The sequence below is a fragment of the Cydia pomonella genome, unplaced genomic scaffold (assembly GCF_033807575.1).
Source record: "Cydia pomonella isolate Wapato2018A unplaced genomic scaffold, ilCydPomo1 PGA_scaffold_208, whole genome shotgun sequence".
In the NCBI taxonomy this organism is placed as follows: domain Eukaryota; kingdom Metazoa; phylum Arthropoda; class Insecta; order Lepidoptera; family Tortricidae; genus Cydia; species Cydia pomonella.
The window spans coordinates 1,815-289,398 of record NW_026907848.1 but is presented as its reverse complement, the minus strand read 5'-3'; the positions used below and the strand labels follow the sequence as shown (position 1 = coordinate 289,398).

At 38.1% G+C, this 287,584-nt stretch overlaps 26 protein-coding genes and 1 non-coding gene across 43 annotated transcripts; 12 read left to right on the top strand and 15 right to left on the bottom strand.

The window, feature by feature from the left end:
* Positions 1-7,317: 7,317 nt before the first annotated feature.
* Positions 7,318-47,370, top strand: LOC133533865 (putative transmembrane protein INAFM2). 3 transcript variants are annotated; one of them, XM_061872940.1, is made up of 2 exons: positions 7,318-7,746; positions 45,530-47,370. In XM_061872940.1, exons 1-2 carry the CDS (start codon positions 7,455-7,457, stop codon positions 45,721-45,723), a joined length of 486 nt encoding a protein of 161 aa, XP_061728924.1. In that variant the 5' UTR covers positions 7,318-7,454; the 3' UTR covers positions 45,724-47,370. The 3 variants fall into 3 exon arrangements, with proteins under 3 accessions (XP_061728924.1, XP_061728925.1, XP_061728923.1); XM_061872941.1 differs by lacking the exon at positions 7,318-7,746 and adding an exon at positions 29,106-30,058 and having other exon boundaries at positions 45,530-45,659; XM_061872939.1 differs by lacking the exon at positions 7,318-7,746 and adding an exon at positions 29,145-30,122.
* A 104-nt stretch (positions 47,371-47,474) lies between these two features.
* LOC133533852 (U3 small nucleolar RNA-associated protein 25 homolog) lies at positions 47,475-56,914 on the bottom strand. Its single transcript, XM_061872920.1, has 8 exons — positions 56,289-56,914; positions 55,583-56,191; positions 54,137-54,379; positions 53,310-53,584; positions 50,584-50,739; positions 49,486-49,681; positions 48,555-48,731; positions 47,475-47,922 (listed from the first exon to the last, which is right to left on the bottom strand). The coding sequence occupies exons 1-8, from the start codon at positions 56,778-56,780 to the stop codon at positions 47,758-47,760; spliced, it is 2,313 nt and encodes a 770-aa protein (XP_061728904.1). The 5' UTR covers positions 56,781-56,914; the 3' UTR covers positions 47,475-47,757.
* Positions 56,915-57,274: 360 nt separating this feature from the next.
* On the top strand, positions 57,275-60,427 carry LOC133533886 (cysteine protease ATG4D-like). The gene has a single exon (XM_061872966.1). It carries the CDS (start codon positions 57,492-57,494, stop codon positions 58,914-58,916), a length of 1,425 nt encoding a protein of 474 aa, XP_061728950.1. The 5' UTR covers positions 57,275-57,491; the 3' UTR covers positions 58,917-60,427.
* On the bottom strand, positions 60,415-67,226 carry LOC133533887 (protein farnesyltransferase subunit beta-like). Its single transcript, XM_061872967.1, has 5 exons — positions 67,053-67,226; positions 66,620-66,758; positions 64,239-65,052; positions 63,563-63,671; positions 60,415-63,129 (listed from the first exon to the last, which is right to left on the bottom strand). The coding sequence occupies exons 2-5, from the start codon at positions 66,716-66,718 to the stop codon at positions 62,916-62,918; spliced, it is 1,236 nt and encodes a 411-aa protein (XP_061728951.1). The 5' UTR covers positions 66,719-66,758; positions 67,053-67,226; the 3' UTR covers positions 60,415-62,915.
* Positions 67,227-69,370: 2,144 nt separating this feature from the next.
* On the top strand, positions 69,371-98,043 carry LOC133533885 (mediator of RNA polymerase II transcription subunit 6-like). Its single transcript, XM_061872965.1, has 5 exons — positions 69,371-69,714; positions 87,824-87,998; positions 88,345-88,450; positions 96,989-97,149; positions 97,538-98,043. The coding sequence occupies exons 1-5, from the start codon at positions 69,515-69,517 to the stop codon at positions 97,742-97,744; spliced, it is 849 nt and encodes a 282-aa protein (XP_061728949.1). The 5' UTR covers positions 69,371-69,514; the 3' UTR covers positions 97,745-98,043.
* On the bottom strand, positions 97,982-98,614 carry LOC133533883 (uncharacterized). Its single transcript, XM_061872964.1, has 3 exons — positions 98,454-98,614; positions 98,235-98,350; positions 97,982-98,160 (listed from the first exon to the last, which is right to left on the bottom strand). The coding sequence occupies exons 1-3, from the start codon at positions 98,517-98,519 to the stop codon at positions 97,989-97,991; spliced, it is 354 nt and encodes a 117-aa protein (XP_061728948.1). The 5' UTR covers positions 98,520-98,614; the 3' UTR covers positions 97,982-97,988.
* Positions 98,615-98,970: 356 nt separating this feature from the next.
* On the top strand, positions 98,971-101,072 carry LOC133533856 (uncharacterized). Its single transcript, XM_061872929.1, has 3 exons — positions 98,971-99,322; positions 99,588-99,781; positions 100,044-101,072. Exons 1-3 carry the CDS (start codon positions 99,192-99,194, stop codon positions 101,021-101,023), a joined length of 1,305 nt encoding a protein of 434 aa, XP_061728913.1. The 5' UTR covers positions 98,971-99,191; the 3' UTR covers positions 101,024-101,072.
* A 767-nt stretch (positions 101,073-101,839) lies between these two features.
* Positions 101,840-104,828, bottom strand: LOC133533855 (uncharacterized). Of its 3 annotated transcripts, none has more exons than XM_061872927.1 (3): positions 104,329-104,828; positions 103,703-103,876; positions 101,840-103,103 (listed from the first exon to the last, which is right to left on the bottom strand). In XM_061872927.1, exons 1-3 carry the CDS (start codon positions 104,518-104,520, stop codon positions 102,003-102,005), a joined length of 1,467 nt encoding a protein of 488 aa, XP_061728911.1. In that variant the 5' UTR covers positions 104,521-104,828; the 3' UTR covers positions 101,840-102,002. The 3 variants fall into 3 exon arrangements, with proteins under 3 accessions (XP_061728911.1, XP_061728910.1, XP_061728912.1); XM_061872926.1 differs by having other exon boundaries at positions 103,691-103,876; positions 104,329-104,786; XM_061872928.1 differs by lacking the exon at positions 103,703-103,876 and having other exon boundaries at positions 104,329-104,786.
* Positions 104,829-107,219: 2,391 nt separating this feature from the next.
* On the top strand, positions 107,220-110,906 carry LOC133533863 (CDAN1-interacting nuclease 1-like). The gene is made up of 5 exons (XM_061872936.1): positions 107,220-107,551; positions 107,669-107,824; positions 108,291-108,435; positions 110,264-110,313; positions 110,441-110,906. Exons 1-5 carry the CDS (start codon positions 107,445-107,447, stop codon positions 110,823-110,825), a joined length of 843 nt encoding a protein of 280 aa, XP_061728920.1. The 5' UTR covers positions 107,220-107,444; the 3' UTR covers positions 110,826-110,906.
* Positions 110,907-115,506: 4,600 nt separating this feature from the next.
* On the top strand, positions 115,507-117,150 carry LOC133533860 (DNA-directed RNA polymerase III subunit RPC6-like). Its single transcript, XM_061872932.1, has 4 exons — positions 115,507-115,786; positions 115,885-116,089; positions 116,291-116,542; positions 116,898-117,150. Exons 1-4 carry the CDS (start codon positions 115,587-115,589, stop codon positions 117,132-117,134), a joined length of 894 nt encoding a protein of 297 aa, XP_061728916.1. The 5' UTR covers positions 115,507-115,586; the 3' UTR covers positions 117,135-117,150.
* Positions 117,149-119,752, bottom strand: LOC133533862 (putative OPA3-like protein CG13603). The gene is made up of 4 exons (XM_061872935.1): positions 119,442-119,752; positions 119,187-119,355; positions 118,914-119,056; positions 117,149-118,453 (listed from the first exon to the last, which is right to left on the bottom strand). The coding sequence occupies exons 1-4, from the start codon at positions 119,581-119,583 to the stop codon at positions 118,032-118,034; spliced, it is 876 nt and encodes a 291-aa protein (XP_061728919.1). The 5' UTR covers positions 119,584-119,752; the 3' UTR covers positions 117,149-118,031.
* Positions 119,753-120,040: 288 nt separating this feature from the next.
* On the top strand, positions 120,041-132,874 carry LOC133533859 (glucoside xylosyltransferase 1-like). Its single transcript, XM_061872931.1, has 7 exons — positions 120,041-120,555; positions 120,637-120,952; positions 121,800-121,992; positions 122,477-122,592; positions 123,581-123,763; positions 124,419-124,591; positions 125,388-132,874. The coding sequence occupies exons 1-7, from the start codon at positions 120,371-120,373 to the stop codon at positions 125,389-125,391; spliced, it is 1,170 nt and encodes a 389-aa protein (XP_061728915.1). The 5' UTR covers positions 120,041-120,370; the 3' UTR covers positions 125,392-132,874.
* Positions 132,875-135,228: 2,354 nt separating this feature from the next.
* Positions 135,229-147,606, bottom strand: LOC133533868 (NPC intracellular cholesterol transporter 2 homolog a-like). Its single transcript, XM_061872943.1, has 3 exons — positions 147,477-147,606; positions 136,660-136,773; positions 135,229-135,907 (listed from the first exon to the last, which is right to left on the bottom strand). Exons 1-3 carry the CDS (start codon positions 147,547-147,549, stop codon positions 135,627-135,629), a joined length of 468 nt encoding a protein of 155 aa, XP_061728927.1. The 5' UTR covers positions 147,550-147,606; the 3' UTR covers positions 135,229-135,626.
* Positions 147,607-151,115: 3,509 nt separating this feature from the next.
* LOC133533864 (uncharacterized) lies at positions 151,116-169,428 on the bottom strand. 2 transcript variants are annotated; one of them, XM_061872937.1, is made up of 5 exons: positions 169,196-169,428; positions 156,243-156,350; positions 155,970-156,047; positions 155,169-155,257; positions 151,116-153,264 (listed from the first exon to the last, which is right to left on the bottom strand). In XM_061872937.1, exons 1-5 carry the CDS (start codon positions 169,263-169,265, stop codon positions 153,034-153,036), a joined length of 576 nt encoding a protein of 191 aa, XP_061728921.1. In that variant the 5' UTR covers positions 169,266-169,428; the 3' UTR covers positions 151,116-153,033. The 2 variants fall into 2 exon arrangements, with proteins under 2 accessions (XP_061728921.1, XP_061728922.1); XM_061872938.1 differs by lacking the exon at positions 169,196-169,428 and adding an exon at positions 167,107-167,126.
* On the bottom strand, positions 154,725-154,797 carry Trnan-auu (transfer RNA asparagine (anticodon AUU)). The gene has a single exon. It is a non-coding gene; the product is annotated as a tRNA-Asn (tRNA).
* LOC133533861 (uncharacterized) lies at positions 161,377-166,559 on the top strand. The gene is made up of 2 exons (XM_061872934.1): positions 161,377-162,286; positions 163,472-166,559. The coding sequence occupies exons 1-2, from the start codon at positions 161,633-161,635 to the stop codon at positions 163,721-163,723; spliced, it is 906 nt and encodes a 301-aa protein (XP_061728918.1). The 5' UTR covers positions 161,377-161,632; the 3' UTR covers positions 163,724-166,559.
* A 1,148-nt stretch (positions 169,429-170,576) lies between the features above and the next one.
* Positions 170,577-190,429, top strand: LOC133533857 (dimethyladenosine transferase 2, mitochondrial-like). Its single transcript, XM_061872930.1, is given in 8 exon segments — positions 170,577-171,201; positions 171,430-171,477; positions 171,479-171,572; positions 177,479-177,618; positions 178,125-178,274; positions 187,716-187,855; positions 188,445-188,609; positions 189,445-190,429. Coding segments are annotated over 8 exon segments (1,296 nt in total). The 5' UTR covers positions 170,577-170,799; the 3' UTR covers positions 189,602-190,429.
* A 2,491-nt stretch (positions 190,430-192,920) lies between these two features.
* LOC133533849 (uncharacterized) lies at positions 192,921-201,758 on the bottom strand. Of its 2 annotated transcripts, XM_061872917.1 has the most exons (5): positions 201,459-201,758; positions 199,851-201,220; positions 199,508-199,685; positions 198,124-198,231; positions 192,921-197,597 (listed from the first exon to the last, which is right to left on the bottom strand). In XM_061872917.1, exons 1-5 carry the CDS (start codon positions 201,550-201,552, stop codon positions 196,036-196,038), a joined length of 3,312 nt encoding a protein of 1,103 aa, XP_061728901.1. In that variant the 5' UTR covers positions 201,553-201,758; the 3' UTR covers positions 192,921-196,035. The 2 variants fall into 2 exon arrangements, with proteins under 2 accessions (XP_061728901.1, XP_061728902.1); XM_061872918.1 differs by lacking the exon at positions 198,124-198,231 and having other exon boundaries at positions 201,459-201,757.
* A 245-nt stretch (positions 201,759-202,003) lies between these two features.
* LOC133533870 (ribosome-binding protein 1-like) lies at positions 202,004-226,510 on the top strand. Its single transcript, XM_061872946.1, has 20 exons — positions 202,004-202,190; positions 203,186-203,404; positions 203,879-204,055; positions 204,362-204,541; positions 206,297-206,447; positions 208,997-209,242; positions 209,523-209,668; positions 211,155-211,267; positions 212,200-212,353; positions 218,033-218,113; positions 218,941-219,120; positions 219,202-219,253; positions 220,611-220,708; positions 220,987-221,100; positions 221,630-221,770; positions 222,227-222,328; positions 223,685-223,816; positions 224,154-224,282; positions 224,838-224,954; positions 226,346-226,510. Exons 2-20 carry the CDS (start codon positions 203,204-203,206, stop codon positions 226,430-226,432), a joined length of 2,601 nt encoding a protein of 866 aa, XP_061728930.1. The 5' UTR covers positions 202,004-202,190; positions 203,186-203,203; the 3' UTR covers positions 226,433-226,510.
* Positions 226,511-235,653: 9,143 nt separating this feature from the next.
* Positions 235,654-236,434, top strand: LOC133533869 (NTF2-related export protein-like). Its single transcript, XM_061872944.1, has one exon. It carries the CDS (start codon positions 235,838-235,840, stop codon positions 236,249-236,251), a length of 414 nt encoding a protein of 137 aa, XP_061728928.1. The 5' UTR covers positions 235,654-235,837; the 3' UTR covers positions 236,252-236,434.
* Positions 236,435-236,697: 263 nt separating this feature from the next.
* LOC133533871 (lipopolysaccharide-induced tumor necrosis factor-alpha factor homolog) lies at positions 236,698-238,144 on the bottom strand. Its single transcript, XM_061872947.1, has 2 exons — positions 237,773-238,144; positions 236,698-237,195 (listed from the first exon to the last, which is right to left on the bottom strand). The coding sequence occupies exons 1-2, from the start codon at positions 238,099-238,101 to the stop codon at positions 237,081-237,083; spliced, it is 444 nt and encodes a 147-aa protein (XP_061728931.1). The 5' UTR covers positions 238,102-238,144; the 3' UTR covers positions 236,698-237,080.
* A 130-nt stretch (positions 238,145-238,274) lies between these two features.
* On the bottom strand, positions 238,275-246,096 carry LOC133533867 (lipopolysaccharide-induced tumor necrosis factor-alpha factor homolog). Its single transcript, XM_061872942.1, has 2 exons — positions 245,479-246,096; positions 238,275-242,410 (listed from the first exon to the last, which is right to left on the bottom strand). The coding sequence occupies exons 1-2, from the start codon at positions 245,856-245,858 to the stop codon at positions 242,296-242,298; spliced, it is 495 nt and encodes a 164-aa protein (XP_061728926.1). The 5' UTR covers positions 245,859-246,096; the 3' UTR covers positions 238,275-242,295.
* A 435-nt stretch (positions 246,097-246,531) lies between these two features.
* On the bottom strand, positions 246,532-250,834 carry LOC133533851 (uncharacterized). Its single transcript, XM_061872919.1, has 2 exons — positions 247,633-250,834; positions 246,532-246,842 (listed from the first exon to the last, which is right to left on the bottom strand). Exon 1 carries the CDS (start codon positions 250,798-250,800, stop codon positions 248,203-248,205), a length of 2,598 nt encoding a protein of 865 aa, XP_061728903.1. The 5' UTR covers positions 250,801-250,834; the 3' UTR covers positions 246,532-246,842; positions 247,633-248,202.
* On the bottom strand, positions 250,823-253,941 carry LOC133533843 (uncharacterized). The gene is made up of 3 exons (XM_061872901.1): positions 253,865-253,941; positions 250,896-253,196; positions 250,823-250,849 (listed from the first exon to the last, which is right to left on the bottom strand). Exons 2-3 carry the CDS (start codon positions 253,152-253,154, stop codon positions 250,823-250,825), a joined length of 2,286 nt encoding a protein of 761 aa, XP_061728885.1. The 5' UTR covers positions 253,155-253,196; positions 253,865-253,941.
* A 2,383-nt stretch (positions 253,942-256,324) lies between these two features.
* LOC133533878 (uncharacterized) lies at positions 256,325-257,338 on the bottom strand. The gene has a single exon (XM_061872959.1). The coding sequence runs from the start codon at positions 257,330-257,332 to the stop codon at positions 256,325-256,327; it is 1,008 nt and encodes a 335-aa protein (XP_061728943.1). The 5' UTR covers positions 257,333-257,338.
* Positions 257,339-259,923: 2,585 nt separating this feature from the next.
* On the top strand, positions 259,924-284,730 carry LOC133533846 (juvenile hormone esterase-like). 11 transcript variants are annotated; one of them, XM_061872910.1, is made up of 6 exons: positions 259,924-261,224; positions 265,835-266,108; positions 280,556-280,794; positions 281,594-281,788; positions 283,757-283,952; positions 284,279-284,730. In XM_061872910.1, exons 2-6 carry the CDS (start codon positions 265,980-265,982, stop codon positions 284,456-284,458), a joined length of 939 nt encoding a protein of 312 aa, XP_061728894.1. In that variant the 5' UTR covers positions 259,924-261,224; positions 265,835-265,979; the 3' UTR covers positions 284,459-284,730. The 11 variants fall into 11 exon arrangements, with proteins under 11 accessions (XP_061728894.1, XP_061728888.1, XP_061728897.1 ...); XM_061872904.1 differs by having other exon boundaries at positions 265,820-266,108; XM_061872913.1 differs by having other exon boundaries at positions 259,924-261,246.
* Positions 276,558-279,355, bottom strand: LOC133533879 (uncharacterized). The gene has a single exon (XM_061872960.1). The coding sequence runs from the start codon at positions 277,732-277,734 to the stop codon at positions 276,778-276,780; it is 957 nt and encodes a 318-aa protein (XP_061728944.1). The 5' UTR covers positions 277,735-279,355; the 3' UTR covers positions 276,558-276,777.
* Positions 284,731-287,584: the final 2,854 nt, after the last annotated feature.

Genomic DNA, 287,584 nt, shown 5'->3' with positions numbered 1-287,584 from the left:
AATTTTCGGGTTTTTTTAGCACGAGGATTGATTATGCTAGTGATTCTGAGTTGGAAGAACCCAAAAATATCATGATGTGTGAGAATCAGATTTTTAATATTTTTATGGAAAACGCTCATATTTCTCATAAAATAATTTATTAATAATAGGTACTTGATAATACTGATAACAAAAAATTTTTTAATGAGTCTCGAACCCACATCCTCTTGCATGTATTTCCACGTACATACCGCAACGCTATTGAAGCCTACTCCCGCTGTGCCAAATTGTCTACTACAAGGATCCCAGTAAGACTGTTTGAATGTGTGAGTGATACTTAGAAATAGAGTCAAGAAACATTCTGTCGACATTAAGGGGTAGTTTTTGTACAATGAAGTGTTCAATGTTTGTTGTAATAGTTCAATATTTATTTAAAGAGTGCGCTAAACATAATTTACAGAATAGAAATACCAAGACTACGCCACAAAAAAATTAAAACTCAAAATTTGCAATTGTGGCGCCATCTAGTGAGGTTTAAGCTTTGGGTAACCTAGTCGAACCACCTTAACAGGTCACATATGTCAACCGATTTTCGTGAAACTTGCTGAGCAGCTTCGGTAATTAATTATATAGATGTTTATTTGTCAATGCAGTTTTAGAAATTTTTCTAAATTACAGTGCTATGGGGGTTTGGGAGGTTGTAGGCAAAATATACAAAATCCGCTTTTCCCATTCAAGTTGTTGGGCATACATAATATGGTTGCGGAGCCCAAAAGAGGATTTTTGTAGTTACTACTCGTAGAGCACATTAGATATGAGTGATATCTTGCTACCCCGTGGATTCTACCGTAACCACTTTTAACTGTCTATGTTGATCCGTTGGTTGGTGGGGGGTTCAACAAATTGTTAAGCAGATTAAGGATTGGAGTCCGAATTAATATATATTTACACTCGTAGCAAACTTTTAACTGTTTATTATAATAATTAGTTTTTTTTTTCAAACAGATTACTTAGCATAATCTATTTCTTGTAGATTGTTAGCTAAGAAGTATGAAGTTCTAATTACATCATTACTTATTTAATATTATACCTATATATAATGTGTATCTAATTTTGCTTTAGACTTAACTACTTAATTATTCAAGCAGTGCTTTTTTAACATTAATTTAAGCTTATTTGTGCTTTTCGGTGAAGGAAAACATCGTGAGGAAACCTGCATACATCTGCGAAGAAATTCAAAGGTGTATGTGAAGTCCCCAATCCGCATTGGGCTAGCGTGGGGACTATAGCCCGAGCCCTCTCGCACATGAGAGGAGGCCTGTGCCCAGCAGTGGGACGTATATAGGCTGAATTATTATTATTATTATGAAGTTTACCCTCTTCTAGGTTATAACTGTGCTATTAATAAATTAGACAATTATTTGTACGCATTTCCTTAATCTGACCGTTACAATGTGAAAATCGGGCGTCGAACTTGTGATCGTCAGATAAATTTATAGAAAAATTAAAGTACTAACATGGACCATAACGACCAAATCCACAAGATACTTAACGATTCTTTTAACCACCCTCCACGAAATTGCCGAAATTTAAAAAATCTGTAGACGCTTTCCTGCTCGCTGGAAAAGAAAACTTTATATAACCTATTTTTCTTCCTAACAACTAATCTTTCAATTCCAATAGGTATCTACGATGCTCGAGTAACTAGACTACACCATTAGGACCACCGGCTCCCCAGTTAATACGCATAACAAGGACAAGGCAGATACAAGACGTCCGTTCACATAAAAAAATCATCCGATTATAAATGAAATTGTTTTTGTTTGAATTTGAGACATTTAGCAAGTAGTTGATATGGTGAAAACATACTCAGACAATTTTTTGGAAAGTGGTAATGCAAAAGTACGTAAATAAATAAACAATAGGGCTAAGATGGTCGGTTTTTTAAAATTGTCATCATGCCTGTCACGTTCTAACAAATATGTAAGTGCGAAAGTGACTCATGACATGACAAGTGATAAAAATGCGAACATGATACCGCCGCTGGTTTGTAAAACTGTACGACTGCAATTAAAATAACAAAGAAAACTAAGAAGACACGCCACCTACTACGTTGGATAGCTATTAGCGAGACATGTATGAGTAGGTACGAATACCTGGCAAAGTAAACCAAGTACGAACTAGATCTACAAAAGCCCACAAATACGTAAGGGTAATAGATAAGTTTAATAATTGATCGATTGACTAAATAAATTACATACACTAAAGTACCTTATGAATCGGCAGACGTGTTGTACGCCCAAGATCTCAAATAAAAGCCATATCTCATCTTCTTGAGACAAAGTACAGTGAGATAGTGCTTGGCTAGTAAAGTATTATTATTATAATTATAATGCTCGGCCTTGTGTTAAAATTATGTATTGAATTTGAATTATTATTTTGATTATTTTTATTTATTTGATTATTGTGGAATTGGTATTGTAATTTTTAATTATTAATAATTTCATTCTAATTACTTTTTGTATACGAATTGGTACTAATATAGTCTAAGGAATTGTAACTAACTTTTTTTTTATGGGCCCCCGGCCTGAAATGAACGAATTTAATTAAAGTACGTTTTGATACATGTAGATAAATAAAAATAATCTGTTTATATAAATCCTTCAATATGATTTACCTAATAAATGCGTATAGGATTTGTTTTGGTTCCAAAACTTCAATAGTCAGGTCACGTAAGTAACACATTGAAATGAACACGTATGAGAGATTAATCCTATTTGTATAAGCCTCAGTTCAACATCCAATTTGTATTTTGCCGATTTTTCCCAATGACATTAACGTGGGTTTCGTGTTAACAGACGTAAGTGGGTTATGAGGCAGCACTGCTATTATCTTTGCTTGGCTAGCTCATCTCCACTGGTGAACTAACATAAGTGGACCTTCGAGATCTTTAACAACCATTTGTAAATGAAAGATCACGCTTATACTGGATTCATCGAGGGTATGTGCTGAGTAGTGAAGTATGGGATGGGAATAAGAGGCCAGCGCAAGGAAGTCTTACACGTAATCGGCTGTTAAACCAAGCTTTTGGGGAATTGATCCCTTTAGTCAAGGGCGCTACTTATTTCGCAAAATTACGTTGGATGTTGCAATTGTTGCAGTGCTATTTTTATCCACTAAGGTCTGATTTCACTGTGAATTTCGCCAACCGGAGTAGGAAATAATTTTATTGCCAGACGCGTGCAAAATTGTTTTGCAAATATTCAAAATAATGTATTTGAGCCATTTGAGGCACCTTGAAATTATTACAAAATTTTAACAAATCATTTTGGTTAGACTTTCTACCTTCCAGACGATCTGGAATTTTACGTATTCAACACACTCGCAGCACGCATAACTAAGTTTGTAATCCAATTATAAAAAAATATGCGATTTAATTTAAATAAGGGTTGATGTAGCCCCGTTACTCCTCAGCCAGGTCTGATAAGAGTATCATACCCCAAATCAGAACTGCAGACCTCCAAGTATGAGACAAAGGGTAAGCATGGCCAAATTTCTTAATAATACAATTAAGGTCGTTTTCTGAAAAAAAATTAATATTGAATTATCTCTTGAAAAATGTATAACAAATTGAGTTAAAAATTTCAGAAAAATTAAAACATTACATGCGAGATTGCGACAGTTATCAAATTTACATATTTCATGTAGAATTTAATAATGTTAAACATATTTTTTTCAAAATTTAAAATCGGGATTAACAGTGTGAAAAACTCGAATATGTAACATCACATACATTATTTTCGGTTAAATCGGTTAGTATGCAGTCTTGCATCTGTCATACTGCTTGCCGCCCGTCACTCCGCCGCCGGGCCAGGCCGACTTGCCACGGCCCAGGCGGTGGGCGGGGCGCCGGCTCCCGCCAGTCCACGTTGTAAAAATCTACTGTACCAATTTAAGAAGGCTCCTTTTCCATACATATTATTAGCAATCAGTTACCTTCTTAACTCAGTCGGATAATATAATGAAAAAGCAAGAGTGTTATAATATACTGAAAAGCACGCGTGTTTGATATTTTAGGATTAAGAGCCAAAAATCGGTGGAATATAAACGCCGTTTTGAGCAAGTGTGTTGAAATTGTTATTTACGATACAAGTGCAGAAAATAGTAAATTCGCAACGAGTGGTGATAAATTAAAAAACGACCGAAGGGAGTGCTTTGAATCGACACGTTGCGAATTATCTATTCGCACGTGCATCGTACAACGTTTTTCTCAAACATGCAATGAAGTATTAATATTATGTTCCTTATAATAGGCTGCGAAGTATGACGTTTCAGGTGCGGCTAGGACAAGAGGTCGTTAATGGAATTTCATACAAATCTTGCAGGCCTAGGCCGGAAAAGTTCTCTTTTTTAATTTCCATTCCACATAAATTTGTGGCACAGGCATCACGACATTCTGCCACTATGCGTACCTATTAAAAAAACTTGATAATTTTTCGCTGTCATTCTGTTTTATCGGATTTAATTTTGTTGTTTGTAATCTTGTGTTGTTATAAATAATTCAATATGAGTTCGGACGAAACTACCTACCGACGAAGAAATGATTATTGATTGCACCCCACCTGAATTAAGAACTGAAGCAGAATTGGCTATACAGAACATGCTGTCGGCAAAATCAAAGGCGAAATATATGGTTAATTATGACAATTTTATAAATTAAAAAACCAAAAAAATGCCCACAGTTTCTCAGAACACGGGTTTTTGTCATATTTTAAAGAACTGGCAGAAACTAAAAAGTCTTCAACATTGTGGACATTGTACTCCATGCTTAATGTTTTGTTTAATAAGCATCTTTTAACCCTGCATTGTGTTTTAGTATTTTAAATTGTAACTCGACAGTTTTGACTACAACGCTTAATATATAAGTTTAGTTTATCTACATATCTAGCGTCAAGTACCTATTGCTATTGAGTTCTGATTGATTATTGAGATCGAGAAGAGGTTAGGTATAATCTAATTTTATTTATTTCATTTTCGTCGCAACAAATTGAAATTCTAAAGGATCGTTCAGAAACGTGCTTTCGTACTTTTTTTAACAAATATGATAATAAATAAAACCGAGTTAAAATATAGCGAAATAGTAATATACACACGTTAGTTTTTGTCTTGTTTACTTATAATTTCTTTAAAAATAAAACTTAGATTTTTTTGTCGTTTATTTCATTGCATGTTTGAGAAAAACATTATACATACCTCGGCGGGAAATGGGGATTGCCCGCCTCAGACCTATCCGATTTTAATTTTTGAAAAAAATATAAGTTAAACATTATTAAATTCTACATGAAATATATAAATTTGATAACTGTCGCAATCACGCACGTAATTTTTTAATTTTTCGGAAAGTTAAACTCAATTTTTTTACTATTTTTTCAAGAGATAATTCAATATTTTTTTTCAGAAAACGACCTTAATTGTATATACAACATTCATACCCAAATTACAAAGAAATCGGATTAGTACTTTGACTGTAATAAAATAAAAATGTTTTTTTTCTTTTTTTGCATTTTTTTAATACCTGAAGCATTTGAGGCTTTTGGTGAAAGCACTACATACATATATGTAGGTTAATAATCCAGTAAAAGGAAATTAATTTTTTCGCTAAGGGCAGTTTGGCCATGCTTACCCGGCTATACCCTTTCAGCTTGCCTCAATTACCCAGGTACCCTAAAATATCTACTAGTTCTCGGACCACTTGTCGAATTATCACTCTCACAAAATCTACTAGCAAGAATCGTAATTTAGGGTGGATCAAGATTAAAATAATTTTCATGTCATGTGATGTGCCACACGTTAATTATTTAAAAAAGAAAAACACTTTTACTTAGGTACATGACTTTATTAGTTTAGAAATAGTATTTAAAAAAAGTAAAATATTTTTATGTTTACTCCATCACTCCAATTCAATGTATGGAGTCATGGAGTGAACATAAAAATACATTTTTTAAATTTTAGCTTCTAAACTAAACTAATAAAGTAGCGGCTTACAAAATACAACTATGTTCCAAATTTCATTAAAATATAGCGAATAGTTTTCGAATAAAATGAGTGTGATATACGGTTAGACAAATTAACGTACAAATGGAAATTTTGGCTACGAATCCCTAAAACGTTTGGAGAAAATCGGTCGCATAAGTAGTTTAGAACTTAGATACTAAGAAAAGGGGGAATTTGTTCAGATAAGGTATTCTATCAATATGTTCCTTTTGATTTAGGTACTTAATGAACACCGAAATAAAAAATCTTATTTTTCTGATGTTTTTTACTTATACGCACATTCCCATTGTAAGTTAGCTGTTAGAAATTTCTATTAAATTCGACATATAACACAAAGAAAACGTGCCTTTAGGCGGGCCAGGGCAGATTCGTATTGAGACAGTTTCGTTTTTGGGCCCGAATCTGAGTAAGCCCGACTCTGTAGAGGCCAGATTCGCCATAGGTACCTTTCTGAACAAAACAATATCGACATACGACTTATGATATAGAAGTCACTTTCTTTTTAAAACAATTTCTGAGTAGGTCAGATTCGTATATGGTCCCGTGACATGACAGTAATACGTCTGATTGGTAATAAGTTGGGATCGGATTTATGCAGTTTCTTATCTCATCCGATTAGCAACGATTCGATTAAAATATTAAGCAGATTCTTTTAATGATGAATTCTGGAAATAACGCTTTCTTATTAGGACAGATTTTATGTATATTTAATTTCGAAAAGGCCAGGTACAATCAGCAGATATCTGAGATACTGGCCACTTTAAGATTAAATATGATAAAGTAATTAATAGATAGTTCTTAATGACAATGTCACAATGGTTATGTTATTTTCTGACCTACTCAGAATCCGGCATTATGAGAATCTGAAGAGCTAGGAATTTGAGATCTTAATAACCTGACATCTTAGGAACTTGGATAACTAATAAAATGCTCTATACATTATCGAACTTACTCAGAATCAGAATTAAATAGAAACTGGCAACATTAGAGTCATACTTACTCAGATTTTGGCCTAAAACTCAACTGGTTTAATACGAACCCGTCTTGCCCCGCCTAAAGGAAAACGTGTGCTAAAAGGGTACCCAAATCAACGTAACCATTCATATCTTGAAACGCGACTTGAATACAAGTCAAATTCTTACTCATTCCTATCCTATTCCCCGAAAATATAAGAACCAAATTTGCTATTTTTATCGGCTATGAATGAATTCGTCAATTCGTCTGTAAGAACATCGTACACGTATAGCGAGTATCGGTGACGCGTCGAACATTCGTAAATCCGTGACGCGTGTAGTTGATCGGCTTAGAGCGGGAACAGCAGTCGCTGGACGGGAGCCACTCTCGCCGCGCTCCCGACCGCGAACACCCGCACACTTACGTTGTATACAAATATCCTTCTTAATACAAAAAATGTAGAGGTGATGTCGGTGTGCGCTCAGGGGGAAGAGGAAAGCGCGTCGGAGGAACCCGGCGCGCCGCTCCGGGAGGCGTACGAGCCGAAGTCCGTGAGCAAGGTGGTACGCGTGCTTACGGTTCTGGCGTACCTGCTGTCGGTGTCGCTGGCGGCTATTCTGCTGTCTGTGTACTACGTGTGCGTGTGGAAAAGCCCGGAACTGCCGCCTCTGAATGGCACTGGCGAGGGCGAGCTGGCCGCACAGCGCGCTGAAGCGGACCTCGGAGGTGCATCGAACCCGCCGTTTCACGATGTCCATGGTAATTCCTTAAGTGTCTTAGTCAAAATTTGAAATCTTACCGAAGTTTTTGTTTTTAAAAAATTGGCAGCAGCGGCAGCGCAGTAAAAGTATTTTAGAAAGGAAAGGTAGAAAAAGTTTTAAACTGCCTGAAAATGAGGCAAGTCGGTGGAAATCGAGTTTTATAGACGCCCTCCACTGATAGGCAGTAAATTAGATTAACGCACGCAATTAAGTGTCATTAAAATAGCCTTTAGTCCAAAACATACTATTAAATTATGCCGCATTTGTCAAAGAATCGGAGCAATAACAATTAAGGTAACGTAATGATTAGAGTATCTACACTGCACAGCATTTAAGATATGTATAGGACTTACCTACTTAACTAATTTTTATCTATGAAATATAATAAAAACAAAAGCAACTGCTTTTTCTTATAATTCTAAATAGAGTACATAGGTTTTTAGATCAATTAGATCACTATTTCTTTTTTGTAAAATATATGTATTTTAATCCGTTGCATCCCCGTTAAAATACAAAACGGGGATGCAATTTTTGCTTTATTTACTAATAACTATCTAGTTATGCTATTTTTTATTAAATGCAATTTTGTTCTAAAACTACATCACTCAATGACAATAGATAATACTGCACCACTACGCATAAAAGCCGTAAAAGTCATTGCAAAATTCATACAAATTCAAATTCAAACTGGTTTATTATTATTACCCACAATGACTTAGACGCCGCTGTTATGCATGGTGGGATAGAAATATCGATGCTTATTTTCCGAATATGGTACCCACTACCAAGATACGCGTTTAGCGTAGCATGTGCCAGTATACATATAGTACAGTACCGTCTGAAAATATCGATACAGACAAAGTGCCAAAAATATGTATACACGTCCTTATTGCCCATATATGAAGGTTACGTATACGTGTTCGGTATATGTATAGTACTAATGTTAATAGATCCAAATTAATATTCTGCTTAGAAAACCAACGAGCGGCAAACAAAGATTCCCGAAGATTTTTTTTTCATCACACTTGCGTGTTATTGTATGCCATGCAGTATACTGAGACGCAATAAACTATATTATGCCCACGGGCGTTATAGTTTTTTTTTTTTCATTACGCCCATGGGCATATTGGGCATAATGATTTTTTTTCAAGTAGGTATAGAGATTACTTTAATAGCCGTTTAAAATATTTTTACACAATTTTCAATCGTGGCGGACTCTACAAATTGAAAACGGTGAAAAATAGAGATATCTAGAAAAATGTATTCGAAGCGTTTATTAGCACACAAAAGATAGAAGTTATAAAAAAAGCGGCCAAGTACGAGTCGGACTCGCGCATGAAGGGTTCCGTACCATTTAAGACGTACCTATTAAAAAAAATCTACTTGCTAGATCTTGTTCAACATTTTACCACTTTGGACACACATTTTACCACTTTGGAAGTGTCTCTCGAGCAAACTATTCAGTTAAGAAAAAAATGATATTAGGAACCTACATATCATTTTTGAAGACCTATCCATAGATACCCCACACGTATGGGTTTGATGAAAAAATTGTTTTTAAAATTTTATGACGTATTAAAAAAACTACTCACTAGATCTCGTTCAAACCAATTTTCGGTGGAAGTTTGCATGGTAATGTATATCATATATTTTTTTTAGATTTTTCATTCTGTTATTTTAGAAGTTACAGGGGGGGGGACACAAATTTTTTCACTTTGGAAGCGTCTCTCGCGCAAACTATTCAGCTTAGAAAAAAATGATATCAGAAACCTAAATATCATTTTGGAAGACCTATCCATAGATACCCCACGCGTATGGGTTTGACGAAAAAAAAAATTTTTTTTTAATTTTATGACGTATTAAAAAAAAACTACTTACTAGATCTCATTCAAACCAATTTTCGGTGGAAGTTTGCATGGCAATGTATATCATATATTTTTAAAGATTTTTCATTCTGTTATTTTAGATGTTACGGGGGGGGGGACACATTTTACCACTTTGGAAGTGTCTCTCGCGCAAACTATTCAGTTTAGAAAAAAATGATATTAGAAACCTCAATATCATTTTTAAAGACCTATCCATAAATACCCCACACGTAATATGGGTTTGATGAAAAAAGATTTTTTGAGTTTCAGTTCTAAGTATGGGGAACCCCCAAAATTTATTGTTTTTTTTCTATTTTTGTGTAAAAATCCTAATGCGGTTCATAGAATACATCTACTTACCAAGTTTGAACAGTATAGCTCTTATAGTTTCGGAAAAAAGTGGCGGTGACATAATCGGACAGACAGACGGACATGACGAATCTATAAGGGTTCCGTTTTTTGCCATTTGGCTACGGAACCCTAAAAAGGCGGAATAAAGTAAATATTTCTTATTTCCCCATTATCTCAAAAAGTATTAATATATTATAAAAGAGGATAATATTTCCAATAGAAAAGTCCATACTTGCAGAGCTGTATCTCCATTATTTGTACTTTCATTATTCATTCATTCTTATTTTTTTCACTATTTGTATCGGCAATAATACCTAACAAAGTCCTAGTTTATTATTAATATACAATATATTATTAATAATAATAGCCCGGTTTCTTTTTGTACTTTTTTCTTACAATAGTCCAACCGGGGCTTGTCCTTGGGTGCACTGCTATAGTGTGAACAGGGATAATCGTCGGTTGGTGTCACATTACATTTAGAGTAAATTGTCTTATTACAAGGGGCCTCTACGTGTTGGCTTCGGCCCCACGCACGCCTTCCAAATGCCCGGGACCCCATGGTCCCGAGAATTTGTAAGAGACATACAAATAATAATAATTCAGCCTATATACGTCCCACTGCTGGGCACAGGCCTCCTCTCATGTGCAAGAGGGCTCGGGCTATAGTCCCACGCTAGCCCAATGCGGATTGGGGACTTCACATACACCTTTGAATTTCTTCGCAGATGTGTGCAGGGTTCCTCACGATGTTTTCCTTCACCGAAAAGCTAGTGGTAAATATCAAATGGCATTTCGTACATAAGTTCCGAAAAACTCATTGGTACGAGCCAGGATTTGAACCCACGACCTCCGGATTTAAATTCGGACGTCATATCCACTCGGCTACCACCGCTTATTATTATTATTAACAGAATAAATAAAATGGTAATCGCATAACATGCAAGCATTTGTCAAATTAAATTAAGTATAAAGAAGGTACATTATTAAATGTGTCAGTATCAAATAGTGACAGCAAAAGTCGCCAAAATAAACCATAGGAATAAGGGGTGTGTAGCGATATCTTTAGTCACTTTGGCTTCGACTATTTTTACTTGATGCTGATTGTACCTACGTAATGTTTAGTACGTGATTTTTAGGGTTCCGTAGCCAAGCCAAATGGCATGAAACGGAACCCTTATAGGTTGTCCATGTCCGTCTGTCTGTCTGTCTGTCTGTCTGTCTGTCTGTCTGTCTGTCCGAGGCCTTGCTCCGTGGTCGTTAGTGCTAGAAAGCTGAAATTTGGCATGGATATATAAATCAATAAAGCCGACAAAGTCGTACAATAAAATCTAAAAATTTAATTTTTTTTAGGGTACCTCCCCTACACGTATGGGGGTGAATTTTTTTTTTGGCTTCAACCCTAGAGTGTTGGGTATCGTTGGAAAGGTCTTTCAAAACTAATAAAGTGAATATATTCGGAGATAATCGCTCCGAAAGAAAAAAAAAATGTGTCCCCCCCCCTCTAACTTTTGAACCATAGGTCCAAAAAATATGAAAAAAATCGTGGAAGTAGAGCTTAAGAAAGACATTAAATGAAAACTATAGCGGAAATGATCAGTTTAGCTGTTTTTGAGTTATCGCAAAAAGTTTTCCCTTCATAGTAAAAAGACTTACTTTAATTAGGTACTGATTATGCAAAGCCTATTTGTTTAACTCGGGTGAAAGGTACCGTTTCATCCCTTGGTTAACAATTTACTATACTTTAAGCTCCAGTTTAGCTTATTGTGACGGAAAAGTAACTACGGAACCCTACACTGAGCGTGGCCCGACATGTTCTTGGCCGGTTATTACTTTACTACTCAATGTCCTCGCGAAAAAACGGATTTCATTGATAAAGTGTCAAAGATAACGCGCGAAGATTATTGCTTCTTGTCGGATATTTATTTTGCTTTAAACTCTCATAGTGTTAAAAATAAATGATGCGCTGAATATTAGGTATATTTACGATGGTGGATGGCTAATGAACGATTTAGTAAGTCTTGGCGTCATGTTATTTTTAATTTTTATGAGCAATTAACGAGGATATTTTAAATTAAATTGATTGAAACTAAACAGTCGTTGGCTGTCGTGTAGAAACAACAAAGCCAATGATGTGGTAAAATTGTGTAAAAGAAAAAATAAGTGGATTTTGGTAATGTGCGCTCGATTTTATATCTAATCACATTTGACTCTTCACATGTGACAATGTACGACACAAATACGATCCAGCATCACGACTCCCTAGTGTGATGTTCTAAAATATAAAACATCTTACAAGTAGGTAGGTACAGTTAGCGTCAAATACTTTGTAGCACTCAAAGTGGCCAAATAGTTCGGTACACCATACTAAAGTATATGGTGTACCGAACTATTTGGCTACTTTGGTTGCTACAAAGTATTTGACGCTGACTGTACCAACAAGATGACCGCAAATTAATTATAAATTTGTTATTGTCTTTCTTTTGTCGTGCTAGTAAGTTTCTTTCTTTCTTCAATACCCAACTAGCAAAAATATGTCATATAAATGTTGTACAAACGTTTTTCATAAAACTTGATGGTATGCAATTTAAGGCATACAAACGTTTAAATGACGCGATTTTGGCGCAGTTTTTATGGCTAAATAGTCGTTGAGTGGTCACTCAATCGTCATAAGCAAGCATATTTAGCTGTCATAAAAAATATATTAAACGACTTTTTAGTCGGAAAAGTATCGTAAGTTCTCGATTTGTAAATGCAATTGCTTGTAGAGTGATCATAATGCAGTCGTTTCTACGACTAATGAGTCGGTGAAATGCAATAGCGAAGCAGTTTCAATCATAATATAATTACCTGTTTGTGTGTACTGTGCATGGATGATTGCCGGTCAAACAAGTCGTGAAAAATATTATACTTTTTACCATTTTAAGTACTTAAGTATAACCGACTCGACATCTATTACTGCAACTAAAATGGGTAATGGGTAAATCAGATACGCATGCGAACATAATATTTTCGACGAATTTACAATACAATACAATACAAATCCTCTTTATTGCACAACCTCTGAAAATAATGTACATGGAAACACATAAAACTACTACTACTACTAGGTTTTCTAAGAAAATTTTAATGCCCCCTTTAAATATTGTTTATTTATTATATTTAATTAAATAAATTAATTTAATTTTTATCTATGAGTAGTTATATGACTCATTTATAATTAAAAGCACTAGCTTACGACTTAAAACTCTTAAGCCAACACGATACGGCCGCCATCACCCTAATTCAGGGTTCCCTGGTGAACTTGGTGAACCTAATAGGTGAAACAAACAGTTTTGAAGTTAAGTCTGTGCTAGTAAGTAAAGAAGCACAACTCTGACGAACTTTGCATCTATAAGTACCGCTCCTTTTGAACTGCTTCCACTTTTTCCAATCTAATTTTAACATTTTGCGTATCAACACTGTATTAAGAACTGAAAATTTATGAAACAAATAAGCCGTAATCCCTATCTTTTAGCTATAAGACGGTCGTGTTTATGACTGTTGTATGGCACTTTAGCAATTGAACAGCTGTAAAAAGCTGATGTTATGATTAGTTGTACAGTAATCACTCATAAAGCTTTTCTATGACCAAAGTGCTGTAAGATGTCATATTGAGGTTGTAAAACCGGGAAAAGGTCTTGGTTAAAACTTTTGTACGACAGTGATTAAATTGCTTTATTACTATTATATGTTATACAAACGTCTGTACAACTGCGATTTAAGAACAATTTGCATTTAAACTAAAGTGCGGTATAAATGACATTTATACAACATCACGTTTTAAAACTTGCTTATTTACGACGCACCTACGATGAATTAGTCGTAAAAGGTTCAGATGTTATTACCAATTTGCTAGTTGGGTATGTACGGGATTAAACAATACATTACCAACACCTTAATATAGGTACAGTCAGCGTCAAATACTTTGTAGCTGTCAAATTGGCCAAATAGTTCGGTACACCATACTAAATATATGGTGTACCGAACTATTTGGCTACTTTGGTTGCTACAAAGTATTTGACGCTGACTGTACAACAAAAGGAAAAACAAACCTAACATAATTAAAAAAAAAACGTGTCTAAAGATTGAAAAGTACGGCTACCACCGGCTTTACACTGACAGTAATCGCTAGCGTGAGCGTAACTTACTTCCTATGCATCGCGCTCGTACGGGCATATTAGTGCGAGCGAGATGTATAGAAAGTAAGTTACGCAGACGTTATCAAATATGTCAGCTTGACACTGCTAAGGCAGTCGTGGTAAAGCTACAGGCCTTTAATGAAAAAAAAACCTCCTCTCGTCCCTATTTTCATGCCTTAGGGTTTCGAAAACAGACAGAAGAAAAGAAATTGTAAGCCCAAAATCGTGACCAGCCGAATATTTATTTTAAATTTTACTTGCATTTTTTTTTTTTAAACGAATGTCAATTTTAAATCTAAGTACTAATAACAACCCCAAAAGACTGGAAGTTTTTTGTTGCGTCCGAGTCCGACTGAAATGGTATTTGATGCCCAAACCGAAGGTTCCGTTTTGAACTCAGTTTCAGCCGCAACGGAAACTTTTATACACGTTTAAAAATCAACGAACAAAATCTCGGTAGCCTTTCTTTTTATGAACATTTACCTACATATGATATGAACAATGAAACAATGAAAAAAACCGTCAAAGGGCGTGGGCGGATCAAGTCTATTCTAATGAAGAAAGATTAATTATAATTCAATAGTATCATTATATAAAACGTCTAAACTCTAAACGTAAAATTTCGGCTTGGCAATTTTTTGGTCGATAGCGAAACTTTAGCCGTAACATGATTTTTATGCCGGAACCATAATTTTGGTCGTACACTAAGAAAAAGTAAAATAATCGACCGTTGTTATTTTATGCAAACATGTCAAAAAGTTCGCCTGGGAAGGCCCGTCGCTCGCGAGGGGTTTCTCTAATCCAATTAGCCGTTTAACCCAATTGCGCCCTCGCCTCCCAATATACTGTTTCAGTTAGCACGACGAGTTAAGGCCGATCATTTACACAATTGATTGATTAACAAATTATTTAGTACTGTAAAGCTACCCTATAGTTGGGTTGGGTTAGGTTAGGGTCCGAAAGTCCCCCCGAGGGTTGCCCACCTTGTCGTGGTGGAGGGGCTTAGTAGCCGTGGCTTGGTCTCCCACGGTGAAGCGAAGAGGCAACCAGGGCCGGCCTGTTTGAGGTGCTGGCTGGCCCGAGGAGGACGCTCCAAGTGGGCTTGACAAGCCCGCTTGTGACGCGTTGGAGGTGGACCGTCGAGGAAGAGGAGTGTCGGTATTGCGGTGAGCCGTTCTCCCTATCCTCGACGGCCGAGGTGGGATCGCAGGGGAAGAGGCGTGATGGTATCACGATGCGCCACTCTCCCTATCCCCTGCGACCTTGGCGGGGCCGTTCCGCAGTAGCGGCGTTGGTGGGGCTGCAGAGGAAGAGGAGTGTCGGTATTACGGTGTGCCGTTCTCCCTGTCCTCTGCAGCCGAGTTGTGGTTTGCGGCAGAACCATGGACCTCATCTGCCGCCGGGCGCTGGGAGTTTTCTGGCGCCCGTGGCCTCCTTGTGGCGGGCTCGGGGGGGTCCGCTACACTGCAGGACTGAGGCCGAGGAGGAAGGCGCGTCGAAGCATCTGGCGCGCCTAGCGTAAAGGGCCTTCGGGCATTTGGGAGGGAGCCGCTCGCGGGCGGCTGCCGCCGGTGGGGTCGCGGATGAGTGCGCAAGCGTTCCCGTAACCCCACCAATAAGGCGGCGAGGTGACATATGGGGGGTTTTTAGTGGGTATACCGTCGGCCTCATTAGCCTGGACGGGAGTCCCACATAACCACTCGGGTCGCCCCCCGCACCCGGGTGGTATGCGTAATGCATTTTCCCCCCTAGAAAAAAAAAAAAAAAAAAAAAAAAAAAAAAAAAAAAAAAAAAAAGAGTCCGAAAGTCCTCCCCCCGAGGGTTGCCCACCTTGTCGTGGTGGAGGGGCTTAGTAGCCGTGGCTTGGTCTCCCACGGTGAAGCGAAGAGGCAACCAGGGCCGGCCTGTTTGAGGTGCTGGCTGGCCCGAGGAGGACGCTCCAAGTGGGCTTGATAAGCCCGCTTGTGACGCGTTGGAGGTGGACCGTCGAGGAAGAGGAGTGTCGGTATTGCGGTTAGCCGTTCTCCCTATCCTCGGCGGCCGAGGTGGGATCGCAGGGGAAGAGGCGTGATGGTATCACGATGCGCCACTCTCCCTATCCCCTGCGACCTTGGCGGGGCCGTTCCGCTGTAGCGGCGTTGGTGGGGCTGCAGAGGAAGAGGAGTGTCGGTGTTACGGTGTGCCGTTCTCCCTGTCCTCTGCAGCCGAGTTGTGGTTTGCGGCAGAACCATGGACCTCATCTGCCGCCGGGCGCTGGGGAGTTTTCTGGCGCCCGTGGCCTCCTTGTGGCGGGCTCGGGGGGGTCCGCTACACTGCAGGACGGAGGCCGAGGAGGAAGGCGCGTCGAACCATCTGGCGCGCCTCGCGTGAAGGGCCTTCGGGCATCCGCGAAGGAGCCGCTCGCGGGCGGCTGCCGCCAGTGGGGTCGCGGATGAGTACGCAAGTGTTCCCGTAACCCCACCAATAAGGCGGCGAGGTGGCATATGGGGGGTTTTTAGTGGGTATACCGTGGGCCTCATTAGCCTAGACGGGAGTCCCACATAACCACTCGGGTCACCCCCCGCACCCGGGTGGTATGCGGAATGCATTTTCCCCCCTGGACGAAAAAAAAAAAAAAAAAAAAAAAGGGTCCGAAAGTCCTTAACTATGGTCCAAAAGTAACTCGAATATTTTTTGTTATAAGTAGGATTATTATTTGAATGTCACAATTATTGTATTTTTTATTTTTTAGAAAACAAACAGCCTTTTACAAACAAACAACCTATTTAAAATAAATGAACTAAAAATAGGCCTTAACTTTCCTACATTACTAAGAAATTATTACATAGAAATGTAAATTACGCAATTATAAATTACCGGTTTAGTTGTGTACTACATGCAAGTAAGATTCAAGATTCAAAGATTCAAAAGATTCAAAGAATTTATTTGCATAGAACACAGTAATATAAAGGTCTTACAAGATAAAAGAAAATCCGTGCATTCAGTCTGCATGCAGGCGTGCAAATATTTAAAAAAACAGTCAATATATATAAAAATAGAAACAAAAATTTAAAAATATCAAATTTACACAATGTCAAGTAAAATAATAATCGAGGGTCGAAGTTAAACAAAATGTCAAAGTTATAATAAATAAAATAGAATTTACAATATTTCCTGAATATGAATGTCAATTATCAACTAGAAATTTCAGCAGCATGTCAGTTGTGATCTAAATATTTTTGTACACTATAGAAACAATTATCAAGAAGCCAAGCAGTCAGTTTATTCTTAAATCTATTTCCTTTCAATAATTTGATGTCATTAGGTAATCGATTATATATTACTATACACATGTTATATACATTTTTTTTGTAAATAATTTTATAAGCTCGTGGTTTATGTAGCAAATTCATAATATTTGGTCGGGTCTGTCTGTGTATCACTTCCCCACGTTTTTTGAAAAAAGGTCTATTGTTATTTACAAACATACATATTTCTTTTATGTATAAGCAGGGTAAGGGGAGTATCTGCAATTTTTTAAACAGTGGAAAGCAAGGGTCTTCAGGCCAGGCGTTACAGATAGCCCGAACACATTTTTTCTGAATAATGAATGCTCTTTCAACATCGACAGAATTACCCCACATAATCAAGCCGTAGTGAAGGACTGAAGACACATATCCGTGATAAGCCGCCAAAGCTGCTTCCACAGATATTGTGTTTCTCAATCTTCGTAGAGCAAACACAAATCTGTTCAGTCTAACACAAATTTGCTCGATGTGGTCTTTCCAGTGTAAATGGTCATCTAAAGTGAATCCTAGAAACTTTACAGAAGATACCTCATCTACGTTTGCATTTTGGTACTGGACTGAAATTGGTACAACATTTGAATTATAAGAGGTAATCTGCATACATTTAGTTTTAGTAATGTTAATTTTTAAATCATTCATATTCATCCAACTAATAATGTCATTTATAGTATTATTTATTTCTTGATTGAAAGTTAACCTATTATTACACTTTACCAGAATAGTCGTGTCATCTGCAAACATTATTATTTTATTGGGGGTCACATTAGGCAAGTCGTTTATATATATCACAAAAAGCAACGGACCCAAAATACTGCCCTGTGGGACACCGATGTGGTTTGTTCTAAACTGAGAGCGGAAAACCTCTTTAGTGGTTACATTATTGAATTCTACTAATCTACTGATCTCTGTACATTGTGATCTGTCTGATAAATAGCTTCTGATCCAATCGAGCGCCCTTCCTCTGATACCATAATGTTCTAGTTTGCTTAAAAGTTTCAAGTGATTTACAGAATCGAATGCTTTTGACATGTCTAGGAAAAGCGATGCCACTGGAGTACCTTTATTGATGTTTTCTGTGATGAATTTTACGAACTCAAACCCAGCATGGGTTGTTGATTTCATTTTACGAAAACCAAACTGTTCCGGACATAATATGTTAAATTTTGTTAAAAAATTACTAAGTCGGGTATGATGAATAGTAAGGTAATATTGATACGCAATTGTATACAAGGTGGCCATATGCGCATTCCCGTTGCCAGGGAGGTTGTGGGATTAGACTGAGCAACTTATACTATGGGACCAACCCCGAAATCTAATGAGAGATAGCTAAGAACTGTCAGTATTCACCAAGCAAACTAACTTTGGATGACACTGATCTGGACAATATCAAGAAGGATATTAAAGTAGGTTCTAGTATGTTTACCCTACTCAACTATTTCATTTGTCCAGCAGGCATTACCTACTCGTTGAGGAAACTGAAAACATTCCGTAATTATCGTAAGACCTTCTTCCGTCTTTCTGCCTTTTCCAGTAATATTATGACTTAAAGATCCTTAAAATATCAAGGGATCAAGATCAAGCGGAATAAATAATCATATAATAGGTAGTAGCAACCTGTCCCGGCTTCGCACGGATTTACACAAAACCTTAACAAATTATGCACCGTAAACTGCCTCAAGAATCACTCTATTGATAGGTGAAAACCGCATGAATATCCGTTCAGTAGTTTTTAAGTGAACATACAGACAGACGCGACGGAGGACTTTGTTTTATTAGATGTAGTGATAGAATAGAATAGAATAGAATAGAATAGAATTTTATTGTATAACTGTGTACATACAAAGGTGGTCTATTTTTACATTATACGTGTCAACAGTTGCCTGCTAGGGCGTACAATTTTTTTATGGTAGGTTCATGAACGCATATAGATACTTAACATTTTTATTTTTAAAGAAAATTCAAAAACATTTCAGCTTCACGTGCTAAATGCAAAAAGCTCTGTTCATATGAGATACAATATGATCCTCATGCAAGTGAAAATATCAATAAAATCGGAATATATCCCTCGATTTGCTGTATGTTACAACAAACGGGCATGTTATTCCGCTAAATTATCTTTATGAACCGCGCAACAAGTGTACGCCGCTACGCGACTAAATGCTGTCATTCTCAACCCTAATCGAGCAATCGCTTCAGTAAACCAGTACTTAACTGTGGTCTTCGATTGCCTATGGATTGTTACTGTTCGTGTGGTCAAGTTATACTAAATATGAGCTAGAGTCGAGGCAATGTTTTGGGAATTAGGTAACAATACACACGCTTTTATGAGCATGCTGTGAACCGGTTAGCTCGTCTCAGTAGTGTTTAATTGAAACATGACGCTTAATGTATTGTATTAGATAACAATACACATGATAAAAGTTGTTAACAAGGGCTAAGTGCTTAACAAACCGGACTTTTGCCAATAGTTTCCGTAATAATGATTTCGTAATAAAAAACCGTACTGTCCCAAACTCTTATACCTACTTAGGTTAGGTTAGGTAGGTTAGGTTGCAAAAAGTTAACCTCCGTCTGCTTTATTATGCAACAGGGAGAACGCTAAAACGATGAGAAATAACAACATAGTTTCAATTTCAGTTTCCCACAAATGCGAGTGCATGATAAATTCTCCAAGCCACTGCGCGCAACGTCTTGGATTAATAAGGTTTGACTGACTGCAATTGTCTATGACAATACGATTTTTATGATAACTACCGAACTTATCTAGTACCTCCACGCACGCAGTGGCAAACAGAGATATTTGACCCACAAATAAACCCACAAAGCTAAACGGATATTTTTTTTTTTAATATGATCCACATTTTGTTTTTATGTTGAAAGTTTGCTACGACCTTTACTGCACATTTTTTTTACAAGCACAGCATTGTAGCGGTTGGGATGGGCAGAAATTTCACGGTAGCTAAAATCTGACGTAGAACCTAGATTACGAAACTACCCAGCCAAGCATAACAACCGTAAGTAAAATAGGCCACTATTATCAGTTTGAACTTGTACTTTATTGCACAAGAATATGACTTACGCTTGTTATGTGTGGTGGAGCAGAATATTAAATTTGTAATAAACTCATAAGCCAATTCGTGTACGTACAAGTACGAGAGAAAAATATCATTATTAGATATCATTCAGATGTTAGTGCATGTTCGAATTGGCCTGTCATTCACTGCTGAGCTTCGGTCGCGGTCAGTCGTAGTGCTACGTCGTAGCCGATAACATGATTCTCAGGAAAATTCTTGGCATTAATTTTGGTTGACATTGAATTTTTAGTAGGTACGAAACCTAAAAAGTACCTAATATTTTGGAGAGCTGACTCTAACGCCCACAATTAGCAAAAGTAAATTACTTTAGAGAATCGATACATTTATACATGGAGGCGTAGGCGACGTGCTGTATTCACACACCATAATCGGCTTATTTCAGTAATCAGTCAATGGCACGAAAACAAAAATGATAACTTATTGGAGTTAAAAGCATCCATAATTCCATACATACTTCATATGTTGCCGTTTAGTAACAGGTTAAATGAACGTTTGTTTGCCACCAATGTTGTAAAAAAATCTTAACAGATTTTCAACAGATAAATGTAAAGATAAATTGATTTTAACAGATTTTTTAATACAGTTGCTCATAAAGTGCTACTTTACGTAGCTGTTTAGCGTGCGGAAAGTTGGATTTCGCGAACTAGTGCTTTTTACTTTTCCACTTGTTCCAATTCATGACTACTTATTGATGAGTGTTAATGTTAGTTTCCTTTAAAAGTCGTAATAAAAACCTACTGTTAATGTAAAAATAATAAATACGAGTAAGCATATTTCATATTTTATTACTTACCTCTTCATCATTGTAACACGTTTAGTTTATAATACTTATTGTAAAACCGTTCTTAATAAGTTGTCTGAATGGAACGGAATACCTACCGAAACGCCTGTCAAAGAAGAGGCGTTTTTCTTACTGCAAGAATGTTTTAAGTTTCCAAAGGCAACATTCGATATTCTTTTCATATAATTTAAATATACGATACACAAATAATCGTAAGTAACGATACTTAGGTCAATAATAGTATAATATTTTATATTTACCATTGTTTCTGTCTTATAGAACAAGCATAAAAAAGTACTTGTTGTTTTTTTATTTTTTCGCAACTGTATTAAAAAACGTCGTTCGATACACGTGCGGAAATATTATTCTTAAGTAATGACATACTTTCCGCACTAGCATCGAAATGTACTATTTCCTTGAAAATGAATTCCAAAGATATTTTAGATACAAAGTCACCTATGAAATACTTGGTAATTACTAAGGATTGCAACCGGAATTATTTTTGTTTATGACAAATAGTTATCGGCTGTACCTAATATTTTATGCGCAGAGTAAACAATGCTACGGGCTACGGCGTAGCACGTGTCACAATCCTACGTGTCACAATCGTGTGTAGAATCCAATTTTCATCACGCTGAATAAAGATCTTGTTTCATGCAGGTGTGCTGAACGACAAAGGCCTAAGGTAAGGTGGGATAAGAGGAACAGTCATAGTTTATTTTGCTCGGGGCAAGACAAACAGTATGAGGACTCCATACAAGTGGTTGTCTTGCCCCGGTGATAGTCTTACTCCAACTTACCTTATATTGTTCCCGGGGGAGTTATGGCTAGTGGAAATAAGCTTTAACTCCCTCGGGAGTTACCTCCAGCTTTTTTTAATTATGTCACTAATTCATACGAACCAAATAGGTTATAAGTGTAACACTTATTTAAATTTAATACCCGTTTAAAATATTTTTACATAATTTTCAATTGTGGCTGAATGCCGGATGGGTCTGGTCCTTCGATACTTAACCTGTCAAAAAATTACAATATGGCGGACGACTGTTTGAAATGTCACAGTATTCCAGATAATTCTCAAAATTTAGTTTTTTTTCGCAAGTGTGATGCAAATCATGGTTACTCCGGGGGTAAGAATATTGCAAACTCGAGTTTTTAATTGACTCCAGCCTGCGGCTGTCGTGAATCGACAGCCTCTCATTTACAGTAAGTTACCTCATTCACTTACCCTCCTCATTGCAAAATGTAATTACTATATATTATAAATACAAAGTTTTGCTGCATGAAGCTACTATACAAAAATAACCGGCCAAGAGCATGTCGGGCCACGCTCAGTGTAGGGTTCCGTAGTTACTCTTCCGTCACAATAAGCTAAACTGGATCTTAAAGTATAGTAAATTGTTAACCAAGGGATGAAACGGTACCTTTCACCCGAGTTAAACAAATAGGCAAATTTGCATAATCAGTACCTAATTAAAGTAAGTCTTTTTACTATGAAGGGAAAACTTTTTGCGATAACTCAAAAACAGCTAAACTGATCATGTCCGCTATAGTTTTCATTTAATGTCTCTCTTAAGCTCTACTTCCACGATTTTTTTCATATTTTTTGGACCTATGGTTCAAAAGTTAGAGGGGGGGGGCACATTTTTTTTTCTTTCGGAGCGATTATCTCCGAATATATTCACTTTATCAAAAAATGTTTCTTGATATTAGTTTTGAAAGACCTTTCAAATGATACCCCACTTTACGTGTAGGGGGTACCCTAAAAAAAAAAAAAAATTTAGATTTTATTGTACGAGTTTGTCGGCTTTATTGATTTATATATCCATGCCAAATTTCAGCTTTCTAGCACTAACGACCACGGAGCAAAGCCTCGGACAGACAGACAGACAGACAGACAGACAGACAGACAGACAGACAGACAGACAGACAGACAGACAGACAGACAGACAGACAGACAGACAGACAGACAGACAGACAGACAGACAGACAGACAGACAGACAGACAGACAGACAGACAGACAGACAGACAGACGGACATGGCGAAACTATAAGGGTTCCGTTTTATGCCATTTGGCTACGGAACCCTAAAAAGCCTTCCGTCCTCTTTTTCCGCATCCCGTCTTTGTTATTTATTACCTATAAGGCGTACCTGGCCGCATAGCCAACGTGCAAATCGCTAACGCTCCGTAGCGATCTTTCGATTCGCATACGGATACGCAACTGTCACTGTCGCACTAATATGGAAGAGTGATAGAGAGACACACAGCGTTTCGTTGTCGATGTCACTTTGGCTAGGCCGGCTGTGCTGTCCCGCACACCCCACTAGCTGCACATAAATCCAGCGCCGTTGACCACGCTAGTCGTTCCAGCTGCATTGCTGAGTGGAGTGAGTGGAGACCATTTCGGCTTCACATCTCCGTTTTTACTGTTTTGTTGATCTATGTCTTGTATTTGCTATATGTGTTATTTGTATTGATGTTGTGTTGTCTGAATAAATGATATCTATTCTCTTTTCTATTCTATATCGTTGCAGGCGATCATTTTGTTTCAAGGAAGCGTTTTTTATTTTTGTATTACTTTACATTTTTATAGCATTTTACCACAGCCTAAAATTGAGCTATTCTAATTGGAAAAACATTCAAACTTTGTATAATAAGAGTGTTGTATTTGTGTTTGACTGACATGCCTACTGTAAGATATTATAGCACGAGGGTTAAATCCCTCGACGTTTTCACTAAGTAGAAACTCATTAATATAAAACAACGAGCGTGTTTAGAACGCATTACACGAAGGATTCCGATGGGGTCTATGCCAACGGAAGCTTTTAGGGGAGAAAATCACAAAGCTTACGAACCGATGCGCTGTAAACAGACCAGCCCGCGTAGCCAACGTGCCTATCGTTCACGCTCCGTGGCGAATGAAACGCAACTGTCACAGTCGCACTAATATGGAAGAGTGATAGAGAGAGATTACTACGATACGCCACGAACCGTAAACGATAGGCACGTTGGCTACGCGGGCAGGGTGCATCGATAACACACCGTAGCGAACGAAACGCAACTGTTTCTATCGAACTAATTTGGAAGTTATAGAGAGAGATAACTACGCTACGCTACGGAGCGTGAACGATTTGCATCTTGTCTACGCACCGGAGTCAGATTGTCATAAAAAAGCATTTAGATATACTTAATTTTTATGTCAAAAATGTACGTTCGAATTGGCCTCCAGAGTACCTTGCTAAGGTGACATTGGCTTAGCGCTTATACACTACGAAAACGAAACGCTTTGTGTCTCTCTATCACTCTTCCGTATTAGTGCGACAGTGACAGTTACGTTTCTTTTGCTACGGAGCGTAAACGATAGGCATGATGGCTACGCCCCCAGTATACCTAAGTCTGGTCTCCGTTAACCGGGAAATAATCGTTACTGTCAGTTTACTGTAACGTAGAGTACGTTACAGTAAACTGACAGTATTTGCAAAAATATTTCGAGATTCAGGCGTTATTTTTCGTCTACTTATATCTGCAATCGGCTGTTCTAGCCATTGAGCTATACTAGTTCTTGCCATAATCAGATGGGGTTTTTTTTAGGTTACTATTTAGGGTGGTATTTCACTGAGCACCATCACCAGTTTACGTGGGGGCTTATAGTATTTGGTCTGCGGCTCAGGCGTTTTCTGTATAAATATAAATGAGACGGTGTAATACCATGAAATTATAAATAAAATATTTAATAGATACTACTGAAAGATGCGTAGGTAGTAAATAAATTAAGAACGAGCTCAGCACACGTACCTGTTACCACCACATAATGTTTGGTGAATAGACGGGCACCGCGAAGCTTTTACAATAATGCACGGCGTATTGAAAGATTATTTTATAATCTTGTAAAATACCAAGCATGTACTTAGGTAATTTAGGAGAATACATCCTTTAGATTTATTTAATTGAATTTGTGTTCTAGGAATAATTAAGGAATTATTATAAAGGCAGGTAATAAATAAATAAGTACAAATAGTAGGCAAAAAGGTCGAATATATAACAATGTCTTTCAATATGTACGAGTACAGTATGGTCAAACCTAAATCAATCAAATGTAAGGCATTTAGAAGTTTTGGAACCGTAAAAAAATTAAATATGAGATGAACTTCGTCCGACACATTATGAATAAATAAAAAACCGGACAAGTGCAAGTCGGACTCGCCCACCGAGGGTTCCGTACGTTTTAGTATTTGTTGTTATAGCGGGAACAGAAATACATCATCTGTGAAAATTTCAACTGTCTAGCTATCATGGTATATGTACAGCATGGCATACAGCCTGGTGACCGACGGACAGACACAGATGGACAGCGGAGTTTTAGAAATAGGATCTCGTTTTACCCTTTGGAAACCCGAAAAATGAGTAAGTACTTATTATTTTCCTTACTTCAAAGGAGTCCCAAAATTGGACCCGGATATGTCCTTAAACTACGTCCAAATGTGAATGTCATCTCGCCTTGTGTGGTAGGGCACAGCACAGCAGATGTCATTCCAGATCTAGAGCAGAGCCCAACTGGGGAAGTACCTTCACCTTACAGAAAACCGCAGCCAAATAACACTTGACCCTACTCATAGTGTTGTGTTCCTGCCGGTGAGTAAGGTTGCCAGAGCTCAACGAGGGGGGTGGGCTTAGGGTCGGCAACGCGCATGTAACTCCTCTGGAGTTGCAGGTGTACATAGGCTACGGAGACTGCTTACCATCAGGCAGGCCGTATGCTTGTTTGCCACCGACGTAGTATAAATAAATAAAATTCAATTTGTCCACCTGATATGGTTATCAGGTTGAACATGTAGGTAGCTTTATTAGCTACTTCACTATCTACTTAGTACCTAAGGATTAAGGAGTAGTTTATAATGGGTTGGTTGGTGGGTAGGTAGTAGGTACATAATCTGGGGGCACTGTATAGTGCCCCCGTCAAGACGAGCAAAGCGAAGCGCAAGAGCACTACCTACCTTGTACTCGAAGCGCTTCGCCATTTTTTTGAACCCTCATAATTTGGGTTTGGATTATACCAGATAAACAAAATTCTCGGGATATAATGTCAATAGTAGACTTATTAAACATAAAAAATTTCAATTGCCTTATGCTCTCATACTTTCGATTTTATTCATATCTAATAAACCCCGATTTCATCACTGACTCACTCACTCACTGATGATGATCATCAAACCTTTAGCGTACTTCTTGATGCCCTAGGAAGCCAAGCCGGCTAAGCTAAGCTAACAAAAAAATTCAAAAACTTGATTTTTTTTGCCCCTAAGGGGGTGAAAAGGGGGGTGGAATTTTGTATGAGGAATCAATAACCGCTGAACCAATTTAGTTGAAAATTGGCATATAGGTAGTTAGTTTTTGTTATAGGGAAGGATATAGAATAGTTTTCAATCCTAAAATCACCCCGTAAGGTTGGTTGAAAAGGGGGGGAATGGGCGTTGGGGGTGGGGGAAGGGGGTTGATGTTTATATGGGGAATATTTTAGTAGAGTTTGTGAAGTTAGGCCTTGTAGAGTTAGAAGCTTGGCTCTTCAAGAGATTTGATATCTTTTTGACGGTGCGAGCCTTATGGTCTCGTCTTGGCTACATTTTACATGAAAATGTTGTTGGTGGGATTGAATTGTCTGTTCATATTTCCATACCGTTCATATTCATACGGGTTACACGTGCAACACTAATACAATTCTGAAATCAAATCAATTGAACTCGTTACCCGTAATTCCCGGCCCCATCGGAGCCGTACCAACAGCAACACACATAATTGAACATTTGTAGACCTTATCTCGTTGCAATAAGGTTTATGAAATGTCATTTAACTGGCAGGTACTTGGCTTTCCGAGAGACGTCTCGTTTACAGAACAATCGTAATCCGCGTTTGAAATAGCCAATATCGGCGCTGGTAAATATTTATCAAACGTCGCTGCGATCTAACCTTGTAATACGGGCCTAATTGTAAGTAGGTAGCTTTATTAGCTACTTCACTATCTACTTAGTAAGGATTAGGGAGCAGTTTATAATGGTGTAAGGAGATTTTGAGTTCCATTAGAAGCGTAAATACCTATGTGTCATCATCTTGTCCGCCTTTTGTATTTGATGAATTTGATCGTCATGAAAAAAGGTATTACTATGTAGGCAGTATGTAGTATGTAGGTAGTTATCGCCTCACCGCCTGCAAAACGTTTAAAAGTTTTGCGCCCTTAAGATGGGTCACCGCGAATGTCCCCGATAGTACCTAAGTTAAGATGATATTAAAAAGCTTTACAGAAGTAGGTATGCAAATCTCATAAACCTAGAGAAGAGTGCCGTGGGGAGTGCAATCTTGCAGCAAAAAGCTTTATTGATCTCAGTATTTGCAAGATTCAAGAGGTTCAATCTCGCAACATCTCGGTATTTTGCGAGATCTCGCAAAGCTACGATTTCTAATGCATAATTACATATAACATGGTTGATAAATGGCACTAGACTTTAAATTCCGTCAGGATTGACGCTACGCTCCGTCCATGGAATCCCTAGCATCTTGCGCCTATACCACTTCTCAAATGCATCAATTCTACTCCGAGTACTCGCTTTCAGAGTCCAGGTTTCCAAACCATACAGAAATATCGAAAAGGGTGCGCATTAGCTTGGTTTGGGTTGCATTGGTTGATTCCTCTGTTCCGCCAGATCTTCTCTATCCGCCTTACTACGGTTTTTGCGAGCTGAGCTCTTCTGATCGCCGTTCACGGTAATCAGCGATCTGATGCAAATGAAGTCCAGGGTGCCTAGCCTACGTGCCAATTGTTTACGCCCCGTGGCGTAGCGTAGTCATCTCTCTCTATCACTCCTCCATATTATTGTGACAGAGTCGACAGAGACAGTTGCGTTTCGTTCGCTACGGAGCGTAATCGATTGGCACATTGGCTACGCACCCTGAATAGTATCCAGATCTGATAGTTTTTCAGTTCAGTTTAAGGGGCCTGTCCTTTACGCAAATTTCAGCTTAGTCTCGGATCATTTAATAAGGAGACCGTATACCTCGCTCTTTTTCGTACCCTTTGTAGGACCACGTCAAGTTAAGATTCATTTGTGCCTATAATGGTAGGTTCATCTGCAAAGCGTAGATTATTGATGAGGAGCCTGCCTATCCGTATGCCTTCATTCCAATCCGTCAAGACCCTTCTCATGACGTGTCCGCCTACGAGATTGAACAGCTGTAGCAAGAGAATACACACTGTCTGACTCCACGATGGCCTGATTCGGTGTCTTCAATTCTTACCCTCGAAGTGCCGTAGAGATACTGGTTTTGTATTAGGAAAATTATGTCATGCAAATCATGGAATGTATAGCTGAGCACTCTTACAAATCTTGCGAGATCGCGCACGATTTTACGTGCAATATCAATCTTGCACTAAAGGTGCGAGATCTTGGTATTCCAATTTATATATATTTCATTCATTTATATCCATGCTGTACTTATTTTACATACATGGTTTTCCGCTGTTGATAGTTATGGCTATTAATCAAAAACTTTTAAAATAAAAAAGACCTAACGAGCGACTCTTTTGGCGTAACGTGTGCACGAACTTAAATCTTGAGGGAAAAAAAGGAGGGCATGGAATTAATGATTGCAAAGTGCAAATTATTCGCGAAATGTTTATTGATCCGGGCAGCGTGACGGCGCCGACGAGGAACAACGGACGTCGAGGCGGCGGCGCGCGCCTCCCCAGGCCGTGTTCCCACTCGTTTACGGGCACAGGCGTACGTTCGCCTAAGGACAACCAAAATAGGCGGGATTTTTGATTAAGCATAGATGTCAAGGACCTCAAGGATACAGTTATACTGGTTAAAGGTGCTGAATGCTCGCCTACTCTCGGTAGGAAACAGTATTACACGGATAGCGCTCCCGGCGACGCGCCGCTCCTGTCACCGCTGTGCCGCCGACACTCGCTGTCATAACAACGAACGACCTCTTCTGAATTAACTTCGTTAGCGTATTGTTATAGCTCGACCCGCTCTCGACACAAATAACACCTGCCGCGACCCCTTTCAAACCACACAATAACTGTTCTGTGTTATCGTGCATATACTCACTGTGATACTTACACTGGACTTGTACTGTTTCCGGAATATTCAAAAATTTAAAAGAGCTGAATAAAAACATAATAGCTCATTAACCCGAAACAATGTAAACTCAGAGGCGGCTTCATGACAGACGAATCACGATCGTGCGACTACGTCAGCCCAACTGGAATAGATTCGCATGTACCGTGCGTGAAATTAAAGGATAAACAAATGAAGTCCGGAGCGGCGGGAATAATGAAGCAGTCCGCCTCAGGAGGTGTCAAGCAGCAGACACGAGCGTGACCCGCGCGACGCGACTCGGCCGCGCAGCGGGCCAACTGGGCCATTCGATAAGCGTGCCCCATTTACCTGGATTCAGCGCGGGCGGCCAGCAGTGCGGCGGTGCATCGGTGCTGGGCGGGCGTCCAACATGTCGAGCAAGTCGTTCGCTACGGGGAGCATGCGGTCGACCGGCGGGTCCGTGCGGCTCGGCGCGGGCGCGGGCGCCGGCCACGAGCTCGTGCTCGACGCGCTCTACGAACGCAAGCGCGACAAGAAGAGCGTGCGCGTGCTCACCGTCATCATCTACGTCTTCTGCGTCTCCCTCGCCGCCATCATGCTCTCCCTCTACTACGTGTTCTTCTGGGAGCCCAAGGACGCGCAGTACGCGCAGCGCAAGGTGTCTCACACTGTAGACCAGACCAGCACTACACCAATGCCCACATGCTTAATGCCCCACACCGGTAGGTCACACTTCCGAAACGCTTCCTTTGCCACTTTTTCCTCTTTACAACTGTAATTACGACTTTACAGCATAATTTCTATCCCTAAAAATACTGTACCTAACATACCTTAACTAGAACCACTTACCTAATGACCGTAGTACCTTGACTAGATATTCCTAGAGGATTACTAAACATAATTACTTTAACAAGGGCAAACACTGCAAAACTACCTGTACCATAGTAGAACAACGTGTTAACTGCGCTTCGTGGCACACACAATACACTACAATTGCACCAAATGTGAGCCATATATTATTAAACCGCATGTTTGTGTCATTGACTATTATATACTTTACCATCGTAGATTAAATTAGGTAAGACTAAAACTGTCATTCTTGAAATTTTCAAGAAATAATTGAAATTTTTTTAAATATCTTTAAAGTACGACTAACATATTGAACATCGGGAGCCTTTCTTCAAGTACCTATCAAGTATATTTTCGTTTCCGGGTTAATACCTTCATTCCTACAAGCACTTCCAATTAAGGCGGGCGGGTCAGCTATCTTTAGGCACTGTTCCGCCTTTCCAGATGCTTCGCTGGCTCGTAAGGTTAAATGTATTCATTTCACAATTCAGAGATGAGACGTCTATACTTATGTATAGTAGGGGGGCGGGTGAACCCACTATTCTTTTCTATTGCCCCCACACCCACGCCCCCGCTGCCCCCGTTGGGCTACTTCTGCAAGCTACAGGAATCAACGTCTAAGAGAAAAAAACTAAGTGTAATTTCTGTGGCCGATAACTTTATGGATATCGGAATTTTATGGGCGCGAGTAAGTGCGGATCTATCAAATACTATTTTAACGACAGAACGCGTAAAATTTACGAGACATTCATGAAACAGTGCTACGGACGCATAAAATATTCGTTAACGATTAACGACCCGTTCTTTAAAACAAATATAAGATCTAAACTCTAAACAAAGAAAACATTCATTTGACGGTAGGTGAACTACCCAGTAAAATGATCTTCAAAGAGACATGTGTACTAGGTAGGAGATTTATTTTGGTGCAAGGTACATGAAACCGACAGTGAACACTAAAACAACTTATATTATTATTCATGTGTCGATGATTTTACATGAATTTAAATAATTAATACAAAAAATGGCAATCAACATTAATTGATACTTAGAACCGATCCAATCAAAAATCATAATACTTTCCGAGAAGGCACTCACTCAATACACCAGAAATACGTAGCAAGTTTATGAAATTATACATGCTAGTGTGATGGGTACCTTTGCGCCGGGGACAGCTCGGGGGGGACTTATTGACTAGCCTAAAGCTAGCCTTAAGAGCCCTTAATCCTTGGAGCGTTCTCCGATTTCACGAAATAACCCTCGATAGATGGCGTTGGCGCTCGGTACGCGAGCGCCGGCAACGCGACGCGCGTTTCAATGCAGACTAGAATAATCTTGATAGTTTTCAATATAATTTCAAGCAACATTAATTTTAGTGTCATATGATATCATATGGGCACTCTTTATTTTATTGTATATGCACAGTAGTTTTTTTTTTTATGTACACTACTACTAAGTGTACAGACTACAGAGTGTACTATAACCCTTGCTCTTTATTCTGTCTCTTTCACACCAATGGAAAATGAAGAAGTTACTAAATGACTGCAGGTATAAATAAAGTATATTAGTGCGATAGAGAGACAGATAGTGTTTCGTTGTCGTATCGTAAACGATTGGCATGTTGGCCACACACTTGCTTAGTGCCTAGCCAAAATACCAATCGTTTGCGTATATTAGTGCGATAGAGAGAGAGTAGTGTTTCGTCGTCGTATCGTAAACGATTGGCATGTTGGCTACGCACCCATGATACCTAGCCAAGAAGCCAATCGATTGCGCATATTAGTGCGACAGAGAGACAGATAGTGTTTCCTTGTCGTATCGTAAACGTTTGGCATGTTGGCTACGCACCCATGCTGCCCAGCCAAGATGCCAATCGTTTGTGCATATTAGTACGAGAGAGAGACAGATAGTGTTTCGTTGTCGTATCGATTGGCATGGTGGCTACGCACCCATGCTGCGTAGTCAAGATGCCAATCGCTTGCGCACATTAGTGCTATAGAGTTTCAGTGTTATTTGAAATCACGTTAGGGTTTGTATTATTATTTTTGACCCGAATGAAGTCCATCCAGGTTCTTATGATGGAGTCAGGAGTTGGTCACCAGAACTCCTAATCTACTCATTATAATTCCATCGTGCTTGGGCTCAAAAGATTTGCCCTGACGAACACCATCGATCTAGATGAGGTCCAGGGTCTCATGACGGAGTCAGGAGTTGGTCACCAGAACTCCCCAGAACTCCTAATCTACTCATCATAACTCCATCGAGTTTGGGCTCAATAGATTTACCCTGATGAGCACCATCAATCTAGATGAAGTCCAGGGTCTCATGATGGAGTCAGGAGTAGGTCACTAGAACTCCTAATCTACTCATTATAATTCCATCGTATTCGAGCTCAATAGATTTGCCCTGACGAGTACCATCGATCTAAATGAAGTCCAGGGTCTCATGGTGGAGTCAGGAGTTGGTCACCAGAACTCCTAATCTACTCATTATAATTCCATCGTGTTTGGGCTCAAAAGATTTGCCCTGACGAGTACCATCGATCTAGATGAAGTCCAGGGTCTCATGATGGAGTCAGGAGTTGGTCACCATAATTCCTAATCTACTCATCATAACTCCATCGTGTTTGGGCTCAATAGATTTGCCCTCACGAGCACCATCAATCTAGATGATGTTCAGGGTCTCATGATGGAGTCAGGAGTTTGTCACTAGAACTCCTAATCTATTCATTATAATTCCATCGTGTTTGGGCTCAAAAGATTTGCCCTGACTAGTACCATCGATCTAGATGAAGTCAGGAGTTGGTCACCAGAACTCCTAATCTACTCATTATAATTCCATCGTGTTTGGGCTCAAAAGATTTGCCCTGACGAGTACCATCGATCTAGATGAAGTCCAGGGTCTCATGATGGAGTCAGGAGTTGGTCACCATAATTCCTAATCTACTCATCATAACTCCATCGTGTTTGGGCTCAATAATTGCCCTCACGAGCACCATCAATCTAGATGATGTTCAGGGTCTCATGATGGAGTCAGGAGTTGGTCACTAGAACTCCTAATGTACTCATTATAATTCCATCGTGTTTGGGCTCAAAAGATTTGCCCTGACGAGTACCATCGATCTAGATGAAGTCCAGGGTCTCATGATGGAGTCAGGAGTTGGTCACCAGAACTCGTAATCTATTTATCATAACTCCATCGTGTTTGGGCTCAATAGATTTACTCCGACAAGCACCATCAAATTACCATTATGATGAATAGATTAGGAGTTCTGGTGACCAACTACTGAGTCCATCATGAGACCCTCGACTTAATCTAGATCGATGGTACTCGTCAGGGCAAATCTTTTGAGCCCAAACACGATGGAGTTATGATGAATAGACTAGGAGTTCTGGTGATCAACTCCTGAGTCCATCATGAGACCCTGGACCTGATCTAGATTGAGGGTGCTCGTCAGGGCAACTCTATTGAGCCCATACACGATGGAGTTATGATGAGTAGATTAGGAGTTCTGGTGACCAACTCCTGACTCCATCATGAGACCCTGGACCTCATCTAGATCGATGGTGCTCGTCAGGGCAAATCTTTTGAGCCCAAACACGTTGGAATTATAATGAGTAGATTAGGAGTTCTAGTGACCAACTCCTGACTCCATCATGAGACCCTGGACTTTATCTAGATTGATGATGCTCGTCAGGGCAAATCTATTGAGCCCAAACACGATGAGGTTATGATGAGTAGTTTAGGAGTTCTGGTGACCAACTCCTGACTCCATCATGAGACCCTGGACCTCATCTAGATCGATGGTGTTCATCAGGGCAAATCTATTGAGCCCAAACACGATGGAGTTATGATGAGTAGATTAGGAGTTCTGGTGACCAACTCCTGACTCCATCATGAGACCCTGGACCTCATCTAGATCGATGGTGCTCATCAGGGCAAATCTTTTGAGCCCAAACACGTTGGAATTATAATGAGTAGATTAGGAGTTCTAGTGACCAACTCCTGACTCCATCATGAGACCCTGGACTTTATCTAGATTGATGATGCTCGTCAGGGCAAATCTATTGAGCCCGAACACGATGAGGTTATGATGAGTAGATTAGGAGTTCTGGTGACCAACTCCTGACTCCATCATGAGACCCTGGGCCTCATCTAGATCGATGGTGTTCATCAGGGCAAATCTATTGAGCCCAAACACGATGGAGTTATGATGAGTAGATTAGGAGTTCTGGTAACCAGCTCCTGACTCCATCATGAGACCCTGGACCTCATCTAGATTGATGGTGCTCGTCAGGGCAACTCTATTGAACCCAAACACGATGGAGTTATGATGAGTAGATTAGGAGTTCTGGTGACCAGCTCCTGACTCCATCATGAGACCCTGGACCTCATCTAGATTGAAGGTGCTCGTCAGGGCAACTCTATTGAGCCCAAACACGATGGAGTTATGATGAGTAGAGTAGGAGTTCTGGTGACCAACTCCTGACTCCATCATGAGACCCTGGACCTCATCTAGATCGATGGTGCTCATCAGGGCAAATCTTTTGAGCCCAAACACGTTGGAATTATAATGAGTAGATTAGGAGTTCTAGTGACCAACTCCTGACTCCATCATGAGACCCTGGACTTTATCTAGATTGATGATGCTCGTCAGGGCAAATCTATTGAGCCCGAACACGATGAGGTTATGATGAGTAGTTTAGGAGTTCTGGTGACCAACTCCTGACTCCATCATGAGACCCTGGACCTCATCTAGATTGATGGTGCTCGTCAGGGCAACTCTATTGAACCCAAACACGATGGAGTTATGATGAGTAGATTAGGAGTTCTGGTGACCAGCTCCTGACTCCATCATGAGACCCTGGACCTCATCTAGATTGAAGGTGCTCGTCAGGGCAACTCTATTGAGCCCAAACACGATGGAGTTATGATGAGTAGAGTAGGAGTTCTGGTGACCAACTCCTGACTCCATCATGAGACCCTGGACCTCATCTAGATCGATGGTGCTCATCAGGGCAAATCTTTTGAGCCCAAACACGATGGAATTATAATGAGTAGAATAGGAGTTCTAGTGACCAACTCCTGATTCCATCATGAGACCCTGGACCTCATCTAGATCGATGGTGTTCGTCAGGGCAAATCTTTTGAGCCCAAACACGATGGGATTATAATGAGTAGATTAGGAGTTCTGGTGACCAACTCCTGACTCCATCATGAGAACTTGGACTTCATCCGGGTCAAAAATAATAATGCAAACCCTAACGTAATTTCAAATGAAAATGCGTTTTTCAGAAAATCGCAGCCAAATAACACTAGACCTTACTCATAGTGTTGTGTTCCTGCCGGTGAGTAAGGTTGCCAGAGCTCAACGAGGGGCGGGAGGGGGTTAGGGTCGGCAACGCGCATGTAACTCCTCTGGAGTTGCAGGCGTACATATGCGGGCCGTACGCTTGTTTGCCACCGACTTAGTATTAAAAAAAAAGTAACACTGAAAATCCATAAATAAGCGAGTCTGTTAGGCATACTGTAAAAAATGAACTTTTATTAAGATTTTCTAATCGCTGTATATAGCACTTCTCGGAACTCCGTAGCTGATTACGATCGCAACGAATGCCTGACAATCGAGCACAGGTCCGTCCTCTAAGCGCGCTCCGCGCGGACTGAGAGCGGGGCGTCGCTGCTGCGTGATTTATACGTGTTTAAAAAAAATATAAATTTACGGCAATGTAGGTCCCATAGTTACGATTTTTTTTTTATAGGTTAACATAAAGTTACAGTTTGCTATAATATTATTATTAAAGCAAAATATGCGTACAATTTGCGGAAATAAAATATAATAAAACCCTGTTTTCGCCAAAAAAATGAAGAAAACTCGGAAGGTATTTTATCAGTTTTTTCAAATGAAGCTTCGATTGTTAATCATTCCAGCCCCTCGTACGAGATATGTTGAATCAAATTGTAGTCATTCATGTACCAAATGATTCTTGTTTATAGCAAAATTGAGAACCGAAACGCCACATCTCACTGCAAAATTTGGAAAAGACTCCCAAAAAACCTCATTAAAAAAGAGGTTTAAAAGAGAAAATGAAAATTTGAACTGTTGGAGCCGCTAGTTTAGGAAACGATTATTTAAGTACGTTATCAGTTTTTGAATAAATACTAATAGTTACGTCGTAATCTTGAATGAAAAAGGAAGCATTTTACAAAATACGCTCGTCTGTAGGAATAAGGACTCTTAAGTTATAATTGTTTTTATTTTTATTTTATATTTTATTATTTTTTCTTTTGTACTGACATGAATATGTTTTAACACCGATATACATTAACATTATACATACATACATATGTTATAGATTCTATAATATTTAGGAATCAATTCTACATTGATGATCCCAGTTTTAAATAATTCACTTTTAGACAAGTTGAATTCGTTGAATAAAACACCTTGAATAAAACACCTTGGTTTGTTTGAATAAAGGATCCAATTTAACAAACAAATGGTGGATAATCGTTCATTTTGTTTAGCTACTTTAATATTTAAACAACAGCCAATGTCTACATAAAAGCAAATTGAAGTTCAATTTGCTAATTTGTAAGATATTTAATCCCCAAAAACTTTGTGATAATGATTGCACTGCGCGTCCAGCCGTGAAGTTGTTCCGGCCCATCTATCCCTCATTACGCCGCCGCTGGGGCAAATTACGTAACGGAGATACTTGGCCAAGCGCTTTATTCCTTCGTTTTCTTAAATTATGGGCTACGGTACGGCCGAGCGGAATACATAATGAAGATACTTAACAGACACGTACAGGGGTAAAACATTCATGTCCGGATTGTAATAATGCGAGCTCTCTCAGATTTACTGCCAAACAAGCAGGTACAGTCAGCTACAAAAATATTTAAATAACGTTTATACAAAGATTTTTTTTTCATATTTAGATGTCTTTTACAACATGGCCTTAAAATTTAAAACTAAAGTTATTAAAGGCAAGAAACTAACTATCTTCAATATATCCTACTTTAGCTTTGATAGTTTGATACATAAACTTGTGAAAATTGACACATGTTGAATATTATAACAAAATTTAGCTAAATGGATAGAAAATGAGACATCCATTTTAAAAAAAGGGGAATTTATATCATTATTAGATTATAAAAAATACAAGGCTCCAAAGTCTCAAAAAAGATATATATAATTTTACTTTCGAAAAGAAAAAAGAAAATGATACCATTCGATTCCTTTCATTTTATTAAAAAATAAAGTGTATGACAACTATACACATACGCAATATTTTAGCAATTATCTTGATCTTCCATACATTTAGGACAAACTAATGTACCTAATGGGACGTCACATTACAATATCATTTTGTTAGGGGCGTTTCAATCGTCGAGTGCGAGCGTCAGACTAACTCTCATTTCTGATCTTTGTGTTTCCTATATAGATATTTGATCCTCAGAGAAATCAAAATTACAAAAAAACTGTCAAGTAGCCAATTATCAACAATATGCAGCAGCCAAAATTCTTTATCGACGTATTTTTGGGCCACTCTGTAGTTAACTAACGCGCTTGATAATGCAGGGGTATATTGAAGAATGTGCTTTTTGCATATTAAAAAGGTATCACAAATGTATCGATATTACTTTCCATCTTCAATCTAATGAAGAAACACGTATAAACATATGCACTTCAAGGGCCCATCATAAGTCCCGAACAAATGAAAATAGTTATAATGATTCTAAGTCAATACTTACATTATGAATGACTTCAAAATGATTTCATTTTGTCACCATTCGCTCGTGCGTCTCGATCACTCCAATACATGTATATACGACCAATTATCGACAGACATAGCGTTATGTACGCGGGAAATTACATCTTTTTTTATATCAAAATGTAAGTTTAATGTAAGTTTAAATTCTAAAAGTCTTCATCAGGTTTTGTTAGACTGTTCGACTGACATCAGTCTCATAATTATAGGGTCCTAAAGTTATTTTAAACAGATCACATAAATATAGTAACTTATTGCTGTACGTACGTATGAAGTTATGTAATAATAGATCGAGCCTTAGCGAAGGTGTCCGGTTCAGCTTGAGTAAAAATGCTTTCGTATTTCCGGATGTTCTCCTCTACAAGTCGCAAGTCCGGATCGATTTTCGTGAAATTTTGTGAGCAGGTTCGACGATTAAATAAGTAGAACTTTTTGTCGATTCTGTTTTTGGATTTTTTTCAAAATGGCGGAGCCAAACATTTTTCCAGTTTTAACATAACAGCTCAAAGGGCCACTAGTTATTATGTACTTGCAGTAATATTGACACAAGAAAAAAATACGTTATAAAATTCCTGATGATGTATACCAACTAATAGACCTAGATGTTTATCAGCTCAAGCAAAATTACATAGTTTGAAACTTATGAGTCCGCAGCAGGCTCGGTTCTCCATACAAACGTAGTTACGCTCGATCTCATTTTAAAACGACAAACTAGATTGCTCGGAAACTTGCAATAGGATAAGGTATTATATCTATGCCTGTAATTCGTCTATGTAGCTTCAGATACCATAGTTTAAAAAGTTTTTGGCAAAAATTGCATTTTTGATACTTGCTTTTATCGCTGACTGTACTTTTCCATCCACGGGCGAGTAAAACTCATCGAGACAATTCTAACAACCCCAACCTCAGTTTGCATTATTTTATCACAGAGTTCCTAATGATCCTATGGCCACTTCCTGTCTCCATCATCAGATCAGCTCGATGGTACCATAATATTGCATTGTCACCCGACTTACATATGCATGCAAATGCGCGCGCACCCGAGCTGCATACATCGCCATTGTTAGTAGCTCGGTAATACTTACCGGGCCGCCCATATTGTTTTATCTAGCTGTCCTTTTGGGCAGTTGTGTAAGTCTGTGAAACCCCTACTATGTTCTTGTGCGGGGTCAGCATTTACGCAAACATCAAAGGCGTCGGTCCACTGTTACTTTTTTGTCTCTATTGTCAAGGCGCTAGAGTGCGTATTTAGATATTTTTGAGCACCTCAGCGGCTCAGATATATCTGATGGCGACTGTACAAACATAGATATTACATACATAGGTAATAATAGCTTGTAAAAATACAGCGAATTTAAGGTTTAGATACAAAACTTGTTTTTGCTATATTTCATTTGTTTTATAAGCTGGACCTATATAAACTAACTACAGGCATAGATATACCTCATGTTATTGTATGTGCAAAGTTTCATTAAAATCCAACACGTAGTTTTGAAATGAGAACGAAACTCCGTTTGTATGGGAAGGTGAAATTCGGCCGAGCTTCCTGCAGCCTCTTAAAGGAATCTCCCTTAAGCACGTTACACAACTGGCGTTCCCGCCTGTTTGGTAAAAGTATTGACGATGTCCAGATAACTGGGTTATGCCCGATATTCAAAACAATGATTCATTCGTTCCTTAAGTAGTACGTTTCTTAGTGTTTTTGTAATTATTTTAATAGAACATAATGACACACGCGTGCTAACGTGCTATGTTGGTCACTGCACCCGAGGCAGTATTAAATGGTTGAAATAAATAAATACCTAAATAATATTTAGGGATAATCTTACTCATAACTGGGGACGGGAAAAGGGAACGGCCGCTTCTTCATACAAACGTAGTCCCCATTTTCCTCCCTGGATATTGACATTATGGAAAATATTCTTAGATAATTTGATGTATATTAACCATAGCTATGCTCCTACGTTTGAATTCATTCGATTTTGATTATTGTTAAAACTAGGAGCGAAAAACAGTTTTTCATACAAATATTTAAATGCTCCAAACTCTCATAATAATTAAAAATTCCAAAAAAATCTAACGTAGGGGCATAGCTGTGGTTGATATACAACAAATTATGTCAAAATATTTTCAATAATGTGAATATCCAGAGAGGAAAATGAGGACTACGTTTGTATGAAAACGCGATTTCGCGCGGGTCCTCCACTTTGGTGTTAATAAAGGCTAGGTAGCTAATAAGCCAGAGTTTTTTGCTGAGATTGTGTTATCAATGCGCACATGTTTCATAAAAGGTTTTCCGATACACTTGCGAGGAAACAGACTTGTAACTTTATTACTTACACTCTTTCGGGTGCCGTGTTATCGCTATGTTTATAACGCTTATGTTTTAAATTTAATTTTTATCCATATTACGGCTTGTTGTTTCCGAGTACCTGGGTAAAGTTCCATTTACATACGGACGGACGGGCAGAAAGATGGACGGTCGGTCAGACGGACAGTTGAAAAAGAGTAAAAAGGGCTTGCTACTGGCTTCAGAACTCAAAACTTGAAATTAATATCGCCCAACTTTGTTATTCTACTCAATTTATAGTGCGGCGTTTTAAAGTTTAAATATAGCATTGGTACAATAAGCAGCATTGAGCATTCTGCTATTTACTGCCGATTGCCGATTATGTTTATAACACATAAATCACCTACGAATCCGGCCGAATTACCGAGAATAGAGAAAAGCGCTGAATAGTTACAGCACCGAATGATTTTAAACTCGTTGCTGGCTATGGGGATAACTGCCTAGGCCACGTTAGTTATTCCACTTATGTCAAATAAGATGGTCTCACGAAAGTTCACATTTATTCGTTTTATTACGTACAGTACAATGTTATCATACAAGGTGTAACAAGAATAATAGGGAATATTCGGTATCGCGGAAAAACAAATTTTCTTTAACTTTAATCAAAACACTGCATTAGTTCCTCCACGAGTACTTACAAAGTACAAGTTGCGGAAAATTTCCAATAAGTTGAAAAAACTCCGGGCACTCACAAGATTTTATTTTATTTTTTATTTCGTGTCAGTGCCCGGAGTTTTTCCAACTTATTGGAAATTTTCAATTTTAGTAGTAGTAGTAAAACACTTTATTGTACAAAAATGAAAACAATTTTCATACTCCATGCTAAAATTTAAGAAATTCCCGACATTTTCCTATTTTTTTCTACTTTCTACTGAACTTTAAGTCAACACATCAAACGCTCTTCGCATATTGATGTTGTTGCAATGTAGAACAGGTACACAAGAAGTGTCCTAAATATTTTTTACGAGGAGAATCATTGATTTTGATAGATTTAAGAAAAACATACAGATATTTTAATATTAACGGACTTATAGCGATATGAATTCATTATTTTTACCTTAAATCCGACATTTCTACTGGGTTGCACCAGATCTGACCAACCCAACGGACCGGACCAGTGGGCGGATAGTGTTACTGTTGTGTGCCGTGCCGTAGACAAATTATGGGTGGTTTAGTGTTGTTTACCAATATTTCCCTTGACATTTTGCTGGGACGTCAGCCTTCCGTGACCGAGCTGGTGCGACCCAGCAGAAACGTCGGATTTATGGTAAAAATAATAATTTATATCGCGATAGACCCGTTAATATCATTAAAAATTTGTACAAAACGCGGGAGTTTAAAATGTTATAACATACAGACAGACAAGAGTCGCACTGTAAGTGAGGTTTCGTTCCTTTTTACCATTTGGTACGGAACCCTAAAAATACTCATTAGTTATGACTTCAGTCAATAATTTAGATTAGCTCTAATAACCTTTTCAAACAATTCATCAGATTACAGATCACCTCGTACATCAAGCTGATCCACCCATCATCAATTGCGTACACTTTTCAATTGTGACAATTTTGTATAGCTTTTCACCAATATGTTCAGTACGCGCCTGTAAGTTTGTGTCAAATCCCCATCAATGCCACCCTAAGACTGTGCCTTGCTGTCGTAACTAAAACGTGTAATCAAAGGTCTTATAGTGGTTCTCTTACAAATACGTCGGTAAGCATTGTGAATCGTAGCTGCTAGCCGTGATGATTGATTGCAGACTATATGACGTAGTGACTTACACGCCACTCACGCCAGCAATATCAGAAATCATGTAAAGTTAAAAGCTTAGAAAATATAATTCACAGTATCTGGCCTTTTTCATAAAATATTATTGGTTGACGGTTGCCTATTGATTCTACTAGGAGAAATGTTTGGGCGAGCGAGCCAAAGCTCTTGGAAAGACCAGCCCTACGTATGTATAACATATAACCTCACATATTCTTTATTCATTCATAACAATAAAATATTGTGTTGAACATACCTAAGTAGTTACAATACATAATCCGAGAGCGCAGACTTAAGCATACTGGAGGCGTATTCTGATTGTAATAACCGGTCAACAGTGGCGTTAGGCCCTCAGCACACGGAGCGTAACAATTTTTTTGGCGAAATTGACCTAAACTCATATGATATTTTTTCCTTCTATTGGTCTAAGAAATGCCTGGTTAAAATCTTTCGGGGTCTCGTAAGCACCGTGTATAAAGTTTTCGTCGCACTTCTGTAAGCGATTACTATTATAACTATTAAATTGAAAATGTAAAACACCTCTACGCTATATGGCAAAAAAGTCCATTTCATGCCAAAAATGCCTTACATCATTTTGGGAAAAAGCTAATACTCTTCAAACAGCTGAATTGATTTCGATCAAACATAGCTAAGAACCACCTCAAGGAAACTCGCTTCCACGTATATTATAAAACCGCATCGAAATCGGTCCATCCGTTGGAGAGCTACGATGCCAAAGTCAGACAGACATTGGCATACTACAATTTACGGTGGGGAATAAAAAAAATGATACTGTGACAGAGACAAACAATTATAGCGCTTTCTCTGCTAATACTCCTACAGAAAGTTCCATAAGAGCATCTCTTTGAGTCATCTGCCGGCTCTGCCATTTCATCTCTATACTTATTGTACCTCTATGTACGCCGTAGAGCTCGTAACGAAGTCGCGCAAAGATAGAGTGCAGCTAGAGGATTAAATCTTCCGCGAAAAGTGATAGGGACTATAGTGAGCGTGTGCCAAGCAATGTCGCTCGACTTTGCATAATATAATATAGCTGTCGACAAGCTGGTCACCATCACGTGACTTGCGTCAACACGGAAATCCGGTGAAAACGAGCGACATAGCGAAACTTTACTTAAGAGCCCATCAACGTGGTCACTACCTACCGTGGCCACTGCTAAATAATTGTAACTTTATAAATTTAACGATAAATATTTAAAAAAAGGGGGCCGCTACGTACTTTTAAATACATCATAATAGTTTATACGTTGCTGGATTTGTCAATCTAGGCGTCAAAAGTTAAAACGGCCGTTTTTGTTTTGAGTTCATAGATCGACGAATCCAGCGACATAAAAGTTTGATGTATTCAAAAAGTACTTAAATACAAAAGCTACGTACTGTATTTTGTATTTAAGTACCCATTTTTAAATAGCTATCGTTAAATTTAAACAATCACAATTATTTTCCAGTGGCGCTAGTGAGCACGTTGATGGGCTCTTAACACATTCACTGCTAGCGACCCGCTCGACGGACACAAAGCGAAAAACGCGTTATTGACTACAATTAGTGTACCTGCTATGTGATTTCTCCTTAAAATTTACCGATGAGAACTTGTAGGGTAGATTATTTTGGTCTAGAATTATATACGTCCCGAAACACATTTAAAAGAGTTAACGTAAACCGGTTTGTTTCTATGAACTCATCTATGTCGTATTTAAATATTTATAAAAGTATATTTTTATTCTCAACTGGTAACAAAATGTAAATAATTGCGTCTGCATCTGCACTACATTTCCCGCGCCATAAAACCAACTCAGAGACAGTTAACACCGCCGAATACCTACTCCGCTGTTAAAACAACTACGACTTCGCCACAACCAGTAAAAGACTGCCACAGACTGTTACTTACCATTACTTGTTACAAATATCGGGATCAGCTTATACTGGAGAACTTCCACGCAATCGAGACGAACATTTGGAAATCAAATAAGCAGTAATTTGTTCAGTAACATAAATCCAGTTTACCTGGAAAATGCGAACTCCACATGTTTCAAATTATACGCTGGGAAGTTACAATTCAATTAGTGAAGACATATGTGTCGAGTTGAACTAGTTCTCGTGCAGGGATTAATTGTGGTCTGGAAGGCTCGATAGTTCGACAATCGATTTAAATGTAAATCGCACTCGAAACCGACATGCTCGGCTAGATTTTATGCTAGATTGTTGAAATGAGACTTGACAGGCAGATTGCTGTAAAATAAGTATTTTTATTGGATTCTGAAACTGGCATAAATCTAAAAGACATACTGAAGGACAAAGGCATGTATTGTTCCCCCAGGAGCTATGTATTCTGTTAACTCCCGAGGGAGTTATAGTTGTTTTTTATTGGTTAACTAATTCATACGAACGTATAAATAAGTTTTACTTTTAGAATACTGACGTTTATGATTTATTTTTAATGTTTATATATATATATATATTATATTTGATTAATTTAATAGTTTAAAATTTATCAATCGTGGCTGAATGCCGGATAGGCCAGATAGGTTCGATACCTAACCTGTCAAAGAATAATAATATGGCGGTCATGGCGGACGAATGCTTGAAATGTCACCGTATTTAGGAATTATTTCGGTTAAAATTTAGTTTTTTCTTCGGAAATGTGATGAAAAATATTGTGTGTAACTCCGGGGGTAAGCCTGCGGCTGGAGTATATCTAAAGACCTCGTTTGCAAAATTTCACTTACCCCCCTCGTAGCACAATGTACTAATATTACATTTACATGTCACCTATAACCTACTAAAATTAAAACAGGAATGCAAAAATTATGCTAATAAGAAAATTGGTTTAATCTTCAAAGTTATCCAAATCCAATAAAAACCTCCGCTGGCCTTTAATCCGTCAATAGCTAAGCCAAAATGACTTATTACCATTACAAATTTGTGGTCGCCCTATATAGCCACTTTAAATCTCCGCGAACTCATTTCTCCGTAATTTACTAAGCCCGGGGAAAACAATTGAATTGAACAAAGTTTCTGCCTGGAGTTTTTCGGCCTCTTCTTCAGGATTATGTAAAGAGGGCTCTTTAATTTAAGGAATATACGTATAACACAAAGCTGGGTCATTTTATAAGCAAAATAAATTAATGAAATTTACAATTACCAAATGATACGGGACTTCTAAACCCCATTGTACAGATAAAGGAGGCTTGGTATAAGTAGTAGAACATATAAACGATCACTAGTTTGTAACTGCACTGTTTCAAGATGCAAGACGCTTTTACAAATGATTATTTAACCCACATGGCTTGTGTGCAGCTGCCAAAATACAACCACTATCCTTCCCTATAAGTTCGGTGAATGCAATTTAGCTAATGTAAGACATTGTTCACAGGAAGAGGCGGTGGCGCAGTAGACGACGCCTTGAACTCAACAGCAGCAACTCCATCAGCTGACATCGCGAATCAGACAACATCAGACTCTAGTTCTTCATTATCAAGCTCGGAACTGCCGCTATCTACAGAGTCCTTTAGTCTCTCGGAAAATAAGACGAGCGGCGTTCGCGCTGACAACTCCAGCGTCACATGACAAAAGAATTTAAACTAATTACAATCGAATGTAGTTCCATACCCTCAAATATTCATAGCGCCAATTAGTATAGTGATGGCGACAGGCTAATCAACTAAAGAACTTTGTTGCATAAAATACGAGCTAACATGTTAAACTTTTCTACGACTCAAGTTTAATAAGCTGAAGAGTGTGAGAAGGTTGAAGATTGTGATAAAATACGCTAGTATGCAAGAGGCATATAATCAATAGTTCAGTAGTGCAACTATTGAGGTACTTATATCGAACTAGAAGGCCCGGGATGAACCAATATATTCAACAATAAAAAGTAAAGAGGCTCATCCCGTAACTTCGACATGTGCCTCAATTGGTAGGTATAACTGCGCCGCTTCTTCAGTTCAGTATCTAAAATGTATACCTGTCGCCTGCACTATTACGTTCTTAACCCTTATTGGGTAGTTACTCATAATATAGTATTTAAATTATAAATAATACAAGGGTCTTGAATAAAAGGATCGCCTTTACTTTGAAAAGTTTCTGACTCAAAGTACAATTTGAAACAATCATGTAACAAAACAAGTAAAATATTACGAAGAAAATCATCGGAAAAAATAATCATCAGAATTTGACACTGGTTGAATAAGTGGCTAAAATATGCGATCGGTAAGATACTGAACTTATGTAAATCAAGAATTATGCTGCAAGTACATTAGTTTGGTCGCCGCATGCAAACAATGTCAGATGCCTAGCAACCTTAGCTTTGCAAGTCTGTACTCTGTATTAGGTAAACGTAGTAGTATAATTGCGGCATTATTCAAAGTAGCGGCGATGTCTAAATAGTCACTGGCGCCAATCACATCTAAAGTCTGATAACAAACACCAATATTAAACGACGGATTACTAGTGATATTTATGTATAATTTCCTAGAAGCCTAATTAGCATAAGATGAAGGTTATTTCTTCAGATATTTACTAAAGTAATTTATACTTAGTGTTAAGTGTTAACAAATATGTTTAGAGATTTATTTACTCATAAATCACATATTAAGGTCATGTGGGGTAAGAGAAATACAGATTATTTTGCTCGGGAAGAAACAGGATTCCCAACTTTCCCTAGTGTTTCACTTACCCTATTTAACCTTTTTACATTATCGGTGTTAGACCAAGTTGCTGATCTCATTTACTTTGCGTGTATCGTCTGACATATCCTCACAGTAGCTGCTATATACCTATTTGTGTAGAATAAGATCACGTCTTACTATTTCCAAGTCTCTGTAGTGCCTGTAGACATAAGTATCGTAAGTTCACGAAACGTGTCCATGTATTCAATACGTCCATCAAATCCCTGTATTATAATTAACAAGAGCAATAAAATAAAATAATCGAAATTCGGATGCCTTATGAAAAATCAAGAATACCGCCCGCCCGTTTGGTGGTAAGCGGATACTGTACCCTATGGTCACTTCAAACTCGAGCAGTGTCTCGGAAACTCATACTTATTGCCTTCCTTTTATCTGACGATTCGTTGTATCGATACCCAAAAATATAACGAAGCGCATCCTGCATTCAGGCGACATTATACACATTTTCATTCACAACTCCTGTAATTTATAAGTACAAGCCGTGTTGTAGTAGAGAACTCATTGTATAATATATTTTTAAATAATATTGAAACTTGTTTATTTTAATTCAAACTCCAAATACCTGCCAGACCATATTATTAGAGTACCGCAGCATATATGGGGTTATTATTTTGGACAAAAACCATTGGATAGGTTTAAACAAGATTATTATAATTATTTATTTTTAACAAATAAATAAGTAATTATTTTCTATTTATTTATACAAAATAGTCGTTTGAGGGAAACTATGACTAATTTTCATACAATAAAGAAAACTCCTACCTTATTTAAATGCACCAGACGGATGTCGTCCACGCCATAGTAAATAATAAAAAAATATCTAATGCCTTCAGGCAAAACATTCGTATCAGCAATCTGCTCAGCACTGTCCTGCCAAGCTTAAACCTTAAATCCATTGTAGTAAAACATAAAATCACTCGCCGGTGATGTACATGTGCACGGGCTTGTCCGAGCGCAGGACGGACGCGACGCGCGCGGCGCCCGCGACGGCGGCGGCGCGCGCTGCGTCGTACTTGCACATTAGGGTTGTCACAGACATGTTGAACTCGCTGCCGCCGTATTTGTTTTGGTTTGATTCCTACAACAAAATAACGAATGTGGTGGTTGCAAAAAGATTAAAGTTTTGAGGCTAGCAGCTAAATGCAAACTTTGAGAACCTACACCATCACCTCAAGCTTGGTACAATCAGGCGGCCCTAGGTAGGACGGCATCGGGCGCCGTTATGGCAATGACAAACAAGATCAGATCACGTTTCACCTAAAAACTAAGGCCGCCATTTTCATACATTCAGCACAATGACTGTGAATTAAAAGGTCAAAATGTGACATCTGTCAAACACCTACGTAGATTTCTCACGGTATCTACTCAAACAAATAAGTACTTATCTACTGAACCAACCAATCAGTTGATTCAGTTGATATATGCTTAGTCGGAAACCCATAGGAGGATGGAAAAAGAATTTATTTTTAACTAGCTCCTGCCCCCGACTTCATCTGCGTTAAATGACGACTTTCATGATACAAAAGTATCCTATCTCCTTCTCGACTATCTCTTGACCAAATATTACCGCAATAAATAAATATTTCTTAACAGACATATTAATAGACAGAATAACTTTCGCATTCATAATGTTAGTAGGGATAGTTAGGATTAGGATACGGATGGAATAGCTACACAGTGGGCATTCAAACTTAGAAAGAAAATAAGTACCTGCATAAGATTACACATCTCCGAGTAGAAATGTGGATATGTCGGCGGTTGGTAGAATATGATGTGCCGAATGCCTTTTATCCTGAACCGTCTGAAAAAGTGCACCCTCTCGGAGTACAATAGAAAATGCGCTTCTGTGTGGAAGAACATATCTCGGGCTCGAGCTATTTTACCATCCTAAAACAAATAGTTGAAAATAAAGGTACTATTCTCAACCATACACCCTCAAATATTCAAATGACTATAATAATATAATATAAATATAAGTTTAAGTAAGTATTGGTTCCTAAACTTCAAAACAAAGTATGCGTATCAAACTAAAATTGTATAACTTAAAGAAAAGCCAAACCTAGTTCTAGTACCTGTTAAAGAACATTTAAGAACCAGATAACCATAACGGTACAACTGCAAACTGGTGCTTAGGACTTGGAGCAGACTTTTTGCCACTCATCGTCGTCATTGGTCTGAACGTATTCCTTACAATTGTTCTCTGTATACATATTAGGTACTGTAACCGGGACTCGGGAGCGATGGGGCGAGATGTAAAACCACAATGTGCACGGATATCTTTTATTGATACCAACCACGGTCAGAGTAAGGTACACTTATAATTTATGCGCCGAGTACTAAAGTAACGATACGGGAGCCGTTATGCGTCACCTAGTAGTCGGTAGATCGTAACTAGTGAGCCGGGAATCCGTCAACACCAGTAACTAATCTGCTGAAGAAAGATAACATACAAAATAAGCAAGCCTACTTATGAAATCTGAGTCGAACAGTCGTTAGCGTGTTCTAACTCGACTCCTGCGCCATCTATTGGTGGTGTATGAAAGTTTCCGTAGGTGTAGTTGCGCTACTCGGTGCAGGATGGTGTTACTAGTACGTCGTTCTAGGTGATTGGTGTCACAGTACGAAATAAGTAAACTATTACCTTAGAGTATTCGCAAATTTGAACGAATCCTATATCTTCCTTCTTGAAATAGTTGCGTATCCGCACGTAGTCAAAGTAGCTGGGCACATAGATCAGCGTGTGGCTCATGAGAGGGTCCCGCTGCTTTGGCAGGAGTTCTTTCACGAAGTATTCGAACCTGGCGTCTACCGCTGCCAGCGGACTGCTTGCGTTAAACCTACAATAGTAATAAAGATTATGCGAGTAAACTACATATATATGTATAAAAAATGCTATGAACTTTATTTTTATGTTAATCCAAAATGGGTATATATATGTATATTAAATTGAAAAAAATGATTGGGAAGAAGACGCCGTATTAAAATGTGATTGGGCGGAATATGTCTGGCGCATGCACGTAGACAGATAGGCCAAAATGGCATGTTCCCATTTGTCCCTGTCGGGCACAGATGGGAATTTGACAATCCATCTGGCCTAGTGGGTAGCGACCCTGCCTATGAAGCCGATGGTCGTGGGTTCGAATCCCGTGAAGGGCATTTATTTGTGTGATGAGCACAGATATTTGTTCCTGAGTCATAAAAGTTTTCTATGTAGGTATATAAGTATTTTCGGCCAGACACCCTGTATATATCGTTGTCTGAGTACCCACAAACCAAGCCTTCTTGAGCTTTATTGGGACATTAAGCTCAAGAAGGCTACAGTATTTATTTATTTATTATGATTATGATTATGGCTGCGGTCACGTCGGGAAAACGCCGCCAAACAAAGAAGGGGAAGGCTTTACGACTTTGCGTTCCAACGGAAGAGGCGGTTTTCTCAGCCTAAGAAATAGAGAAGAGTGGAAAAGGAGAGAAGAAGCCTTCGAACAGGCAGCCCATGAGTGGGAGAGACAAAAAGGTCGCTACCTGCTACCTTAATGTTTCAATTGAGCTCCGACCTAGGCCTAGATGACTACTAGAGTAGTGCACCGACTAAATTCCGGCTAAAATGAAATTTATTCAAGATGTTCATATTACTTCAGGAGCAATAAAAAGGCAAGTTCAGCACACGTCATGTCAGCTTCCGTGTATATTCGGACTAAAATAAATACATTTCTATAAATAGTGTCATCATAAATACCTATGAAATATCTGCGGCACTTGCAATAAAACTTGCTGTATGCTCCCGACCTCGCACGGGTTCGAGACCACCGCCTTGCCGGCGTAGTTCTTGCATTTATGGTTGAGAATAGACTTTATCTCCGGCAGAGCCACGGAGCTGAAGATCAACGTTTGCCTGGAAAAATAATATAAATCAAACACCACAGACATACAGCTACATACGTGGATCACACACACGTACACGTTAACGAACATACTTGTCAAATATTTCTTTTATCTATATGAGTTATATGATATGCACAATGCACATTTGTAATTGCTTTACAATTTAAATCCTCGGGACATAGGATGAATATTGGATAAATCTAAATAACTTTTTCTGACTGGTTTTCAACGTTAATCGATTTCAGGAATGAAATAGATATTAAAATCATAAAGAGGATATTTACAAATTTAAATATGTATCTTTTCAGGACTTTTTGTTTAATCTCGTTAAGTCGTGACTAAAAAAATTTAAAAAAGTTAGGCATGAGTTGAAAGCTTGTTTTATACTGATCAAAACGCTATGTAATAAATTTAAAATTTAGATCGCGACTTTATATACTACGCAGCTGGATTGTGAAAAATTATACTTTACAAAAGGGAGTAAAAACCAGTGCCACATTCATAACATAGGTACAATTGTTTATTTGTATGAACCTAAATACTTTATTAGAACGTAATTCAAACTTAAGTTACTTTTCAGTAACACGCTTATTTTTTACTGCCATCCAACGAGTTGGTTTGGTAAAATATGTACAGTTGCAATTTTGGCAATCCAATACACATGAATTATACATTTTAAGAAAGATAAAATATCCAGCTTTTGTTTTATGTAAGATTCAGACATGAAAAAAGGAAAATATATCAATCCTCTCGAACAGGTCGTGCATTTTTTTACGTAAAAATTTAAACGTTTTTGAATATTATATAGAGTTATGCAATACTGAGACAGTAAATTACGTTAAATTATATTGTAAGTAATTCAGCATTAAATAAGCTCTCTACCCATATACAGGGTGATTCATGAGACGTGAGCTGGACTAAGCCTACACAATCAGTAAATGTTAATGAATCGTTCACCATCATATTTAAGTAAAACAATCACGCTTTTTATCTGTTATTTAACTTTTTCTTAAGGACAAATTTGATTATCTACAATCATGGACACCCTACAACACTTAATTAACAAAGATAAAACCTCTTTAACCGTTATGACAGCACTTTGATTATGAAGAAAATAAAATGTCACACTTGAGTGAGATACGATTTTATAAAAGTAACCAGACTCCGATGACATTCAATTTGTCACTTATTATGGATAAAACAAAGAGGGTGACCATAAATATCGTAAATAAAATAAAACTCTTTTTTTTGAACAGTAAAAATTAAATTAACGTTAATCTCACAAATACTGGTACCAAACAGTTGCTGATAATTTACCGAATATGCAGGCTTGATCCTGCTCACGTCTCCTGAATCATCCTGTATATGAATAATAAGGGATCTGTACCAATAACTTTTTTATCAGCAAAAAACTTTGTGGCAGAACTTACGACCTGGCTAAGTACATGTCGCACTAAAACTGTCTATAAAAATATATGTCTACGTGAACTTACGCCTGACGCGTATCAAATAAACATAAATCTTATAAACAAGATATTTTCGGTACAGTATGTAATGCATAAATCAGGCAAGCACTTAATACCGACCGCTATTCAGTGCAGTATAAATAGATCGCGCTTACCATTTAGATACGATGTTTATTCCGATAATAAGATATATTATCAGGACGCATTGAAAATGAATAGGCAGGTCGTCGGTCACAGGGTGATAATACAAATAAGGTTAATCCAGCGATAATCACGTTTTGGTCACGTCTGTACGAATGACTAAAAAACTAGAATCGGCAATAGGTATATAATGTTTTGTAACAGTTTACTAGGACAAACCATTCATGATTTTCATGAAACACACTTTACTTTTTAACGGTCCAGATTATAAGAAATCCGCAATTCGAGCCTCATATATTGCCACCTTATAGTCCTAACATTTCTGGTTGAGGAAAAAAAAGATGCGTTATAAGGTGGTTATATTTTTACCTTTTGATATCGCATTGTGCCCTATAAAGGTATAAAGGCCCCAAGTACCTACATCACGTTATGTATTGCAATTGGGTATCAAAAACAGTCGAGTAGCAAACTCACATATACTACTAAAATCATCAAATTAGTAGCTGACGAATCAATATCACACGTCTTCAGCGGCTCCAGGTGTAATACGCCGTGCAAGTGAATAGGCAAAGAGTTTTGCCTATGTGTATAGTGCAGATAGCAGAGGGTCTACCGGGAAACACGAAAGTCGAAATTTCCTTATATGTCTCTGTATCGTTTGAATATGCAAGAGTGATAGAGAGGCAGATAAGTAACGAAATTTCTCGGCCACATCGCGTCAACGTATTTCTGCCGCTGATCATGCCGCTACCCAAGATTACTGCACTTACAGTACGAGTAACTTAAGAATAACTGTGCAAACAGTTTTGCAGGAAACTGTATTAGATTATAAGTTTATATTATGTAATAATAATAAATAAATAAGTGGTCCAGGCAGTACAGTAGATGATACCAGTCTGCGTTAGGAACACATCTGTCTGGCCCAGGATCAGGACTTCTATTGAAGCTAGAAGGGGTGGATTTGAAAACTAACCTGTAGTATTTAGACCAGCCATTAATAGCCCACGATCGGACTCTAGAGAAATCAGTATCACGGGTCTTCTGCGGCTGTAAATGGAAGTGGTCCAGGCAGTGCAGTAGATGGTCCCAGTTCTGCATTAGGAACACATCTGTCTGGTCCATGATCAGGACTTCTATTGAGGCCAGGAAATCGTAGTCGCGATCCTCTTCGCCCTCCGCGCCGACGATCATGCGGAGACCGAGGGGAGAGGCTACTATGATGTCTGATGAGTAGAAGTCTGTGTACAACTGTAATATAACGTTGATAAATAAAACGTTTAAGTGCAGGCCGCAAGGTTATTTACCATCCCACAAGAAAAAAATTAAAGAATTAGGTATTTTGTATGAAGGGATTATTATTATATTACATTAGGTTTCTCGTTATTTATTGAATATATATTTGATATTACGTGTTGTCCAAAGCGCGTATAAATACTTACGCGATTCTCGTAAATATTCAGGACTTTTTTGTTTTGTCTCTTTAAACTGGTATATTCTGATGAACTAGTAATAGTAAATTGCAACTGTAATATCATAAAAGTAAACTCATTATTAATAAATGCTCTGTTTAGGCCCTAACAATAACAAGGTTCTAAATATGGTCGAAAATAAATTAGCCCTACTGTTTTAAAGATGTGGGTTAGGCATTACGGTTCGGTAACAACACTATGTGATGTTCATAGCGCTGTCTCGCTCACATAGCGGAACCGCGCGCCGTTTCGGACCCGTAGAGCCAAGTCTTTAGGCACCGTCGTCGTGACCTTCACTGACGAAAATATCTATTTGGCTAATACAACTTACCTTCAATGTTTTCTTGGTTAAAGTCATTGCTAATCTAAAAGTGTCATCAGTATTCCCACTGAACATGAGTTCATAATCCTCTGGTTTAGGGTTTTTCTGAGGCATGGCAATCTCACCGCCAGTGAACTCCTCCTCAAAGCGGTTCTTGTTGACCACCTGGCCCGCTTCCTTGGGCACTAGGATGTCCATTAAAGTTTTGACCACTTTGTATGCTGCACTTTTGAATGGAACCAGTATCAGTACCTTGAAAATAGAATAAGCACGCATCATGAAGCAGTATAACTAAATACATATGGACATGTCTGGCCTAGTGCCTATGAAGCTGAAGGTCCCGGGTTCAAATCCTGGTAAGGGCATTTAATCCTGAGATGAGCATCAATATGTGTTCCTGAGTCATAAATGTTATCTATGTATTTAAGTATTTATAAATATGTATATCTTATTTATATTGTTGTCTAAGTACCCACAACACAAGCCTTACTGAGCTTACTGTGCGAACTTCGTCAATTTGTGGAATAATCTTACAAACAATTTTTTTTTCATTTCTTTTTTGGTTTTATTAATGACCTTTGAGGGACTAGAGTCTGAACTAGGTTAGACCTGTATAACAGATCTACAGGCCCCCACCCTGGAAAAAAATAATGTTCTATAATATTCATGTGTGAATGTTATAGAACATTATTTTTCACGAATTAGATGTGTATGTGTATTGCATTGTATAGCTAATTATTAATTACTGTGGAATGGAGTATCTAGACAAACCATAGTGGTTTAACAATACTTTTTGAACAGATATTCTGTAATTGTGATTTATCTGTAACAAAAAACAAAGATTCCCGCAAAAAAAAAAAAAATTATTTGTTTATTAATATTTCCAAATTTATGGTAAATTGCTGAAAGTACTATTTTCACTAATTCAGAACCATCCAAGATTACATTATAATGTAATGTGAAAGATGCAACCTGAATATTTGTGTAAATATGGTGAAGTGAATAGGTATCATAAAAAAATTAATGCCTACATTAGATAATACACCATTAAGTTAACACTTTCAATGCCGGGCCGCTGCATTTCCTGTACAAAATGAACACACATACATGTTGTTGGCACTGAATGTGTTAAGCTTTGTAAATCAAAGTAAGTGTAATACTAAAAAGTTTGATTGGAAATATTAATAATATTATAAAGGTGGTTGGATCAAGGGTTAGATGCAGAAGGCAGTGATCTTGGACACAACGGATAGTCCGGCAGTTCCTCTCTCTGCGGCCCTGACCACCGGCAGCTTGGCCTCTGCCCCACAGCTGGAGGCACCCTAGGTTAGGTTTTTTTATAATGCATTTATATGTATTTTGTATTATTTTGTATTTTATTTTATATCCATATTATAAAATCCTACCCTAAGATGAAAGAAAAATAAAGAGCATTATAAAATAATAAATATGTACCTTCGGTCTCACTAAGCCCTGGTCTCTATATTCCTCAGAAGGGTCAGTCTTTTTACCAAGCTTGGAATTATGATGAAGAATCTTAGTTCTTGTCTTTAACATATGGTTGACCACATGCAAACAGTATGTAAAGCGAACTTCTTCAGCATTAGTAAAAGTTCTCTCTGGGTAGTAAAGATCTTGATAGTTGTTCATTATGCCAAAGAGTTCCCTCTGCAGAGGTGTGAACACTTCGGTGAGCTCCAAATCGTTCTTGATTAGATTAGTCTTATTAGCAGACACAATGTTACCATGTATTTGCGATTTAATGAACATCTTTTTAAAATCTGTGCTTGCTATTTGTGGAACAGTGCCTGTTGGAGCTGAAGGTTTTTCTTCAAGTAAGGAAATTTTAGGTTTCACTTTCGCTTTCAACTTGACTGGTTTAGGTATGGTTACAGATATGTTACCAAGAATTGGCCATGTTTTCTCAACTTGGTCCAAATTCTCGGGAGATGGATTTGAGAGAGTGACTAACAGATCTTCCCCAAGTTCATATTGTAGGTGCTTGGTAAATGGGTCATTTGAAGAGTCCTGTTCGTCATTTTCATCTTTGTGTGAAGACTTTACCTGTAATAATGAAATTATTTTTTAGATTATATTTTCAATTAAAATGTGAGTTAAAATTATTTAGTGTCCTAATTAGTTTTATTATGTAGTGTCTTACTTTTATCTCCAAGTCACTGTCCTGCTCATCTTCATCCAGCATAGCTTCTGTTTCTTGTTCACTGTCATCACTTCCAACACCATTATCATTTCCATTCTTACTTGCCATGTCTTCCTGTTCACTAGCCATATCTCCCGGTTCACTAGTCATGTCTTCATCACCACTCTCATGTTCGGGTCCCTGTTCACTATCACTTTCGTCACTATCTATTACAACTTTTTGTTTTTTTGGCTGACTGAAACAAGAAACTAGCATTCCATAAGGATCTTCTTCTTCCTCGCTCTCCGAGTATGCCGCCTGCTGCTGTTTTAGCTTCCGTTCCAGTTGTTCCTTCTTCAAGTTCTCTTCTTCAACCTTTTGCTTATTTTTGTATCGGTTAAATAGAGCTTTTTTGTTAACAACCTCAATTTTTTTCTCTTTCTTCTTTTTTAAATGTTTTGTGTGTTGCTTCTTATTGTTTTTATGAAACTTACCTCCTTTTCCTCGACCCATTTTGAATTCAACAATCCGTGATAAAATATTTTAAATTCATAGAAAAAGCAATGTTTTTTAAGTTTTTATATAGATGACAAATTAAGGAAACGAAAACGTGCGTTTGACATTTAGATTTGACACATAGACATTTGACGTTTCATTTGAGATTATAAACAGGGTTGACAACATGGTAATCTCAATTATTTTTTGCTTTATGTGAATCGATTATGAACTTGCACAATCGATAAAATTTAAGTGACCAGAAATAAATTAAAGCCTGACCAGTAATATATGATCACGCGCCATAATTTCTCTTGACAATGATCATATATTTCTGGTCAGAACCAGATAAGCTAGCAGCTATTAATAGCCCAGAGAGCGCAAGTGTTATTTTAAACGTCAAACATCTATGAAATTATGACGTTTACTTAACACCTGCACACAGGGTGGGTATTCGAAATCGCTGCCAACCATCAACTTGTTGGTCTCTCTACATGCCTACTGCAGACATGCCTGTCACATCGTATTGTCATTGTCAAAATGACATTTGTAACTAAAGGAAAGAAAGAAAGACTTCGTTTTGCTTGCACGTAAAATCGGAGTAACCGTTGTGAAAGATTAGTCACAAAGCAACGAAATGCTTCCTGGTTGTCGGTCAAGAATTTGGCCTCAAGGAATGCATTGCCTTCGGCATGTTATTGAAATTTGAACTTATTTGTTTGGTGCATAATGAACCGTTCTAATAACATCGCCCAGAGCTCCCAACTACACTTAGCATCGGATAATGGTGTTCCTAACAGCACTCCAATGAGATTCGCTAGTATAGCTGCACCTGCTCCACCTGCACCTACTCATCAAAATGGACGTGAAACTGACGACTTGCAAGATCTTAAAGGGAAAGTCGAATCTAGATTGCTGTCTATGTGGAACAACGTAAAGTTCGGTTGGACTGTAAAATTGAAGACTAGTTTTTCAAAAGAATCACCAGTATGGCTTTTGGGGCGGTGCTATCATCGAAAGTTAAGCCCAACCGGTTCTTTGGAGTCCTCTACAGAGATCGGTATGGAAGCCACAGCACTTCAACCCATGGAGCAAATATATGGCGAAGGAATTGAAGGATTCAAGTCTGATTTTGTTAGTAAAATATGGATGACCTACCGAAGAGAGTTTCCTACAATGTCAGGCTCTTCATTCACCACAGACTGTGGGTGGGGCTGCATGTTGAGGAGTGGACAAATGTTATTAGCGCAAGCACTGGTATGCCATTTCCTTGGAAGAACTTGGCGCTGGACTCCTGAAAAGCCTATTCAAAATGCAAGAGAATTTCAAGAAGACTGCCTTCATCGAATGATAATAAGGTGGTTTGGAGATAAGTCATCAGTAAACAGTCCCCTCTCCATCCACCAGATGGTAAAGTTAGGAGAAAACTTGGGCAAGAAGCCTGGAGATTGGTACGGACCAGCTTCTGTCGCCCACTGCTTGCAGGCAGTGCTGACTGCCGCTTCTAAAGAAAACTATGAATTTGATTCCTTAGAAGTTTATGTTGCTCAAGACTCTACTGTGTATATCAAAGATATACAAGATTTATGTAAGCTGCCCAGCGGAAGCTGGAAATCCCTGATACTTCTGGTGCCTGTCAAGTTAGGCACTGATAAGTTAAATCCTATATATGGGCCCTGCCTCACTTCTCTCTTAACCCTGGACTTTTGTATTGGGATTATTGGGGGCCGGCCTAAACATTCACTTTACTTTGTTGGTTATCAGGATGATAGATTAATACATTTAGATCCACATTACTGTCAAGAAATGGTTGATGTGTGGCAGCCCAACTTTTCCCTGCAGTCCTTCCACTGCCATTCTCCGAGAAAGATGCCTATTAGTAAAATGGATCCCTCATGCTGTATTGGATTTTACCTTGCTACTGAGCATGACTTTGAGACATATATAAACATAATCAAGTCTTTTCTCATCCCTCAGGGAGTTTCATCAAATCATGAGTACCCAATATTTTCAATACACCATGGGTCCCGTAGTTCAGTCATGAACCCCCCAAATATCAGATACTCAATTTATGAATCAGAGCAGAACTGGGTGGCCCCCAGCATCAATGACAGTGATACAGACATCGAGTCAGAGGAATTTGTTTTAGTTTAATAATTATAGTTATACCAAATATGATTGCAATTATTGTGTATATCAGTTATTTTAAAGTAGATCATTTTATTGGGTACTGCATTATCTGTTAGGTTTTTTTAAGTTAATTTATTGATGTTATTGTGTTTATTGTAATATATAAAGATCTCTGTGTGTTTTAACCCTTATCCAGGCATAGTACGATTTATCAACCACATATGTGCCATTAGAATTTCAACTTTAGCATTCCGATTTAAGGTTCAAATTAGATTACACTTTCAGGAAATGTTACTTGTCTTCAAATGAATCATCAAAGCTGGATTAATTGGAATATATTTTGGGAAAACCTTGTAGATTGGTGCGGCCTGGAAAAGGAGTAATAAATGTTCAAATGTTCATGCTCACTTGAGTGTACATAACATGATTATTGATTAGTGATACACAAGGTCAACACATATGCGCTTATCATAGGAACATTTCTGGTAAATAACAGAATTTATGTACTTAAAACTTTCTTATCAAAATAATATTATTCATTTTCCACTAAGACTTTCATGCATTTCAAGGACCAGTTACCTGCTAGTTTTTTAATAACTAATATTGCTAAAAAGTATAAGGTTTTATACCAATCAATATAAAGCTATGATAAGTATAAAATCTTGAAATAGAGGCTGCTATGCAATATATAATAAAACTGGTAATGTCAAATGTATAACCATTTATCAGTCTGGATAGTGCAGTGTGAAACAGTATCTAAATGTAATAATAACAAAATGAAAAAGCGAAGTTTCTTCCTATTAATAATGAGACCAAAGAGAATTAAGAAGACCAAGAGTGCTCACTCCATACAACGGTTTTGTTACTAAAAATACTATTATTTTCGTAGTCTACATCTAGCGTCAAGTAGTGGAACCCTCAGTACTGCTGCTCGACAATAGATGTCGCGGCAAACAAAAAGTCTAATGCTCAACGATTTTCAGCTAATGTTATAACCAGAGTAAGCGTAGGAGATAAAAATTGAGTTTGTTTGTTTGTTTATTTATTAGACATTTACCTATAAGCTAACAGGTACACCAAATCGCTTACAAACTAGATTACAGTAGGATTACAATACAAATTACATTATGTACATAAAAACACAGTTCATTATTTGCAGAAATATTAAATATTGGATTATTAAATAAATTCAGAGTTCGGTTACACTATTTATAATATTAGCGGGAAATCGTTGATCATTGGACTTTTTGTTTGCCGCGACATCTATTGTCGAGTAGCAGTACTGAGAGTTCCACTACTTGACGCTAGATGAAGACTACGAAAATAATAGTATTTTAGGTAACAAAACCGTTGTATGGAGTGAGCACTCTTGGTCTTCTTAATTCTCTTTGATGAGACTTAAATTAGTTTGACTAGTTTGTTCAGCTGGACTGTAAAGTGGATATCATGATTTACTATTGCCAACTCATTAGCTATAAATCCAATACAAAACATGTAATATTATGACAGCAAAACAAATATAACCGTTGCGAAAATGTTTATTGTTTTTAATACAAATAAAACTGTTGCACTATAAGTACATTTATGTCTACACATGTTATAAAAATACATTCCACCATCTTTACAGTTTACCAATAGATCTTGACCTAGGTACCGTCATATATGCTCCAGTAAAATTAGCACTAATCAGGAATTATTATTTAACAATTATTTTAGGTACCTACGGCCCTATCGAAAACGATTGCATTAAGTGCCAGAATACCAAGTCACATGTGTTAACATTGTTTCATTATGGTCGGATTTTCCATGCCACAAGATATGCTGACTGGCAGCTGTCTAGGTATTTACAAAACGACATTTTATTTATAGGGAGCGTGCATGAACTGTAGGAGGCAGCACAGGAGCCGTCAGATTATTGGCGCGAGGCGTAAATGTGATGTTTATTGTTCCGATGTAGCCCACAAGATGGCAGAACCTACTATGCACAGGAAAACACGTGACGTGTAAATGTAAATGTTTATTGTTCCGATTCAGGCCACAAGATGGCAGACCCTCCAACGCGCACGGTCCCTATACAGCACGTTCTAATAGTATTTAACCCTGGATCTTTCAACCATTATCGCACTCGGCCCCCTTGGTAAAAAACGTTTTCCGCCTCTTTTCTTTTCCAATTTTTTTTTCTTCGGTCCTATAATGTTTGTGTTTTTGATTGTTAGTATGATTATTAGCATTCGTGCATATTGTGGATACACAATCAGGTAAAAAGTCGGTTTTAATTTGACTACATTCTTATTACATTAGACGTAAACTTATTGTTATCTTGTTCCAGTTATCATTCATTAATTTATCAGAAACCGGATTAGAGTACCAATGTTAAATTTCTCAACACAACGTCTTTGTCTTTTTATTCAGATTCACTATTAAATAGTAGGAATAAAATAACGTGTACTTAAAGCCTTTTAACAACGTATATCACACCACGCAGTGGCGTGGTATACGTATAGTGATACTCTATCTATAAAAATGGACTAAGGATATAAAGATTATCTACGAGCTTGAATGCAATAAGCTAATACGAATAAGGGTCCCCCACATGAACAGCACTTCTAGTTAGACGACAAGTAGTATTCAAGATTATAACCGAGCTCATAATAACCACATTTTAACTTATACCAATCAAATTGCTTACCTAAGCTGCGCAATCGTCTATATACTTTATGTATAATCTTGACGATACAGAAACTACTTTAATGTTAAAGCAATCAAGTTGATTGCGTAATTTATCGCTACATATTTACATATATATCTGTAGATGAATAGAATCACGCAAGGCTATTTGAAGAGAAAATTTGTACTTAGTATAACCAAATGTGGGAAAATTACTCTATACCGTCCGATACGTAATATAGTCTTGCTCGTAAGACTCGTAAAAGGTACGTAATATTATCATAATATGTTGGAACGCTTTATTGGGATTGAAATCCATTGACGGTTAAGATGGCAGTAATAGTAAGTGCCTACTCTCCATGGCAAAAAAAGATTTTAAGTAGAATTTATACAATTCAAAATGGCATCCCAACATCTTAAGTCTCTTTTTGGTATTACTATATACTTATACATAAATAAATTGATATTCGCTTACAAGTAAATTGAAATAAGTACGTAATATACTCAAAGTCCGTAAAATGCCATTAAATTTTGAATTGCTCTGTCTGCATGGTCATATAAATATACGTAGTTTTACTAATGATATTCCTGAATTTTCAGTATGTCCCACGTATAGTTATATCTCATTGAAGTCATTAAAACACTCGCATTAAATACCCATGTATATGCAAGGCATGAATTACCTAAGAGCGTTTTACGATTAACTCTACTTAGACGTTCGATAACATAGCAGGATCCAATTATTGTATGGATTTTACAGTCGGAAATGCTTAAACAGCTTTTATTCTGGCATTTTCGTTTTTGGTCTATTCACACTTTGGTTCTACTTATAGGGCTTTATTTTATTGGTTCAATAATATATACGGTTTGATCTAGATAAACTTTAGTGTAGCTACTGGAAATTATTTTCCCAGGTTTGTTTAATAAAAATGTTCTGATATTACATAACGTGTTTCCGATCTCCAGAAGGCCTATTTTGATTTAAAATCTTGTTCGAAGGACCATATCTGCCTACAATTACAGCCATAACTTTGCAAAGTTTAATATCAGGAGCAAAACATATGAAAATAATCATTTTTCCCTAAAAACAAATGTCAGTTTGACTAACTTCAGGGATCAGTTGATAGTTATGGATCTTTATATCCGGTTCGAAGGACTAGTTATTTTTTATAGTAGTAACTAGTATGCATTTTTGAGCAATTATTGCGATATTCATTACCGAAATCGAACTGTTACTTTACTAGATTAATTATTTTAGATAGAAAAGTTACTAGCGTCCTATTACTTTTATCATTTGTTATGAAGCACGCATCATCGTGCATCATCAGTGCTAAATAATTGAAGATCTAAAACAACCTAGTTTTTCCTGAAATCCTTGACCGGCGGCGGGTGCCTGATGAAGTAGTGCACGGCGTTATAGACAAGGTGCGGTGCCACGTTGTGCAGGGGGTGCACGCGGTTGAGCTCGTTGCGCGGGGAGCCCACCACGAACGGGTCGCCGGCGCCCGTGCCGTGCTGCGCGATCGACAGCCCTGACAGCGTGTAGCATGTGTGGTAGATGTCACGCGCTCTGAAACCGAATTACACACTGACATCTCACGTTTTAATTGATACGGTTACCCCTGAGTGAGAGCAGTAAATTTATGACCATCGTTATCCTTTCAGCCTTTTGCTGAACATAGACCTCATAATCTGATTCACAAGTAAATTACTTTAATTACTACAGAGTATCTAATTCAGATCAGATCGTGAAGATAATTATGTATACTTAAATATCAGTACAATAAGCATAAGTACTGTGATGAACTAAAATAGTGGTTCAGTCGCTTGATGTTAGGTTCGAAATCAGTGTTTATTAACTCTGTTATGTTATGAGTGACTAAGCCAGTATTTAATACATCCGCCAACGTTATATTTGCTCAAACAATTCGGCTGTTGTATCGTCGGCCCCGTATATGACTAGTATCAATAACAAAGGCATGTTAACAATTCATGTCACTCACTTGCCAGGCTTGTCTATTAGGCCACCGTCGTTGGCTTGACAGCAAACAATGATGTATTCTTGTAAGGCACCTTGATTGAATAAACACGTTTCTATAAGTTCTTTGTCTTCTGCAAAAAAGAACGAAAGCATTAACTACCCATATATCAGGCAATCATATTTCCTAATTTAAAATGAATTACTAATTAAAACAAAAAATATTGCTTTGCTAATCCGCGTGTAGCATGTGTGTGGTAGATGTTACAGGCCTTTGCCCAGCAGCGGAACACTAGACTTATATAAATAAATAAATCCGCGAAAAAATTACATGCTTGTGTAGCCCGTCAGTGCTAGCCCGTTATACTAACTTGCGTATTTTTACAAGCAATTTAATGTTTCCACCCTCCCGCCGCAAAAATAAATACGCAAATGAAAGTTTCAGCTATCGTGCGTCAGACTCTCAACATCTCCAGCATCTCCTGAGGATGCCTCGTAGGGAGGCGAATCACGTGTCGAGTTTTGTACTTTACATTAATTGCATGTAAAAATACGCAAGTAAGTATAACGGGTTAGCACTGCTTGACTAGCACGTTATATTTTCGCGGAATAGCAAAGTAATATTTTTTGTTTTAATTAGTATGGATTTCCGCAAAGTAACGCCTGATTCTATTCACTAATGTATTACTATTTAATCTTACCTTGAGCTAAGATAGCACTGATTATAGGAAAAGCAGCCCCTTGCCAAAATGAATAACAGCCATCAACAAGTTTATTAGTTCGTCCCTGAAAGCCACCCTCTAGCCGCATCTGACGATTTACACACCACCTCAAGAGTGCATCTATGTCACACAACTTAGGCCGGTTTAGTAACGCCAGAGATGCGATCCCACAGAAAGCGTATCCGCCGTGTGCCTCCATGCCCGGGCATCCGCCAAAACCTCCTTCATAAGTTTGGCAACTAACTATCCATTCTGCTGTCTTGTCAAATAAGAGATCTGTGTAAGTATTAGTCATTTTAGCGACGCTTACTGCACAATACGCTCCTCTTATATCTTGTTCCCCTCCTTTATGAAGGGCAAAGGAGCCATCTACATCTCGAAGAGTCCATAAAAACTTTTGTAAAGAGCTGCGGTCTATTGAATCGTATGCTTCATCTGTCCCTATTATAGCTAAGGCGTTTACAGCAGCGTAAGTAGTTCCTAAATGTGGATATTGTCCTGGGCCGCCTCCATAGCCCCCTTCCTCGTGTTGGCAATGAGCGAGAAAGTCCACTGCACTAGATAATGTCTCTGTGTCAGGCATGTCATCTAAGATCCACAAAGCATGTAAAATCCAGTACACCAGCCATGGTCTGCTGGCATCCAAGCACTCATATCCTTTTGGTAGTGCCTTCAACCAAGTTTTTAATTGCTTACTGTGAACCCGTTTATTAAGTATTGGCAGATCAGGATCAATGGATGCTTCCTTTTCAAATTGTCTAAATATTTTTAATACTGTAGCTTCAACCTCCAACTAAAAACACAATTAAAAGTGTCAAATCAATTTGTTTACTAAGTATTGAATGTTCTTATGATTAATTGATTATTGACTATGACAGCAATTATGTGGTAGTATTAGTATAGTTGAAGTGGTATAGTGGGATGCTTTAGATTTCAGCTAGATGGAATTTCAGTGTACTATTTGTGGCCTTTGAGGTAGTTTAAAGTTAAAAGAATTTTTAGGTAAACTAACTTTACTTTAAATTAGTTTAATGTTAGTATAAGTCGACAAAGTTTCAAGTGGCCATAATCACCCTTGAAATAGTTTGTATCAATTGCTAGTGTTGTAGTTGTAGTGGGCATAACTAATTCGTTGCAGCGTTTGATGCGTGTGTGGCGCGTAAGTTGTTTTACTTTTGAATCTCAGTGATAAGTTCATAATTGGTACAAAATTAATAACTCATCTCACAAAAAGGAATTTGAGATTAATTTAGAAAACTTATCATAGTTTGAAGTTGGTCAACTGTTTTATGTGACATCCGCTTAGTATGACGTGGTATGACGTATTTGTCGTTATACGGATTCTACTGTACAGTCAAGTGTAAAAATATAGATGTACAAGTTGCTCAAAAATATGTCCCATAGCTTTTATGTCGGCGAATTAAGAGCTATGGGACATATTTTTGAGTAAGTTGCGTGGACCCATATTTTGCAGCGAAAAACGTGGAGACGGTCACGAAATTCAGCGAATGTGTCGGTATAACCGGTCATAATTTAATGAAAATAGGACTTATAGTAAACGATTTCATCGAAAATCAAGCGAAGTCATCTTATCCGAGATTGTTACAAAGAAGTTTATATGAATACCAAATTTCGCACAGTAATTACGTCATACATATAGTAAGCGGTTGGTTAATATAAGCAGAGTCATAATACTCATAATAAACGAATTTTACAGTAGTAATCGGTACTGTAGTAATCATTATGGGAACTTTGTAGGTATACAGGAGAGGAAGGCTCAAACAAAATGGAGAATAAAATACTCAGGATTCTAAGGGACCTATGACGACCCATTAGTGGTGGGCATAAAAGTAAATTACAATTACTTTTATGCCCACCACTAATACACACATATTTCAGTTTTGTACTGTTTGACTAATTAATTGGGGTTGTATGCCAATTAAAAAGTTAACTATAACTATGTTCTATGCTGCCACAAAATTTCTACCTAGTCACCAATTACTTAATCTATTAAGTAATAATTTTCAGCTGAATGTAAAAAGAGCAACAATAACATGAAATCTGCTGTGAATAACAAAATAAATAGGTATTGAAAAAATGTGCCTACTTTGCTCACCACTGAGTAATTGTGCTGCAACAGTTTTTTTATAAATGAAAGCTATATCACAACCTCATTCAAGTGTTACAACATGATAGTAGTGATGGTCTAGCTACTTTAAATCTTGATTTTGTCTTAAATAAATAAAATAATCCTACCATTCCTACCACATCTTTATGATTTAAAATATATGGAGTAAAGTAGGCACATTTGACTGTAAGTTTAGAGAAGAGAAATAAATAAATAATTATGCATTGTTTACCTGATCTGTTGTTGTATCCGTGACTACCTTTTCTGTATTATAAGCTTCTGCGGAAATGTTGGCATAGCACCGAATCTCATTTTCCAGTTTTTTATTCATCTTTAAATTAAATACGCTAAGGAGAGAAGAATTATTCTACCTAAAAGTAAAATTAGAAAGGTACACTAATAAATTTATAATACTATATAACAATGCCAAAGCATAATCTAGATTCTAGCTGTATACATTTATAAAGTTTGTTTTGGCTAGCAGCTTGGTTTACTACCCCAATTAGCTCCCGAGCGATCTATTTATTGCATTCTAATTACAGACACCTCTGCATATAGATCTCAGCTCAGGTATCTGCTAATTCTAGGCCCATTGTAACCTTTGTTTTATAACCTTTACAATGAAAACAAACTTAAATTACGCGATAGTTGTGACACATACTTACAGTATCTAAAAGTAAATAATCCCGTCTATTCACACGAATTGTACTAGATACGTTGTTTACCTAACTTAATCTAAATACATGACAAAATTTTATACTATACATTCAAAACTTAATTTTTATCGTAAAATTCATTCATGTATTGACATATTGACAGGCATGGACGTGGACCACAGCTTAGCACAAAAATTCACTATGGGGAATATTATATTACTGCAATGTTCTGTCGCCAAAGTACATCACAAGCGCATATCGATTTACGAAATCGTGAAAAGTTCTGATGATGTCAATGAAGTTTGTTTACGGTATAATATAGCACATATTTCCGTAGATTTTGATAGTAAAAAATCGATGGTGGAATCATTGTAGTCGGTAGAACCCACTGTACAATACTTTTTCAATAAATTATTTGTATTTGATGCAACTCGAATGTTTGGTTAAATCTCAATAGCAAGGACTATAACTGCGAAAATAGAAGTTCGGGCATTTTTCTCTGTGACTTCAATTACGTCTTAGTTCAACTGATCCCTTATCGATCAATTTAATGGTTTTGGTTGATGTAGTGTATCACGTGTCATTCTTTTGCTATATTATGGAAAGAAAATCAACATGAATGTTTGGTAATATCCACGTGTTAAGGATTACGGAACAAACTACTCAAGATCTCCTTAAGTTAGGTTATTTTTTGTACTCGTTTTTTGTGGCAATAAAGTATGTTTCTTTCTTTCCTTTCTCGAGCTCCATGTGGAATTATTTTGAATACTTATAAATGTTGAATGTTGGCATTACTTCGTTAATTTTCTCAAGTTATACGAGTTTATTTTATAGTCTGTGGCAAAATCAAATGAAAATGATAAAAGCCAATCGAAATAATCGAATGAGTGTCACGGCTGACGCAACTAGGAACAAAAAAAGTTTTTTATGGACTTTGTTTCGCAAATCATTGCCAACGAAGAAAAAGAAAACGTCAGTGCTATTTAATGTCAAGTTTACATCAAGTCAACTGTCAGCCTAATTGTTTTGTTTGTTATGAAGGCTTCAATGTTTTGTTCGGGTATTTCGTGTAATTTCTTTATTATTTAGTGAAAAAAATCTAAAATAGTCAACCGTGATCAGAGTAAAGAGCGAGTTTGTTACAATGCAAGCGAGCCACTCAAGAAAATCACAAAAAAAGGGATTTTATGGCGATATTTCCCTTGGATGAAGACCGGTAAGTATTGCTTTAGATACTTTTGACCTTATTTTGGGTCAGCAGGCTAAAAACACATCGAAAATTAGATATTTTATATTCTTTTTCGTTGTGAACTAGGGATAACTGTAGTTTTATTTGTATATCAGTGTAAATAATTAAATTAAATATGTGAAATTTCCTGAGAACTTGCATGCAATATGACCATAATTAATTCTTCGAAGATTAATAATGCATAAATTATCTATAACTTATGCATGAATGGTCATTATTTAATATATTAACCTAAAATGTAAGAATATTATTCTCTGTTTTTATGATTAATAAAGAAATATTATAGGACATTATTTATTACACAAATTGACTTAGTACTAAAGTATGCATGGCATGTGTTGTGGGTACTTAGACAACGATATATATATATATATATATATATATATATATACCTTATATATAAGTATTTAAAAATACATAGAAAACACCCATGTCTCAGGAACAAATAAGGGTTGTTGATAACTGGATGCCGAAAAACATGATTTATAGATGCATATTAGCGCTAAATAATCAGTTGATTATTTCATTCTTCATTAGCAAACACTTGGAATATAAACTGTAGATAAAGTAATGTTTGTTCAAGGCTGTATGTTTTCAGATGCAGACAGTGGGTCAAATTTGTTGGGAACCAAGACCTGATACATCTTCCCATAGAAAAGTTACATTTATTGAAACATGTACGTGCAGATCATTTTGAAAATAAAGCTTTTAATAAATAAAAAAACGACTTAAAAACTGTATTAAAATTATTCAGGTCCACATTAATCCCCACCAGATATTAGTCCACTCAAAGAACTATCCACTATATAACATACAACTTAAATGTGGACTCGATGCTAACCTGATTTCGAGTACAAAATTTGTAGACAGGAGCCTATGTTTCAAGTTTTCAAACCCTCCCCATTTTATCGATATCGATAAGAATCGCAAGCGTGTAGCGTACTACACTATTTAAATCGCTTATGTTGGTACTATGGTTCTTTGACGGTTCTTTGTCGTATATTTTGGTAATGATTTGCGAAACAAACTGATTCCACTCGCTAGTATGAAAGTCCCGTCTCTTAAAACGTAGTGATATATGCTCTTTACGTAGTGATTATATGCTCTTTGGAATGTCACAACAATCTTTGTGAAATATTTTTGATATTGTAATTATTGTTCATATATTCGGTAGTGCTTCATTGACCAATAATCCTAAAGCTTGCTAATCGCCGTAATCAAAATGATGCCCGGAAGGATTGGTAATTTGCCCTTAGCGGCTGAGAACCCTCTAGGATTGTCTTGGCACGATTCAACTTGGATACCTTCGCTGAACCCATCAAATATAATGGACTATTTTTCGGAAAGGTCTAACCCATTTTTCGATCGCACATGTAACAATGAAGTTGTTAAAATGCAACGGCTTAGCATGGACCAATTGCAGTAAGTATATATGTATATTTTGTTTTGTCTGTTTAACGTTAACCTGTTTGTGTGCAATAAAATGACATACATACATACAACATTTATATTACTTCGTAAGAAGGGCGAAACGAAGTGTGCCAGTGCACAGGGGGCCTACCGCGAAAACGGAAATTCGCAAATTGCGGGGATCTTTCTTTTAAAGTAGAGGAATTGCACGGTGGATTGATAACACACAACTCGAAATAACTTTTGTCGATTTTATTATATAATTATTAAATTATATTTTCATGTTTGTAAACACATCTTTTATTTTGACAACTGACACCAGTTCTAAATTTGAATATTATAGGCTAGGTATTTTGCTACGCAATCACCATAAAGGTTGCACCTTAACACCTTCTCTCGTTGAAAAGACCTAGCTCGCTAATCAACTTTTCCAGTCTTGGTCTAGCAAGTGGCTTCGTAAATATGTCAGCCAGCTGTAACTCAGTGCTTATTCGCTGCACGTTTAAGTTTCCGTTGGCTACTAGCTCTCGAACAAAGAAATGGCGTATGCGTATGTGCTTAGTTCTCCGATGAAACTCTGGGTTTTCAGCTAGGCGCACAGCTGCCTCATTGTTTGTGTGCTGTGCTGGGAGCCCTTCCGTCTTCACTAAGCCACCGATATGGCGACTCAGCCAAACACTCTCTTTTGCTGCCTCGCTAGCCGCGACTATTTCGGCCTCTGTAGTTGGAATTGCCACGCTTGATTGCCTCTGGCTAAGCCACGACACTGCTCCACCAGCATAAAGACATAGAACTCCAGATGTCGATCTTCCAGTTGTGGTATCACCACCATGATCGGCGTCACTATAGCATTCTATTTGGCCTTTTCTATAGTCCTTTTTGTAAATAACGCCCATATCTGGAGCATACTTCAGATAGCGTAGTATTTGTTTCAATCTAACACAATCTGCTTGTGTTGGTTTTTCAAGACTCCTAGACACCACACTCACAGCATATTAGACCAGCGGTTGAACAAAAATGGGTTTCGATAATATTAAAGTTTTTTCTTTTTTGATATGTCATTGGGAGTATGTTAAATAATACTTTGGTAAAAAGTTAGAAATTTTAAGGTTGAGCTTTCGGTTATATTTAAATATTTTAATTTTTGCTAATAACTAAGTAAATATAGAATTAAAGTTACAGAAAACTTTAGCATATCGAATAACACTTCAATTTATGTACAATTTTCAGTTTTTAGAAATCTGGAACAGCTGCTTTCTGGTAAACGTAAAAACACGAGTTATTTTGTAAATATAGAATTAGAGTTGCTGATATTGCAAAATTACGATATTATCGATCAACTTAGTATTCTAGTAAAAAGTTAGACATGTAGACAATGTGCTTGTCTAGATATTGATTTCAGGTTAAGCAGTATAGCTAATATTGAATTAAAGTTTGTAGAGTTAATAATAATCGATCATCAACAATGATCTCAGTTACTAAACAAAAATTTAGAAATATAAAATCACGGCGACACTCATTACTGATATGTATGCATTCCTTGCTTATATAAATACGTTACGTTTCAAACGCGCGGCAAGTTTGCGCGCGCCGCGCGCTGTGGCAGGAGGCAGCGAACAACGGTAGTGGGGAGCGGGCTGCCCTTGACTGCGTCTACGGTCCATCAAAAAAAATCCTAAAGCGTGTTTTAAATTCATAGCAATAGAAAATTGTTATTTTGTTGTTACTATAATAGGTATTGCCCGCGGTTTCGTTCACGTAGAATTCGTTATCGCGTTACATGAATATTATTTATTTATTTAAACTTTATTGCACAAACAAAAAAAAACACATATGGCGGACTTAATGCCAAAAGGCATTCTCTACCAGTCAACCATTGGGTCAAATAGAGACAAAAAAAACACATTCTCATACAGATGACCACCCTTCCTTGTACCATTTTAAAAGCCAGTTGCAGCTTTTCTTTCCCGATTTTTTTCAGATGTTTGGACTTGGTATTTTCCTCGCGATAGTTATTTGTTTTAAGGGGAATGTTGTTGTTAACCGCTAATGCTAATATTGATAACCGATAGTTATATAGAGATACGTTATAAGGTATGTGCACCCTCATGTTATTTATTTCTGATAAGAAATAAATGTAAGACAAAATTCACAGTGATACATTTCAAGTAGGTTGCCTTGTAAGATTGCGTACGGATAGTTTTTTTGTTTGTTATTTCATCATATGATATATCAAATGAAAGCTTATTTGAAAGTTGCCGTATTAAAAAAGTTGGTACAGTTAATGGTCGCCTAGATTAACCGATTTTTATATAAAATGTAGGCAACCATGGCCTGGACCAACTTGTTAAAAAGGCAACCTAGTACAGTTAGTAATATAGTACCTGGGCGACCGAGCTTTGCTCGGTTATAACTATTTATTGTAATATGGTGGTGATAATGTACATAAACTTAAAAAGTAAAATGTGAACTGACAATTATTATTATTTACAATCGATTTTAACCTTACAGCACTTGTCACAGAGTAACGCCATCTATTGTCGATTTCTCTTATTACATAGGTCATTTTTTTTTACTAAATTAAACTTGTGTAAAACAATAAAAATTAAAAAATTATATATATACTTGAACATATAAAAAAAAAACAAAAGTTAGTCACCGGGCGAGATTCGAACCCGTAACACTCGTTTAGCAGTCCGCGTCTTAACCCGCTGGACCAGACGGACAGTGGCCGGCAACACGAAATTAGTGACCATATTCTGCGTCGAAAGAAAAACGCATGAAAACTCGAAAACACGCGTTTTCCCAAACATAAGACTAATCTAGATAGATTGTATACCCCCCAAAACCCCTATATACCAAATTTCAGCGAAATCGTTAGAGCCGTTTCCGAGATCACAGAAATATAATTATATATATATACAAGAATTGCTCGTTTAAAGGTATAAGATAAAATAACTTTTCTTTTGATATATCATGTGACGTTTTCGTTTACACACTAAAAGCACAGTGTAAAAAGTAACAGTGGCCCGACGCCTTTGATGTTTGCGTAAATGCCGACACCGCTCAAGGTCTCCGTACCTACCTAGGGTTATCACAGACTTACACAACTGCCCAAAAGAGGATGGAAATGTTTTTAGTTTTCATGTTGTATGATGTATGTGTACTAATTTTACAAATGACGTCCATTTTGGAAATAAAGATGGCGGACGTCACTTTTTTGAAAAAGTCGTCATGGGTGTTGTTTTCTGGGTTTTTAGGGGTGTGGATTTCAAAAATGGCATCTATTTTGAAAATAAATATGGCGGACGCTACTTTTTGAAATGGGTGTCGATGTGTGTAGCCGTGATATCAACCAAACCACCTTTAATTCTAAAATGGTCTCTATTTTTGAAATCTGCACCAACAAGAACCGCCAAAATTGACGTCATTTTTGTAATTGGAACCCCGAGGAATCGGAGATGACACCCATATCGATTTTTAAGAAAAATTAATGTCCGCCATCTTGGATTTCAAAATAGACGTCATTTTCGTAATCGGAATCCTGAGGAACCTCGGATATGACACCCATATCGACTTTTAAGAAAAAATAATTTCCGCCATCTTGGATTTCAAAATGAACGTCATTTTCGTAATCGGATCCCCGAGGAACCTCGGAGATGACATCCATATCGATTTTTAAGAAAAATTAATGTCCGCCATCTTGGATTTCAAAATGAACGTCATTTTCGTAATCGGAACCCCGAGGAACCTCGGAGATGACACCCATATCGATTTTTAAGAAAAATTAATGTCCGCCATCTTGGATTTCAAAATAGACGTCATTTTCGTAATCGGAATCCCGAGGAACCTCGGATATGACACCCATATCGACTTAAGAAAAAATAATTTCCGCCATCTTGAATTTCAAAATGAACGTCATTTTCGTAATCGGATCCCCGAGGAACCTCGGAGATGACACCCATATCGATTTTTAAGAAAAAATAATGTTCGCCATCTTGGATTGCAAAATGGACGTCATTTTCGTAATCGGAACCTCGAAGAACCTCGGAGATGACACCCATACCGATTTTTAAGAAAAATGAATGTCCGCCATCTTGGGTTCCATAATGGATGTCATTTTCGTAATCGGCACCCTGAGGACTTTCAAAAATAATGAAAACATCAAATACTACATGATACATATACAAACAGAAGCAAGAAACAATTTCTTGCTTTTTAAAGTCTTAAACTACTCATAATTTCTTAAAATAAGTTATAAAACATGTCCGCCATTTTGAATTTGAAAATTGATATCATAATTATGATATATTTTTGTTTACACTGAGACAAATAATTAGCACATGTCGTATGAAATATTTAAACTGTGTTTTTTTTTTTTATACTACGTCGGTGGCAAACAAGCATACGGCCTGCCTGATGGTAAGCAGTATCCGTAGCCTATGTACGCCTGCAACTCCAGAGGAGTTACATGCGCGTTGCCGACCCTAACACCCTCCCACCCCTCATTGAGCTCTGGCAACCTTACTCACCGGCAGGAACACAACACTATGAGTAGGGTCTAGTGTTATTTGGCTGCGATTTTCTGTAAGGTGGAGGTACTTCCCCAGTTGGGTTCTGCTCTAGATCTGGAATGACATCCGCTGTGCTGTGCCCTACCACACAGAGCCAGATGACATTTACAATGCCCATACCTCTCTTATAATGCCTGTGCTAAAAATGTGATTGCGAACTACCTGCAATAACTATACAGTACCTGGGCGACCGAGCTTTGCTCGGTTATAACTAACTATTTATTGTAATATGGTGGTGGTTAGGTGATAATCTTAACTACATTCTTTTACTAAATTAAACTTGTCTAAAACAATAAAAATTAAAAAATTATATATAAAATTGAACATATAAAAAAAAACAAAAGTTAGTCACCAGGCGAGATTCGAACCCATAACACTCGTTTAGCAGTCCGCGTCTTAACCCGCTGGACCAGACGGACAGTGGCCGGCAACACGAAATTAGTGACCATATTCTGCGTCGAAAGAAAAACGCATGAAAACTCGAAAACACGCGTTTTCCCAAACATAAGACTAATCTAGATAGATTGTATACCCCCCAAAACCCCTATATACCAAATTTCAGCGAAATCGTTAGAGCCGTTTCCGAGATCACAGAAATATAATTATATATATATACAAGAATTGCTCGTTTAAAGGTATAAGATAAAATAACTTTTCTTTTGATATATCATGTGACGTTTTCGTTTACACACTAAAAGCACAGTGTAAAAAGTAACAGTGGCCCGACGCCTTTGATGTTTGCGTAAATGCCGACACCGCTCAAGGTCTCCGTACCTACCTAGGGTTATCACAGACTTACACAACTGCCCAAAAGAGGATGGAAATGTTTTTAGTTTTCATGTTGTATGATGTATGTGTACTAATTTTACAAATGACGTCCATTTTGGAAATAAAGATGGCGGACGTCACTTTTTTGAAAAAGTCGTCATGGGTGTTGTTTTCTGGGTTTTTAGGGGTGTGGATTTCAAAAATGGCATCTATTTTGAAAATAAATATGGCGGACGCTACTTTTTGAAATGGGTGTCGATGTGTGTAGCCGTGATATCAACCAAACCACCTTTAATTCTAAAATGGTCTCTATTTTTGAAATCTGCACCAACAAGAACCGCCAAAATTGACGTCATTTTTGTAATTGGAACCCCGAGGAATCGGAGATGACACCCATATCGATTTTTAAGAAAAATTAATGTCCGCCATCTTGGATTTCAAAATAGACGTCATTTTCGTAATCGGAATCCTGAGGAACCTCGGATATGACACCCATATCGACTTTTAAGAAAAAATAATTTCCGCCATCTTGGATTTCAAAATGAACGTCATTTTCGTAATCGGATCCCCGAGGAACCTCGGAGATGACATCCATATCGATTTTTAAGAAAAATTAATGTCCGCCATCTTGGATTTCAAAATGAACGTCATTTTCGTAATCGGAACCCCGAGGAACCTCGAAGATGACACCCATATCGATTTTTAAGAAAAATTAATGTCCGCCATCTTGGATTTCAAAATAGACGTCATTTTCGTAATCGGAATCCCGAGGAACCTCGGATATGACACCCATATCGACTTAAGAAAAAATAATTTCCGCCATCTTGAATTTCAAAATGAACGTCATTTTCGTAATCGGATCCCCGAGGAACCTCGGAGATGACACCCATATCGATTTTTAAGAAAAAATAATGTTCGCCATCTTGGATTGCAAAATGGACGTCATTTTCGTAATCGGAACCTCGAAGAACCTCGGAGATGACACCCATACCGATTTTTAAGAAAAATGAATGTCCGCCATCTTGGGTTCCATAATGGATGTCATTTTCGTAATCGGCACCCTGAGGACTTTCAAAAATAATGAAAACATCAAATACTACATGATACATATACAAACAGAAGCAAGAAACAATTTCTTGCTTTTTAAAGTCTTAAACTACTCATAATTTCTTAAAATAAGTTATAAAACATGTCCGCCATTTTGAATTTGAAAATTGATATCATAATTATGATATATTTTTGTTTACACTGAGACAAATAATTAGCACATGTCGTATGAAATATTTAAACTGTGTTTTTTTTTTTTATACTACGTCGGTGGCAAACAAGCATACGGCCTGCCTGATGGTAAGCAGTATCCGTAGCCTATGTACGCCTGCAACTCCAGAGGAGTTACATGCGCGTTGCCGACCCTAACACCCTCCCACCCCTCATTGAGCTCTGGCAACCTTACTCACCGGCAGGAACACAACACTATGAGTAGGGTCTAGTGTTATTTGGCTGCGATTTTCTGTAAGGTGGAGGTACTTCCCCAGTTGGGTTCTGCTCTAGATCTGGAATGACATCCGCTGTGCTGTGCCCTACCACACAGAGCCAGATGACATTTACAATGCCCATACCTCTCTTATAATGCCTGTGCTAAAAATGTGATTGCGAACTACCTGCAATAACTATACAGTACCTGGGCGACCGAGCTTTGCTCGGTTATAACTAACTATTTATTGTAATATGGTGGTGGTTAGGTGATAATCTTAACTACATTCTTTTACTAAATTAAACTTGTCTAAAACAATAAAAATTAAAAAATTATATATAAAATTGAACATATAAAAAAAAACAAAAGTTAGTCACCAGGCGAGATTCGAACCCATAACACTCGTTTAGCAGTCCGCGTCTTAACCCGCTGGACCAGACGGACAGTGGCCGGCAACACGAAATTAGCGACCATATTCTGCGTCGAAAGAAAAACGCATGAAAACTCGAAAACACGCGTTTTCCCAAACATAAGACTAATCTAGATCGATTGTTTACCCCCAAAAACCCCCATATACCAAATTTCAGCAAAATCGTTAGAGCCGTTTCCGAGATCCCGGAAATATATATATACAAGAATTGCTCGTTTAAAGGTATAAGATAATTAGGCATTAAAACACTCGTGTGATCTTTTTAAGAAACTCACTTCGTTCGTTTCCTAAGCCCACACTCGTGTATTTTAATGCATTTTATTATGTAGCAGTAACATAAACTACTAATATATGTTGAAAGTAAGTACAGGCGGCTAACACAATGGTAACAAAAGACAAAAGTTTTGAAAATGTAATTTACAGTACATATGGGGCTACTTTATAGCACTAGTGCGAGAAGTAGCATATTACGTTACTGTGTCGAACATTTAAAGGGCCATATGTACTGTAATAGTACATTACGATACAAGTGCGAAAAATAGGAAATTCGAAACGAGTGGCGATAAATTAAAACACGACCGAAGGGAGTGTTTTAAATCGACACGAGTTGCGAATTACCTATTCGCACATGTATCGTACAACGTTTTACAGTACATATGGCCCTTTAAATGTTCGACACAGTAACGTAATATGCTACTTCTCGCACTAGTGCTATAAAGTAGCCCCATATGTACTGTAAAACGTTGTACGATACATGTGCGAATAGGTAATTCGCAACTCGTGTCGATTTAAAACACTCCCTTCGGTCGTGTTTTAATTTATCGCCACTCGTTTCGAATTTCCTATTTTTCGCACTTGTATCGTAATGTACTATTTCATCATCGTCACTTGGCTGTACATTTGAGGGCCTATCGCGAACCACGTTCGACGTGTTACCTCTTTGTCGCACTTGTAAATTCGTACGTAAGTATGACAGGGAGGCAACACGTCGAACGTGGTTCGCGGTAAGCCCTCTGATGCCACCTCCATTAGTCTTTTGTACGCCGGTATAGCCTTCGACTCAATGTATAATCTACACTTTTTATGGAAACCTAGTTCCTCCTTCCCGTAGAAATATTTAACTTTCCCATCACCAAGAAAGATTATTTGCTCGCAGTTATTAACTGCTCAATTCCTCGTTTTTTCTCTGTTACTAAGTCAGTACAGTACAGTACACATATCAAACATTTTTCACTCATTTTGAAGTCATAATAACTTTTACTCTATAATTAAATTCATGTAATGTCCGCATCTAATTTATGTGCACGATAAACAAACAAATGAATGATTTGAAAGAAAAGACAAACAGCGCTTGCGAAGCTGAGCGGGGGGCGCGGGCGGGGCGAGGTATCTATCGCTCACTAGGTCGGCTACGATAGGCTCCCGCGCGCCGAGCCGACATGTTGACGGACCAGCGCGGCGTGGTTATGAATTTCGCGCCTTTTTAAGTTGATTTTACTATTACAATGCAAGCTACACACAGATATTTCTACCTTTCCATAAAATGGCTGCATATATTATTTTATAGTAATAGACTTATCTCTACGGACTTTAATTCAATATTAGATCTTACAGGACAAAAAACGCATATTAATTGTAAAGCACATATCCTATTCTTCTAATTTTTTGCCTTGCCTATTAACTTAAGAATTTAGATATGATATTGTGGATTTTTCAAACTTTAATTCAATATTGACAAAATAATAAGCAAATTTGAGTTTGACAAAGTAGCACGTTGATTTTTTTTCTAAAAATTTGATAGCATAAAGCCTCATACATATTATAAAAGACGATGCTTAAATTTTGTACTTTAATTCAATATTCAAAATTCATCAATAAAAATACATAAATACCTTATTTATATCTAACGCTCGTTCTAAATTTTCTTCATATATTACAAATATGCTTAAAAATATGTCCCATACCAGATAAACATCACTTTTCACTCTTTAGAATTATCGAAACTTATAGGGCAAAAATCCGGTCCCACTATTGGTCTATATGCGATGTCAGGTCTTGTACCAACCATGAGATATGCAAGTGCTCTGACCACCTGTCTATAATTGGTTAAGAAGTAATCTTCAGCCTTCTCTGCTTGTAGACTAGTATCTATCTTCTGAGGTCTTTGGCATGCATCATCTTTCACTATTGGAGTGGTCACTGGTCTGCAATCTTGCATTCCGAATCTCTGCAAAATCTTCTTTGCATAAGCTGTCTGACGTATCCTTACATCACCATCTTCTCTGGTTTCGATTTCTATTCCTAAGAAATGTGAAATTGGCTTTGAAGTGATTTTGAATTTTCTGCTTATTTGCTCAAGAAATTCCTTAATTACGTCCTCACTTGAGCCAGCGATTAGACCATCGTCAACATAGAGGGCCACAATTAGCTTTCCTTTCGCATTCTCTCTCTTAAATAGGCAAGGATCAGCCTCACTGACTTCGAGACCTATTTTCATAAGGAATTCCAAAATGGTCCGATTCCAGCAACGAGGAGCTTGCTTAAGACCGTAAAGGCTTTTCTTTAATAAACAAACTCGACCCGTACCGTCGTCATACCCTTCAGGCTGTTTCATGTATATCTCTTCATCAGATAGAGAGCCATAAAGAAAAGCTGTGGAGACATCGAACTGACTTAGCTTCAAGCCTTCACTAGCCGCTATAGATAGCAGGGCTCTGACTGTCGCCATCTTGGCTACTGGGCTGAATGTCTGGTCGTAGTCCTCTCCCTTTTTTTGTTTAAATCCTTTTACAACAAGTCTAGCTTTATACTTGTCTATGGATCCGTCAGGGTTCGTTTTGATCCGAAAGACCCATTTGTACGGAAGTGCCTTGCGGTTAGGCGGTAAATCACACAATGTCCAGACATTGTTTTGCTCTAAGGAGGCCATTTCACTTCTCATGGCATCAATCCACTGCTGTCTGTCTTTTCTCGACACAGCGTCCTTATAGCTTGTCGGAAAATCTTCTGATACAACTGAGCAGATGAAATCGTCATATCTTTCAGGTCTTTTGATCGAGTTTCGATCCCTCAGGTCGTACCTTGGTTCTTCTATAACGATTGGTTCCTCTATAACGGTCGATTTATCGTTTTCTTCTGCATCGTAAAACTCAGATTCACCTTGACCATATTCTGCCTGATCGTGGGCTTCCTGTTCACGATCTTCTTGGCCGTAATCTTGGTCGCAATAATCCTGGCCTTGGTCTCCTGTACACTCTCCCTCTAGATCATGGCTAGGGTTGGCTCGGACCTCAGGTACATTCTCAATATCACATTGAACTGGTTATTGATTACGGTTTGTTCCAGGCGCGGATACAAGGGGGGGGCCATAGGGGCAATGGCCCCCCCCTAAAACCCTGGCTCTCACATTACTAAATTGAGTAAATTTTATTTTTTCTGTGCAAAAATATATGATTTTCTCAAAATGCCCCCCCCCTAAGCCAAATCTTGTATCCGCGCCTGGTTTGTTCCGGTGTTTCACGTTCATTGAAGATTGCTCCCTCTGTTTCTATTGGTGTTTGACAAGTATCTTCTGAGCCAATTGATATTTTAAATTCCACTTCACTTGCAAACGTAATATCTCGAGAGCGGTTGGTTTTCGTTCCGTCCCAAATACGATAACCGTCATTGTTTTCATAGCCGATGAGAATTCCTTTTATGGCCTTTTTGCTGAGTTTTTTACTGCACTGTTTGGGGATATGAGCATAGCACTGACTCCCTATGACTCGCAGGTGAGAAATTTTAGGCTTTTTTCCAAACCATAGCTCATATGGACTTTTATCTTTGACTTTGGTGGGTCCCGTCCTATTCAGGACATAGGCTGCTGTGTTTATAAGTTCAGCCCAAAGTTTTTACGGGAGCTCACCTCTGGCGTGCAGCCAGGTCCTTGCGGCTTCGACTAGGGTGCGATTCTCGCGCTCGCTACAACCACTTTGTTCTGGTGTGTACGGCATGGTGAAACGCTGCTGGATCCCGTGTGCATTCAATATCTTTCTGACATCTTCGTTGTCGAACTCTCCTCCGTTGTCACTCAGTAAATATTTGACAGAGTGGCCGGTAGTCTTTGTTTCGTTGAGCATCAATTTCAATTTGTCTTTGACTTCTGACTTGTGACGCATGAAGTAGACTAGGCGGTATGAAGAGAAGTCATCCTTGAAGAGCACGAAGTATCTGAATTTCTGTCCACTGGGATGTTCGAATGGTCCGCATACGTCCGTATGTATTAACTCACCAGGAGTTGTTGCTCTTTCTCTTCTCCCAAATGGCAATCTATGAGCCTTACCACATATGCATGCATCCCGAACTCTCTCTTGACTAGAGCCTTGACATGTCTCTTGTCTTGGTGAGCAAAGCGTTCATGATAAACTTGCAGCATATTGGTGCCTGTGATTGCGTTCACTTCAATTGAGTTAGATATTTTTGAAGGAGTGATTGTCTTCAGTTGCAGTTTATATAAACCCCCTTTAGGTTCTCTCTTGCCTACAATCTTTGTATCTCCATCAACATCTAGCTGACAACTTGTCGCGGTAGAAGTGAATAAACTATTCCGCACGTTGTCTTGAGCTGCCAAAGTAGAGAATAGATTTTTCGTCAGCGTTGGTACAAGCCAGACATCTTTCAATCGTATGGTTTCCTTCTTCTTGCCTATGATTGATTCCACCAAGACAATGCCTTTCCCTACTGCAGGATTCATTGTTCCGTCTGCTGTCTTCACAGATTGGTCATCAAAATCAAATGGCTCGAACTCTTGAAATATGTCTCTTCTAATGGTTATGTGCATCGTTGCTCCATTGTCAACATACCAATTTTCTATATCTTGATCTGCTGCCTTTGAACAGGCGTTGACTGCCATTAGCGTCATGCTTTGTACTTGCTTAGACGATGAGTCTGGTGCTGAGCTGCTTGGCTTTGGTGGTTTTCCATCCTTTATCCATTTTTTGCAGTTCCTTACTCTATGTCCCATTTGTGAACAATAGTTGCACTTGACCTTCGCATCTTTCTTCTTTTTTGACTCTTGAGTTTGTTGGATTACTAGCGTCTCTTGACTAGTAGTCCCTTCTTTGTTCTCCAGAGCTTTCTCATAGGAGCACAATTGAGTTGTCAAGTTTTCGACAGTTCTATCGGTCTTATTCAGAAGTAACCAACTGGATTTGAACGCAAAGAATCTTTCGGCAAGAGTTTCTAATATCTTGCATATTAGTAACAGATCTGGGAGTTGGCCTGTGCCATCTGCTTTAGTCATCTCAACATTTAAATTGTTCCATATATTCTTCAGTTTCGACATGTGTGAGGAAACGTCATCGGATGGGTTTCGTTTAAAGTTAAAGAATTCCATGCATAAATGGTACGACCTGTCTTCCCTCTTGTTAGAGAGAGACTAAGCAGAGAGCAGTAGCATGAATGGAGCACAACGGATGAATCTTCAATGAATATATTTCATAAAGTAGTTAATACAATTAATCTAAATATATTATAAGTAACATAATAACAACACAGACTGTTTTTTATCAAGTGACAATTGATTGACTTAACAGTTCAAATCTATATTCTAATTTGAAATATAAATTGTGGCGTGTAGCTTACAACCTTATTTCAACACTCCTCCTGAATATAGACTGTACTGTCATCAAAACATTCAATCACCTTGCATGCCCATTAACTTGTTTGTACACCATACAAACTTTCCTTTCAACAAAGGTTTAGTTAGTGCATCAGCAATTATAAGATCTGTCTGAACATACGTAACTGTTATCTGCCTATTCATGATCGCTTCTCTCACAAAGTGATAACGTATGTCTATGTGCTTCGTCCGCCGATGATGCACTGGATTGTCTGCAATCGCTATTGCGGATTGACTATCACTGAGGATAGGAATCAGTTCCTCTTCCTTTCTGGTGATTTCTGCAATTAACCTTCTGAGGAATATTGCCTCTCTTGCAGCTTCTGACATAGCTACGTATTCTGCCTCTGCAGTAGATAGTGCTATTGTCCTCTGCTTGATGCTTTGCCAGCAGACAGCTGCTCCTTGAGCTATAAAGGTGTAGCCAGTCCATGATTTTCTATCTTCATCACCTCCGTGAATTGCATCTGAATATCTTTGGATGAATCTGTCAGCACTGCATCTTTTGGAGTACACTATCCCACGAGATTTCGTTCCTTTTAAGTAGCGGAGCACACGCTTTGCTGCTACCCAGTGTTCTTCTGTATAGCAAGTATTAAATTGGCTCAAAATACTGACTGCATGCGTTATGTCTGGCCTCGTACATACTGCTAAATACATCAGAGATCCTATAAGATTCTGATATGGGATCCTATCATCAGGCTTGTGATCTGACTTCTTTAAGTGACATCCAGCAGCTGCCGGAGTTGCTGCTGTCTTGCAGTCCTCCATTCTAAAAGTCTTGAGAAGTTTCTCGATGTACCTCTCCTGATCAACTTTGATGACATCCTTTGTTTGAGTTATCTGCATTCCTAAAATTAATGCAGCTTTTCCAAGATCCTTCATTTCAAATTTGGACATGAGGTCACTCTTGACCTTACAAAGCTCGTCTTCATCATTCCAAAAAATCAACAAATCATCCACATAAACTGCTAAAATGATGATCTTGTTTCCTTTTGATCTTGTGTAAATGCATGGTTCATTTTTGGATTGTTTAAATTGAAGTTTCTTCAATTCACTGTCAAGTTTATTGTTCCACGCTCGAGGTGCTTGCTTTAATCCGTAAAGCGAACGGTTAAGTTGACATACATAGTCCCTCTTCTCTTTGACTTCGAAGCCTTCAGGTTGCTTCATGTAAACAGTTTCACTCAGATTTCCATTCAAGAAAGTAGTCTTAACATCCATCTGATCTATGTTCAGTCCAATCTTGCTTGCTAAAGCCATTAGCATTCTTAATGAACTGTGACGTACAACAGGCGAAAAAGTCTCATTATAATCAATGCCCCACCTTTGACTGAAGCCTCTTGCCACCAGTCGGGCTTTGTATCTGCATCTATTTCCCGCCTCTTCTTTGATTTTAAATAGCCATTTAGAATCAACGACGTTACACTTTTTAGGAGGCTTCACAAGGGTCCATGTATTATTTTTCTTCAGAGCGTCTAACTCCTCCTGAATCGCGGCTCTCCATTTTTCAGCATCTCGACCTGACAAGGCTTCTTTCAGCGTAGTTGGATCCTCATCATGTTCGATTGTGTGATAAAGGTCATAGTCCGGAAACTGCTTGGGTTTTCTGTTCCTTATGGGATACCTTCGTGATTGCGCAGGTTCTGCTATGTCCTCCTCGTCCTCTGGCATGAAATCATCAGATTCATCAACAAACGCTTCAATCTCCACTCGAGGAAATTGAACTCCTTCCATGACAGGTTCAACTGCTCGTTGCTCTCTATCCTCTTCAGTTTGTTCTACTGTTTCTTTATAGGAAGGTTGACTTTCCTGAACAGTCGGTAAGAGGTCTATTATTGGGGATTCTGCCCTTATATCTTCTTCTACGGAGAAAGGTTGACTTTTGTGAACATCAGGTAGAAATTCGACTGTTGGTTGCTCAGCCCTTGCATCTGCTTCCGTTCGATCTTCCTCATCTTGTATAATTTGGATAACCGAGTTATCTCTGGTCGGTGTTCCTTGACTTTCTTGCCTCTGGGATCGGTACATCTGGTTTTCAAAGAATACCACATCCTTCGCATTGTATGCTCTACCAGTCTTTGGATCTAGCAGTCTGTATGCCTTCGCATCATCTGCAAAACCTGTGTAGACCAATTCTAAACTTTTAGGATCAAACTTTGTCCTCTTTTGATCAGGAATATGCATAAAAGCTCTGCATCCAAACACCTTGATGTTGTCCAAATTACATTTCTTCCCCGTCCACGCCTCTTCTGGCGTTTTGTCTTTGACTGCAATTGTAGGTGATCTATTCTTCAAGAATACTGCGTGGTGAACGGCTTCAGCCCAAAAATGCTTTTCCAGGCCTGATGCTTGCAACATCGATCTGCTCTTCTCGCAAATCGTGCGATTCGCTCTCTCTGCGACACCGTTCTGACTTGGAGTATATTCAACCGTGCGCTGGTGCTTAATACCATGCCGCTTGAGAAAATCTTCCATCTGCTTGTTGACGTACTCCTTTCCGTTGTCTGTCCTTAACGCTTTCAACTTATGACCGGTTTGCGTTTCAACTAATGCTTTAAATTCTAGAAAGTATTTGAAGACTTCACTTTTATTTTTTAAGAAATAAACAAAAGTTTTTCGCGTTAGGTCATCAATAAACGTGAGGAAATATCGACACTTACCAAAGGATTGTACGTTGATGGGTCCAGACACATCGGAGTGTACTAGTCCTAACACTTCCGTTGCTCGTGTTACACGATTTTTCTTCACCGGTTGCTTGGTTTGTTTTCCCTTCAGGCAGGAGACACATTCCAGGTTTAAATTGCTGTTAGAAAAACTTACCCCAGTCGCCATCTTGTTTTTCAAAAGTAGAAGATTTCGAATACCTAGATGTCCCATACGGTAGTGCCACAAATCCAGTGCATCACCGCGTTCCGACGTAGTATTAAGGGCCGTATTCTGTAAACAACACTCATTAAGTTTGTATACACCTTTATCTTCTATACCTTTGACAAGAACCGTACCACTTATTTTGCATTCATCACTATTATAAATTTCACACCTTTTGTGACCAAATACTATAACATACCCTTTTTCTGCTATAGTACTCACACTCATCAAGTTAGTTGCTAACTTTGGGACATGCATGACGTTACTTACAGTCATTCCAGTTGACTTACACAGCACCGTACCTCGTCCTTCTCCGTATACCTTACCACCATTAGCGCAATTTACAGAAACACGATCTGTAACCTTATAGTCTCTAAACCACTGTCTTCGATTTGTCATATGTGTGGACGCCCCGGAATCTAGGACCCATTCCTCTTCACGGTCTCCAGTCATAGCAAATGCAAAGGCACTTAAAGCTTCCTTCTGCTTTTTAGGTTTCTCTGGACATACTGATGCCTTATGTGGACCATCACAGATAAAACATTTTATCTTCTTCTGTTTAGATTTCGGCAGTTTCTTGCCTTTTTGCTTGGTAAGCAATGCAGAAGTTGTAGAAGTTCCACTTGTGCTCGGTGACGTATACGTCTCTTCCATTTGAAAAAGTTTCGATTTGACATAATTAGATGTCAATATTATGTTGCTGTTTTCTACAGCCAGCCGCATAGGTTGAAACTCACTCGTGAGGCCTTGAAGCATCAAAGCTGCTAACAATTCATCATCTATCTCCTTTCCAAGGTCTGACAGTTCCTGAGATGTCTCCATTACCGCTGTTACATAGTCTCTTACTGTCGTAAACATCTCTAGTTTATAACTCACTAGTCTAGAGAGTAATCTACAGCGGTTATTCAAACCTTTGTCTTCGAAGGCATCTTTCAACACTTGCCATGCCTCTTTAGCTGTCTTCACGTGTTTGACGTGTACTAGGCAATGCGGCTTTATCATCAAGCAAATTTTAGCTTTTGCTTTTTGATCCTTTCTCATACCTGCTAAATCGGTAATCGCGGGAGTAACGCTCGTGTATTCCCATAAGTCTGTATCTATTAGGTATAGTTCCATCTGGAATTTCCATGTTGAATAGTTCGAGCAGCCGTCCAGTTTATCGAAGAGCGTCATACTATTCATAATTCCAGTACCTCTGTTATTATTCACGTCACTAGAAGAATCGCCAGAGCCCGTTGACATTTTTCATGCTTGTGTTGAATATTGTTCGCCCATAACCCTGTTAGAGAGAGACTAAGCAGAGAGCAGTAGCATGAATGGAGCACAACGGATGAATCTTCAATGAATATATTTCATAAAGTAGTTAATACAATTAATCTAAATATATTATAAGTAACATAATAACAACACAGACTGTTTTTTATCAAGTGACAATTGATTGACTTAACAGTTCAAATCTATATTCTAATTTGAAATATAAATTGTGGCGTGTAGCTTACAACCTTATTTCAACACCTCTGACCATCGAACAAGCGATGTAACTCCTGCCAGACTTCATACGCTGTCTCAAATCGCATTATCTTCTGCAATGTGTCATCAGTCATATTCGTCGTTAGAATGAGAAGAGCGGCGCAATTTGCCTTGGTGTACCTTGCCAATGCCGCACTGTTCCTTGCAACCGCTGCTGCGTCACCCGCTCCGTTTTGAAGAGGTTCTGGTTTATTCAGTTTGCCCTCCAAAACATCCGTTGCGTCTGCGGTGCTACGTAGTAATATACATATTTTGTATTTCCACGTCGTCCAGTTATTCTTCCCTTCTAGGTTGCCAATCGAATATTTGTTCGAAATAATTTCCATGGCTGAGCCGTATAACCTTTTAAAGTAGAGGAATTGCACGGTGGATTGATAACACACAACTCGAAATAACTTTTGTCGATTTTATTACTTATATAATTATTAAATTATATTTTCATGTTTGTAAACACGTTTTTTATTTTGACAACTGACACCAGTTCTAAATTTGAATATTATAGGCTAGGTATTTTGCTACGCAATCACCATAAAGGTTGCACCTTAACACTTTCTCTTTTACTCTCACTAAAGCGTAATTAGAGTGACAGAGAAAAATGCCCGCAATTGACGAACTTCGATTTTCGCGGTTATAGTGCTGGTTTCAAATGATGGTGTCAATGCATATGTAAACTCCATATACATTTGACACCAATGTACTGGCCCACTTTGTTTTACCCATAGGGCCCGTCTTTACAAAGTAATATGTCAATGATTTAGCCACTGACTATACATATTACATATTTTTTGTTTCATTTTATTAATTTTACCTTGCAGGTCTATGACTGGGTTGGAATACATGCTTCTACATGTTCAGGACCCAATCTTATATGTTATCCGAAAACAACATAGACACAGTCCAAATCATGTCATACCTCTTGCTGATTACTACATCATTGCTGGCATTGTTTATCAGGCTCCTGACCTCGCCAGTGTACTTAATTCTAGATTGGTGAGATATCAATCAAATACATAATAATAAAAATATCCTCCTGGCTATTTTTTCCTATTAAACTTTCATTTCAAATTAGTTAAGAGGATATTCTGAAAATGTATCAGTAATGATACTCTCACATGGCTGTTATAAAATGTTATATATCATTGTGTGACAGGGACACATGTTATGTGTCCCTGTTACACCAAGTTATATAACATTTTATAACAGCCAATGTGGGAGCACCATTATTTTGCAGTGTGATGAGCACAGTAAGGCTTAGCTAATGTGTAATTGTTTATGCAAAATTGTATCTTTGTTTGTAGATGTTGTTTATGATATTCTCAATATTATTTTTGTACAGCTATCTGCTGTCCACCACCTGCAATGTTCCTTTGAAGAAACTATGTCTTACTCAAGATATCATCCCAGTAAAGGTTACTGGTGGGATTTCAAGGCAAATAAACCAGGTTAGTCATACAACCTTAATATAATTTCATATTAAAGGGCATTTTTCTTTGTAGAGTGGAAGATAGTTTAAGTGATATATATTGCCAGTAATTTCAGTATGTATTATTTATGCTTGAACTTATATTGAAACATATTTAAATGTTGCATATGCTTGTATATGGGTCATTCTTAGTTAAGAGGTAATTGCTTGTATAGAAAATGGGGCACAACATAAATGTTAATTTTTTAATCTTATTATACAATAGTTTCATTAAAACAACTCTTCTGTGTATACCTGCAAGGTCACCAGACATTTTTTTTAGCATTTATATGAGACCAAGGGAAAGAGATATTTTGCGTGTTTGAAGTGCCATTGTGAAAAAACTAAGTTAATTAATGGATTTAAATTAACTGTCCATGTCCAAAAGTAAATGCAATCTATTAAGGTACACTAACGTAATTTATTTATTTTTTAAAGAAAGGTGAGTGAGCTCTCCATTCCTCCTCTGGCTGTGCGTCGTTATTGGTTGGGTTGTAGATTTTTACTAAGAATAAGATCGAGATCAAACAGCCCCATTATTTCAGCGTTACAGAGCATTTTGACTAAACGTAATCTATTTACTGATAAAAATTTTCCTTTGTTAGCAAACATTTATGAGGAATGGAAAGATTTACCTGTGTATCACTGTGACAAATTGGGTATGTACTCTTTGAATACGTGGGTGTCCTCGGTCGACTCCAGATCATGTATAATGGATAGCATTGATTATATTGATGTTCCTAAGCGGCATCAACAGAATGAGGAGTTGAGAAATTCCACATTGAGGTTTTTTACTGAGCAGTATATCCAATTTTATAAAATATACACAGATGGCTCGAAGTGTGCACAAGGTGTTGGAGCAGCTCTGTTTGATCCCCAGTGTAATGTTTCACTCATGTGGAAGCTGCATGATGACGTGTGCGTTATGCGAGCTGAACTGGTTGCTATCAAAGAAGCTTTGAGTTATGCAAATAAGCTACCGAATAGTGCTCCAGTTGTGATACTATCTGACTCAAAGAGTGCACTTCAACACCTTAATCGTTGTGTTTACGGACAAAGAGGCATGCCTATTGCATATGAAGCTCTCCAGTTAATTCATGAGTTTACTTGTAATGATAAGGTTGTCAAAATTCAGTGGATTCCTTCCCACGTAGGGTTAGTAGGAAACGAGGCAGTAGACAAGCTTGCTAAAACCGCTGTAATGGGTGGCTCTGTACTAGATTCTATACCATATACAAGTGAAGTCATTCCTAGAATTAAAAAAAGATGTTTACAAAAATGGGAATACCATTTTGGAGAACAATCTTTATCAAGAGATGTAGGAATCTGGTACAGAACAATCCAAGCTAGACCCTTGTGGATACCCTGGTTTGATTCTGCCAACCTCGCTCGAAAAGTGTTAGTCTCAGTGTTAACGCGAGGAATGCCGAAGGACCAGAGAAAAAGCGCAGTCCAAGAAATACAGAGGGACTATGGCTATGAGAAAACTAAAAATGAGAATAAAATTAAAAGGATGTTAATTATGAGGCCGACCGTACCTGGATATAGATTCCGATTTGTTAACGGCGGCCGCCGTATTTAATTTTTGGTTCGTTCTTCTCTCTCCTTACTCCTTCACACTCTCGTTTATTATAATTATTTCATCGTATTATTCTATTCATATTATCAGGAAAAAAAAGTATATTGATTTTTCACTTCATTGACGTTGTCCAACCATTGACATGTATTTTAATTTTTAGCTTCTTTATTTTGCGTTTAAGTAGGTCGGCAAAAAGGCGGGTGATATGAGAATAAAAATGAGGTTGAATAGAGTAGATAGTATGAAAGAAAAGCGAGCGGGATGGATGAATATGAATGAGCATGAATGAAAAAGGGCGCGAACATTTCCCCCCGACCTTAAAGGGTTCCTTTAAAGGAAAGAAAAACTAAATATAATAAATAATAACCCTTCTCATCAAATTAAACGAACATAAACAATAATATAGCGAAATAATGAACCAAAGAAAAAGTATTATTCTAACGAAGTATATACTCCTATTAATTATTGGTTAGGTAGAGGGCATAATCGCACGACAGGACGGACGAAACTTCCTTTATTTGTCCTGACAGTGACAACGCGGGTTAAGCCGTCCTTCGAAGGATGTACTGCCTCTACGACGCCTAAAGGCCATGAAAATGGCGGCGCATTATCTACTTTTATGACAACCACTGTGCCAGTTACGATAGGAACTGATGGCGTGGTCCATTTAGCTCGAGACTGCAACTGATGCAGATATTCTGCACGCCAACGTTGCCAGAAGGTCTGCACTATCTTATCCAGAAGTGCATGTCGGTCACGCAAATTACCTGACTCGACCAATGGAGCAGGTAAGGACAACAGCGGAGCAGCGTTGAGGAAATGAGCCGGGGTGAGAGCTGAAGGCTCAGCGGGATCACTACTCAGAGCTGTCAGTGGTCGCGAATTTACAAGGGCCTCTATCTGCGCAAGCGTAGTCAGAAGCTCCTCATATGACAGTATTTGCGTACCGATTACCTTGAAAAGGTGATTTTTTACTATTTTCACCATGCTTTCCCATGCGCCTCCGAAGTGTGGAGAAGCGGGAGGAATGAACTTCCAATCAATGCGGTTCTCCGCGAGCTCCATCTCCAAATGTGGACGATGACCGTCTAAAAACTTGTAGAGGTCACGCATGTAAGAGTTGGCACCAGTAAAATTAGTCCCATTGTCCGAATATATGCATTGTACGGGGCCACGCCGCGCCAAGAAGCGCTTTAAAGCAGCCAAAAAATTGGCAGTACTCAATTCCGTCGCTATCTCGATATGAAGGCAGCGCGTCTTGAGACAAGTGAAAATGCATAACCAAGCCTTGCGACTCTTGACTCCTCTGCCTCGAGTAGGAGTGTACTGCAAGGGACCTGCATAATCACACCCCGTATGTGTAAACGGTTTATTCACTTGATTCACGCGACAGCTCGGTAAGTCTGCCATGAGCGGGAGAGACGATTGTGGATTCGCTCTGAAACACGTGTTGCATTTGGCAACGCGGTCGCGAATGACACGACGAGCCGACAGTATCCAATACTGAAGCCTAAGTATAGTCATTAATGATTCAGGACCAGCGTGCAAATGCTTTCTGTGGAAATAGTCGACGATCATATTGACTACATGATCACGTCGTGGAAGCACAATTGGGTGTTTCTGCGAATATTTCATGTCAGCATTTGACAGCCTGCCTCCAACACGAATCAGCCCGTCTTTATCTAAGAATGGTTTAAGCTTTTGCAAGGCAGGTGAGCAATACCTTTTGCTCTTTATTTTATCAATGTCGTCGCTAAAGTGTTCACTTTGCAACGATGAAATAATTTTACCCTCAGCGAACTCTAGGTCATTTCGGGAAAGTGCTGAGAAGCGCGGTTTCGGTTTAAGAATGCGGTACACGTATACGACGATGCGCAATAATCGAGACCACGACGATATTCGCTGAGCGAGTGAATAAAGTGGTGACTCTGACACATCCGTAGTTGCAGCGTGTGCAAGAGGCTTAAGCTCCGGCACTTCACCGATGGACTCTCGATCAAGCTCCCTTAAAGGCCATTCCGATGGATGCTTGGAAGCCCAAGCCGGTCCCGTGAACCACAAAGGATGGTCCACGAGCTTAGAAGGCGTCAGGCCACGGGATAAGCAATCCGCGGGATTTTCTAAGCCCGCCACATGATGGAAGCAGTTGGCCGGAATAGCTTCGATAATCTTAACTACCCGGTTGGCAACAAACGTTTGCCAGCGGTGGGGGGATGACTGAATCCAGCAGAGAGCAACTTTCGAGTCTGTAAACGCGTAGACCTCGTTAATGTTATAACGAGGTTCGAAGTTATCTTGTACCTTCCGCATGAGCTTTGCCAGGAGGACCGCAGCACACAGTTCCAATCTCGCGACGGAGACTGTTTTAAGGGGACAGACCTTCGACTTGGAACACACCAGCCGAACTGCCACTTCGTCTCCCTTTAGAACCTGAAGGTATACGACGCCTCCATATGCACGCTCGGATGCATCACCGAAGCCTAAAAGGTTTATAGTACAACCCTGTGCTACTCCAAGATGGCGCGGTATTTGGATTCCATTGAGCTTTGGCAACTCCGAACAGAATCGTTCCCATAAATCCACAATATGGGGTGGGGGAGTCTCATCCCAGTCGCATTTGATCAACCAAAGCTCCTGGATGAGGAGTTTTGCGTATAAGACAACTGGAGCTACTAAGCCCACGTTATCCCATAGACGTGCCACTGCGGACAAGATCGTCCTTTTAGTGCACGTTGAGTCTGGCTCTGTCACCTTGAAATGAAAGTAATCACCAGATTTATTCCAACATAAGCCAAGGACCTTTTGGGAGACCCCTGGGTCGATTTCAATGTCTACGGAAGCCCGATGCGAAGCAGGTATTTCGCGCAGCACGGCGTCTGAATTGCAGGTCCATTTCACAAGATCAAATTGACCGCATTTGAATAAATCAATCAGCTCCTTAGCCGCGGCGATAGCAACAGACTCATCCTGCTGCTGCGAGTCATCTGACATAATGCTAAAGCATACGTCATCCATGTATGTACAAGAGGACGCGATCGCCGCTGCCGTTGGGTACTTATGCCCGTCGTCTGCAATTAGCTGACGGACGAGGCGGAGCGCGTGATAGGGACTCGACTTCATACCAAAACACACGCGATTAAATTCGTATGTGGTAATGGGATCTGCCGGGCGGAATCTATATAAGATTCGTTGAAACTTGCGTTCCGCTTCGCGAACACCAATCTGTAAAAACATTTGGCGACAATCGGCCGAAAGCGCTATTTTGAATAAGCGAAAGTTCAGAAGGATTGAAAACAAATCCCCTTGAAGATTGGGCCCTGAGTGCAAAACGTCATTCAGCGACAGACCTGTGCTTGTCTTGCTACTCGAATCCAGGACCATGCGCACTTTGGTCGTTGATTTGTCCTCGCGTATGACAGCATGGTGAGGAATTATGTATGCGACAGCTGGAGAGGCCTTCATGGAGATAGTTACCTCCGATATGTAACCCTTACTGACGTATTCACGAATGATATCGTCATAGGCGGCACGTAACACACTCGATGACTCTAGCTTTCTTTCAAGGCAAAGAAAGCGCCTCTTAGCAGCAGAATGCGACTCTCCGAGCTTGAACACGTCATCTCGGAAAGGCAATGCGACAGTATATCTACCACTAGCGTCGCGCGTAGTGGTGGCGCGAAAATAATCCTCGCATTCAAGGTCATCTTGACTTTGAGCGGGCGGAGCGGATATTTCCTCAAGTTCCCAAAACCTTTTGAGAAGGTTGTCTGTGGAGTCTTGAACAGAAGTACAACATGCCGAAGTATATTTACGCGGTGACTGTAAAGCAGGGACCGAACCCATTAAAATATACCCCAATACTGTCTGAATAGCCGGTGGCAGATAGTCCACATCGCTTTTAACAATGTGCGGCAGTAACAAATGTGGAAATATAGTTGCACCCACCAGTACATCAATTGCGACGGGCGTATCCAACGTGTCGTCAGCCAAAGGGAGGCCATGAACATGTGTGAGGGTTGACATGTCCACCGGCACTGATGGCAGATCGTCGGTGATGCGATCAACCACAAAACTCGAAACATCAAAGTTGACGTTTTCGTCGAATCGCGAAAATATTTTAATATCTGCGTTACCCTTAACAATTTTTTTAGTTTTTCCAATGCCAAATACAGCGCTTGGCTTTTTATCAAAATTCAAACCTAAGCGCTTACAACACTCCTCAGTAATGAAGTTACTTTGTGACGCGGTGTCAAGTAAACATTTGACGACTTGCGTGCCACCCTTATTATCGCGGACGATAACCTTTGCCGTGGACAGCAAAACCGTATCACACGAAGATGTTGAGTTTTGTTTTGACATCTTATTGTTAGAGGCCGCTAGTGCTTGAGTCACGATAGACGTGTTACAAGATGTGCTTTCCGGCGGCGGTGAAGACGACTTAGCTACGGCGCTCGCAGATGCACTTGACACATCAGACGTCGTAGCTCTTTCATCCTTGTCTTTGTCAAAATGCAACAGAGTATGATGCTTTTGATGACAAACTCGACATTTCACCTCGGAATTGCACTCGCGGGTGCGGTGTTTGATACTTAGGCAGTTAACACATGCCTTAAGCTCTTTAGCGCGTTTGAAGCGTTCAGAAGGCGTTAAACTGTTGAGGGACGGACATTTAAATAAATGTTCATGAACAATATTGTCACAAATACATTTAGTAGTGCTCGCGCAAGCAACATAACTTTGTAGTTTTGGTGCGGCACTACGCGGTTGAGACGACTTAACGCCTTTTTCGCGCGATGGATTTGCTGCGGCGGAGACGACGACGGTGCTTGGTTGCACATTTTGATAAATCCTAAACTGACTCTTCATAAAATCTGTCAAATTGCGGAAGGTAGGCAATTTCGTATCTCGGTGTAACATTTCAAATGCTCGAAGAGTGTCCTGGTCTAGCTTCTTTAATGCCATATGAAGGAGCATGAAATCGCATAAATCATCGAGCTTAAGCGACTTAAGCGCATTCGCAGCTGTGACAAACTTATCGATGAATGTTTGAAAATTAGACGAGGAAGCGGGACCATTAATCTTTAAATTGAGCATTTGATCCATGTAGGTCGAGGCAAGAGTGCGCTTGTCTTGAAATCTGTCAATTAGACTATCGATGATAAGCTGATAGTTTTCAGCGCTCGGAGTTATACCCGCGATGACGGCTTGAGCTTTTGGTGACAATTTCCCAATAAGATAGAAGAGCTTCTCTTCATCAGTAAGCGACAGATTTTCGTGCACTCTGGATTTAAAACTAGCGTAGAAAAGCGGCCAGTTCCGTATATCTCCATCGAACGCTACCAGTTCCATCGTTGGCAAAGAAGGTCTGGCTCTCTCCACTATAGAAGGCAGCGAAGAGGCCGGCGGTGCGGCTGGTTGCAGCCGCTTAACCACTCTCCTGATGCGGCAGTACAAATCTTCGAAGGCTATAATCGGCTGATAATTAGGGACAGCAGCCGCCCTAGCTCTTAGCAACGTGCGATTATACTCATTAACCACCTCTTTGAACTCTGAGCGGAGTTCGTCGATAGTGTCAGCAGCATCAAGGAAACTCTCGCGACTGGCTAAATCGGTATCGACAACTAGCGATTTTTTATAAATACCCTGGACGAGTTCAAAGAAGATATTGCGTTTTGCTTCAAGCATCGACAGCTCGTCTTCATAATACGCGCTGTCGACGCTTTCGATATTTCTTGTATCTTTCGCCATAATGCAGGAGACGGGTTAAGTAGTTTAATTTTATTTATGCGGTAAAACAATTTATGTTCCTATGAATAAGGATTAACTCTTATAAACGTATACCTAAATTGCGGGTGCGATTAAGAAATTATATTTAGGTAATTAATTTATAAGGGCGGCGAATAGTAATACTCATATAAATAAATACCTAAACTGCGGGAGCGATTAATATAGAATAATTTAGGTAATATTTATAAGGGCGGTGCGGTGCGGGAAGAGAACGATTAGCAATGAATGTATGAGGAGAGAAGGAAAAGAAAAGAGAATCCGGCTCGAAGGACCAGAAATGTTAACGCGAGGAATGCCGAAGGACCAGAGAAAAAGCGCAGTCCAAGAAATACAGAGGGACTATGGCTATGAGAAAACTAAAAATGAGAATAAAATTAAAAGGATGTTAATTATGAGGCCGACCGTACCTGGATATAGATTCCGATTTGTTAACGGCGGCCGCCGTATTTAATTTTTGGTTCGTTCTTCTCTCTCCTTACTCCTTCACACTCTCGTTTATTATAATTATTTCATCGTATTATTCTATTCATATTATCAGGAAAAAAAAGTATATTGATTTTTCACTTCATTGACGTTGTCCAACCATTGACATGTATTTTAATTTTTAGCTTCTTTATTTTGCGTTTAAGTAGGTCGGCAAAAAGGCGGGTGATATGAGAATAAAAATGAGGTTGAATAGAGTAGATAGTATGAAAGAAAAGCGAGCGGGATGGATGAATATGAATGAGCATGAATGAAAAAGGGCGCGAACACTCAGCTTTCCGAGTCCGGTCCGGACACATCCCTACAAATAAGTTTCTATGTATGATGGGTGTTAAACCGTCACCACTGTGTGTAGACTGTCAGAAGCCTGATGACTTGTCTCACGTATTGTTGGACTGCGTCCGGAATTCGGACTTGAGAAAAAGGATATTTAGTAGTTTGGGCTCCATGCACAATGGACAGATCAATTGTTGGTTGGCAGAGCCTTTATCAGACATAGCAATCAGCGTATACCACTTTATTGATCTCTCCCTTGCGTAAGGAACTATGAAAGCACCCATGAGGCTGACATGTTCACCTAGAGTGTCCAAAGCCTCAATAAAAATCAGATAAAAAAAAAAAAAAAAGAAAGGTGTGTACCTCTTAACTGCGAATCGCTCATGTTTGTAGGTCTAAGCCCCTTTAATGCTGGTTCATCAGCACCCAAAGAAACAACAACAACTCCCAAAGAAGAGCCATCAACTGTGTTCCAGCGGCAGCGAGTGGACATGCTATTAGCAGAGCTAGTGCGGCAGTTTCCACTACCTGTTGCCCAAGTGGCTCATAATCAGGTAACATTCTAATACTCTTTGTAAATTTTAGGTTGTTAAAAAAGCAATAATAATCCATCTAAATACAGTGTATACTCTATATAGTGACACTCAAGGGACAATGTTTTTTGACATTATAGAGTTTTCGTTTTATGGAGGGAAATTAATATTAAAGTAAAGCAACTATAGCCAACAAATGTTGATCTTATGGGGAGTGAATCGTTATATCGAGTGATGTTATATGGAGTTTACACTGTATATGCAGAATCAAGTCATCTAAGTTCTATGTATAACTTATGGATTATTCCCAGTGGTAACATTCACACTGTAATAATCTATCTACTGTACTATTATTTATTCTGTTGACTTGTAGCAATATATCATTTTTATTTTTCTAAATTAATTTCAGGCAAATGGAGTAAAGACAGAAAATACAAATGACAAAGACAAGCCATCAGAAACCAACAATGTCAATAACATTACTATAAAGCAGGAGCCTGTTGACCCTAGTGGATCAGACATGACCAATGGGGCCATCCAAGGACATGTGGACATCAAGCAAGAAATCAAGCAAGAGAACATGAAACCTCCTCCAGAGAAGAAGCCCAGAGTGTGATTGTACTCTTAGAGCACTGAACTAGTTAACCTTTTGAATGCCCCTATCGCACGTGGGGCGTAATCATCAACCTTGACGGTCCGCATGTAGGTTGATATTGGGCTGTAGCCGCGCGCGTCATATGACGTCTTTGGCGGTCAAAAGGTTAATAAAGTAAATCGGAAATGTTCAAGAGCTACAATTTTGAAAGACCAACAGCATAGGATAATTATTTTAAGATTGTAAATGAAATTACCATTTTGATTTATGTTACGTTATTAGATTTTGTATTATTTAAATAGAGATCATTCTTTTCTTTTTGTGCATTGTATAAATTGACAATGTTCTCCTGAGCCCCTGACCCAGTTATACACATTTGGCAATTTATCCATCTTGGATCTTGCAAATTCATCACAGGTTCATTTTTGTATTGTGCTCTGAAATCAAAGTATCAAGTTAACTTAACCATTTCAACTTTATATGCTTTATTAAGTATTATTTGATTACTAACAGAGCTTGATTGAATGCTATCTCCACACCAAAGTTGAAACCTTGTTCATAGCCAATGTTAAAACTGGTTTGGAATGCAGCATCCTGTCCGTCGGCTGCACCATCCATATATCCAAGCTGAAAATAATGAAAAGAAAAATATGTCGTACATGTAAAAATTACAAGTCATGTTGGAAACCTGATTTGTACGTTCAGAAATACTATGAAATAAAATACAGACTTTGTTAATTGGTTCTAGAGCTCTGGCTCTTGTTTTTGCTGATATATTCACGCTCTCGTCGGTCATTATCTTCGAGTATTTATATTTTATTACTTTTTTGTACCGTACCGTATAAACTAGAACCTTTGTTTTGTTATCAATAACCTACACTCCTACATGACATGACATTGACATGAGTGTAATGTATTTTTTTAAAGGTTTGTAAAAGTCTTGATTAAGAAGCTTTTATAAGTCTTAAATAGCTTCATGTTAAATTTGAATAGAAAAATACAACCGGTTTAGCCATCATTTGGCAATGGGGAATGGATGAAAATATTAAATGTGCCTGATTATTTTTCTGGTCGTAGGAATAACCATTTCTAGTTACAGAAAAAAGTTACAGATTTTTTGGTTGCGTCATACATTTTATAAAAATAAAAACATTTTGCTTCACCGCACGTCCGGCCCATTACGGCTGTTAAGAAAACTTTCAAAGTCTTAAAAAGTTATCGCTATTTGAATCTGTGGAGTGCATGACATTGACAGTTGATTGACAGCTTGTCATTCTTCTCGCGGAATTCATAACCTTTTGTGCTCTCATCTGGTGAACTGGTTTCTTTGTATTTATGTGATTATTACGACTCGCTTCCCCACCCGGACCTCTGATTTTGCCTGCTCCAACGACGACCTACACTTTTGAACCCCGGACCTGATTTTGATAGCAATTTCGACGACCCCTGGCATTTGAATTCTGCAAACATGGATACCGCTGCTTTTGTTAGAGCAAACTCATCTAATTTGCCAAAAGTAGACCCATATATGCTTATGGAGTTTATGAAGAATAGCGACAAACATAATGCCGGTGAAATAAGAGATGCCAAAGCTTTGTCGTAAGTATCAACCTAACCCCTATCTCATTACCGCGCTTTATCTTGATATTGACCTGGCAAGCGAAAAATTAACACGCGGGACCTGGGTCATTTTTCATAAAATGTTTCAAATTAAAACAATATAAATTTTGGACATTTTTCATTTTGTAGCAAAGTAATCACATATTTAAATTTGCTTTAAAGTGTCTGTGGTTCCTTTAAATTGGTAACATTAATCTTATTTTGTTATAAAAGGAGAAAGTACTTAATTGTTTGTTTGTTTAAGGTCTTCAAGAGAATCATATGTTGAGACTGCTATTGGATATGTTGAAACAAAGCGGACTGGGAATCTTTGTGATGTGAGAGCTAAAGTTGTTCCTGAACAAAGAATAACAAGCAAATACTATGTTGTGATGGTCCATTTAGAAGAGGCAAATGAATCAATCATAGATACTTCATGTGACTGTGCAGCGGGGGCTGGTAAGTTTTGCTATAAACATGTCCTTATTGATTTTGTAGTGATTTTGAACAAATTACACTCAACTTGACCTGCGTGTGGTTCCCTTTCTGTCAAAACAAAAACTTACCTCTTACCCTATGCTAATCTGATCAGATATAACCATGAAATATTAATATGACACATGCAATTTAGTCTGTCATTTCAAAAAAAGTGGAGCTTTTGAATGTTCTCAATTAGTACATGTTTTATTATAGATATGTTTAAAATGTTCTTTTTTCTTAGGTGGGTGTAAACATACTGTTGTAGTATTACATTGGCTACAAAAACGAAGTGCTGAACCTTCACCAACCAGTATCCAATGTTACTGGACGAAACCCAGCCTCAAACGGGCGCTAGACAAACCATTAATGTGTAAAGATTTGGCAAAAGGAGAAGTCGCCGAAAGGGGGCCAAAGGACCCTTTGGTACTGAAAAGACTACGACAAGAAGCAACCAAACATGGTTGTGGTAAAAGCCTGCTCATGGTATATGATCCTGAAAGACCGATGAAAATGAACTCAAAATATTGTATTTTTGACATGATGGTGGATTTTTTAGAAAAGGAAAGTAGACCAACTTTTAACAAATTTAAAATATTTAGCAATGCAATAATGCTAGAAAATAAAGAAAAAATCATGAAAGACACTGTAGGCCAAGTGAACTCAAAGCAGTGGCATTCAATTCGACAAGGCCGAATTACAGGATCAAAAATTTATGAAATTGCTCATTGCAAAACACCCCATGGCAGTCTTGTTGAAGAAATACTAGGAGGGTGCAAAGCACCAGAAACAAAGTCCATGAAAAGGGGTAAAATCCTAGAAAAACGAGTACTGAATAAAGTAAAGACTGATATAAATAAAGAAATAGAAGAATGTGGATTTTTGATTATAGATGGAATTTTTGGAGCGTCACCTGATGGCGTTGGAGATGACTTTGTGGTCGAAATTAAGTGTCCCATTTCGGAGAAAACTAAAAAAAATTATATAAAGAATGGGCAAATTGCGAATAAGTTTATGGGCCAAGTGCAATTAGAGATGCTAGCGGCTGGCAAAAATAAGTGTTTGTTGTGTGTGGCGGACCCGAAATTTGAAAGCAACAGCTTAATTGAGACAATTGTTGTTAATTTTGATAAAAATTATATAGATAATTTGATGAGAGACACAGAGAAATTTTGGGATGAGAATGTGTATCCTGTAATTTTAAAAAGTGCATCTACAGCATGACATTAATTTTGTACTTTGTATTTATTTTAAATAAATATGTTTGTCTTGACCTTATTATTACTCATTTTAACACCCTTAATGTTGAGCATGTATTGTAGTTTGTTATTAAAGTATACCTAACCCAACCCTTAACCTTTTGAACGCCAAGAACACCTAAAGTCGTAGTTACTAGTTGTACCCACAGCGCTAAGGATAATTATAGGTGTCATGGCGGACGCTGTCAAAGTAACCTTCACACTTCCAAGTAAGGTTTACAATAGCTCGCTTGCGCCTGGGACTTTGGCTTGTCAATGACATTTTTTTTATAACGTTCAAATAGTTAACACATTCACTGCCAGACAAAAAACGGCGCACTACCCCAGAAACCGGTGGTCTATAGCTGCGTACAAAACAACCCGCCCAGCGGGTTGTCCGGCATCTGAACAAAGTTCACGAGCGCCCACCAGGCGGGTTCCTGGCAGTGAATGTGTTAAAAGTTACAATGTTGAGCACACTTGCTACACAAGTTGAAACAGATGGACTGCAATCTAGTTATAAGTCCCAGCTGGATTGCAAACCTCTGAATCTTGCCACGTTTTCTTATCTAGTAGTAGTAGTATCGTAGTAGAGACCATAGAATTTATGTTATGCGCATGCGATAAAAAATGCAGAACGAGGCTACACCTATATGCAGTGCCAAGGAGTCGAGCCAATCTGAAATACGCAGGCAGCCGACTTCGCTTAGGATGCGATCCGGAGGGAGAAGCTAGTACTGGGGTGCCCCTGGCCATAGATGAGAACAGTATTCCATGTGGGGGCGCTTATAAAGCTGCGGGCCGGTGTGAAATACTGTCTCATCTATAAATCTATCTAGCACCCCAAAGCTTTTTGGAGGCTAATTTGGCCTTACCCTCTACATATATGGCCTAGGAACTGGACTTACCTGCCTACTACTCGAGGTTACCTATGGTATATGATAAAATAAAACAACATAATATTATCAAACGTATTTTATTATTGGATTCTGAAGATTACTTAATCCGCAAGCTATAATGACCAGGTCGTCCAAATATTTTAAATGTTTGTTATTAACCACAGAGTGGGGTTTTAACATATGGAATTCCCGTAATCTCCTAATTACACGCTCAACGTGCACCCTCAAACTGGCAATCACCTTAGTTTTAATTACGTCTTTTTTTGTCATTTTTTGATTGGCGAAGACACTAGGAGGTCTTAAGAGTTTTCCATTTTTTGTGATTAAGAGTGATTCAATCTCCTTAAAACCACGATCGGCCATGATTACTGCATTTAGGGGAAGTACATCAACAAAGCCACTGTTCTCCGTGATGGCTTTATCAGATGTACGTCCCCCATAACCCTGTGAGATGAATGAAATGTATCCAGCGGGTGTGCAGCCAATCAAATATTTCATCGTGTTGCATGATTTGTACTGCGACCAAGTCTGCGCCTGCTTCTCTGGATCGCTGGGTTTTTCTATTTGAATCTCGAAACAGTCTATAATACACTGTACATTCGAATATCTGATTTTAAATGCTAATGGTAATTTTTTTTTTATTTCTGATAGTGGTGGTAAATATATACAATTTTGAAAGTATGTGGACAAAACTACGACGTTCTTTTCAAACACTAAACGTATGGTTGACCTGGCCATTTGAAATTCTTCACTCATCCTAGCAAAAGAGTCATTGTTTTTTAATTTAAATAGACATATGATAATATGAAATGCCAAACAAGAGCACTCCTGGGCAATGAAATTAATAATCCACCAAAAGCTTTTAGGCAGACCTAAAAACATTTTGGGTTTGTTAGTAATAATTTTTAGTAGGTGCTCCCTGCCACGTTTTTCAATATCCTCTTGTTGAGCACTCGAAGACGAGTCGAAGTTGGATGTCCCAAACAAGGATGGTGATTGATTGGGACTCTTCTCAGTGTTCGGTAGTTGCATCATTCGTGATGGCATCACACTTTCTTTTATTTTTCGCCCACGGAATTGAGTAGCTATGGTTTGAGTCTTCGGCTGGGCCAAAACAAACTTGTTTGAAACACCTATTCTTTTATCACACTGTATAGCTGCATCTATCTGAAACAAAAATGCAAAGAATAAATAAACAAAATATAATGCAACTTGTGACCCTACAATTTAACAATCACAGAAACAGGTAAAAGTTTATTTTTAGGTAAGGAAAGTGGGCATTTATTAAATTCAAATTATTAAAGCCACACAAGTTGTAGTAGGTGCAATTGTATATAAATATTTGACATTATATCCATTCCTGTGTTCTATAAATACATCTTCATGCACAAAGACCACTAGTAATTTTTACCTATACTTTTTCAGTAGGCCTAGCACATGACTGGCGCTACAGTATCTCGCAGCGAGATAGACTACCCGTCTTTTTCTATGTTAATTTAAGAGGGGCGGGTAGTCTATCTCGGCGCGAGATACTGTCGCGCTAATCATGTGCTAGAGCAGGTCAAGTGCTTATTTAACAATACTACGTTAACATACATTAGAACTTGTAAATTAGTGATTTAAGAAAAATTTAAATAAATAAATAATTAGCACAGGTAGCAAAGTAAAGTTGGAATTTAAATTCAGTGTGTCAGATTAACTATACCCAAGAATATTAATACATTTATGTGCGCAACACTATTGTGAATATTTACACTGTCAGAGACCTGCATGCCAGCATTGTCAGCAGCACTTGAAGTTGATGGCCGATTAAGATCTTCAATATGCTTATTGATTGCACTCAATGGTTTTTTTGAAAAATTCTTAAGTATGGCATTTATTTTCAGTCTTGGCTTTGCACCAGAGATCCATTGTCCATAATTTTCCAAATCTTCTTCAAACTGTAAAAATATTAGAAAACATTAAACATTTATATTAGTTGTCATAATCTTCCAAATGTTCCCCAGTATTTGCTGTAGCTCACTTATGGAGCCTGGGGTCTGCTGGGCAATATAACATTAAGTATTGGCATAGGCACACATTTTATTAACTGGAGGAAACTAGGCATTGTTTTGATCAGCCCAGTTTCCTCATAGTGTTTTTGTTCACCATGTACTGACAAATACCACATGTTATTTTAATACAAAGTGAAAATTCATTGATATGACAAAGGGTTTAAACATGACATAGCAGCACCCACATTAATGTAATGTATTAATAAAATTGTTTTTTACCAGCTTACCATAAATTATTCTATCCATTATTCCACAATTAAAAAAATGCCATATCATCAAAACTAACATGGGGGTAATTAATTTTTTTACAGAATGGTAAACAAAACAAGGTAACTTACATTTAAGTGGTCCGCACAGCAAAACAGTGCTCGGTTTGGACAGTTCCTGCCAACCAATTGACACCAACGTTGTTTCAGCTCTTTTCTTACAGTAAAAAACTTCAAATCCGGGTTTTTCAGATCAGTCTTGGAGCACGTTGGTATAAAGCATGTTTTAGGATCTTTATATAGTTTATAAGTGTTTGTATTCATGGTGATGAACACGGTACCAAACTAATAGTCCAGTTTCAGTTGCAGTGGTCGTCGAAATTGCTATCAAAATCAGGTCCGGGGTTCAAAAGTGTAGGTCGTCGTTGGAGCAGGCAAAATCAGAGGTCCGGGTGGGGAAGCGAGTCGTAATAATCACATAAATACAAAGAAACCAGTTCACCAGATGAGAGCACAAAAGGTTATGAATTCCGCGAGAAGAATGACAAGCTGTCAATCAACTGTCAATGTCATGCGCTCCACAGATTCAAATAGCGATAACTTTTTAAGACTTAGAAAGTTTTCTTAACAGCCGTAATGGGCCGGACGTGCGGTGAAGCAAAATGTTTTTATTTTTATAAAATGTATGACGCAACCAAAAAATCTGTAACTTTTTTCTGTAACTAGAAATGGTTATTCCTACGACCAGAAAAATAATCAGGCACATTTAATATTTTCATCCATTCCCCATTGGATGAGTTTGAAGATTTTTAGGGTTCCGTAGTCAACTAGGAACCCTTATAGTTTCGCCATGTCCGTCTGTCTGTCTGTCCGAGGCTTTGCTCCGTGGTCGTTAGTGCTAGAAAGCTGAAATTCGGCATGGATATATAAATCAATAAAGCCGACAAAGTCGTACAATAAAATATAAAAATTTAATTTTTTTGAGGGTACCTCCCCTACACGTAAAGTGGGGGTGAATTTTTTTTTTTGCTTCAACCCTACAGTGTAGGGTATCGTTATAAAGGTCTTTCAAAACTAATGGGGGTCTTCAACAAACATTTTTTGATAAAGTGAATATATTCGGAGATAATCGCTCCGAAAGAGAAAAAAAACGTGTCCCCCCCCCCCCCCCTCTAACTTTTGAACCATAGGTCCAAAAAATATGAAAAAAATCGTGGAAGTAGAGCTTAAGAAAGACATTAAATGAAAACTATAGCGGACATGATCAGTTTTGCTGTTTTTGAGTTATCGCAAAAAGTTTCTCCCATAGTAAAAAGACTTACTTTAGGTACTGATTATGCAAATTTGCCTATTTGTTTAACTCGCGTGAAAGGTACCGTTTCATCCCTTGGTTAACAATTTACTATACTTTAAGCTCCAGTTTAGCTTATTGTGACAAAGAGTAACTACGTAACCCTTTTTTTTTTTTTTTCCAGTGGGGAAAATGCATTCCGCATACCACCCGGGTGCGGGGGGTGACCCGAGTGGTTATGTGGGACTCCCGTCTAGGCTAATGAGGCCCACGGTATACCCACTAAAAACCCCCCATATGCCACCTCGCCGCCTTATTGGTGGGGTTACGGGAACACTTGCGTACTCATCCGCGACCCCACCGGCGGCAGCCGCCCGCGAGCGGCTCCTTCGCGGATGCCCGAAGGCCCTTCACGCGAGGCGCGCCAGATGGTTCGACGCGCCTTCCTCTTCGGCCTCCGTCCTGCAGTGTAGCGGACCCCCCCGAGCCCGCCACAAGGAGGCCACGGGCGCCAGAAAACTCCCCAGCGCCCGGCGGCAGATGAGGTCCATGGTTCTGCCGCAAACCACAACTCGGCTGCAGAGGACAGGGAGAACGGCACACCGTAACACCGACACTCCTCTTCCTCTGCAGCCCCACCAACGCCGCTACAGTGGAACGGCCGCCAAGGTCGCAGGGGATAGGGAGAGTGGCGCATCGTGATACCATCACGCCTCTTCCCCTGCGATCCCACCTCGGCCGTCGAGGATAGGGAGAACGGCTAACCGCAATACCGACACTCCTCTTCCTCGACGGTCCACCTCCAACGCGTCACAAGCGGGCTTATCAAGCCCACTTGGAGCGTCCTCCTCGGGCCAGCCAGCACCTCAAACAGGCCGGCCCTGGTTGCCTCTTCGCTTCACCGTGGGAGACCAAGCCACGGCTACTAAGCCCCTCCACCACGACAAGGTGGGCAACCCTCGGGGGGAACTACGTAACCCTACACTGAGCGTGCCCAACATGCTCTTGGCCGGTTTTTATTTTCGTTAACTTTAGTCTTTTAGCTTACACGTATAACCATATTTTTTAGTTTCTTTGCTATGTCACAATAAGGGTGGCATTTTCAAATAAGAAAAAACTTATTTTCAATAAGAATAATAAATGTGATCTCCTTGTGAGTATTGTATTCTTTGAATGTGATGCAGCTATACAAAGCGACAACGAACCAAGAAAATACACGAGTGCAAAAAGGCACAAGTGTGATGTGGGAATATTTGCTATTTGCTAGACTGGTAACTAATTTGACAGCTGTCAGCAGTGTTGTCACATCTACCTACTTTTTGGTAGATCTACCTATTTTACCTGCGTTCTACCTATCTACCTCCCTCGGCCTGAAATCTACCTATTTTTCAAAATGGTACAATTGTAAGCAATTCTCAATACATGTGACGGAACATTACCTGATTTCTACCGAATTTAGATTTGATTTAATGAAAACTTGCCAAAAAAACAGATTATACAAGCAGGTTTATTACCTACAAACAATGGAAATCCTAACTTATGTTTCAATTTCTTTAATGAACACGTGTACTAACGTCACAATATTAAAAACGTATAAATAATTCAAAACATTTTTAATCATAAAAATTTACTTCTATTGAGTGGTAGATCTACCAATTTTTCATTTTAAATTCCACCCATTTCTACCTATTTTTGCACCCTGTTCTACCACTTCGGCATAATTGTATGTGACAACACTGGCTGTCAGAACCGTGTTTTGCTGTTTTGAGTTTTTTTGGCAGAATCATCAACACCTTGATGGAGCCATAATACGAAAAATTGGTTGATTGAACTTTTGTATGATTTTACTCATGTGCATTGTGCTCGCTATTTATTTATGAAATCGTTATTCAGTTGAATAAATCACGAATAGTATTCGTGTATTGATCCTCATTGATTTGCCTTGAGAACTTTCAGTATGAAACCTATGAAAGTGGAATTATACAACGCTATTGTAGCAGACTTTAATAGGCTCACATCGTATGGGCGTAAAGCTGAGAATGAATTAAAGAAAAAGTACAAAAAGTTAGTATCCTATGCTTATCAACCTGTTACTTACGAGCCAAGCTCTCGTATAATTTATTTCATCGTAACTGCTGGTTGAAAAATGTTGAGATTAATATATGATGGTAATATTTTCAGTTTACCACCAGCTACACTGGGCAGCATTATATCACTGTTGGTGCAGAGATCAATGAAACAGAGCTATAGAAAATCTCCATCAATATCCAGTAGATATTATGAACTGTATGAAGGACTAATGAGAGACAAATCTGCAGAAGATGGTGTTCTTTTACAGTAAGTATTTTAGTTTGTGTGTTTTAGTACATAAAACTTTTGTTAAATGAGATTGGAGAAGAGACATAACGTGACTAGTCTTTTGTTTATTCAGTTTATTTATTGGGAACCAAAGAGCTGGCAGCTTTCTCGCAAAACATATCGCAATCCAGCAGGAAAATGCTGCCAGCATCTTCGGTACCATGCCAAAGGGGCGATTTTTTTAGTATTCGTTTTTAGTTTTATTATATAGATAAGTTAGGTCATGCAGTTGCAGAAAATCACCTAGAGTACAGTACAATGGATAAGTTGGGTTTTTTAATTTACCATTTACTGTAGACTATGTTTTTATGTGTTCTTGAACATTATGTTTATTTTCTAAGTATATTAACTTTGTCTTAAGCAGAAACATCTGTGAACAATGCTAAATTTACATTTTGTTTCAAAACAATCCCTTAATTTTTAGTTTATTGTACTTTTTTTTAAGGCTCTCGGACAACCAAGGAATTAGCCCAGCTCTGTTTGCAAGATCTCTCTTGCAGAATGTTTACTCAGACTCTTCCATGGTCAAGAAGTGCTTCAAAGACACCACATTGATTGAAGACAAAGAGCTTGCCTATCAAGTTTTTCTGGTAAATTTTATTGTCTTAGTTACACAGTGTGGGATTTTCGATCAGTTTTGACCACCCTCGTTTTATATTTTTATAATATGCATTATAATATCCTGCATCCCAGTGTAAAACTCCCGAATGATTATCTTGCGTAGTTAATGCACAATATTTTTTTGTTGATTAGGTCAATGACCTTAAGAAAACATGTTTATTGGCATAATTACTAAAGTACCGTCAATATAGTTCCAATTTTTATTTCTGAGTTTTAGTGAGAGATACTCATTAATTGTACGAAAAATCCAGCATTTTAGTGCCATTCAGTTAAAAGTTAGAAGTTAGTAAAGTTTTCAAACATTATTTTTTATATCTCCTATATTTTCCGATATTAGCGTTTTATTTTTTATTAAATGTATTTAAAATATGGCTAACTATAATTACTCAAAATTTCAAAAGCTAATCTTGCGGGATTTAGGATTTATAACATTTCTAAGTTTTTTACCGATTTCTATGGAAATAGGGTTGTCAAGATTGACTTTAAGACATGATACAGTAATATAGTTTTTAACAGAAAATTTGAATTAACCAGTTAAATGAGAATCGTCTTCAGTCGTCAACATCATTATCATCATCATCTGAATGAAGTAGAATTTCTTCTGTGAGAATTAAATCCGTGCTTAACTCCAATTCCGACAAATCCGACTCCTCTGTTGCAATGAAAGAATTTGGTTCAATTGGTTTTAAAATGGCCAAAACTTTTGCCGGAATAGGCTGACGCTTTTGTTTACTTAAACGGTCTTTCAGGGAGAAATGTGAAATGTAAGGATCAGATGACTCTAACGCACGCCGAAAAAGATCTAGGATTGTAATTTGCTTATTGATTTTCCTCGTGTGGTGCTCTCTGTCATAACGCCAGAATTTGTTCCTGGATTCACCGGCCTGGGTCAGCTCCTGCCGGGGCAAAGCAGCGTCATGGGTCTTTACCGGCACCATGACGCCTCACCCCCGCTCCTCCGGATATCATGTATAAGTATTGGGTTTCAGCAATTGCTTTACGAGGGCGGACCCCTTCCCAATACCACATGATATCCTTCATCAGAGATATAACGCAGTGCTGATATGACCGTTCGTTCTGCTGTAGAGTTAAGGCTTTTAGGCAAGACTATATTGGTATAAATACTTAATGTACTGAATAAATGCTTAAATATCAAAACAATAAATATTAATCATTATAATTCATTGTATTTCCAGACATTGTAACTATGTAGGTATTCACCTAGGTACACCACCGGAGTTATGTGACAGCCCTGACCCAAATATTTAAAAATGCATATCTCGGCAATCCTGCGTTATTTTAATTCAATTTTTTTTTCAGTACCGCCTTTTATAGCATAGAACAGTTTCGTTTAGAAATAAAATGCTAGAAATGTAGGATTATCGAGCAAAAAAAGTTTTTCAATATATTAAAAAAAAATTATATCGCCACCCAGAATAAGAAATTTTAACTTTATTTTGATGAAATGTATACTTCAATATATCCCTAATAGATATAAATTAGATTGACACAAAAAAGATGCACATAAAATAAGAAATTTCGTTTCTATGTTTTCTATGGATATTTCTCAAGTTTATCTCCAAAACTACGCATGATAGAAATTTTGGAGTTTCATTCTGAGCTTTTATTTGACGAGACTAATGCGATAAATTAAACAATGAAAATAGTCAAATCTGATCGAAAATCCCACACTGTGATAGTTATGTGTTTGTCATTGCAAATTTTACTTTACTATATATAATATAATAATTTAAATTTTAAATTTTTATTTACCTTTATATTGTAATGTATTTACAGGGCACCATGAATGATAACCAGTATGGCCCATATGCAGATATAATAAAACAGTAAGTTATGGTTCATCAAAGTTTTAACGATAACTTGAGAAGAAAATTTTATAGTGTAGAAAACATTTGTACAAGCTTATTTATTCAAAATTCCTTAGTGTTTAATTTCACTTTTTTATATTTTCAGGTCAATTGGATTAGAATATGAGCTGCGACTAGAAAAAGAGTTAAGATTGATGAATATAACATTCTCAGATGAAAATGTATTGAGGTCTCGAGGTTATGATAAGACCCCTGATTTTAAACTTGATGTACCCATAGCAGTAGATGGCTTTATTGTTCATTGGGTAGAAAGTAAAGCATTATTTGGTGATGAAGAAAACCATTCTGGATATTTAAAGGATCAATTAATGGCTTATTGGAACAGATTTGGTCCAGGATTAGTAATCTATTGGTTTGGGTATCTAGAAACACTGGACTCCACCCCAGAAGTAAATAAGATGTTTATTTTAAGAACAAATTTCCCAAAAAAAGAAAGTATTACTCAGTACAAGATGGACTTTGATGTGTAGTAATTTTACGAAATAGTATATTTAGCTTTATTGTAAGTAAATACATTTTTAGGCAGAAAATAAATAAAAGTTAATATCATTTATTTTACTTTTATTTGTAGCCGGTCAAACAAGTTTGTAGTAAAAGGCGCCAAATTCAAATTTTCTATGGGACGATTACCCTTCGCGCCTACATTTTTTTAAATTTGCCGGTTCTTTCTACTGACGGAAATGGCTTGACAGACTTTATTAACTTATATTACTTTTAGCTCGATTTCATTAGAGTTCAGCGTAAGTATCCCAATATGTGCAAATTGCAATAGGGATGTTGACTATATTCAAAATAAATTATTGTATACCATGCATGAAATAAAGCTCCAGAACAGTTAGAGAAACGTAGACAGTAGTTATTTTTAGACAACTTATATTTTATCGATCGTATAGAACTATAGAGGGAAGTTGACCGTGACGTCATTTCATATTATTTTAATTCCCATTTCCGTTCACTGTTAATTCCAAGGCCCCAACTAGGGTTCAGAACCGGGAAATCCCGGTCTCGAAAGTACCGGGAATTCCCGGTTCTTTTGTCAGTAAAATGGAACCGGGAAACCAAATTTGATTCCCGGTTCTTTCGGTACTTTCGGGAATTTTATTTTTATTAAGCGATTCACACTACTATTTACTTATTTACTCTTACTTTAATTTTCCACACTTTCTACTATCCAAACATTCAAAACTAACGTGAATAATTCAGCGTTAAAATAAATAACGCGCGAAATTAATGGTGCGCTCGATATTACCAATAACTACGTACACTCGCTCGCTGTTGCTAGGAAGGAAAGTAAGTATACTCTAAGTAAGTAGTAGACTCTGATGTGCTTGAAGTTCAAAACATTGCTTTGACAAAAGGCGATGAGTTAAATGCTGAGCTTGCAAAGGCTGTTAGTGAAAAACGCGTTAGATCTTCTGCTCATGAAGATCTCTTTACGAATGTTAGTATTGAAATGGCTCTCTTTGAGAATGGAGGAGATCGTGGGCGTTACTTGTCTCAGGCATATGACCATCTATTAACGATTCCGCCAACCAGTGTTGAGCCAGAAAGAGTTTTCTCATCGGCAGGTTTGTTATGCAACAAAATAAGATCTCGTTTGAGTGACAAAAGTCTAGATGCACTGTTGTTTTTAAGGTCCTATTATAGAGAAGAGAGAGCTAAAAGCTCTTAAAAAGCTAAACTTTGGTTACGCTATATTTTATGAATAGGTAGGTACTCGGAAAGAGATATTATTTTTAAATATTTTTTGGTAAAAAAGTTTAATTTTGTTTTCTTTGAAAAATGTTTAAGATATTTATAAATATTTAAGGAATCTCAGGTGACTGGCAAATTTTTACCATTTAATGACAGTTAACACTTACTTAAGAACCTAACAAAAACACTGTGATTGATTATAGTCTGATTTATATATAATAACTTACTACTAGGTATGAGAATAGAAAATAGTTTAATTTTGTTGCTTTTGAAAAATGTTTAAGATAATTCTAAATGTTTAAGGAATTTAAAATGACTACCTAATTTTGACCATTTTATTGACAGTAAATACTTAAGATCCTAAGAATAACACTGTGATTGACAATAGTCTGATTTATATATAATTACTTACTACTAGGTATGAGAATAGAAAATAGTTTAATTTTGTTTTCTTTAAAAATGTTTAAGATAATTCTAAATGTTAAGGAATCTAAGATGACTGCCTTATTTTTACCCTTTAATTGACAATAAATACTTACTTTAGTACCTAACAATAACATAACACTATGATTAATTATAGTCTGATTTATATATAATTACCTACTACTAGGTATGAGAGCGAATTAAAGTTACTTGAATACAGAATTTTAGTTTACTTTTGAAGCATAACCCTTGTTTTCTATGACAAAAACTAGCAAGAACCGAAAATACCGGGAAATCCCGGTTCCGTAATACAAAAGTACCGAAATTCCCGGTTCTCAAAAAGAATACCGGTTCCGAAAACACTAGCCCCAACGTTGTCTGTTCGCAATACAAAATTGAATACTGACTCAAGCCGTTTTGGTGGTTACACTGCCTGTGTATGCGTGGGTTTATAGACATGTGGACTGGTCGATTTTATATCGATAAGTGCACAGCGGAACGGAATAGTGATTAATTGGCTACTTGACTGTTTTTTGTAAATAATGTCAAACGATCTTGATTTTCCTGGGGATCAAATGTCTATATAGGACTCATGGCATTTAAGCAACACAAAGGTCAGAAATGAGAGTTAAAGTCTGATGCTCGCAGTAGACGATTGAAACGCCTCTGACAAAATGATAAGGTTGTTGTTATATAAATAATAAGTCAAATTTATATGCGATCAGTTTTATTCGGCTAATGGCTGAAAACAGACTACGGGAACCATAGATCAAAAACAAGACGAACGGACTCGTTCGAAAACACTTATAACTAAATAATCACGTTCGGAAACATCTCCCTTTCTCAAAACAAGATACAATATAGTCTCTTAGATGATGTGGTTGTGTCCTAGCCCGCCCACTGCGGCGCACGGCCTCTTCAGGTTCCATCGGTGGTGGCTGTTCTCTGATTTGTGACTGAACCACAAAAGGGTTATCATTCTGATTCTGTTCAACTAATTCAAAGCCAGAAAACTCTGGTACTCTCTGTCAGTCAAGTGGTTGGTGATCTGGGACCTGTGTCTGACTAAGGTAACCACCGTCTATAGCACACTGTAGGGCTTTATGTGAATTCTACTTCTTCTGTATGCTTTGTCTTTTACCTGTACTATGTACGATCTTTTATTTAGCTTCTTAGTGATAGTACCAAAACTCCACCTCTTATCAATCTCGGGCTGAAGTTGAGTAACAACATTCTGTCCTACCTGCAATTCTGGCAGCTCAGCACATCTTTTATCCCACTTCTGACACCATGTTGTTATACATATAAATAATAAGTCAAATTTATATGCGATCACTGATCAGTTTTATTCGGCTAATGGCTGACAACACAACAGACGACGGGAACCATACCCATAGATCAAAAACCGGCCAAGAGCATGTCGGGCCACGCTCAGTGTAGGGTTCCGTAGTTACTCTTCCGTCACAATAAGCTAAACTGGAGCTTAAAGTATAGTAAATTGTTAACCAAGGGATGAAACTGTAGCTTTCACCCGAGTTAAACAAATAGGCAAATTTGCATAATCGGTACCTAATTAAAGTAAGTCTTTTTACTATGAAGGGAAAACTTTTTGCGATAACTCAAAAACAGCTAAACTGATCATGTCCGCTATAGTTTTCATTTAATGTCTTTCTTAAGCTCTACTTCCACGATTTTTTTCATATTTTTTGGACCTATGGTTCAAAAGTTAGAGGGGGGGGACACATTTTTATTTTTCTTTCGGAGCGATTATCTCAGAATATATTCATTTTATCAAAAAATGTTTCTTGAAAACCCCTATTAGTTTTGAAAGACCTTTCCAACGATACCCCACACTAGGGTTGAAGCGAAAAAAAAATTCACCCCCACTTTACGTGTAGGGGAGGTACCCTAAAAAAAATTAAATTTTTAGATTTTATTGTACGACTTTGTCGGCTTTATTGATTTATATATCCATGCCAAATTTCAGCTTTCTAGCACTAACGACCACGGAGCAAAGCCTCGGACAGACAGACAGACAGACAGACAGACATGGCGAAACTATAAGGGTTCCGTTTTATGCCATTTGGCTACGGAACCCTAAAAACAAGACGAACGGACTTGGAAACAAAGGTGATGTGACGTCACATCATATACTAAAGTCCTAAATGTATGGAAGATCAAGGAAATTGCCATTTTGACCCTGAAATATTGCGTTTATGTGTATAGTTGTCATACAATTTATTTTTCAATAAAATGTAAGGAATCGAATGGTACCATTTTCTTTTCTATTTTTTAAATACAAAAAATAAATTGTTTGAGACTTCGGAGCCTTGTATTTTTTTATAATGTCCATATAAGTTTTAAAATTCCACTTTTTTATAATGGATGGCTCATTTTCTATCCATTTAACTAAATTTTGTTATAATATTCAACATGTGTCAAGTACCCAATTGAAGTTTCGATATCTTCACTAAAAATAAACATCATAATATATATTTATAATGATAAATATTTTATTAAATAATAAAATAACTCAATGCTTGCGGAAAACATACCTATTCTATTTTAGCAGTTAATTATGTAATGTAATTAAAAATCCGAACTTTCCCTTCGTTTCAACCTGTGTCGTTACGATGTGACCAACGCTAACGACGATAAAGAATAAAAGCGTTTTCTGTTTATTTTAGGTATAGTTAATCCTTTCGAGTAAAATTAAAATTGTAAGGAATGTCGATAAGTTTATCGATATGACTTTATTGACATGGCCATAAGACCCCTCTTTGTCAATAGAAAAAGGCGCGAAATTCATGAATGGTATGGGAAGTCAAATCTTTGCGCCAAAATTTTTTAAATTGACCATCTTTTCGTGTTCTAATGACAAGGTGGTTGTGCCAGAGTATAGTAGACAAATGTAAAGAATACAATACTCACTAGGAGGTCAAATGTCCTATTGCGTTTGTTATATGCGCTGTGTGCAAGAGTTTACAACACAACTTGATGTTTTTAATAGGACCTCGAATAGCACTAGATATTATCATTATCAGTTACAGCTCACTCAAACGTCAATTTCGCAGCTGATCGTCGGCGTGTTTTTAAAAATTGTAGGACTCAAAATGAGCACTAATAAATCAGAGGAAGCAAACAGGGAAAAGATTTTGAATGTGGCTAAGAAAAATCCTAAAGGTGTGTCAGATAAAGACATAAAAGCCGCTATTCCGGAGCTATCCTCTGGGGAACTAGTGGCTGCGATCAACTCGCTACTCCAGCAAGGGTGTTTTGATTTATTTAACCAAGGAGGATCTCTAATTTATAGGTACTCTATTATTCGTATTCCCAAGCAATTCGGAAAATAAGAGCCACGTTAAAATCAACATGCCTGGAATTTAATAAGGAAATTACCCTTTGTTACAGGTTAAAAGCTCAAACTAGTAAAACAGCTGTTAAAGGTGCAGACAATGAGGAGAAAGTGGTTTACAATTTAATAGAGGAGGCTGGTAATAAGGGAATATGGATTCGGGACATCAGAATTCGTTCTAACCTCGCCAATACACAGCTCACTAAAGTACTCAAAAGTCTTGAGAGCAAAAAAGTTATTAAGGCAGTGAAATGCGTAAACGTAAGTTAATAAATTTGGATTTAAGTGGAGTGATGGTCAATAAACTACTAAATCAATGGTCCAATTCTTGTTTATTTGGTTGAAGGCCAAGTCAAAATGGAAGCCACCCACACATGGAATGCCAGTTATTACTACTTTTAGAATAACCATAACTTCCATGATTTATTATCTGTACTTTTAATTTTATTTTTCAACTTTTAGGCTTCGAAAAAGAAAGTGTACATGTTGTATAATTTAGAACCAGATAGGTCTATATCTGGAGGAGCATGGTATCAGGATCAAGATTTTGAGTCTGAGTTTGTGGATATACTGAATCGCCAGTGCCTTAGGTTTTTGCAGCAAAGAGCTGACAAAATCAAGAACAATGTCCGAGGACCCATTGTAGGCAGAACTCAGTCTTACGCTACTGGTGCAGAAGTACACAAATACATAACTGACCTAGGAATTAGTAATGTGAGTATTTCAGACTACTATTTTAACTTGTAAAACAATAATTTAATAAATATAAAACTATTATTTTCTATAAAGAATAGATCATAGAAATTAACTTTGCACCAAACAATTTTTTTATGTAATATTATTTATGTAAATTATGGCATTAGGCAGGTCCACACAGAGCGAGCATACGGCCAACGTAGACGTGCCTAGACTGAGGCGGCGCTTTTCCTCACTTGAGCGTGCCGCCTCAGCTGAGGCACGTCTACACTGGCTCTTTTGTGCTTGAGGTAATTATATGCTTGCTCTGTGTGGACCCGCCTATTTATTAATATAATTCTATGTTCACTTAGAAAAATACTCCTCACTTCAGGTCACCCTAGATGTTGAAGATGTCATCACAATTTTGAACACACTAGTATATGATGGCAAGGCAGAGAGCAGTGTGTATCCTGATGGCAGCAAGGTGTTTCGCGCCGTTGAATCCCTACTACCACCCCCAGGGCTGGTGCAAGTGCCCTGTGGAGTGTGCCCTCTCATACACAAGTGCTATTCCAAAGGACTCATCACCCCACAGGACTGTACTTATATGAATGAATGGCTAGAATAATAAACATATAAAAATATGTGATTGTGTTATTTATTGTATCTTTACAGTAGGCAACATGGGAGACATCAGATGTAAATATTGAATGCCCTAAATTATTCTTTAGTCACACATAGCTGCAAAATACTTTTAAACATGTGTTCTAGCTAAAAACTCTGTACTAACTAACCTAGTGTTATCTTGTTATTGGTTACTGGTCTAATATAATAGTTGTATAATTACCCTTTTTTCACACCTTTACAGCAAATTGAATCATACAACATTACACATTTGTTGAATCATAGTTGACTATAGTTCTTGTATGTCTAATGAGTTATGATGTCAGTACCTCAAAAAAAGAAAGATAATATTATTGGATACAATTTATTTACATTGTTGCCTAATAAATTAGTATTTATACATTTGAGTTTACAAGTCATACTTTGTAGACTTGCATAGACCTAGTGTGGTAACAAACATTGAATCACTACACTACTCAGTAAGTATTAAGCATGCACTAATCTTATTATTTTGCCTATTAAATGTCTGCTTAGCAACATTATTTTAATTTATAGCTTGAATGTGTATAATATACACTAGCTTTTTACACTCAAATACTATAGCCATAAAACATTTCAAACCAAAATGTATACATCATCAAGTACCTGATAACTCCCAGTATCTTGTGTCAACCCTTCTAGAGTAAAAAGTTTCGAACACAAATGCAAACTGGTTGGCAGTAAAGATTAAAAGCAATTTATAAACATTGTCATTTATAAATTTTAAGCTTCACTAACTTCAAAGAAAAGCGCAGCAAAATAAATACTGCCAATATACAAAAAAAACTTTATACAATAGAATGTGTTATATCATAACCATAACAAACTAACTTTCCCTAAATTTTACAAATTTGCATACACTTTAAAACAAGCTCTTAAAGTTATGTTCAATGTTGTAGAGAGCCTCTGAAAGTACAGCACTATCACGTTTCTGAGACTGTATTTTCTTTTCTTGTTGTTTATTGTCCTCTACCCTTTGGCTATGAGGAAATATTGAACTAAAAACATCCATTTGGATGTAATTCAATGATTGAAGTATTAGTCCTTTGTCAGGGTATGGTGTGGAAATAAGTTGAGCCTCAGCTGTCATCATTTTAGAGCCATCTTGTGGCCTTTGCTGTGCTGGAGGCTGTTGGGTGGTGGGGGGCTGCTGGCCTTTTGGGGATGTTTGTCCAGCTGGGGGTTGTGGAGGGGAACTCTTAGCAGTAGTCAATTCTTCAAGTTCCTTCAGTGATTTGGTTATGTCCCTGACATCTGGAGGAGGGGCTTGTATCTTTTTACCACCTTAAATAGAATGTATTATTTTAGTTCTTAAACACAACACAGTAATAATAGCAGCAATGGTACCTACATTTTAATTTTATTTCATTAAACCTTACATTGCATTTCATTTTATAAAATTTATGAACAATAAGAAACAGGTGTATTAGGTTTGTAACACATATTGGTAGTGGGGTTGAGCCTCTGCCTCCCGAACTAGGTCCAAGCCTGTGTCTCAGGAGTCAGTGATTGCTCCTAGGTGTGAGCTCTCAATTTGGTAACAATGGTATCAGCAATAGAAATTCTTAAATAGGAAAAAAAAAGCAAATGAAAAAAGAAGTGATATAAAAAAAGTAAGCCAACTTCTACAGATATATGTAAGTCAGTGCTTTAAACTGAAAATATAAAGAAATTTTGTTTGTTATTAATAAAGCAATAATACTGAAAAGTCGAGATGAGCTTATAATAGCTAACTGATACTCACTGACTGAATGAATGAGGCGCTCCATTTCCCTGATCTGTGTTTCTTGTTGCTGGACTGCAAAGTACAAGTCTGTAATAGTATTGGTTATGTGTTTCAGCTCATCTATACGAGCTTGTTCTTTAGCTGCCTCTTTTTTGCTTTGCCTGCAAACAATAAAATAATACAAACTTAAGACAACCATGTTACTGCAAGTTTATTAAAAAAAAAAAAAAAAAACCATTTATTGCTCAAAGATCAATGAAATTTTGATTTGAAACATAAACAGAAAATTACCTGCTATATTCCACAGTAATCAGGGCAGCACCAATAATAAAAATGACTGATTCACCCAGCAGATTGGCACCCAGCTCAATGGCCATTTCCTGGCTCAGCACAGGTATGTTTACAGGTTTACCCAAATTTAGGACCCACATCTTAGCTTTCACCTCGCACCAATTGTAGACTGAACAAATCAATAATCAACATCAACATTCAATATTCATATTCATTTTAATGTAATCATAAAACGGTCACTAAACATATACTTACATTGGGCAGGAGGCATACAAACATACGTCCTGAAAAAGGGACTATTTTTGGCTCGTTCTTTACATGCATTAGCGATGGGTTTGCTGATCTGCTTGATTAGTAACACAGACAATTTGGCAATAGGAAACGCTCCAATAACCATTGTCGCTTATAATTCTAGGGATTGTAATAACACAGCAAATATTAATATAGAAATTCTAGCCCTACTAGGGAAAACCGAACAAACGATTGCATGTATCAATTTAATTTTGCAAGTTTTCTGCTATTCGTATAACACCATTCATACATAATCTGACATTAACAAAAATCTGTCAGTGTCAGTGCCAAAAACGAATACAGACTAACCAAAAATTTATCACTTACCAGCGTATTTAATAATGTCTCAAATATAGATTGGCCTAGGACTGTCTCATTGAAGTCTTATTTCAAACATAGACAGAGAGAATTATACTGTCTTTGTCTTACGCTGGTACTAGCAGCTAGCACTCAAAAGAAAGAAATGGTTTTCCAGGGGGCCTACCGCGAAAACCGAAATTCGCAAATTGCGGGGATCTTTCCCTTTTACTCTTCGTAAGACGTAATCAGAGTGACAGAGAAAAAATGCCCGCAATTGACGAATTTCGATTTTCCCGGTAGCCGCCCGGGGGGCCTACCGCAAAAATCGAAGTTCGTCAATTGCGGGCATTTTTCTTTGTCACTCTAATTTGGTCCTAGTGAGAGTAAAAGAGAAAGATCCCCGCAATTTGCGAATTTCGGTTTTTGCGGTAGGCCCCCTGATTCTTACTGATTGACAAATTGCGTTTACCTTATATTGTATGTCTATGCGTTTACCGGACTAGTCCACAGACCACTTGTTGCCTCGAACGATATGTCGTTTGACATACTTTGACAGTTAAAGAAAAAAGGAAATAGCTGTAAACAAACAATGGATGGATGTTCAGTTAGAAATTAATTCGTTAACATATATCATGAGACGGTTACCTCTTTGCAAAATCGTAGTTTTACTGGGTTTTAGTTTTATGATAATTTATTTATACTCTTGGATTAGTAATGATGATGTGAAGAACTTTGTATATAGATCTCGGGGTACAACGAACACTAAGTTATTAACGCTGTAAGTAACCGTTTAAAATCTATTTTATATTCTCATCTTTTTTGCATAGCACTATTTATATAATACGTCCTTTTTTTTCAGAAAACCTCAAAGTACTGTACCTCAGAAGACTACCATAAACAGAATCGTTTTGTCGTTCGTCGTGTGTGACTCAAGATTCAACGAATCCCTGAATGTTGTTAAATCAGTGTTACTGTTTACCAAGACCCCCGTACACTTCGTCATATTCACAGACGACAATCTTAAATTGAAATTTAATGACACTCTTAGCAACTGGAGAGTGCTAACCGACTACCAGCTTGATTTTGAGCTGCACAGCATTAACTTCCCTGAGGATCATGTTGATGATTGGATGAACTTATTCAGCAAATGTGCTGCACAACGATTATTTATTCCGGTAATAATCATTATAACATTTGCTTGATCTTATTTGTAAGTTTTGACATTGTAAATTTATATTTTGGATTTTATAAGTATTTACCTACTTAATCTTATTCGAGTTGTATTGACAATCCTTATTTTAGCTATAATTTTATATTATTAGTATTGTTATTATTTTAATTTTATTTTGATGATCATGATAGAAATTCTTATATTTTTGACATCAATGCAAACTTATTATGTAATTATCTTTCATGAAATAAATCATCTAATCTATTCTATTATAATTGTGATCACATAGTGCAACATACAGCACATATTTCCGTTATAAACCTACATGTGATACAATACAATACAAATATTCTTTATTGCTCACTAATATGAAAGAACATAATGACATACAAATTTAAACATACAACTTAGACTATGGTAGACAACGGGCGGTCTAATCGCTAAAGAGCGATCTCTTCCAGACAACCTCAGGGTAGTGGAGACAAGGTAAAAAAAAACAAGTGAGGTGATGCTGTGAGTGATAGAAGTTGAGAGATAATAATACCAAATTATACACATACATAAATAGCAAATAATATAAACTACATACACTACATACATAAATAAATGATTTTCATTTCATTTCATTTCATAAATGTGATGTGACCTATCATCTTGCAATTTCATACTAAGTAAGTAAGTTCATTGTCTAAGTACCCTCAACACAAGCCTTATTGAGCTTACTGTGGGACTTAGTCAATTTGTTTAATTATATCCTATAATATTTATTTATTTATGTTGTCTAAAGTGTCTCACACAGACATTTCAGTTGGTTTACCTTTCCTGTCATAACAAAATATATAATTTTTCAGAAACTGATCACCCACATTGATGCCATGATCTATGTTGACACTGACACCCTGTTCCTGGGCCCCGCTGATGAGTTGTGGCGAAAGTTCTCCCTGTTCAACATCTCCCAAATATCTGCCATGGCCCTGGAAAATGACAATCCAAATGTATCTTGGTACCCTAGATTTGCCAAGCATCCATTTTATGGGAAGTATGGTGAGTGTATAATCTTAGTTTTATTATTGTCTTATTATACACGTTACACCAGCCACTGAAAGTGGGGTGGGTACACGTCATATAGGTCATACTGAACAACTTTAACTGTGAGACAAACCCCAAAATCATGTTAAAAAAATTGACTCTCCCATACAAGATATCAACATCAGCCAGCCAAAATGTATGGGGGAGTCATTTTTATTTCACGATTTCGAGGATAGTCCCATGGTAAATGTTGCTCAGTATGACCACTTTAAGTGGCTGGTATAAGACATTGCAGATATGTATATTATTGGATTGGTAACTTGTGTCCTGCTCTGACTCTGCTGCTTATGTATAAGCATAATGAAATTGACAAATCAATCAAATTTTATTCTAGCATCAGCTCAATTTAAATTTGACTTTAGCATCACTAAAACAAGACCTAGAAGATAAGCTCATTTGTCCATGTAAACTTTAACAGTTATTGTTTGTATATTTTCAGGGCTAAATTCAGGTGTGATGTTAATGAATTTGACAAGAATGAGAGACTTTGGTTGGGTTGACTATGTCACCCCAATCATGCTTAAATGGAAATTGTACATACCATGGGGAGATCAGGTAATTAAGGGTACATTACTATGTAAGCCAGAAAATAAGGAATTGGAAACAAGTTTCATTGTCACTTTCTGGATATTTCACTGAAGTGCTTGAAACATGAACATTTCTCCTCACAAAATACTAAAAACTATGTTGTAACTGGACAAGTAATACAATTATACATAGTAGGATGGTCCAAAAAAATTAAGTTAATAATATTCCTTTTCCACAAGGGTCTTTTTTTATCCAATATACACAGAAATTATCCATATCAAAATTTTAGGCAAATAAACATCATTTGGAGGTTGCTTTAAATGAAACTATTCTGCCATACTAAAATGGTAGATAATAAAATATTAAGCCATCAATAATTCTGTTTTGGATATGTTTTAATGGCTCTATTTACGTTTTATCTATTAGTTATATAAGTGTGTAAAAAATATGCCGGTCAAAAAAAATATTTTTATGTTAATTTGTAATTTTGTATGTTTTTGTTTGTATGAGATTATTGCAAATCACAAAATTATTGGCAAATAAGTTCAAATTTGGCACAATTATTAGTGATTCATATAAAAATAAAGGGAGCCTTGTGGAGATAAAATTTGCTACACTTTTTTTTTCATACAAAGTTGGACCACCCTAACACATAAAGAAAGTTCTTCATATTTGACTGAAACTGGCAAAATGTTCCACTTTGTTGCTTGCCATAAGGACCAGATTTGCTTGTACCCTTATATGTATAACCTGTCAAGGTGTCCTTATGGCAAGCGACAAAGTGGGACTTTTTATAATTTTATATTTTTTTATAATTTTACTGATTATAAATTTGCACACTTGCATGAACTGTAAAACTGTATTGTAAATATCTCCATACTGTATCAATGAAAATGAATGATTTCTGATAATTTATTCCAATCTATACCAATGTAGCTCTGAACTTGTGTAGTCAAAAAGCATTCTAATTTACTCAAGTTGTCTTTGCATATCCTGTCTTAATCTCTGTTCACAGGATATAATAAACGTGATATTCCACTACCACCCCCGCGCCGTGCTCGAGCTCTCGTGCCGCTACAACTACCGCACGGACCAGTGCATGTACGGCGACGCGTGCCCCGACGCTACCACCAACGGCGTGTTCCTCCTGCACGGCAGCAGGAAGGCCTTCCACGCGCACAAGCAGCCCGCTTTTGAGGTATTCTATGAGTGGCAGCTATTTGTTGTAAAGCCTGAAAAGATTCTATTCTGCCTGGTGTTATGAGGTTATCATTCTCAATGTCCTGTAGATATTTGCGGTAGAATATTTTAATCTAAAAAAAATCAGTCGACAGATTTTTTAAATAATCACATACAAATACATTCAAACAAACAGTGTCTCACCCCAATTGCATATGTAGGTATACTGTCGCTAAATGTAGTTACTATCCAAAAACTGACCAGGGATTGCCGTTAACTGGTAATAGTTTCTTTTGTTTACTCTTTCTTTGAAGACACGGTGTCTTAGATACCAAGTCTAAATATGGTAGTCTGGCAGAGAATACAAGAGATGGGAGAAAAATCTATTCCTTACTATTACGCATTAAAATAGACAAAGCAAATCGCTAAATGAATAGTATGTCAAAAACGTAGGAATTATCTAGGAATGCATCTGCTTCTCACGTAATCGTTGTTCAGTAATGGAACAGGGAAGGTGCTACTGCCTCTCCAAAAATGTATCCTTTTTACTGCTTCTATACACACAGTATAATTGGCAAGTCATTTTACAGGATTATATAACTATAAAAAAAATAATTAAAAATGATGTGTCAGGAATAAAGGCTAGTTCAATCAATTCAATTCAAATTTTGCAGGCAGTATACCGAGCCATCGAGGAGTGGCCTGTCGGCTCGGACCCCACCGACTTACCGGCCGTACTCGAGCGCTACTTCACGGAGGCGCCTTCCTCGCTCTGCGGCAACCTCAAGGACGCCTTCCTGAAGATCCCCACGGCCACAATAACCAGGCTGCATAGGAAACCCGACAGGTATATACACTCTGCAGTATACCGGGCTATCAAGTGGTCTGTCGGCTCTGACCCCTCGGACTTGCCGGCCGTACTCGAGCACTACTTCACGGAGGCGCCGTCCTCGCATTGCGGCAAACTCAAGGACGCCCTCCTGGAGGTCTCCGCTTCCACAATAGCCATGCTGCATAGGAAACCCGACAGGTTACCTTTGCAGTATACCGGCTATCAAGGAGTGGTCTGTCGGCTCTGACCCCTCGGACTTACCGGCCGTACTCGAGCACTACTTCACGGAGGCGCCTTCCTCGCTCTGCGGCAACCTCAAGGACGCCTTCCTGAAGGTCTCCACGGCCACAATAGCCAAGCTGCATAGGAAACCCGACAGGCATCATTAATTTACAATTTTATGCTAAAATTATGACAGAGACGCTAAAGTGTCTCATTCCATCTGTTTATTCGTTTAATTATATATTAAAGTATATTATAGGCATGTTTTTAAATGTAATTTGAGTGTAATTAAAATAAGTATTGGACATTCTTACACAAATTGAGTAAGCCCCACAGTAAGCTGAAGAAGGGTAGGGTACTCAGACAGCGATAAATATAATACAAACATATATAAATACTTAAATGCATAGAAAACACCCATGACTCAAGAACAAATATCTGTCTCATTACATAAATAAATATCCTTACTGGGTTTTGAATCCAGGACCATTAGCTTCATCGGCTTTATTCCCTCTAGGCCAAATCATCGAGAAATTTGTTTCGACGCGCGTTCAATAACACTAATCTAACATGTATTTAATTCTCACAGGTAGCGACTTCATCTTACGAAGTTGAAGAGCGAAGGGACCATTACAATGAGGTGAATAACTAGAATTAAGGTTGGTGATCGGAGGTAAGGTTAGAAAATGATCTTTAGAAGTTATCATTAATTCTACAGTTTTTATTTTAATATGACTGGATTTAATCCGTAACTTTGTGTCTGCAAATACAGGACAATCTCACTAATCTGGCACTAATCGATATTTTTTTAGTATGTTGAAGCAATACACTATATTCATAAACTAAATACAAAGGAAATTGTACTGTTATCTGGATTTTAGGCATTTATAAAAATATTCAAGAGTGATAATGTAACCGCACATAGTAAATTTGGGCGTAGAAGGACCACGTGCATCCCTATTTTAGTGCCGGATTATTGAAATTTCACTGTAAATTACCTATTACATTCCTTTGACTATCGGAGGAAATGTACCATTGCGTAAACTTACCTTTTTTCGTGCGTTATAAATATTGTAAGGATATAATGACGTGATTGGACCCGATTGGTCAGCTAGTTTCCAACAAACAAAATACAGGTATCTTAGTTTAATAAGATAGTTTCAGCCGCTTAAGATTAGATTTAGAGTCACATGAACCCACCGCCAAAAATTGTAGATTTAGTTGCTAAAAATGGTATATAGAGTCCAAACAAGATAAGTTGGCAGAGATTCTGATGGGTTATTAAACGTCAGACTTCTATGAAATTATGACGTTTACTTGACGCTTGCACCGTCTAGGCTATTCAAAATCGCTGCGAACTTATCTAGGTCTGACTCTAGTATATACAAAGAAAATATAGCGAGTTTTGTATATGAAACTGCTACTCGCTTTGTATTTAAATTTATAGCAACTGAAACTAATCCCGTCAACTGGGATGAATAGGAACAGCTGGGGTAAATAGGGACATAATCTAAAATATGATTTACCTGACAAAAATACCCACACAAATTATATTATACTGAATCTACTGGTATTTTCAATAGAATGATATAATAAATGTCTTAAGTTTAGACGACCGGTCTCTAAAATATGATTTACCTGACAAAAATACCCACACAAATTATATTATACTGAATCTACTGGTATTTTCAATAGAATGATATAATAAATGTCTTAAGTTTAGACGACCGGTCTGGCCTAGTGGGTAGTGACCCTACCTATGAAGCCAATGGTCCTAGTTTCGAATCCCGGTGAGAGCCGACGTAGCTTTATTTGACGTATATAAGTGCATTGTAATATGCCTACTTGGAAAATAAACTATCTTTATCTTTAAGGGCATTTATTTGTATGATGGGCACAGATATTTGTTACCGAGTCACAAATGGGTGTTTTCTATGTATTTAAGTATTTGTATATTATATATATCATTGTCTGAGTACCCACAAGTCCCACAACACAAGCTTCCTTGAGCTTACCGTGGGATTTAGTCAATCTGTGTAAGAATGTCCTATAATATTAAAAAAAAACCGTTATTTATTAAGCATACACTACTATCCTTCCCTTGCCTCTATATTTACGAGATATGCATTTTTGTAAAACTGAATATTGAACTATTCACCTTCACAGGAGACAAAGAAACAACACGGTCACATAGACGCTGAAGGTTAGCATTGCCAACTACTAGCAAGTTAGTACTTCGGAAAAAAAAGCGCGTATTGTATGTGTATTAATATATTCAATAAAATACCAGCTGAAATAAAGATATTGCCTATTAATGAATTCTAAAAGACATTGTATAAAATACTAATTGACAATTGTTTTTACAGTATAAACGAATTTTTATTGCATACGTTTTAAATGTTAATTGATATCTGAAAATCTTTTATAATTATTTCATCCTATTTTTTTTTTTTTTTTGTAATTTTAATATTTTCATGCTATTGACTCCTCATTAAATTATTTCTTATTAGTTGATGTTAAATTATATTTAATCATATAAATATAATTTATTTTAATTGACCGAGTGATCTAATCAGGCGGGCCGTATGCTTGTTTGCCACCGTCGTGGTATATAAAAAAAAACAAGTTATCACTGACAACTGTTCACATGTCTACATGGACTGAATATATCATGGGACACAATGCTTGTAATTTAAGATCTTATGTTACCATATGTTCATTGTGAATAAACGATTTCATTTCAAAAGTGTAAGATTTTTTTAAAGAAACTGTTAGGTAAATCACATTTTAAGTTTTGTCCCTATTAATCCCAGCTAGCCTTATTCACCCCGGTTGACGGTAACAGAAATTTCATGTTATTACATAATGTAATTTCAGAATGAGAGCTAAACTTCGATTGTATGGCGGCGCCAAGATTCATGTGACTCTTAATTAAGTGAGCAGCTAAGGTATTTAAATGTATTACATTAATCTGAGAAGAAATTGAGTACTCATATTTTAGTGTTTGATTTCCGTGTTTACGTTAGCTAATAAAAGTTGTGTTTCGGAAAAATGGACCTTAATGTGGCCGTACAGTGATTCTATTTATCATTACTATTAATTACAAGTAAGATACATATAGTTCACTTGTAATATAACATATATTATGAAACACTTTGCGACGTTTACTGCTCTAAGGTAGCCTTTTTCTGAGACACAAATGTCACCAATGTATTATATTTATACAATTAAGATTTAAAGTATTTGAAATGTTGCCTTAATATAATATCATAGTATTCACCAGGGCAGTGGTTCCCAAAGTTGACTGGGCTCCGACCCACCTAACAAAACCGGCCAAGTTCAGGACCCACCTAATCATTGCCTAAAATCTGGCCTTACATAGCTATGGAGTACTGAAAGTAAGTAGTACTTTTATAGCTTCATCAAACAAGCAACTGCATTTTGTTGTTGGCATGTCGTCTAATGTTACAAGGCCCACTCAAATTTCGCTCGCGACCTACCAATGGGTCGCGTCCCATGGTTTGGGAACTGCTGCACTAGGGTATTATGTTAAATTAAATTCATCCATTGTTGTTACCAAGAGACCAACTGATATATTACTGTGTATAAGTTTACATTTATTTACTGTTAATTGGCTTTATCGTAGCATATGCATATATTTATAGACAACGAGCTGACCTCGGAAAATGCTCTAGTTTTATTGCTACGCTACGCTATAGATATTAAGTACTTGATCCGGGAAATCTAGCAGCTATTTATTGATGTAGGCCAGAGTAGCAAGCCAGCAAAGAGGTGGCACACATTTTTCGATTGCTCATGATTTTATTTGGCGCTTGAATGACACTGGCTTAACATATCATTAAGAAAACAGCAGGTGGTACTTATTTACTTTATAAAAATGTCTGGCAATGTTATACCTATTCCAATTGTACAAAACAAACTCAATCAAACCAAGAACTCGCGATTTTTTTTACTTCGGTGATTTTATAACCTCAGTTATTTGTTGGCTTGTCACTCTGGCATCCACCGATGGACAGCTGCCAGATTCGCGAATCAAAACTAAATTTATTAGTAAACTAACTAGACCAGTTCCATCGCTCTCATTATCATATATGTAGGTAGGAGCTAGCTCTTAGTTCATTAATTATTAGTTAATGACGCACGGTTTATATTAAATCTTGTCAGAAGTTTTCCATTCTCAGAAAATATGTCTTCTATCTGATAAGTGATAACCTCGACGGTATATGTACCTAAATGTAAAGAGTAGTAAATGGTTTGTAATTAGACGCAACCGCAGACATATTCTGAGTACCGCCGAGAGCTTATGAAATGGAAATTACAAGGGAGGTATTGGAGTGGACGAAGCGCCAATCACAATTAGCGGACTGATAGCGTCACTCATTAGTGAACTATGATACAATAAAATTTAACGAATGCTTTAACGGTGACATACTGTTAAGCCAAACCAAACTCCAAACTCAAAATTTATTTCCTACAATTATGTAGGTGGTGTGTTGACGTGCCTAAAATGCGCTCGGAAATTTAGTAGGAAGGTTGGTTACGCGAGCCATCTAAAAGTGCAGCAGAGAGTGGGACAGCTACACTCTGTTAACAGTAATTAAAAATGTCCACTCCAGAACACAGTCGCTGTGGCCGAAATCGGTCAGGAGTCATCATCATCATACTGCTAAGTACATCTGACCCTACACCGTGATTATCTTAACCCGTGGTCCTGGAAATAGGTACCTGATTTGATCAACGAAAGGATAAGAACCAATTAATTAGTCACTGGTCTAAATTTTGCTGTAGCAATTTTTATTTGTTTTACTTCCGTATACGTATTGGCTAGTTATCGCGGCGAATAGATTTCCACATTATTATACATAGGGGCTACTATTCGGTATCTAAGTGTTAACATTTTATCCAAATTGATTTTAAAAGTGGCACCTACTGATAAAAAACGAGTTTCCGATTTGGATTGTCTTCTTAAAAGTCATATTTCACGCAATTTTTTAGTCGTTAAAATGCTATTGGTTCGTATCATTCGGTTTCCAATGAACCTTGGACCTAAAAATGCAGAAATTGAGCAAATCAAGGAGAAAACGGACATATACTCAGATACTCCCTTTTGTCTGCCGACGATGCGATTGAAAAGAGGAAGAAAGTAAAATTTATAGTCGTTCGATTTGAAGCTGGCCCGAAGCGGCTAATCTTTTGTCTATTGTTAACTAAAACCGCGCGTGCTACTACCTGCAAAAAAAGGGTCGTATAATTCTTATTGGCACCTGAGCGCGGGCTAGTCCAACGCTCAAAACACCAGTGTAGGTGTGCTCTCCGATAACGCGCCTTTGTTATGCATATCAAGGACACTTTTTAGACGGGTTCGGTAGCGTTCGACTCGCCGGCACTCAGTAACCGTATAGGGACCACACAAGAAATAGCAAATTATTTTTCCATTTGTTCATTTTGAATCTTATTTCAATTACCATAGGAGTTGTAATTAAATAACCGATTAAAGTGATAGTTAACAATAGACAAAGGATAAGCCGTTAGGGCCCAGCTACAAATCTAACGACTATACCCGGAGTCCGTTTCTAATCTGTGTCGCTAATCTTAATCGCTACTTAAATTCGGAGTTCCCAAGCCAAAAATCAGAGTAGACTACTTATCATTTATTAGAGGGCTCCGTTAAACCAACGGAAGTCGTACCTACTAAATTAATTTAAATGATACATAATATTAAAGCCTTGATCTAGTATAGGGCATGCAAAACTACATAACAGTGAGAATCTTCATCCTAACATTCAAATAGACTTAAAAGTCACTTTTTCTCAAACAAGTCATACCAGAGTATGAGATGATACACTAGAAAATATGAGTACATTCGTCTCTATTTAATCTAAATCTATATTCCTTGCTAAGCCAACGTCAGATATTGCACGCATGTTGTACAGGTAAACTAGTTGAGATGTTATACTACCTACATCTAAATAATTACTAAGTTGTATAAAGAACCATAAAACAAGAATAAAGATGGAGGATAGCGTGTTTTATGATTGTACATTTGCGGTTAGTTACATTATACTTATACCTTATACTCGCTATTTTTATGGTGCGCATTGCGCGTAAGATAGAAAAAATCTAATATATTTTACGTTGAGTTGTAGATTACTTGTCATTTAAAGTATTTATAGGCTTATTAATCTAGGTATTCTAGGTGATGTTGCGTTTAGTTAAGACCTATTTCAACATAGTTAATATATGTTTTTAATAAAATACTTTTTGGCACGAAATAAATTTACAAGCCAAGCATCTTTAACACAAGCACTTAAGATAATCTTCATGACATTGTTTATTGAATTACAAACAAGACATATTTTTTTTATTACTTTGCTAAAGTAATTGCAAGGAGAAACAGAACTAGTGTGGTAACACATCGTTATTTGTACGTTTAGCCATAAAGGTGTATGGGTGTGAGCATAAGTGTCTATTCTTTACCTACAACATTAATTACAGTTCAGATATGTTACTTTAGAATGACTATAGTTTATGTATGTATTAGTATGCATTATTGGCCCGAGTGGCAGTTGTCACGTCCATTAGCCTCTTAGGGCAGTTTCAGACTAGCGTTTTATACAAGCGTGCTCATACGCGCGTGTTAGATCGTATAGACCAAATGTGGAAATGTAACGCACAAATGTAACAACGACAAAAGCATCAAAAATCCTTAGGTATATGTCAGGGGAAATCCTGACGTATGGCAACCCTGCTCGTTGATATAATGTGTAATAAAGTTGGCATGGCTAATTGGTAACTAGAGTCAATATGTATATACCAATGTTGGCTATGTAACATAGCCTATGTCACATATAAAGGTTTCATTCCATTTGCGAAGGATTAAATTAAGTTTTAAGCGAAAACAATATTTTCACCACGCCAGCTTGTAAAGGCTCTTTTAAGTCTCTTTGTACTTTAAAAATTGATTTTCATATTAATTTTTCGTATTAATCGTACATTGTCAGTGTTACAATTCTATAAGAATGTTGCAATTTATTTGTAATGTTTTTGTGTTCGACTCGGGAGCTAAATTGGTTTAAACCCTCGTGCCTTGAAATGAAACCCTCGCAACTCCCCAGATTCCACTTTTGTGCCACTGGTTAAGCTCGTGGTTCAATTTTGTTATCTTTCCCTGTTGTTTTCCATATTGATATCTGAGATCTCAATACGAGTTAAACAACAACTTTTCTCCCTTGTAAAACAATTAACTATTTACTACTAAATACATATTTTTTAAATATTTGCATATATGATTAGATTCTCGTATTCAGCTTTAAATTACATTAATTAAGGTGCTGCTTGCTATAGACATCGATGAGTTTATCTCAATTCAATTCTTAACATTGCAGACAAAAAACCATGATCTTAATTCTTAAGACAATGATGTATTTGAATTTATTAAGTTTTTACATAAGGTAAGACGAATAAACGAGCATAGTTTATTTTGTTCGGGGCAAGACAAACAGTATGAGGACTTGAGTACTCCATACAAGTTCTTGTCTTGTCCCGGTGATAGTCTTACCCCACCTTACATTTTTATTATAAGTAAAAACTCATACTATAGTATGAATTTTAGGAGATTTTTTTTTAGCTTGGGCACTAATTTGTTGAACAAAAGCCTTTGTTTCTTTTATGCAGACCGGAGACGAAACCGAAAAAATCTTCTCATGAAATTCATATATGCTTTTGGCTAACCAGATCAAATAATTAGTTATGCTAAATGCTTTCTGAGCTCTTAAAAAGTCCATAATGGAAAAAATTAAGGACCACTAAGAGCTTTGAAATATTTGTAAAAAAATATAACCTATTAAACTGTTAAAATTACGAAATGCTGCAATATGCTAGCCGTGTCCGAGTCTCTTTTAGCACATTGTTTGAAATCATTAAGTACGTGTATTCATACCTAGATATGTATATAATATAGTTATTATTAGTATTCTGTCTGCCTCATTATGTATTTTTATTTATTGAATGTCATTTTTTACCTTTATTTTAATAAAGACATGAAATAAACAAAGATTATCATATTTATCATTTTAACATTGTTGGGGTGATTAACGTGTTCACTACTAAGGCCGTTGTCACATTGGATGCGATTTGCACGTCGCTCCGATGTTGTCTCGCTCAAACATTGTCTGGATGCCAGCTTGGGCCCTTCGACTCAGTTCAAAGACGTGCTGTAAGAATCGTCGACGATCCCAAACTCACAAGCGGTATTGAACCTTTAAGTCTAAGGAGAGACTTTGCCTCCTTATGTGTGTTCTACCGCTTGTACAATGGGCTGTGCTCTGAAGAATTGTTTGACATGATGCCAACGGCTACTTTCTATCACCGCACCGCCCGCCGTCGGCAGGATGTTCATCCTCACACCCTAGAACCTAAATGGTCACGCACTGTGCGGTTTAAGAGGAACTTCCTCCCGCGCACGCTCCGGTTGTGGAATGAGCTACCTGCCGAGGTTTTCCCGAGGGTCTACAGTATGAGGTTCTTCAAAAAAGGAGTGTACAGATTTTTAAAGGGTTGGCAACGCGCATGTAACACCTCTGGAGTTGCAGGCGTCCATAGGCTACGGTGACTGCTTACCATCCAGGCGGGCCGTATGCTTGCTTGCCACCGTCGTGGTATAAAAAAAAAAAAAAAAAAACATCGGAGCGACGTCACGCGCGAATCGCAGTCAGTCTGATAACCACCTAAGACCTAACGCGCAATATCTCTCAGTTGGAATAATATATATGTTACTCATGTCTCATGCGCCATCGAGTCACAAGATAAAACAAACATAACTTTATATTAAATCCATTGTTTTGTGGACGATCGCGATCCGCTTAGTATTCGGATGCTGTCGATGCATGGAATGCGTCACCGTCACTACTCACACTGATGCAATTATGTATTCCAATCGCGGCGACCGTCAACGAGGCGAACGCTCGATATTTTAATAATATGAGCGTGCAGTCCTATTACGGAGAGATCAGGAGGTCGCAGCTACTCTGGCTTATCTGATCATTCGACTCGTCTGCGAAATGCAAGCTTCGGAATATTCGAGCAGGCATGGCGATGGCGGGACGCCGCCGACGACAAAAAGTCCACGACCGAGATCTAATCTCGACAAAACTGGTTCCTCATGCGACTCACCTTGCACCCGTTCGCAGCTTTACGGTCATAATAAGTCGCTATTATAAAATCGTTGCTTGAGGACAATTGCATAATAAGATATGTAGTGGTACCAATGAATAAACAAAATAAAAGATAAAAAGTAACTCTAGGAAAAACAGCGGTACCTACAGCTAATAGTTAGCCGCTCTAATATAATGGTTGGTTGCTATTGCTCCAATGAATATATAAATATATATTCAAATAAAGAATTTTAAATTGTTGCACATGTAGGACTACCTACGCAGTCAGACTATTACTGTGCGTGTATAAGTAAGAAGAAACCTATGTTATTTCATTAACCATATGAGAGATTCCAAGTTTCGCTCTCGAGCAATGTCACTGATTTTCATGAGATCCTGTTTGATATTTCTTCTAGCCAATTGTTGGGGCAGTAATAAAAAAAGTAACGAGTTTAACCTACTTATTAGTATTTACTTATAACTTGGGCTTTTTTAGGGTTCCGTAGTCAACTAGGAACCCTTATAGTTTCGCCATGTCCGTCTGTCTGTCTGTCCGAGGCTTTGCTCCGTGGTCGTTAGTGCTAGAAAGCTGAAATTCGGCATGGATATATAAATCAATAAAGCCGACAAAGTCGTACAATAAAATCTAAAAATTTAATTTTTTTGAGGGTACCTCCCCTACACGTAAAGTGGGGGTGTTTTTTTTTTGCTTCAACCCTACATTGTGGGGTATCGTTGGGAAGGTCTTTCAAAACTAATAGGGGTCTTCAACAAACATTTTTTGATAAAATGAATATATTCGGAGATAATCGCTCCGAAAGAAAAAAAAATGTGTCCCCCCCCCTCTAACTTTTGAACCATAGGTCCAAAAAATATGAAAAAAATCGTGGAAGTAGAGCTTAAGAAAGACATTAAATGAAAACTATAGCGGACATGATCACTTTAGCTGTTTTTGAGTTATCGCAAAAAGTTTCCCCTTCATAGTAAAAAGACTTACTTTAATTAGGTACTGATTATGCAAATTCGCCTTTTTATTTAACTCGCGTGAAAGGTACCGTTTCATCCCTTGGTTAACAATTTACTATACTTTAAGCTCCAGTTTAGCTTATTGTGCCGGAAGAGTAACCACGGAACCCTACACTGAGCGTGGCCCGACATGCTCTTGGCCGGTTTTATTTATCTTACCTTACGCACTGATTGGCGGGTTGTATCGTGAGGTTAGCGAATAAATTAGAATTTAAATAATAACACAAGCAGTAAGTACGAGCAGTTTTATTAAACACTTGTCTTCCATTTATTAAAATAATTATTGCATTCCATTTAAAGCATGAACATGGCTTATACTTTTTTGTTCGAGATACTTGAGCTTTTCTATGCAATTCTTCTTGTACCTATACTTATTTTCTACTTCGAATACCCAGATGTATCAGCGTCTAACTAAACAGAATTTAAAGAAATGTATTCTTTAACAATTTATAATACTTATGTAAACCAAAACCTCTCATCATAAGCGACATATACCTTACGATTCTGTTTTTGCCCAAATATGGCCAAGAATCATCAAAATGGACTCAGTTGTTACGAAACTTTCAAATCAAATGAATCTATTTTTAACATTTTTTTAATTTTAAGAAGAAGAAAACATCTCCAATATATTAATTGCTTATTTTAGCGGGTACTTCAAAACACGCGACATCTTTCCCGTGCGATTGCAGAGCCCAGTGCACTCTTACTTCTATGTTTGGATAAAAGGTTTCAATAGGGAACGAGTCCTTGTAGACATAAGTAGTGTCGGCAGCCAGCGGACAGGAGGCCTTCTCTCCGGCCTCCGTCTCAAGCTTGTCGCACACAGATTTGCCGTCCACACCTACGAAAGGCAGCGGCACTCCGAACACCTCCGCCTGCACGTGGTTCTTCAGATCTTTAATTTCCTTATCTAGAAATAAAACTTCCTGTTAGTTTACGTATCGTTATATGATACATTCATTCTATTGTCGAGATCTACGTGCTCAGGGTTTTTAATTTATAATCTTTTACTCAGACACAAACGTTAATGACTCGTTTTCCTGGTATGCAGTTAAAGTACGTTATGAATATCTATACTAAGCATTTATAAAATTCAAAATAAGCAGGCTGGAGTGGTTACACTCAGTAACTACATCTAAATTCCGTGGTCGATGCCGGGTACTTCTGATCTGACTGCATGTTACCAATAGCGACCCATCGCACACAACTCCACCTCCGCCCCGTATATGGTAATCAGGTAGTCTTGGAAAGTTGGTTAAGGAATTCTCGGTTTAATGTAAAAACCGTCCTGCATGGGTGCATCAATCAATAGCTGCCTCCGCCGGGTACACGGCAGGTATGTGGTGTATATACCAACTACCGGCCCGGCCCAAGAAATCCTCCAATATTACAAGTCCTGGAAATACTGAAATGCGACTCCGATTGGCTAACACATCAAGCGCCAGTAAGAGTCGAAGACACGGTATGAAGGCATCTTGGTCATAATCCTCTATAGAGCTCATCTGGCAGAAGACTACTATTGCAGAAGCGGAGGCCACTGGGAAGACATGGAGGTGGAGCGAACTCAAACACGAAATAAATATCGATCCAATGTACACTGCGCCTTATGAGGGACACAGGATATTAAAAATAAAGAAATAAAAGTCAAAGTAACTCGCTTACCTGTTTTAAATTTAAAAGTGACTTGTTGCCTGGTGTTTTTCTTGAGCTTGCATGGTAGCTTCTTGCACGGCGTCAGAACGACGTCGCTCCTGAGGGTCTCAACGGACCGACCACCTGCAAAACAGTGGGTATAATTTATAGTAAGGCCACTATCACCCTCAAACAATTCTACCATACAAGCGCGTTTAAATATGTACAGTGAGCTGCGAAATTACAATTACAAAACAGGGATGCAACTACAATTTTGAAGATAGTTAAACATTTTGACGCAACTAATGCCTATTTACACCTAACAAGTAGGCCTGTGTACGCGAGTTATCATAATCTTCATCTTTTATGCATGAGTATGAGTATGTACGAATATTTTCGTACTTATACCTAAAGATATTAAACGTTACGTGTTGTATGTTATGTAGGTGGGTATTGGTACTGGTTGTCACTTTTGGGTTGCGTTGGATAGGTATAAATATTCATGCGTATCATCTCTTTTTGTTCCTGATTTTTACGCGTTTTTTAAATCGATTGTTCATTTATTTCGATGTCATTCTGTTGAAGGTTATCTGTACACCGTGGGTTGATAAAACCCGGCTGATTTTAATGGTGTGTTTTTGACCGCATTTAGAGACCAAAATGACATACAAAGTTTTCTAAAATTTGATTTGATTTAGATTTAATGACAATTCTTGTGATAATTTGTTCTACGAGTATAATAACTTAGTGAAAACGCTAAAAGCTGTGACGCTGCCACTTTAGTTAGACATAACATACATACTGACTGACATTAAAGTTTTAAAGGAAACTAGTAATTTTTATCTGCAAATAAAAAAAACAGTACTTATTCGTTGTAATGCTTTTTTTTTCGTGTCGTGTCCTGAAAACGCAATTTGCTTCTATGACTTCAGGAATAGGTACGTGCCTAAAATAAAATTAAAATCTGTCGCGTTTTATCAGCCCACGGTGTATATACCTATAAATGATTGTGTCCTTACTGACTGACTGATTAATCAACACAGAGTCGAAACATTTTATTTTATTACTTAAATAAGTAACACAGCATTAGAATAAATCCAAGGCACTGTGAATGCATAATGAATGAAAAAATCATAATGAATGATGCATGATGTTCATGATGTGATGCACAAATAAATCAAAATGTATTCTTTGTCACTCTGTAAAAACTAGAAGAGAGAATTGCATCTTTTTACACGAAATCAAAGATATTTACCTCACAGAACTTGCTTACGTGAGCGATTTCTTTTCGATTCTATGAATTGGCATTAAGATTTAAAGGAGACAAACATTCAAATTCCGTGACTGTACATACAAGCCACAATCAAACATCAATCAAATATGTATTTCGGCGAAAAGCATGATCATCATGGGACGGTCGGTCCCGCGATATATCGCGTCAAAATAAATTAAATGGACTTAAACATTAACTTACAAGAAAAGTACAAAACTAGTGTAATTCGATTAGACTTTAGATATAGCCTATAGCATAGCTGATTATTAATTATTTAGGCAGTTTATTTGAGCCATGGACAAGATGTGTTAAGCGCGCTCTTTGTGCATTTTGGACGTAACCGGAACAACTGCTAAAACAAGTTGTTGTAAATATAGGTGTACCTATTCTGATTTTAATAGTTAGGTTAAGGATTAGATATTAATCTGATCTGTCAGTGTCAAAAGTGATGACAATGACAGATCCGATCCTATCTATATATTATATAATTAATCTAGATCTGATTCTTAACCTGTTATTAAAATCAGAATACGCCTGTAAGTAGAGGAACGGCCGACACGGTTGGCCGCCATTGTTTTGTTCATAATCACTTTTTTCCCGCGATTGTGCAGCCTTCTAATCATAATTGATGTAAGAATCTTAGCTGGACGTCGTAGATGCTCGTATATTCTCTTTTATACGTCATTATACTAGTATTATTTTGCACCTACTTATATGGAAGGTGGAGGTAAGGAAAGTAATCTCCATGTACCAAAAAGCGTCATCAAAAAACCTTAAATAGGTGGCGCTACAATACCTACAGTACTTGAACAAAAAAATCAAATCATAGACAGCGCACTTCACTCCGTCAATAACGCCTAGGTTCTTAAGCTACTCTAGCGCTACTGTGGAGACATTTGGAACTATTATTTATAGCCGATAGCTGGACACTTTTGCAACAGTTCTATCATAAGAGATTTCTCTCCTCTTAAATCCACACTCCATACCTACTTAGTATAACTCAGTGGTGGGCAAACTTTTTTTCATGGCGAGCCTGAAAGCTTAAAACATTTCAGAGGAAGGCGAGAATTGCAGCAAAAATGCTTTTTTATTATTTCGCGGGTCATACTTACACAAATTATTTCGATGGACTTGCGGCGGGCCGGATAAAATGGAGCTGGCCCGCGGGCCGTACTGTGCCCACCACTGGTATAACTTTATAATGCCTACCACACTAGTCGTGTTTCGAAGTTTTTATTATTATTTTGATATGTTATAGTACCGCGATGATTTTAGTAAAGAAAAGATATACCTATCTTTTTGGAATTTAGTAAGTTTATATTATAGTTAAAGTACGATTTCCACCGAACGGGCGGAGTCGGAGCGCATTTCACATTTGTACGGCCACAAGCCGATTGGCTTTACGGAAAGTTAAAAAGCGGCCAAGTGCGAGTCGGACTCGCGCATGAAGGGTTCCGTACAATTTAAGACGTATTAAAAAAAAATCTTCTTATTAGATCTTGTTCAACATTTTCCCACTTTGGACACACATTTTACCACTTTGGAAGTGTCTCTCGCGCAAACTATTCAGTTTAGAAAAAAATGATATTAGGAACCTAAATATCATTTTTGAAGACCTATTCATAGATACCCCACACGTATATGTTTAATGAAAAAATTTTTTTTTAAATTTTATGACGTATTAAAAAAAAACTACTTACTAGATCTCATTCAAACCAATTTTCGGTGGAAGTTTGCATGGTAATGTATATTATATATTTTTTTTAGATTTTTCATTCTGTTATTTTGGAAGTTACAGGGGGGGGGGACACACTTTTTTTCACTTTGGAAGGTTCTCTCGCGCAAACTATTCAGTTTAGAAAAAAATGATATTAGAAACCTTAATATCATTTTTGAAGACCTATCCATAGATACCCCACACGTATGGGTATGATGAAAAAAAATTTTTTTTTAAATTTCATGACGTATTAAAAAAAAACTACTTACTAGATCTCGTTCAAACCAATTTTCGGTGAAAGTTTACATGGCAATGTATATCATATATTTTTTTTAGATTTTTCATTCTGTTATTTTAGAAGTTACGGGGGGGGGGACACACATTTTACCACTTTGGAAGTGTCTCTCGCGCAAACTATTCATTTTAGAAAAAAATGATATTAGAAACCTCAATATCATTTTTGAAGACCTATCCATAGATACCCCACACGTATGGGTTTGATGAAAAAAGATTTTTTGAGTTTCAATTCTAAGTATGGGGAACCCCCAAAATTTATTGTTTTTTTTCTATTTTTGTGTGAAAATCTTAATGCGGTTCGTAGAATACATCCACTTACTAAGTTTGAACAGTACAGCTCTTATAGTTTCGGAAAAAAGTGGCTGTGACAGAATCGGACAGACAGACGGACATGAAAAAAAAAATGAAAAATGTTTTATTTGTTAATGATACAGGGTTCAATTGTAAAGGACATGACGAATCTATAAGGGTTCCGTTTTTTGCCATTTGGCTACGGAACCCTAAAAACATGGATCAGTATTTTTCAGATTATTGGCATTTTCTCGAGTTAACATCTGTAAAACAAGGGGTAGGGGAGGGCAACCCCTCCCCTGTAGGAAAACAACTTTTAAGGCACTTATCAGAAATCGACTGGTACACTTCTCCGCATATTTTCCCGTGAAGAAGACCTGGAAAAATGGAAACCACTGAAGCTTAAGTCCGCCAAGTCGTCCAGCTCCTGTAAGAGGGGCGTAGCCAACGTTCAGTAGCTGCCGAGCTGAATCTAATCTACAGTTTGTATAGAGTTTACCAGAGGTTCCAGTGGCCTGGATTCTTTATTTCCAGACCAAGAAGCGGTCTCAGAAAGTGTACATCAGAGAGAGAGACGACCGCTCCATTGTCACAACATCTCTCCGAGATCGATCCCAGACAAGCGTTGCCATCCAGCTGCGTGAGGAACGAGTGGCTGCCAGTGAGTGGACAATAAGAAGGAGACTTAAGAAAGCTATCTTGGCAGTTGACACCCAGGAGGCCCGGATCCGGTTTTGGATCATTTTGGGACTACTTTCAGTTTTCAGATTTTCTTCAGTCTTCATATTAGAAATTTCCTTGAATTTTTTAATGCATTACATTATAAGCTTTCAGTTGATACCGAAATTTTCAGATTTGGGTAAGTATAGAACTACAAAGATATTGGGTGCGGACGAAAAAATGCAGTGATGCAATACTTTTGCACGCGGTTGTATTTTAGGTCAGGTCAACATAATTACTAACACACATACTGCGGCTGCGTTGGGTATTATTAAGTGACTTTTGGTTTAATTTTCCTATTATTCATATTTTATGTCGACGAATAGGATAAAATACAGCTTTTTTCCTTAAGGCCCTGCATCGAAAAATAACGGGATCTTTGAAGCGTGGCAGTGGCTAGCCCCGGAAACAAACAGACGTGATTTTCGGATATATGTATCTTGACTATATGATAAGAGGTATGATACTAGTCGAAACAAAAAGGCTTAAAATTTTCTCGATAGAATATAAATCCAAAGTTACATCTACATTTTTAGTGTTTACCTCAGTGCAACTAGAAAACACATCTTCATCCAGCATAATCCACTTTAAAGTAAAGGTTTTCATCTCGTCTTAAACATCATTCAACTAAATATTAACTTATTATCTTATACAAACGGATTTATTCTCGTTTTTGATTTTATGAATTCAACAGAAAACGCCCATTTTACGCAGTTCGGCTTCTCTTTTTGTCATGCGTCAAAGTCATAATTGCGTCCTTTATGCCAGTAATGTTAGATGGCCGTGGTGCCTCAAAGAGGTAAGACCTATGTCAAATCGCGCAGCGCTCCAAATTACGTAAAATCGACATATCCAATAAACGTTGAGTCGTAGCTCTATTAACTAGTAACGGAATCCGAGGTCTACTACGAATGGAGCTATCTTTACAGGCCTACACGTTACGCATGTGTGCGTGTTTGCTTAGCTACGTCAAAGTCAAATACTCTTTGAACAATTACAACGGGTAAGGAAGTTTCGACAGCTTCTGTAATGTTTCGGTAGCCGTGTGGTCGTGTAGACACCAAAGTAAAAATGGGAGACATCTATAGACCGATCGAATCTAATCGTAACTTTTTGTTTTTTTTTTTTACTATATAATATCTTTATTGCTTATTTTCTATTTTATTGTAAAAGTAAATCTTGTCTGTCTTATACAGAAATAAAGTTATTCTTTTAAATATGTGTATTAAAAACATATTTTAATGACAGGAATAATTTTATTTTATTCATACCAATTTTTGTATAGCCTAGGTAATCTTTATGTAAAACAAATATTATACTTATTATATAAAAAAAAAAAAGAAAAAAATCAACATGTTTATTAGAAAAAAAAAACTCGTTTGCACGGGCCGGGGTTTGAACCAGCGACCTCTGATTTGTAATCCGCATGCCTTAAGAACAATTCACATAATTCATTTAACAGGATACTGTCAAAACGTCAACGACTAATATGACTTTTCAGCAAAGAGTAAAGTAAGTATGCTTTTCAGTTTGATTTTACTTGACAAGGAGCAATAAGAAAAACGTACCGAATCGTCCCTTTCTTAAAATTGCCATTCAAAGAGAGGGATGGGCATTGTGATAAGAGAGGTATGGGCATTGTGAATTTCATCTCGCTTTGTGTGGTAGGGCACAGCCAGTGGACGTCATTCCAGATCTAGAGCAGAGCCCAACTGGGGAAGTACCTCCACCTTACAGAAAACCGCAGCCAAATAACACTAGACCCTACTCATAGTGTTGTGTTCCTGCCGGTGAGTAAGGTTGCCAGAGTTCAACGAGGGGTGGGGGGTGGGGCGAGTTTAGGGTCGGCAACGCGCATGTAACTCCTCTAGGCGTACATAGGCTACGGAGACTGCTTACCATCAGGCGGGCCGTATGCTTGTTTGCCACCGACGTAGTATAAAAAAAAAAGAAAATTCAGCTACCCATCGAGTTTGAAAAATACTATAAATGTGAACATATACAGGATGGTTTTTGATAATGTATATCTTAGAACTTACACTGTTTTTAATTTTTTTTTTTTCAGATTTTAAAATTATACCGCTCTACTTTTATACCTTAATAATATATCTTAGTCTTGACAAAGACGATTAAAGTTTTATACTTAGCAAAATCGCTTACTAACAATGTTTTTTCAAAATCGCTTTCCTGTAAGTTTAGGCAATTGCTATAGCAGATACCACCATTTAACAGCAGTATCAGTTCATTACACTTGGTTCGGTGCTTCAACCTCTTGTCTAACTGTCTGATAATTAAAGTAGTTCCTAATATACGGCGTTGTGCAATTTTGGATATCCCGATCAAAGGATCATTTCAGAGGAACGCGATTCTGTGTTGATAATGTTAGTCAATACTTTATTTGTCCATGCTCTTGAAACCATTAGCCAACCAATTAGCTTATAGCGGGCATTGAAGGGTCGTTCTTTGAAATCAGATTATTAAATATAATTTCAATATAAGCCCATCAATCGAATAGGCATACATTTTGGTCAATTTATTACCTATCAGGGGAATAATAAAATCGATAAAAAGAATGTAAAAGCGACGAGGGAATGAAAAAAACCGATAAGGGAATGACAAGGAATGACATAATGACAATGAATTTCGGAACAATTAGTTCCAAAATAATACACTGAATCATAGAACGCTCTTAGCAACTTAATGTTATTTTTAAGATCTATAGAACGAAGTACCAAACGTTGATTTTAGTTGAAACCCCAGTCCAAAGGCATTGAATGAGAACTAGGGGAAAAGAAATAAGTATGTCTTTGATCAACTGTTATGATTACGATAATTTTTACTTAATTAAAGTAAATAATCATTTACTTGACATATGATTTAACATTGTACATGCCCATGAAGAATACATTTTATATCAAAACACATGGGAATGAAAATCACAGTGAACCAAAGCCAGGGGAACGATATTATGAAATCGTTTATTTCAGGTGAAAGACCCATAATTACATCACAAACAAACGAAAATACAATAAAAATTAACTTAAATTAAAAACAGTCAAAATAACAATCATATATACATACGTCAATTTTGTGTTTCCTGTAAGAATAGCATATATTTTTAAGAAAATAAGTAAACTAAATATCAATATCCTTAGTAATTTACCTCTAGTTTTATGTCAACCGAATATACTAAGAGCATTTATTAGAAACATATTAAGAAGTTCTAAATGTCACGGAACGTGTAGTGTGACTTCCTCGGATTTTATGATATTTTATTTTTCTTTGAAAGTGTTTTTGGAAGAATTTTTTATCAAATGTTAACACTTACACCTATTCCACAATACGGTTTAAAAATTGTATGGATATATAACGACTTTATAACAATTTTAATAACATACATCTTGTGATCAGTTTTCGTGTCACCGCCGCGCGTGGTAACATAAACATGCAGTACTCGGTAGAAAGTTACCTTTACGTGTGGCAGCCTTTTTAACGCTTTTTTTTAGAACAGCAATACTGTGTTGGTGTCTGATTTGCAAATGGCTGAAGGGAGAAATGTTGTCGAAAATGATTTTTTTGTGTTAATTAAAAAAAAAAGGTCAACCTTAACGCGTCACCGCCGTGTTTGAGTTTTTAAAAGTCAGTACTCATTTCACGTTATTGTTTGTAACATAAGATATACCTAATACATTCGAGATTGAGCTAATTATTTAATATTTGCAAAGTCAAAGGTAATTTTTAGGTAATACCGAACATGTTTCAAATTGTCACGACAGTGGCCTCAAAATTCTCTCCCCGCCACGGACTATTGAATCCACGTTCGTGTCATATAGACACGTGGTCGTGACATTCTCAGTTCGTTTGATTAATTTAGAGGCATATTCACTCTTTAGAAATGGATTTTATTAGCTACGTTCATTTGTTATTATTGCCCAACTGCCAAAGCAGAAAAATGGTTTCCGCGTGTATGTGGATGTATGATGTGTATCCGATTCTTTGTCACGCTCTACAGCGCTAGTTTGACGAATTTCAACGTATGAGCTGTCATTCGATGTGTCGTAGTCATGGGAGTAACTTAGGCTATATTAAAAATATTGTATAATTCAAAATAGTGGAGTTGGCCGCCAAAATGCCGAAACGTCACGACTGAGGGACACTTTGTGACAACCGTGATTATGTACTCATTTTATTTACCTTTCCTGAGGGTATTAACTAAATGCTTTTTATACGTAACAATATGTGAAAAATATTTTTCTGGACACAATTTAAGAATCACCCTGATTGTTTGAGTAATTGTTTAAAAGTTTCACTTTTTTTTGGTAGTTTTCGTTGTTACCATATACTTACTTTTTTCTTTTTTATATGTAGGTGACAACTGTGATTCACTATCATCCGAAAAATTGGTCGTCGGAAAACGGCACCCTGTATTTCCTGCCTCAACAATATATTACTAAATAAAATATGATAACTAACAATGTAAGATACCGAATTTAAAAAGATAGGTAGTGTTATACTTACAATTAACTATACTATTGACATCTTCCAAAAATCAACAATAAAAATTGGCTATATTGTAGTCTCAGATTTATTACAATTTACAACAATATAATTTTTTATTTTCTAGTAGCAAGTAATAACGCCATCTTTTTTATTTTCTAAGAATTAAGTTTCTGGCCGACCGCGTATAATCGTAGTTAACTTTTGTAACGCTAGATGGAGCTTTCACCTTCACGTGCGCCGCGGACTCCGCGGAGCGCTTCCATGTGTGCGTGCTAGCGGGGAGTGAGGAAGCTAGCGGGCGTGGCTTACGAACCGGCATTCACGGCTTTAGTAGGCCCTTAATGTCGAGTTGTGTCACAAGTTACAATAAGTATGACAATTTGTCACAATCTGGCAATTTGTCACACTAGTACCAATGTAGAACAGTCGTCATCAGATATATCAGAGTCGGAGCGGCCAAAGTGCTCACATCAGGGGGCCTACCGCGAAAACCGAAATTCGCAAATTGCGGGGATCTTTCTCTTTTACTCTCACTAGGACCAAATTAGAGTGACAAAGAAAAATGCCCGCAATTGACGAACTTCGCTTTTCGCGGTAGGCCCCCTGAACACGCCTCTATTGTCAATGTCAAGGCGTTAGTGTGTGTTCAGATATTAGTGAGCACCTAGGCCGTTCGGATATATCTGATGGCGACTGTATCTAACTACCTACCTACATACGTCATACAACTTTTCATCCACGATTGAAAACAGCCTAATATATACTTAAATGTATATGTTTAATAACCAAAAATGAATGGTCGGTATATAGAATACCTATGAGGTAGTAATCTAGTATATGTAGTAGGTATAAATAAATAGGTAGGATTAGCTTGATTCGCATAATATACACCTAACTTATAATATATATTGTAATCTTCAAGGTTCGCACGACTTAATGACATACTTAATACAATAAAAGATTTTCTCCCTCGGGAGTAATATCGGTTATTATGTACTCTAAGTACCTATGTCTACGCGCATGACACCTTTCTCGAGCAAGTGTGAGAAAAAGTGCCTTCAATTGTGTTGAGTGTGTACAAATTATAATCATAAGTATCATAACCATTGTACGTGTATTAACTAGCTTGCTTCCTACCTACCTATCTACAGTAGCTAGAACAAACTTTTAGTTTGTTGTGTGCTGCCAAATCAATTTTTAAACATTATAACAATGATGATACGATTAGTATCAAAGCAAGGTGTAGTTTTGTATTTAAATTGAAGGATCCAAAGCTAGGAGCTGCCAGTCCTGGTTTACGTCACACACGACATTAAATTAAAAAAAAACTTAAGTCATCACTCATCAGCATCACCCATTTAAGTCTTCTCAGTCGTCCTACACAACGTCCGTCACTACGTTCTTGGGCACAAGTTCCATCCCTCTCATTTTCCTTCACAAAACTCAATTTACAAAAAATAAACTTGCGAAAGAATAAACGTAACTACGGGTATAACATTAAACAAAAACCATTTTTTGAAAGTAGGTATTTATCCCCATTATCAATATTTTAAGGGTTAACCTAAGGGATACTTTTAGGTACCTTTCTTTAGTAGAAAAATAGAAGTAGTAGGTATGGTTACAATAAATAGTTCATAAGTTTACTGTGCTGTGCCAAAGTTTGCCTTTGCAAATTAGCATAATAGATACCTAACCTGACACTCGTATTTACCTAAGTTCTATTTTTATTTACAAAACCAGTTAAATTGGGTAGTAGATCGGCCAAACGATTTGACATTTTAGTGTAGGTATTAGATATAAAAACGAAGTTTACTAAATTTGTCCTAATTACTGACGTGATGTAAGTTAACTCCATTTGTCTCCTTTAAATCAATAGATCGTTATGCTAAGTTTTTTCACGATAATAGTCCAATTACCTAAGTGTTATGACTAGTTTCACCAGTATCTTATGCAGTGAACATTAGGCTAAGTATACAAGTGCATGATTTCTGCGAACGCAATCCGAGACGAAAGCAGGTCGTGTTCTTAATGGCTTATGTAAAGACTTACCTGGACATTGGTCGACGTCGGTGGCGGCGGCGAGGGCCAGGCACGACAGCACAACCACACTCAGCGCGACCATTGTGGCAACTAACTATGTTACCGCAACGGCCCATTCAACCGGCAACGACCGGTTGTCTGATGTTTGCGCATCTCAAAAAAACTAAAGATTTACGACGTTGCACTATGAGTTTGTGTATTTCGATTTCATGCACAACTGTACACTTGCATATAATTATAAATTTACACGTGTTACGAAAGGATGCCTACTTAGTTGTCAGATAGTTTTTATACATTTGGTTTTATACCTAGGTATATCAATTATCATAAGAAACAGCGAGATTTCACACTATTGAAACACTTTGTTTTAATGAATACAGGAGGCGCTCGGTAATCCTGTATCCGATTTTTTTTTGTTTGCCGGATTGTTGGAACTGCCGGATTTGTAAATCAATAAAACAAACCGAACAATGCAACCGCTTTGTAATCTGTAATCCGGCGATCGGCTGTGTAAACTGCCGCATTATAGAGCGGGCCATCTAAGACGCTAACTGCCGGATTACTGTGGCGGTAGCACGGTCGTATTTTTATCGCCTGTTACGTTCTAACAAGTATGTAAGTGTGAGAGTGACAGACATAGTGTCAGTGACAGGCGATAAAAATGGAACCACGCTGCTACTACTGGATTACGGATTACCGAGCGTCTACTATATCGGCTTAATTCTGTGTAACTTAATAAAATAAGATATTTTAAATATACTTTATTTATTATAACAATATACATAATGGATATATACAGATGATTACTATAACTAGCTTATATCTAAAATAGGCCTTTGAGGCATTGTACCAAGGATGCTGGCGGTATTTCCGCGTTGTATCGCAATACTGATACGTTGTGCTAGGAAGCCGCCAGCTCTTCGGTCACCATTTACGTCAACCAGACGTTTCGCGATTTCTCCAAAAAACTTGTGCGCGCTGGGACCCCATGGACCTAGAGTTTCAACGCCAAATGGTACAAAATGGTACTCTCTACCGAGGCGCTTATATTTATTACGTTTCAAAATTTCGGCGCTTTCCGCCGCTGCGCCCGCTTTTACATTAGTCCGTTGGAGGTGGGACGGTATCAGGTTCAAGTAAAAACTCAAAACTAATTGCATTAGGGCGCATTTCTAGATTTTCTTATGACAGCTCCTAGGTATTACAACATAGGGTGGAGCGACCGCTATATCAGGAGAAAATTGGATAGTTTAGATCCAATTTTATACCTAAAAAGTTATGTTACGTACCTAATAAATAATAATGCATTTTTTATAGCTTGCCATTTCGGCTTATTGTCGCTTTTTACAAAAATGGCTAAATATTTAATTACTTGCGATACTACGATACTTTATTATATTATGTTGCGTTTATATTACTTATTGTTTATGTAAATAGATGAAGTTGGGAAGTTTCAATAATATGATGCATGAGCGTTTACTCACGTTGATCAGTAGGATTAGGATGAACTTTATATATTCAATAACACGATGTTTTATTGCGAGTTTTTTTACTTCATTTGGTAGCAAAATTTGTTTAACCCTCCTGCTTTTAAAGCTTCGCAACTCTCAAGATTTAACTATTTTGGCCACGCGCTTGACTCGCAGTTCAATTTTGGAATAATTCGATTGCTCGTGTATCAATATTAGAAATATTAGATTAAGGGGTTAAACAATAAATTTGCATCCTTGTAAAACAAATAACTATTATGGACTTACGATACATGACGCCTCAAGTAAATAACCGCGCGGGGCCCCTAAACATAATAGTAATTTCCAATTTATTTTGTATTACAAAAGTAATATAGCATAACAGTTACCTATAAACTAAAGCACTGTACTATTTAATTTTGGTATAATAGTTTTACACATAGGTTGACATTCAACGGTGGTGTTATTAAAGCAAAGCCATTCATAAATAACACAGTAAACAAACTTCACATTAAAAAAATAGGTGCTTAGGTACCTATTCAGGGCGGGGCGTATCGTCTTTATAACTAAAATTCCTTATTTACAATGGGCGGTACGAGTTCATTATTTTGGATACGTATATGTAGCTATGTGTAGGTATATGTGAACAATGTTTTTTCTTTTTTGTTCATTAGCATTCATTACGTATCATAAGTATCTTAACTCGATAGATTGAAGTGGATCTTTGAACTAAAGACAATTGGGGTGTAGTAGGTAGTCAAGATTATTATAATTAGAGATGAGGGCCTCATCTCTAATTATAATAATCATCATGAGGCACCGTACCGTAGTACAGTCAGTCAGCTGCAAAGAAAATGTACCACCCCCGCATAATAAGTTTGTATGCACGGCAGGCTGTTCTCTGCAGCTGACCGTACCTACCTTAAAATGTAAGGATGCCTGCCTACCTAATCTTCCCATAAATAAACGATAAATGAAACCTAGGTACACTCTTCTGGACTAGATGCCAATTCGTAGATATTTTTTGCGATTAAAAAAGGTGAAGATATTATACATGACATATTATAAATACTTATTATCAACGTACTTATTGTGTTGAGCGCAACGCAATTTATTTGATTACCTACATCGTTACATAATAGGTACACGTGGAGCCCATATTCTACTCGTGGATGATGGTGTTCACAATTCACATTCCACTTTATCGGCCATAATATAACTCAAATGATACCTACAAATGTTTAAATTTAGACCAAGATGAGTCTGCAGCGATTTAGATAGCCCAGACTGTGCATGTGTTAAAACTTCTATGAAATTATGACATATAAATAACACTTGCACAGTCTATGCTATCAAAATTGTTGCAGATTTATCTTGGTTTAACTCTGACATAATATAAGTAATTTTATTCATTTAACGATTATAAAGTGACATTAAGTATAATTTTATAGTCATATTAATATTTTTTTCTAATCTATCTGAAAATATTGTTAAAAACCTTAAATTTCTACAGTTCCATTTACTTAAATTTAACGCGTGAATATTACTTGAAAGTCTTTATAAATATATTTTATCTATCTGCAGTCATAAATATGATTATGATGATTGCGTATAACTATAAACTCCAAGAGCCTTACAAATCTAAATTTATGCATATGACCTATAGGTACTTTTCGAAAAAAATAGTTGTGAGCTGTGACTGTGACATATGGTGATATGGAAACAGGCGAACAGACAGACGAACGCACAAAAGGGCATTACTTTATAATGGAGATAACGTCCATTTATAAATTTACTTTAAAATTTTGGACGCATTAATACAATGATATGATATAGGTATTTAATGCATGAATACGCATTCATTTAATTGAGATTGATGGATGTTATTCGAGTATCTGTGATTAATGTCTTAATGAGGAATTTCCCCCGATAACCATAACCAAACATACCTATTTAGACGCAATAGAGTTTCTGGTCCTGGACATGAATGCGGGTTGCCAAATGATAATCTAAAAAGTATCATTGTGCCCCTACTAGTGCTGCGTTCATTAAACATACATATACATACAATATATACTGTCCGGTTATACTGGATGGGTTTTAAAATAATAATACTTTTTATGATCTAATTGGAAAAAAGGTATCGAAAACGAAGTTCAATAGAAATTAAAAAAGTGTAAACAAACCAATTAGTATTTATTACATGCTCCGTAATCCCTCAATTTCAATCTCAATCACCTTTATGCATCCTACACTTTATTTTTATTTTTTTAGAAACACGTCTGTTAGTTACTAGTACTCATTTAATAAAAAAACAACTTGTTTACATGGGCGCCGCCAGGATTACTTTCAGGGTGGTGCTAGGGATTGCAAACCGGATTGATTTTCAATCCGGCCGGATCCGGCCGGATTTTGGCCATAACCCGGCCGGATCCGGTTTGGTATATGGATATTAAAGTTAATTAAATGACATATTTTTCTAGTTTTTTGCGTAATACGTATTCCTCAATCTATACTTTGAAGTTAATAAATAACTACTTAACAATAAAATAGAACTTAGTAGTAAAAGGTGTGACACTGTCAATATCACTTTAAAAACAAAATATCGGTCATTTATTATATTTAACCATTCACAAGTGCTCAAATTTTCGTTTACAATTATAAATTTGATTAGTTTCCAAAGCCTCGTAATGGGATGTGGGGTGGGAATTAGAACTCCTTGAAAGGACAAGTTTTCGTAACTGTTCTTTGATTGAATTCTTTGTAACGTTGACATCCATTCTAGTAAGAAAATAAGCCAAAATGATATTAAATTTGCCCTCATTTTTTGCCCAAGAAAGTAGTTGACTGTATGATTTAAAAAATTGAACTTTTTCTTAATTTACAGAAAATTATATTGGTCAAATTATAGGGAATGGAACACGACACGACGATCTGATGCAAAAAATAATACAGTGTAGGATTGAAATCTATCGCGAAAAGGGACTCCCTAAGAAAAGTTACATGAATCAAATAAAGAATTGGCTAGACGTAGAGTAGCATGTAACAGGAGACAGGAGATGAAGGAAATTGCATAAGATTGGTTGAAATTGTAAATACAAAAGATTCTCTCTTAAATTTGAATAGAAAATAAACAATATTTTATCATATATAATGTCCGATTTTATTATATATGTATATATATATATATAAATAAAATCGGAGTAAACTAAAGATCATCAATGTTATCATATATTCATTCACACATGTAACACATATTGATTAGCCCAACTCTAGTCGGTTGAGTACCGCCGACTTAATCCTGCTCATTTGTTTACTTTTAATCTCCTATCACATCATTATGACACAACATTAACCTTCTCTTTAGCATAAATTAGAAATGCCTTCTATGGCATCTCCATCCTTTAATTTTTCCTTCTATTACAGTATTCGTATCGTGCCACTAACATGAAAGGCATCTTCTGTTCCCAGTCATCGTCATAATAAATATATTTTTATTTATCTAAATTTAAACTTCCGTCGCTTTTTCCTCATCTAAAACGCACAGTGCGTGCTGTATTTAGGCGTTTTTTTTTTATTTTGCCGGATCCGGTTATTTTTACCGGATACAGTAGCTCCTGAAACGTGCCGGATCCGGCCGGATTACCGGATCAGGCGGACCGGATTGCAATCCCTAGGTGGTGCATAATAGATGGATTAGAATGCAGTAATTTATTTTTTGTGTTATATAGTTGCGAATTACGCTATCAAAATCACTGCAGATCTATATTGGTCCAACTAAAACAAACATGTAATTTTTTTATATATTTTCTTATCTGCCTGGGGGGTGCTATTGCACCCCCTTGCACCCCGCTGCCGGCACCCTTGCTTTACTTTTTGTCATTTCTACTGAATGCCATTTTACAAATTAGATATTTTAGATATTTATAGTATATTATTTCTGATTTCATATTAATCAATATCTTTAACTTCCTCTAACAAAGACATTAAGTAGGTACAATACATTATCTGTAAATCACAGTTTTATTACGTCTGCCATTATCTTTTCATTATCACTTTGCCTTCTATTTACAATAGATGTATTCATAACAGTCGAACTATCTACTATTTGTCTGATAGTGATCATTGACTATTTTCTCTATGTAAGATAGCTCAGTGGCATTTACGTTGCTCAAATTGAGGGAGTGTCTCGGTGTGTCCTGGACGCGGGCCATCGCTTGACGAAGAATCTTCTGCAGTGGACTCTGAGTTTGCACCAGCACGGCGTAGCACAGCACTTGTCTGCCTTGTTCATTGTATACGCGCCAACGCAAATAGCCCCGTTGATTCTGGAAATTATAGTGATTTCTTAGGGTTAAAATTATTTTGGCCAGTCACAGAAAATACTGTCATTTAAATACGCCGTTACTCCATAAATAATAAAAGATGTGCTTGTGATGCTAGTCAGACGTCACCGCAGGCATTATAATACATATGTGTTTTCATTTTTCATGCTTTGAACGTGGGTAGTTGTTGTTCTAAAAAGTGTGCAGAAAATGATACGTTATGCTCTAGAGCACTGTACTTTCTAAGGATTTGTTGTACAATTTCCATTCTTATAATTAACTCCCCCATTCCATAAATAACGACATTTTTACCTAAACTGTTAATTGAAAGTAATACCCTCAAGAAATACTACTCAAGTATGCGTCTTTATGCATGCTTACTTTCCTGGTATTCGAAATGAAAAGTAGAGTGTTTAACTCGGGTGAAAGGCACCATTTGAATCTCGGACTATTGGCCAAACTACCTCGACAGAAATGGATGCCTTCCATCTCTTGGTTAACATCTACAAACAAAATTGGTAACAAACACCTCATGGCATAAGTCAATATTTTTTATTACTCATGCTTTGAAAGTGGATCATTGTTGTTCTATGAAGTGTGCAGAGAATACGTTTTTGCTCTAGAGCATTTTACATTCCAAGTACGTGCCTTTCATTCCTTGGTTCATAATTTACTATGCAAGCCAAGAAAGATCGCGCGAGAGGCAGACATTTAAAATTGGCAGCAGTGTAAGTACTGTTAAATTCAAGCAAGTTTTAAGTAAGTACGTACCTACGCCAGGAGGGCTAAGATGGTCGGCTCTTTATCATTTGTCACCATGCCTGTCACGTTCTAACAAGTATGTAAGCGCGAAAGTGGCGGGCATAGTGATAAGTGATAAAAATGGAACCATGCTGCCACTGCTGGCTATATTAAACGCACTTATGTGACATGTGATATGTCATAATTTATGTTTATGCCTGAGTAATTAACTGTGGCTTAATTGTTTTTTTACACCTAAGTGTCAGAGTTATCTAACACGTATTATTATACTTAATTATGCTCTAAAACTATGAATTTAAGTTTAGAACTACCAGGAAAACAACCACAGCTCCGAACATCGTAGCTCGTAGCCCTCAATTTAATTTAAATTTAGTATCCATTGTTCTAAATGGAAATAGATTTTTTGCATATAAGAATAAAAACATGCCAATGGCATTGATGCATAAGTAATTAATTTTTTTGCGTGTCTACTACGGTCCCATACGGAGCCATTCTTCGTCCAGTCCGTCATTGTTGTATTCCGTATTCTCTTTCTGTATTTATTTACTTAATTAAATAGATGTGATAAACAAATTTGATATTTTTAAGAAAAAAAGCAACTGAGTACAGAAGCTAGTGAAACTCAATTAATTTTTAACAAGCAGAAACGTCTGCGAACGATGCTATTAAGCTTAGAATAAATTTAAAAGTGGAAAATTTACTGACTTGGGTGAGATTTGAACTCACGGCCTCTGGATCAATACTCCAGCGCTCTGCCATCTGAGCCACCAAGACCTCATCCCTAAGCAGCAAATTTTTCCACCATAAGGGTCTAGGGGACTCTAGCGACATCTACCGTACGAACGTTACACTTGGACGGTTACTGGAGTTCCAAGTCATATTGGAAATTCACCAGTAAGGATGTGCTACCCATACTAAATTAATTTCAGAGGCCATGAGTTCAAGTCTCACCCAAGACAGTAATTTTTCCACTTTTAAATTTATTCTAGTGAAACTCATTAGCGTCCCTGTTTGCTTCAGAATCCCACTTGTTTCAAACGCCGAACAATATCGCTAGCAAAGTTTATTCATTCTGCTGAAATGATCTTATACTCTTTAATTCATTGAGGGATTCAAAGAATTATTCCTGTAAGTACTATAGTTACCAGAGCCATATTGGTGGGCACAGTCATAACGCTGGTAAAAGAAGTAACCGCGTTGGTTCTTACTGGACAGTGCACAGTTTGACAGGGCTCTGAAAAATAAAGAAATATAAAAAAAGAAACGAATAGGCATAATGTTATAAAAAGAGAAATTTTGTGAAAACTCAATTAGGTCAACAGATCATGTTCAATATTTTTTTATAAAAAAAAATATTTTCTTGAATTTTTCATTTTCTTTATATTTAATTTTAATCTTTGAACTTAGTGTCGGCTCAAAAAATATACCTGTTCCAAATTTCACTTCAATAATTGCCATAGAACCTTAATATTTGTTTCTGAGATATTACGGACATGACGAAACTATTAAAGGGTTTTGTGAGCGTCAGGATGGCGAATAATGCAAGATTTCATAGGTTCACGCGCCAACCCAACGTCAGGTTGGCGGGTGGACCTTAGTTTGAGCATAGCTCGTTATAGGGATACGTAAACTGGTTTCTATTAAAGGTTTATAGAGGTACACTAAAGGTACAATATAACTACATACTTGTAGTGCGGTATAATCCAAAATTTCATAGGCCCACCCGCCATCCGGTTTTTTTGTTAAATATCTCGTTTTAGGGAGAGGTACACTTGATTCTATTAAAGGTACACTGAGGTACACCGAGGGTACTATATGTTTATAAATATTTCCTTCAAATTTGTTGAGGCCTAAGGTCCACCCGCCATCCTGACGCTCACTCCGTTTTTGCCATTTTGACCACAGAACCTTAATATGTGAAAACCTAAGTTACTTGACGAATGTACCTGGAGTAACATTTGTTTTTAAGTTTATTAAGTTGATATTGATCACCACATCCTGGTCGAGTTGCGTTGATGAGAAGCCTGAAACAAGTTTTTTTAAACTAATTTGACTATATCGACCGTTTATAGGAAGCAAAGTATAGGTACTTATTTTTATCATTCCTAGGAGTACCTAAAGATACTTACTATTACAATCTGGCACCTTATTACATTGTAATAAGATTCAAAATTTATATACTTAAATGTGTATTTGACGGAGCCTGTCCTTATACTAACCCGCATAAAACTTCACGTTGACAGGAACATTCTCGCCCAGGGTGACTACGCAGGGCAGCCTCATGCCGCACCCGTCTATGTTAACTTCATCCAATTCGTACTCTGATCCTGGACAAAGATGAAAACAATAGCAAAACTTATCCCTATGTATCAAAGAGTATTTATTGTCAAAGAAAACTTTGTAGCGACGTAAATTCACTGATATGTGTTCAATTTGTTATAAGTATATCAAAAAGTGGCGCCAGTAAATTTACATCGCTACAAAGTTGTCTTTGACAATACACCTCTATTTCAAATTCTCTTTGCTATGTATTTAGTTTAAGGGCTAACTTTTTTTTACTACGTCAGTGGCAAACAAGCATACGGCCCGCCTCATCAGGCTTACCATCGTAAGCATTCTCCGTAACCTATGGACGCCTGCAACTCCAGAGGAATTACATGCACGTTGCCGTCCCTAACACTCCGCTCCCTCGTTGAGCTCTGGCAACCTTACTCACCGGCAGGAACACAACGCTATGAGTAGGGCAGCCCAACCAACTGGGAGTTAGGGTGCCTTTCGACCAGAGAAGTGCTATGCACAGCACAGCACATCTCTGGTCGAAAGGCACCGTTAAACGTGTATACAGGGCACGGGTTAAACTGTAGGTACTGTATAAACGGTTAACTCCGAGTCAGTTGGCTAACCCTGGAACGTGCAAGTGGCCCTCATATAGTAAGTTAACCATTCTAAGTTTGCACTGACTTGTCACTCTTGTCAGTGACAATCACTGCATGTATGAATATGTAAGTATACATATACCATGGAGCGGTACACTTGATATTGATGTAGCACTTGGCATAAAAACTTAGCATCATGGTCCGACAGTAAATCTAAGTATACATATATGTTGCGCTTTCTGCTGATTTACCCACAGTGAATTACCTCAGTTGCGAGATGAGAGACTAGGGGCGTGTATAACCTAATAACCGCAATTACCTGATGGATAGATATTAAACTGATAGCCAAATTACTTATGTAGGTAGTAAAATAAAACAGATGTATTTATGCGGCGCTCCACAACTCGTGCCGCTTTTATAAGGACATGGACTAGTATTGAGTTGAGTTGACAATAATTGTCGTTATTCAATGATATTAATAACTCAATATATGTTATAGGCGTTTTAAAATTGAAGCCCGTACCTTCTGACAAATTGTACAAGTTGCATTTAGTCACACCCCTCGCTTGCCCGAGAAATGTGCACGTACTAACGAGCTCCCACTCACAGAAAGAGACATGCTTATGTTTAATAATGAGTATGACAAAAATGAATGGACTGCGAAAATTTATCAAAAACAACAGATTTCTTGGTAGGTATAGAAATAAATATGGATGTATTTTTAGGGTTCCGTACCCAAAGGGTCAAACTATTACTGAGACTCCGCTGTCCGTCCGTCTGTCCGTCTGTTCGTCTGTCCGTCCATCCGTCCGTCCGTCCGTCCGTCCGTGTGTCACCAGGCTGTATCTCATGAACCGTGATAGTTAGCCAGTTGAAATTTCTACAGATTATGTATTTCTGTTGCCGCTATAACAACAAGTACTAAAAACAGAATAAAATAAACATTTAAGGGGGCTCCTATGCAAAAAAGTGATTTTTAGATAATAGTACGGATCCCTTCATGCGCGAGTCTGTCTCGCACTTGGCCGATTTATTGTGCTCCTTATATATGAGCATATCCCATCTATAGTTAGGTATATAATATCATTGTCTTTATTCAAATCAATACGACTTGTCTAACCTTAGGTAGATGACTGTCTAATTATGACTCCTATAAATTGAAGTTCACAGAAATCATTAATAGTCGTCCAGTGAAGTGAATAATCATGAATAAATCATTATTTAAATATGTAGGAGTACCTATGATTTACAACATAGTTTTATGCAGTTATCTCCAAGATTAATTATTAAAGGTGTTTTAGATAGTAAGTTAGTACCTATTCTAATTGTAGCGCCAATCTTAAATAATTGGCTGAAACGAAGCTAGGACAGTTCTCAAGGCCATTTCAAACAGGCAACTAGAGTTAGACAAAGATAATTCAACGATTTGGATAGCACACGCAGTGCAAGTGTTAGTTTAAACGCCAAACTTCTATGAAATTATGACGTATAAATAACACTTGCACTGCGTATGCTAACAAAATCGTTGCAGACTATCTAGATCTAGCTCTATTTAATCGCGGTATCGCGCTTTTTACATCAGAGGTATGTCGTAATTTGATTATTATTTCGCGTCATTTGCTATTCTTTCTTAACCGACTTCAAGATTTCAAAAGGAGGAGGTTATCAATTAGGTGGGTATGTTTTTTTTTTTTCTTTTTTTTATGTTTGTTACTTCATAACTCCGTCATTTCTGAACCGATTGTGAAAAATATTTTTTTGTTTGAATCTATATATATATATATAATAAAGCATAGTCCATATAGAATTGGCACATAATTAGCAATGTTTAAAAAATAATAATTCCATGGCGGGAAAAAAATTTACAATTACAGTTCAATCACCAACCTTCAAAGTATTAATGGTAAAAATATTATTTTCCTAGCTTTATGCATTTCAAAGTTTTCGACCATGAAAATTGAGAACGGGAGATTGATCGTGCACAAATACTTCGAAAATTCTTATCGATCCCGGACAAAGACATCTAAGTCGCTTAAGATGCTAAAAGCTAGTATTTGTAGGGTCATCAAACGTTACAAGGACACTCTATCAGCCGACAGGAAAACACAAACTAATCGGAGGTCTGGGACAAATAACAAGATTTTGAGAAAAAAAGTCCCAAGGTCACTAAAACAAAATTCAGGACGGTCTAATTACGATTTATCCCAAAAATTCAAAGAAACTTCTAGAAAGATAAAGATGATTCCCCTCAGAGGTGGCTATCGAGCAATAAAATAGCCAAATTGGACTGTTAAACAGATCCGACAAGCTAAAACACTAGTTCGACTATTGTACGACCCAGTATTGACAAAATTCGAAGATTGCTCTTTGTTGGACGACAAGACGTATGTAAAACTCGATTTTAATTAACTACTCGGTTCGAAGTTTTATATGGCCAATAATAGAGGTAATTTACCCGAAAAATATAAGTTCGTAAAACTTGACAAGTTCGCAAAAAAAACATATGATATGGCAAGGAATTTATAATTGCGGCTGTAATACCTACGAAAAGTTTTATAACATAGTCAACAATGAAGTCGGACCTTTATATTAAAGAGTGCTTAGAGAAATGAGTATTGGCATTTATTAGAACCCATAACGGTCCTGTGAAATGTTGGCCAGATTTAGCCAGCTGCCACTACTCAAAAAAAGTTTTGGCATGGTATGCTAATAATTAGGCCAATTACATACCCTGCGAGATGAATCCTTCGAATTGTCCCCAATTTCAATCTATCAAAAACTACTGGGCAATCATGAAAAAAATTAAATAAGACTAGTCAAATTGTCCAGGGTATCAATTCATTGCGATCTACAAAATATCAACACGCCAAAAATGTCGACAAAAGTGCTGTGCAGAAAATGACGGGGGTCCATTATGAAAACAGTTCGTAATGATTTACTTAACAGAGATTTTTTTTTAATTTATACATATTTATAAGCTAAATACATTACTATTTATTATTTACCATTCATAACTTTCTTATTTTATTAACTTAAAAAAATAACAATCTTCTAGTGCGTACCAATTCTATATGAACTATGCTTTATATATATACAGATTGGTCCCGTTTTTGCCAAAACTCGAAAATGAGGAATCGAGAGAACTCTTCAAATGTGAAAGGCATACATATATTGATTTTTTGTATTTTCTTTAACAAATCAAGCATTTACATTTAAAAAAAGTGACATTTGATGAAGTGGAACTGCTGATGATGATCAGAATGGAACTCTTCAACGACGCATAGTACACGTTTGGCGATTTGTCCTCTTCGCTGTGTTTGTTAGGCAAATTAGATTTTCAAGACAAATTTTTGTCAAGTTCGAGTTCTGACGATGGGTTCCATGAGGAATCGAGGGAACTCCTCAAATATTAAAGGCAAATATATAGTGATCTTAGAATATTCATCAACAAATCAAGTATTTACATTTGTAGAAGTAACATTTGATGAAGTGGAACTGCTGATGATGAACAGAACGGAACTCTTCAACGATGCATAGTTCACGTTAGGCAATTTGTTCTCTTTGCATGTTTGTCAAGCAGTTAGGTTTTCAAGGCATATTTTTATATTTATATCCTATTTAGTTTTATTAATAATTATCTGGTGCTTTATTTCATGCATGGCATATTTGCATAATTTATTTTAAATACAGTCGAATACCCTATTGCAGGTATCTTACCAGTCAAGTCAACCATAGGGCAAATCTGAAATGTGTCAAGGTTTCTACATAATTAGGCGTAGGTAGCGTAGGATGCTGTCTTTTAAATTTCATTGTATGAAAGCCAAAATCAACAATAATCGTTCTTTCACCGGTCTCCCTCATTGAAGCCGGTTTTTTTTTTTAATTTTAAGCTTAGGTATATATAATCGGCATATTCCGCAAATGTGTGTTATACCTGTTTGGGAGAAAAATATTGGATATATTCTTGAATTATATTATTTAGGGACATTATGTCTGCTGAAAAACCCGTACTTACTGATTTTGAGCAGACAGGCAATTGACATACCATCAATTTCTTTTTAATGGCGCTACAACTCTTATAGGTTTAGGTAGACATATTAGTAGTATTAATGTGTACCTAGATCCTGATGCACTTTTGTTATCGTTTACAAAGCCGTCTTAAGATTATCTAAGCTGAATCTAACGGATTAAGATATATGTTTATGTTCTATAAGTCGTATATCAAGTCAAATAAAAAAAGGTAACCCAGGCGGCCTATACTAAGTATATTTATTACACAGTAAGATAATCTAGGTTTCGTACTTGTAAAAGATACATCGAAATATGGGATGGATCTCTAGCGCTACAGCCCTAAACTTACACTCTTCTGTTTAATAAAAAATCGGGTAAGTACCTATGTTTTAGTCGGACATGCTTTGCTACCTAATATTCTATTTATCTCGTATCCATATGTAACATTATTAAATGTGCGCGCGAGCGTTGATGTGAGCAGACGTGTTGCAAACATTTTAAATAATTATAAATTTGTGTAATAACAAAATTGAGTCTTACTGTCTTGTTATTAAAGTGGTTATTTAAATTGATCCATTGAGTAAAGATACGCCCTACTGAAAAAGTATAGGTCGCTAGGAGCGCTTTATCACTCGAGCATCGTGAGTACTGCAACCCAAGTGTCCACGGCGTAACTATCGTGTGCGCTCTATTGACGTCTAAGTTAATACGCTGTAGAAGAAATGTCGCATAACGTTGGCGGTCAGAGGTCTCCCGGTAAGATTGTAGCCGGTAGCGCACCGCAGCCAGGGCCGGCTAAGGAGGGAGAAGTGACCACTGCTGAATTATCTGGGAAGCGGAACAAGCGTAAGCAGCCGCCGGAGAGGGATTGTAATTGTACTCATGAATTGTCAGGATTCAGATCCGAAATGAAACAAATGCTAAAAGAATTTACCACTAACAAAGAAAAATTCATGACTTCTATGCGTGAGGATATATCGCAAATAAAAAATCAAATAGGCAATATACAGGTAACCACAGAACACTTGTCAAAGGAAAATGAGAAAATTTCATCGGAAATATCTTCCCTAAAACAACACATCTCCAACACGGATGACAAAATTAAGAGCCTGCAGACCGATATAAATGTCTTGAAAAGCGAATCCTCAGCTGATAATCCGAATACCCGCCCCTTGGACGAGGAAGGTTTAATTAAGGAGATTCGCGAACGCGCCTACAGGGAAAAAAACATAATAATTTATGGAATATCAGAACTAGCGGACGGCAATATTCAAGAAAAGCAGCAGCATGACAATAACGAAGTACATAACATAACTCAATTGATTATTGAAAACTCACCAGTTCCTCAGCAGATCTTTCGCCTTGGAAAGTTTAACCTCGTAAGGCCCAACGTCCTATTTTTAGGACTGAGAAATGTAGTCCTTCCGGCCCAAGCAACTATATTAATTTATCAATTAGCGGCCCAGAGTCCTAAAATTAGGTCATTCACTTCTGACACGTACCGATCCTAAATCTATGCGTGTAAAGAAACCTTTATTTCTTAAATATGGCGGAATTGAACGCAGCTATTATGATTACCTGTCAGTTTGACGTTTGACAATCAAATGACAGTCTTTTGGCACGCGGATGTTGGGAAGATGGCGTCAACGCGAAAACGTTGTAAGTAAATCCGTTTTTTTCACCAGAATCTTAAATTATTTTAACCTAAATTTAATTAAAAATACTTATTTAAGCTTTGTATTATGACGATCACTAAAAAAATTTTTCCGTTATGATTTATTTCGAGCAGGAGATGCGAGCAAATTTCGATGTCCTAAAATTAGGTCGATGGAATGTTATTGCATTAGTACAATATAATTGTTTTGTCATAAATTTGGGACTTCGGGCGTTTATTCCGAGTGTTGCATTGTTACAGGCTTGAGGGATGCAGAATTAGAAAATTATTTAAATCTTATCTTTACCCAGTCAACAATTCAGGACATACGGTGCACTTCATATGCCATTAGCTGGTGAACAACAAAATAGATGTAGGAGGCCAGAGTGTAATAAAAAAAAGAAACTTGATCTCATCCTTAATAAAGACTAAAGTGCAATTGTTAAACAAAGTGTGATGATGACTGATGTGATAATATTTTAGAAGAAAGTACTTTTTGTTGATGTTTAGAATATATAAGTTTAGATTTTTTGTACAACTGTAATGTACTACCTACCTATACATAAATAAAAATAATTATAAAATATGTATGTTCGTTTTTATTTCATGATTCACAGCTATTTCATTGGTTTCTTGCAAATGTAGTGACTAGATAAAATAACAAATATTCACAAAATATAATCCCAGTGACCTAAAAATAGGACATTTTTTTTTCGAGTAATTTTAAATTAATTTTATTCATAATACTTACATTTACAGTACTTAATAAGACTTCAGCTAAAAATATGCCAATTTCAGATTTTATAGCAAGTAGAAGGTCTGGGCCGCTAGTATAAGTACCTAAAATTAGGCCATTGGGTAGATATGATAAACGTCCTAAAAATAGCTTGGGCCTTACGAGGTTAACCCGAACAAAACTCGACCTGTAAAGGTATGTTACGATTCTGCACAGACAGTAAAACAAATACTACGCAATAAGAACAAAATCGAAAACAAGGAAGCCAAAATATATGCAGATCTAACACCCACCCAGCAAAACAACCTTAAAGCATTACGTCAAGAACTCCGTACGAGACAAGAAAATGGGGAAAATAATATTACTATAAAATACGTCGACGGCTGTCCTAAAATAATTACAACGAATACACCAAAAAACTAGCTATGAGTAAACAACATCCGCAAGCTTCTCTTAGTGAAGATACTATAATATCTTACGACCTTCCGCAATCATATAGAGACATTCGGATAAAGCGGTCGTCACTTAATATTTTCTATACAAATATACGCAGTTTGGTAAAGCCAGGGAAACTTGATGAGCTCAAATGTGTTATCAATAGCACCCAGAGTAAGATCCACTTGATAATATTAACCGAAACATGGATAAAATCGGAATCAGAAATTCAATACTTACAGATTGAGAATTACAGCCACTATTCAAACTATAGAACCAATGCCAGAGGTGGAGGAGTGTCAATTTTCGCTCATAATGATCTTAAGCATTATTTATTGGAAGAAACCTACAAAAATGGTAACAATTACTTATGGATCCACATTAGTAAGCTTCAACTGGACATTGGTGTCGTTTACAAGCCAGGTGACACGAATATTAATAGTTTTTTGGAAGATTTCGACTTACAACTACAAAAACGAAAACGAGCAATGATCTTTGGAGATTTTAATTTGAACCTGCTATCATGTGACAGAAATACCGTAAGATACAAAGAACTACTGCAAGAATGCGGATATTCCATCTTAAACAATATCGACGTGAACTACGCAACTCGTAAATCCACTTTAACAAATAGTATTCTCGACCATGTACTAACTAACCTGACAGATAATAATTTCACTATTTCATTACTGGATTCCGCGCTCTCTGACCATGTTCAAATATTTGTAAGTGTAGACAAAACAAAAATCAACCAAAAACAACGTGTCAGATATGAAGCACTTAACTATGATACCTTGTTCGACTCAGCCAAAGTTTATAATTTCAATTATGATAATAACAACTACAAAGACCTTGAAGTATCTATTAGTAATCTTATAACTAGCAGCACTATAACAAAAACCAAAATACTAAACTTACCTCGTAATGACTGGATTAATAGAGACATTATCAATAATATTAACAACAGAAATGCTTTATGGCAGTCACTAAAAAAGAACCCCGGTAACCCGAACCTCAAAGACAGCTTTAATAAAAAAAGAAACGAGACAACGCAATTAATACTAAAAGCAAAAAACAAGTACTACACTGATAAGTTTTCAAAATGTTTGCACGATCCTAAAAAAACCTGGAGTCTGATTAACGAAATATCCGGTAATAAAATTAAAAATGTCTGTAACCCTCCCAAACTTTTGTTAGACTCTGTACTCTTTACCGAAGGCACAGCAGTGTGTGAAATTTTTAACAACTTTTTTGCTAACATAGGATCCGAGCTAGCGAACCAAATTCCTACGAGATATCATAATAATACCACCTGGACAGTTAACTGCTCAACAGCAACTAGTAATGAACTATCAGACTTTGCACCATGCTCTAGTGATGAAATATCCAAAATAATAGATGCGTTAGACAGCAACACTAGTGCAGGAATCGACGGAATTAGTACGAAGAGCATAAAATGTTTAAAAGTTTACATCCTAGAAGGAATTACAAATTGCCTCAACAAATGTCTAAACAATGCAGTTTTTCCTGACGAATTAAAAGTGGCAAAGGTCAGCCCAATTCACAAATCAGGCCCAAAGACCGACCCTGGAAACTACCGCCCAATCTCGGTTTTGCCGGTTATTTCTAAAATCTTTGAGAGGGTGCTGTACAATCGCCTGGACAAATATTTAAGTAGTATAGGTTTTCTTTTCGAACGTCAATACGGCTTCCGCAACAAATCTAACACATTATCTGCAACTGTTGACCTAGTGACCAAAATCAAATCTAGTATAGATGCTAAGAATATCGTTCTTGGCGTATTCATTGATCTTAAAAAGGCCTTTGATACGGTAAGTCACCCGATACTACTTCGAAAGCTTTCTGGCATTGGTGTCATCGGCAATGCTCACAAAATGTTTGCGTCATATCTTTCCAATCGATTTCAAGTAGTTAAAATAGGCAATTACCAAAGTACAGCACAAACTATTACCTATGGCGTGCCACAAGGATCGATTCTAGGGCCGCTTCTATTTTTAATATATATGAACAATATTAGCACACTTAAACTTAATGGAGAGATCTCGCTCTACGCGGATGATACGTGTGTTTTTTATTATGGGAACTCAATTACCGACATGGCTAAATTAGCTCAGGATGATCTTAACATTCTGTACAAGTGGTTTCAATACAATCTGCTTACAATCAACACTTCTAAAACCTCATACATCATATTCAAATCTAAAAATAAAACAATACCTAGTCACACTCCTTTATCAATCAACAATGTCACAATCAACCAATCATCACAGGAAAAGTACCTCGGCTTGATATTGGATAGTGGTCTGACGTGGAAGGCACACATAGATAAAATAAAATCAAAATTGTCTAGCATCATGGGTTCAATAAGAAACATAGTTAAATTCATTCCGCCTACTGTTAAATTTAATATATACAACTCACTAGTTAAATCGCATCTAAATTACCTGATTGAAATATGGGGCAGTGCCGCGAAAACAAATCTTAAGTATCTCCAAATTGCTCAAAATAAAATAATAAAACTATTGTTTAATTACGACTACCTAACACCGACTAATACAGTTTATTCTAAATCTAAACTAATGAGCCTAAAACAACTATATACTTATAATACAATAATACTTATTAAAAAAATCCTTAATAAAACCATGCACTGTCAAACCACATTCAGAACAAATAAGGAAAGCGGCAAGAGAAACCTTCGTAGTGCAAATAAGTTATCCCTACCTTTTATACGAACAAAAAATTTTGGCACAAATAATATAACATATCAGGGTGCGCGAATGTACAATAATTTACCAGCAAATATTAAGAATGCACCAACCTTCAACATTTTCAAATACAAACTAAAAACATATGTTTTAGATAATATTTCAGCCACCTAAATCCGGCCCTGGCAAACGGCAACACGTTATCGCCTCGAACCTTGGTAACAAAGGAAACTATGCTTACCCGCCACATGTTTTAGAATCGCGCACTTTGGAATAAAACATCGCAAGAAATTATTACCTGTTAGGTAGTTTATGTCAGCGGTGATATTGTATTCATTTTGTTATTACTATTCCCTACTAGAAATAAAAACAATATGTAATTTACATCACTATTAACGCTCCCTATATATTTTTTTGTATGTATCAACTTATCTCATTAAGTGAAATGTAATATTTCTTTTGAGATAAATAAAATATCTTTAACCCGAACATTATTAAATACCAAGTAGGTAATAACTCTTTCAACTTTTCATCGCTTAACTACCGAACCGATTTTGATGAGATTCGGCAAATAGAAACTTATTTTTAGAAATCTACCTACTCCTTAGAGCAGGGTTCAGAGCCAAGATACCATTTACGCACCGTAGCAAACGAAACGCAACTGTTTCTGTCGCACTAATACGTAAGTATCTATTAACGATTGGAATCTTGGGTAAGCACCCGGCCAGGGAGGGGAAATGACACAGACAAATATCCAAGCGGGCGGATCCACGAACACGCGGACACAGCTAGTAGATAAGTAGAACAATAAACTTCAATCACAGCCGCAATCTTAATCTTTTATAATAAACCAGAAGTCAATAACGAACGGAGATACTATTCAATAATTTATTGTATTGTTTATGAGTAATTCCGATAATTCCGAGTCAGAGTCACTACCGTATATCGAGTAGTTCCAAAAAACACCCATAAATTCATCGTAGCAGAGTCCTTTTACGGAATTACGAGCTTCGCAACTGATTCGGTATTATTCAAATAGGTACAGCGAGCTGCAAGTGCATAGTGCATTGCATACCCACTTCGTCGGCTAAAGTCGCAAACCTCGTAACTACTGCGTAGTAGTTACGAGGTTTGCGAAATTAGCCGACAACTTTATGAATGGAATCCATTCTCTAAATGAGTATATATCTACATACTATAAATTATCCACGTTTGCACCTGGAAAATGGGTATGTACCTACTATGTCTGTTTCCAGCTGGGTAAATCCTGGGTCTATACCTACACCTCGCTAATTATGTAGGTAGTACTAGTTTCTGATGATTCACATTACTATCTCATTGCCTTGATTTACAGATTACGGGAAAATTTGCTTCAGCGCGCTTCAGTACTGGATAATTATATTATCTGTACTAAATATAATAGTAATGTTACATATATTCAACTAATTAATACATTATAATATAAACTGAAATAGTGTAGAGATTTTTCACAACTACTACAGCATAATATTTGTAAAATTACATGTAACTGAGTTGAAGCGCTAGTGGCCTGTGGCGGTGAAGACCGTACGATTTGCAATCCGGAGATCGCGGGTTCAAATCCCGGCTCGTACCAATGAGTTTTTCGGAACTTATGTACGAAATATCATTTGATACTCACCAGTCGCTTTTTGGTGAAAGAAAACATCGTGAGGCAACCGGACTAATCCCAATAAGGCCTGGTTTACCAGATGGCAGTCGCTTTCGTAAAAACTAGTGCCTACGCCAATTCTTCGGATTAGTTGCCAAGCGGACCCCAGGCTCCCATGAGCCGTGACAACGCGAGGATTTATGATGACATGTAACTATGAATTACTTACATCGTCGTCTTCTAAGTAAGTATTCTCTATTTACATGAAACGCTGCATGAAATCATTAAATTTACCTACGTACTTATTATATAAATAAATATTATAGGACATTATTACACAAATTGACTAAGTCCCACAGTAAGCTCAATAAGGCTTGTGTTGAGGGTACTTATAACTTATAATATATAAATATTTATAAATACTTAAGTACATAGAAAACACCCATGACTCAGGAACAAATATCCATGCTCATCACACGAGTAAATTCCCTTACCAGGATATGAACCCGGGACCATCGGCTTCATAGGCAGGGTCACTACCCACTAGGCCAGACCGGTCGTCAAACCTATGTATGTTTACCTTTGATTAATATTATTAAATTTTTAATCATTGTTCAATTCAAAATTCGAAATTTTTTTTTTGTGATTTTTGTTTCCACTTCAGAAAAGTTACAACGTATTTACAAACTTTTATTTATTTAACTCGCAATGCTCGTATACTGGTGTATGAGGTGTATTGGACCTGAACCTGGTAGTAAAACTAGTAAATTACCCTCGTACAGGTAAAACAGCTATTTCTTGGAGGTATCGAAATATATACCTGAATTGTATCTCTATTTGCTTGTATTGATTGCTTGAAATAATTTTAATTTGAGGGTAGTGGGTAATATCAACTTCTAGAATAGGTTTCCGGTTATAAGCACAGTTGAAAAGGTACGGAACCAATGCCTCAGGCTTAGAGTTGTGCCGTTTTAGAGAATATTCTCCGTTTTGTATGAGAAACGTTCGCGTTCTACAATATTTCCCAGAGTAAACGGAGAACTTTCTCGAGATTGGCACTTTACATAGGCTTCAGCACGTAGAGCAGTTAAAAGAACTTACCACAATCCTCAAATACCACCGCCGCTGAAACCGTTCCTGTCGCCAGCACTATAAGGTTGAACAGGAGCATTTTTTTTATGGTAACAAAATATACTCGCGCGTGACAACAAATGCTTTCGAAACTGAAATTATATCAACAGGCGCACGCCAACGTAGGTATGTATAAGTATAGGCGCGTACAATATTATCACCTCCTGATAACGCCAATTCAGCCACTGTAAATCTGATGCATTGGGCGACGTTGATTAATAATTACAAGCCAAAATTAATATTAATTTGCGCCATGACTCATATGAAAAATGTAAAATTACAGATAAAGGAAATGACGTTTCTCCCATGCATGGAAATATGTGATGAAACTCACGTATGTGTATGTAATAGTATGTACAGTCAGATGCAGACAGAGGTGACCCCCCTTGCATACAGTCAGTCTATGCAGGGGGTCACCTCTCTCTGCAGCTGACTGTATATAACCGTCTCCTATTCAAAATTCCACTTCCGATTTCCTGGAGTTTTTATAACGATTCTATTTTTATATCTGCAGCCAACATCGACTACAATCCCATTAAAAGTCTCCAAGGCTTAATAGACTTCGCACAGGGCATGGTCGATCTGGCGGTTTCTGAAGCTACATATTAATTCCTATCTGTTGCCACCGGTCTCATCTTCGTACCAGATGATGCAAATTTCACTTTTTTTTGTGCCTTATGCATTTTATAGATCATAGTCTTCGCCAGTACCTACTATTAATGGTTCTTTACCTCGCTCGCACTCTACAGACAATGATTATGTGACCGCATATGTTATAGTTATGTCATATACACAAAAGTTGACTGGAAGAGATCACTCTTTAGCTATAAAACTGCATGTTGTCTGCCTCTATCTACAATCAATTGTTTTCCCGACCTTGTATCCTTTAGATAAAGTGTGTCAAGCTATTTCCTTCAGTAGAAAAAAGCGGCAAATTTATAAAATGTAGCGCGAGAAAATTTAAATTTCGCGCCTTTTTCTACCGACTAATTAATTTGACGGGCTATACAATGTTTTTTTTTGTCTGGCAACCTTTAGCAATGTGCGGTCAGATATAATGATACTGCATAGAATGAGATTTTTGCGTTGTAATATTGCATTATTTCTTATACTACTGTTTGATCTTTCTTAATGAGAACAAAAAGTTAACGGTAACGCATAAGTATAGCAATAAATCTAAAAATATAGTAAATAATCACAGAGGGTTGTCCTCATCATTCTATGAAACGCAAGTTTACATATAATATTAAATTCAAGCTTATTTTACTGTTTTATAACATACCCCATTTCGTGTTACAGTTGTTGCGACAGTTGATTGACAGTTAGACAGTTACAGTATTTACATTTACTGCATGTTAAGTTTTTACATTTCATATGATTTTATTATTTTTCATTACTGTTTCCAAAGAAAAGCAAGAGCACGATTCTTTGAATAGTTAGAATCTAATCTTAACTTGATTACTTTAATGTACAATACATGGTTTTGAGTGTCTGCTGGTTGTTGTCACTTAATCGGCACAAAAAAACCAACAAAATTCATTGATTAAAGAAAAGGTTAACTTTAAAAGTTTAACATGATACAATCAGTTAAATACACTTCCTGTGTTATAAATTCCACGTTTCGGAACTCAATAAGACTGCGACACAAATTAAATAAAGCTAAAGACGAAAAACCACCTCCGAAAGTTGCCCAAGATGTCATGAACTACATTGAAAATACTCCTGAATATGCTGGTATTAAAAATCAGATACCGAAGTTTCTTTTAAGGAAATACAAGGCTCCTGAGAGTATGTACCTTATAAATGAAGGCACTGCTAAAGAAATCGTTCAGGCTGTAGAGAAAAACCTGATTATACACTCTCCTATAGTTGAAGTCAATCCAGGATTGGGAATTTTGACTAAGGTATTACTACAGTGCCAAAAAAGTAATCTGTACATGTATGAAACTTCTAGTCATTTTTCTCAATATCTAAAAGTAAGCATCATTATTGTTGAATTTTTATACTAAAAACATTTACATATATCTAAGGACCGGCCTTACGGGCAAAAGAATGGGGAAAATACAGCGCTGTCAAGCACACAAATTCAAGCCAATAGTGCTAATTCCATTTTTAGTGCCCATAAGGTCCATCCTTAGATATATGTCAATGACTAAAATCTTTAACACATCATACTTGAAACCTAAATATACAAACATTTACAGGAGTTAGAATCAAATTATCCTGAACGAGTGAAATTAAAAATAGCTGATTTTTTTTGGGATGTGGAAGCTTGCGTTTCAAGATAAGATGGACCAAGGGAACAGAATTCAAGAGTTATTGGGTGATTTGGCAACTGATGATCCTGGTATGTTTTCCTTGTGCAATTTTATGCATTGTAACTGTGTTGCATACTTTTAGAATTCAATCTCACTTAACACTGCAAACTTGATAATATTTCAGGCTCTTTCATGAAACAGCCTGAAATATTATCAAGTCAAAACATTATATTCCATTCTAAAGTTTTATTTACGTAGATAACTGAAACATAACTGTCAACATGAATACATGGTACCCATGAGCATTGCGAGAGATTTTAACAGTATTTACCTGATTATGTTTAAAGACTTAAATGTCCTACAAACTTTTTTGGATTTTGCCTAATTTCAGAGTTAAAGCCACTTACAAAAAAAAACATCTTTTTATTGTTATGTAGTGCGAAACACTTTTTTGATTGCGATGTTGCCACTATGGGACCTAGTGGCAACATCGCAATCAAAAAGGTGTTTCGCACTGATGCAAAAAGTGACAACTCTTCTTCTTTCCATCCTGTTACCCCCTGCTAGGGTGTAGGGCTCGAATCATTTTCTTCCACTGACTCCGGTCCTGGGCAGCTTGGGTAACTTCCTCCAACCCCATCCCCAATACACCCAACTCTTGCTCCACGGAACGGCGCCAAGTAAATTTAGGACTATGTTTCCGTTTTCCGGGCATCTTCCAGGTCAGGGCCACTCTGGATAGGTGGGTGTCAGGCTTCCTGAGGATATGCCCAATCCAATGCCATTTGCGCGTTTGGATCTCCTTGTGTACGGGTGCTTGTCCGGTAATTCTCCATAAGTGACCGTTTGTGATCCAGTTTGGCCAAAAGATGCGTAGAATTTGCCTTAAGCATTTGTTCACAAACACTTGGAGTTTCATTGTTGAAAAAGTGACAAGTAACACTTTGCCAAAAGTAGGTAAAGGTTTAAATTCTTTTGAGTTTCAGTTTTACAAAGAGCGTTTACATTTTATGTACAAATACATACAAAAAATCGAAAAATATAAACAAAATTTTTTTTTTGAGAAATTGACCTAAACTCATATCTCATTTCCTTCTTTTAGCCTCAGAAATGCGTGGTTAAAATCTCTCAGGTTCCTCATGGGCACCTTGTATTGGTAATAAAGATTATTTTAAACGAATAAGTTAATCTTTGTATTTTTAATGTCTTAAGAGTCCTTATTCCTACAGACGAGCGTATTTTGTAAAATGCTTCCTTTTTCATTCAAGATTACGACGTAACTATTAGTATTTATTCAAAAATTGATAACGTACTTAAATAATCGTTTCCTAAACTAGGGGCTCCAACAGTTCAAATTTTCATTTTCTCTTTTAAACCTCTTTTTTAATGAGGTTTTTTGGGAGTCTTTTCCAAATTTTGCAGTGAGATGTGGCGTTTCGGTTCTCAATTTTGCTATAAACAAGAATCATTTGGTACATGAATGACTACAATTTGATTCAACATATCTCGTACGAGGGGCTGGAATGATTAACAATCGAAGATTCATTTGAAAAAACTGATAAAATACCTTCCGAGTTTTCTTCATTTTTTTGGCGAAAACAGGGTTTTATTATATTTTATTTCCGCAAATTGTACGCATATTTTGCTTTAAAAATAATATTATAGCAAACTGTAACTTTATGTTAACCTATAAAAAAAAAATCGTAACTATGGGACCTACATTGCCGTAAATTTATATTTTTTTAAAACACGTATAAATCACGCAGCAGCGACGCCCCGCTCTCAGTCCGCGCGGAGCGCGCTTAGAGGACGGACCTGTGTTCGATTGTCAGGCATTCGTTGCGATCGTAATCAGCTTCGGAGTTCCGAGAAGTGCTATATACTGCGATTAGAAAATCTTAATAAAAGTTCATTTTTTACAGTATGCCTAACAGACTCGCTTATTGATGGATTTTCAGTGTTACTTTTTTTTAATACTAAGTCGGTGGCAAACAAGCATACGGCCCGCATATGTACGCCTGCAACTCCAGAAGAGTTACATGCGCGTTGCCGACCCTAACCCCCTCCCACCCCTCGTTGAGCTCTGGCAACCTTACTCACCGGCAGGAACACAACACTATGAGTAAGGTCTAGTGTTATTTGGCTGCGATTTTCTGAAAAACGCATTTTCACTTGAAATTACGTTAGGGTTTGCATTATTATTTTTGACCCGGATGAAGTCCAAGTTCTCATGATGGAGTCAGGAGTTGGTCACCAGAACTCCTAATCTACTAATTATAATCCCATCGTGTTTAGGCTCAACAGAGTTGCCCTGATGAGCACCTTCAATCTAGATGAGGTCCAGGGTCTCATGATGGAGTCAGGAGCTGGTCACCAGAACTCCTAATCTACTCATCATAACTCCATCGTGTTTGGGTTCAATAGAGTTGCCCTGACGAGCACCATCAATCTAGATGAGGTCCAGGGTCTCATGATGGAGTCAGGAGCTGGTTACCAGAACTCCTAATCTACTCATCATAACTCCATCGTGTTTGGGCTCAATAGATTTGCCCTGATGAACACCATCGATCTAGATGAGGTCCAGGGTCTCATGATGGAGTCAGGAGTTGGTCACTAGAACTCCTAATCTACTCATTATAATTCCATCGTGTTTGGGCTCAACAGAGTTGCCCTGATGAGCACCTTCAATCTAGATGAGGTCCAGGGTCTCATGATGGAGTCAGGAGCTGGTCACCAGAACTCCTAATCTACTCATCATAACTCCATCGTGTTTGGGTTCAATAGAGTTGCCCTGACGAGCACCATCAATCTAGATGAGGTCCAGGGTCTCATGATGGAGTCAGGAGCTGGTTACTAGAACTCCTAATCTACTCATCATAACTCCATCGTGTTTGGGCTCAATAGATTTGCCCTGATGAACACCATCGATCTAGATGAGGCCCAGGGTCTCATGATGGAGTCAGGAGTTGGTCACCAGAACTCCTAATCTACTCATCATAACCTCATCGTGTTCGGGCTCAATAGATTTGCCCTGACGAGCATCATCAATCTAGATAAAGTCCAGGGTCTCATGATGGAGTCAGGAGTTGGTCACTAGAACTCCTAATCTACTCATTATAATTCCAACGTGTTTGGGCTCAAAAGATTTGCCGTGATGAGCACCATCGATCTAGATGAGGCCCAGGGTCTCATGATGGAGTCAGGAGTTGGTCACCAGAACTCCTAATCTACTCATCATAACTCCATCGTGTTTGGGCTCAATAGATTTGCCCTGATGAACACCATCGATCTAGATGAGGTCCAGGGTCTCATGATGGAGTCAGGAGTTGGTCACCAGAACTCCTAAACTACTCATCATAACCTCATCGTGTTTGGGCTCAATAGATTTGCCCTGACGAGCATCATCAATCTAGATAAAGTCCAGGGTCTCATGATGGAGTCAGGAGTTGGTCACTAGAACTCCTAATCTACTCATTATAATTCCAACGTGTTTGGGCTCAAAAGATTTGCCCTGACGAGCACCATCGATCTAGATGAGGTCCAGGGTCTCATGATGGAGTCAGGAGTTGGTCACCAGAACTCCTAATCTAATCATCATAAATCCATCGTGTATGGGCTCAATAGAGTTGCCCTGACGAGCACCATCAATCTAGATCAGGTCCAGGGTCTCATGATGGACTCAGGAGTTGATCACCAGAACTCCTAGTCTATTCATCATAACTCCATCGTGTTTGGGCTCAAAAGATTTGCCCTGACGAGTACCATCGATCTAGATTAAGTCGAGGGTCTCATGATGGACTCAGTAGTTGGTCACCAGAACTCCTAATCTATTCATCATAATGGTAATTTGATGGTGCTTGTCGGAGTAAATCTATTGAGCCCAAACACGATGGAGTTATGATAAATAGATTACGAGTTCTGGTGACCAACTCCTGACTCCATCATGAGACCCTGAACTTCATCTAGATCGATGGTACTCGTCAGGGCAAATCTTTTGAGCCCAAACACGATGGAATTATAATGAGTAGATTAGGAGTTCTAGTGACCAACTCCTGACTCCATCATGAGACCCTGAACATCATCTAGATTGATGGTGCTCGTGAGGGCAAATCTATTGAGCCCAAACACGATGGAGTTATGATGAGTAGATTAGGAATTATGGTGACCAACTCCTGACTCCATCATGATACCCTGGACTTCATCTAGATCGATGGTACTCGTCAGGGCAAATCTTTTGAGCCCAAACACGATGGAATTATAATGAGTAGATTAGGAGTTCTAGTGACCAACTCCTGACTCCATCATGAGACCCTGAACATCATCTAGATTGATGGTGCTCGTGAGGGCAAATCTATTGAGCCCAAACACGATGGAGTTATGATGAGTAGATTAGGAATTATGGTGACCAACTCCTGACTCCATCATGAGACCCTGGACTTCATCTAGATCGATGGTACTCGTCAGGGCAAATCTTTTGAGCTCAAACACGATGGAATTATAATGAGTAGATTAGGAGTTCTGGTGACCAACTCCTGACTCCATCATGAGACCCTGGACTTCATTTAGATCGATGGTACTCGTCAGGGCAAATCTATTGAGCTCGAATACGATGGAATTATAATGAGTAGATTAGGAGTTCTAGTGACCTACTCCTGACTCCATCATGAGACCCTGGACTTCATCTAGATTGATGGTGCTCATCAGGGTAAATCTATTGAGTCCAAACTCGATGGAGTTATGATGAGTAGATTAGGAGTTCTGGGGAGTTCTGGTGACCAACTCCTGACTCCGTCATGAGACCCTGGACCTCATCTAGATCGATGGTGTTCGTCAGGGCAAATCTTTTGAGCCCAAGCACGATGGAATTATAATGAGTAGATTAGGAGTTCTGGTGACCAACTCCTGACTCCATCATAAGAACCTGGATGGACTTCATTCAAGTCAAAAATAATAATACAAACCCTAACGTGATTTCAAATAACACTGAAACTCTATAGCACTAATGTGCGCAAACGATTGGCATCTTGACTACGCAGCATGGGTGCGTAGCCACCATGCCAATCGATACGACAACGAAACACTATCTGTCTCTCTCTCGTACTAATATGCACAAACGATTGGCATCTTGGCTGGGCAGCATGGGTGCGTAGCCAACATGCCAAACGTTTACGATACGACAAGGAAACACTATCTGTCTCTCTATCGCACTAATATGCGCAATCGATTGGCTTCTTGGCTAGGTATCATGGGTGCGTAGCCAACATGCCAATCGTTTACGATACGACAACGAAACACTACTCTCTCTCTATCGCACTAATATATGCAAACGATTGGTATTTTGGCTAGGCACTAAGCAAGTGTGTGGCCAACATGCCAATCGTTTACGATACGACAACGAAACACTATCTGTCTCTCTATCGCACTAATATACTTTATTTATACCTGCAGTGATTTAGTAACTTCTTCATTTTCCATTGGTGTGAAAGAGACAGAATAAAGAGCAAGGGCTATAGTACACTCTGTAGTCTGTACACTTAGTAGTAGTGTACATAAAAAAAAAAAAACTACTGTGCATATACAATAAAATAAAGAGTGCCCATATATCATATGACACTAAAATTAATGTTGCTTTAAATTATATTGAAAACTATCAAGATTATTCTAGTCTGCATTGAAACGCGCGTCGCGTTGCCGGCGCTCGCGTACCGAGCGCCAACGCCATCTATCGAGCGTTATTTCGTGAAATCGGAGAACGCTCCAAGGATTAAGGGCTCTTAAGCATTTATAAGGCAGATGAATATATTTCCCACCTGATTTTGAACTTTATGTCAAAGTGATAGAGTTCAATTTTGCATAATTCCTGAAACCTTTATCCTTATAAATGGTGAATTACTTGTTTTTGCGCAAGTGTTTTAAGTTTGGCAAACAAAGCTAGATAAATGTGTTAAAATTTGACAATGGCTTAGGTTTCCATATTACATCATTTATCTTCCAGATAGAGTGGTTACAATAGTGGGATCAATGCCTAGCCTGTCTTTTGTCAAACATCTAATAAACACCATAGTGTTCCACAAGACTACTAGCCATCTAGGCAGACCGGACCTTTTCATCACTATGCCTGGACATCACTATGAAGTAAGTTAGTAGTAAAATTTAATACAAAAATATTTTTAGCCTGAAATTAAGCTAGATAGTTGATTGACATACATAATCAGGCATACATAGGTCTGTAACATCCCAGCTCCAAAACAAATGAACTGATGATATTGATTTATTAGGTATTGTTTTGGATGAAAGGTGACTTAGCCAAGTCTTTGATTACTGCAATAGTTACTCATTAAATGAAATTATTTTAACCGATTATATAGCCTATATGAATACGTACATCCCAACTTTTCAAATCCTTTCCAAGCATTAAAACATTCATGGTCAATGGGAGACTGGGGAAAAATATATTCACCTTGGTCAAAATTACAATGTCCAAAACTACCTACCTACGTATAAAAATAATTAAATTAAATGATAATCCATTAATAGTGTTCTTAACTATGACTGTAGACCTATTCAGCAGTTATGTTAAATATATTAGCTTGCTTGTTGGATGGAAATTGTATAATTTACGTAATAATTATTTTTTCCAGTTCCTAACGGACAATGAGATACAAAATAGAAAGCATATGGCAGTACCAACTCTGTTTCAGCTTCTATTTGATTTCAAAATACTTGCAAATGTACCAAAAGTGCATTTCCTACCATGGACACATCCCACAACCAACAAGAGGGTTACGCTGGTAACTTTTTCAAATCTAAATTTTATAAGTATATCTTCTACTCATATATAATTTTATAACTTAAAATGAAAAACTATTAATTTATGATTAGGTACTGTGTACTAAACTAATCAGTCTGTCAACAATTAAGCTGTGCTTTAGCGTGATGGTCAGCTGCCGTTTCGTGGATGAGTTGAGCAGTGGTAGCAACCTAGAATTTTTCAAATAGTAATTGATTATATCTTAAAGAAAAAGTTAGCTGACTGTCGGTTGCTCACATAAACAAAAAAATAAGGTGCCCACAATTTTTGTTGCCACAATGTTGCACATTGTAAGCTAATGCTATTCAAGCACAGGCTTTCAAATAACGGGTTCTTTTTAGTGATGTACCGACTATTGATTTGGCAATCAGATGGCCGATTAGACGGCCGACTAGTCGGCTAGTCGGCACAGATCAGTTTTGTTTAAGTTTACATGCATTTGCAAAAATACTCTCAATCTCTTTGACTTTGAGCAATATAGACATTTCTTGAGGAATCCGTGCCGTGATTTGTGAGGTCAACATTTTAAACCATCTAAAATAATACCACATTTAGATGAAAAAGGAGTGCCTACTGTATACTACGATTGTAATTGTAGCCAACTATGAAATGTTATCCGGACCACGGCGATATAATACCTGATTTTCATATGACTAGTGGCTCTGTGAACTTCGCGTACACTATGACACCGCCATTAAAAAAAATCTTAAAACTGCATAAACAAAAAAATCGAAGTACAAAATCTAACGGTCGAAATTTCTCACAAAATTTCACGAAATTCGGTTGAGAAATGCGGCCTATAGAGGATAATACCAGACAACCGGACATATAGGAGAGCCGTCCTACGGTCAATAATTTGAACTAAAGTTTTCATAGGTAGGTCACGTGGCTTGTTGAGCAATAGGTAATTTTAAACATTTCTGCTAATTAAACTATAATTAGGTATGATATTGTTGGTAAACCCAAATGAATGTCCATCTGTTCCAGTTTTGATTATGACACTACTAATGAATGGCCCCGTAATATGAACAAATTGTTAAATGTATAATAAATCCCATCAAAAACAATACTTGTCAAAAAAACCAAGTCTCGCAACTCAGTTGTTCTGCGGTAAAAAGTTGTGAGATCCATGTACAACGTTGCATTTGTCTCTAGATAATTTAACAAACAATACACTCAATGAGGACCTGAATTGTTCACCGAGCAGATACGACAGCCCACATTCAGCGAGCAGCATGCCTAGCATGAGACAAGAAAATAACTCTGACATACAAAATCTTAAAGGAAAAATCGACCAACTAAACGTACAGCTTTTAAGTGCGCATAGTGAAATTGATAGATTAAACGGCGAAATCTGTGACCTAAAAAAAACTATGGAAGATTATCAAAGAAAAATGAACATGTATAAAACAATTTTTGATAAAAAAACGCCAAAAAAAACTCAAAGAAATTCACGTAGAAAGCGGAAAAATAAATACACACACACTAAGGAACAGAATAAAATTTCACCATCAATTCCGTCTCCTTCCCCATTACCAAAAAAATTAAGTACATGGCATTCTACCCCTGTTGTGGAAGAAAGGACAGGTTCTGTAAGACGAGATTGCTTTAGAAACAGCTCTAGTTCAAATGAATCTTGCCAATCGAACAAAGGTAACTTAGGCAAAAAAGCTAAACTAGGGGGGAATTCTGATAATAGTCAAGGCCAAATCCTGAGTAGCGAGAAACCTACACCAAAACTTAGGGAAAAAACTAATAAAATCATTTTACTAAGCAGCAATAAAAAGAACGCGCTTCGAAAAATTGCTGCGACTTGTTTTGCGGAAAACTCGCAGATATGTCATTATTTGTCACCTAATGCAGGAATTAAGGAAATTTTAAAAGACGTCCATTTAAAAACAAGTAACTTAACAAAAGATGACTACTGCATTATTTTCATTGGAGAAGAAGACTTTAAATATACAACTAACTGCTATACCTTAATTTCCATAATAAGGGAATCGCTGCAAGGGTTACTTCATACAAACTTCATTATATGCACGGCCACATACAAATGTCGAAACGGTGTTAATCTCTTTAACTGGAGAGTCGAAACTTTTAATAACATGCTTTGGCGAGATATACACACGTATGAATATGCCTATCTCTTGGACTCAAATGAGAATCTGTCATATGACTACGATATGTTTAGGAGACACTCAGGGGACATTAATAACTTAGGGATTAAAAATATATGCATGAAATTAAAGGAAACCATTGAAGACATAAGATGGAATAATGAGGAATTCAACAAGAATGATACACATAACCAAGATAGTAAAGGTAATCCGACAAGTTCCAGAAACGAGCAAGTCTTGAATGGAGAAGATAAAAAAGAAGGGTTTTTTCGTAAAGAATAGGAAAGCTCAATTTCGCATTTTACACCAGAATATAGCAGGAGTGTTGAACAAATCGAGTGAACTAGAAGTAGCCATTCGGGAAATGGAGGAAATGAACTCGCATATTGATGTAATTTGTCTGACTGAAACATTCATAATTAAAGGAGAAGAAAATTATCTCTATATTCCTGGTTATAACCTTGTGGCAAATTTTTCTAGACAAAATGCGCGTAGAGGGGGAACATGTATACTTTGCAGGGATAGTGTTGAATGTGAACCGTTAGATATTATTAAGGATTTAGCAATGGCAAGGGCGGATCCACCGTTGTGGGCACGATGGGCATGCCCACAACCCTAATAGGGTGCCCGAATGATTCTTCGAGTAAAATTATGCCGATTTTTGTTTCCCAGATGCTATGGCAGAGGAATCTTTGTAAAAATTTCATTACACAGAGTAGTTAGTTGGTTGGCATAACATTGATACGCGGATTTACTTTTCGTAAATTGATAGTTTGATAACTGTCACGCTTACCCAAGTCGAAAACAGATCATCGGTTAGAAATTCTCGCCACCACGAGTCCTAATTATTTATTTTGTAAAAAATAAAGAAAGATTATTTAATAACAAGGGCAATTACTTTTAGCTTATGTAGTCTTAGAAATCTTCAACATTCACAAATATTAGTACAATATTTAAAAATATTGCCAGCTTTTAATTTACAGCTGTAGGAGTTTTTTAGCGTAGTTAGCGTAGCGTATGTATAAAAAGTGCTCCATAGACTGCAATAAATCGTTTTCGATATATTGCCGATCCGAATGTTGTAAGTACCTACCGCAATTGCTAAATTACTAATTTAACTGTCAGTTAAAGTTTAATTAAATTGTCACTTTATTCGAAAATAACTTTAGTCTAGTCAGCAAGTTGAAAAATTTAGATACTGCTCCTAAAAATACATGCGGTACCTCATTAGATTCGGAATAAGTAATGTCTAGAAAAATGTATTCGAAGCGTATATTTAGCATTAGCACATAAACAATTGCAAAAGTTAAAAATAAATATAATAAAAATATTCATGAAAAAAATATGGTATATATTTCGTTTTTAGCCGAATCTCATAAACTATAATACATTTAAGAAATGAAAATAAAATATTCCTAATGAAGTGGAAATTTCCAATAAAAAAATCCCAAGTACTATAACTCTATTCATTGTAGTTTTCATTTACCGCTGAAAATAGCCCTAAGTTAGGGAATAATTAATTTAAAAAAAAAATCTCGTTCTTACGTCATTATAGTAAATGTAAACAAAAAAAATGTTCAAATAATTGGCGTAAAAATATTTCGGTTATCGGTGCTCTTCTTATATAGGTACATACTAAGCAATATCACGCTATAAAAAAAACAATACTTTGGTTATAATATTGTTTTATATTTAACAATTTTACCCTGATTTTTATTTTTTTTGTCATTTTTCACTACTATTCTGAAATTTTACACAAAATATTAATTTTATTAAATTTTTTGTGACGCGATCTTGGTGTATAAATAAGATGGGCTCCACGAAGCGAAATATTTTTACGCCAATTATAATAAAAAAAATTAAAATTTACAATGAAGACGAAAGTTCGAAAAAAAGTATTAATTAATAATTGCCTATCTTGTTGAAAAATCTACCTTTAAAATAATATTTAATGTTACGTACTTAACGTTAAATTAAAACTGTAACGAATAGAGTTTAGAGTACCTAGAGTTGGATTTTTTATTGGAAAATTTTCTCTTCTTTATAGTATTTTTCAAACGGGAAGGGTACGCTGATAGATATCATCTCCATACAATTTATATCTTAAAAGCTTCACATCTCGCAAAATTGTATTGAGATGACATACTTACAATTTTGCGAGAATGAGAATCTATCAGCATACCCTCCCTGTTTGAAAAATACTATGGGAATCTTTTGTTTTCATTTGTTAAATGTTAATAGTTTATGAGATATTGACAAAAAACAAAATACCATATTTTTTATAACATTTGCTATTTTTTGTGCTAATAAACGATTCGAATACCTTTTTTCTAGACATTGTTTCAATTCCAATAAGGTATTTTTCAAGTATTTTTATTCCTATCTTTGACTACTCAAATAAATATTTAAAAAATGTATAAAATATTTTAAAAAAAAGTTACTCTACTAATAGTTCCTTAAACGAAAAGATTACTCTGCCAAACGAAATTCATACAATAATTGTTCTGCCAGTGTACTGCTAATTAACACAAAAGCGAATTGAACGGTATGTAAACCAAGACTAGCAAATGTCGACTAAAAGTTAGATCTACCAATAAATCCCTCTATGAAAGTCAAAGTCAAAGTCAAATCTTTATTGCATATCACAAATCACATAAGATGGAACAGAAAGTGTAGAAGTACATGTGACGCCCTGCAAGGGCACAGCAATTTAAGAGGACTAAATCTACTTTAAACAATGAGAAACCAATAATCTAAACATTGCAATTAAATACATGAGTTTTAGCATAAACCATTAGTATTACCATCAATCATTAGTATCCTCTTCAAAGTATTCACTTAGGGAATAATAGCATTTATTTATTAGAAATATTTTTAATAATTTAGTGAATGTAGTAGTCTTTTCCTGATTTTTTACCTGAGAGTTAGGTAACTTATTATATATCTTGATCATCATGTAGTGAGGGCTAGACGTTACAATTTTCATTCTCGAGAAGGGCAATTTAAGTTTATTAAGATTCCTGTTATTTCTTCTAATATCTGTTACTGGGGTATATAGTTCAAAATGTTTTCTTACAAATTTACTGCATTCAAAGATATACATGGAACGTTGACCTGCGAAACGTTGTCTGAGAATCAGGTATCTGCGAAAAATTAATAAGATAGCCCCCTAATAGCCTTGTGACGTCACACTTTCAGTCTATTGAAATCGGTAGAGAGTCATGATTGTTCATGAACGAGTTCGGACTCCGACTCGCACTTGGCCGATTTTCGGGTGGCTGTGCTGTGACCACAACCTTTTTTGAGGGCTGGATCCGCGCCTGAGCAATGGAGAAAGACTTTGAAATTTGCGGTATTACTATTAAATCTATAAAAACGAGAATTATATGTTTGTACAGAACCCCTAACTCAGATTTTCAAACAGGTCTGAAACAGCTTGAAGTACTTCTTAATAACTTAGAAAACCAGAATTACAATTTAGTTATCGCTGGAGACTTTAATGTTGACTTTTTATCTAACTCAAACAAAAAAAATCTATTGTGTGAAGTATTCACGACTCATAACTTAATCCCTCATATTAATGAAGCTACAAGGCAACATACGTGTATTGATAATATAGTAAGTAATTTCAAAAGTGCAGTAGGCAAAATACATAGACTTAGTCTGTCGGATCATGATACTGCTCAATCTGTTACTATAAGTACGAATAAGGATTTCATTGTTAAAACATGGTACATAATAAAACATGACTTCAGCGTCGATAATATGAACAAATTTATAAATTACATTCATAGCCTTAGTTTTAATGAAGTTTTAATGGAAAATGATACTAATGAAGCATTCAATGTACTTCATGATTTATTAGTACTGTTGTTTGAACAATGTTTTCCTGAATATAGAGTAAAACGATACATAAAAGGAAATAAGGTGGCATGGATTACAAGAGGAATAAAAAAAAGTTGTAAAACCAAACGAACACTTAGATATAAATATTATAAGAGCAAAACTGAAGAAGAAAAACTGTCCTATAACAATTACTCTAAAATATTAAGAAAGTGCTTATTTGTACTTCAGAAAAATTGTAACGATCAGTACATAAGCCAAGCGCAAAACAAGTGTAAGGCGACATGGAATGTTGTAAATAAACAAATTGGTAATTCTAAGATTTCACCACAAATTGATAAAATCGCATTTAATGCCAATTTAATTCGAAATGGAACTGACATTGCTAATGCATTCAATAATTATTTTATAAATTTAACAAATAATGACAGTAATATGACAAATAGTAACAATGCGACGAATCAGAATGTATGTAACCTTATCCCTAACAGTGTAAATAGCATGTTTTTAGAACCCACGACCCCTCAGGAGGTATTAAAAATAATAATGTCATTACGCAACACCAGTTCCGTTGGCTATGATAAAGTAAATACGAAAGCTTTAAAAAGTGTAGCTAGTCATTTGATGGTACCGTTATGTCACATTATAAATTTATCTTTGGAGCAAGGCGTATTTCCGAACAAATTAAAATTCTCTGTTGTTAAACCACTTCATAAAAAAGGAACAAAAACGGACATGGGTAATTATAGACCTGTCACATTGATCCCTGTAATAGCCAAGATATTTGAAAAAGTCTTCTATGCTCGATTACAGAAGTTTCTAGATAAGAATAAAGTATTAGCAATAGAACAGAATGGTTTCAGACCAAATAAATCTACAGCCTTAGCCGCTTTTACTTTAATAAAAAAAGTTATAAATAATATTAATAATAAAATGCCAACTGTTGCTCTCTTTCTGGATATGAGCAAGGCATTTGATTTTGTAGATCACAATGTACTGGCAAAAAAGTTGAATTGTTATGGTGTTCGTGGTCCTGCAGAGAATTGGATTAAGTGTTACTTGTCTAACCGTGTACAAGTTACACAAATAACTAAATTAAATAAAGTAACAAATACAATGGAAGAGTTTATTTCTTCAAAAAGAGAAAATAAAGTCGGGGTACCACAGGGCAGTATTTTAGGACCCCTATTGTTTATTATTTATATTAATGATCTGCCTCGTGCAGTCCAACATCCTACAGTTATGTTTGCCGATGACACAACCATCATCGTAGAAAGCCAAAATGTAGGAAATTATAGTGATATGGTGAATAACGTCTCAGAGGAAACTGTAGAATGGCTAACAAGAAATAACCTATCTATAAATACTGATAAAACCAAATATATTTACTTCCGTACCAGACAGGGAAAAGATCTAAGGCTTAATATTAAATGTAATGGGAAACCAATAGAGAAAGTAGAGTGTCAAAATTTCTTGGGGCTTTATGTAGATGAGCACTGTGAATGGAAAGAGCAGGTTAAGGCAGTCTGCAACAAAATTAATAAATTTGTATTTGCAATAAAAAAAATTAGACTTGTAACATCACATAAAATTGCCCTGTTAGTATATTACGGATACGTGTGTTCTGCTCTCAGATATGGTATTGTATTGTGGGGCAACTCATCTGACATATCTAAAGTTTTTATAGCTCAAAAGCGCTGCATAAGAGCGATATTCGATTTAAAACCTTTAGACTCATGTAGACCTATATTTAGACAACACAGGATTCTAACGCTTACATGTTTATACATTCTGGAGGCATGTACCTTTGTCAAAAAACACATGGATCTGTTTCTGATTAAAGACAACAATAATAAGCGAACAATTACACAAAAACCTCTGAACATGCCAGTAGCAAAATTGAGCCTATTTAAAAAGAATTCCTATTATATGCTAAGCAAAATTTATAATACAGTGCCGAAATCTATTACTAGTTTAGTTGGACATACATTTTATACTAATCTTAAGACATGGTTAATCGAAGAATGTTACTATTCATTAAATGATTTCTTTAATAAAAATAATAATTAATAATAATTTTTAAGCAGCAAATAACCCTTGTTCGAGCTGCTGGCATGAAAATGTTATTATTTAGTATCTGAATTTTTAAATTTTATAATTATATTGTATATTTGTATAGACTATTGTAGGTACCTGAATATTTCTACGCCGATGCATGCCGGCAGAATATGCTGACCTAACACCCTCTACTCACCAACATTGTACCATATTCTTAGAAATAAATGATTGATTGATTGATTGATTGATTGATGTAATACCAAGTCTGACTCTTGAGATTTGGCCATCGCACTAAATAATTGAATTTACATGTGTTTTCAGGCGATTGAATTTACACGTGTTTTCAGGCGATGGCCAAGTCTCAATATATTTATATAAAACATTAAAGAATTTTAATATTGATATGCGTCACTATAAGATGCTGTTAATTATTACGTAACAACTTAATGCTTCGAGTACGGAGATTCCAGACAATTGATTTTCAATTGCTATGGACCACGATCGTGGTCTTAGAGACTGGACGTATTAAGACAGAAAGTCGCTTAAGTAGAGACTGAATAAATTAATAACCGACTTGGTATTACATGGATCTCACAACTTTTTACCGCAGAACAACTGAGTTGCGAGACTTGGTTTTTTTGACAAGTATTGTTTTTGATGGGATCTCATTTCTTTTTGTATTTTGTAGACAGTTATACTTTTTTTCCTTTTCGGTACCTTCTACTTATTGTATATATGTATAAATAAAACATAAAACATCGTTACGAATAAAGCCAATATTGAAAAATTTAATAACTGAAGACTTGGCTGTATGAGCTTAATTTTCTTTGCGGTCTTTTCTAGATTTTTTAGTTTTTCCTTGATTCATACACCAAACACTACTTATATTCCAAATTTGAAGCTTCTAGGTCTGCTAGAAGTGCCTTAGAATTTTGATGATCGGTGAGTCAGTGAGTGACAAAATTAAGAAATTAGACCCGTTATAATTCTTAAAATACTGGTTCAAATTGAATGAAATTTGAAATATACCGTGTCTTTACAATGCCTGCATGGTTACTGAAAATTTCAGTTTTCTAGTTTTATCCACAACGAAGTTACAGGGGGTCGAAAATGGTCTGAATTGCTTCGAGAAAAGGATGGTACGGCCGTGCTTTTTTGCTCGACTTGGTGGGGGCACTGCCGTGCCCCCAGATATTGATTGATATTTCTTATAATTTCACATTTTCCGTAACTCCCATTTTTGTCGACTAATCGCCGACTACAAGTGTGGCCAGATAGTTGGCTTTCCCGACTAGTCGGTAGGTACATCCCTAGTTCTTTTCTCTTATATTTTCCTTGACCTAACATTTTTAAAGGTCAGCAAATCTATTTTCTTAGCACCTGACTGTACCTATATTTTACAGATGGATGAACATCGCTTATACTTGGTGAATATCTCCCAAAAACGAGAGCTGCCAGTTCCACCTGAGTATTTGCCTCTGCTATGGTATTTTTTCAAGCCTCACATGTTATCCAAGTCTACAAGGGTGATTCCAATGTTAGAGTAAGTATGTTTATTTCGGTATACAATTTAAATTATACAGCTCGATAAAAAGTGCAGAGATCCACTCCACTACAGCGAACGCTAAATTGCCATGGAGGTGAAGATAGTAAATTAAGTCAGTCTGTGCGCCCAAGTGCTTCGCGTTGCGGGCGGTGTAGTGGGATTCCGCTTTATTGCGTATTTTTATTCATCAGCTTTCTGATCTTGCGATCCGACGGTTCCACTACTGCAATACGCAGTCATCAAAGCAGCTCGATATATGGTGCAATAATATTATATTTGAGCATTCCATGAAATTGTCCACCGTTGTCCCGTACAAATGCGAATTTTCTGAAGATTTGCAGGTACAATAACAGGTTTCATTTTCTGCGACTAACGGTCAAAAATATGCACAGAAAAATAATCGCCTGCTTTAAACGCCAAAAAAAATTCGCAATATAGGAAATAAAATGCGTCCGTACAGGACAGCCCGTGGAATGCTCCTAATTACTAGCGAAGTTACGTAGGTACCATTTCATCCCAATCGGAAACTGTGAAGTGTTCCAGTCAGACAGAGACAGATAAAAGTAAATGTAGAACGCGTTTGCAGACAATGGATACCTGGTTGCGGCGTGTGGCTGATCACGGGGCAGGAGCCGCCCGACAGCGACCGGCGGCTGGCGCCGGGCGCCGCCGACGCGCCGCTGCCGCACATGACCATATTCACCGAGTTCGGAGACCTCAATCTGAAGCAGAAAGTAACTGTCTTTAAAAAGTACGTTTACTTCTGAAACTCTAGTTTGTCTTTATGTCATGTGTGGCATATTCCTTTTTATGCTGTTTTTGTAAAATCTCCTATTTTACAACTGAATATGTAAATAAGGTTGTCTACAAATCTGGTCCACCACATGCAATCGCACCTCGGTGACAATCATTTCATTATTTACGTAAATTCCAAGTTTAAACTGATTTTCCAATGCCACACGTGTGATATTGATATCACGTCCGCAATTACTAACAAAATGTAAAACCCCAAGGTCGTTTTTTGCTTATTACTTATTTATTGTAAAAAGAAAAGGTTGTTATACACAGAGGCAAAAATGATATATATATATAATGTCGCGTTTAGGTAGTTATATGGTTCATTACAGTCCTTTGCGTTGCGCTGTCGGATAAAAATATTCAGTTATGTGTATTTATTAATGCTTTCAGAAAGTTTATTTAGATCCAGCCTTCAAAGGCTCTGTTTGTACTTCAAAAACTGATGAGAAAGTTGCATTTTATCCACACATGTGACAAAGTAATCTAATGCAAATTTTGAGTTCTTTGATTATGTTGGCTGATAGAATTGATTTTTACGTGATGATTTTGAACAATAAATATTTATTAATGTTCAAGTAAATATGTTTCGTTATGTTTACAGTGAGTATTATCCACGGGTTGGTGTGGAAAATAATGTGTTTCACTCGGGAGTTAAGTTTGTTTGACCCTCGTACCTTGAAACCACCATAAAGCTCAAGATTCCACTGTTCTAACCACTCACTACTTGCTCGGGTATTATCAATACATATAAGCACGAGGGGTAAACAAATAACTGTTTATTGTTTCAGATTAATATCATGGCCGGAATTCAAGCAATGCCCATTCCGGGTATCCATGGAGAATAATCTACCAAAGTTCGTGACCGCAGTTGAAGATGACGAGAAAACCAGTATAGGCACGCCCATAGACGATATTGAAAGTTCAGATACCGAAAACGAGACCTGATTGAATTTAAGCTTGTTGCACCGAACATGCCCGTTATCTTAATATGGTATATTCCAGGGATCGTTCAATTCTTTAGAAAAAGAGCCAAACACAGCAAAAATCACTAACCCCCTAATTCATAAACGTGTACTAAAGTTACGATGCCGCTGATCATCGTTTGTCCCTTTCCATCATACCAATACGTCGGAAAGGGATAATATGTAACTCAAAGAGTCACAAGTGTTGTTTTCAGTGGTCCAAGAACTTTCTTAGTGTTATTTTTCTGTGTGGCTTAAAGAGCCCCAATTTGTACCTTCAAACGAGCCGCGGTTTGCCGACCCCTGGTCTATTCGAACAAAAATGACGCTCACCACGAGGAATGCCTGTTCCTATCTTTATCACCCGCGCGTAATTATATTGCCCGCCCCTGATGCCGCCTGTCAATGACACTGCGCGAGCGGAACAGCAATATAACTATTCGCGTACGATAGAGATAGAAACAGGCGGGTCAATGGACGATATCCCTCGTGGTACGCGTCTTCGACAATTTTCAGTCATGTCAGACCTCATTTTGGCCTATTCGCCATCAGAGTAGTTGATTGTAGTTAGTAAAGATGTTAAGTATAGTTTGACAGCTGAGCTAGATGGTGCTGTATGGTTATCGCATAATGTACGAAGCCGTAACGCCATATCTGTCAAACTCGAAGCACTAAGTCTAATACGAGGGCATTTCCAAAAGTTGTTAGTTGCTCCGGCTCTACTCATGCGATTAAAATTTTATTTATACTATTGTGAGGGAGTTTTCAGCACTTATTAAAGTGGTGTAAATACATTTTTAGAAAACGCTTATTTTTGTTTTTATTTTATTTTTACTTCGACGCGTCGAAGCCTAACCATCAGTCATGAAAATCAGTAATTGAGACTCCATATGTGCTGTCGTTTTATAGACAGTTTTTGTAAAAACAAACAAGTTTTTTTTTAGGTGCTTCTAATGGCGAATCTCGGCCGTTCTTTTACGTCAATCGTTTTGATTGAGTAAATATTATTATGATTTAATAGGTGTCAACAATGAGTCCTTTCATTAAAAGTAAAAATTCTGATATTTAAAAAAAAATATATATGCATATAAGACTATAAAATTTATTGATTTCTACATTGTAAATAGCAGAAGGAAGATAATAATTAGTCCCGCGTAAATTTAAGTTCGATTTTCAAAGATTTCAATACGAAATTCATTTAATTGTGCCCAAAATTGCTGTTCTTTCTTAGCAATTCAAGTCGAGTCATGGGAGTTTTCTATGTATTTAAGTATTTATAAATATTTATATATATCGTTGTCTAGGTACCCTCAACACAAGCCTTATTGAGCTTACTGTGGGACTTAGTCAATCTGTGTAATAATGTCCTATAATATTTATTTATTTATAATTCGTAACTCCATACAAAACAGCTTTCACTTAGAAATATATATTAAAAAAACTATTTGCATTCATTAAAAAAATATTGATGGCCATAATAGCATTGAAATATCCCTCACAATAGTATAAATAATTTTTTTATCGCATGAGTAGAGCCGGAGCAACTAACAACTTTTGGATCAGGGGGCCTACCGCGTAGACATGTGTAAGTAATGCGCGTAACATCACAAATGAGATATCACTCAAACGCGTAATGTTGCATTACGCATCACTCCGAGAAACCAAGCATTACTTCAAACATCACTCGAGCACATGACTGGCCGAAGCGCGCGTAAACTCGTAAAGCATCAATATAGATTGACGCGCCGGTAGTCGGTACGAAAGGTCCGTTCAAGTACAATCCGCGTAATGTATAATGAGCAATGAGACGTGATGGTGTGATGTGTAATGTTTGTTTGCCATGCTATCATTACTTTGCTATCCCGCTCGCACCCGCACTCACTGCTCGCTCGCTCTCATTCCGCAATGCTTTCTGAACACTTCGGATCGGTCCGCTCGGCCGGTCGGTAGCAGTCGCATTTGAGTTATTGCAAATTTCATTAAATTGATACGATAACGGATTTTTGCACCTGCAATCGATTTAAAACTGTAATGCGTTACCATAGAGCTTACAATGTTTTTAGTATTTTACCTATAAGGATGCGGCTAAATGATAATTCGCTTGCGAGTTTGAATTTGACGAACAAAAACGTATTTACTGTTTATTATTGTTGTGAAATGTTTGGTTTGGTTGACTTTCGCGGCAAACTAAATTAAGCACGAGTGAAGTTACTTATTTATCTTTAATTTAATACTGTAAACACTAGTGTTTACAGTACATTCTCGTATCAGTATCATATCATAATTTTATTGATATACCCAAATAAAAATACTACCTAGTGACTCTCGATGGCGTTATCTCATTAATTAACAGATATTTTCTTTTATTTTTTATCTATGATGCATATTTTACGACTATAAAAATAAAAACATTAACAAAAACGATCTATCACATGGCGGTGACAAAACGCAATGCGTAATAGATCGACGCGCCGATATGATACGCCCTAGAGTCCTAACACTCGCTGCGTAATGTAGTTAGTACTGTGATGAGTGTGATGTTGCCATCACGCGCGCGCCCGCGCGCTGTATTCGTTCGGGTAAATGTTTCGTTTCGAGTGATAAGTGATGTGATATCTCAGTGTAACATTACGTTTTCGAAAAAGTGATGTGATATAGCATTACTTTTTGAAGCACTGTTTCGCGCATGTCTACTACCGCACTACCGCGTAAACCGAAATTCGCAAATTGCGGGGATCTTTCTCTTTTACTCTTAGTAAGACGTCATTAGAGTGACAGAGAAAAATGTTCGCAATTGACGAATTTCGATTTTCCCGGTAGCCGCCCAACTCTCGTACTTGGGTTATACGCATCGTATACAATCAATTAATCTTTGGTTGCCAGGTTGCCTCTTCAGGTCGCCACGTTAGACTACCGAGGGCCTACTGCGACCCACGTTCGACTTGTTGCCTCCCTGTCACACTTATGTACAAATTTACAAGTGCGACAGAGAGGCAACAGGTCGAACGTGGTTCGCGGTAGGTCCTTTGGACTATTGTAATTGTAACTTGCAGATTTATAAAATGGAGCCTAAACGTCACCCTTATAGTCTAGGCAATAGAGTTCTTTGACTTAGGTCTTTATTTTAACTTTGTTTACTGTTTGTTGGTCACTCGGTCGACGCGAAATATTAAAGAATTTGTGAAGAATTAGTAAATAAAAATATATACTTATACTCAATAAGTGCTACTTTATGTTTATAAAAAGTCTGAATTGAATACTATTTTATTTATTTTTGAATAAATAAAACACTAAAAAAGATATAAGGTTTATCTCTTCTATTAACAATACATATTTACATTTTAACAATATTAGATCATTATACATAGTAACAAAACTAAACATTGCTGTCTGGTGTTAGTTTCTCATTATATACATAAAAACATGCACTCGATAGAAAAATAAGTGCAATGAAAATACAACAATACAAATAGCAAACAACCTTAGGAATACGGAGTATAATTCAATGCTCTGCCGCCAGAGGTTAGCACTAACACAAACCTGAAACCATAGAGTAACTTATATGTATATACTATGCCTTAAACAGTTTTTTGACACGTTTTCACAGATTATTTGTTACATATAGTTATATGATATACATATAACATTGATGCATCAAGGCGGTTTGTTTACAGTTTGTGCTAGTGGCGCCCGCTACGCAGAGTTTTGCGGAATATTCCCTATTAGCCATGAATTAACTTTCTCAGTGCTATGTAGGCCGCCGGCAGCCATTTATAGCCTAGCGCTACTCCTTACCGCTCGCGTCGAATTATGGTTCATTTTTGTATGGAGTAGCTGTTACGTAACATGTTTGTAGGCATTTTTGGAAGATTAGCATGGATTTATTTAAGATTTACTTAATAAAAATACGGTAAAAACATATTCCTTCAATTCTTTTTCACACTAAGCCCAACCGAAAGAAACTTGAATGAATTGTCATGGGGATGATCATTCGACGCGAGAGGTAACTATAATTGGTGGAGAGAGTGTAGGCAGGCAGAGAACAGAGCATTCATAAATACACGATCAAAATAGTTGTTTTACGTCACAGTAAGCAAGGTAGGTGTAGGTACTTAAGCAGACATACCTAACCCTATTTTTTTCTAAATTTACGTTGAATGGACGCAGAAACTGCTACTTTGCAGATTAGGTATTGGTTTTCTTGCAGTTTATTATAATGAAAGATAATGAATATCTTCTCTCGAATAATGTACAGCAATAAACGGTAGTCATATTCCCGAGTACTTAGACATCCTTTTGATATTAGGTATGTACCTAATTATGTCATAAACAGTCGCACACTGACACTGATAAATTGCTAAACGCAATTGATATTGGCCTTAAATTCGTATGAAAACATCAGATTTTGTCAAGAAGTCATGAATGTCATGATACATTCATGAGTTATCTGAACAATTCTGAACCAACTAATATACAGGGAGAACGTCTAAAAGTCAAACATAAGGTAGGTAAGTATATCGAGCACTGGTAGACAATTTCAAGATTTTATTGAATCCTCATTCTTGTTCATAGGTTTTTATATTTTTTAGTTATTATCAATCATCGTGATGAATAGAATGATTTCTTGAATTGCCTGACGATGAACTAACGTAACTGTTGCAAAATACTACATTAAAATCTGTAAAAAGGCAATAGAAAGGGACACACACAGAGGGTAGATTGTAACTTCGCTCTCATCGCTAAACCAAGTCCAAAACATGTCTTTGTAGTGCTTTGACCAACAATGTCACCTATTTATAACTTTGGGCCCAAGATTTCATGCCTGTCCAATTTCTAAGATCGAGTTCGCCATACATTTACTATGGTGTATGTACTTGTATCTTAGAAAAACGGACTAGGTATAGATCATTTCACCAACTTGTTTTCGCAGATAAGTTGATAAATATTAACTTGTCATAAATCGAATACTGTTAAGGAGATCATATAAAAATTCAAGTACCTACAGAAAGCTGGAAACTCAAAGAAACCCTAAGGTTAAGGGCAAGTAAGGCGTCCTGGGGTCCGGGGCACGCCATATTCCTTCGCCATTCTTTCATCTAGCGTTCAAAGGGTTAAACGTATTCGGCGTCGACAAAAATGCGATAATACTGTCCCCTGCTGCAACTAAACGGGCGCTAACGCGGTAAGGAGGGAATGCCATTTTAGACCTGACAGTAGTACAGTTGCAATCTCAATTTAGCATGTCAGAAGTTCTTTCTTTGACCATTCATGTCATAAAGTATAACTTATACATTACTTAAGTCAAAGGCTTTTATTAGGTACCTACATATTTGATTGTAGGGCAATACAGAGTAATTTTTTAGCGTGTAAAATTGAAACATTGAATGAACATTGGTACTCAAACTCATTAGACATTAAATTGGCATTCAACAACTCAAATTTGGATTTACTTATTACTAAGGAAACTATTTGTTGGATGCGTTTGTTGTGTTGTGATGCTTTACGAACGAATAACTACCAATTTACAATATTATCAATAAGTGCCACTAATGTATTTTAATTATTGCTGCGCACAATGAAATTAAACAAGAATCAATAAATATAATCTACTTAATTAATAAAATAGACTAAAATTCACAAATCACGTATGTACATATTAATATAATCACAATTTTATTAATTTGCGATAAACATTATTTCATATCGCTTCCAAATTGGACGGGAACATATGACTATAAAATAAATAAAGTATATCAAGTTATATAACACATCATTAATCAACTTCTAAATAAGTGACGCTTGCAGGATAACGTAAGCCAAACTAACTATTTATTTGGCCATGTCAGTATAATAATGGATTGAAACTGTGTTAGCTCCAGTTATCTGTACGAGTATGTGCTTTTTCGAATAGATTTGGACCTTAAAGTGACTAGCGCTTTTCTCACAAGTGTATTGGACCACCGTAATGACGAACGACGTAAGTATTACTACTTACGCGCCAACCGGTTTAAATTCCCGTTTTCTACGGAGCAACACACGATTAAGTTTAGGTGTATAACTTTTCGCAAGCCCGCATATTTATTTCAATCTGTTACACGGGTCCAAAAAGCCCGACATAAAATAAAAAGGGTCAAACGTCGCCACGATATTTGACCTAAACAGGCAATGAAGCAGAACACTCCTTTGCGCTTGATTGGTCACGTCCTTGCCTACTTTGTTTGCGCTTGCTTTTTTTAAACAACTGTTTAAATTAAAATAACAATATAAAGAGCTAAATAAAAAAATACTCACAAGAATAGCGCCCTTTCTTCAACCAGGCGCTGGGTAAAAGGAATATCATACTGTATGAATCACCACCACCCTATTTACAAATATTTAAGTACAGTTAAGTAAGTAGCGATAATTGATTCTGTGTCGTTATAAGTTTTGAAAGTGTCTGTCGTTATAAGAACTATGGTTGCTCGATTTAGGTGTTATGTAATGCGTCATTGGTATCTCCAGTGCTTGGTTATTCTGTTTGGTTGGTTTCGTAGATTTCTGAATACTTAAGTTCGTGTGAACGTTTAAACTTATCGTGTTTAATCCGTTCTGGGGTTTTACCGAAGGGCTCGACACAAAATCGGTCCATTCGTCGTCATCGACGAACGTAGTGGTTTTCTTTGGTAATGACTGATGCGATTTAGGTTTGCTGGATACGAATTCGCCCCAAATGTCATCTTCGGGTGGCTGGTTTTGTACTGGCGCCTTTTGACTGTGCACGGGCGAGGCGCCTTTGCTGTTGCCACTGACGCTCAAGTCAGTTTTCAGCGAATTCAGAGTTTCTACTGGATTAAATCTTGATAGATCTTGTAAGTTAATTCCAGGATTCGGCCAGTTGATTTGCGAGAAACTCTCTAAAGATAGAGGTTGCAAAATTTGTGCAGAGTTCTGTGGAGTCTGTGACGAACTCATTGTCGGTTGCAACACCGCGCTCAGAGGCGGCGCGAGGGAAGGCGCCGGGGTTTTTGCAACTGTTTCTTTCACTTTCGGCACACTTATTGCTACATTATTCTGATGCATAAAAGGTTCGCTATAATTTAAAATATCGTTTGATTTGTTAAATGATATGGGATCAGACTTAGTTTCAATTTTTTGAAATACAAAATCTAATTCTGGCTCTTGATTTGATACGACCTGTGTCTTATTTTGACTGAAGTCCGCTGATGCAAAATTACTAAAGTTCCTAACAGGTGATGCCAGAGTTGGCACATTGGGTGGAAGAGCCGACTGGAATGTATCAAAATCATCTTCAAACGAATCGTTAATCTTACTAGGTGGCTCAATACTTTTAATACTATTATCGTTCACGACACTAGTGTTGTCTATTTGAGGAGTGTTCTCGGAGTATATACTGGGAGTTTTAGTTTCTTGGACATCATTATTCCAAGTGGTGGTAGAAGCAAATTCGGTAAAATCATCAAAAGTTTCTTTCACTTCTCCAGGTGAAGGCCAGTTTAATGTAGGTATGATGGGTTCTATTTTGATAGGTTGCAGTAAGCCAATGGAATATGGACTTGGTTGGAGCTGGTTCGGATTCGATGGCGGTTCATCACCGTCCATGGATAGTCCAGCAGCTGGTTTCACTTCTAAAGCATCAACTTGGAAAGAACCTTTGAAATCTTGGAAATCGGAGTAATCTGCGTCGTCTAAAACTTTAGCATCAGCTGGATCTTCAGATTTCTCCTCGGTGGGGTTTTTATCAGTCTCCATAGGCGATTGCGACAAAAATGAGGGTCCGCTGTAGTGAATTGTTTTTGATCGAGGTGTCTCAGAGTCAGTGGGTGTGAAGATGTGAGTATCGGGCAGGTTTATCTGACGTATTGGTTGAACATCAAGAGTGCTGGAGTATATTTTGTCGGATTTCGTTGTTAGATCCGTGTCGAATACGTCTAAGTCTGTAGGCCTCTTTGGTGCAGCGACATTAGTCTCCTTGTTGCAAGCTGAAAAATATAATAAAATAAATTAGAAAGACGCCTATACGGTCGGCCACAAGATACAATAGTCTACTAAGAATAAGCTTCATGCTCGGCGTAATCCGCTTATACTGACAATGAACAGCATAAGAATGTCAAAGTTCAAACTTGCTTGACGTCACAAATACCGATTCTTATGATGAAACCACACTCAAGAGTTCTAATAAATTAAGTTACTTATTGTATCATTTGTATTCAACCATAATAATAATATAATCCAAGATATTTTATTTGTAATCCACCCACCCAGGAAGGCTGGTAGGAATTCCGTTAAGGAGGATTCAAGTAATTCCAAATCGCCTCTGAATGTTGGGTGATGCTGGAAGTCGCTCAACAACTCCACGAAATACTCTTGTGATTAGAGCCTGAACTAGTGGATTGCGTTGATACACAAGCATACCAGTTTTTTACCTTATAAGCCTAGAACGGCATTCAAATCAAGCATGACTTGTTTAGCCTTTCCTAGCTATAGTTAATGTTGTGTGTAACTTACCGTGCGATAGCAACTCTGATATCTTGAGGGTGGAATGGTTGTGGGCCATTTGGTCTAGGGTGGCCATTAGGTGTTCTAAATCTAGGAGTAGGGCTTCGGCATAGGTGACTAGGATAAAGGGCAAGCAGAGTACCAGGTGATTGTTAATCCATGTGCAAGACATGCAAAAGAATTTACAGTGATTTAAATAAGCTTATTGTATTAGCAGCTATATGATTTGCTCCTTTGTAAGTATTCAAGAGAATTTAGATATCATTGTGTTTTTGTGCAATATTTATAATTGTAGCATATATAGAGCTTACACTTCAAGGTGAAAATATGTGTGTTGTTTAAACTTTAATTTCATACCTTTTTAAAAGGTTTTTTTTTTATATCAAATTTTTAGAGTATTATCTACTATACTCTATATCTTTAGTTATTTGAATAAAAGTAACAAACAATTTGTACACTTTTGGGTAGTTGTAACATTTATTGGTTAACCAACCAAATACAAAACCGCCTGGATCTGTCACTGAACGACCTAACCTATATTATTTGATCATGTAATTTTTAATCTACCCTCAACTGGCTTAACGAGCCATTTGTGGGTAGATTTTGTTTACTTTTATTGAAATACCTAAAGATACAGAGTATAGTACTACAACTTTTTTTATTTAGTAAAATAAAATAAAGGCAATGCAACAAGATTTTAAAAATCTATAATTAACTTTCATAGAGCTTAACTTATCTGACATATCTGTCTAACAGCTAATATTTTTAGTATGCATTTAAACTTAACAGCAAAATTGGTAATGGTTAGAAAATATTAAGGGACATTATTACACAAATTTACTAACCCCCTTATTCATAAACATCTACTAAAGTTGACAAGCCGCTTAATCTAATAATTGTTTGTCCCTTTCCGACGCACACACCCGACTTGAAGATCTTGACGCCAAACGCCAGCTCCGAAAAACTCAGCCCAAGCCCTCCTACCATTACACATACAACGCATCTGGGCAGCTCTACTGTGATTCATGTTGCCGGACTCTTAAAACAAAATTTGGATTCGCAAGCCACGTCCGCGCCCATGCACGTAATAGTTAAGACCCTTTTATTTGTCAGGATGTCGCCGTCGACGGATATGTCTGGGAGGACATCCCATGATGGAAAGGGACAAACGATTATTAGCGGCTTGTTAACTTTAGTAGACGTTTATGAATAAGGGGGTAAGTCCTTAATCAACTAAGATTTTGTAACAACAATCATATTTGTCCCTTGAAGTTTCCATTGTTTCTGCCTTTCTTGATTCACACATTCTCTATATAATCATTGTCAAACTAGTGAGTTAATTTACATTGTTATTGCAAGTGGTCATGTGAAGCTGTGTATAGTATGTACTCACATTCTTGGCCATCAGACGTGAAAGGGTCTGACCAGGTCCCCGGGGGCTTGACATGCTTCTCAGTCACTTCTGAGGTGGTCTGGCCTGACAGTGTAGCTTGCTTCTGGGGTTGTAGTGGGGCAGCACTCAAGTTAGCCGCATATTTAGGCATGTTGTAGCTCCACTTTGGACCAAATAACTGGAATGTATACAAATTCTTTTTTAAACTAATGAAATAATATAATAAATTGCTAGAAATTTGTACTACAACTAAATATTGCAAAGCCGAGGGATTAAAAATCGACTTAGAAATATATTCATGTTTAAAATGTGTGATAAATAAGATAAATTAAAGAATACTCACAATATTTCTTGAATCTATACATAAAGCCTTCAAAAGAGTTTTCTGTCCTATTGAACTATTCCAGTTGATTATATATGGCTGCCGCACATCAGTCTCCAGCAGGTGGCCCCAAGTTTCACACAGCATCCCTTCAAGTTTACCATCAAACTCTGTCTCAGGCTCCGGTATTTCCTCTTCAAATATAGAATTCAATATCTTACTTATGTTCTCAAGTAACTGACTTTCACTTTCTGTTGATTGGAAATCTAATACCCTTGCCAGTGGATCCTGTATGTCATTCTCGTGGTCCTTAGTTTCCTGTACAGATGATTTAAAATCATCAAAGTCTCCAAAGTCATCATCATCTTCTACAATATTTTGCTCTAATGATTGTCCATCGGGAGCACTTCTTGCGGCTTCTGATTTAAACTCATCAAAGATTGGGGGTTCCGTTTCTTCTGCATCTTCAAAATGAGCTTCAAATGCCCCAAAATCGGAACTTTGAGGCATTTGACTATGGTCCATTGAATCAGTTTGATTGTTTTCCCATGGATTTTCACAAGCATCTACAATAGATGTGATTGTTGATGGTCTGATATTAGATGCAGAATGGAAGTCATTGAAATCTCCAAATTCATCATCAGTTTCATTGTTCACTTCTGCTAATACTTCTTGAAATGTTTCAGGAACCTGTACAGTTTCCACCTGATCATTCATATTTAAGGTAGGACCAGTTTCTGTTTCATTTTTAACATCTATAGAATCAGTGACATTTTCATTGTCCATTTTCAGGTCATCTATTGAATTGGGAGGATCATCAATATCATCTAAGCTTGGAGGGGTACTTGTTATCTCATCTAAAGGTAAAGTCTCATGGAGATCACTAGTAATAATACTGGTTAAATCTGGAATGTGGGGTGATTTGTTTTTATCAGAGCTTGTACTCTTGTCAATATCTACATTACTATCATACAGTTCATTTTTGACAACTGAATTCAAAGATTCTTCTTCAACTGTTAAATTTAAGTCTTCTATATTTAGTTCTTCCTCATTGTTTATCTTTTTGTTGGTCTGTGTGTCTTCATAACAATTGTCTTCTGTTTTTAGGTCTGAATCTTGGTTCTCACTGTTCATACTATCAATTTCAGTGTCATTATGTAATTTTACCTCAATTTCCTGTTTCTGATCATCATTTAATTTGTTTTCAATGTTAGTATTTGTCCAGTTCAATGTCTCATTGTGACAAGCATTTTTAAGTGTTTCACTGCTGTCTCCATTATTTGAATTGTTTTTATGTATAGGTTCACTCAATGGTTTATTTACTGATATGGCAGATTGGAAATGATTATAAGTAGAAAAACTACCATAGTCATAGTCGTCCTCTTGAGACACTGAAAATAAAAACATACTCCAATTAATTAAAGTATGAGTGACTTACATAAACAAGAAACAGAATTATGCACAGGTATGCTAGATAATCATATTTTTATGATTTCTGCCAGAATATGAGGAAATAAGACACGTAACAATGAACTCGACCTGTCTGTACGATGTACTTAAGTAGGTGGAGTTTTATTATATTGGGTATTGTTTAAGCGTGGTATTTTTAGATAACTGGAAAGAACTTACGATTATATTGTAAATCAAACTCCTCGGGGTCTTTGTCATCTTCACACTGGTCAGGTGGAGGAGGAGTACTGCAAACAAGTGGAGGAATCGACATGGTCTTGTATTTTAACGTCGCTGTGTCACTGTACCAACGGATCCTTCATGCAACCGAGTTCAATTTTAGTAAATACATTAATCATTTGATAATCACTACATAGCACTAGAAACAATTAACCACATTTAGTAGTAACGAGGCCAGCTGTTGTTAATTGACAAAATTTCGCTACGACGATTCACGATTGTATTGAACTGACAGAATTACTGTCAAATTAAATGAAACACCTTTACCTGCGTTCAGAAAAGCTTTTATAGTTTTTTTTAAACTGGATTAAACGTTCCCTTAAATTTGTACGATACAGAAACATTTTGAAGCGACAATTGCATTTATATATCAATTATTAAAATAAAAAATGTATTAAAGCGATAATAAAATTACCCCTGTCCTTATCACAATTTTTTCCGAACGAAATACTAGTTTTGAAATAAAAAAACTACATCACTACGTAGTCACGATTTCTGAACGAGTATCTTGCTGTTTGCTGTTGGCCCGGTCCGGACGGATTGCTTGGGCTGCCTATTTTCGTTTTATCTCGGCTTTTTAATTATTATCATAAATGACTATTACTATTTGACACTTTAATATCGGTAATTCGGAGGAGATACTCATCGTTCAGTCAGGATTTCGATTTTTAGGTACGTATTTAACAGTTTCTCATAAGGTTTTTTTTTTTGTAGGATGAAAGATGATTGTCATAAGATATTTATGGAAATTTATGTAGTGCTTGAACTACAGAAGTGGAGTACACAGTCAAGACAATGTAATGCCTTAGGAGTAAATAGCAGCAAGGACTGTTCTTGGAAATGATTGTGCTGGGCGAAAGTACTGTCAATAACCTATGACATGTGTCATTCTATTCATTGCTTACGTGTCAGCTCATACCTTCATTTTGTGGAGTTGTGTTCGTGATTTTTAAAATTACGCACAGAATTCTACAGTTTCTTGTTAGTGCTGGAGCTCATCTTATAAGAAACCTATTGTATCTAAAATAGTATTGAATAGGTCCGTGCATAATGTTTTAGTTATCGTAAGTCGAATCATTGAATTGTGCGGTAATTGCGATATTAACTAGCAAGCCGTATATTTTGCATATCTCAAGAATACTCAGTCCTTTTGCCTAGCATTGAATAACTCTCTTTAGATGTAACAACCAACTTCAGCTGTTAGAACATGTCATTTATGATAAATGTGAAATATCTTTACAATAATGTCCTCGTCATCAGTTTTACAAGTGCCGATTCGTCGCGTGCCGGTTATAAGCAAATACCTCTGTAAAAATGTTAAACAAGATAACATATAGTATTACTGAAGAAGTATATACAAATTTTTTTTCTTGCATTCATCTTTTATTTGGAATATGGTGAATATGCTCTTAAATCATCAGAATCTATTTATTTAGATAGTTTCTTTAGAATAACTTATTTTATCCCATGCATTTAGTTGAACAAATACAGGTGTATTCCCATTTGCCGCCATCATATGACTATGCCATACATGAGGTGGGGAAAAATTTGGAATGATTTATGTGAAAACACCTATTCCTATCTGTGCCCTGTAGTGACAAATGGAAATACAACCAAATTCAAGCATTGATCAAATATGTCACAGATAACATTTTATTTTGTTATAGGTGCATGCGGCAGATCCCATGGAGCTGCAGGCATTGCTAGTGCTATGTGGTGTGGGGGTGGTGGTAGTGGCTGTGCTGCTGCTCATGGGGCTGTTCTCGGCCTCGGGCACCAGCTACGAGGAGGCCATTGCTCAGCAGCGCCGGGCTACCACTGAGCTTCTGGCTCTGGCTGAAAACAAAAACAAACCCAAGAAAAGCAACAAGAAAGCCATTAAAAAGGTAAAATCTTTTATTATGTTAATTTTTCATATTGAATTTATTTTAATGTTGTAGCTAGATACATTCCATTGCATGGTTATATGATAGGTCCTTACTTATTGGAAACTTATTAAGAATCACATTCTTGTTTTGATTTAATGATGTTTGGTTATTTTCCTTCTGCCACTAGTAGGATAACTTAATGTAATTGAACAGATAAGTGTGCAATAATATTGAAATAATGTATGTAACAATATTATTTGGTGGAGATTTATTTTGATATAAAAATCTTAGTTACACCAATTTAATATTTTAAAAATGTTAACAAAACTACCAAATTAATGAAAAAGCACATGCAAATCTGTTCAGGCTAAAGCAGCAATGTATAACAATTAGGCGGGTCCACACAGAGCGATCATTCTATCACTGAATTAGAATCTTATTAGACATGGTATTATATTCTCTGTCTTATTTAAAATATAAATTTCCCTGCAGCTAGCACGGAAGGAGAAGAATAAGGAAAATGCAGTGACTACTGGCAGTGAGGTGGAGAGTGAGGCTCCAGCCGAGAGTGGTGTGGATGAAGACACTGTGCCTCCGGCTAAGCCTCATGTTGAGTTCTGTCCCCCTGTTGTTGTAGATGTTCTTAGGGATACTCCACCCAATGTAAAGGTACGTTTCACTCTAAATACTTAAGTATCAATCACATTTGGGTACCACCACAGTATTATGGGGCTGGGTGCTTTATAGAGTGGTTTATAAAAGTATTTTATTAACATCCTCAAATATTTTGGCACTTCAAATATTTTAGATATCTCTAGTTTCAGTTTTGCATTCTGGAAAAAAAATCTACGCTAGATATTCCGATTTTCAACTATTGACTATTCCATTAAGTGGGAAATATAGAAAATTTGTAAGTATTCCACTTTTGAGCACAATGCCAATGGGTCTTATACAATTAGCGCTACCTTTATGCAGATTCGCAAACGCGGCAAGGATCCTAAAGTAAAGCCGATACTGATAAACAAAGAGGATCCAAGCTGCATTAGTGATCCGAGCACGCCGCCCTCCCCTACCGGCTCTGTCTCCAACCACTTTGAGGAGATCCATCCCAAGGATGAGTTTGAACTATTGCAATCCTCTCTCGCTGCCGAAAAAGTGAGTGCGCGATCTCAGTCCGCCCTAGTCCCGTGTGTGTCCTATATAACATAGCATATTTTATTAGCTTTTTGGTGATGGTTTTAATTAGTGCCGTAGACAATTAACTTTTTTGTTTAGAGTCTGGCAAATGAAAGTTGATAATTATGTCATTCGTTAGCCAGACTATGACAAGCCGACTTTAACACAAGTAGAATTAAATTAAACAATTTTTATATATTGGATTTAACTTCTCTGAGTGATTAAAGTCGGATGTTATAATGTTGTTATCATTATTAATTTTATGCTTTTATGGTACTGGCTATGCTTTTATGGTTTGGTAAAATGGTGACTTAATTTTCTTTCTTGTGTTTTAATCTTATGTTAGTTAATAAATAAGAGGTATGTTGCACTACATGTTAACAGCTGCTGTATATTTTGTAGCATTTCTTTATCCTCCACTTGAATGGAGTGGTCGGGTTGCACTCAATTTAGAGTCGCCTTTGTGCTCGATTGTGGCCATTGTAAAGATATGAGCATGATTTAGTTACATACCTATATGTATGTATGTTCATATAAAACCGTCTGGATGTGCTAAATTACATTTTAAGTAGTTGCGTGATGTCACTGCAGGTGTTTTGTACCCATTATTTATACAGGTTGTATTAAAAGTAGTAAATTAAATATTCGTTCATGATGGTGACAATCACATTTGGATGTCTTGAACTATTAAATTAAAAAATATATATCTACTGAAAATTTCAACTATGTATTGTTAAATTGTTAAAGATATGTCACCTGACACGATATTTTTTTTAATATTACGTATGCGTTTCACATAATTAATCTAAATTTAGTATGAGATGTCATGTTTACCTTTGCATTTGAAATTTCCAAAGGTGTTTGTGGGTGGGGATTAGTATATTTTAAATACATAAATCGAACTATATGTACAGTAAGCACCAACATACCAAAAGGTTATTTGTCATTGTGCATTTCCGAAGATGCATACATCAATTGATAAACAATAGATATGTTTGACCTTTTAGATAACATACTTGTCATACATTAAATAATTATCATATTATATTTAGTTGCATCCTACTTTATTGTAAGTAGAGGTATTGTTACATTGTAGTTATAATTACCATATAATATTATTACATCATTACCATAATTATAACATCATTAACTAACTATTCTAGTAAAATACCCAGTTGACATTTAATAGCCAATAACAGGTATCACATAGTGCGGTGAAAATTGTGACATCTTGTTTTGAAATGGGGTTTTAACTTTTAAAACGACGAGTCATTTTAAAAGTAGCTAATTAATAGTTACTTTTGATATTACTGCCCGTTTTCAAATTCCTTCCTCCTTGTTTTTGTATTTTTTATGTTTAAACAAGTTCTGGATTATTATGTAAGTATTTATTACCTACAGGCCGTCATTATTTATGAAATTAAATGAAACTCTTTATTTTCAGGCTATATAACAATGGTCTATTATAAACAGTTACTTAAAGTATTGCTTAGAACATAATATTTTATACTAAATTATTCTCCTATCAGTGCATCTTATTACTACTCATTCACATATCACACACACAACACATATGTAACATCATGGTAATGTCAACTGTACCTCACAATAATGCATGAAAAAAGAAAACAAGTTGCACTCAGACAGAATAAATAGTTAGAGCCTTTTTAACCCCTTTGTATGGTTTCATTGACTATACAAAATCTTGATGGTTACCATAAAATAAACTTGTAGACTCCCGAGAAAAAAGAAGAAGTGTTTGAGAAGAAGGAGAAGCCCGCGAAGGCAGCGAAGGCCGGTAAAGGCAAGCAGCCGGCGCCCGAGCCCGTCAAGGAGGAGCGCGAGCGCCACAACAGTGGCGAGGCGCCCAAGGAACAACGCAAGGGTATGTCTGTCTAGTCTACGAGATGTTGTCTAGGGTCTAGGAGAAGCGCGAAAAGGCAACGAAGGCCGGTAAATGCAAGCAATTCATATGGCTGATGGCCAAGGAGAGGGCGAGCGGCATACATATAGTTAGAAATTATTCCAGAATACAAAATTGCGCTCATCACAAGAACTCATCTAATTTAGTCTGCACTGCCGTATTCTATTTATAGACCAACCAATTTGGGTTTATCGGGTATCCGAGCTCCTTTTTAATTGCTATATAAACATATAAATCTTTTAATTGTATTTGTATTAGTAATTAGTAAGCCTAGCACAGGAGCGGCGCGACAGAGTCTCGCCAGTGAGATAGACTAGTAGTCTTTTTTAACTGCATCCATAAGAGAGGGACGGATAACGTATCTCGCGGGCGCTTTCTGTGCTGTAGTAAAATTACAAAATGTCTCTTGTAAAACGTAGTAGCTTCAACTTCAACATTTTTCAGCAAATAGGCCACAAAGGCACTTTTACACGTCAACATGCATTTTAAGCAGCATGTGTAAAAAGAATAGGTACCTACACGTCATGTATCCTTTCCAACGATATGAGCTACGATTTAATGTGTGACCTTGTTGCTTGTCAATAAGGACGAATTTTATTTACATATTCATGCACTATAGTCAGATCAAGATAAGTTGGCAGCGATTTTGATAGTGCACTTAGTCCAGCCTGTGCAAGTGTTAAGTAAACGTCATAATTGCATAGAAGTTTGACGTTTAAAACAACTCTTGCATGTTGGGGCTGTCAAAATCGCGGCTAACTTATCTTGGTATTACTCTAGCACTTTGTAGGCGATGGACCAAAGGGCGCTTTTTGCCAGTGACTGGCGTTGAAAAAACCCGGAAAAATACGGGAAAATTTTCAAAGTACGCGTTTTTTTCAAGTTTCTATCAAAAAAACAATGCAAATTTCAGTTACAATACTTCCGAAAAAGCCGAAAAAAATCAAGTGTTTTTTAAACTTCTGTATTTTTCCATATGAATTTAATTGGGAATTTAAACAGGAAGGTTAAGGTTGCACGTCTAATGTGTTAGTTTCTGGCATTTTATATATTTGACACTGCCATCAGTTCATCACTCATCAGTGGCATTGTCTATGACGTATTTAATTTTTCTGAATGAAACGGGAAAAAACCGAAAAAAATGAATTTGGTAAAATTCCTGACACCCATCCCTACCATACAGGTAACGTATTGACACAAGTGCAAACTATCTTTTGTTTCAGTTATGATCTAAAGAAATCATACGTCAATAATGACTACACTTGATACCATACTTCGTAGTCGGTAGCTACAATGATCATATCAGTTTTATAGTGTAAACATTCAAATGGTTCTAATCTCGTTCAATGGTCGTCTCAACGATGGCACATCAGGATTCGTCTCAATAACTCGATTTATAGTTGAACTATCTATTAAAATCAATGACTTTCACATTTTTATCATTATCACAAAATATTGAACAAACATTGAATTGTACATGCACACACGCATATTATATTTGAAACTAATCAATAAATAATCTTAATCTCAATTTCTTATCGGAACAAGCAATCACAGGAACTTAAAATTGATTTTAGTTTTTTATTCTTATGATAGTCATGTATGTAAACAAAGTTAAGTACATGTATGGCAACAGCTAAAAACATTGCTCAATATTTTTACTACTTAACAGTAATTTCAAGATAGTAAAATATCTAAAGTCATGTCATGAACCTACTTACTATATACACCGAGGGCTCGAATAACCTGACAGTCATACAAAGTTTTCTGAAATCTGTCTTGTTTTAGAGATAATGACAATTCTTCTGAAAATTTGTTTCTGTAATAACGCAGTAAAACCGCTTGTTTGGTTACGTCACTGCCACAATGTAACTTGTTTTAGTGTAGACATACCTACTGACAGACATTAAAGTTTTAAAGGAAACTCGCAAAATTTATCTGTCAATAAAAATAACTTATAAAAAAAATATTTCAGGTTTAACAAATATGACTTTATATGGAACATTACAAAAAAAAAAAGAATAAAATACATTAAATAATTTCTCTAGCTCACGGTGTACAAAAATATGTTTACAGCTTAAGGTACCGTAGGTTCAGAGAGCGGAGTTTTTTAAAAATCGTTCCGCTTCTTTTGATTACAATACGTTTGCCAAAAATGTTATTAGAAACCTTGAGGATTTTTTCTAGGGACTTAAGCGATACGTATCCTAATTTTACCATTAATTGTTCCATTGCTCTAAAACGCACTTTAAAAATTGTTACAATTTATGCACAATAGTTAAAATTATGAGAATTGCTTTTAAAAATGCGCAATTTTATTTTTGAGGGAACGTAGCGATTATTTTTTCTTTTTTTCAAACTTACAACTATTTAAAATCCATAAACATGATATCCGCGGTCCCAAGCACCCACATCCATCTCCCTCACCCTTAAGCTCAAAGAGAGTGAGAGAAGAACAAGAACCTACAGGGCCACAATGTCCACTTCTAAAAAGTCTATCAAATTCACAGGTAAAAAGGTGGACAAAAAACAAGCCGAAGATGAGGCTCGAGTGGAGGTGGTCCCCCCGCTGAACGTGCCGCAGCCCAGCGAGCTCACCACCGACAAGCTACTCAAGCAGGCGCTAGCCGCCGCGCCCGCGCCCGCGCCCGCGCCTGTCCCCGCTTCCGCCTCCGCGCCCGCGCCCGCCTCTGCGCCCGTTCCCACCGGCAAGAACAAGAAGAAGAAGCCCGAACCTAATGTGCTTTCGCTTATGGGTAATTTAAAGTTATTTATATACATTAACTCAACTTATAATTAATTTATTCAGGGTATTTTTATAAACACCGTAACTATCCATGTACTAAGTTGCGTTTACGTAAGAGGGTGCATTTACATACTGGTGAGTGAGAGTAATCGAGTTTCTCGAAACCAAGGAACACCACTACCAGGATCATAAGTCAAAATGTGGTCTAATAATTATGCATATGACACAATTCTAGAGATGCTAGTCTAAAGCACTATCGTATAAATAAATGTTGTGATACGTGACAGCAGCCGGTGACGGCGGCGGCGTCAACGTTGGCGAGCTCGTCCGCGTAGTGCGCGACGCGGCGCTCTCCCGCACCGAGATACAGATCCTCACCGACGCGCTGCTCAACAAGCACCACGACCCGCTGCCGCAGCACTCCGAGTGGACCGAGGTACGTGACCGTGGTGCGAGTAGTGCGCGACGCGGCGCTCTCCCGCACCGAGATACAGATCCTCACCGACGCGCTGCTCAACAAGCACCACGACCCGCTGCCGCAGCACTCCGAGTGGACCGAGGTACGTGACCGTGGTGCGAGTAGTGCGCGACGCGGCGCTCTCCCGCACCGAGATACAGATCCTCACCGACGCGCTGCTCAACAAGCACCACGACCCGCTGCCGCAGCACTCCGAGTGGACCGAGGTACGTGACCGTGGTGCGAGTAGTGCGCGACGCGGCGCTCTCCCGCACCGAGATACAGATCCTCACCGACGCGCTGCTCAACAAGCACCACGACCCGCTGCCGCAGCACTCCGAGTGGACCGAGGTACGTGACCGTGGTGCGAGTAGTGCGCGACGCGGCGCTCTCCCGCACCGAGATACAGATCCTCACCGACGCGCTGCTCAACAAGCACCACGACCCGCTGCCGCAGCACTCCGAGTGGACCGAGGTACGTGACCGTGGTGCGAGTAGTGCGCGACGCGGCGCTCTCCCGCACCGAGATACAGATCCTCACCGACGCGCTGCTCAACAAGCACCACGACCCGCTGCCGCAGCACTCCGAGTGGACCGAGGTACGTGACCGTGGTGCGAGTAGTGCGCGACGCGGCGCTCTCCCGCACCGAGATACAGATCCTCACCGACGCGCTGCTCAACAAGCACCACGACCCGCTGCCGCAGCACTCCGAGTGGACCGAGGTACGTGACCGTGGTGCGAGTAGTGCGCGACGCGGCGCTCTCCCGCACCGAGATACAGATCCTCACCGACGCGCTGCTCAACAAGCACCACGACCCGCTGCCGCAGCACTCCGAGTGGACCGAGGTACGTGACCGTGGTGCGAGTAGTGCGCGACGCGGCGCTCTCCCGCACCGAGATACAGATCCTCACCGACGCGCTGCTCAACAAGCACCACGACCCGCTGCCGCAGCACTCCGAGTGGACCGAGGTACGTGACCGTGGTGCGAGTAGTGCGCGACGCGGCGCTCTCCCGCACCGAGATACAGATCCTCACCGACGCGCTGCTCAACAAGCACCACGACCCGCTGCCGCAGCACTCCGAGTGGACCGAGGTAAGGTAACCTTTACCAGACAAGCGTACATTCCACTTAAAGGTCACCGTAAGCTGTATGCGCCTTTGTTGACCTTTTAGGGGGTTATTCGGGCTGTATTCACGTAATTAATACCACGTCACAGATTAGAATAACATGAAACTTGACATGAACATTCCAGTAATACATGTCTATGTCTGGTATTACTTCGTGGCTAAAACTTGTAATACCGCAGACAGTAAAGTGAGTAGAAGTCGTTTTAAAATGTGAGCGTGACTTCGATTTTACGGGAGGCTTTTTGACCCTCATGGCTCTTAGCCAAGAATACTTCCAGACATCTCATTGGTCACAATGGAATGAGACTCTTGTTTATTACTTTTTATATTTGTAGGGACCTAACGACCCGATGCAGAAGCTGAAGAAGCAACTCGCCGACAAGGAGAAAGCTCTGGCCGACGAACTCGAGGCTTCCCAAGCACTGCACGCTAAACTGAAAGAATTGAGGTAGGAGACAAAACATTATTAAACTTAATCAACATAGGCCGTACGGATATTTGCGTCTAAAAAAGTATAGATATGAGTACGTCTTATACCTTTAAGTGTAGCCTGTGTAAAAATGATTTTTATGTTTTAGCGAATAAAAGTAATTTTAGGGTCGTCTTGCCTTAAGAGTCTACTTCACAGTCAAAACCCTTCCAATGACTGCTGCGCAGCACCGTCGTCGGGCTGAATTCTGGATCAGTGTCGAATTAAAATACGATGGGACAAACCTTTTCTGTTTAGTTCCCGTGCAGTCGAAGTGAAACACAAAGTGTTTAACTTTAGCATAATTATGAATAAATAACTCATCATGAACTTACTTTAAAATAAAATCCCGGTTAGTTTAATAGTTTGTTTTAAGCTTTCATTGTACAATTAACAAATAGTACATGACTTGTGATGGCTAGTTGACAAATTTTGATTAATGGTATCAATCGGTGAGGTTTGTTTCAGGATCAAATGTCTATATGGGAGCCATTGCGTTAAAGCAGTACAAAAGTCACGAATGATAGTCAAAGTCTGACAATCGCACTTTACTGATGAAACGCTCCTAACAAATTGGCAATACATCGTGACGTCACGATGTAACGTCATGCGTTTCAATGTGTGGAAAACAAGGAAATTGCGATTTTGTAGGTGAAATATTGCGGATATAGTTGCTATACAATATTTATTTCAATAAAATGTAAGAAATCGAATGGTACCATTATTTTGTCCTTTTTGGATGTTTTAAGAAAACTTAAATTAAAAAACGTTGAGGTCTTGTGTTTTTGTATTATTGCCATACATATATTTCTTAAGTTTCCAATTTATTGTGATAAATTGCTCAGTTTCTGTCTATTGAACTAGATTTAGTAATAAAATGGAACACGTGTCAACGCCCCTATTCGGTCCAGGGCCACACTGAACGCGGAGCGCGGGCGCGCGGCGGCGGCGACGCGCGCGCACGAGCAGGCGGCCGAGGCCGCGCGCGCAGAGATACACACGCACCAGACGCGCGTCAAGCGCCTCGCCGACGACAACCACCAGCTGCAGCAGGAGAACAGGCTCGTGAGTAACTACACGCAACTACACTGAACGCGGACACGAGCAGGCGGCCGAGGCCGCGCGCGCAGAGATACACACGCACCAGACGCGCGTCAAGCGCCTCGCCGACGACAACCACCAGCTGCAGCAGGAGAACAGGCTCGTGAGTAACTACACGCAACTACACTGAACGCGGACACGAGCAGGCGGCCGAGGCCGCGCGCGCAGAGATACACACGCACCAGACGCGCGTCAAGCGCCTCGCCGACGACAACCACCAGCTGCAGCAGGAGAACAGGCTCGTGAGTAACTACACGCAACTACACTGAACGCGGACACGAGCAGGCGGCCGAGGCCGCGCGCGCAGAGATACACACGCACCAGACGCGCGTCAAGCGCCTCGCCGACGACAACCACCAGCTGCAGCAGCAGAACAGGCTCGTGAGTAACTACACGCAACTACACTGAACGCGGACACGAGCAAGCGGCCGAGGCCGCGCGCGCAGAGATACACACGCACCAGACGCGCGTCAAGCGCCTCGCCGACGACAACCACCAGCTGCAGCAGGAGAACAGGCTCGTGAGTAACTACACGCAACTACACTGAACGCGGACACGAGCAGGCGGCCGAGGCCGCGCGCGCAGAGATACACACGCACCAGACGCGCGTCAAGCGCCTCGCCGACGACAACCACCAGCTGCAGCAGGAGAACAGGCTCGTGAGTAACTACACGCAACTACACTGAACGCGGACACGAGCAGGCGGCCGAGGCCGCGCGCGCAGAGATACACACGCACCAGACGCGCGTCAAGCGCCTCGCCGACGACAACCACCAGCTGCAGCAGGAGAACAGGCTCGTGAGTAACTACACGCAACTACACTGAACGCGGACACGAGCAGGCGGCCGAGGCCGCGCGCGCAGAGATACACACGCACCAGACGCGCGTCAAGCGCCTCGCCGACGACAACCACCAGCTGCAGCAGGAGAACAGGCTCGTGAGTAACTACACGCAACTACACTGAACGCGGACACGAGCAGGCGGCCGAGGCCGCGCGCGCAGAGATACACACGCACCAGACGCGCGTCAAGCGCCTCGCCGACGACAACCACCAGCTGCAGCAGGAGAACAGGCTCGTGAGTAACTACACGCAACTACACTGAACGCGGACACGAGCAGGCGGCCGAGGCCGCGCGCGCAGAGATACACACGCACCAGACGCGCGTCAAGCGCCTCGCCGACGACAACCACCAGCTGCAGCAGGAGAACAGGCTCGTGAGTAACTACACGCAACTACACTGAACGCGGACACGAGCAGGCGGCCGAGGCCGCGCGCGCAGAGATACACACGCACCAGACGCGCGTCAAGCGCCTCGCCGACGACAACCACCAGCTGCAGCAGGAGAACAGGCTCGTGAGTAACTACACGCAACTACACTGAACGCGGACACGAGCAAGCGGCCGAGGCCGCGCGCGCAGAGATACACACGCACCAGACGCGCGTCAAGCGCCTCGCCGACGACAACCACCAGCTGCAGCAGGAGAACAGGCTCGTGAGTAACTACACGCAACTACACTGAACGCGGACACGAGCAGGCGGCCGAGGCCGCGCGCGCAGAGATACACACGCACCAGACGCGCGTCAAGCGCCTCGCCGACGACAACCACCAGCTGCAGCAGGAGAACAGGCTCGTGAGTAACTACACGCAACTACACTGAACGCGGACACGAGCAGGCGGCCGAGGCCGCGCGCGCAGAGATACACACGCACCAGACGCGCGTCAAGCGCCTCGCCGACGACAACCACCAGCTGCAGCAGGAGAACAGGCTCGTGAGTAACTACACGCAACTACACTGAACGCGGACACGAGCAGGCGGCCGAGGCCGCGCGCGCAGAGATACACACGCACCAGACGCGCGTCAAGCGCCTCGCCGACGACAACCACCAGCTGCAGCAGGAGAACAGGCTCGTGAGTAACTACACGCAACTACACTGAACGCGGACACGAGCAGGCGGCCGAGGCCGCGCGCGCAGAGATACACACGCACCAGACGCGCGTCAAGCGCCTCGCCGACGACAACCACCAGCTGCAGCAGGAGAACAGGCTCGTGAGTAACTACACGCAACTACACTGAACGCGGACACGAGCAGGCGGCCGAGGCCGCGCGCGCAGAGATACACACGCACCAGACGCGCGTCAAGCGCCTCGCCGACGACAACCACCAGCTGCAGCAGGAGAACAGGCTCGTGAGTAACTACACGCAACTACACTGAACGCGGACACGAGCAGGCGGCCGAGGCCGCGCGCGCAGAGATACACACGCACCAGACGCGCGTCAAGCGCCTCGCCGACGACAACCACCAGCTGCAGCAGCAGAACAGGCTCGTGAGTAACTACACGCAACTACACTGAACGCGGACACGAGCAAGCGGCCGAGGCCGCGCGCGCAGAGATACACACGCACCAGACGCGCGTCAAGCGCCTCGCCGACGACAACCACCAGCTGCAGCAGGAGAACAGGCTCGTGAGTAACTACACGCAACTACACTGAACGCGGACACGAGCAGGCGGCCGAGGCCGCGCGCGCAGAGATACACACGCACCAGACGCGCGTCAAGCGCCTCGCCGACGACAACCACCAGCTGCAGCAGGAGAACAGGCTCGTGAGTAACTACACGCAACTACACTGAACGCGGACACGAGCAGGCGGCCGAGGCCGCGCGCGCAGAGATACACACGCACCAGACGCGCGTCAAGCGCCTCGCCGACGACAACCACCAGCTGCAGCAGGAGAACAGGCTCGTGAGTAACTACACGCAACTACACTGAACGCGGACACGAGCAGGCGGCCGAGGCCGCGCGCGCAGAGATACACACGCACCAGACGCGCGTCAAGCGCCTCGCCGACGACAACCACCAGCTGCAGCAGCAGAACAGGCTCGTGAGTAACTACACGCAACTACACTGAACGCGGACACGAGCAAGCGGCCGAGGCCGCGCGCGCAGAGATACACACGCACCAGACGCGCGTCAAGCGCCTCGCCGACGACAACCACCAGCTGCAGCAGGAGAACAGGCTCGTGAGTAACTACACGCAACTACACTGAACGCGGACACGAGCAGGCGGCCGAGGCCGCGCGCGCAGAGATACACACGCACCAGACGCGCGTCAAGCGCCTCGCCGACGACAACCACCAGCTGCAGCAGGAGAACAGGCTCGTGAGTAACTACACGCAACTACACTGAACGCGGACACGAGCAGGCGGCCGAGGCCGCGCGCGCAGAGATACACACGCACCAGACGCGCGTCAAGCGCCTCGCCGACGACAACCACCAGCTGCAGCAGGAGAACAGGCTCGTGAGTAACTACACGCAACTACACTGAACGCGGACACGAGCAGGCGGCCGAGGCCGCGCGCGCAGAGATACACACGCCCCAGACGCGCGTCAAGCGCCTCGCCGACGACAACCACCAGCTGCAGCAGGAGAACAGGCTCGTGAGTAACTACACGCAACTACACTGAACGCGGACACGAGCAGGCGGCCGAGGCCGCGCGCGCAGAGATACACACGCACCAGACGCGCGTCAAGCGCCTCGCCGACGACAACCACCAGCTGCAGCAGGAGAACAGGCTCGTGAGTAACTACACGCAACTACACTGAACGCGGACACGAGCAGGCGGCCGAGGCCGCGCGCGCAGAGATACACACGCACCAGACGCGCGTCAAGCGCCTCGCCGACGACAACCACCAGCTGCAGCAGGAGAACAGGCTCGTGAGTAACTACACGCAACTACACTGAACGCGGACACGAGCAGGCGGCCGAGGCCGCGCGCGCAGAGATACACACGCACCAGACGCGCGTCAAGCGCCTCGCCGACGACAACCACCAGCTGCAGCAGCAGAACAGGCTCGTGAGTAACTACACGCAACTACACTGAACGCGGACACGAGCAAGCGGCCGAGGCCGCGCGCGCAGAGATACACACGCACCAGACGCGCGTCAAGCGCCTCGCCGACGACAACCACCAGCTGCAGCAGGAGAACAGGCTCGTGAGTAACTACACGCAACTACACTGAACGCGGACACGAGCAGGCGGCCGAGGCCGCGCGCGCAGAGATACACACGCACCAGACGCGCGTCAAGCGCCTCGCCGACGACAACCACCAGCTGCAGCAGGAGAACAGGCTCGTGAGTAACTACACGCAACTACACTGAACGCGGACACGAGCAGGCGGCCGAGGCCGCGCGCGCAGAGATACACACGCACCAGACGCGCGTCAAGCGCCTCGCCGACGACAACCACCAGCTGCAGCAGGAGAACAGGCTCGTGAGTAACTACACGCAACTACACTGAACGCGGACACGAGCAGGCGGCCGAGGCCGCGCGCGCAGAGATACACACGCACCAGACGCGCGTCAAGCGCCTCGCCGACGACAACCACCAGCTGCAGCAGGAGAACAGGCTCGTGAGTAACTACACGCAACTACACTGAACGCGGACACGAGCAGGCGGCCGAGGCCGCGCGCGCAGAGATACACACGCACCAGACGCGCGTCAAGCGCCTCGCCGACGACAACCACCAGCTGCAGCAGGAGAACAGGCTCGTGAGTAACTACAAGCAACTACACTGAACGCGGACACGAGCAGGCGGCCGAGGCCGCGCGCGCAGAGATACACACGCACCAGACGCGCGTCAAGCGCCTCGCCGACGACAACCACCAGCTGCAGCAGGAGAACAGGCTCGTGAGTAACTACAAGCAACTACACTGAACGCGGACACGAGCAGGCGGCCGAGGCCGCGCGCGCAGAGATACACACGCACCAGACGCGCGTCAAGCGCCTCGCCGACGACAACCACCAGCTGCAGCAGGAGAACAGGCTCGTGAGTAACTACACGCAACTACACTGAACGCGGACACGAGCAGGCGGCCGAGGCCGCGCGCGCAGATACACACGCACCAGACGCGCGTCAAGCGCCTCGCCGACGACAACCACCAGCTGCAGCAGGAGAACAGGCTCGTGAGTAACTACACGCAACTACACTGAACGCGGACACGAGCAGGCGGCCGAGGCCGCGCGCGCAGAGATACACACGCACCAGACGCGCGTCAAGCGCCTCGCCGACGACAACCACCAGCTGCAGCAGGAGAACAGGCTCGTGAGTAACTGCCCATCGGTGGATCTTATGTATGTCTTTGCAATAAGGTTTTCCTACTCGGCGACTTTAATGGTAAAGACAAACTGTAATCGCTCACTTTTCAGTCTCCCAACTCAACTGTAATGACTTTTTTCGAAATATTAGTCGACTGTAATAAATCCGACCAATCACGTGTCGCTGTGGTCAAGAGGAAAAGACATGAACGCGCTACTATTTAATGAATATTATTTTGGTTTTATAGTAGGAAAAGTATTATTCTAGTTGACTCGTATTCTTATTGTATATAATAGTGATATACCTAATCAAGTCTCAATCTCGTAAACACGGTACTCGCCTGAAAAGCTCGAAAGAATCGAGCTACTTTGCAATCAAATATGCAACCTCATTGAGTTAGGGTTCGTTAACACTAATGACTAAGTAGTGTTGTCGCTGATAATCATAAAAAAAATGTAACTGAAATAAAATTGATAAATAATACTTACTTGTGTTAAAAGTTAATATTAATACCTGAGAGTTTAAATTTGTTTTATATTTGCAGCTTCAATCTAAACTCGCCGCGGAGGGTGAATTCCAACAACAGAGAGCACAGATGGAGATGCACATACAGCAACTTTCTGAGGTGAGTTATCAATAGATAAGTAACACAAAATTGTAGCAGATTATTTCGTAATTATTAGAAATCAATCAAAATCATTGCGTTTATTCGCGATAAACTATAACATACACAAGTAAAAACGACAAAAAAAAATTTAAAATAAAAGAAATAAGCTGTTTACCACGAAATGGTCCCGCCTCAGCATAATGCTACCCAACTACAGCATAATGGACCCGGGTACGTCCTTAAACTACGTCCAAAAGAGAGGTATGGGCATGAATGTCATCTTGCTTTGTGTGGTAGGGCACAGCGAATGTCGTTCCAGATCTAAAGCAGAGTTCCTCTGGAGTTGCAGACGTACATAGGCTACGGAGACCGCTTACCATCAGACGGGCCGTACGCTTGTTAGCCACCGACGTAGTAGTTATAAAAAAAGCTAAACCGTCAGCGCTGCTCTTCCAGCGAAACCATTTGTGGGCCACGTACGCCCGCGATAAGTATAAAATTTTGTGAGTTTCCTTTAAAACTTTAATGTTTGTCAGTAGGTATGTCTAAGCCAAGTCACATAGAGGCAGCGTCAAAAAGGCGTTGTACACAGAATTATTACAGAAAAAAATATTTACAAGAATTTTCATTATCTGTAAAACAACCAATTTTAAAAAACTTTCTGTGACATGTTAGTTATATAAATGCGGTCAAGAATACACCTTTAAAATCTGTCGCGTCTGTGGCTCGCAAGTTCCGCAACACGTTTATGAATCTTTAAGATAAATCATTTAGGTGTTTCATAACGTTGATCGAATCATACAATTTTTTAATGTTTCGGGCTCATGTATGTGTTGTCTCATCAGGCCGAGGCGACGCTGGTGGCGCAGCTGCAGGGGCTGCAGACGGAGCTGGCGGCGCGCGCGCTCGAGGTGGCTGGTGCCCGTTGTGATGCAGGCGCAGCCAGAGACGCCGCCATCATGGCGCAGCAGCACGCCGCCGAGCTCGCCCAGCAGCTGGAGCAGCTCTCCCACGACCACACCCGCGCCATGCAGGAGCGACAAGCCGGTATGTAGCCGGGACCCGCCATCATGGCGCAGCAGCACGCCGCCGAGCTCGCCCAGCAGCTGGAGCAGCTCTCCCACGACCACACCCGCGCCATGCAGGAGCGACAAGCCGGTATGTAGCCGGGACCCGCCATCATGGCGCAGCAGCACGCCGCCGAGCTCGCCCAGCAGCTGGAGCAGCTCTCCCACGACCACACCCGCGCCATGCAGGAGCGACAAGCCGGTATGTAGCCGGGACCCGCCATCATGGCGCAGCAGCACGCCGCCGAGCTCGCCCAGCAGCTGGAGCAGCTCTCCCACGACCACACCCGCGCCATGCAGGAGCGACAAGCCGGTATGTAGCCGGGACCCGCCATCATGGCGCAGCAGCACGCCGCCGAGCTCGCCCAGCAGCTGGAGCAGCTCTCCCACGACCACACCCGCGCCATGCAGGAGCGACAAGCCGGTATGTAGCCGGGACCCGCCATCATGGCGCAGCAGCACGCCGCCGAGCTCGCCCAGCAGCTGGAGCAGCTCTCCCACGACCACACCCGCGCCATGCAGGAGCGACAAGCCGGTATGTAGCCGGGACCCGCCATCATGGCGCAGCAGCACGCCGCCGAGCTCGCCCAGCAGCTGGAGCAGCTTGAATCTCCAATTCTCCCTCAATTGCTCAAAGGCTAACTGGAAGAGATCCCTTAAAGGGATAAGTTCGCCTTTGTACTAATGATGAGTGTTTTATTTCCTGTTTTGTTTTCATTTCTGTACAATAAAGAGTTTTACTACTACTACTACTACTACAGTTATACCTACTGGTAGTCGTCATGAGTGTGATACTTATCCAGACGAAGCGTTTTGCCCTTGAGGGCACTCGCGCACTTCAGTTTATTTGCGCTGTATAGCTCAGTCGCGCGTAGTGCAGTGCATGTGGCGCCAGAGTAACTATACGTAGTTACAAACTTTTTACGCGCAAGTGTAGAAGCACGCGAGAGCGTGTATGGAGCTCTAGTATCTCGGGAACGCGCGATTGCGCCTTCGTTTGGACAAGCTCTAAAATGTATTGTCAAAAGTGCTCACGCGGGCAGTCATAATTACAACTACAACTACAACACAAGTTAAGTACAACTGGTAGCTGGATGCCATTATTGTACTTAGTTTTTAGGGTTCCGTACCCAAAGGGTCAAACGGGACCCTATTACTGAGACTTCGCTGTCCGTCCGTCTGTCACCAGGCCAGTGTATTTCTGTTGCCGCTATAACAACAAATACTAAAAACAGAATAAAATAAATATTTAAGGTGGGCTCCCATACAACAAACATAATTTTTTTGCCGTTGTTATAAATAATGGTACGGAACCCTTCGTGCGCGAACCCGACTCGCACTTGCCCGGTTTTTTTTATTTTTTAGATAAGCTACCACTGTTTTATAATGGGTGATCTGCGACATTGACATACAATACATCACAATCACGTTTGTTACAGCCATCGTAGATCTCCAGAACAACGTGCAAAGGCTCATGAGTCGCGCTCAGTTCGCCGAGGGCAACCTGGACAAGCAGAAGGAGGAGGCAGACGCACAAATCAAACAGGTTAGAAGTCGATGATAATCATTATTTTGATACTCTGCAGGTTAACATCTATATTGCAATTAAATTTGTACCGTTTTGTAGCGTACCATTGCAGTTCAGCAGTGGACTGATACAGTCATAATTTTCTATGCTTTTTTCCTATTTATTGTCTATTGCATACGTTTTTAACCAAAGATGAAATGCTGACTGTGAGATATCTAAAATAGCGGCATATATCGAGATCCAAAGTCAGTGTTCCATCAAAAACTATCGTATTAGCATTGTTCGTTTGTTGTCAGTTGTCTAGCGAAGTGGCGTCGCTGCGAGAGCAGCTGGCGGCGCGCGAGGCCGAGCTGGCCGAGGCGCGCCAGCCCAGGCCCGCGCACAACGGCCTGCCCGGCGACCAGCACAAGGCACGTCTACCTGTTGCTCGCTCATACATTACGCTCAAGGTCAGATCTGATCAATGCGCCAATCACGCGCCATATCGTGACTCCACACAGAAGTGCCTCCTCGCGAGGAAGTTGCCGCGGCTCGGTTTAAGAAGATTTGTTTTGCTCGACGCAAATGTGGCCATTTTCAAACTTACCACAAGGGACATTTCAAGCATCGAGAATAGCCTCGTGAACCACTTGCGAAGGGAACGCTAAACTGCTGGCATGCATTCTCTGATACAATTTTGAGCGTGCATAGTGCAATAGTTCGCAAATGGAACCCGAGCGGTGACATAATTTAATAATATAGCCCATCAGCCCTCGGTAACTTTCTTAGTCAGTTGGTGGTGTTCAGTTTGATGCACTGTCAGTTACCATTAAAACATCCGCAAAATTTCTTATATGCGAAGTTTCACAGTTTTTTCCGTGCGTCAAATGTCCTATGACAGATTTGTCCTCAATGTTATTTGTTAAGGAATAAGATATCTTAAAGTCTGTTTTCCTGCAGTCTGCGGAGCTGGCGAAGGTGGAGAGCGTCGTGGAGTCTCTGCGCAGCTCGCTGAGCGCGGAGCAGCGCGCCAACAAGGAGCAGAAGGAGGCGCTCACGCGGCTGCAGGAACAGCTGCGCACCTACCAGGAGAAGAACAATGTGAGCCCTGACTACATCTGCGACGTACGGTTCTCATCAAATATGGGATCTAACTACTCTGTACAAGGTTCAAATCCCCTTGACTCTAGTAAACTATGCGCCCTGAGCCCAACCATTTGATGTGAATCGTACATAAATCATACTATTAGTAGCGTAACCACACGATTCCAGTTTGATGAGAAGAATATATTACAATAACCTGACGCCCAACTACAGTCGCGCCGTCATGTTTTATGTATTGTTATAACTTCTTTAGAATCCAATTTCTATTCTAATTGATTGTCACGTCAATTAATCCAGCGTGTGTAATCTATTACAATATAGTTTCTTAATATCAACTATGGCATGTAATACACAATTGAAATGCATGCCGTTTGACAAGTTTTTCTCATACTTCATATACTCTTCTTTTAACAAAGCTAACATTTTGCTTTATTATTTTGACCGGGCGTATAGGAGTTGCGAACTAAAAACTGGAAAGTAATGGAGGCTTTACAAACTGCCGAAAAGGCTCTCCAGGCGAAGTCGGCCAGCGCGTTGCCGGCCCAAGACCCTCGCGTAAGTTTCCCGCTTTTTGCATTATTCCCTGGGTAATAACATTTGCTTTACCACGCCCTATCACATAATACCAAACGAAAAGTGATGATCAAATGATTTATATATATATATATATATATATATATATATATATATATATATGATGTGATATAACTTCCTCGCTCAACGCATTTACATTGTACATCTAGGAACTGTTGCCGTTATCCACGGTACAATGCCACATTTTAGTTTGGATAGATTTAATATTTTGAACATCTATTTTTGTAATATAGACTTTATAGCTATCATTATAAGGTAGCAAATGCATTTTATATAAACTTCCTTTCATTTTATATAATCTTGGTTGATGTAAAGAATAATGTAAATGAGTAGTACCTCAATTGGCCGGCTTCGCTTGTTATCTAACGCTTTTACTGCCTGCGTTGTGCTTATTTATTTGTTGCTTGGAATTAACCGATGGCCAGATCTAGGGGAAAACTAACAAAAAGGATTCAGGTATCGGTTTCAAGGTCGCACACTCTCCAATCCGGGAGCGGATGTGAAATGTAGGGGACAGAATCTAAAGTTAATTTAAAGTTAATGCGAAGTTTAAGCATTCGATTTATAAAACAAAGTGGAAGAACCTCCAATGGTAGATAGTAAACGTGATCGGATTTGTATAGCTCACGTTCACAATTCTTTTTCGTTCGTCGTCTTTTTAAATCGTCTACAATGTCATGTAGTCAGCTTACAATTCCTAAATCGTCAACTTCCTAACTCTTCCACATTGTTATAGTATGAATTTTATGAAAAGATTGTTTCGGTGCAAGCCCTAATCTACAAAAGGTATTGTTTCCTCTTTGATATCACAATAGTTGCTTTTTAACGACATGGTTGCTATGGCACGTGCCGGTTCTCGGCACTGTATAAAAAAAGGAAAGGGTTTTGTTTAACAGATTAGGGTCCGCACCGGATTTTATAAAATTCATACTACATATCGTAAATTTGTCATCTTGTCCATATGGACAAGGGACGAGTTAGCAATCTGGATGATGTCGAAATATTCCTATATGATCCACATTGCCAACTCGTCAGTATTCGTATGTCTTCTATAGTAGATTACCGATTTATCTAGGAATAGGGACAAGTTAGCACTATGGTTGACAAAGTAACGGTCACGGGTTAGCACCGTGAACTACATAGGATTGCGGACGAGTTAAGAAGGTAGAATATCGAAGATAGGAATGTCGACAAAACAGGACCGTGAACCATATCGCAATGAAGACAACTTAAAAATGTGGCGTAATATAACTGTGGAGAAATCTGCCCTGAGCCGTCAGAATGTTTATCGTGATTGAACGAGGTGTGTGGGCGCAGGAGGCGGCGGCGGCCTACGCGGAGGCGGCGGCGGCGCTGCGCGGCGCGCTGCCCGGCGCGGCGCCGCGCGGGCCCGAGGGCCGGGCCTGGCTGCTGCACTTCGCCGATAACCTTAAGAAGGAGCTGCAGAAGGTAATATTCTGCACATTTTTAATATTCGTATTAATCGTGCCCTATCGTAGCGACAGTGTCGAAATTTTAATTAGGTGTTAATAGATTAGATTTATTATTTTAATCCTGATTTCTAATGGGGAGGATGCTCCACACGTTCCTATAAAAATATGTGCCGATGACTGTTACTTTTCTGTGTCAATCGGTGGGTAATTTTCCTTACTATATATTAGGTATACTTTTGCCCTATACAGTGATCACTGCGCTATAAAATGTTTCTGATGAAACCATGAATTGCATTCGTAAAAGCAGTTTTATAATTAAATAATTGTAATAAAATTTGAATTTGTTTTGGCAGGCGGCGTCCGCTCCCGCTCCGGCGCCCGCGCCCGCGCCCGCCTCGGACGCGCGCGTGACGGAGCTCAAAGCGCAAAATGAACAATTGCAAGGGCTCGTAGACAAATACAAGAAGATCATTGATGACACGGTCAGTATCTATATTAATATTTCTTTCACTTTACATATAAAACTTCCAAACCTCTCAACATTATACTTTAACTCATGGACGATCTAATTTCTGAAAACTTTCTTCATATAAATTCGTTCGACGAGAAAGATGCCATACCATGCCAATTTTGCATGAACATTAAATATTTGGTCACACGAAAAGAGTGATAGGTGCGATCCTAACCAGGTCTTCTCTGGCTGCCTCCTCCGATTAGCAATAGCCACTCAATAAGCTTTCGATTATTAATAATAGCTTCGATTATTATTATTAATAATAATCGAAAGCTGAAATTAAATTTTTAACTGTATAATAATTTATTATACAGTTTAAAATTATGAATTATCAATTTTAAAATGTCTTGAATCACACTAATATTAAGCATATTTTATGGTTTAACTCACGTTATTTTAAGTCACTCGCGGACATGTTTTGGAGAGCCGTGAATGACCAGCGTTCACGATGCCCGCGCGCTCCGTATTCATCGTGGCCGATGGAAAATTAGCTTTAGGGTCTTAAAGAGTGGTTTGTCCGCAGGAGGGCGTGCTAAGCCAGCTGCAGGCCAACGTGACGCGAGAGGAAACGCGCTGGGCGCGTCAGCTCGCTGACAAGCAGCACGAGCTGGACTCGCTGCGGCAGCACACGCTCACACAGGTACATACACACGAGACATGTCCAGGCCAATGTGACGCAGGAGGAGGCAGCTCGCCGGCAAGCAGCACGAGCTGCACTCGCTGCGGCAGCACACGCTCACACAGGTACATACACACGAGACATGTCCAGGCCAATGTGACGCAGGAGGAGGCAGCTCGCCGGCAAGCAGCACGAGCTGGACTCGCTGCGGCAGCACACGCTCACACAGGTACATACACACGAGACATGTCCAGGCCAATGTGACGCAGGAGGAGGCAGCTCGCCGGCAAGCAGCACGAGCTGCACTCGCTGCGGCAGCATACGCTCACACAGGTACATACACACGAGACCTGTCCAGGCCAATGTGACGCAGGAGGAGGCAGCTCGCCGGCAAGCAGCACGAGCTGCACTCGCTGCGGCAGCACACGCTCACACAGGTACATACACACGAGACATGTCCAGGCCAATGTGACGCAGGAGGAGGCAGCTCGCCGGCAAGCAGCACGAGCTGGACTCGCTGCGGCAGCACACGCTCACACAGGTACATACACACGAGACATGTCCAGGCCAATGTGACGCAGGAGGAGGCAGCTCGCCGGCAAGCAGCACGAGCTGGACTCGCTGCGGCAGCACACGCTCACACAGGTACATACACACGAGACATGTCCAGGCCAATGTGACGCAGGAGGAGGCAGCTCGCCGGCAAGCAGCACGAGCTGGACTCGCTGCGGCAGCACACGCTCACACAGGTACATACACACGAGACATGTCCAGGCCAATGTGACGCAGGAGGAGGCAGCTCGCCGGCAAGCAGCACGAGCTGGACTCGCTGCGGCAGCACACGCTCACACAGGTACATACACACGAGACATGTCCAGGCCAATGTGACGCAGGAGGAGGCAGCTCGCCGGCAAGCAGCACGAGCTGCTGCTGTCACGCAGTGCAGGTGTTATGTATACATCATAATTTTTGACGTTTAAAATAACTTGGTTTAACTCTACTTATTTGACTTATGGCACAATATATGAAATAGTACGATCAATTAAGATCAAAACAGTTGTAACATATTTGCCACTCTGCTCGTGATAGTTGTTAATAGTTTCACCTTACTGTATGTGAACTCTGACTATAGTTCTATAGTCAGAGAACTTTATGTATGGGCATGGCTCACAAAGTTTTGTTTAACACGAACAGTTATTTTTAAAATATAATTTGGTAATTGATATATGGACCGTGGATACGAATATGCGTAAATGATTAAATTATTGCACGGAATACGTACGTGGAGTCACTCGTTTATTTTTGTCGTAAACAAATACCTGTAATAGTTTATGCTACTGAATTACTTACTTAGAATACTTAGAATCAAAACAATCGCCAGACAAACCTGTTTATTATGCTTTTTCACGTAGGAGCCATTGGCGTTCGCATATTCCTGCATTGAGAAAACATTGCCAAGCATCATAGAGGAGGTACCAACCTTGGTGTACGCTCTGTGAACGTCCGTGCCGCCTCGCACACAATAATTGTTATTTGTATTGTTTATTTATTTACTGGCCTATCCGAAAATATTTCGCACTTGTTTTATACGTGCTTATTCGAATCAGCCTTTATCTATAACGACGATCTTTCTTAAGTATTTTACTTTATTTTGTTTGAAAAAAAAAATCGTGTTGCTACACTATCGTGTTCCTATTCTTGCTATTGTCGTTTTATACAATGTAAATATACTTTTATTCTTACCATTCGGGTATTCGATGTTATTCGTGTCGGTGGTGGTCTTTTAGCGACCAAAAGTATTTATAACTAGAACAGAATTTGCCTTAAAGAAGGCTCATAATATTTTTGGTCACAATGTAAGTGGATCGGCAATTGTGAATTGTGCATTTGTGTAAACAGATGCAGAAGAAGCAGTGCCGGATTAAGACATTTTGGTGCCCTAAGCATTTCTAGACCATGGTGCCCCCTCATCAAGATTACATTGAATTTTAGTGGTAAATTGAGTGACGTTTATTGCCGCATTACTGCTGAGAATAGAATATTCAATCCGTCACATAATTTTATCACCGAAATTGACAGTACTGCAGCAGTAATGTTCCAAGAGCAGGTAAGGTCAAGTGTAAGCAAATTCGAAGACCGTGCTTCGCATAAGTCCGGAGGCCAAGCCAACCATTGTCCAAGTGTAAGCGAAGACGTAAGACATAGGCCGTTCTCCGCACAGGGTTTTGCAACTTCTAGAGCTTTCCTGCGAAGCTCATTCATGTGAGGGCAAACGCCGAGCTTCAGTAAGGGCTTAGCCATTGGCTATTAGTTCTTGTCAGAACCAGTACCAATGGCAAAAAATGTCTTAAATAAAAAAATATTGTTTACGAAAACGGGACTTAATAGGGTAAGTTTTAAAATTACCTCTGACCAAAAATTTCAAGGACGGCGTTGTCCCCATGGTCTCGGAGAAGACTGTGTAAAGTCGACATCATTATTTTGATGTTGGAGGTAATTTTAGAACTTAATCAAATGCGATTGTCACAATTAGGCCAATACAATTCGATTTTTTCGACCTAAAAATACGTGTAATCCGAGTTTGCTCCATTCCAGGAGGTGTGCATAAATGTTTCCTCATTTTCAGATTTTTTTGCTTGTAAATCGAAAACGCTACGGCCGACGGAAAATCTCTTCTAATTATGAGTATTATTAAAATTGATATCTGAGGATCCGAATGTAATTTAACTATGTTCTTGCAATAAAATATATTGATTGATTGATTGATTTAAGGTACCTTAATATGTATTCGTAGTAAACTGTAAAAAAAGGTCGACTATTTTTATTTTTGGTAAAATCATGTTAATAATCCGAAAACGCTTTCTTACCAGTGTCTGATCCACCAAGTGCTATTGTAATTGATAGTGGGTTCCTTCTCGGTGAAGGAAAACATCGTGAGGAAACCGGACTAATCCCAACAAGGCCTAGTTTACCCTCTGGGTTGGAAGGGCAGATGGCAGTCGCTTTCGTAAAAATTAGTGCCTACGCCAAATCTTGGGATTAGTTCTCAAGCGGACCCCAGGCTCCCATGAGCCGTGGCAAAATGCCGGGATAACGCGAGGAAGAAGGGGAGTGGGTTCCTTCTCCTTCTACATCGAGTGGTTTGGCAATCCAAAGGAAAAAAATATCTCCTAAGGATCCCAAAATGTATGCACACCTCCTGAGATAGAGCAAACTCGGATTACACGCGTTTAGGACCAAATAAATGTATTAAAACAATTTCCAGCTTGCTGGGAATTAATTCCTCAAACCGCTATTTTTGGATCTAATTTGATTGGCCTAAATCGTGAAGGTTTAAATCAGTGTTTTTAAAGGCAAAGTCTAAGGCTGAATGCAAAGAGCGTTCGATCGGCGCTTACGGATGAGGCCAAAGGTCGAGCTGGAAGAAAACAAGGCTTGAATTTGACCAATGCGAGGTATGAATAGCTGGACGTCCGGAGCGTTCGATCGCGGCGCGGTATCATATAATAGAACCAATGGCGAGGTGTGAGCAAGGCAGCCCAGCTGCGAAAGAGGACAGCATGGATTTGGATCCATGGCCAAGCGAAAGTTGGCTGAAAGGCAGTTTGCATAAAGTAGAAGGCCTGGCGTCGCATAAGACCTAACGCCGAACTGCAAAAGAGTGGCTTGAAATCGAACCTATGTAATCACGGTCCTCCTACTGCTCGGCCTTTGGCTTAACTCGAAAGCGCAACTTGATAAGATGCTTTTGTTTTTCGGCCTTCGCAGGGCCCTTTATTACACTTTGACAATTAGGTCGCAGGAACGCGGCTCTGCAGCAACTCGGCCTGGCCGATACATCTGGTGTGCAAGAGAGCAAAATACGCTACAAAATCGGTAATCTACGTCGAGAAAATCGGTTGGCCACAAGCCCGACGGTAAGATATTTTGGGCATGAGCTTTGATGGCCTCCGCGTAAGGTTGGAGATGTGCTTACGTGTCCTCACTCTCTTACGACCCTTCGTTATTAGATGGGTACTTGCACACGTATCAAAAAGTTTCGTGTACATAAGTACTACACTACGACTGCGATGCTGATGCAGCCTGCGCGTTTTTTTTTTCCTACGATTTTGGTGCCCCCCTGCACGTGGTGCCCTAAGCAAGTGCTTATTTTGCTTAATGGTTAATCCGGCACTGAGAAGAAGATAGACAGCTTACAGGCCGAGCTGCAGGAGAAGCAAGCTGCCAACCACAACCACAGCTTCGCGGACTCGGAGCGGCTCACGGAGGTATGCCACGCTCGGTAAGCCCGAGTGGCCGCTCGCTCGGCGCGGGGCACACGCGGCGCCGGGCTCGCGAGCGCCGCGAGGCCGCCGCTATACGTTAGCATTTATTTGTTGAACATGCTCGCCCCGCCCAACTCGAGCGGCCACTCAGCCCATACACTTACAGTTTCACATCTGATACTACTTTATTGCTTTATTATTCGACTGCCAATTATATTCTCCAATTATTTTCAACTGTCAGTTATCCATCCAGGTGGCAATGAGCTTGCGTTATGGGTACCTTTGCGCCGGGGACAACTCGGGGGGGACTTTTTGACTAGACTTAAGTTTTTTTTATTGTCAGTACGTTGCGAAGAATATCAAAGCGCCCTATGAGTAATGTTAATTATTTTCACTGTTGTTTATCTAGCAGTTTGTGATTTTTTTTCTTTGCAGGAGAGATTACTGACTGCTGGTTTGTCAGAAAAATTCAAAACGGACGTGAGCAATGGCCCCTTGCAGGTGAGTGACCATTAGACATGCGCGAAACAGTGCTTCAAAAAGTAATGCTATATCACATCACTTTTTCGAAAACGTAATGTTTCACTGAGATATCACATCACTTATCACTCGAAACGAAACATTACCCGAACGAATACAGCGCGCGGGCGCGCGCGTGATGGCAACGTCACACTCATCACAGTACCAACTACATTACGCAGCGAGTGTTAGGACTCTAGGGCGTATCATATCGGCGCGTCGATCTATTACGCATTGCGTTTTGTCACCGCCATGTGATAGATCGTTTTTGTAATGTTTTTATTTTTATAGTCGTAAAATATGCATCATAGATAAAAAATAAAAGAAAATATCTGTTAATTAATGAGATTACGCCATCGAGAGTCACTAGGTAGTATTTTTATTTGGGTATATCAATAAAATTATGATATGATACTGATACGAGAATGTACTGTAAACACTAGCTCACTATTAAATTAAAGATAAATAAGTAACTTCACTCGTGCTTAATTTAGTTTGCCGCGAAAGTCAACCAAACCAAACATTTCACAACAATAATAAACAGTAAATACGTTTTTGTTCGTCAAATTCAAACTCGCAAGCGAATTATCATTTAGCCGCATCCTTATAGGTAAAATAATAAAAACATTGTAAGCTCTATGGTAACGCATTACAGTTTTAAATCGATTGCAGGTGCAAAAATCCGTTATCGTATCAATTTAATGAAATTTGCAATAACTCAAATGCGACTGCTACCGACCGGCCGAGCGGACCGATCCGAAGTGTTCCGAAAGCATTGCGGAATGAGAGCGAGCGAGCAGTGAGTGCGGGTGCGAGCGGGATAGCAAAGTAATGATAGCATGGCAAACAAACATCACACATCACACCATCACGTCTCATTGCTCATTATACATTACGCGGATTCTACTTGAACGGACCTTTCGTACCGACTACCGGCGCGTCAATCTATATTGATGCTTTACGAGTTTACGCGCGCTTCGGCCAGTCATATGCTCGAGTGATGTTTGAAGTAATGCTTGGTTTCTCGGAGTGATGCGTAATGCAACATTACGCGTTTGAGTGATATCTCATTTGTGATGTTACGCGCATTACTTACACATGTCTAGTGACCATACTTCTGTCTCTCTTTGTCACTTACCTACTACGCTACGGAGCTTTAACGATTGACCTGTTAGCTACGCAGGTCCGTTATAATAGTCCTGAATAATTTAATGTCAGACAATGCAAACATTGTTTCAAAAATGAAATTCGTTTATTCCACAGGTGGGCTTAGAAGAAAAATAACATTTAAAAAATACATATTTATATGAAGAAGTGTTGCGGTATCATTCCGGGCGGCGCCGTGCGCGGTAGCGGCGCGCGGCTCCGACACTCCAAGCCCGACCTCATACTTACTGGTTCTACAGTCGCCTTCGGATATATCGAAGCAGACAAGGTGCTCACAAATACCTGAACACGCCTCTCCTGCCATGACGTCAGAGTGCGTGTTCACATATTTGTGAACACTTTGGACGCTCCGATATATCTGATGGCGACTATACGTCCGCTAGCAACGTACACGTACACACCCAGAGACTCATTCATTCATACTTCGAACAATGTGAAATTATTATATGAACGAATCTGTCTTTCGGTTTATCGGTTGCTACGAATCGTTTGTATACGGTTCGAGCGGAGAACCGACTCGCCGAGTGTACACACTTCCCAGAAAACGCACGACATGCTCAATTTAGATCATAGGATTATTTTTGTTTAATCAATTGTAATCGTCCCGAACGGCACAATGTTTCGGTTTTATTTATTATAGACAACTCTATGGTCGGTGACGGTTGAGGAACTTATGAAGTGTAAAACTATATACGATATACGTTGGGAAGCGGCGACGAGAAACTGTGTACTCATAGGCCATTGTGTAACATACGAAATTGTATAGCGAAAACTCGAGTCCTGCCGCCCTAGCCAAGGTGACAATCGCTATCGCTACGACAACGAAACGCTTTGTGTCTCTCTATCACTCTTCCGTATTAGTGCGACAGGGACAGTTGCGTTTCGATCGCAACGGAGCGTAAGCGATTGGCACGTTGGCTACGCGGCCTGGTTGTATTGTGTTAGTGTGTCGCGTGTCCGGGTTTACAGATCAATATTAAAGTTATTGCGAGGAATTTGTGGAAGTACGTTTTTAGTAATTCTTTGAACTCTGCTGTCCCGGCTGTTCTATTAAATTTAAATACTTATTTATCTAATAATGCGATCGATAAAATTAGTTAACGTGATCTTGCAATTTAAAATTCAAGGTATGATACATATATTTAGGTAGATATTTAACATTTTTATTTTAATCAATTATTGAGACAATTATCTATTGATACAAAAGATGATACGTGTATTTTTTATGATTGTGTAAGAAAAATTAATTATAGACCAGTGTAACATCAATAAATTAATTTCTGTTATTTTTGATATGACTTGCAGCTACCGAATTTAACTTGAGTGGTATTCTTATGATTTTTAAGGAATGTTATCTACTCTTTAGAAATATATTATTTATAAATGACTTTTGTATCTAGAGCATAATCATTTTGTCAGTGCCTTAGTGTAAGGTTTGAATTAGACAAGCTGACCATAAAATTTTAGTTAATATCTGGCGGAAGAAGGCGAAGATTTGAACTGCGTCGTCCCCGCGCCGTCGCGGATGGAGTCATGGTACAATTCAAATTGATAAGCCCGAAGTTGTAGCTTTGCTTAAACCTGGATAATTTTAGATTAGTGGAACTTAGAAATGTGATAAAATCTTCGGAATACTCCCGTCTTCTCGGAAACAGTTCAATCTTTTCTTCCGTCCACCGCCTGTAAGTGCTTAGTGACGTTTTTGATAAGCATATTATGTATGTCTGGGGCCCGTCTCAGATGCGACTCTGAGCCTCCTCTACTACATTATTTTGAATACAGATCATATTCTTTGCACTGTACTAAAAAATACTCGGTAATAGAAACAACCATATTGATAGACTTGTAAATTGTCATGAGCCATAATACTCATGATAACTTTAAACTCCAACCAATACGAACATGTAGCGCGAGTGGCTAAAAATACCCGAGTTAAACCGTTAATACTTAGTTATTTGTTTTACAAGTTCGCAAAGTTGTTGTTTAACCGCTCATACTAATATCCCAAAATTGAACCACGAGGGAGTGGCTCGAAGAGTGGAATCTTAAGCGTTGTTAGATTAGAGTTTCAAGAACAAAAAGTTTTTCACCACACCATCGCAAGGAAAATACTACCTGGAAAACATCAAACAAAATAAAATCCAAATGAAGGTTATTAAATATTTATTCAAAATCATCATTTATCATCAATTCTGCCAGCCAACATAACGAAACAACTCAAAATTTGCATCCAATTACTTTGCCACTCTTGTGGATAAAATGCAACATGCTCCATTGCTCATCAGTTTTTAAACAAACAAAAGAACCTTTACGAGCTGGAGTCGTGAAAATTAGTTTAATATATATCTTGTTAATGAAAAATTAAAATATAAATCTGTAACAATATATTAGTATCGAGTATTGGAATAGATGTAAACATGAGATATTTAACCCTTTACCAGGCTGACAGTTCAAAAAGAAAATCGAATGTCAGTCTTACTCATTGAAAATAGAACACGAGTTTGAAGTGCCGTATGTGGGAAATATACCTTGGCTGTAACCTCTCCAAAATCGAAGTTGGTTAATTGCGGCCATTTTTAGGGTTCCGTAGTTCTCTGTCACTCTAATAAGTTAATAACGTCTTAGTGAGAGTAAAAGAGCAAGATCCCCGCAATTTGCGAATTTCGGCTTTCGCGGTAGGCCCGCTGGTAAAGGGTTAAAATAAGGTGGTGTGCAATATTTTGGATTTAACTTTTATCCTCTACTGGTTCTACAGTGCAAAGAAATGAATCCTAAAATTCGTGAACGACGCTTGTTTTTAACTTTTAAGACGATTTTAAATTGAAAAGTATGGTATTTTTAATATTGAATTTGTTACAGTTCAATATTTTAATTGTAATCAGCGTGTCAAATGTCCTGAATATTGAAATAGCATTATAATGTATTATGGAATCTAATTTGTAAAATAGATAAGCCACTTTGTATAATAATTAATATATTAGTTAAAGACATTATGAAATAAAAAAAATCTTAATCATAATTTGGTTTCTTATTCTTCTAATTAAAAACTAAGTCATGTCACAGGCTGCCAGTGGCAAATACATCCACACTTTATCAGGCCCGACGTCGGGCTCGAGCAAGAGTATTTTTCCGTTTCACCAAAGCACATCGTTAACAGTATTTGAAATATCAAAAAATGGTTCTTATGCAAAAGTATCAAACATTGAACTATCATTGAACGTTTTTGGCAATTAGAGAAAGTATTTTTTATTTCAAATGTTAATGATGTGGAATCCCGTGCCCAATGCCGTGAAACGGAAAACGATTATCAGGCCCGACATCGGAACTGATATCGGGAAGTGTGGATGTAATTGGCGCTTTAACAGTGACCTATATTATATATGGACCGTTGATCTTGATAAGTAGGTACCTATATACAGTCAGCAGCAGAAGTTGCAGTCAGCAGCAAAGGGAAAGGTGTTTATTTCAAATATTGTGAAGGATGTGCTGATATTTGGTGAAACGGAAAAATACTATTTTCGGGCCCGAAGTCTGGTCTGATATCAGGCCTGATAAAGTGTGGATGTAATTGGCACTTCTGGCACACCCACTTAGTCCGTGGAATAAGGCACGACATTTAAATGTTCTATTCTATTGATAAGTTGACCCTTCATTTTTTAACTTTGCCGCCTTTTTTACTTACATAAATGGCTTGCCAAACTGTAGGTATACACGTATGCAAGTACATGATGTAACTACAGAGGGCCTACCGCGAAAAATTAATTTTATTTTATATGCCTCTTTATCGCTCGAATGTGCAAAAAAAAAATTGAGAGGCAGATAACGAAATTTAGATTTTTGGTTGTCGCGGTAGGGGCTCTGCTTTTTTATTTTTGCCGATACCATACTGTATCCTAACAGTAAAAATTTGTAAATTTTATCTTTTTGCATATGCAGATAAAACAACGTTTATTCAACTATTCGTAAACAAAAACAAGAAAAATTACATAATATAACAAAAACAAAGAAGATACATACTAAAATATATCTAAACATAAAACTAATTCAAAACTAAAACTAAATATATCAGAACTTAAATATAAATATAAACTAAATATGTATAAAATAACTACCTACCTATTGGCTACCGGGCCGCCCCCGATCCAAAGGTGCCCATCACGCTCGCTGCATTGCCGCGTTTGATTGCGATGGATAGCCTTTGCATCAGGAAAAACCCAGAGCGGGGGTCAAGGCCCCTTTCAAGCAGGCGACGACCCAGATCCCGGAGGAAGGACTTACCCTCAGCTCACCAGCACCCCGAAGTCTCCACAGCGAGAGGAACGAATAAATAACCGCTCAGCGCCGAGTATTTATCTTTTTTAAGGGACGCCGCGTGCTCAGCAGCCGCTCCTGCCGACCGCATAGTGCGGCTAAGATGCGAGGCGGCAAAAGTACTGACACATGTAGCGTCCCATAGTAAGCACTTACCCTTTTCCCACGGCACCAGGGTCAAGCCGTCAGGCCTTTTGCCGTCCGATCGGCTGAGGCCCGGCGACTCCAGCATACAAGGGACATTTGCTGATATAAAGACCCTCCTAATGATATCATTAAGAGCATGGTGCCGTGGGAACCTTCCCGCGCAGCGGCAGCAGCTCAAGGCATGGTGGCCGTTGCTCTCCACATTGGAACCGCGGATGCATTGGTGGGGTTGGCATACATCAGAACCCAGGCGGAGAGCAGCCGCCACCCGCATCGAGTTGTTGTTTAGTAAGGTGCCTAAGTTTGGGGAGGGAAGAGCGTGTAGCAGATAGATACACTAAGTTAACAATGTTCAGAGTTTGTTTTCGTACACGCTGGCAAGTTGGCAACACTGGCTGGAGTTTTTGACAGTGACAGATTTCAGATTCTGCTTGGCTTGCTCGTTTGTTTGTATACCGTAATTACCGTATTACACAGAAGTATTTTGATTTTGAAATGGCTGAAATTGCAGTCAAGAATGTGGAAAATGCTTGCGAAACTGCAGAAGAATTCACCAGAGTATTTTATAAGCAAGTGGACAACAGCAGACACTTAACCTCAAAATTGTACCTGGACACCGGACTTTTAGTTTGGAATGGTAACGGCATAACTGGCAGTGACAGAATTCAGCAGTTTTTGTTGGACTTGCCTGCTAGCAACCATGTGCTGAAAACTCTGGACGCCCAACCGATAGCGGAAGCTCTGGTGAACAATAAGCTGACATACCTAATCCAAGCGTGTGGAGACGTGACCTACCAGAATGACGAAGTAAAGAAGCCATTCCAGCAGACTTTCCTGATTGTTGCGGTCGATGGCAAGTGGAAGATTGCGTCAGATTGCTTTAGATTGCAAGTACCATACTCTACATAAGATGGTGCAATTGGTAGACAGGATAATGAATTGTGTGTTAATGTTATGCAAAAAAGGAGATTAGTGAACAAGTGTTTGGTTCCAAGACTTGCTATTCTTAAGAATAATAATAAGAATATATATTGAAAACCACCATTGTAAAGTGTCATTTATAATGTTTGATATAAATGTAATATTCACAAATTGCTGGCTTTTCATTTCCTTGCCCCATGGTCTATTTGAAGTTTTTATATGTTTATTTATAATTACATAACATATCAGTGATGGACAATCAGCAATTTGTAAGATAACTGTATTGTTGAGGAATTACTGACTCACCAGTTGAAATTCCAAAAATCAATGATACCTAATTAAAATAGCTAACTAGTGTTTTTTTTTATAATTTGCATAATCCTGATGAAAGGGTCTAGGTAGAATTGTGAAAGCAGGTTAAATAAAAACAAGAATTTTAAGTAATATTGGTTATATTTTACAGCTTACATTTACACAGTTAAGATAAAGTTAGTTTTATATCTCTGTATATATTGTATCTTACTTGCATCATAACCACTGATGACTTTCCTATTAAACAGAGCATTATAAGAGGGCTCTTGGTCATTACACATTACTGTTCTCATGCAAATCTAGTACTCAAGTGTGTTCATTAAAGTTGCATTCTTGTTTACCATCTGTTCTCATGTAAATTACAAACTTCCAGAAAAACATTTCTTTATGTAACATGTGTTACAGCATACAACTAAGTGGTGCAGCTTGGAGCATAAATTGTACAAGTATAACAGCTTCTCATGGTGTTAATAAGTGCTTTATAAAGCAGTCTTTGGGTGGAAGTTTATACCTTAGAATAATCACCTAGGTATGTGTTGCATTCGGGACAATAGTGCTTCACCCTTTTGAATGTTGGTATTAAATAAGGTATAAACGCAAAGCAACACAAAAGGCACCAACTGAAAATGAAATAGAAACATATGTCATTAAGAGTTTAAGCACAAACCTTATTGATCTCTGTGGAACTTGATGGATTTGTGCAAGACAGTCCCATTATATTTGTAAGGTAAGGTGGGGTAAGACTTTCATGAGGGCAAGACAAACACTTGCAGAGTCAGACCAAGATCTGTTGGCAGCGAGTGTAAAGTAAACATCACAATTTCACATTTAAAATAATACTTGCACTACCGGGGCTGTCAAAATCGCTGCCAACTTATCTTGGTGTGATTCTATGGAATCCTCATACTGTTTGTCTTGCCCCGAGCAAAATAAACTATGTTCATCTTACCCCACCTTACCTTATAAAACAATCTAAGAAGAAATCAAGTGTAAAGGGTGAGTTTAATGATCCCTTATAAAAATGCAAGCAATTTCTCTTCCCAATTGTGAACTTTTTCTCATATCATAGGTATTGCCTTATTGAAAATGGATGTCCTATAAATGCCCAATAATTTACAAAATTTCAAGACAATTCACAAAATAGATGAGATGAGTGATACAACTTTGACTTGTCACCTTTCCATTGTTAGTGCTTACCATGTAAATCCGAAGATGAAACCAGCCATCATGTGAGTTTTCCTTGTATTTACGTATTCCACTTTAGTTAATACTCTTTTATAGCATTTGCTGCAATGGAAAAACATAGGAGCATCTTTTAGTGGAGGTTGTATGATTATAGTTTGCCTGATAACTGTCTGAGGCTGCACATCCTGCACAGTGTATGGTGGAGGTAGGTCTCTATGGTATCCCACTGTTTCCATGTGTACATTGATCTCTGCCCTCGAGGAGTCACTTTGTTCACAATTGACACCACTGTTAGTATCCATATTCATTTCTTGTTGTCTGATGCATAATATTTTCCACATAAGCCATACCTGCTATTAGATATAATTTATCTACTTATCTTGCCCAGCTATGTTTCTTATCAGTGTTATTACTTATTAGTGTGCGTACTTATCTTCTCAGTACAGATAACAAATAGATATGTAAATCTATAGGTATTTAAGGAATAAAATAGATTTGAAGAAAAACACTGAAGTCTTATTTATCTAAGCTTTTATTAATATAATTTTCACATGCATATTTATGTGTGTAAAGATTTAACATGGAATACCTTTAACGCCACTCTAATATGCAATAGACCTGGAGGCATTTGCCTCTATCGCTCTTGCATATTCGAGCCAATGAACGAAATGGTTCCCGGTTATATTATAACCCAGACGTCTCACTAGGAAGTAGATGTTAATTAGTATGTGTAAATTTATTTAGGTAGGCATTGTAGTTTTTAAATTATGTACTGGAAAATTCTATTGTTGATGGCACTCAAAAGGTAAATCAGGGAATAATATTATTTTATAAAGAAACAAATTAGGTACCTTATACTAAAATAGATATGTAACTAATATGAACCAATTTTAATTGTGCCACTATGTACCTGAACACATAGCGTAGTATGAGATCACTCAGCTTAATACAGTGTGATTTGTTATACCTGTCTCCGAAATGTGAATATGTAGGTCATATTTAACAACAATCCCTACGGAACAGCAGTTTTTTTTCAAATTCTGGGTTTCAAGTCTCCCATATTCTCTTTCTAAAGACCGATATGAAAATTTTTCGCCGGGTATTACTACTGTACTTACTACTCTACAGAAAGAGTACTAAGAGCAGAGGCGGCGTTAGGCGTGGGCGCCTCAAATAACTCGGACACATCGTAAAAGTGATCGTTATTTCTTGCGCCACCAGAGGGCCTCGCTAAATGTACCAAGCCCACATATCGGTCTTGCCCCGCCACTGACTAAGAGTAGTTCAGTCATAGAGAAATAAGTAAGCATAGAGTGCTCAATCCATACATCAGTTTTCTTACCAAAACGCGGGTTATTTCATAGTCGACATCTAGAGTCAAGAGTGTCGCGACTGACAAAAAGTGTATAGCTCAACAATTTACAACTAATATTACAAGCAGAAGGAGTTGAAATTGAGTTCCGGTAATATTAGCTGAAAATTGTAGAGCATTAGAATTTTCGTTCATCGCGACATCTTTTGTCAAGTAGCATTACTGATAAATCCATTACTTGACGCATGATGTCGACTACGAAATAACCCGTGTTTTGGTAAGAAAATAGATGTATGGAGTGAGCACTCTATGTTTACTATTTCTCTATGGTTCAGTATGACCTATACACCGTGTTTTTTTTGATTTGCGTTAATTTCGAGGGTGCATTCCTGAGCTTAAATTAAGTAACTTTCTCAAAGATACCGATATTCTAACTAACTCCATTTCGGAGATAATCAATCATAATTTTTTATATTATAAGGCCCTTACGAGCGTGTACACTTGCTTTAGGACCTGTTTACTTATTAGTTAGTGTTTAGTGCGAGTTCATACATTTGCTACTAAACGTACGTACTATCTCGGACGATCGATGTTAGAAATGACATTGATATGTCACAGTTTTCAATTGTTTGGTTGAGTTAAATGTAATGCCCGTGTTACAACAACGCTATATGCAACATTTAGTTACTTTTTATAAAAATAAAAATAGTAAAAAAAAACAAAAAAAAATATTTTTTTTTGAAAATTAACTATGCCATTTAGTTTCCTTAAACGTACTTACCGAAACCCCGGAGTTAACGCAATTCAATAAAAACACGGTGTATACAGAGATTCACCTCTCAGAGTATGGATATACACATAAAAATCATTCTATTTGTATTAGTCGTGACAATCTTGTGGCCAAAATCTAAATTGGTTGAATATACCTAATACTAATAACAATAAATCACCAAAAAATTTACATGAACTTATTTTTGAATCATGAAAACGTTTACAAGTTGGCACCTCATACCTAATATACATATAAAAATAAAGCCAAATAAAACAACGTCTTTTAAATTGTAGTCTGTACTCCGTAGTGAAGTGGATTTAACATGGGTCAAAAATTACATTCTACAAAAATAACTATTTTGACAAATAATTGCCAGGTTAGTATTGGAATGTTACAAAAAGTAAGTTCCCTTTGATACATCAATATAGAGGTAAGATATCAGGGTTTTTACCATGTAAACCTGGCTTGAAAAGAATACTAGCATATATATATATATAAAAGTAGGTAAACACAACAGCAACATACCTATTAACATATATACAGTAACCATATTAACGTTTCTTATTTGGTAATACTACATGGTAAAAAAGCTACTCAGTCGAAAAATTAAAGTTACTTCTTTTAACTTATTTATAAGCCGGATTTTCACCCCCTTATTTTCAGCCAAAGTTTTTTGGGAACTCGTTAAATTTACAAGGATATATATTCTATACCTATTACCTAGGCATGTTGACATTATACATGTATGTTGGTATGTTGTAATAGAAAAGTGATGATCAGCATCACAAAAGAACGGAAACATCTAAAACATTAAAATTATATTATTAGGTTCTACGGTCGCTTTATACATAATGTGATTGTCTATATCTTAATCGGACTTTGAACCGCAAAACATGCATGCAAGCATGTCCGGCCCTATCATAACATCATACCCTTGGGCACGCACTTAGCCTTATTTGTCGAAAACTTTCTTGTTGTATACTGTTTAATACCGTAAAAGAAAATGACCATATATGCCCATGCAGGTAAAACGGCCAAGTGCGTAGCCGAGGTCAGATGGAGAAAGTTACGCGTAGGTATGTGGATATTAACCACTTTACTATTCTGGTAGCCGCGCCAGCGACGAGAAAGCGACTGGCAATTGACTATTTCCGACGCGTGAACAAAACGCTTTTTTATTTACAGACTGTTTAGTTTACACTACATCAAAATCGTTCATCGCTGCTAGCAATCGTCGACGAGGATCATAATTATTTTCATTGAATTTCATTGTGTCTTCAGTGAATATGACACATACACATTTGTCCAAAATATTGCCACGATTTCTTTTGCCTTCTGTGGGCTTAGCACAGGACAGGAGTGAGTGCCGCAACATTATCTCGCGCGCGAGATAGACTACCGGTCTTTTTCTAGCTGATAGGGACGGGTAGCCAGCCTATTTTGTGAGCGAGATACTGTAGCAGTGCTCCTGCTTTAAGCCGGCTGGCAGTACAAAATTACGGATGGTATGGTTGACAACTACAATTAGGTAAATCTATTAATATCTATCAAATATAAAAGCTTATTACATCCACTATGTAAATTATTCTTTCAGCTAATTCATGTCTTACAATTTTCATGAGGCTTAGACTGAATTAGTACATTGTGCAACATGGGGGGGTAAGTGAAATATTGGACACGAGAGTGATAATTCCCGACAGTCGCCGGCTGGAGGGAATTAAAGACCCGAGTTTGCAATATTCTTACCCCCGGAGTTACACACAATGTTTTTCATCACACTTGTGAAGAAAAAACTAAATTTTAAGCAAAATAATTCTTAAATACCGTGACATTTCAAACATATTGCCATTGTTTGGCAGGTTAGGTATCGAAGGCACAGGCCTATCTGGCATTCAGCCACGATTGAAAATTGTGTAAAAATATTTTAAATGGCATTAAATTAAATTTATGAAATCAATTCTTTTTAAACATAAACAAAAATATTAAATTAGAAATGTCAGTATTCTTAAAGTAAACCTACATTGTTCGTATGAATTAGCGGAAAAATAAAAAATATTTTTTTTCACAGTCCATAACTCCCCCGGGAACAATATAGGCCTTTGTCTTTTAGGATATCCGCATAAAATAAGATCTTTTTCAAGCAAGTGTGATGAAAAATATAATAAGATAGTGCTTGATTTCATTATAAAAATAGTACATAATTTACAACATTTGTATATGCGCTAAATGTAAAAAGATTATAAGGCAAAAGTATAATTATAAAATTGATAGGCCATGATATAACTCAAGCAGCACTATGAAGGATGTGGTAATAGTATAATAATTAAAAACTAACTTGGAGATGTAATTATCTTAATCAAGGGCTTAATGAAGGTCTCAATAAGATAGATAATTAATTACTAAGTCATTGCTATTGTCAACTTGTAAGAGGGTAAAATTTCATAAGAATGTTTAGCATTTGTTGCTCTTTCCGACAAATGTGTTGCAGTTGGGGCAATAATGTTCCGCGTCTTTGAATGTGTCGAAGCAGTATGGCACCAGTCCGAGGCAGCACAGAGAGCACACCCTGTAAAAACAATTTTCATATTTATACTAATATTGCTCATAATGTACCTGTAAATAATATCCATTTTCTTATAAAATGTTGCCAAGACGAAACCATAATGCTCGCACTGTCAAAAAGATATCAGATCTCTTATAGAGCCACACTTCTAACTCACAAACTTTACACCTTAGTCCAAACTCAAGTTATGAGGCTTCAAAAAAACAACAAAGCGCTAGGAAAAAAGGTAGCTAGTGCCCTTGTGCTTTGCTTTGCATGTCTTGGCGGGGGCACTAATGTGGCCCCTGATTCCTATTGTATACTCTGTGTACATATTGCTATAATAAAACTTTGTCATTCAGATACTTGTGTATGTTAAGATTGCACACACATTGCAAAATTATACTCATCAAAGTGAGTCATAACTTTAAGCTAAGGCTAATAGCAAAGATAGATAGAACTTAAAGTAATAATAAAACAGTGATATTTGACAGAAAAGATGGTTATGAGAGACTAGGGATTGATTGATTTTCAATCCGGCCGGATCCGGCCGGATTTTGGCCATAACCCGGCCGGATCCGGCCGGACCGGATCCGGTTTGGTATAGGGATATCAAAATTAATTAAATGACATATTTTTCTAGTTTTTTGCGTAATACGTATTCCTAAATCTATAATTTGAAGTTAATAAATAACTTCTTAACAATAAAATAACCCTTAGCAGTAAAAAGTGTGACCTTGTCAATATCACTTAAAAACCCAAATATGAAATCGGTCATTTATTATATATAACCATTCACAAGTGCTCAAATTTTCGTTTACAATTATAAATTTGATCAGTTTCCAAAGCCCGGTAATGGGATGTGGGGTGGGAATTGGAACTCCTTGAAATGACAAGTTTTTGTAACTATTCATTGATTGAATTCTTTGTAACGTTGACATCCATTCTAGTAAGAAAATAAGATATTTTACTATTAACCAAAATGATATTAAATTTTCCCTCATTTTTTGCCCAAGAAAGTAGTAGTCTGTATGATTTTAAAAAAAATACCTTTTTTTTTATTTACAGAAAAGTATATTGGTCAAATTATAGGGAATGGAACACGACACGACGATCTCATGCGAAAAATAATAGAGTGTAGGATTGAAATCCATCGCGGAAAGGGACTCCTTAAGAAAAGTACATGGATCAAATTAAGAATTGGCTAGACGTACAGTAGCATGTATCATTAAGGAAATTGCATAAGATTAGATGAAATTATAAATACAAAAGATTCTCTCTCAAATTTGAATAGAAAATAAACAATATTTTATCATATATATATATATATATATATATATAAAATCGAAGTAAACTAAAGATTATCAATGTTATCATTTCATTTCATACATTCATGACCGACCGGTTTGGCCTAGTGGGTAGTGACCCTGCCTACGAAGCTGATGGTCCCGGGTTCAAATCCTGGTAAGGGCATTTATTCGTGTGATGAGCATGGATATTTGTTCCTGAGTCATGGGCGTTTTCTATGTATTTAAGTATTTATAAATATTTATATATTATATATATCGTTGTCTAAGTACCCTCAACACAAGCCTTATTGAGCTTACTGTGGGACTTGGTCAATTTGTGTAATAATGTCCTATATTTTATTGATTATTTATTTTTATTATTTATTAATTTTCAATACAAACTTACAATCTTATATTCATTCACACATGTGACACATATTGACTAGCCCAGCTCTAGTCGGTTGAGTACCGCCGACTTAATCCTGCTCATTTGTTTACTTTTAATCTCCTATCACAACATTATGACACTCTTTTCTTCTCTGTAGCATAAATTACAAATGCCTTCCATGACATCTCCATCGTTTAATTTTTCCTTCTATTACAGTATTTATGTAATCGTCGTATCGTGCCACCAACATGAAAGGCAACTTCTGTTCCCAGACATCGTCATAATAAATATATTTTTATTTAACTAAATTTAAACTTTTTCATTCGTTTTATGCTCTGTTCAAGTTCATACCTCTCATCCGTCGCCTTTTCCTCATCTAAATCGCACAGTGCGTGCTGTATTTAGGCGTTTTTTTTATTTGACCGGATCCGGTAAAAATCACCGGATCTAGCTCCTGAAAAGTGCCGGATCCGGCCGGATTACCGGATCCGCCGGACCGGATTGCAATCCCTATGAGAGACTAAAACATAAGAATTAATGTTTAAGGGCTAGCAATAGTTTGTAACAAACAATCTTAATACTGCTGTACTTCTATTTGTCATTTGCAGCAACATTTAAAATACATGTTAATATGATTTATAACTATACTTAAAAGCAGGGCTGGATTTCCCCCTAGGCCCACAAGGCCCGGGCCTAGGGGCCCAGACAACTTAGCAATGGTTTTGAGATGGAGAAGGGGGCCCCCTACATTCTAAATGCCATACCAAGTCCCTACATCCAGATCTATGTACCTTAAAAGATTAATAATATCCTGTTCTGCATTGATTTAAAATATTAATAACAAGGTAAAGTTTAAAGGAAAACAGGTTTCATCACAAGGAAAAATATTGCAATAATATGTCTTAAGGTAGTTTTAGTTTTTTGTTTTGCATATTTTTGTTCAGAAGTAATGTCAACTAGTTGTTGCCCACAATCTTCAGACATCAGAATTCAAATTATATTATATAGATCTGTTTTATTACCCATAGTAAATTAGAAGTATCTTCATAGACAGGATTACTACCAATTCGGCTAAAGTGGCAGTATAGTATAGTAAATTAAAGGAAGTTAACTAAACCAATTGGGCCACTGTTCATTAAAGCCTTGATATCCATTTCCAACCTTAATTGAATACAACTTTATCCTTTAGATTTTGTATTTAAGGTTTAATTTATTTTGGTGGTAGCTAACTGCTATATCTAATGATAGCAAACTTGAGTCTATACATATTTCGAACATACTGGTTCATGTGTCTTATTTTTAGCAATGATGATCACATAAACCTTTTATAGATAAAAATGATAATGCTTTGTCATATATAATATGTATTGTATATGTAGCTATTGTGGTGCTAATAAACTGATGAGTATACTTACATTGTGATAACACACACTGATCCAGCTACTAAATGGGTATGCCAGGCTGTTGTGTATGTAACTCTGGTGGTGACTACTTTGCCACAGTTGAAGCAGGTGATGGTTGTTGGCTCACTGCCTACCGCCTGCGGCAGTACGATCCCCACGGGAACGGCGCCCGGTGGCGGCGGCGGCACGCCCGGCTGGGGCTGTGCCGTCGTGGCCCCACTGGGCGGGTGCGGGTACACCCCCGCCGGAGTAAACGACTTCGGCGGCTGGTACGCAGCGTGAGGATCTGCGAGCGAACCCTCTGGAGCCACGAATCCGTACTGCGGATTACCGACGACCTCCGAATACGCGGGTGGAAGGTCGCTTGGAGCGGACGGAGTATTACTAGCCATTGTCACGAACTATAAACACTACTATTAGACGGCAATCAAATCACAACCCAAGAAACAGTTAATCAATAACAGAACGTAATGTTTTCTCCGTATTAAACAACGACTGTTAGTCACACTGAACTTTGAATTTGAAGCGTATTTAGTCGAAAAGTACAAAACGATAATAAAATATGATTAGGGTTTCCCCAATGAGTGAATGAAATTGAACGAATTAGGACAATGACGTCAAAACATAAAGACAACTGTCAAATGCAAATTTTTTTTTTTTTTTTTTTAATTTATTACGAGCATTGGCAACTAGGCCATCAGCTCAAGCATGAAATACAAAAGTAACATAAGTACTTATAACTAATTCACATAAAAATGAGACACGAATCTAATAGTTACCTGAGATATTTACAATATTTACAAACTACCTATAGTATGAGTAACAAATTGATAGATTACAGGATATAATTGTGGATATTTCATAAGGCCCTGTACTGAATTTGGCAGAACTTGCAAACCAGTATCCATACACATAGCAACAAACAATAACCTTTGTAAATTAAATGAAGGACAATGGAAAAAAATATGTTCAAGATCACATACATCAAAATTACAATGTGCACAAACAGCAGAATCACTTAGCTCTAATCTAAAAAGATGTGCGGGAAAACGAGCATGACCAATGCTGTACCAAAGGGGATGAATTTAATACATAAAGATTTATAATGATTAACATTGTAATCCAAGATTCCTTTAATCACTCTTGCCTTGGTTCAACAATAACTATAACCCAGTAGGATTAAATATCTGCTTCGCTTTATGATTTAGTTAATTGATTGGTTGATAGACATACTATGGCATTATTGTAATTGAGGCTTCTGTAGTATGAGAGGAATATTGTCATCCTTACCTTAATTAAGTTGGACTCGGTGTGACTCAAGATCTCCAGCGTTCCCCAACGCCAGCGGCCAACATAGACCACGTTCTACTCCAGACCTGTTTAAATATTGTTAAAATTGATTCCACTTGAATCACTAAATATTTACCTAATCAATATACATATAAGGATTGTTTACTTGAATGGTAGTCAGTATAGTCTTACTCTATATTTATTACTTATTTACTTACTTTCCAAACACTTATGGATGTGCTTTCACATGATTGCACTTTTATTTGTGCCAAGTCCGTCTGGAGAGTACAATCACCTATCGTGACTTGTACTTGTAATTTTAGACCGCCCTATCCCCTGGTACCAAAGGACATCAATCTAATTAGGTGGCCCAAAGCCTTATTCTTAGTTATTAGAGGCCCGGTACGCATGAGCTTGTTATAGGTCGGCAATCAATCAGATCATCCGAGCATAATTCGTACAGATATCTCATGCCACCCAAAGCGATGCCATATTGGCCAAGCTCCTACGTCATGCAATCGCTGCTTGCATGTTAGTATTGCCTCAAGGTATTTTATACCTATTATTCCATTGCATACATGACTTGTATGCGTGGTTTAACACCTTAGTGTCATGTGCATGCCACACTTGCATGCCAGCTAAACAGCATTGAACAGAGTAAGCACATAGTGACAAATTGTAAAACCAAACCATTATAGAATAAATCCAAACATTGATAATTCGTTTTATTTTATCTTATGCTAAATACTTAGCTTTCTTTCACGAGCAAGAAACAGGAAATCTTGAGTCACTATCACTGATATTAACTTTTACTTGAACAAATTAGATATGCAACAACCATGATACATTTGAAAAGGAGAAAAGAGCGTCACTTACCATAGACTAAATTTCATGTTCTTTATTTTACGTTTCCGGGCTTAAGTGTTGCTGTCTATTATTTACAATCATCGCGTACTTCGCGACACTCCCCCTCTGGATCTTAATTAATGGCTGACATTAATTCTTGTGTCCATCTATGGATTCTTTCCATAGCATGGACCGCGGCTGCTCGACGTTGATCAGTCGATACAATTTGATGATTTGACGACTCTTCATTATTTATATCAGTTTCTGACCCAGAAGGAACTTGTTCTGGAGCAATTTCCCTGTTTTGTATCAAATTTGTGCCTTCCAACAGTTCTCCTTGGTCCATTGTCAAGTCGTTTTCATTTGTCTCTTTTAATATGTGATGATCTTCCTTAGAATCGTTTGTGCAGGTAGGGACGTACGTGTTACTCTCTTTAGTCCTTAAAGGTAAGGTCTGAGGGAGATCTTCAGTGTCAAAGTATGCTGTTTTATCCTCATTTACTAGGGATTCCCTTGTAGGATCTTGGAATGATACATCCTCATCCACTTCCAGAGGATACAAATGTGCAATAGATCTTGTGAACACACTGTCCCCTACTTTTACTTTGCAACTCTGCACAATCCATCCTTTCCTTTTATTAATTCTGAAATCTTTCCTACCTTCCATCCTTCTCTATTTTTAGCTTCACTCTTTATTTGTACTATATCTCCCACCTTTGGGTTTTCATGAGATCTCACCCTTGCTTGTTTAGGTGAATTTCGATATCTTTCTCTGAGACTAAGTAAGTACTGGTTAATAAACATTTCTTTGTATTCATCCATTATCATGTTTCCGCGATTCCAACCTTCAATAATTTGTTGTTTTATAAGTGAACCTGAAAGTGGTAAACTTTCTATGAGTATTTCTATACTTAAACACTTTCCTGTCGTTAGGAAATCTGCAGGTTTAAGTATGTGTTCTACATTTGATCCCACATATGTGAGGGGTCTAGTATTAATAACCGCCTCTGCTTCTTTAATTATGGTTAACAGTTGATTGTCTTCAAGCATGTGTTTTTGAAGTGTTCTCTTTAAACAGTGCTTTACAATTGCTACTAGTCTTTCATAAGCTCCACCATGCCACGGTGCGAGCTGTGGAATAAATTTCCATTTTATGTTAGTTATAAAATTTCTTTCTTCTGACAATACTTCTCCCAATAATTTAAACTGCGAGGCATTGTCAGATATAATAAGAGTCGGAGCTCCTCTTGTAGCAATGAATCTTCTAAATGCCATGAGGCATTCGTTAGTCGTCAGATCCTTGACGACTTCTAGGTGTATCGCCCTTATTACAAGACACGTAAACAGACAGATCCATCTTTTCTTTAAACCGTTTTCCGTCCTCACAATCATTGGTCCAAAATAGTCTACCCCTGTGTAAGCGAATGAAGTCGTATACTTCACCCTCTCTACCGGTAATGCAGGAGTCTTGGGTAATTCATACGGACCTCCTCCGTGTTTTACACATCTTGGACATTTACTTAATGTTTTTTGGACTCTAGTTCTACCTTGAGGTATCCAATACTTCTGACGTATAAGACTTAAAGTGTGAGGTACTCCTACATGGAGATTCTTTTCATGAGTTTCTTTTATGAGTTTTTCTGTGAATTCACATTCTTTCGGTAAGAGAATGGGATGTTTTGCGTTGAAGGATAAATCTGAATTTGTGAGACGACCGTCACATCGTAAGATTCCATTTGTGTCACAGAATAAACCTAGGTTGCGAGCTAAACTCGTTTTCTTCCCTTGCACTTCTTCCGGGAACATTGTTTGTTGTAACTGTCTTATTTCTTGTAATTGAGGATCTGAGTTTGTTACAGGATTTGATTTGGTAGGCAATGTTTTATCTTTTTGATGATTTTCTGTGTTAGACAGACCCTCCCCCAACAGAAGAGAAACTTCAATACCTGGGCTCTTGGGCCAGGCCTTTGGATCGTGTCGTAAGAAGGCAGGTCCATCCAACCACTTATTTCTCTCTTCTTTTGAAGTACTCGGTCGTGTTGCAACATCTGCTGGATTAAGTCCAGATGGAACATACTTCACGATTAGGTTTTTATTACTTCTTATCTCTTCTATTCTTCTAGATACGAACGGTTCTAACAGTTTGTCTGAATAAAACCAGCTTTTTACGATCTGACTATCGGTCCATAATATCGTTTCTGTGCTATCCATTTGCAAGAATTTGAGGACATATTTAATGAGTCTACTGCCAATTAAAACGCCTAAAAGTTCAAGTTTCGGTATTTTTAGGTTTTCTTGATTCCTGGCAGGCACAAGGCGTGATTTACCTATTACAAACTGGATGTTATCCTTTTGTACCAAGTATACTACGGCCGCGTAGGCTACTGTCGAAGAATCTGCGAAACAATGCAATTGTGCCTTTCTTTCATTAGGAATAGTCATATTTCTTGGTAGACGTATTGACTCTATTGCTTTAAGATCTTCTAGAATATTTACCCATTCTTGTCTCTTTTCATCTGATAGTGAGCTGTCCCATTTGACTTTTTCCTTCCATAATTGTTGAAGAAGTAGTTTGGCTGGTAATACTACGGGTACACTGAATCCACAAGGATCATATATTGCCGCTATAGTTTTAAGAATACCTCTTTTTGTAACTTTGTTGGTCTTAATTACTTTGGCTCTTAGATGAAGTGAGTCTTTCTTCAATTCCCAATTTAAACCTAAAGTTTTTACTATAGTTTCCGGTGCCGCATCCTGTATTTGATTTATGAAATCCTTTGAATTAGAACTCCATTCTCGAAGATTCATTGATATTTCTAAGAACTTATCTTTTGCCTCATTGTACAATTCTAAAGCTTCATCCACTGACCCCGTGCCTGTAAGTAGGTTGTCCACATATATGTTGTTAGCTAATTGTTTGGTATAATTTCCTTCAGAGGTCTGTAGATGATGTTTTATGGTTGCATTTAATAAAAATGGACTTGAGATAATTCCGAAAGGAACTCTAGTAAATCTATATTGTACGAGGTTGTCTTCAGTGACAGGTTTTTCAGAGTCCTTCACCCAGAGAAATCTAGTTACATCTCTATCATCATTATTCAATCCAATCTGTAAGAAAGCCTTTTCTACATCTGCAGTTAATCCTATATTATGACATCTAAATTGAATTAGTAATCCAGTAAGGTCTTCGAGCATCATGGGACCGGCATATAAACATTCGTTAAGACTTTTCGCATTCTTTGTTTAGCTGAAGCATCATAGACGAGTCTAAGTGGCTTTCCAGTGGCCATTACTCCATGGAACGGTAAGTAATGTATGGGATGTTCCTTTCCTTTCTCGTTAGGAACTTCTTCGATAATTTCCTTTTCCAATTGATCACTTAGTGTCTTATCGTAAAGTGATAAAGTTTCTTTATCTAGTCTCTTAACGAGTCCCACGAGTCTTCCATACGCTAATCCGTAATTAGTTGGTAACTGTGGAGGATAATCTTTCCATGGCCAGCTGACTTGGTATCTTCCATCCTTCAACATGGTGTTTTCGTTGAAGTGCTTGATTGCTTCTTCGTCTCTATTGGTGTTAGGTGAGTCGACAATTCCAATAGATTCTAGGTCCCACAAAGTCTTCATAGATGTATTATCCAACGGTGGATCAGGTTCGTTTAACTTGGTCTCATATGAAGCTTGGAAGTACGTGAGTACGGACAGTTCGTCTCCCCTTTCCTCTCTCGATCGACCAGATAGTATCCAACCAAACACAGAGTCTACTAGATAAAGATTTTCCTTTATCTCTATTTTCTCAGACAACATTAGTGATTGGTAATAGTCGTTTCCGATCAGGATGTCAATTTGATCCTCAAGTGATCCATCGTCGGCTAGAAGATACTGGTCTCGATGTCTCCATTCCGAGAAATCTTTATTAAAAGTGGATATGTCACGAGTGATAGTAGGCACAATATTTGCGTATATTAATTTCATTTTATTTGTTTTTGTTTGTAGATAGAGTCTAGCCAATGGACTTTCTAATTCATACGGTTGTTCCCCGGCAAAGGTGAATACTGTAAGACATTGTTTTTCTTCTGGTTCCAGGTTAAGTTTTCTAGCTACCTTTTGTAAAATATAACTTCTCATGCTACCACAATCTAAAAGTACACGACATTTAATGACTGTATTGTTCCTTCCTATGGCATTAACAATAGCTGTCTGCAGAACAGTAGGTGAATCGTCGTTGATATGTAATGAGGTGGTAGTCTCTTTCTTAAGTTGTTCCTTTGTAGGACACAGCGCTCGGTTGTGTTGTCCTTTCATCCCACAATGCGGACAAACTCTTGTTTTGTTTTTACACGTCCTTGCACCGTGGCCTAAACCTAAACATACATAACAGCGATTATTTAATTTTGCCTTTCTAAGTGGTATGGTTTTGACATTGGTACATTCGTCATTGAAGTGATCTCCACCACAAAATATACATGAGATCTTCCTTTTCTTTTTAATGGGTGCAGATTGGTTTTCTTCTTCTTTGAACTTTCGTTTATTGTTATATATCTTACTAAAGGCAGTCACAGTTGGTTTGAACCTCTTATGGTTGATTTTGTTAGCATCTGGTTTCCTTGACTTGGGTTTTCTTTTGTTTTTTGACTCTTGTATGAGAAGAGTTTCTGTTGTGTAATTTTTGTCTTTGCTGTTGTCTTCCATGCAAGTTCTTTTAGCATCTTCTCTGGCTGTTAGCACTACCTGCAGTTCTCTCCTTAATTCCTCTATGGATTCATCCTTTAATTTCAATTTCAACTCGTATATAATATCTTCGGGGAATTTCTCCATAATTAGGAATCTCAGGTGATTGTGTTCAGTATTTTCTCCTAAGGAGTTTAATATTCTAAGGTGCCGATCAATATCGTCTAACTTTTTCCTACATTCGTCCTGGTTCTCAGCCCTCTTTAGTTTATATAGTTTTGAATAATGAGCATCAATTATCTGTGATTTTCTACCATATCGGCTGGTAAGCATAGTAACAGCTATTTTGTAATTATCATTAGTTGTTTCCAATCCATCTAAAATGGTCTTCGCATCTCCTTTCAAAGATGTTTTCAGATAAAGGAGCTTGTCTACATCTTTCAGATCCCTTTGATCAATATTCGAGTTAAATTGATCCCAAAACTGTGTCCACTGAAGAACATTCCCATCAAATGTTGGCAAATGAAGCTCGGGCAACTTTCCTCTATTGGTAGGATGACTTGAGGTGGATGAAGAACCAGACTTGTCTCGTTTTGATTGTATAAGCGCGTTCAATTCAGCTAGTGCTTCTTCACCATTTAATTGCTCTGTCGTCAGAATAGATATTTCATCAGCATTCGGATTAGTAGCTGTATTAAAATATTGGTAAAGCTCCGTGTTAAATCGGTTTATCACGGCTTGTAATTTTGCTGAAACAATCTTGGCTTGTTCTTCCTCCTCATCACTCCACGACTTCAAAGTACAAAGGACCTTGGAACTGTTGGACAGGTTTTTTATTCCAGATACAAATTTATTTAGTCTCTCCAAATATATTTCTTCCATTTTTTATTATTTTTTATTCAGCAATATTGTTGTGCAATAATCCTGAAATAATTATTTTTGACTATAATAGACTGTAAATAAATTCTATATTGACTACAAAGGAGTCCCATCAACACAATTTATTGGTAAGTGACTTTTATGTAAAGGCTGTTAATTATAATATAATTAATCTGTGTATTGATTGTGAATTTTATTCAATCAACTCGCTTCATACCATTCTCTGATAAATGGTAAACAAAGTTTGTGAAATACTTGGTCGTAGCTCAACACTGTTACTCTTGCTTAGCAAAGTTTTATTAAAGTTCACATGCAAGTCCCACACATAGTTCGACCTAGTCTATAAACAGCACTAATTCCCGAACTTGGGTAACACTTCTCACTAAATGTTACTTTTCATTTGACTTGGATGCGACACTACCGTGCCCCTTTTGGCAATTTGCTTACAACAGCAAGAAACTTCAAGAGCATATTTTGGTTCTTATTTATTCAACAAAGATAGTCACAATCAAACACAAACCGCTAAATTCTTTCTAACTTGTTATCGTTCAGGTTTAATTGTAATAAACCTTGTTTACTACTAAATGTAATGACTTATTTGCTTAAGTCTTTAATTTGTATATAATTTATATCTCATACAATAATCTCATTAAAAAAGGCTTTAACTTGTCCCCTTTTAATACACCAGGGGTTCTAAACTTACATTTACATACCTTGTCATTAATTGAACCTAGTTTCTTTTATTAGATTTTCTTCAAATACTACAGCAATGCATTCTCTCCACCACTGGCAATGATGTTGATATGTAGTATGTAATTTCCTCTTAAAGCATCTATGAAGTTACCTTGATGATAAATGATACATTTAATATATTAATTCAGTGTAATTAACCAGATTATTTTTATTGTTTCGGGTAACAACTTGTATTTCTCAACTATTGTCAAAGTAGCTTAAGATATGTACTTAAAACTTGGAAAAGGCGCAATATATCTTTCACTATAATTTCTACTTGATATGGATTGTAAAACGAACTTCCATCTATACATGCTTTACTAAATGCATTGTAGAATCTACTAGTGATAATAACAAATCGTTATGTATTTAGTTATTATGGAAACATTTCGATAAAGTATGGAAACTTTACAAACAACGCACAAAGTGATTTGCTTGACGGCGTAAAAACACAAAATGGTGAGAATCCATTCCAATCCATTCTTACCTGATGATATAATGAATGATTTCCTTTAATATTTGATTTGTGAGCACTTTCCAATTATGAAACACTGGATTTCTCAAGTAATTTGATAATTAACAACAGGATTCGAAGTTGTTTGTCGATAGCCGCGTTTATGAAACCTGTTTGTACTTGTCACTAATGTCAATGTCACTGCATACTTGTAATTTCCGTGGAACGAAATACGTTTCCGTTTTGTACTTACTCTTTCGAGTTTTACGTTTTTATTCATTCAAATCTCATTTAAAGTATTTTTATTAAATTACTTCAAAATGATGATGCAATAAATAATTATATACAAATCGTGTTCACAACGCCATCTGTGGTGGAATAGTCTCATTTCAAATGAGGTGCCACCTGTCGAGGAGCGGTTGAACTACTTGTAAGTTTACCTTGCGTTATACAAGCTCGACAAATTAAGTTTTGTATGATAATTAAAGGACCCCTTCCTTTAACGAAACTACGAAATAAATAAAGTACAACCACATATATTTATTAGACTTGCTGCACGTCTGCTTTCCTTTTCGTAAATTATCCTGAAACAATGTTTTATTCACCTATCGATTTCCGATACAGATGTCAGGTTTGCTTGTTCCTCCACAGATGTCGCTACCACGAACCATATTTCAGATTTATTTGGTAAATTTATCTTATTAAATGTCCTGTTTTTCAAGATAGGATGACCACATTCACCATACGGAAGCCTCTTATTATATCCTTTGTGTAGCAAATATGAGTTATGATATATATTTGTTAATTTATTCCAGCAACTGTCACCAATTTTATGTACCAAAGGGGATGAATTTAATACATAAAGATTTATAATGATTAACATTGTAATCCAAGATTCCTTTAATCACTCTTGCCTTGGTTCAACAATAACTATAACCCAGTAGGATTAAATATCTGCTTCGCTTTATGATTTAGTTAATTGATTGGTTGATAGACATACTATGGCATTATTGTAATTGAGGCTTCTGTAGTATGAGAGGAATATTGTCATCCTTACCTTAATTAAGTTGGACTCGGTGTGACTCAAGATCTCCAGCGTTCCCCAACGCCAGCGGCCAACATAGACCACGTTCTACTCCAGACCTGTTTAAATATTGTTAAAATTGATTCCACTTGAATCACTAAATATTTACCTAATCAATATACATATAAGGATTGTTTACTTGAATGGTAGTCAGTATAGTCTTACTCTATATTTATTACTTATTTACTTACTTTCCAAACACTTATGGATGTGCTTTCACATGATTGCACTTTTATTTGTGCCAAGTCCGTCTGGAGAGTACAATCACCTATCGTGACTTGTACTTGTAATTTTAGACCGCCCTATCCCCTGGTACCAAAGGACATCAATCTAATTAGGTGGCCCAAAGCCTTATTCTTAGTTATTAGAGGCCCGGTACGCATGAGCTTGTTATAGGTCGGCAATCAGATCATCCGAGCATAATTCGTACAGATATCTCATGCCACCCAAAGCGATGCCATATTGGCCAAGCTCCTACGTCATGCAATCGCTGCTTGCATGTTAGTATTGCCTCAAGGTATTTTATACCTATTATTCCATTGCATACATGACTTGTATGCGTGGTTTAACACCTTAGTGTCATGTGCATGCCACACGTGCATGCCAGCTAAACAGCATTGAACAGAGTAAGCACATAGTGACAAATTGTAAAACCAAACCATTATAGAATAAATCCAAACATTGATAATTCGTTTTATTTTATCTTATGCTAAATACTTAGCTTTCTTTCACGAGCAAGAAACAGGAAATCTTGAGTCACTATCACTGATATTAACTTTTACTTGAACAAATTAGATATGCAACAACCATGATACATTTGAAAAGGAGAAAAGAGCGTCACTTACCATAGACTAAATTTCATGTTCTTTATTTTACGTTTCCGGGCTTAAGTGTTGCTGTCTATTATTTACAATCATCGCGTACTTCGCGACAAATGCGCAATTTACATATAGTTGTAATAAATGCCCTTTCTACATATTTTCTTTGGTATTCAAACCACGACTTGGAGCTGGGTGCCGGGACTATTTCTGCAAGCCATTTCCCTTTGACTTCTTTGGATTTAGACCATGAGTTATTCCAACGTCTAATCATAAGTTCTTTAATAAAAGGTACTAAATCGGATTGAGGTACTTTTAAATCACAAACTTGTATATCTTCTGTAGATTTGGCAAGCTTGTCTACTAGTTCGTTGCCAAAAATTCCTGAATGTCCCGGAACCCAGCAAAATTCAACAGTAATATTTCTATTCAACAAAGAACTTAAACAACTTCTCAACTTATAAATTAAATAATTTACAGATGCACTTACACATTTACTTTTAAGCGCTTGTAAAGCGCTCATCGAATCAGATAGAATCAAAAACTTATTTTTAGTTATATAATAATTACGAATATGTTCTAAAGCATAAATTATGCCTAATACTTCAGCTGAAAATACTGAAAAATAACTACTACATTCAAAAACTTTTCCTATGTTCAAAAAAGAGTCAAAAAATGCAAAACTGGTCCTATCTTTAGTTTTAGAGCCGTCAGTGTATAACTTAACAAAATCAGTCTTATCATCAAGAAACTCCAAAAAGTCATATTTCGATTCAAATTTGACCAGTTCAACAACCACGTCTCGCATAATATCATTGTAATCATGTTCAAAACAGGGAAGCAAATTAGACCAATACACTATATCTTGAAATTCAAAGTTTAAATAAGTTATAACATCACTTATGGAAGAAGAATTAGGAAACGGTATTAAATTATAATTTGGAATATTGATATTATTTAAGTATCTATAAATTACTTCGTTACCACGACTAACTAATTTAAGAACATACTTGTCAGTGATGTAACATCTGCGTACAAATAAAGGAACAATGCCAGCCTCTATTTCCAGAGAATTAATTGGAGATGACATCATAGCCCCCGTAATCAAATGCTAATTGAAAATACCACAGGCAAGGAAAATGTACCCAGAAAAATGCTCAATGTTTTAACTATCAAGCGGGGCCTCCCCGTTAGCTGTTCTGAGTACAATTTATTACTCGAGCCGTAGCCACTTTGGTGGTGAGCAAGCTATGTATGTGTGCGTATAAATGACCTCTGTTTATTGCTTTCACATTGGTGTTCATACAGATTGATACAGACCTACCTAACACTAACACATAAAACAATTATAATTATAACATACAAATTACAGAATACACAAAAAAGATATATTAGTACATTACGATACAAGTGCGAAAAATAGGAAATTCAAAACGAGTGGCGATAAATTAAAACACGACCGAAGGGAGTGTTTTAAATCGACACGAGTTGCGAATTACCTATTCGCACATGTATCGTACAACGTTTTACAGTACATATGGCCGTTTAAATGTTCGACACAGTAACGTAATATGCTAATTTTCGCACTAGTGCGGTAAAGTAGCACCATATGTACTGTAAATATATATATAGTTTATATTTATGGTTCCTATTTGTTAGCATCTAAATGTTCTTGTATAGAATGGTGGGCAACAGATAACCCGACCAAATTACGTAGGTTGTTTTTGGCATGTTGTCAGGAATGTTAAAACGTGTTTTTAATTTGGCGCATTGCTTATGTTCTGTCCCTCACGGGCGCACGCGTATATCATATCTAGTTGATCCTACTATCTATATAAGTACCAAATTCATGACTCAGTTGCATTCAAGCTACACTATTGGTTGCAATGTTGCAATTATGGAGTGTGGATTAAAAGGAGAGAAATCTCTTATGGTAGGCGTTATTGACAGAGTGAAGTGCGCTGTCTACGATTTGATTTTTTTGTTCAAGTACTCTAGATATTGTAGCGCTACCTATTTAAGGTTTTTTGATGACACTTTTTGGTATATGGAGATTTATTTCCTTACCTCCACATTCCATAGTTGCGATACACAATAAACTGTCTATCGAAAATGTGTATGGTTTAATCCCATTGGCTGGAAAAATGGCTGGAAAGCAGTGCCAGCAGAAGTGCCAATTACATCCACACTTTATCAGGCCCGTAATCTGACCCGATTTCGGACCCGAGAAATAATATTTTTCCGTTTCACCAAATGTCATCACATCATTTACAATATTTTAAATGTAAAAAAATGGGTTAATATGCAAAAATATCAAACATTGAATTTTGGCGCAACATTGGCGCTAGAGCAATGACAAATAACATAGCCTGTTCGGAAAGAGAAGTGTCGTAGAATGTATGCGGCCCAATACATTCCACGACTCTTCTCTTTCCGAACGAGACTCTAACATGTTGTCAACCTTATCATCACGTCATGTTACATATTGTCAACATTGCCAATGACAAAAATGAATTCGGGAAATTCCCATCAGGAAAGTCACGGACGCGGTATCGCGTCTTAAATGCCAATTATAATTCTAAATAATTATCGAACCCACTTACAAAATTTTACGAGTCGAGATGTGCTACCTCAGCGACCTGTAGAGAAGAACAGCTGTCGGACAGCTCTTATTTGCCTAAGCTGAATCAGACACGCTTGGTTCACGCTACGCGCTCGATCGGTCAATAAGTACCTATCATTTTTTTCTCTGGGATCGTTGTTATATTCGTTATAGTCCGTTTTCTATTGGGAATGCTTGTATGGAGAGGTATACATTTTTGAGTATAGCAATGCCATTTGGTACGAATGTTATACACATCCACCTAAGCCCAAAACGCCCGGTAGCCAGGTTGAACTCCGCGACAAGTGGGGGGGAAGTCCCAATAGAAAACGGACTATTATGCATTTCATTAGTACAATATAGTAACTATATTATAATTATTATAGTTAATAACAAAATTAGGCGCTGGATGTTTAACTCGAGCAAAGTTAGCTTTTTGGCTGTAAGCATTGCTAGTGTATAGTAATAGGCGTTTGCTTCTTTTGAAGTGAAGGCTTTTCGTTGAAATAAGTGGGCAAAGTTAAATTTCATTTAGGGTGTAAAGTAATTTGATACTTGATAATATGTTTTCTGTCGTCCCTCGGTAGGATGAATCTAGTGATGGACTCAGTGATGTGATGATTTCGAATGATAAATACAGTACAGACCGTTTGTTTAAATTATCTGCAATATTTTGCAATGTGAATATATATATATAAGTCAAGTGAGCAACTTTTACCATGGGACCAACCCCGAAATAGCGAAAAAAAGTCGGCTCTCCCATAGAAAACGTCAATGTCTTGTAATGTAATGTGAAAGCGTACTTCAATGCTAATAAAGATCTCTATCTTTATCTCAGAGGTGAGAGAGGTCAAACCAACAAATTTGCCCGATAGTAAAACAAATAAATAGGTATTGTTTTCAAAACAAACTTTCAAGCCGTCTTTTACCCCCTGGGGGGATGTATTTTCAGAACCATTTAAATAATTTTGTCGTTTTCTAACATACCTACTACCATACATAACATACCTAGTGTCTTTCTATGAAATTACAAGTCGCTTACATGAACAAAAATTTCGTTCTCGATAGGAAATTTCAACTGCCTTTCATCACTTTAGAGGACGAAGTATAATAGAAGTCAATATTTAACTAGAAAATGAGTAAAAAAAACGTATTTTTACGTACTCACAAGCTCACTATATTTCAAGCTTAAAATAAAACTTATATCCAAACAAAGTTTCATTCCCTATTTAACCCCCTTAGGGGTTGAATTTTTCAAAATGGTTTATTAGTTCTTGTACACATTATAAGTTATAGCTTATTGGTGTACAAATTCCAAGGCACTGCGTTGATGAGTCACTCAGTCAGGACATACTTATGCATTTATGTGTATATTGGCTTTTGCCCGCGACTTCGTCTGCGTGGAATTAGTATTTTTAAAATTAATCTCTTTTTTATTCCATCCTTCTTTTCATCCTCTAAAGGGATGACTAATTGGTCAAAAATGCGTAAAAAGTATTTATTTGTAACGAAAGGTCTCGTGATCCCTTTTTAAGAAATTATTGTTTATTTATTTATTAATTCACTTCACTGCCACTTCTTCAACGTCTCCAACTTCTTCAGAATTTAACTTCTTCAAATTTTCTAACATCTCCAACTTCTTCCTACTTCTACTTTTCCAATTTTAGTGACTTCTCGAACTTCAACTTCTTCCACTTTTACTTCCGTTCACATCTCTCTTTAAATCCAGTCTGCTTTTCATTTATTCCTTATACAAACTTCCACCTCCATCTCACCCCTTTTTCACCCTTAAAGGTATGGCTAATTGGTTAAAGATACATATACATGCTTTTTTACGAAAACTTAAATAGTAAAAGACTTATGTCCTTTATTAAAGAAATTATCTACAATGTTTCACCCCATTTTTACACCCTTATGGGATAATTTCAGGGATAAAAGCTATTATACATTCTTCCCCACAACTCAAATTATCTCCAAACCTAAATAGGTTTACCGGTTATTGATTCCCGATACAAATTTCCACGCCCCTTTTCACCCCTCGGGGTGAGTTCTGGGATAAAAAGTATCCCGTGTAACCAATTTTCAACGAAATCGGTTCAGCGGTTCAAGCGTGAATGTGAAGAGGTAACAGACATATTTCGCATTTATAATATTAGTATGGATAGATAAATACAATGTTCATGTTTTCATATAAAGACACAAGCATTGAATAACAGTCCGGTGGTGGTGGTGTGTTGGGTAACCGGGCGGAGACGTCGCGCCGGCGCGCATGCGCGGCTAGTGGCGTGAACTGTACGACGCGACGCGCGCGCTTGTACCTACCCGTCTACCCGACACCCGGCCGGTCCAGCCTCCCATTTCGTGAACACCTTTTCAATTTACTGTAGGTCTTTATGGACTTTTTAGTGAGTGTTGTGCAACTGAGATCAATTTCAATTTTAACAGGCGGTTAATAGGTGAAATTGAAATTATGTAATGTAGTCGACGAATTCTTTTACTAATATGGTGCATAATGCCGATGTGTTCATGTTTCACTGAATCTATTATTATGTAAAAAATGCAATAGTTTCAGATAAAACATCGGCTTGAGTTTTTATTGGGTACCAAACATAAAAAAGGAGACCGGTTATTTTTAGTTATAAAATAACAAACATATTCATATTCATATTCATATTATACTCTGCAGGTAGCGAGTTGGTAATTCAACTTATTACAAGAACTCCAAATACTTAAGCGCAAGCTGTGGTAAACGTGGAAATGGAAATTCAATACTATCTAACATAAGTGATGTAAATGTTAACCCTTTGAACGGAAAACCCCCGCGAGTTAGTCGCGCCTTCGACACTTAGTGACTTTATTAACGTCGTATTTTCGTAGACATTTGACATTAGTGATGATATTGTCACACTTTGTCATTAAAAACGCCATGCAGAGTTAGCTTGGTCCGACTAGTCAAAATAAGATCACATTAGTGTAATTTTTAAAGTTGTCAGCGTACGCTGGCAAAGTAGGTATCTAGGTAAGGATCATAGATTCAAGTCTATACTTACATTAGGTAAGTTTATGATATTTGCTAGATGCCTGTAAGTTCCTACTAATAAGTAAGTATAGGTGCATGATGCTTATTAACTAGGTATTTTTTAACATCTACGTACGTACTACGAGTAGGTAGGTCATTAGAAAAAAGGTAAACAATCTTGAAGTCATTTTATTGAAATACGCTTTTCAAAAAATCAGTAATTACTTATTATTTATGAAAGCAAAATAATGTAAATGATCGTATACTTAATATAGGTAGTATAGGTACTCGATCGTATCATATTATTATGATTTATAATGTTTACATATTTCCGGTGACTTATTTTTCAAAAGTGTTTTTCAATTAAAAGACACAAAATCGCTTCCCTTCTTTCTAATGCTGAATAAAAACGAATGAGACGTGTTAGATGTGCATATATACCTAAGATTTAAATTTTAAACTCGGGCCGCTAGATTCGTAGGTAGGGTCACTAACTCACTAGGTCATTACCATATAAGCAAAGCGCGTCATCTTATCGAAATCTTTTCCAGATCTTTCCAAAACAAATATCGCAATACATGCTAAATGTGTATCGTTTATTTATGTAATCTGTATACCCATTTGCATACGGATTTACAGTCGCAGAATGTGAGTCATTTTGTATATGTTACAGAGGTCAAAAGTTTCTGATGAGCAAATTTAGAAATGAGTGCCAACTAAATGTTTAAGAGTACTTTTTACTTAAGTATACAAGTAATCTAGTTTTTTGGTTCCGCATAACCATTATACAATACAATACAATACAAATACTCTTTATTGCACACCTTAATACAGAAACAGTAGGTACAAATAATACAACACATATATAAAGAAAGGGTAAACAACAGGCGGTCTTATCGCTAAAAAGCGATCTCTTCCAGAAAACCTGTAGGTAGCGGAATTAAAAAAAAATTTATGTTATGTCAGTAGGTGTTCCAGATGCAATAAAAGAAGTCTAGCACAGAATAAACACAAAACAAAACAATATATCATTTACAAATATAAATAAAAAGCGGCCAAGTGCGAGTCGGACTCGCGCACGAAGGGTTCCGTACCATTTATGACGTATTAAAAAAAAAACTACTTACTAGATCTCCTTCAACATTTTACCACTTTGGACACACATTTTACCACTTTGGAAGTGTCTCTCGCGCAAACTATTCAGTTTAGAAAAAAATGATATTAGAAAACTAAATATCATTTTTGAAGAGCTATCCATAGATACCCCACACGTATGGGTGTGATAAAAAAAAAAAAAAAAAATTTAAAAATTTTATGACGTTTTAAAAATAAACTACTTACTCGATCTCGTTCAAACCAATTTTTGGTGGAAGTTTGCATGGCAATGTATATCATATATTTTTATTAGATTTTTCATTCTGTTATTTTAGAAGTTACGGGGGGGGGGACACATTTTACCACTTTGGAAGTGTCTCTCGCGCAAACTATTCAGTTTAGAAAAAAATGATATTAGAAACCTCAATATCATTTTTAAAGACCTATCCATAGATACCCCACATGTATGGGTTTGATGAAAAAAGATTTTTTGAGTTTCAGTTCTAAGTATGGGGAACTCCCAAAATTTATTGTTTTTTTTTCTATTTTTGTGTAAATATCCTAATGCGGTTTATAGAATACATCTACTTACCAAGTTTGAACAGTATAACCCTTATAGTTTCGGAAAAAAGTAGCGGTGACATAATCGGACAGACAGACGGACATGACGAATCTATAAGGGTTCCGTTTTTGCCATTTGGCTACGGAACCCTAAAAAGATATATAAATACATATACATACATATATTAAAATACATATTATATATATAATAAATGCCAGCTATAAGTATGGAAAAGGAAGCAGATAAAAGTACTACGGATTATTTACTTATTTAGTTTAAGACATTTTGCATTATTTAAGCTTCCTTATAGTCATCTAAATCTTAGTCTTATTGATCGAACCTTAAGGTCGTTATGTAACCCTGTAAGTATTATTTTAGGTACTTACGTAGGGACGTAGGACTTCAATCTTTTGATTATATAAGTTTTCCAGAAGTTCCCAACCCGGTAGTACCGATACCGATCACTACGGATAGCTATCGCTCGCCACTGCCAGGAGTTAGACCAAGCGACCTCAACCGGCTGTGTGTCTTTTATTTACAAACAATTTTGTATTCAACTGTAGGATCATTTCAAGTATAACTTGATCCTGGGATGGATAATTACTTTGCGTAGTAGGAGGTTAGATGAATATTGGTCATCCTTGCGTCTGTGGTTATGGTTACAACACTAACTACTCAGAGTAGATAGATACCTACGATCGTATCTAGTCGAGTTCCTTCTTCCGCGCCAACTACCGACCGACAGTGGATTCCCGCTACGTAGTTGTACTTATTTTACAACCTCGTGTTTTATTATACCTAGACGTTTTTTGACGACCGGTCTGGCCTAGTGGGTAGCGACCCTGCCTATGAAGCCGGTGGTCCCGGGTTCAAATCCTGGTAAGGGCATTTATTCGTGTGATGTTCATGGATATTTGTTCCTGAGTCATAGATGTTTTCTATGTATTTAAGTATTTATAAATATGTATATATTATGTATATCGTTGTCTAAGTACCCGCAACATAAGCCTTATTGAGCTTACCGTGGGACTTAGTCAATTTGTGTACTAATGTCCTATAATATTTATTTATTATCTATTTATTTATTTATCTTATTGTAGGTATACCTGACGTAAGCGCGAATGGAAACGGGAATGTATGTAATATCCATAAAACATAATCCCTTTCATCGTTGGTGGGTGTAGTCTCATTTCATTTAAAGCTTATGGGTACGAGCTAGCGGGCTCACAGTCACAGTCCCCTTTCCTAACGAAGGTGAAAGTGCAGTTTTAACAATATCGAGAGCGTTGAACACGGCCTACTGCGCACCCGGTGCAAAAACCGGGCGGACTCGAGTCGTCTGAATAAACAGCTCAATTTGTGTTGCTTGGGAAACAGTTATCGCAGTATTCGATTAGCCGGGGACAACCGTTGCTATCCGTGAAAAGCCAATTCTGTTTGGATAGATTTAGTTTTGAATTTGAAATCATTTGTTTCATGTAACTGTTACACGTACAATACATTTTGTTAGTATTAGTAAAAAACAGTTTTCAAAGGGTTAGTAGCTAAGCCTAAAAATTAAACCTAAACCTACCCACTTAACCTACCAGTTACCACTGTATGGAGTCCATAGGGGAAAATGTAGTCCCGCACAATGTAGCATTAGCGGACAATCAGGCTTATCCCCTATCATTCTTAAGATGATGTTTGTTTTGCTACATACAAAGTAATTTATAATATATTTAGTGGATATAGTAATTGTTAGCAATTAATCAGAAACAAATTAGGAGTGGCGCAACAGTATATCGACCGCGAGATAGACTACCCGCCTTTTTGAAACGGTATTAATTAGATAATGACGGGTATATAGTCTATTTGGCGAGCGAGGTACTGTCGCGGCGTTCCAGTGCTAGGTTTACTTGTATAACATAAAATCAGTACATTAATCACAGTTAAATAATGAGTAGGCGGTTTTCTTTAAAAAGGCTTAATAATTTAAGACTCTACTTTGACTTTGACGACCGGTTTGGCCTAGTGGGTAGTGACCCTGCCTACGAAGCTGATGGTCCCGGGTTCAAATCCTGGTAAGGGCATTTATTTGTGTGATGAGCATGGATATTTGTTCCTGAGTCATGGGTGTTTTCTATGTAGGTATTTAAGTATTTATAAATATTTATATATTATATATATCGTTGTCTATGTACCCTCAACACAAGCCTTATTGAGCTTACTGAGGGACTTAGTCAATTTGTGTAATAATGTTCTATAATATTTTTTTTTTTTTTTTTTTACTTATAAACCGCATAATTAAATTGATTCTCAGTTTTGCAACACCTAGTGCGTCTAACGAGTTTCGTATGCGGCTATAGTTTGTGACTAAAACAGAGCAAAGGCAAAAAGTGAAAGAGGACGTTAAGATTTCAGCTGAAATTTGGGACAGCATAAGTAAAAGACAGTTGAAGAGTTGGTGAAGCCAAGGCAAGATGCGCGTGTTTTCGCGCGCGGTGCTGTGCGCGTGCGCGCTGACGCTGGGCGGCGCAGTGGCAGCGCTGCCGCCCGCAACACTTGGCGACGTGGTTGCCAATGCCGCGACCAGCCTCAATAGTATGAAGGTAATTTTATAGTAAACAACCGTCCACTATAGGGACGTGGCACCAGTAATGGGATGGTATAGAAAAATCGTTTTTTTTAATACCACGTCAGTGGCAAACAAGCATACGGCCCGCCTGAAAACTAATAAGTATTGTATTTATTTCACTTTTTAAACACTGGCAACATTTTACCATAAACGAAAGCTATAGAGATACTTAAGATTTATTTTTCATTGATTTTTGGTAGTTTTAATTTGTTCATAATATTCAAACCAATTGCAGTATCTATTATTAAAAACATCGAAAACATAATGGACGAATAGGTCATTCAACTTTTAACGCATAAAGTGGTGGAAATTTTGCAGGTGTCGGTGAATATCGAAATTTTCGATATTATTATTTATACTATTTCGATTCGAAATTCGAAAATACTCCAAATTTTCTGTTAAATTGATTGGTGTCGTTAACGTACAGTGAAGGTGTGAAGCTCAAGATCAGCGACCTTTTGAAAATTAAACTGGTTCCTTTTCACACAATACAATGTTTGTCTTCACGGAAAAGCTAGAGATAAATATCTAATGATATTCCTGCCTGGGCGATTATATAAGTTAAGTTTCGAGTGCTAGAAATATAAAACCATGGCTGGCTTATTTACTTATTGCGTCATACACTACAGGCTAAAGTAAAAGGTAGAGTTTAATTACGTCACATTTACTATACTATACTACCTGAAATGAACTCTACCTTGAACTTCATCGTTTCGAGCTACATTTTAAATGTTATTGGGTTTAAAATAGCAAAGTCAAAATAATAGGATGTCACGTCAACGCAGAGCCGAAACTACTCAAAAACTTTCTAGTTTAAATTTATATTATATCGTGTATAATAAATAATAATTAAATGACTTAATTTCTATACGTGACTGGGCGTCGTCGTTTGGTTTAATGGTCAACGCCAAGAAGTCGCAGGCAATTGTCATTGGTGGATCTTACTTTATCTCCAAACTAGTCAATAAAAGTTTGCCTAATGTTTTCTTTGACGGAACTCATATCCCGTTCTCCTGTACTGTTAGGAATTTAGGCATAACCATGGACCAGACTCTTTTCTGGTCGGCTCATATTTCTAATGTCAGCAAGAAACACTTTTCCTCTTTTCATTCGATTTGACTACTACGAAATTTCCTACCGTTTAATACGAAAGTCATCCTAGGACTATGGGGACGTAGCGTCCCTTGACCTCAACGAGGAACTCCTCAATAGGATGGAGCGTCTACAAAATGTTTGCATAAGATATGTCTTTGGTCTCCGCAAATTTGACCATATTTCGTCATTCCGTGATCAGCTTAAGTGGTTACCTATCCGCCGCCGTAGAGACATGCATACGTTATCTCTTCTTTTTAAAGTACTATTCATTCCCTCTTCCTCACCCTACCTCTCTGAGCGGTTCAAGTTTCTAGCAGACGATAGTGACCACCGACTACGCTCTAGCACCGATCTTTCCCTCTCTATCCCGATTCATAAACACCGATCATATCACAAATCATTCACCGTAAATTCTGTTAAGCTTTGGAACGCGCTACCATCTCCTTTGAGACTGTCAATCAGTGGCATCACTAAAATATAAACTAAATAATCGGACAGACAGACGGACATGACGAATCTATATGGGTTCCGTTTTTTGCCATTTGGCTACGGAACCCTAAAAAATATGGCTCTCAGATGAAGAACCTACTGACAGGTCGGAAGATGTGTGCGGTCATAATATTAATATATATTTATATTTATTCATATATGTATAGAAAGATATTTATTTATATATAGTTTATAATATGTAATAATATATAATTACTTTAATTACTCTTTTAGGTATGGGTTAACTGGAAGAGATCCCTCTTAGGGATAAGTTCGCCTTTGTACTAACCAAGTATTTTCCATCTGATGTAATATTTATTTTTCTCGTACAATAAAGTGTTTACTTACTTACTAAATTTACTTATTAAAAGCAATTATGTAAAGTACTTTTAAAACTTTGTAATAAGCCATTATAATTATTAAAAAATACAAGACAAGCAATATCACCGTATTTAAAATTCATCCCCTAAGGTGGTGAAAAGGGGTTGAAAGTTTGTATCGGAATTTTATTCCTAAGTAAGGGACTTGAAACTTAGGAAAAAGTCATAATAATAAAAAAAATAGAAAAGTGATTTCGGTGTGTTTGTGATAAAGTGATTTCATCTGGTAATGGAGTAAAAAAGGGGCTGAAAGTTTGTTTCTGTATTTCTTTTGTAAGTGGCTTGGAATGGAACGTCGTAGGTAGACAAAAAATTAAAAAACAAGAAAAGCAAGTTCAGCGTATTTGCAAGTTTATCCCTTAAGAGGGGTTAATAAAAACCGGACAAGTGCGAGTCGGACTCGCCCACCGAGGGTTCCGTACTTTTTAGCATAACGGGAACAGAAATACATCATCTATGAAAATTTCAACTGTCTAGCTATCACGGTTCATGAGATACAGCCTGGTGACAGACGGACGGACATCAGAGTCTTATAGTAGGCCCTGTTTTACCCTTTGGGTACAGAACCCTAAAAAGGGGTTGAAAAATTGTAACGGAAACGATTTGAGTAAGAGACTTGAAACTTCGTAGGAAGACACAACATTAATAAAACAAGGAAAGCAACAGCGTTGTAAAATATTCATCCCCTACCCTAAGGGGGTTAAAAAGGAGTTGAAAGTTTTTATCGGGTATACGAATATTTTTTGGAATGAGACCCAAACGTAGCAAAGCAAGACGCTAGATTAGAAAACAAGAAAAGTAATTGGGCCAAACACAAAACTGTGTTCACGTCTTTCCCCAAATACCCAAAAGTTAAGGGATAACCCTTATCCATATGAAAAGACTCCTTTTATTTGGATAAGTGTGATAAAATCATTACTTACCTACATGCCCACAGTACCGGTACCATGAGTCATTGACATTGTCAAAACTGACATATACGCTATCGAGAACGCAATTTACTTTCTATACATCTCTCTTGCACTTATATGCGAGTACGAGCGAGATACATAGAAAGTAAGTTACGTTCTTGATAGCGTTTATGTCAGTGCCGAACTGGTGGTAGCCACACAGCACACAGCTGTTAACTATTGTCTACAGGAGAGAAAAGTTGTGTGTTCGTCACTACTGGTACAAGCTTTTATTGCTGTCTGTACCTTTCTTTCCACAGCCAAGTTGTACTCGTACATAGTCACCTCCTGTCTCCGTCATCAGATCAGCTCGTTGTACCCAATATTACATTGTCACCCGAGTTGTGTGCAAATTTTCAGCTTCATTGGAAGTCGGGAAGTGGGTCAAATTGTTTAACTTGCAAGATTTGACCCGTACAAACATAGTTACATAGATACATAACAGGTACATTGCAAGTTAAATAAAAGCTTGTAAAAATTTATTATTTATGTTTAGCTCAATGGTTAACTGGTACAGAATGCCTTTTAAGGTGTTAAGTCCGACATTTGTACTCTTTTTTGTAAATTTGTGCAATAAATTTTAAATAAACAACTGAAAATATAAAACTCAATAAGTATATGTAAACATATTTAATAACTATACATACCTACTACACTTAGTTGGAAGCTTTGAGCTCTTTCAATTTAGAACATAAAACGTTAACTTTACTTCAAGACAAATTTCCATAAATTACAAAACTACTGACATAAGACCATGTAGCCGTCACAAAAAAAAACTTTGCTGCTTGGAAATTGAATCAGGCATTTTCGGAGCAAGTAACGTCGCGTATTATTGCGCTATTCCCCTGACAAATATGTCCCAAACAGCAATATCCATTATTAGGCAACGAGAGCTGTCCCGCATTCTTACCGAACATATTACACTTCCTTACGTAACGGTGTTTGTTATAAAGCGAGTGCTTCTTCGAGAGGATCACCACCATTAATTCTGTTGAATTAGGTATTTCATTTCATCCAGTGACAGGCGAAGTAACGAGTAGATATAGTGTATACTATGGAACTGTTTTATCACCTGCTTTGTTTTTTGTATTGGGTTTTCAGCTGAGTAAATTCTACTGTTAATAAAAGGAATCGGTTTTTGTGAGTCTGTCTAAATAAAATCTTATCAACCAATTTCAAAGTTCAACTAGGGTGCATCAGTTTCCCTAATTCGTCAATGCCAGAAAAATCTTTGATTCGTCAATTTCAATAATTGGTCATTTTTCCTAACTCATCATCGCTGTACTGGCAATAAGATTAAACCAAAGAATTGGCAATAGGATAGGATATTTTAAAAAATTAAACCTATATTTTTTTATTGTTTTTATCGCCCCTCTTACTTACCAATCGGTTGCTGGGTTACTGGGTTGCTGAGATTTTTTTATTTCTATGGCCAATCCGCATCCAATTTTTTTTGGTCTATACGCGATAGAACATATCCTAAGCAGTACATTTATGTCTATAGAATTTGGGCTCATTAGAATTGGTTCAGTGACGAGTTCGATTACGTACTCGAAAACATTTTTTTGCAGAAACTTGTCATCGAATAAGAAAATACCTACGTTAATTGAGCAGTAAAGTCTGAGATCTCGTCTTTAAACTGTGACAGAAACGAAATACATTTATACTTGCTTCATTATGGTATTACTCGGCGGTCGACTGATGCAACATCCGCTAAGACTAATAGCTTTTACCATTGTCAAAAAACGTTTAAGCACTCAAGGTTGTGATGAGCTTGAAAATAAAGAAGTGCTTGCGGTATAGCTTGCTGTCGTGTTATTGAACGGATTATGCAAAGTCTTGCTTAAATGAAACTTACTGCTGCAACCATTAAGATCCACAAAATGAGTACAATTTAGCTTGCAACAGTGTTTTCGTAGCACTTATATGTAAACTACAACAACACATCTGCTAGTTTCTAAGCAATATTATTACATAGTAGTGTTCTAATTGGTCATAAGTATTTCAAAACATAAAAGCTTTAAGTTGGTATGTATATGATTAAGTAATATGTGTATATACTGCCCGTTTTGCAGCCTCATCGCAACCTGCAATAATAGATCCAAAACAAAACTACAAGCGATATCTTAAATAGGTAGGTACGTCACGGACTTTAATTGTTGAGTCAGTTAGTATTGACAACCAAATTAGCTTGAGCCTTAGATGGATCAACATTTAATGTCTGTGAGCTTACGTAAGCTGCCATGTAATGTACATATAAGCTTTTTCAGCTCTTCGGTACGTACGAATTTCACAATGTCTATTTTGTTCGTTCCCCGTCTCTTGTCAGTTATTTCCCACTTAAGAGTGAACACCCAAGGACATTGCATTTATTCTTCCTTCGATACTGATCTGCCTACCGTGGGTACCGCTCACTCGCTGAGTAGGTTTACACGTTTCACCATAAATTCCCATATTCCACATCTAGGCTAAGTATGTCATTTTAGTCGCAGTATTTTTCGCAACTCCCATTGGTCTACATCCTACGTGTCTAATCGATTTGGTGATCTCTTTCGGACATTTGCAATATCAATAATAACAGGTGTTTCGCGCAACTTCGATCTTGCCTGTACTGTGATTATCGTAATAATAATACTATGTTTATGCTTGTGTATGTGCTTAAAGCACATTCATAATCTTTTATAAGAATAACCTAATGAAGTAACAGGGGCTGTAACTACAATAAAAACCTTCACCCCACAGTGTTTTCATTGACTACCAAGTAGGGTTTCTGCTCGAGAATTCTCGAAGCAGGAAATCTCGAGAAAATCGTCCTTCGCCGAGGCGGGGAAAAAAAAACTCAATGCCTCGAGAACTTGAGAAATAAATCTCTTTTTATAGTAAAAAGAACACGCGTATAACACGTGATGTGTCTATAAATAGTGTATTACTTTAGGTAGTTAAATAAATGTAAACAATGTTTTTTTCACATTTTCAGGCAACCAACTAAATATTAAACTGCCTTGATCCGTCCCCTATCGTTCTGGCTTCAACAGATTTTCATATAATGTAACTTTTGAACTACTACCCTCAAATGTCTAGAGAATTCGTCTCGTTTAAGGTTCATTATGCTTCCTTTCGCAGTAGAAAAAGGTAAACAATCTTGACGCGTCTTTTATTAAAAACGCTTAAAATAATAGTAACTATTACTTATAAAAGCAAAATAATCAAAGAAGCGCTGGCTGGAGGTCGTGAGAGCGGACATGGAAGAGAACAATCTCACATCTGAGGATACCGAAGACCGGGCAAAGTGGAGAAGATTAAGTATGAAAGCGGACCCTGGCGCTAGGCCGGGAAAACGCTTGGTTGAAGAAGAGAAGGATCGTATATGATTTATAATTGTTCCATATTTGCCTCTACTTATTTTTCAAACATGTTTTGCAATAAAAAGGACACGTCATTAGATCGCTTATCTTATTTCTTATGCTAAAAGACGAATTACATTACAGGGCCATGTAATAACAAATATTACAAAACTAATTTACACTAAATATAAATAAATAAATAATTGTATACCCTGTGATTAAGGCATTTAATACCTAAATTTACTCTTAATAAATCAAATAATACCGATATACTCGTATTCCTATTGGCAAAATAAAGTAAGTATTTTACGTAGTAAATCTTGTGTAAGTTTGTCACTTCGAGTTAAATTAATTCACTTGAATATTCTTGCCTAATAAAACATCATATTGTGATTTGTATTTAAGTACATTTTGATAAATACCTAAAGAAATAGACTATAGCATATTACATCGCCGGCGCGCATGCCTGCACCTATAGCTTTGTTTTTGGTTGTTGAATTTTTGATTATTAAGTGCAATTTATGGTAATTAAAAAACCATGTATATGATTATTAATCTCACCTACGACTCCTATGTATCCAATTTGTATTAAAGCAAAAAAAGAAATCAAATTAACAACATGTATTTTGAGACTTTAAAAATTTTTCGACATATTCGAGAAATCCTGGTCGAGAATTCCCGTGCCTCGAGAAATAAAAAAGCGGCCAAGTGCGAGTCGGACTCGCGCATGAAGGGTTCCGTACCATTTGAGACGTATTAAAAAAAAATCTACTTGCTAGATCTTGTTCAACATTTTACCACTTTGGAAGTGTCTCTCGCGCAAACAATTCAGTTTTATGACGTTTTAAAAAAAAACTACTCACTAGATCTCGTTCAAACCAATTTTCGGTGGAAGTTTGCATGGTAATCATATATTTTTTTTTAGATTTTTCATTCTGTTATTTTAGAAGTTACAGGGGGGGGGGGACACATTTTTTCACTTCAGAAGTGTCTCTCGCGCAAATTATTCAGTTTAGAAAAAAAAATATTAGGAACCTAAATATCATTTTTGAAGACCTATCCATAGATACCCCACACGTAAGAGTTTGATGAAAAAAAAAATTTTTTTTTTTTAATTTTATGACGTATTAAAAAAACTACTCACTAGATCTCGTTCAAACCAATTTTCGGTGGAAGTTTGCATGACAATGTATATCATATATTTTTTTTAGTTTTTTCATTCTGTTATTTTAGAAGTTACGGGGGGGGGGGGAGGGGGGGGGACACACATTTTACCACTTTGGAAGTGTCTCTCGCGCAAACTATTCACTTTTTTTTTGAGTTTCAGTTCTAAGTATGGGGAACCCCCAAAATTTATTGTTTTTTTTCTATTTTTGTGTGAACATCTTAATGCGGTTCATAGAATACATCCACTTACTAAGTTTGAACAGTATAGCTCTTATAGTTTCGGAAAAAAGTGGCTGTGACAGAATCGGACAGACAGACGGACATGACGAATCTATAAGGGTTCCGTTTTTTGCCATTTGGCTACTGAACCCTAAAAAGGTCGAGAAACCATAAACCCTACTACTTACCAAGCAACATAATTAAAACATACTCGTAAATCAACATAAACAGTAAACGTTTTTGGATTTCGATGAATCATAAGTTATTTCACTACACAGGTACTTGATTGAACATTCTTAATTGTGATTCTACAGAATCACAATAAGAATCTAGAAAGTGGAGCTCTTTAACTTATATTAAGTGCTTAAACCATCGCGCAATGAAGAGTGGACTATACAATAAAGTAGGATGGGCAAGAAATTCGGCTCTCGAGAGCCTTGGCATAGGCGAATTTGGGACAACCCTGTGCATGTTAAGTAATGTGTAACTCGACAAACTGTGACCCTGTTACATGCAACACTTGCTTTACGAGATAGTGAAAACAAAAGGTCAACGTACACTAGAAACGTACATACTTACCTACCATGAGTAGGTAGTGATCATTAAACCTAACCTAACCTTAGGTTTGGGAATGTTCCTGCAAAATTATGCAAACATTCTATGTCCTATGTGTTAATTATTATTTTAGCGTGCCATAAAAAAACTCTCATAGGTAGGTAGGTATACCGTATATTGTGTTAACATTGACAATGTCAGGTACTTAAACTTGAGCACCTTTTTAATTTATTGGTTAATTCAACTGTTTAAGTGATATAAATGCGCAAATATAATAGGGGTACTCACCTTGACATTTAGCAGTTCAATGGATGGTCTTTTGAAATATTATGTAAGTTTTGGAACGGCGCTGATGTTACAATACAAACGAAAGAACCAATAAATTCGATTATCAAATCTCTACATGGTGTATTGAGAAAGTGCAGTAGGCTACTGTCACTTCTTATGTATGCAAATAGATATTATGAAAGAGCAAGGTTGGTTTAGCATGGAATGGAATTGACAGTAATGGTCTTTTAAAGACCCTGATGGGCCCAAAGCAGCAGCTGAAGACGCAACTCTATTTATTTATTTATTTCCTTATTTATTTTTGGCAGGATGCACCACCTCTCCCAGATCACATTTAATCTAATCTACTAGTTATATGTGTGGGTGTGTGTGTGTGTGTGTGCGTGTGTGTGCGTGCGTGCGTGCGTGTGTGTGTGTGTGTGTGTGTGTGTGTGTGTGAGAGTGTGCGTGCGTGTGTGTGCGTGTGTGCGTGCGTGCGTGCGTGCGTGCGTGCGTGTGTGCGCGTGCGTTCGTGCGTGTGCGTTCGTTCAGAAACTGTTGAAGATGGCGCTTTCTTGTGTTGTTTTAAGATGGTTGCTTTTATAAATAATTGTCTTACTGATAGAACGTTAAATTCTTTATATAAAGCGGTTGTTGAGTATCTGAAGTTTTTAAATGTAGCTACCTTAATAACTGCTCTTTGAGCTCGTTCTATTGCAATCATGTGAGACTTTTTGGCACCTCCCCAAACTTCAATGCCGTATGATATGATGGACTGGCACAGTGCAAAATATACATTCTTCACAATACCAGGATCTCTTAAATGTCTAATGTTTTTAAACATATACATTAGTTTCCTAACTCGAGAGCATAAAGAATTAATGTGGTAGTACCATTTTAAATTTTGAACTGGGATAATCGCAAAGATTTGAGACAAAGGGTAAATATTAGATATGATTCATGATGATTAGGTATATAAGAGCAAATATTAAGGTGCTCACCTAATGATTTTTACTTGATCTAAAGGGCAATTCTAAACAGGTGACTCGCGCCTCACTCGAAGTCGGCAGCCCATAGGTATTGCATACTCGTACAATCAGTCTATGCAGGGAGGGTATACATGAACAGGAACGCCGTTCGTGCCGTTCTTTATGGTCGAACTCACCAGGAATATTTTCTTACAAATCTTTCGTGCAGAAATAGATTTTTGCGAACTGACCTTGCATCCCAGATGAGAAACTTGCGCTCATTGGCATTAGACTGGTCATCTTATCCCACCATACGATATTTTCGGGGTTCTAACCCACCATTTACGGGTTGAAAGCTTTATCGTTAGACTCCCAGCACTTCAAAACATGGGACTTTATATACTTTAGGGGAAGACGAGGAAGCGGCTTAACCATTTTCCATGCCGAACCAATTTATAAGGTCTTGCAAAAAAATTCAAATATATTACAAATTTCGGGAAATGGGACTTGAGTTTAAATGAATCATTCAACCAATCAACGATTGATGATTAATTTGAACCCAAGTCCCATTTCCCGAAAGTCCAATCTAATACGGACCTTAAATCGGATTGCTAAGGTTTAACAAATTTCTGTTTTGGTCGGTAACATTAGTTCTTCCTCAAGGAAAACTATAATGCTTAGGCAACATAACGCAACCAGCCAGACAGCGCATTGCTATCATAGTTTGAATGTTTTGATTCTCACAAACCCTTTATTAAGTGAATATCTGGAGCGCTGCGGTCATGCGGTGGGCCACAACTACTTAGCTGTGAGATAGGGCCATTTATCTGACCAATAGACTTTCGTCACGGATTTAAGCCTTGCAAATACTTTAATAACACTTGGGAAACGGATATCAAACCAGATACACCACACCGAAAGCAAGCCTTGCCCTCAGTATAGGCGTATAGGTAGGTGTCCACGAAAGGACAAACAATAAGAAGTCGTAGTTTAAACTTGTAGATATTTAATTAAAATTATAAAAAAATACAAAATGTGTATGACACGCAAAGTTCCGTTGTAGAGATATGAGTAGGTATTGACAGATATACGATGATGTGGAGTTATTTTGACACTTGGTCCGTGACGTAGCTCTACTCGTCCGGTAATCATGTTAACCGTTCCGTTTCGCGTGAACATTCTCCCCGCCCTTGAAAGCTCCTGAAGCTTTCAAGACTCTGCGTCATCTGGGGACGGGAGTAGACAGATGCGGTTGATGGCCCGACGAACGGTGCCTCGAACTGTGGAAATATCAGCGACTCGAGGGATGCCATCAGTGCCTGGGAAGATTCGTTCGACCCTGCCGAGGCGCCAGTTGAGTGGCGGTGTGAGATCCTCCTTCAGCAGAACAAGGTAATTTGGTTTAAGGTCCTTGCATCTGAGCTTCCACTTTGTACGCTGCTGCAATTCGGGGACGTATTCTGAGCTCCAGCGCTTCCAAAAATGTTGTCGAATCTGTTTAAGTCGCTGGAATCTGTCGAGCCGATTTGTGTTGGAGTCTAGTAAGCACGGCGACGGTAATGTAGTGAGTGGCCTACCTATCAAAAAGTGCCCCGGGGTGAGAGGAGCGAAATCTTGGGGTGATGAGCTCAAAGGACAAAGGGGACGGCTGTTTAAGATGGCCTCGATCTGACTGAATAGGGATGATAGTTCCTCGAACGTTAAATGGGCATTGCCTAGGACCCTATTCAAATGATACTTGGCGGCTTTAACACCGGCTTCCCACAGCCCACCGAAGTTAGGAGCGTATGCTGGAGAGAAGCGAAATTCAATGCCTTTATTGGCTGCAAAATCGATTATGTCATCCGTATTAAGTTTTAAGAAATCGTTAATTTCCCTTGCAGTAGCAACAAAATTCCTACCATTGTCGCAAAAGATTTGTTTAGGTTTGCCGCGACGGGATACAAACCTTTGGAGGCACAAGGTAAAAGCGTCTTTAGACAGCTGACTGACTGCTTCAAGATGAATGCATTTGTATCGGAAGCAAATGAAAATGCAAAGATATGCTTTCGTTATTCTGCATCCTCGGCCTTTACGATCGGTAATTAAGAATGGCCCAGCAAAGTCAGTTCCAGTCGTGTAAAATGGGTAGTCGGGAGTAACTCTCTCAGCGGGCAGATTGCCCATTTTATTTGTTAGAGTTTTGCCTCTGAAACGCCTGCAGACAAAACAAAGGTGATAAGTACCGAAATGCCATACCGAACCGAGCAACCAAAAGTTTTCGTAAAGTGTGAAAATTTTACTTAAGTGGATAATAATAATATAAGTGTAAGCGGCTCTGAATGTATGTAATTATCTCATCAGCATATGCCAGGTTACACCTGGTGTGTGGGAGGGAAGCCGTTAAATTCGATTGAATGATGATAAAGACAGTGATTTAAAGATTTTGACTCACACATTACTCCGAATTATTGTAATTAATTCAAAAATAAAATTTACAGTGAAATAATTAACTGCAATTGAAATGAATAAGGGCACACTAGTAATTTACATGGTCCGTGTAACGTAATATTGGTATCAGGTAATAGTTGTGTTACATAATGGACGTGTTTCGATTTAAGTCTGTCGAATATTTTGTTTTCAAGGTTAATCTAAGAAACTAGGTCTACGACACAACGTGAACGCAACTCAAGAAGTCGTCGGCCCCATCAGCTGAGTCTATGCGACATGCGTTCACTGTCACATAACTGACATAACTTTACTACGTTCGTACGACAGGCTACGTCAACTATTTTGGCCCATTCTAAAGGGGCCCACAGATTACCAGTTCGCCGGAAGATATCGCCCTGTCAGTTATTCGCAATTAAGCTGAAAATCGCGAATAACTCGGTTTTCCTTTAGATTTCGCAGAAAAACTTAATGAAATCACATAGTCAATTATAGTATCTTTGATCCACATGATGATGGTAGCCGGCATTGAGCACAGATTGTAAAGGCTGGCTGTCGATCACTTGTCGCGTTCATTCAGGCCAAATCCCAAAGTTAGATTTTGATGTAGTAATGAAGCAATTACAACATTTTTACAAATAAGAAATTTGTTGTAACATAACAGTTGCTATACGACTATAAACCTTGTACTATAAATACCCCACCACCACCATACCATTTTTAGGGTTCCGTAGCCAAATGGCAAAAAACGGAACCCTTATAGATTCGTCATGTCCGTCTGTCTGTCCGATTATGTCACAGCCACTTTTTTCCGAAACTATAAGAGCTATACTGTTCAAACTTAGTAAGTGGATGTATTCTATGAACCGCATTAAGATGTTCACACAAAAATAGAAAAAAAAAACAATACATTTTGGGGGTTCTCCATACTTAGAACTGAAACTCAAAAAATATTTTTTCATCAAACCCATACGTGTGGGGTATCTATGGATAGGTCTTCAAAAATGATATTGAGGTTTCTAATATCTTTTTTTTCTAAAATGAATAATTTGCGCGAGAGACACTTCCAAAGTGGTAAAATGTGTCCCCCCCCCCGCGTAACTTCTAAAATAACAGAATGAAAAAACAAAAAAAAAATATATGATATACATTGTCATGTAAACTTCCACCGAAAATTGGTTTGAACGAGATCTAGTAAGTCGTTTTTTTTAATACGTCATAAAAATTTAAAAAAAATCATCAAACCATACGTGTGGGGTATCTATGGATAGGTCTTCAAAAATGATATTTAGGTTCCCAATATCATTTTTTTCTAAACTGAACAGTTTTCGCGAGAGACACTTCCAAAGTGAAAAAATGTGTCGTCGTCCCCCCCCCCCCCCGGTAACTTCTAAAATAACAGAATGCAAAATCTAAAAAAATATATGATATACATTACCATGCAAACTTCCACCGAAAATTGGTTTGAACGAGATCTAGTAAGTAGTTTTTTTTAATACGTCATAAAATAAAAATATATTTTTTTCATCAAACCCATACGTGTGGGGTATCTATGGATAGGTCTTCAAAAATGATATTGAGGTTTCTAATATCTTTTTTTTCTAAAATGAATAATTTGCGCGAGAGACACTTCCAAAGTGGTAAAATGTGTCCCCCCCCCCGCGTAACTTCTAAAATAACAGAATGAAAAAAACAAAAAAAAATATATGATATACATTGTCATGTAAACTTCCACCGAAAATTGGTTTGAACGAGATCTAGTAAGTAGTTTTTTTTAATACGTCATAAAAATTTAAAAAAAAATCATCAAACCATACGTGTGGGGTATCTATGGATAGGTCTTCAAAAATGATATTTAGGTTCCCAATATCATTTTTTTCTAAACTGAACAGTTTTCGCGAGAGACACTTCCAAAGTGAAAAAATGTGTCGTCCCCCCCCCCCCCCCCCCCCCCCCGGTAACTTCTAAAATAACAGAATGCAAAATCTAAAAAAATATATGATATACATTACCATGCAAACTTCCACCGAAAATTGGTTTGAACGAGATCTAGTAAGTAGTTTTTTTTAATACGTCATAAAATAAAAATATATTTTTTTCATCAAACCTATACGTGTGGGGTATCTGCGGATAGGTCTTCAAAAATGATATTGAGGTTTTTAATATCATTTTTTTCTAAACTGAATAGTTTGCGCGAGAGACACTTCCAAAGTGGTAAAATGTGTATCCAAAGTGGTAAAATGTTGAACAAGATCTAATAAGTAGATTTTTTTTTAATACGTCATAAATGGTACGGAACCCTTCATGCGCGAGTCCGACTCGCACTTGGCCGCTTTTTAATATACTAAATGTCCCGGTAACTGAGCCATTTATTCAAAAGTGACCTGATCTCTTCCCAATGTTGTCTACCGGACGAGCTGATGGTCGATTGGCTCTTCTTTGTTTGATAGCGGTCACTCAACCGGGGTGCGAGTGTATTATCCCTAAGTCCTGATCAGCTTGTCCCGTCAGCTATAGATTTTAATAGAGAAACTCGCAATTAAATATAATTTCTTGTCAGGTGACGGGAGCATGGCGTCGCCTGTCGAGCACGGTGAGCGAGTCCGTGGGGCTGAAGCACGCGCTGCGGCGCTTGCAGGCGGTGCCGGCGCGCGCGGCGCGACTGGTGCACGCGCTGGTGGACCGCATGCGCGTGGGCGGCGGCCCGCTCGTGTTCACGCAGCACGGCGCGCTGCGCGGCCGCCGCGTCGTGGCTAGGACCGCGCAGCAGGCGCCGTATTATAGCTTCAAAGGCATTAGGTATATCCAAGGTTGAAGATACTTACTTACCTTTTTTGTCTGAAGTGATGTTACTGAAATCCCTCGTTTTGTGCCTATAAGTAATTCAAACTACCACCTGACACATCCTCAAAAATGTGGCGCCGCGATCTGGGAGCACGGTAGTGCCCTCGCGAACTAACTCTACAAGCCCTATTAACTTCACAAATTCTACTCTTTAGTCAAAATATGTGACTTGACCGTTTTTACTACTTACAACTCTTTCAAGAACTATTGTATAACGGAAAAATGACGATAGCGTAGCGAAACGGCCAAGCTACATATTTTGACAAAGGTGTAGAGTTTGTGAGGTTAATAGGGTTGGTCGCTGACAGTGTCAAAGCTGACATATACTCGTACGCTATCGACAACGTAATTTACTTGCTATACATCTCGCTCGCACTTATATGCGAGTACGAGCGAGATCCATAGAAAGTAAGTAACGTTCTTGATAGCGTTTATGTCAGTGCCGAACAGGTCGTAAGCCACACTAATTTTGGCTGGTAGAATTGATTTTTTTGTGGTGATTTTGAATAATAAATCCAATCATTTATTATAACTCAAGATAGGTTATGGGCATTCCAAAATTAAAGTGCTTACCTTGTGACAAATTGTACAAGTTGCCTTTAGTCGTCCCTATAGGCAAGCGAGAGATGTGCACGTCCTAACGAGCTCGAAAGAGAAAGAGGCAACATCATATTTAACAAAGAGTATTAGCTAGAGTATGACATAGATGAAAGTCGTCTCGTAAAACAAGTAACTAGACCTATTGTCCCACCAGATACGCGCAGCCGCCGCAAGGCTCCCTGCGGTTCCGGCCGCCGGCGCCGCTGGAGCCGTGGTCCGGCGTGCGCGACGCGCTGGAGGAGGGCGCCGTCTGCCCGCACCGCTTCATGCTCTTCGACACCTACAAGGGCGAAGAGGACTGCCTGTTCCTTAACGTCTACTCGCCTGCTCTGCCGGACAAGCTCACTGGGTAACTATCGTATTTGTATCGCTTTTTTAGATAACAATACCAAAGGGATTTAGCGATTCCAATCCTGATTTTATGACTTTCACTCGATAGAAAATAAAACCGGTAAAGTGCGAGTTCGTCTTACTCGCGCACCGAGGGTTCCGTACAAACTTTGAATTATCTCGTGTAACTATAAAGGCGAAAGACTTTTGAACAGAAGTACCTATCTATACCTATCTAAGTATATTTGTGTACAACGCCATCTATCGGCAAATTGTCTGAGATAATTTGCGCGATGTAATGCACGTATGTTGGTTTTTCGAGGATAATTCTCTATAATGGATTCACATTATAGAGAATTATCCTCGAAAACCCAACATACATATATAACATAGATTTCAAAAATTTATCTTTTATTTGAAAACTCACTGACCTATCACACATAGACAGTTAGTCCTCATTGAAAAATGATCTATTTAATGTAATCTCATAGAAATTTCAGGTGTAATAAACACACGTAAAGTTGGTTAAATTGCAAACTGAATTTGGAAAGGTTTTTTCCGCTTCCGATACGTAGAGGAGCATGCGCATCGAGGTTGGTAGGTTGCGGTTACAACCCCAGATATGGTCCCTAAGATGTGAGACATTTTAGGAAAAATCCGAAAATGTTGAGTGACTGCGACATCCGGCCCACAAAGGAAGAAATATTAAGCGATCTCTAAGCATGCTTTTAATGTTCACGGATGTGGCAGACACACAGACAAATAGTAATGTAAAATATAAAACAAATTAATAACAAACAAACAAACAAATAAATAACAAATAAACAAATTAACAAATTTCATATATGTTTGGCCTTGCACTGTCTGGGCTATGAAAATCGCTGCCAACTTATCTAGGTCTGACTCCAAATGCGACCGTCACATTGTCCATATAGTTGAATAGTTGTATCCTACTTTGTTTAGATTAAAATCTAAATCTAAAGATAACCATGTTGATTTGATGTCTCAATTAGCTGATTTATGAAGTGGATCGTAGATTCAACTTTCATTTCCTTGAGGATTTTCCTTCAAAAACATAATTATTATTTCATTTTAGGTAATTTTATTAAGTCAAAGATTACTTCCCTTAAGTTAGTAGGTATGTAGTTGCTTGCTTAACTTATGCCATACCTCACATAGCTAACAACAATGTAAAGTATATAAACATTATACCTATTCATTATCCTACTCTACGAGAACTAGGCATTTCATAATGGAAGTGGTAAACCACGAATGTACCTACTCATAATTACCACAGAACCTTATCAACATGAGTCATACTCTGGGTATACGAATAGGCCCCATACCGGGTCAGTGTTCCATATCAAATATTTCGAAACATCCTATTTCTAAAACATATGTTTTTGCTGATTCAAGCGTGACCCAAAACTTTCTAGAAGAGAATTTCCACTATCGCGTGTGTGCCTTAGCAGTAAGTCGTGTGGCTTGCAAACTGGGGTCGTGGGTTTGATTTGAAGTGTTCAAACTCCAATGAGTTTCTTGGAAGCACAAAACAAAAAATATTATTTGATACTTACGTTCAAAAGCTCCAGGGGGCATAGCGAAGATGACAATCGTGCATCGACAATTGCTTAACGAAAAAATGTATGTAGGTATCGGGATGACCGATGCTACGAAGTCACCTGACTATTTCTATACATCATTCAAGTTTCAATTGGCGTCCAGGAAACCGAAATAAAACCAATAAGATCCAGTTAGCCCTCTGAGTTGAAAGGCCAGATCACGGAATATGTACAATAATAACCTTATTAACATGTTCCGGGGTGTAGGCCGGATGGCGTTGCTTTCGTAAAAACCAGAATCCGCGTCAATTCATGAGATTAGTTTCCAAAAGCGAACCCGGCTGTGACGACTGTCCATAGGATACAAGGAAAAGCAGTATAGGTAACAAGGATATTAAGTTATAAATGGTTGGGTTTTACCAAAGGTACAATCCAAAACTGGCGGTGATGGTGTGGATCCACGGAGGTGCGTTCGCGGTGGGCTCGGGCAACTCGTTCCTGTACGGGCCGGACCACCTCGTGGGCGCCGGCGTGGTTCTCGTCACCTTAAACTACAGGCTTGGAGCGCTCGGGTTCTTGAGCCTGGGGAATGAAGAGGTCTCTGGAAACATGGGCCTTAAGGTAAGTTTACACGATCGCTCTACATAGTTGTTGTGGAAAATCAATTGAATATTGAAACGTGTTCTACTTATTTTCAATACCTGCTAAGTCTAAATCAATCACACAAAACCCTATGCTTGCTTATATAGATCGCTGTTATAAAATGTAAGAAGGTAAGTAATTTACTCGCAGACAAAATGTAATCCCTCAGGATTGGAGGATCGTGGTGCCTATTAAAGTTTCTGTTTACATTGGCTGCAACCGCATTCTGCGGTATGCAACAGCACCATTAGGCTGCAATACGCACGTATATTCATTTAGTTAATGTAATTTTGATTCTTGTCCAGGATCAAGTAATGGCATTGAAGTGGGTGCGCGACAACATCGAGCATTTTGGTGGGGACCCCAATAAGGTTACCATCTTCGGAGAGTCCGCTGGTGCCGCCTCCGTACATCTCCATATGCTATCGCCAGCGTCAAAGGTACCTAGAATCAACTTAATGTTTGCATGTAAATGTAGGTCTTGAAATTTGGAGACAAGAATGAAACTACTTACTGATGAAATAAATAATACAGAGCTTTTCAGTCGAGTACCGTGTTTAGGCAACGAAGCTTCCTGAGTTGCCCAGGTGAGGTACGAGATTGAAAACTTGATTATAATATATCACTATTGTATATACAATACTTTTTCTATGAGTCAACAAAAATAATACATAAAAATAAAATCTTTCGCTATATGCACGACTGTCACGCAACCTAGAGTCCGCAAGTCTAGGCGATAACGTCAATGCACTACATCTTATACAACTACTCCAAAATAAGTATGGTGGGGTTGTCTCTCTTTCATGGGTCTACAAAAAAAAAACCGGACAAGTGCGAGTCGGACTCGCGCACGAAGGGTTCCGTACCATTATTGATAAAAACGGCAAAAAAATTATGTTTGTTGTATTGGAGCCCCCCTTAAATATTTATTTTATTCTGTTTTTAGTATTTGTTGTTATAGCGGCAATGGAAATACATCATCTGTGAAAATTTCAACTGACTAGCTATCACGGTTCATGAGACACAGCCTGGTAACAGACGGACGGACGGAAGTCCCATTTGACCCTTTGGGTACGAAACCCTAAAAAGTCCGCGATGTTGAATGTCTATCTTTTAAGGATAACTTACTATACCCATTCTTAACTTCTAGAAAAATATCATATAGTATGAGGCATTTGCAAAGCTATTTACACGGATACAGTATTAATAATTATCTTATTAAGCATTTCATACAGCTTACAATGGTCCCTTACATTACACCATACAATTTAAAAGAATATTTTAGGAGCAATCGTAAATTAAAGTTTAATTTCGAGCCATATAACGTGTACGAAAGTTAAAGACGCTATCCGTAGTTAGTTAAAATTTTTGCCACCTTATGCGCTGGGATCGCTTTACTTACCGCTACCATGCACTTCGCCCGGTCCCAATACAGCAATATGAAATACGCGAGCAGCCGCGATAACTTCATACTCGTACGCGCCCGGGCCGCCGAGACCCGGCGGGCTGGTCAACGACTCGTAACTCATGAGTCCTTGGTACTTGCTCCTTGCTAAATTCAGATTTTAGACAGTTTTTTTTCTCAATTTTGGCCACCGTAGCCTATGGAGACTAACAAGCAACGGTAAGCAGTTTTCGTTTCAGTTATGGATGTTGCTAATAGCAACTACGAAGCAACTTGCTATATTAAGGGTGTCACATGTGCGTTTATGACTCATGAAGCATTTGTTTCTACTATAAAACCTAAAAATAAATAATTAATTTGAGCCATCGTTTTAATTCCTCCTCTTGACCGCGGCGAGCTGTGATTGCCTGATTGGTCAATTTCATTATAGTTGACTAAACCGTTTCGAAATGAATATTATAGTTGAGTTGAGATACATGAAAAATACCCAATTACAGTTTGAGTAATCAACTGCATTGTATACTGTATCTATATATCATATACGTGCGTCGACATGGATTATTTAGCAATAATCATAATGCGAAAAGCCTACAGTGTGTGTTCAATTTTCAATCTTATTCCCTTGGCATTAGTTCGAAATCATTAACTGTAATTGTAAATTTAAGCACGTATATATTAGCGACGTCACGTCTCATACCAATATATGAAAAGGTTAATTAGGTGCTTACTATTGTGGATTGATCAGTAGACTGGGCGGTATACCTATACCTATCAATTGGTACCTAGGTACCCACCAATCAGCTGTCAATGTTTACGGACGTAATAATTAATTTTCACCACACCAACTGGTAAAGTCCCTCTTGATTGTTCAAAAACTAATGAAAAAGTTGCATTTTATCCACATGTGGGGCAAAGTATTCAGATGCAAATTTTAAATGATGATTTTGGATGATAATATTTTAATTAAGTTCATTTGGTTTGATTTTTTGGTATTTCATACTTAGTATTTTCCTCGCGATGGTGTGCTGAAAAATATTGTGTTTCACTCGGAGGCAAAGTTTGTTTAACCCTTTGTGCCTTGAAACCCTCGCAAAGCTCAAGATTCCACTTCTCGAACCACTCGCTACGCTCGTGGTTCAATTTTGGGATCTTTCGCTTGCTCGGGTATCAATATTAGCACGAGCGGTTAAACAACAACTTTGCCCCATTGTAAAACAAATAACTATTACCTATGTATGTAGGTAGTTTTTTTTAACCCCCTGGGTAGCAAAGGTATCTCTATGTAGATAAAAGTATGGTTAAAATAATAAGTAGGTACTTACTAAAAAATAATCAACTCTATTTACAAGATAATAATAAACGGAATAATGGCGTAGCGATCTGATGATCCCATCGCCAGCTCGTTTTCGAAGTGCAATCAGTCAACGCAGGGCAGCTTGTGGCGTCCAACCATCCAGAATAGAGCCGTGAGCGCTGCATTCTCGAGGGTACAGTCAAGGTATTAAATATCGACACGGACAAAGTGCCAAATATATGTATACACTACTTTAATGTAAAGGCAATAAGGTCGTGTGTACATATTTTTGGCACTTTGTACGTATCGATATTTAATACCTTGACTGTAGATGTGGAAACATAAGTGGCTAGTTGGCTAATATATGTTTAAAGTCCAATGAAACCTCTCTATACCCTTTGCCTTGGATGTGGTTTTTCCATCTTGGCCAATCTTGTGGGGGCGGGGCGAGTCACTTCCTGCCGGAGATAAAATTGCATAGGTACGATAGGTACTTAACATTTCATTAGACAGGCAACCTTGTCTAAATATCAATCCCTTCCACCCAATAAAATCAAATACTAACAAATAATAAGATTACGAATACAAATAACTAAGATTTTGATTGAGAGTGCTATTACGTTTCAGCGTTGAGCGAGTTTAGGTATTTTATGTACACACATATCATAAACCCTCAATGATTGCCTTCAAAATCCGTAAATAATGGCCAACTTTACGATAAACTGTTTTGTTACAACAAATTTCTTATCTGTGATAGTGTCCGAATTTGCTTCATAACTACATCAAAATCGATTTGGTTAAGGCATTTAAATTTGGAACATCTGAAAAAGAAGCAATTCGATTTGACCTGTATTCTAATATCAGTTGAGATGCCTTTTTGTTCGAAATGAAATGTCAATTGCATACAATTTT

What these genes read in the sequence shown, in the direction of transcription:
- LOC133533863 (XM_061872936.1), top strand. Translation starts at nt 107,445, where the DNA reads ATGAAACCTATGAAAGTGGAATTATACAACGCTATTGTAGCAGACTTT. An exon ending in TTGCCTATCAAGTTTTTCTG is followed by an intron (nt 108,436 to 110,263) that starts GTAAATTTTATT and finishes ATGTATTTACAG; the next exon opens with GGCACCATGAATGATAACCA. An exon ending in TATGCAGATATAATAAAACA is followed by an intron (nt 110,314 to 110,440) that starts GTAAGTTATGGT and finishes TTATATTTTCAG; the next exon opens with GTCAATTGGATTAGAATATG.
- LOC133533871 (XM_061872947.1), bottom strand. Translation starts at nt 238,101, where the DNA reads ATGTGGAAAATATTATGCATCAGACAACAAGAAATGAATATGGATACT. An exon ending in TTCATCTTCGGATTTACATG is followed by an intron (nt 237,196 to 237,772) that starts GTAAGCACTAAC and finishes TTTCATTTTCAG; the next exon opens with TTGGTGCCTTTTGTGTTGCT.
- LOC133533883 (XM_061872964.1), bottom strand. Translation starts at nt 98,519, where the DNA reads ATGACCGACGAGAGCGTGAATATATCAGCAAAAACAAGAGCCAGAGCT. An exon ending in CTCTAGAACCAATTAACAAA is followed by an intron (nt 98,351 to 98,453) that starts GTCTGTATTTTA and finishes CATTATTTTCAG; the next exon opens with CTTGGATATATGGATGGTGC. An exon ending in ATAGCATTCAATCAAGCTCT is followed by an intron (nt 98,161 to 98,234) that starts GTTAGTAATCAA and finishes CTTTGATTTCAG; the next exon opens with AGCACAATACAAAAATGAAC.
- LOC133533865 (XM_061872939.1), top strand. Translation starts at nt 29,810, where the DNA reads ATGTCGAGCAAGTCGTTCGCTACGGGGAGCATGCGGTCGACCGGCGGG. An exon ending in ATGCTTAATGCCCCACACCG is followed by an intron (nt 30,123 to 45,529) that starts GTAGGTCACACT and finishes CATTGTTCACAG; the next exon opens with GAAGAGGCGGTGGCGCAGTA.
- LOC133533859 (XM_061872931.1), top strand. Translation starts at nt 120,371, where the DNA reads ATGGATGTTCAGTTAGAAATTAATTCGTTAACATATATCATGAGACGG. An exon ending in AACACTAAGTTATTAACGCT is followed by an intron (nt 120,556 to 120,636) that starts GTAAGTAACCGT and finishes CTTTTTTTTCAG; the next exon opens with AAAACCTCAAAGTACTGTAC. An exon ending in ACAAGCAGCCCGCTTTTGAG is followed by an intron (nt 123,764 to 124,418) that starts GTATTCTATGAG and finishes CAAATTTTGCAG; the next exon opens with GCAGTATACCGAGCCATCGA.
- LOC133533855 (XM_061872926.1), bottom strand. Translation starts at nt 104,520, where the DNA reads ATGAATACAAACACTTATAAACTATATAAAGATCCTAAAACATGCTTT. An exon ending in GCTGTGCGGACCACTTAAAT is followed by an intron (nt 103,877 to 104,328) that starts GTAAGTTACCTT and finishes ATATTTTTACAG; the next exon opens with TTTGAAGAAGATTTGGAAAA. An exon ending in GCATGCAGGTCTCTGACAGT is followed by an intron (nt 103,104 to 103,690) that starts GTAAATATTCAC and finishes TTTTTGTTTCAG; the next exon opens with ATAGATGCAGCTATACAGTG.
- LOC133533856 (XM_061872929.1), top strand. Translation starts at nt 99,192, where the DNA reads ATGGATACCGCTGCTTTTGTTAGAGCAAACTCATCTAATTTGCCAAAA. An exon ending in AGAGATGCCAAAGCTTTGTC is followed by an intron (nt 99,323 to 99,587) that starts GTAAGTATCAAC and finishes TGTTTGTTTAAG; the next exon opens with GTCTTCAAGAGAATCATATG. An exon ending in TGACTGTGCAGCGGGGGCTG is followed by an intron (nt 99,782 to 100,043) that starts GTAAGTTTTGCT and finishes CTTTTTTCTTAG; the next exon opens with GTGGGTGTAAACATACTGTT.
- LOC133533878 (XM_061872959.1), bottom strand. Translation starts at nt 257,332, where the DNA reads ATGATGTCATCTCCAATTAATTCTCTGGAAATAGAGGCTGGCATTGTT.
- LOC133533868 (XM_061872943.1), bottom strand. Translation starts at nt 147,549, where the DNA reads ATGGTCGCGCTGAGTGTGGTTGTGCTGTCGTGCCTGGCCCTCGCCGCC. An exon ending in CGACGTCGACCAATGTCCAG is followed by an intron (nt 136,774 to 147,476) that starts GTAAGTCTTTAC and finishes ACTGTTTTGCAG; the next exon opens with GTGGTCGGTCCGTTGAGACC. An exon ending in CACTTTTAAATTTAAAACAG is followed by an intron (nt 135,908 to 136,659) that starts GTAAGCGAGTTA and finishes TTTTATTTCTAG; the next exon opens with ATAAGGAAATTAAAGATCTG.
- LOC133533860 (XM_061872932.1), top strand. Translation starts at nt 115,587, where the DNA reads ATGAGCACTAATAAATCAGAGGAAGCAAACAGGGAAAAGATTTTGAAT. An exon ending in GGAGGATCTCTAATTTATAG is followed by an intron (nt 115,787 to 115,884) that starts GTACTCTATTAT and finishes CCTTTGTTACAG; the next exon opens with GTTAAAAGCTCAAACTAGTA. An exon ending in CTGACCTAGGAATTAGTAAT is followed by an intron (nt 116,543 to 116,897) that starts GTGAGTATTTCA and finishes TCCTCACTTCAG; the next exon opens with GTCACCCTAGATGTTGAAGA.
- LOC133533864 (XM_061872937.1), bottom strand. Translation starts at nt 169,265, where the DNA reads ATGCTCCTGTTCAACCTTATAGTGCTGGCGACAGGAACGGTTTCAGCG. An exon ending in GGTGGTATTTGAGGATTGTG is followed by an intron (nt 156,351 to 169,195) that starts GTAAGTTCTTTT and finishes ATCTTTGTCCAG; the next exon opens with GATCAGAGTACGAATTGGAT. An exon ending in TGCCCACCAATATGGCTCTG is followed by an intron (nt 153,265 to 155,168) that starts GTAACTATAGTA and finishes TATAATTTCCAG; the next exon opens with AATCAACGGGGCTATTTGCG.
- LOC133533846 (XM_061872910.1), top strand. Translation starts at nt 265,980, where the DNA reads ATGCGCGTGTTTTCGCGCGCGGTGCTGTGCGCGTGCGCGCTGACGCTG. An exon ending in CTGCCGGACAAGCTCACTGG is followed by an intron (nt 281,789 to 283,756) that starts GTAACTATCGTA and finishes GTTTTACCAAAG; the next exon opens with GTACAATCCAAAACTGGCGG. An exon ending in CTGGAAACATGGGCCTTAAG is followed by an intron (nt 283,953 to 284,278) that starts GTAAGTTTACAC and finishes ATTCTTGTCCAG; the next exon opens with GATCAAGTAATGGCATTGAA.
- LOC133533870 (XM_061872946.1), top strand. Translation starts at nt 203,204, where the DNA reads ATGGAGCTGCAGGCATTGCTAGTGCTATGTGGTGTGGGGGTGGTGGTA. An exon ending in CCTACCAGGAGAAGAACAAT is followed by an intron (nt 221,771 to 222,226) that starts GTGAGCCCTGAC and finishes CCGGGCGTATAG; the next exon opens with GAGTTGCGAACTAAAAACTG. An exon ending in AGAAGATCATTGATGACACG is followed by an intron (nt 224,283 to 224,837) that starts GTCAGTATCTAT and finishes GTTTGTCCGCAG; the next exon opens with GAGGGCGTGCTAAGCCAGCT.
- LOC133533851 (XM_061872919.1), bottom strand. Translation starts at nt 250,800, where the DNA reads ATGATGCTCGAAGACCTTACTGGATTACTAATTCAATTTAGATGTCAT.
- LOC133533852 (XM_061872920.1), bottom strand. Translation starts at nt 56,780, where the DNA reads ATGGGTCGAGGAAAAGGAGGTAAGTTTCATAAAAACAATAAGAAGCAA. An exon ending in GTGCCGCAGATATTTCATAG is followed by an intron (nt 49,682 to 50,583) that starts GTATTTATGATG and finishes TTACTATTGTAG; the next exon opens with GTTTAACGCAAGCAGTCCGC. An exon ending in AGATGTGTAATCTTATGCAG is followed by an intron (nt 47,923 to 48,554) that starts GTACTTATTTTC and finishes ATTTTGTTGTAG; the next exon opens with GAATCAAACCAAAACAAATA.
- LOC133533886 (XM_061872966.1), top strand. Translation starts at nt 57,492, where the DNA reads ATGAACCGTTCTAATAACATCGCCCAGAGCTCCCAACTACACTTAGCA.
- LOC133533861 (XM_061872934.1), top strand. Translation starts at nt 161,633, where the DNA reads ATGTCGCATAACGTTGGCGGTCAGAGGTCTCCCGGTAAGATTGTAGCC. An exon ending in TTCGCCTTGGAAAGTTTAAC is followed by an intron (nt 162,287 to 163,471) that starts CTCGTAAGGCCC and finishes TACGAGGTTAAC; the next exon opens with CCGAACAAAACTCGACCTGT.
- LOC133533879 (XM_061872960.1), bottom strand. Translation starts at nt 277,734, where the DNA reads ATGGGCAATCTGCCCGCTGAGAGAGTTACTCCCGACTACCCATTTTAC.
- LOC133533862 (XM_061872935.1), bottom strand. Translation starts at nt 119,583, where the DNA reads ATGGTTATTGGAGCGTTTCCTATTGCCAAATTGTCTGTGTTACTAATC. An exon ending in TTGTATGCCTCCTGCCCAAT is followed by an intron (nt 119,356 to 119,441) that starts GTAAGTATATGT and finishes TGATTTGTTCAG; the next exon opens with TCTACAATTGGTGCGAGGTG. An exon ending in ATTACTGTGGAATATAGCAG is followed by an intron (nt 119,057 to 119,186) that starts GTAATTTTCTGT and finishes TATTGTTTGCAG; the next exon opens with GCAAAGCAAAAAAGAGGCAG.
- LOC133533869 (XM_061872944.1), top strand. Translation starts at nt 235,838, where the DNA reads ATGGCTGAAATTGCAGTCAAGAATGTGGAAAATGCTTGCGAAACTGCA.
- LOC133533849 (XM_061872917.1), bottom strand. Translation starts at nt 201,552, where the DNA reads ATGTCGATTCCTCCACTTGTTTGCAGTACTCCTCCTCCACCTGACCAG. An exon ending in CACGTCTGATGGCCAAGAAT is followed by an intron (nt 198,232 to 199,507) that starts GTGAGTACATAC and finishes CCTTTATCCTAG; the next exon opens with TCACCTATGCCGAAGCCCTA. An exon ending in ATCAGAGTTGCTATCGCACG is followed by an intron (nt 197,598 to 198,123) that starts GTAAGTTACACA and finishes TATATTTTTCAG; the next exon opens with CTTGCAACAAGGAGACTAAT.
- LOC133533867 (XM_061872942.1), bottom strand. Translation starts at nt 245,858, where the DNA reads ATGGCTAGTAATACTCCGTCCGCTCCAAGCGACCTTCCACCCGCGTAT. An exon ending in TCAGTGTGTGTTATCACAAT is followed by an intron (nt 242,411 to 245,478) that starts GTAAGTATACTC and finishes TTGTTTTTACAG; the next exon opens with GGTGTGCTCTCTGTGCTGCC.
- LOC133533887 (XM_061872967.1), bottom strand. Translation starts at nt 66,718, where the DNA reads ATGAATAAAAAACTGGAAAATGAGATTCGGTGCTATGCCAACATTTCC. An exon ending in CGGATACAACAACAGATCAG is followed by an intron (nt 65,053 to 66,619) that starts GTAAACAATGCA and finishes TTGTGTTTTTAG; the next exon opens with TTGGAGGTTGAAGCTACAGT. An exon ending in CAGTGCTATCTTAGCTCAAG is followed by an intron (nt 63,672 to 64,238) that starts GTAAGATTAAAT and finishes TCTTTTTTGCAG; the next exon opens with AAGACAAAGAACTTATAGAA.
- LOC133533885 (XM_061872965.1), top strand. Translation starts at nt 69,515, where the DNA reads ATGATGCCCGGAAGGATTGGTAATTTGCCCTTAGCGGCTGAGAACCCT. An exon ending in TTTCAAGGCAAATAAACCAG is followed by an intron (nt 88,451 to 96,988) that starts GTTAGTCATACA and finishes TCATGTTTGTAG; the next exon opens with GTCTAAGCCCCTTTAATGCT. An exon ending in CCCAAGTGGCTCATAATCAG is followed by an intron (nt 97,150 to 97,537) that starts GTAACATTCTAA and finishes AATTAATTTCAG; the next exon opens with GCAAATGGAGTAAAGACAGA.
- LOC133533843 (XM_061872901.1), bottom strand. Translation starts at nt 253,154, where the DNA reads ATGGAAGAAATATATTTGGAGAGACTAAATAAATTTGTATCTGGAATA. An exon ending in ATTACTTACCGTTCCATGGA is followed by an intron (nt 250,850 to 250,895) that starts GTAATGGCCACT and finishes ATGATGCTTCAG; the next exon opens with CTAAACAAAGAATGCGAAAA.